General features: G+C 41.1%; 14 protein-coding genes across 30 annotated transcripts; 9 read left to right on the top strand and 5 right to left on the bottom strand.

Moving 5' to 3' along the window:
- The first annotated feature begins 5,773 nt into the window (after window positions 1-5,773).
- Window positions 5,774-17,536, top strand: relb (RELA proto-oncogene, NF-kB subunit b). 3 transcript variants are annotated; one of them, XM_026192090.2, is made up of 11 exons: window positions 5,774-6,096; window positions 6,193-6,264; window positions 7,011-7,180; window positions 10,601-10,876; window positions 11,646-11,812; window positions 11,911-12,002; window positions 12,398-12,529; window positions 12,652-12,756; window positions 14,098-14,313; window positions 15,318-15,389; window positions 16,961-17,536. In XM_026192090.2, exons 1-11 carry the CDS (start codon window positions 6,063-6,065, stop codon window positions 17,383-17,385), a joined length of 1,761 nt encoding a protein of 586 aa, XP_026047875.1. In that variant the 5' UTR covers window positions 5,774-6,062; the 3' UTR covers window positions 17,386-17,536. The 3 variants fall into 3 exon arrangements, with proteins under 3 accessions (XP_026047875.1, XP_026047874.1, XP_080144574.1); XM_026192089.2 differs by having other exon boundaries at window positions 5,817-6,096; window positions 6,190-6,264; XM_080288448.1 differs by lacking the exons at window positions 5,774-6,096; window positions 6,193-6,264; window positions 7,011-7,180 and adding an exon at window positions 8,654-8,795.
- Window positions 17,537-26,093: 8,557 nt separating this feature from the next.
- rabgef1l (RAB guanine nucleotide exchange factor (GEF) 1, like) lies at window positions 26,094-33,836 on the top strand. Of its 6 annotated transcripts, none has more exons than XM_026192286.2 (9): window positions 26,094-26,229; window positions 27,047-27,238; window positions 27,405-27,577; window positions 29,183-29,361; window positions 29,988-30,069; window positions 30,183-30,315; window positions 30,474-30,565; window positions 31,539-31,795; window positions 32,642-33,836. In XM_026192286.2, the coding sequence occupies exons 2-9, from the start codon at window positions 27,066-27,068 to the stop codon at window positions 33,065-33,067; spliced, it is 1,515 nt and encodes a 504-aa protein (XP_026048071.1). In that variant the 5' UTR covers window positions 26,094-26,229; window positions 27,047-27,065; the 3' UTR covers window positions 33,068-33,836. The 6 variants fall into 6 exon arrangements, with proteins under 6 accessions (XP_026048071.1, XP_026048070.1, XP_026048074.1 ...); XM_026192285.2 differs by having other exon boundaries at window positions 26,094-26,246; XM_026192289.2 differs by having other exon boundaries at window positions 26,101-26,229; window positions 27,050-27,238.
- A 3,073-nt stretch (window positions 33,837-36,909) lies between these two features.
- On the top strand, window positions 36,910-40,096 carry LOC113036158 (low affinity immunoglobulin gamma Fc region receptor III-B-like). 2 transcript variants are annotated; one of them, XM_080288932.1, is made up of 6 exons: window positions 36,910-37,032; window positions 37,124-37,159; window positions 37,286-37,576; window positions 38,088-38,360; window positions 38,654-38,926; window positions 39,064-40,096. In XM_080288932.1, exons 1-6 carry the CDS (start codon window positions 37,008-37,010, stop codon window positions 39,249-39,251), a joined length of 1,086 nt encoding a protein of 361 aa, XP_080145058.1. In that variant the 5' UTR covers window positions 36,910-37,007; the 3' UTR covers window positions 39,252-40,096. The 2 variants fall into 2 exon arrangements, with proteins under 2 accessions (XP_080145058.1, XP_026048078.2); XM_026192293.2 differs by having other exon boundaries at window positions 39,024-40,096.
- Window positions 40,097-51,197: 11,101 nt separating this feature from the next.
- Window positions 51,198-53,863, top strand: LOC113036157 (low affinity immunoglobulin gamma Fc region receptor III-B-like). 2 transcript variants are annotated; one of them, XM_026192291.2, is made up of 6 exons: window positions 51,198-51,286; window positions 51,378-51,413; window positions 51,540-51,830; window positions 52,342-52,614; window positions 52,906-53,178; window positions 53,316-53,863. In XM_026192291.2, the coding sequence occupies exons 1-6, from the start codon at window positions 51,262-51,264 to the stop codon at window positions 53,618-53,620; spliced, it is 1,203 nt and encodes a 400-aa protein (XP_026048076.2). In that variant the 5' UTR covers window positions 51,198-51,261; the 3' UTR covers window positions 53,621-53,863. The 2 variants fall into 2 exon arrangements, with proteins under 2 accessions (XP_026048076.2, XP_026048077.2); XM_026192292.2 differs by having other exon boundaries at window positions 53,276-53,457.
- A 2-nt stretch (window positions 53,864-53,865) lies between these two features.
- otol1b (otolin 1b) lies at window positions 53,866-58,790 on the bottom strand. Its single transcript, XM_026192284.2, has 5 exons — window positions 58,653-58,790; window positions 57,767-58,182; window positions 57,589-57,678; window positions 55,794-55,865; window positions 53,866-55,716 (listed from the first exon to the last, which is right to left on the bottom strand). The coding sequence occupies exons 2-5, from the start codon at window positions 58,167-58,169 to the stop codon at window positions 54,812-54,814; spliced, it is 1,470 nt and encodes a 489-aa protein (XP_026048069.2). The 5' UTR covers window positions 58,170-58,182; window positions 58,653-58,790; the 3' UTR covers window positions 53,866-54,811.
- Window positions 58,791-70,645: 11,855 nt separating this feature from the next.
- On the bottom strand, window positions 70,646-72,584 carry sptssb (serine palmitoyltransferase, small subunit B). Of its 4 annotated transcripts, none has more exons than XM_026192391.2 (3): window positions 72,108-72,584; window positions 70,866-71,132; window positions 70,646-70,795 (listed from the first exon to the last, which is right to left on the bottom strand). In XM_026192391.2, exons 1-2 carry the CDS (start codon window positions 72,239-72,241, stop codon window positions 70,889-70,891), a joined length of 378 nt encoding a protein of 125 aa, XP_026048176.1. In that variant the 5' UTR covers window positions 72,242-72,584; the 3' UTR covers window positions 70,646-70,795; window positions 70,866-70,888. The 4 variants fall into 4 exon arrangements, with proteins under 4 accessions (XP_026048176.1, XP_080145056.1, XP_026048175.1 ...); XM_080288930.1 differs by adding an exon at window positions 71,923-72,002 and having other exon boundaries at window positions 70,646-71,132; window positions 72,108-72,143; XM_026192390.2 differs by having other exon boundaries at window positions 70,646-71,132.
- A 1,752-nt stretch (window positions 72,585-74,336) lies between these two features.
- Window positions 74,337-91,774, bottom strand: nmd3 (NMD3 ribosome export adaptor). 2 transcript variants are annotated; one of them, XM_026192775.2, is made up of 16 exons: window positions 91,696-91,774; window positions 90,285-90,368; window positions 86,825-86,959; window positions 86,565-86,661; window positions 86,017-86,097; window positions 85,383-85,511; window positions 84,543-84,633; window positions 81,866-81,944; window positions 81,347-81,443; window positions 80,732-80,849; window positions 78,124-78,269; window positions 77,606-77,718; window positions 77,437-77,509; window positions 77,163-77,269; window positions 75,060-75,130; window positions 74,337-74,852 (listed from the first exon to the last, which is right to left on the bottom strand). In XM_026192775.2, the coding sequence occupies exons 2-16, from the start codon at window positions 90,326-90,328 to the stop codon at window positions 74,719-74,721; spliced, it is 1,515 nt and encodes a 504-aa protein (XP_026048560.1). In that variant the 5' UTR covers window positions 90,329-90,368; window positions 91,696-91,774; the 3' UTR covers window positions 74,337-74,718. The 2 variants fall into 2 exon arrangements, with proteins under 2 accessions (XP_026048560.1, XP_026048559.1); XM_026192774.2 differs by lacking the exon at window positions 91,696-91,774 and adding an exon at window positions 90,721-90,861.
- Window positions 91,775-92,350: 576 nt separating this feature from the next.
- ppm1lb (protein phosphatase, Mg2+/Mn2+ dependent, 1Lb) lies at window positions 92,351-147,177 on the top strand. The gene is made up of 4 exons (XM_026191499.2): window positions 92,351-93,267; window positions 134,647-134,863; window positions 142,821-142,982; window positions 145,069-147,177. The coding sequence occupies exons 1-4, from the start codon at window positions 92,869-92,871 to the stop codon at window positions 145,407-145,409; spliced, it is 1,119 nt and encodes a 372-aa protein (XP_026047284.1). The 5' UTR covers window positions 92,351-92,868; the 3' UTR covers window positions 145,410-147,177.
- A 1,208-nt stretch (window positions 147,178-148,385) lies between these two features.
- On the top strand, window positions 148,386-150,272 carry LOC113035784 (ADP-ribosylation factor 6). The gene is made up of 2 exons (XM_026191500.2): window positions 148,386-148,874; window positions 149,454-150,272. The coding sequence occupies exons 1-2, from the start codon at window positions 148,560-148,562 to the stop codon at window positions 149,760-149,762; spliced, it is 624 nt and encodes a 207-aa protein (XP_026047285.1). The 5' UTR covers window positions 148,386-148,559; the 3' UTR covers window positions 149,763-150,272.
- A 2,338-nt stretch (window positions 150,273-152,610) lies between these two features.
- kpna4 (karyopherin alpha 4 (importin alpha 3)) lies at window positions 152,611-170,015 on the top strand. Its single transcript, XM_026192163.2, has 17 exons — window positions 152,611-152,846; window positions 154,488-154,532; window positions 154,714-154,803; window positions 157,547-157,576; window positions 157,769-157,821; window positions 160,142-160,237; window positions 160,473-160,558; window positions 161,220-161,306; window positions 161,389-161,558; window positions 162,683-162,727; window positions 162,866-162,997; window positions 165,512-165,640; window positions 166,209-166,313; window positions 166,405-166,476; window positions 166,671-166,833; window positions 166,918-167,012; window positions 167,617-170,015. The coding sequence occupies exons 1-17, from the start codon at window positions 152,778-152,780 to the stop codon at window positions 167,710-167,712; spliced, it is 1,563 nt and encodes a 520-aa protein (XP_026047948.1). The 5' UTR covers window positions 152,611-152,777; the 3' UTR covers window positions 167,713-170,015.
- Window positions 170,016-170,317: 302 nt separating this feature from the next.
- trim59 (tripartite motif containing 59) lies at window positions 170,318-176,067 on the top strand. 2 transcript variants are annotated; one of them, XM_026192165.2, is made up of 6 exons: window positions 170,396-170,457; window positions 171,033-171,109; window positions 173,183-173,487; window positions 173,591-173,812; window positions 173,904-174,113; window positions 174,297-176,067. In XM_026192165.2, exons 3-6 carry the CDS (start codon window positions 173,233-173,235, stop codon window positions 174,897-174,899), a joined length of 1,290 nt encoding a protein of 429 aa, XP_026047950.1. In that variant the 5' UTR covers window positions 170,396-170,457; window positions 171,033-171,109; window positions 173,183-173,232; the 3' UTR covers window positions 174,900-176,067. The 2 variants fall into 2 exon arrangements, with proteins under 2 accessions (XP_026047949.1, XP_026047950.1); XM_026192164.2 differs by lacking the exon at window positions 171,033-171,109 and having other exon boundaries at window positions 170,318-170,457.
- A 214-nt stretch (window positions 176,068-176,281) lies between these two features.
- Window positions 176,282-195,857, bottom strand: smc4 (structural maintenance of chromosomes 4). 2 transcript variants are annotated; one of them, XM_026192158.2, is made up of 24 exons: window positions 195,679-195,857; window positions 194,178-194,329; window positions 192,967-193,157; window positions 192,239-192,430; window positions 191,038-191,214; window positions 188,877-189,041; window positions 188,360-188,487; window positions 187,974-188,114; window positions 187,334-187,484; window positions 185,362-185,526; window positions 185,047-185,280; window positions 184,760-184,945; window positions 184,509-184,670; window positions 184,130-184,355; window positions 183,928-184,004; window positions 183,203-183,355; window positions 182,908-183,034; window positions 182,446-182,635; window positions 179,265-179,409; window positions 178,857-179,030; window positions 178,404-178,586; window positions 177,903-178,135; window positions 176,767-176,950; window positions 176,282-176,648 (listed from the first exon to the last, which is right to left on the bottom strand). In XM_026192158.2, exons 2-24 carry the CDS (start codon window positions 194,317-194,319, stop codon window positions 176,484-176,486), a joined length of 3,891 nt encoding a protein of 1,296 aa, XP_026047943.1. In that variant the 5' UTR covers window positions 194,320-194,329; window positions 195,679-195,857; the 3' UTR covers window positions 176,282-176,483. The 2 variants fall into 2 exon arrangements, with proteins under 2 accessions (XP_026047943.1, XP_026047944.1); XM_026192159.2 differs by lacking the exon at window positions 195,679-195,857 and adding an exon at window positions 195,589-195,608.
- A 470-nt stretch (window positions 195,858-196,327) lies between these two features.
- On the top strand, window positions 196,328-248,816 carry ift80 (intraflagellar transport 80 homolog (Chlamydomonas)). Of its 2 annotated transcripts, none has more exons than XM_080288928.1 (20): window positions 196,328-196,680; window positions 196,812-196,875; window positions 197,098-197,316; window positions 199,108-199,218; window positions 199,352-199,420; window positions 208,324-208,433; window positions 209,438-209,527; window positions 209,607-209,744; window positions 224,931-225,110; window positions 226,521-226,639; window positions 227,267-227,341; window positions 227,927-228,090; window positions 228,181-228,245; window positions 241,199-241,331; window positions 241,473-241,620; window positions 243,257-243,428; window positions 245,656-245,745; window positions 245,911-246,083; window positions 246,311-246,434; window positions 248,218-248,816. In XM_080288928.1, the coding sequence occupies exons 2-20, from the start codon at window positions 196,836-196,838 to the stop codon at window positions 248,326-248,328; spliced, it is 2,331 nt and encodes a 776-aa protein (XP_080145054.1). In that variant the 5' UTR covers window positions 196,328-196,680; window positions 196,812-196,835; the 3' UTR covers window positions 248,329-248,816. The 2 variants fall into 2 exon arrangements, with proteins under 2 accessions (XP_080145054.1, XP_080145053.1); XM_080288927.1 differs by having other exon boundaries at window positions 241,196-241,331.
- A 3,222-nt stretch (window positions 248,817-252,038) lies between these two features.
- On the bottom strand, window positions 252,039-253,233 carry c15h3orf80 (chromosome 15 C3orf80 homolog). The gene has a single exon (XM_026191814.2). The coding sequence runs from the start codon at window positions 252,823-252,825 to the stop codon at window positions 252,178-252,180; it is 648 nt and encodes a 215-aa protein (XP_026047599.1). The 5' UTR covers window positions 252,826-253,233; the 3' UTR covers window positions 252,039-252,177.
- Window positions 253,234-261,764: the final 8,531 nt, after the last annotated feature.

Raw genomic sequence — 261,764 nt, 5'->3', positions numbered from 1 at the left:
TAAAAAAGGGAAGTTTTAAAATTATGCGACAAGAATACTTCAGAGGGAAACTAGGTGTAGGAAGACTAACAGATTAACAGTAAAAAGGGTACCAAATCCTTTGCATAGTTTAAAGACTTAATAGTTCTGTGGACCTAGGCTTTCGGTTTCCACATAATCCAAGACCACCTCTGTGACATGTAAAACTGAGGTCATGTTTGGCCTGCTGCACAAAATATTGGATACAGTAAAGCAAATTTACACTGGCAAAAGAGACACTCCAAACCTTTCTTTTAACCCTCAGCTAACCTTTTTTTTCCTAACATCACCTGACCATTTAAATCAGATTCATGTCAGTTTGGCAGGTGTATGATGTTAGTGTAACCAGTTTCTGCTTCACCCTCTGTAACAGGCCGGCCCAAATAAACTCCTTGACTCTGCATTTTGTTGTATTTTTAAAGAAGACAAGGAGTCTCTGGTTTGTCTTGATGCATGCTCAGCCATCCAGGTATGCAAACCGCAAAAGTTTGATTCTGTTCATCTGGACGTAGCATTTTCAGTGGGAGAAAAGTTTCGTCACTCATCCATGTGACTTCTTCAGTCTCAGCTGACTGTAGGTTTCCCCAATCTTATAAATAGTACATTTGCACAATAACTGAAACCAGCACACTGAATGAACAATGGGCTGGGAGGTCAGTTTTTTGATCATTAATATGCAAATTGTGACGTTCATTGCTCAACAAACACTGATCAATGGTCATGAGTACCATTCACAGAGAGTTGGGGAATGGCTGCATTTACGGCATTGTAAGATGTCAAAAGATGTACCCTTGGGCCCCTTCCATGATTCAGAGATGTTTTTTCTATTTTTATGTAAATGGCCTCCTTGACTCCGCCCTCAAACCAGCGTTCCTCCCTGTCCAGGATGTGTACTTCCTCATCATTGAAAGAGTGTCCACTGGCCTGTAGGTGTAAATAGACTGCAGAGTCCTGGCCTGACGAGGTAGCTCTTCTGTGTTGTGCCATCTGCTTTGCCAGAGGTTGTTTGGTTTCCACGATGTATAAATCCTGGCAATCCTCCTGGCACTTAGCAGTGTACACTATATTACTTGTGTCGGGGGACCCGATCCTTGGGGTGGACCAATTTTTGGCACAGCATGTTTTGGGGTTTGCTTAGGCAGCAGTTGTCCTTCTCTCCTGGATGAACTGGAGCTTTCTTTAGGCGCCTTCCCAGATTTGACAAATGTCCAGCTAGGATCACCACATTTACTCAGGCCTTCTTGATGTGATGTTCTTCTGCTTCCCTGGCTGCTGTGTCTATGGGGATGGTGTTCGTTCTATGCTGTGGTGTCCTGATGACACCCGGTTTGTGCTCCAGTGGATGCATATTAATGATCAAGGACCTGACCTCACAACTTATTGTTCATTCAGTGGGCTAGTTTCAGTTATTGTGCAAATGTACTGTTTATAGGGTTGAGGAAACTTGCAGTCAGCAGGGGTCACTGCGTTCAGCAGCTAATGACACTGCGGTCAGCGTTTTGGAAAGCCATAGATGCAGAAGTAGTTATGCCAGAGTTGGTGCGCTACTGCCTTAGCAGACTGATTAAGGCTGATTAGAAAGGCCTGAGCCATCTTTGGAAAGTTGTTTATGACCACAAGCACATCCACTGATTTGTTTGCTGAATCCTCCAAAAATATTTTTGTGCCGTTCCTTGGTGGCCCTGGTGACCTGCTTCATCATGGACACCTTTTAGTACAGCAGGATGCACGGTTGACGGAACAACATACAGGTAGGTCTTAAAGACTCGATCCAGTAAACTATCTCTTATGATCAACTTGTCCCAAGCCTTTAGAAGTTTCTTTGTATCGGCTGCTTCTTTGGCCCACTCTTTCCTTGATGGTCTCCGCCCACATTCCACATAGGAGATCACTCTGCACAGCACATCATCATGTGTCCCACTAGGTCATCTTGTAAGAAGGATTCAGATTCAGACCAGTTCGGTGTAAGCACAGACTGAGAGAATTGAGACAGGAGAAGAGAATGTGGCCACACTTTTGACTCATGTTTACTATGGCCCTGGAGAACAGCTCCCACCTCAGCCTGTGCAACAGCTGCACTGAAAAATGACAAACTGGTCACCGCCTGGGGTCGGAACACTTGTACCCTCTTCCATATAGGGTTGCCTCTACAAGGGATGTAATGGATGACCTTATTCCATCAGCGTTGACAATGTGTCCCAGGAATTTCATAGACTGTCTCAGAAAATGGGACTTCTTTGGAGCCAACTTGAGATTGTAAACCTGTGGTCTCTGGAAAACCACTTGCAAGTGCTCCAGTGCCACTTCTTCTGTGGCAGCACAAACCAGGACATCGTGAAGACAACATAGCACACTGAGAAAGGTCTGATCTCTGAAAATGGCTAACGTCATCCTCATGAAGGTCGCTGGACTGTTGCACAATCCTTGTGGCATATGATTATATTCGTATAATCCAAATGGTGACGTAAATTCGGTGTACTTACGGTCCTGCTCATGCAGCTCCACATTATAATAACCTGAAGTCAGGTCCATTGTAGAAAATAATGCGTTTCCTCCTATAGCAGCCAACGCATTGGCCAAAAGCGGAAATGGCTGGGCATCTTTGACAGTTGTAGCATTAAGTCAGCGGAAGTCATTACATATTCTCAACTCACCAGAATTCTTCCAAACTAAGACCAATGGTGATGCAAACACACTGCAAGATTTCTGAATAATTCCCCGTTCCTCCATTTCATTCTGTGGTAGTTTGTCATAAATTTGTCTTAGTTGGTGGCACATGTTGGCATGGCAACCGGAGTGGTTTGTCATCCACAACTCGAATTCGATGTAGGCAAGCTCGTCTCTTGAGAAGATGGACACAAACTGTGCTATGAAGCCAACTAGTTTCTCTTTGCCAGCTGGTGAAACTGCACGTGAATCAATTTCAATATCAGATAGCCCCAGATTTTGTAGCACTGCATGTAAGGGGCTACCACAACTTGTCACTTCCTGTGAAGATGCATTTTAGGCTCACTGGCTTGTCAAAGGGGTTCAACACTTTTACAGGGACCCATCTATCACTTTTTAGATATGCCACAGTTCTTCCAACCATAACCGATCTTGGCCTGGACCTTGAGCCTGTGGGTTCTATAACTACAGCAAAGACCACCTCCCCACTATTGATTAGCTGCAGCCTGCCCCAAACTAGGTGTTCTATCGGTGGCTCCAATGTGACAGCTCTCTTTAGCTTGACAGCTCCAATCTAATCACCAACGTGCTCTCGAACCACCACGCCTGATATTGAACTCAACAGATTTTTATTAGCCAGTTCTTCAGCATTCAGGGTCTTACTGTGTTCCTCTCCTAAATATAGGAGAATAAGGTCCTCACTCTGCCCTGCAACCACCAGCATTGCCACAACAACTTTGCAGCCATACATCTCAACGGTAATGTCACACACACCTGTTGGAACTGTCCTTGAACAACTACAACCAATCAGGACGACATCAGTGGGTTGGAAGGTTGAGGTCTCCAATGCTACATGACATACCCACATAGCAAGCAGGTCTGGCCCGGATCTGGTATCAAGTCGGCACTGCTAGCTAACTTCTGGCATGATAAGACGTATGTCATCCAGATACGGGCCAGGCCTGGTATAGATGGCACTATGTGATGGCATGCCATATCTGGCTTGATTGTGGTTTGGTTTATGTGGCCCAGGCCCACAGAAAACAGGTCTGGCCCTGAAGAAGATCTGGCATCAAGCTGGCACTTCTGACTGACTGGTGTTTTGTCAACCAGATGTGGGCCACGTCTGGCAATGATGGCACTATTTATGTTCCTATTTTCCTATTTAAATTAGAAGACCAAAATGCCATGCTGCAATACTATACTGCTATGGTAGCCAATGTTTCAAATGCAGGTTTGACAGGTTTTTGAGTGTACATTTCATCCAAAACCTAGTGAGGGTTTACTCATCTTTGCCAGTGGGAGGCTGTAGCTCAGGAGGTAGAGCAGGTTACAAACTGATCGGAAGGTATAGTGGTTCGATCCCTGGCTCCTCCTGTCTGCATGTCAAGAGTATGAATGTAGTTAGGAAGCACTCAGTTAAGCGAAAGTGTGTGATTAGGTGAATGTGGCATGTTGTATAGAGCACTTTGAGTAATCTGGGAGAGTAGAAAAGCGCTATATAAGAATCAGTCCATTCACTGTCTGAACAGAGTTCAGCATGTTACTTTTGCACTGTTTTGCATGTTCTGGCACATGTTGTTATTGCATGGCTTGATTAAGTTACACATTAGGCTGACATCTGGGGCCAGAGCTGAAACTGTTCTGGGCCAGCCCAGGGCCAGCATTGTCTCTACAACTGGCCTATGGCTGCACACCACCTACAGATGGCCCACATGCCGCAAAGAATGACGGCCCTTTCGTGGCCCAAATCAGGTTTGCCAGAGGTAATCCACACATGGGCCAGCACAGGACAACCAGTGTGTATGCAACTGGCCTTGTGCTGTGCCCATGTGTGGGCCACCTCTGGCAAACCAGTCCCAAAAAACATATGTATTATACAGTGTTAAACAAATGAAGAGTACACCAACTGGTGTACTAAATACTTCATACACTGTGTTCGTCAGTTGATAAAACAAGTTTTATGTATCGATAAAACATAACTACTCTAGATACAACTCACCTCTCGTATAGCTTTAACAGACTGGGAGTGATTACTGCAGCCAGCCTCAAATAAACGGCCACAACAACAACTGTATAAAAGACTTTTTTCTTCTTTACATTCATTGTGCCAAACCAGGAGGGAGGGCGCTGTTTCCCCATTGCACTGACAGTTGAGGCAAGTGGAAACACTGTTATGTTAGGAGCACACCGGTGACAGGTGTAGGTGATGCTTGGTGTCATGAAACACTGATGGTCTACTTTTGACTCAAGTAAAGACATGTGACCTCCAGGAAATGCTGTGTGCCTATAAAGTTTTAGCTAAAAACAGTTAAAAAAAACAAACAGCATATTTTGCCTTCAAAATATGAGGACTCGCAGCTTATCCTCTCGTTGCAGAGCTCAGGCTGAAGCGTGTGGGTCATGCCTGCAGCTGGCTTGCTTTATTTTTGTTTTTTAATCTGCTCCCTGCTGAGTCACTGCTTCCCCTAAACGCCCCGCTTTCGATTTCCATTTCCTTTAAATCGTCTGTCTTCTGGGCGACCAGCAGGTGTCGCTGCTGCGCCTCGTAACTTTTCAGCAGTTTGTCAGAGTTTTTAAGTTGAGAGGAGAAGAGGCGCCGTTTCTAATGGGAGGGGGTTTTGTTTTTGGTTTTTTTGAAATTGTAACTTTTACTTTGCTCTTATGAAATTCCCACTTCTCCCTGATTGGAGGAACCGGGAGAAACGTGATAAAGACATGATGTAACCAGGAGAAATGCATCAGAGGGCGTGTGGCTGAGAAAGAGCTGGCTTTTTGACTTCTTTGTGCTAAAAATAGGTGCATTAGCTCTGGGATAGAGGCTAATTTGAATAGTTAAAAACCGATTTGCATATGCGCTGAAGCCGATATGAAAACAAGACGAGCCGCCGATACGTGCGGTCAGTTTACATATATAATGAGGGGGGAAATCGGCTTTTAAGGGTAAAATGCCTTTTCTGGCCTCACTATGATGCATTATGCAAATCAATAAAGCGCCGTTTGATTAAAAGTTTGGTTCGTGCTGTCGCGGGGGGGGTTTTCCCGTCTGTGAGGTGACGTTACGCGCGGAGGGGGATTTCCACGCGTCTAGCAGCCAATCGCGAAGCCTGCCGGAAACACAAAAGCGGAGCACACTTAGTTCCACGCATGGCTTCGGGACGGTTTGACATTTCTCCTCGGGATCAGACAGACACTCTGAGCCGCTGTGCAGTCTAACTGGTGGTTTAAGGAGCTGTTTCAGAGTTCAGGACGAAGGTTTGGGCCGAGACGGAAAAAACCCAGAGTCATCCGGTTTGGAGAGTTCTCAAGGAAGAATTCAAGGACACGACGGTGGAGTTTAAGGTCCTCAAAGTGGTCTTAAAGACTGTACGCATGCCATGATAGACATGGACATGGTCAACGGTACCTCTGGTGGGTGGTTGTCTTTTGTAAACCTGTTGAATCTTTGCGTGTGTTTGTGCGTAAAAGCGCTGACATCATCCTGAGGCATGTGATTTTTCACAGCAGAGGAGACAACACCCCTTCCCGGGATTGACCCGCAGGACGACAATTATTCGAGCCTCAACTCTATAGATTTCGGTGAGTGGTGGGTCTTTTTTGTTTTGTTATGTTTTGTTTTGTTTTGGCTCTGCGTGCATCTGCCGGAAGCGGGGAGGCATTACGGTGACCTGAGATGACCTCTGGCAGGAGGCGTGAACCATCATCAGAGTTCCTGCTTGTTTAATCTTAGGTTGTCTTATTTCCGATGTCAGAGAAGGAGAACTCAACATTTGGGACATTAAATTAAACGTGAAAAAAGTCACAACAGCTGATTTCTCTTATCTAACTTTGAAAACTGTGCTGCAGATGCTTGCTTTGTTTAATGTTTCATGATTTCTGACAAAGTGTCAGACATGACAGACCACAACCACCCCAAAAGGTATATTTACCTGCAGATAACCACTGCTCTAGATTCACTTTCACTGGTTAAACTGAGGCTGGCTACATGGCACCAGGCTTGTTTTTTTGTTTTTTTTATTGGTGCAGTGCTGAAACAACGTGCCACAGATTCATGCACCAGTGACAAAAACAAAACAGAGGAAACGGTTCATGTGAGGTGGTAACCACTCAAATTCTGACACACTGTGTCTTGTGACACGTTGCCACGTCTTAAAATAGATTGCAGTAATATACTATTAGGTTTGAAAGATGTTAATGGAAGTGTTTCTGCTTTCAAATCCAAAAACATAAAGAAACAGCACAGCTGCTGCCCTAAAGTGGTGTCAGATTTTTATCACATTTGCACTTTCACTTTGGATTCACCATCAGTTTGTATTCATTCACAGACCTGATTCAAGAATATATCACAGAAAGTGAGCAGGTAGCACCCTCCCTATCTGGACTACCTGGACCACCTCCTCCACCTGCTGGCCTCCCCTGTTCGACACCAACCCCCATCCACAAACCAACGCAGACATCCAAGCCGGTGCTGGTTGCAAGAGGCACCTCGTCTAAGGTTTGTTTGTTTGTTTTTTGTTGTTGTTTTTAGGTGGTGTCATGCAGGGTGTTGATTTTTCTGGTTTCCAGCTCATTTCACAGTTTCATACGTTACCCAGAAAGACTGCTGGCAACACCCAAGGGTGCCAAGCAGAGAGGTGTTTATATCAGCTGTGGGCTGTGAAAGCTGCCAGCCTGCGGTGAATAGGGGCATAATTTTTTACAGTTTTTTTTTTTACAATTTTTTTTTCTTGGCAAAATTTGTGCTCATTACTTCGATCCAGGTTCTATTTAACTAGATAAAGTCTTAATTAGTATACCTGATACTTAATTTATAAGAGCCAGAGAAATAAATGTCAGTACATGCACCTATTTTGTAAATATTCAATCACTTTGGCTGCTATGACTGTATAACAGGTAGGAAACTGGAGTCTAAGCTGTCTGGAGAAAGGTTATGACTAATAAACAATGATAACAATAATGATGGCATTCTTATTTTTAGCCTTTTCTTATCTTAGCTGGGCAACATAAACATTAAAACAGTTAATGGATTCAGCTAAAACTTAAAACATTTTATTTATGAGAAGAAACTGTTAAAATCTGCTTTTGGCTTCTCTGATTGTTTTTTTTAGGTTTTCTTATCATTTGTTTATGCAAAGCAGTCACACAGATGGGCAGGTTGTTATGCTCTTCCCTCGGTTTATTATTAGCAACAGTAGTTTTATTTCCCATATTGTCTTTGTGCTATTATTGAAAGGCGGTTGATATAAAACACGTTCAGAGGAAGCGTCTGTTCCTCCTCCTCGGCGGTGGCTGCAGCTCTCATAATGAGGCTGTTGTGAGGATTGAATGTCGGTGGTATGAAGTGCTGCATGATTCATGTGCAGCCTGCAGACGGTTGGCTATTTTGCTGTGTGGCACAGAGCAGCCGTTAGGCAACTCGGCAGGTCAGGCTTCTACCAGAAAGCACGTGGTTTACAGGCAGCGGGAGCTCAGAAAGACTGTAATCTGATAAGAGAGGCACTGTAGTGACCGCACAGATGGGTAATAATGAAGGGCGGTAGAAGAGTAGTTCAGCCTTCTCTTAGTGAATGAGCTGCACAGGTTATGTTGCTGGGTTTGAAGAGGTTTTGCAGCTTGTGAGGGAGCGTGGCACACCTCTTTGTGCTTTTTTTTTTTTGTTGTTATAGAGGAGGTGGGCTTGGGGAGTGGAGAGGACATTTTGGAAGAGCTGTAATCTGACTCCTGCTTTCAGTTTGCCATCCTTTCTGTTTACAAGCCAAACCCACCGGAGACGAAAGGTTGCATTTTTCACCCCCGTGTCAGTGCTGTGATTGGCTGAAGGGCGTAAGGCTGAGCTGACTTCCTATTTCCGTTTGCTGGCTCGGTGTAGCAGGCTTTTGTTGAAAGGTCCAGTCCTTTTTTTTTTTCTTTTCTTCTTTTGGGGAGGGGGCTAACACGATCGCAGGGGTGCATACAAACACTTTGACCAAAGACGTCTGGGGCTCGACAGGATATTATGAAACATGATCTCATGCAGAGGTATCACCACATCTCTGCAGCGATGGTTTAATGATTCACAGCAACACGTCTGACAAAGGAGGCGACTTCTTTACTACTTTTCTTACCTGCAGGTTTGATCATTATCATTCTTATCTTCTGTTTTTTTTTTTTTTGATTAGCTACAGCAGATAGACTGCAGTGAGTCGGGTGAAACTTGATTTGTGATAACTTTGGGTTCACGGTGATGTAAGAGAAAGCAATCAGGCGCCTCGATGAGCAGAAACAAATGAGCGAGGATGGCACTGCAGAGAAAGAGAGAAACTAAAAGCAGCAAAGACAAAAAAGAGATACAAAGTCTTGAGTGGGAGCGGAAAAAGCTCGGTGGTCTGCGGTGTAACGGAAAAAATAAGACATCATATGCAAGAGGAGGAGTCGCAGAGCACGAGGTTAACTCTGCTCACTGATAGAAAGCACATGTATGGAGAGAAAACAAAAAGAAACACACGCCATGAGTCAGTTCTTTCACTGCATGCTTCATCTGTAGTGTCATCACTGCCCAAGAGACATGAGGTCGTTTTTCTTCATTAAAACTATGAAGATGTCGAGGCGGGGAAAAAAAAGCTCTTTCAGCAGTAAAACCGCAAAACCGTGTAACATCATTAGACTGTTAATACAGACACACTGGTGTGTAAAAAGTACCATTGTAGTATTTTAGCTTGTCAAAGTGGAGCTACTTTCAGCTGCTTTATATAGAGTGTCTCAGTTTAACATGGGGGTTCCCAAAATGGGAGCTGAGCTGCTACAAAAAGATGCAAAGTAATCATTTAGAAATATTCTGAGATATTAAATTGCATTTGTTGCCATTTTTGACACTTTTCTCTCATTGTATTTTTTTAATGGTGAAATACTGAAACATCACACTTGGTTTTTAAATTAAATAACCTAGACGTTTGGAAGGGAAACATTTTATTAAAAGGATTTTATGAAGTTGTGCTTTGAAAGTGAGTCAGTGCTTCGAAACTGTAGATATTCTTATAGGTTGTAACTGGTTGCGAATGCCTGCGTATTTGACTTGGTGACTTCATCTCCTTTACACATCGAGTGAATGAAATGTGACTTGTCAGGTCTTTACTCCTCAGCCGTAAAAGGCTGATCATGTATTGTCGTCACCTCACCGAGGCCGGTGACGTGGGCACCTAAGTTTGTGAATGCGATAACTTGAGGACAAGATGACGTAGGATTTTGTAATTGATACCACAGGTGCGTCTGCTGGGAGTCTGAGGGGTAGCACTGGCAGTTGCCAGTACTTTTATTTTACTGCAGAAGTTCAGTTTTTCTTCTTGGAAGAGTGTTGAGAAAGGTCGATAGTTGATGATCGGAAATCTAAAGGCATAGTTCAACTGGAGAGATGTTTCATGCTGTCAGCAAACTGACTCACTGCATTTGTACATCCAAAGCAAGAAAACCTCTGAGTGTAAATTAAGTTTTCATGAGAAACATCAAGTCGAGCCATCTGACTTTTACATTTCCTGCTAAAACAGATGGAATAGGGAAAAGAAACCGTGGGGGCATGAGGTAAGACCAGAGCAGAAATAAAAAGCATCGAGATCACAAACATGATAAAGAAATGGTTAAAACATAAAATAAACACAAACCAGTGGGGGAAAATTAAAAAAACAACAACTATTGTTTCTTCTTTCAGATGCTTTGTGGATTTGCTTTGAAGTCTTTCGAGTACAGAAATTATCTTTACTCATTAGATCAGGTTATAAAAGACTCATCTGATGTGCATCACCAGCCTTTAGGGACAGTCGTGAGGCTTGGTTGGTTGTTGCATGTTGTCTGCATCTTTTCATTTCTGCCAGAAGTTTCTAGTGCGAGGTAAATATGTTTAAGTCAATTTTTTTAAATTGCTTTCTCTTGTCCCCCCCATCAGCCAGTCCTCCCTGTCATGGATATGGCATCGACTCATCCTTCCTCTGGGCGAGGGTCCTCGTGTTTGCTGAACTCGAAGAACTCCGGCATCCCGTCCTCTCAGAACCGAGGCGACACGGACATTCTGGAGCGTGTTCTGGACAAGCCCAAGCTCGCGATAGTGGAGGAGCCCAAAGACAGAGGCATGAGGTTTCGCTATGAATGTGAAGGACGCTCGGCGGGCAGCATCCTGGGAGCATCCAGCACCCACACTGAAAAGACCCTGCCTACGATAGAGGTAGGAGTTTTTGTTTCAGAAGGGGAGTTTACACGACCTCAGAGGCAGTTAGGCACTTTTAACCACAGCTGATCCTGTTTACTCTGTTCACTTGACCCCTCCTGTCTGAAATGGGTGGAGACTGAAAAAAATGTGGTTTGTCTGAATCAATTAGAAAGTCCCCACAAATCCCAGCTCAAGTGCAGTGAGATACAAGGAGGTATATCCCCCAGCTGCTTACTAAAAAACACTGCCACACACATCTACACGTCACGATCATTCACACATTGACTTGGTGGTTACCAGGTTATATAAAGTTTAGTCAAGGAAATGTCCGGTTGCATAATGGATATTAATAGCGGTGAACAATGGTGTTAACCTGTCATTGTTTTTGGATGAAACTGGTACCTGAGAGGACTTAGTTTTGCTTTTATTTATATTTTTATTGTAATACATCGGGAAATCTGTAATGACCTTCTAGAAACCTATTGTTTAAAGTCTGCCCCTGAAAAATGTCTGAGGGGGAAAGAGACAAAAAATCCTGGAGCAACAGATAGCGAAGGTTAATCGGCTTTTATTTCAACTCTTTTCAAGCCAAGTTTCTCAGATGTCAGGGTTATCTGCTTTAGTTTGGCATATTACAACAGCTTTGGTCTGTTGGTCAGGGAAAAAATTAAGAACTTTAGACAACTTTTTCTGTTTTCTATCAAGAAAATCACATTAATAGGCATCACAGCTCTGAACTTATTCTGGATTTTTGCTATAAATCTTGTTCTTTTCTTTCTTTCAGATTCAGGGTTCCATCGACGGCTTAAAGAAAGTCAACGTCACAGTTTCTTTGGTGACCAAAGACCTCCCACACCGGCCTCACCCCCACTGCCTCGTGGGTAAAGACTGTCCAAATGGTACAGGGATCTGTTTTGTCACATTCAACCCTCGCAACAACCGACGTCACAGGTGAGCATTCGCCTTCGATCCCTGCCATTTTGATACCTTAAAATTCGTGGTGTGTCTTTACATTTTATTTGAACAGTTCCCCTTGTTTTTACACCCAGCTTCGCTAACCTTGGTATTCAGTGTGTGAGGCGGAAAGAGCTGGACATTTCACTTCAGAAGCGAAGAAGTCTAAATATCGACCCATTTCAGAGTGAGTGGGAGACGTATGCCAATACACCGCACCTTAATCTCCACGTTATTCTTCATTCAATAATACTAAGTGCAATAATCCTTTCTGTCATCGTTGTATTTTTACTCAGTTGTATATAGTATTTGTATTTGTATTCTATTTTTATCTTATTGTATATTTATTTTATTTTATTCTACTGTATATAGTATTTTATTCTATTCTGTACAGTTGTGTACTGTATTTATTCTTATTGTATTCTAATTTTTGCCTCATAACTTTTGCACTGTCCACTTCCTGCTGTGACAAAACAAATTTCCCACGTGTGGGACTAATAAAGGTTATCTTATCTTATTCACATATATAAAGGCAGTTTTTTCTGTCCTCACTGACCCATTTTGTCTCTGTTCTCCCCTCAGCCGGGCATTCGAAGGGCATTGAAGACATGGACATGAATTCAGTGCGTCTGTGCTTTCAGTGCGAGCTCGAGTGGCAGGACGGCAGGAAAGACCATCTCAGCCCGGTGGTGTCGAAGCCCATTTATGACAAGAGTAAGACATAACCAGACAAACACACCGAAAAGCCTTGACCGCAGTCAACCAAGCGCGCCAAAAATAAGGCAGCGTACTTCCCTATTCTCACGCTTTGTCGTGCATGTTTTTTTTAATTCCAGAGGCAACAACTACATCACAGCTGAAGATCACCCATTTGAACCTGTATGAAGGTCCCTGCACTGGCAAGACGGAGGTCTACATGTTGTGTGACAAAGTGCAGAAAGGTAACAGGAAAGTTTTTTTGAAGTTAGGTTCCAGGAGTAGATTACATAAAACAAGTCCAGTTTCCACTATTCAGAAACGCGACAAAGAGCCTGATTACAATCTAAGTTTACTTGTAGGGCTTTGGAGCTTTAGTTAACTTTTAAATGAGATTTTTGTGTTTGTGTTATTAAAAAAAACAACCCACACACACCCACATTTTTGTAACTTAAAGTAGAGTCACATTGTGTTTTTCTTGACTAAGAGAAAGCATGTGACGGGGTGCCCAGGAAGGTGGTGCGGTGCTGTATGAGGAAGTCAGGAGTGTTAGAGAGAAGTGTGAGAGCGATGCAGGATATGCATGGGTGCACTGAGACAATAGTGTGTGGTAGGAGCGACAGACTGGTTAAAAGTGAATTTGAGAAGCTGCTTTTGAGAGCTTCTCAAGCTGGCAGATGAGGTCTGACTCTGTGGAATATTATGTTTGCGTATGATGTGTCGGTCTACACGGGGAGCTGTGGGGGTTTCCTGTGTAGAGAAAAGGAGTGAAGGTGAGAAGGAGCAAAGTAGAAAATGTGTTTTGGTGAGGATGATGGAGGAGGTGAAGGTGGTTGAGTTTAAATACTTGGGGTCAACCATCCAGAACAACTGGGGTGTGAAAAAGAGGTGAAGAAAGGGTACTGGGTTGTGACAGAAGGATACCAACATGAAAGTAAAAGTTAAGAAGGCAGCTGAGAGATCAGTTACATTGCATGAAACGTATGAAAAGACCTGGAAGAAGCTGAGTTTGACATGCTGAGATGTTTGGAGCTCATCACAGCGACCGCTCAGGTTGGACGGTTCTGGGACAAAGTAAGAAAGATGAGCCTGAGTTTGTTTGGACATGTGAGTGAAGACTTGCAGGTAGAAAGATGCCGTCAGAGAAGAAGAAAGCACAAAGAGGAGGTGTGTGGATGTGATGAAGGAGGACTTGTAGGTGGTTTCCAGGTGGTAACGTGCCCTAAAGAAGAAAACTGTTGTGACCTAATTATTTTGAATTAAAGTATTAAAAGTTTTGATTCCTCTAAAAAAAGGTTTTATTTTTAATCTTCTTTGTATTTTGGATCCTTTTTGAAACATTTTCTCATCGATTCTTAATTAAGAGGCTTCTTCGCTTCTTAAGGCGAACAGGAAGGTGGCCTTGGAGTCAAGGGTCCCATGAGCCTAGGTGCTGACCATTACGAGGTCCCTAATGTAATAAAACCTGGGACTCCCAGAAGTGAAGAAGCTTCTTGTTAAAGACTCCCATGACCTGGATGAATGAGAACACAAACATGTTCTAATGTTTCTTGAATAATAAAGAGCTTTGCGTGTTTGGTCCTCAGACGACATCGAGATCATCTTCAGGCGAGAGTCGTGGAAGGCGAACGGGGAGTTTGCCCAGACAGACGTGCACCGACAGATCGCCATCGTGTTTAAGACTCCGCCCTACGAGGACCAAGACATCACAGAGGAAGTGGAAGTCAACCTGGCCCTGCGTCGCATCTCAGACCAGATGGAGAGCGAGCCCGTTACATTCAAGTACCTGCCTCGCAATCCAGGTCAGTCAGCACTGGACTTCCCTAACATCCTCTTCTGCCACACCAACCCTCTGCACGTCCTCCTTCACTACATCCATGAGCCTCCACTGTCTCTACTCCCTGTAGATTCACTTTTCCGCCGGTCTCCCTCCTTCTTCTGGTCATAAAGTCCACTGTCCTCTCTCCTATACATCTCTACACTTCCACACTTATGTCATCAGGACCAGCCACCTTTCTGTTCTTCCTCCTCTTCATAGCTGTCCTCACTTCCTCCTCACTGCACTTTCTCATTCATTAACTGTCCTCTGTCTTTTTTCTCTCTCAAAGTACTCCTTCCACCTTCTCTGCACACTCTCCTTACTCATTAGTACATTTCCATCCTGCTGCAAATCCTTTCCAGCTCGATCACTCTGTTTAACCAATCAAAACAAACCTTTATCTCCTTTCTTGGTGTCCAGCCTCACATACAACTCACTGTAAGCCTCTTTGAATACTTTCCTGTACGTCCTCATTCCACCATTACATCACCGGCCACCACCATCTTTCCTTCGGCATTCCTTGATACCATTCCTACTCAACACTTCCTCATCACCTCTCTTCCCTTCATCTACATGTCCATTGAAGTCTGTCCTACTCTTTCCCCCCTTGGGGACACTCTCTGCCACTTGATCCAACTTGCTCCAGAACTCCCCTCTCTTTTCTAAATGACATCCAACCTGTGGGGCATACGCACAGATAACAATGAAAACCACCCCTCTGATTTCCACCGTCACACCCATGATCCTGTCTGACACTCTCTGCGCGTCCACAGCACTATGTACACCACAATAGAACATTTTGAATCCACCTCCAGCGCTCCTGGCCTTTCCACGTGGTCTCCTGCACACGCAATACAGCCACCTTCTTTCTCTCCATCATGTCAGCCAGTTCTCTCTCCTCTTTACCAGTCATAGTGCTCACAAATTAAAAAAACAGATGCAGCAGATTATTGCTAAACACTGACAGCGTTTCATTTCTCATTTCAGACCCGTACGAGGTGAAGCGGAAGACAAGGCTAAAGTCAGAGGTGAACCTCAAGGAGAAGCCCTGTGTGACAGGTGAGGTTCAGACTGTCAGTTTGATCTTTGTGTTTTTACAATTCAGCATGTGAACTGTTTGACTGGGGTGTGCCACCTCTCTGGCTCCATGTTTACATATTCTCACTCAAAATATTGTGACTTAATACAACAGGAAAAGCACAGCAAACCAACATTTTAAATCTAAACTTTTTGGATTTCATCATGCAAAAAGCATAAAGTGCCTTTAAGTGAATACAATTATTTTTATTTTAACTTGACACTCAGTCCAGATTAAAGCTATTCACAATCATGTTCAAACTGCTTGTTAAATGATAGCCAGTCTTCTCAAAATCCAGGTTTAAACTGTAGTCTATCTGCCTGACTTCAAGAACCGCAAAGCCCCTTTTCCACTGATGCAGGACCAGTCCATAATCTAGAACCTGTTCCACATATTTCCCCTGAAAAAGGGCCGGTGGCATTGTGGCCCAGGTTGGTGCCACAGAATTGCTGACACCAAAACTGAAACAAAATTAAGTGTGCAGGAATTTCACCCATGACTAGCAGATGCATTTTTTATTTATTTTTTTGCATGGAAATTACTCCAACACCTGCTAGTAGCGTTTGGGTCTCAAAGCTTTTTTTTCCTGAGAAAGCCCCCCACACCAGCTCCACACCAGCACTGCATTGGTGGAAACGAGGTGCAAGTGAGCCATTCATTTATTTTCCTCTGGAAAAAAAGGGCGTCTTGGTCATGCTCACTTGGGTAAATTACAGAAACCTCAGTGGAACAGTTGAGTTGGTGTTTGTGCCATTAACCACACCTACTAAGAGTCAACACGTCTGCTGTGAAGATGCACTATTAGACACATGGCAGCTTCTGTAATTGGGACGAATCACAATGCCCTTCAAAAAAAAAATCACACTTAATCATTTTCTGTCTACTCATCACTGCATGATGAAGAACAGATCACATGCTAACATGACATTTGCCAAAAATGCCAAAATCGACCACTGGAATACACAGACATGACAAAAGAGGAAGTGGTCAGCCACAAATACTCCTTATGTGACATGTCATTTCTATGACTGATTATCACATGAAGATAGACTAGTTTTATGTGTTATACATATATATATACACCAAACAAGATAAAGATGGTGTGTAATAAAAGCACAAAGGGGTTAAAAGCAACAGGGTAAACTGTACAAAAGGTTAAAACTAAAGAGCAGCAAGTTCCACCTTCATGAAGGCTAGTTTTGGTTGATGTCGACTCAGCTGTGGGGTTGTTTTGGAGGTTTTTCACAGTTATTTCCATTTCATAGCCTGGTCTGACTGATATAAACAAGGCAAAACAGTCCTTGTGGCATAAAGTACTACAGATTAACAATGAGACAAACACCTTTCAAAATGATCACACAGCTGGCTCTGCACTTCTCCTCCCGTAATCTCAGTGAAGACCTTTTTCAAGACTGGCAGCTGTGTGTGTGTGCTTTTTAAAAAAGGTTGAGAATCACATGTCACAATCCAGGTACAAAGACCTCCGTCTAATAACTGACCATTCATCATGTTTCTAACAGCTTTGTTTTCTCTGTAACGTAATCTGTTTCAGCCAAGAGCGCACCTGCCTCAGATCAGGTCATCCAGTTCCTCCCAGAGGCCCAAAACATGATGTCGCCACAAGAGCGGTCGCACCCTGTCCTGCCCGGCACACCCGCTGCGGCGGAACCGCGTTACTGCAATCCAGTCGATTCAAACACAGACGAGGCGGCCGTTTACAACCAGTTGGTAGACATGCCTGAATTTTGGGAGGTCTTCAATAACCCAAACTTCTCCTCACTCGTGCCTGGCAACTTGGACATCACTGCCTCCCCCTTTGCTAATGTGGATATGAACTTCAACCAGAACTCCGGCTTCCTGCAGGACTTTTCCCATTACAGTGACTTGCAATTCAACATGCTCGTCAGCGAGAGCCAGAACCCGCAGTTGGAGCCGCAGGATAGCACGGTTCAGGTGAAAACGGAAGAGGAACTTTGAGGATCGTGTAGCACAGTTTACAGCTGTTTCTGTCATCTTTTAACATCTTGGTCACTTCCTTGCTGACAGTTTTATGTCACTGCCATGTGAGCACATTAAGCTAGTTTACCGCTTCCCCTTGTTTCTAGAACTTGTGCTAAGCTAACAAGCTATCGCCTGCTTTGTTTTTAGTATGAGACTGGTACTGATTAGCGCAGCAGAAAACTGAAACCATCCTTCAAAAGTGGATACAAGTGCCAAAATGCATATGCTTGTCTCTCTAGAGTCAAGTTTGAAAAATCCCATCAGCCACTTGAACTTTCATCACAGAATATCATCCATTTAATACATTTCAGAGGTTTTCTCTTGATTTTTAATGGATTTGACTTTAAGTCAAAGGTATAACTCCTACTTAAGCAAAATAACACGTTACATGCTGCTCCGCTGGTCTGATGACAGTTAAGGCTGCGCATAGCTCTGCAGGCCGAGAGATTCCACTTTAACCCCTTTGATGGCACTGGTTCAGAGCTCCTTTATCCTTGGCTCAGTGCTCTCATGCTGGCACACGTATCCAGTTCATCCCAGACAATGGGTGAGAGGTGGGGCTCGCCATTTACCGTCACACCACTTTAGAATCGCCGGAGACCCACGCACAACTGTGCTGCTAAGCTGTTTGTTTTATTGGCTTACTCATGTCTAAACACAACAAGTTAGTCAGTACTAAACACTTAGCTAAGTTTCACACCAGTGATCATCAGTGTCTGATCTTCTGTGACAACTTACAATTTATTTTTTTCCATCTGAGTGTTTTCTGTTTGAGCTGGCACTCAAAGCAGTTTTTTCACTGTAAGCCACACACACACGTCAGATTCTATTAAAAGTGGTCCAAGGAAGGAACAATGGTGATGCTGTGGCCTCTTTCAGCAGGATAATACACCTTGCCACAAGTAAAAAAAGGTTCAGGAACATTTTAAGCCATTGACTTGGCCTCCAGATTTCCCAGATCTCAGTCTAATCGAGGATATGTGGGACCTGCTGGAGGTCTGCGCCTCGATGGGTCAGGGCTATTTTGGCAGCAAAAGGGGAACCAACACAGCATTAGGCAGGTGGTCATAATATTGGGCCTGATCAGCAAGCTGTTTGTTCAGCTTTTTCAGTTCGTTCACTTCTCATTAGCACACAGGGACCTCCCACCACCAGTCCCCTATATTATGTCGTCTGTCATTATCAACTTGAAATGCTGTCAAATGTAAATACAAACTAGTGAATATAAAAATAACAAACGCTTCGGCTATCTTGAATCAGAGAAGAATATATGTGGCATTTTTGGTGCTTGTATCCACTTGTGAACAATCTTCCTGTAGTGAGTTATCTGCTGCGCTTGCTCTGCTAGACTGCAAAACCATTATGGAGCAGAGTGCCTTCTTTCCTGCTGCTGCTTTGCACTTTGTTGCCCTGTATTTAACCCCGTACCTTTTTTTTTCTTTTGCTCCCAAAGCCTTGCTGGTCAAGTCTTCGGGAACAAGTTGGCATTCCTTATTTTCCATAAGTGCTGCAAGCATTAATTTAAAGCCTACATTCAGTGTGGAGTTTAAAAGGAGAACTCAAACTTCTCCACAAAAGCTGTAAACTTCCATAATTGCAGTCTGTTTTAATTGCAAGGTGAGACTAAAATGGCACGTATTAAATGTTTGTGCGACATTTGTTTTGTTTGCTTAGCTGAAGCTGCCGGCAGCATAAAAGGGTTTGGTTTTTTTCTTTTAATCACCAAAAGTCTCAAGTACAGTAGTTGGGGATCAATTCTTCTTTGTCCCTGTCTGTTATTGCTCTCTGTTGGCTGCCACAGCCACTGGCTTGTTTAATATTTAATCAACATAAATGTAATAGAAAACAGCCCTTTTCCTATTTCTGGCTTTCTTTGTGTCAGTTCCTTTTGTTTGTCAGTTTCGCTCTTGTGCTAAGCATTCAAATTTCCAATCGCACCTTATCACATGTCTGCCCACAGTGTAGTGCAGTAGTCGGAGAAAAATAAAATGTCTGTGTGTAACTTTTGTTGTGTCATTACTTCCTGTTGAGGCAGAGTGAGAGGCAGAAATAAAAGATTAGAGTGCGTTAAAGGGGATGTAGGCGCTGCGATTCAGCTGCCGCCCACACACATTCCTGAGCTGCTCTCTCACTTATAAAAACAATGATTCTTGGCAGCTTCGACATCTCCGAGATGCTTTTCGGCTTGTCACGTCGTAGTTTTAAATATCTTCAATGCCTCAAGAGAACCTTGAAGTACTTGTTTGTCCAACCCATTAGACAGAAGCCCAGAGGATATAAATCACCCTATTGTTTATGGCTGTGAGACACCTTGAGGTCGCTTTAGTCACAGCCTCTCAAAAGAAACAATAGTTATTTTTTTCCCTTTCTTTTCTGCCTAAAACATGACTATCACTTCTCACAGTAATCCAGTCTGGGAACATGCCCTATTTGTGCTTTCCTCTTTAGTTTTTGTGGACTCTGGTGAAACACCCACTCTTTTGTAACTCCGTTGCTTTTGGGGAAACTTGGCGATTGAGACACACAGGGATGTTAACCTTACTCATTTTATTATTAATACATCTGCTGCGTGATGACAGTGAGCGGAGATATACTTAACATGTTCACAGAGGCCGAGGGGCTTCACAAAGATCCAGTATATGATAAATAAGGAATTATTGATTTTGAGCTGTCATGCAAACAAACTCAGGTAGAGTCCAAGAATAAAAATGTGGAGCATAAGTATGCCAGAGAACTAAGGCTTTACATTTTGGGACATAATAACAATAATCTTGGCCTTACCACGTCCTAAAACACGGTTAATACACCGAAAAATGATTGACACAGCATTAAGTATTACACAGATTCATTACTTAACAAAAGCCAAGATGCCAAAGCAGTGCGAGGAAAGACTAAGTACACCCTTACTGCCTCCGTAGGGATTAAAAGGAAAGGATTCGCCAAGTGCTGCTAATAAAATAAACTCAATTAATTGTGAGGACCTCTATGAACCTCTATGTCAGTTTGCTGGTCTGCAGCATTCAGATGTGTGTTAATACACCACTGAGAGGAGGATAGACATCAGCAATGATCGTAGAGAAGCAAATGTTGCTTCCCATCAGTTTGGGGATGGTTGTAAGGCCATTTCTAAATAATCTAAACTCCATCATTCAGTCCCCCAAAGTCAGACTGTGGAGGAAAACTGCAAAAAATGCGGAAGGGTTACATCTCAGACTCTCTGTTAGTATGTTTAGGTCACGTTTAAGCCTTAGGTCACGAACAGTGGTCCAAACTGATTTATTTATTTAAAGTTATTGCTACTAAAAGCGGATTTCCAGGCTTTAAATCCTGGGGTGTACTCAGTTCTTCTCACTCTGCCCCTGCATTTGATCAAATAAGTAAGGGTGCAGTGTAACTCATTCATTGGAGGTTGTATTTGCCTAATTTTAAGACTTATTAAGCACCAGCGATTTTTATTAATGTTCCAATAGAACTGACAGCGGGTGTCCTTTTTTTAAAAGTACTAATATTTTCTTAAATCAAGCCTAGAAGGCTTTTTCAGCAGTAGCATTTAATATGAATATTTAGTTTTCATCCCTTTATAAAGTGGTTCCCATTGTTGCTTTCAGTGTCTGCCCTTTTTAAATGATCATGACACAAGTTATTGAGACATTTTTATACACTTGTGTTTGCTGAGTGGTAAAGAGATCGTTGTAGCTGTGCTTTAATATCCGTATTTGACTGTGTGCATCCGTTTTCTTCAGGTTAAGTAAAGCAGAAGTTAACGTTTGTTGGCCCCATCCATCACCCTGGAGCATACTCCAGTTACAGCCTCTGGGAAACTCCACACTGAGCTCATCTCTAAGACCTTTGATCCTATGTAAACAGAGAGAGATGCACTTTATTTCCTGTGAAAGGGTGCTGTATAACCAGCTGCTAAGACCTGTCTAGACTTGTCCACTGGATCTGTTTGCCTTAGACAGTAAGGGCTTTTTAAGATTTTCATCTTGTATGAAGGAAAAGCTTTTTTGCTTAAACCCAGGATTGATCAGGCAGCTTCCTTTGGAGGATGAATTCAATTTTAATCAGTTCATCTTTAGGTGATTTTTTTCTAATAATCACATAATTGTTTGTTTTAATGTCTGAATTCACACAGCCGAGAATTATAATCTCGAATCTGAGAAGAAGAAACCACTTAACGCCTGGCACCTTATCGCTTACTCCTAAAAAACCAAACATGTCCTTATCATCGGCGGTTCTTCTAGTGAATGGCCCCTTTTTAAGCCACCAGTAACTCTCAAGAAAAAAAAAAAGTGCTGATCTTAATCTTCCCTTTTTTCCTCGGCCTAATAAACCACCAGTTTCTGTCTCTGGCTTCAAACAGAAATGGTCTGAACTTTACATTTCTGGGACATGCAGATATCTCAGTATGTCTGTGGAGTATCTGGTGAGTGCTGAGCTGAGAGAGTGAGTCATGTGTTGTGGAAAGACGAAAAAGAGGAGGCTGAAGAGCTTCAAGTTTAAACTTTCAGTGGTATCTCTCAGATGAACTCATGCTGACTTTCCATTTAATTGACTTTTTTTTCCCTCCTGTAGTTACGCCACAGCAATTAGATGTACACAACTGATTACGAGAAACTGATGCAATGTGTTCCTGTAAGTGAAAAATCCGTTCAGTTTCATTTATATAAGGCCAAATCACAGGAATGAGTTTCTCAGTGTGCTTTTCACAATATTAGAGAGAAAACTCAACAATCAGACCTGTGAGCAAGTGTTTGATGACAGAAGTCTGGGGGGGAACTCGTTTTTAGATCAAGGTCAAGTTTACTTGTGTAGCACATTTCAAACGACACAGCTTGGCCATAATGTTTCCCAGGCAGCCAATAATAAAATGACAAAAAACAAAACCAATTACCTGATGTCAAGGTTTAGCTCAACTTAAAGGCCAGAGATTAGAAATGAGTCTTGTGCAAAGAGTTAAAAAACAGTTCTAACATGAAACGGTGAGACAATCGGAGACAAAAAGCTCAGTCACTTCTATTATATCTCTATAAGCCTAGCTTTTGGAATATAGAGGATCTGGTCTGATCAGTAGATAGGAGTGTGAACATGAGTGAGATCAGACAAATACACAGGTGCCACCCAGAATTTAAGAAATCTCTGCTGACAAGACGAAACCCTCCCCCTCACAGAAGCATCTAGAGCATTTAAAATATGCTGAGTGACAAAAATGACAGACTGTGACTCTGAGAAGAGCCTGATTTTATACAGATGCTGAAAGTCACTAAAAGAATGCCAATAGCGAAGACAAAGAAGCTGTGAACACCTGCTTGTTGTGTGAGAAACATGCAAGAAAGTCTCTGTCAGAGGTCCAACACAAGTCACATCCCGGCACCACCCCCAGGCAGCACAGGTACCCCGAAAGTGGGAGCCTTAAGTTAGACACCCCTGCTGTAATGTTTTTAGCACCATGTCAATCAGCTTCAGTCGCTCGTTTTGAAGTTTAAAGAGTTATTTTGCCAATAATGATTTGAAATCGCTGAATATGACTGACTTTCTGTATTTAGGCACATCACTTCCTGTGTGGAAACCTTACGGGCAGCAGGGGTCGACTCCTCGGCTGTAGAAACAAGTCAGACTGTAAAGACATCCATGAGAAAATTACCAAACTATGACATCAATCAGCAGCTTCAACTCTTATTAAATACAACACTGTTTTTTCATGGTTAAATTTGGAGTAAAATACCATGGAGCAGTTTATAGCACATCTGGCTAATTTTATCTGGGTTGTTCCACCCTCTAAGGTTAAGGTCACCAAACCAGAAAATCTTAGGAAATGAAAGCACTTAGTCAACAAAAACATAGCTAAATTACTTCCTTAAAAACAACCGTCAGATTTCCCTTTCACAAAAAGCATCTGCATTTGGAATAAAATACAAATACAGTGCTGAATACTCAGTTCACTGCACTACAGATAGCAAATCCGGTCAAAGTTGATGACCCCAACTCGTATTCATTGTTTTAGACGTGAGAATAAAACACTTTCTGGGGGAAAATGTAGTTTTGATGCCTCACAGTAAGAATTATTCTGATCACTATTTTGTCCAGTGATTACCAGGACTTGGGAGAACATAATATATCATGCAGTTATGGTGAGGACTTAAGGCTTAGACATCACAGGTTTAATCACGGATGATGCACCATGCTGCCCCACGTATGTGAAGGAAATACTGGTCACACCAATTTAATTAATCAAGGACCGGCCGTGAGTTTGATCCAGATCCAGCTGGTGATGCGGAGTTTTATGGTCAAACATCCATAACTTCAATGTCTGGTTTAGCTTAAAGTGAGTGAAGCTGAATGTGACGGATGCTCCTGTGTGACAGCCTACCAAAAAAGGAAAAAATACCGAATATGGCACTTTGTGCCTCACTTTCAGACCTTGTTTTGTCACTTTGCCTCTCCTGAATATGCATCAGGGGGTAATTCCAGGCAGATGCTGCATAAGCACCGAACCTTTCTGTTTACAGCTGGCAGGCATCGTCTCTGTTGCCTGGTTACAACACCCACGGGAGTCCCCACACTAGTAGGGACTCGCCACCTTTCCCACAACAGCACATTTCAACCACAAAGCTACTGAAAGCTACTGAAAGCGAAACCAGGCGAGAAACGGCTGCTAATGTTTTCAAAATTCTGACATCTTTTTTTCCACTGGTCACCTCGAGCTCCATAAAAGGACCTTTGCTCCCCCCTGATGCTTTGACAGAGAGACGTGCGGTTTGTTGCATCACTTGTTTTGATAGTAGCACTTGTCAAAGTCTTCAAGAATAAAACCCCGAGAAATAAACAGTTTTTTTAACAGACTGTCAGACTGTCAACGTTTAAGAGCTTTTTTCGGGGGAAGGGGGGGGACGTAAAAACATTTTTTAAAAGGATGGAAATGATTAAATTAACTGTAAGGGGATTATAATAAAGAAACAATTGGCTCCGTATGTCCCAACGTCAAGTAATTTGAGTCACTTTGGCGCCATCTAGTGGAACATGTCTACATTTTGAGAAAAGTGTTTGTCTTTCATTCAAATTGTTTCTGTAGAGGCTTCAGATGAAATACAAAACACTTCCAGTGAATGAAATACAGTCATTTTAAAAAGAAATGTCTCCACGCAGAGCACAGCTGATATTTGTACTTGTTTTACAGCCACATGACCTGGACACCTTCTAGTCACTAGACTGATGCAAACTGCTGTACATACCATAGTAGTATAGCGTCCAATGTGAGACCACCTGTCTGACATCTAAATCCTGGCTGAAATTGGGTCAGAAAACAGCAAATATACAGCAGTAAAAGAAAGGAAACACGGTGCTTTGGTTTCCCAGAGTTCAGATCTCTGCCTGATTTAAATTCTGTGATTCTTTACAGATATTTACAAATTCTTTACAAATATTTTTGGTCTTAAGGCCTGAAGTCTTAAGGAATTTATTTCCTATTAAGTTTCATGGGAAACTGATTCTTATCAACTGTGACTGTAAGGATTATATATTATATGTCATCCTTTAAGAAGATTATTTTACACTGTAAGAAATAACAAACAGCACTCAACATTCAGAGGGCGATTGATCACCAGTGATTGTGTCATTTTAGATGAACAGCTTGTGCCGTTCACAGGGAGGTGCAAGTTTCTACAATGCATGCCAAACAAGTATGGCCTAAAGATCTTCTGAGTTTATGATGCATGCATCCCCTATGGAATATAATTATATGGGGAGACAGCAAGGGGAAGAAGTTCAGAAGAATCTGGGGGAAAATCTTGTTCTGCAGTTGTCCAGTAGATTCAGAAACACAAATCACAACATCGCCACAGACAATTTTTTCTCTTTGCGAGAACAGAAATGAGGTGAAAGCCCTTTTTCATGCTTGCTGGAGGCTGTTAACCATTTTATTCACTCAGTGATTTTTCTTTTCCTGAAATAACTCAATACCAATGAAGCCACTCTGAGGCTGAAGTAGGAGTATTGCTTTGCTGACTCATTCTTAAACAGACCAACAAATTATACAGCTTTCAAACAACAAGCCCGAGCACATGCAAGCTACTTGAAGGCACTCTAAACAAGGAAAGGTAATTGACACGCACAAACCAAAGGAACTGTTACTGACCTGTTGTACTTAAAATTTAGAAAGCTAGCATCCTTTATTTTAAACCCATTGTGGTAGTTCACAGAATTATAAAAACAGCCTCAACTGATAAATATTTCTGAAAAGACTAGCACTCAGAGAGAACCCTCAAAGTCACAGGAAGAACATGCAAATTGGATTTGAACCCAGGACCTTCTTACTCTGTAGTATTAGTACTAATCACTGCAGTCATAAAGGACTAAACCTATTCACACGACTGTCTGCTCTCCCTCTGGCATGAAGATTAAGAAATTATGAATCAATATTGTTTTCACAAGTCCAGAATATTGAATAAATAACACACAACAGACATATACTAATGCAAATACCTTTGTGTGCTTTTTAGGTAGGCCTATAGTATTGCTGCTGTTATTTTAAATTATTTCAAATGCTTTACTATTTTATTTTATTTTATTTATTTATTTTTATTTTTTTATTTATTTTTTATTTTATTTTCCTTCATACGGAGGTAAACTTCTTGAATGTTTACTCTAGGTGGCGCTAAGCTGTTTAAAGTTATTTGTATACTATGTTTTTTCAAAAAGCGGAGAAGAAGAAATAACAGCTAGAAAATGGGTTTGGGGCGAAGCTAGCTGTTAGGCTAATGTAAATATTCACCAAGAGGAGACTGGAGAGCAACTGAAGATAGCGTTACAAGAAAGCTTTGCGTACGTTGACACGAAATGTACGTAGTAACGTAACGTTGACCTGGCTTGCAGTCTTAGCGAGCTATGATAGCTCAGTAATTAGCTTGTGTTATCACTGGTTACATTGCTGGCTATAGATTAGCTTATTGAATTGTCATTCTGGACCGTAACATAGGCTAAAAGGGTCTGTTAGAAACTCCAGGAAACATTTGTCGCTAAGAGACAGCGGTGTTTGGAAAGGGTAAGCTTCAGAGTCCTACACCGACTATTAGCGTGCTAATCACAGCTTAGCTCATAGCTGGGGGCATTCCTTTAGTACAACCCAGCAGTCGGCAAACTTTAATGTCAGAAGAATTATTTTTTAAAAAGTTTCTGACCAAAATAAAAGTCGGTTTGAATCCTTAGTACACATTTAAGGCGTATAATGAAGCTGTCGCGGCTTGTTAAGCAGAAATTCGCCTCTCAGCATTACTAATAGGAGTAATGTATTATCAACAAAACACAACGATTATGAAATGAAGGGAAGAACATTAGCATATACAGAGCTGCTTTGAAATAGAGTAGCCTTAAAGCTTTGCAGGCCTCTTGGAGTGTTATGTGTTTGTGCAGTTGACTCAAATTAAAGCTCGTCTTCACTAATAATTATAAGTAAAACGTATACTACAGTAAGTTTCACAGTAGTAAAAATAAATATAAAGGAGTTTAAGTCCAGCTGCAACGACTGAATGACGTTCTCAGCCTTTGTGTATAAAAGAATGTATTTGTAGTATATTTAGATTCAGCAAAGCACAGTGGCTGTTCAACTTTTTAAAGTTTTATCACTTCTGTCTCCACTCAGTAGTCCTTCCTTTTAAAGAATGATGAGCCAGCGGCGTGGGATCCATCTGGACCAATCAGAGCTGCTATGCAAAAAAGGATGTGGTTTTTATGGCAACACTGCTTGGCAAGGCCTGTGCTCAAAGTGCTGGCGAGAAGAAAATCAGCGAGAAAAGCAAAAACAGATTCAGGAGGACTGGGCACTCGCTGAAAGGTTTGTTTACCTTCTTGTCTCCTATGTGAGACTACTCAGACAAACAAATTTGTTAGAAGCTGTTCTGTTCTCTTACCGCTAGATGTACTCAGCTTCCTCTTACAGTAGGCTGTCCAGCTGCGCAGTATTACAGTTCTACTATTCTTTTTAATTTTTTTCCTCACAGGTTGCAGAGAGAGGAAGAGGAAGCCTATGCAAGTCGACAACAGAAGACCCAATCACAGCCTTCCATTACACCTTTTAGCAAGTTTGAGGAGAGAAAGACTAAAGAAAAGTCCAGCAAAGTCAACACGGTCACAAAGTTTTTTATTCCGTCCACAAAAACACCACCAAAAAAAGGTACGTACTGTAGCAAACAGGCAGCTGCTAGAAACTCTGGTAGGGCTTTATGTTGCAGCTCAGTAATAACATCCCGATAAGATAAAATAAATCCAAAAAAGGATAAATATTCTACATTTAATATCTGCTACAAAAATAAAATATTTAGCACAGAGACTAAGAATCAATCCTTAACAGGAGTCCTTTGATTTTATGCAATCCATGTTTTTGTTGTCACTGTATTCTTAAACATCTGGTTGGTTAGCATTAATTAGCTGCCCCACTCACAGAGAGCAGCATGATCAGAAATTAAGTAAAAGGAGTCATTTTTAAAGCTGAGGAATTAAGAAAAAAAGAAAAGAAAAAAAAACAGGAGAAAAAGAAGAAATTTCCAAACAGCAGACAAAGCTCCTCCATCGGTCACAAGTTATTTTGCTGCGACTCTGGTCTCGTTTCTTCATTCCACATTTGTCTTTACTGTTCTTTCACGTAGTAATGCTGCTCCTCCCAGCTGTTGTGCTACGTGGCATGCTAGCATTACCCAGCATGTGGTTTGACAGTGTAATTTTGTAAATGTGTCATTATTTGTCACAGCGGTTTGTGCGTTATGATGTCTGCCCTGTTGAAGAGAGTTAATGTTAAAGTATTAATGGTTTTCTTTATGTTAAATTTAGTGGAAAATGTTTAGAAACTTCAGTGAGAAGAATATTCCCTCAGCAAGTATAAAGCTATTCAGTTAATAGAGTTTCCCTCTCAATACGCGCTTCAGCACTCTTTAACAGTCAATAATATGTTATATATGCATGAAAATATACTGCCAAGCATTATATTGAGGCAAAATCATAAAGTAAAACTTTGGTTGTAAATACAATAACAACTATTTCAGCTTCTCCTCTTTCAAGAGTTGCCACAAAATCTGATTAAAATATCTGAAAAACATGTGCAGTGTTTGGATTAAAATGTTAATATAGTTAATTTAATTATTGAAGTAGGCTGATAATAATGAGGTAAATTTGGCAGATGTTTTCATATTATGCTGTTATAAGCCACCTTCAAGATTACTTTAAAGTTCTTGAAGGTAATAATGTAAAAATTATGTTTAATCCTTTAATTAGTGGATGTGCATTTTCTCTAATAATGAAAGTAGAAGCTTATAAAACCAAACATCAAGATGCATGTTTTGTTTTTTTTTTATCTGGAAGCACTTTCTAGTTTCTGTAATAAATTGATACCACAGTATTACCATGTTGTTACTGAGCTGCATTATGAAGTGCTATTATAGTTTTAATCTATATTTTGTGTCTTTATAGTGTTAAAAGTTTACAATGCTGTTGAGAAAATGAGGATATAATGAAAATGAGTTTGTTTCAGTAAAAGTATTTCTTTGCCTTAATGCTTTACAATTTACCCGTTTAGCTGGAAAATCACTACACGCACAGAGTTGTGTGTGGTGATCTTTGCCTTGTTGAAGAGACCTGTTTAGTTTAACCTAAATACAATCTGGTTGGATAAATGTGTTCTTTTTCTGGTACAGCACTAGCTGCTGTATGTGGTTTTGAGCTATTAAGAATACATGCTTGAAGTATCTGTAACTGATTAAAGTGACAATAAATTATCATTCTGCAGATGCTGCACCTTTTGACCCGCAGTCCAGCCCGAGCCCCAGCTCATCCACAAGCCGAAAGTCATCTGTGGACAGTGATATCGCGACACGAGAGTTTATTGATTTTCTTAAGCCTCTGAAGTCTGGCAGGGAGATCTTCAAACAGTGTCGGGCCTTCACTGAGACCATGGTCTACAAGCGGGTGGGTTTTGATTAGATATACAAGACTCAAATAACTCAAAACTGTTTGTGAAAATTCAGTTTTCATTTCATGTTCATACTCAAATTCACACAACACTGGTGTAGCAGTTATAGTTAACCACTTCAAATTGGCTTCAAATCAAATGATAAAGGCAGTATTTTGGTGTTGTAAGGAAAGATTTACTTTTTTTTAAACCCAAAAGTTGGGAAATCCCTGCGTTACAGCAGGTAAAACATGAAAAACAAATACAATGTTCTAAATCAAAGAAGCTCAGATTGGTATGAAGAATGAGCTCGATTAAATAGAAAATACAAAAAAGTGAATCTAAATGAAATACAGGTTAGAAAAAAAATTGAAGGTCTTTTGTGAGAATCTTGAGAGTTGATTCAAACTGAAGTGAAATGGCAGCAGCGATGATGGGAGCAGCAGATAAAACAGTCACGCTCCCGTGGCAAGTAGTTTGAAGTTCAGGCAGAACTGCTAGTAAATGTTGATCAGATGTATTATGAATGTATCCATTTAATATGCCCTTGTGTTTTCTGCAGGTAATATCTTCAAGACTATCAAAGTTTTACACTCCAGTTATATCAAGGCTGAATTTATATTATTTCTTATTCCTAATTCAGGACATCGGAGCTGATGAGCTGTCAGAGTGCGTGCAGGACTTCTACCAGAACCTTTCAGAGCGCCTCCAGACCCAGTTCAAAGGTGCTGCGTCACTCTTAAACCCAACAAAAATCTGCTTTAAATGAAAAATATTAACAGTATTACTGGGTATGATTTTGATTTAATATCTCTATTCTCTGGGCTTCTTTTTGTAGGTTCGTCTGATGAAGTAGAGTGTATTATGGATGAAGTCGAAAAGTACATAATGACTCGTCTCTACAAGGAAGCCTTCTGTCCAGAAACAACTGATGATGAGAAGAAAGACCTGGCAATTCAGAAGAGGATCAGGTTCGCAGACAAAAGTCGTCACAACACTTAAAAGACGTTTTTTGTTTTTGTTTTAAATAAATGTATTTTTTGATAATAACAAGGAAATACTGCTGCAGGTAAAAACACAGCATATTGCATACTACTCTGGGACTGAAGTACTGAATGATTTATTACAGAGCCCTGCACTGGGTCACCATTGAGATGCTGTGTGTTCCTGTAGATGAGGAGATCCCTGAGGTTTCTGACAGCGTAGTCAAAGCCATCACAGGTTTGTCTCATACTCGGTTTTGTTTAAGAACAAAACAGGACATCTCGCGCTCTCACAGGAACATTGTGACACCTGGCTGATTATGCAGTCGGGGATAGAGGGTTAGGAGCAGTGCTGTGCACACATTAGAAGAAGGACAGTACTTTTATTTTCCACTTACAGCGGGAAGAGAAAGGAACTTGTGTGTTAACCCTCTGAAGTAGTCTGACACACCGTTGCGTCCAGATCACACGACTGATTTAAGATGATGTAGAAGCAAGACAAAGCTTTGCTGAGTCTCAGTTTCAGCTTGTTTCTTAAGTGTGGACAGAGATAAATAATTTATGCCATGCTTTTTATCCCTTAGCTATAAAAGGCTGATGGGGTATTGTCGTCACCCTGCTGGGAGGGTGGGCGATGTGGACACCCAAGTTTGTAATTATCGTAACTATTTATGTATGTAACTATTTCCTACTTTTTAAAAATGTATTTTATTTTTATTTATTGATTGATTTGTTTTTTGTGATTTTTAGTTCAGTTGTGTTAACACAGTAAATCGAAAAGAGAAAATAACTGTGAAGTTGTGCTGAAAAGAATGATACCAAACAAGGAAAGATAAACAGTTTATACATTTGAAATATAAAGGTGAAATCAAAAGTAGTCTGAAATGGTCAGTTATACACTAGACTCCAGAGTGTTAAACTACGTTGAGTGGTGGACATAAGTCAGAAAATAATATTATTTATTCTTTTAATTTTTACTTCTGTGTAATTTTTTTTTCAGACTACTTTTGCATGTGTTAAAAATAAACTTGAACAGAGGGCTGATACGATACATCATCTAACCTAATGCTTGTAGCTTTTGTCCAAAGATGCTACTGATGCTTAGGACCTGCAGGATGCTGAGCTTGTAGTACGCTGGTAGAAACCTTCCTTATAGTGCTGCTAGGACAAAACTTTCAGATTAATGCTCTGTTTGTCTTCTCTTGTTTCAGACGTGATTGAAATGGATTCGAAGCGCGTTCCCAAGAACAAGCTGGGATGCATTACTCGTTGCAGCAAGCACATCTTCAATGCCATCAAAGTCAGCAAGAAAGAGGCTGCGTCTGCAGACGACTTCCTCCCCACACTGATCTACATCGTGCTGAAAGCAAACCCACCGCGACTGCACTCCAACATCCAATACATCACCCGTTTCTGCAACCCCAGCAGACTCATGACTGGAGAGGACGGCTACTATTTCACCAATCTGGTGAGGAAATTAGTACAACAAGTGCATTTATGTGGCTTATCGGTGTTTGTCTGTAGCAGCTCTGAAATTGGTTGCCAATTCCTGGCAACCAATTTCTTACTCGACTAAATGAGGGGAAAAAAATCAGGCTAACCAACTAGTAAAACTAAGAATCCCTCAGTAAGTTAAATTTGAGAACTGCTTAATGGAAAAATTAATATACCGCTTGTGCGTCTGTGCTTCACCTCGCATTGTGCATTATCAAGATTGTGTCGTGCATTATGAATGACGCATGCTGTTCTAAAATTCACAACAGCCACTTGAATAAAAGCTAAAATTTAACAAAAAACAAGCTCCAAGTTCCCTCTCGCCACCTCCTCCAGCTTATCTGGGAAACATCGAGCCTTTCCCAGGTGAGCCAATAGATGTAATCTCTCCAGCGTGTTTTGGGTCGCTGGGACCTTCTCCGATAGGACATGTCAGAACACCTTGTCCAGGAGACGACAGCCTTAGCCATCTCCTTATGATGTGGAGGAGCAGCGGTATACTCTGAACTCCTCGTGATTGATTGATCTCCACACCCCATCACTAAGGCAGAGCACATCCACCTTTCGAAAAAGGCTAATTTCCACCGCTTGTATCGAAATGTCATTCTAATACTGCATTCTAAGGCCTGCATTAATAGATTTATGACTTAGGACACAATCATTTAACACCATTGGGCATCAATTAAAATTTTAACAATCAGATTAAAGGACTAGTAAGTCTGTTACCGACTAGTGACATTTAAACCACGGATGACATCCATGGTTGAGATTTCTTTTTCTTTTTTTTTTTTTAAATCACTCTTACTTCCTGTCTTCCCAGTGCTGCGCAGTGGCCTTCATTGAGAAGTTGGATGGCCAGTCTCTGAACCTGAGCTCTGAGGAGTTTGAGCTTTACATGTCGGGCCAGGCGTCCCCAAACTGGCCACTCACTTCCGGAGCCGCCTCCTCCTCCAGCAACAGCGCTCTCAGTCAGGTCCACAAAAGGCTGGATCTGCTGACGGGGCTCGGGGAAAGGCAGGAGCGCGTCATCGAGAAGGCTCGCCAGCTGGAGAGTGACCTCATTGACTGGACCGATGAAGTGGAGCAGAAAGTGCAGAGCGTTCTGGAGAGTTTTCCACCCGACATGCAAAACCCCCCTGCACCCACAGCGAGTGGGGCTGCAGCAGCTTCATCAGCAATCGACTCTGATAATGTTGAGAATGAGCTCCTGCCACCACCACTGCAGCCACAAGTGTTTGCTGGTTGATATAAAGCTTTACTCCACCCTGACCCTTTTCCCTCCAGCTGTCTGATACAGATCCCAGTCAACACTCCCAGAATCTTTGCTCCATCCACCCTTTTCTTGTAGAAGCCATGAAGCTAGACCTTATAGCAATGTCACTTTCAAATGGAAAAAAAAAAGTTTGTTATTTTTGGGTTGTGCGTTTATTTGCTTTCTTGGAGAGAGTAAGATGAGAAGCTTGATGCCACTCTCGTGTTTGAACACTGCGAAATATTTTGTTGTAAATTAGTTTGTAGAAAAACCAAAGCGTAGAAGCTTTCGTACAGATCAGCAGTTCATTGGTGGTGGATTTCTGTCACCTGTGGACACGGCTAGGCTGGTTGCAGCTGTCAGAGTGGTATGAATGCTCCTGACTCTCCACCAGGAAGCAAATAAGAACATTTACTAAAGTTTGAGATTATTTTGAACACCAGGCACCACTAGGTGGAGTCCTGGAGTCCAGCAACACTCAGTCAGGGGTCTGTTACTGTTACAGTCTGCTCCTGTTAAAGTGTTAGACTTGCTGATATCCTCAATCCAGCTGAGCAGTGGAAAGAGAGTGACTCCATTCCAAGTTCTTCCGAAACACATCCGCTTGTCACCCACTGTGGCATCTTCAGTACCTCAGCTATTCTTCACCCTTTATGTACAGAGAGGGTAAAATGGACGATATTTAAACATGTATAATAACTCTCAAACTATCAGATGAGGATTTATTTTAAGCGTATGTCTCCGGGCTATGTTGGCCCTTAATTCCCAAGTTGTATCTAACAAACAATAATTTTCATTACACTTTACATAACACTTTAGATGGGCGGGGTGGGGGTAAACGAGGTGGTAGGGAACTCCCAATGATGCAATAACCAACTTGCCGCTCTTTAAAACTCTGAAACTCCAGCTCATGTTTGTAATGTGTGCTGTGTTTAGTGTGCGTTTCACAACCCTTCACAGAAATAGCCAGAAAAAAGAAGTGTGTGCGTGAGTTGAGAAACTGTGTGTGTGTGTTGCATGTTCTAGTAATGTTGACAAATCCTCCAGTTACACCTGTAGAAATACTTTTTTTTTTTTCCATGGCTGACCTCATTCTAGTCACAAGCTGAATGTACAGAAGTGATTTTATTTTTCTATACGGTGTTGGTTAATCCTCCCTCTGGATGCAGTAGGAGATGATAATCCTGTAATATTTACAGTAGATTAAAAAAAAAAAAACTTTGCTTGAAGATGTATAAATTTTAATGATCGGGTCGTTGACGTCTTAAGAGAGCATTATGAGCAGGTCTGCTGAAAGAAGGTGAATGAATTGGGCACAAAAACCAGCACGATGCCGTTTCCCTGTAAGAATGAGGCAGAATCACTCCAGAGGCTCATGGAGAATTTAGAAAACCAGTTTAATTTATTTTATGGCACTTTTTTTTGCTTTTAAAGCACTTCATTCAATAATGAAGGTCATTGCGCAGATTAGTTGATAGTATAGTAGTTAAAAGCGTCTTTGTTGCACAGATTTAGTTCAACTGTCTTTTTTAAATTTCTCAGTCTTGAAGTGGAGGAAGCTTTTTAGGAAAGTTTGTTTGAATTATGTGAGGCACATTTTTCTTTTCTCGCGAGCTAAAGTTTCCCTTTCCAACCAGGTTTAATTTTTGTTGTTGTTGAGAATTTGCAACAGTGCAGTCAGTGTGCGGCTGCTGTCAAAATTCACTTTGAGAAAAAGCTCTTAATGCAGACATAAACTAACAGCTTGAATAAATTCTTATTGCACTGTATGCAGAAGCCATTTATCAGGTATTTCAAAACATTTTAAACCGCGTCTTTGTTACCTTATAGGTTTGTTGTTGTGTGACATGGGAGAAATGAACAGAATGCTGTCTTTTATTTAAATGTAACTTATTGGGGCAGTATTGGTATATTTGCATCTATGGGTGTGTGGTTAATAAAAATAGAAAAGTAAAATGGACTGTTGTGGTTCCTTTTAATTTTTTTCACATGACTGTGATGGTCAAGATTTTGCATGTCAGGAATGAAGTTCCTGACATGCAAAATCAGGAAAAATGAACCCAGAATTTTAGCTGTGTCTACTGTTCTGTATGATATCTGGGAAAGGGGGGGGGGATACTTTAAGGGTGGCTTCTTGGCAGCATATCTTAAGGATGTGTTTTTCATGACGTGGCTGGTAATCTGCTGTTGATAGCGTTTTAGGCCTCTTCTGCTTTCACCGTGCACTTGTCCAATTTCCTTAAATTTGTAAAAACACACTCCATGCCCTACTGAGGTTTAATAACAAAATGCCTAAAGATACAATTTAAAAATGGTCCTTAGTTATGTTGTCTGTAACACAAAAAGAAAAAAACCACATTCCCGTGAACATGGTCAGGTGTAAGGAGTGGACTAGAAACCAAAAGCGAAACCTAGAAAGCCTCGAGAACTGTTGCTTAAGACCTCTTGGCTCAAAGAAAAAAACCAAAGAAAAGAAAAAGAGAAGAAGAAAACACACCCTTCCAGTGAAAAGCTCTGCGGTTCATTTTCACTGGAAGGGTTCAAATGAGCTAGAAAGAATAATGCAACAAATAATATTTCACAGTTCGGGAGTACAGCTCAACAGTGCAGTGAATCAGTGGATTGTATAAAAACCTGATGGAGTTTCATTCTATTAATTATACACTTATCAATAATGTAGGTGTGGTCTTCTGCTGCTATAGACCATCTGCTTCGAGGTTTTTGGTCACAGATGCTCTTCTGCATGACTTGGTTGTAAAGAGTGGTTATTTGAGTTACTGTTGCCTTTCTATCAGTTCAAAGCATTCCTCTGACCTCTGAAATCAGCAAAGCATTTTTACTTGGAGAACTGCCCTGATATGAACTCTTCTTTTTTCTTTTTTTTTTAAACTAACCTCGGTAAACTCTAGAGATGGTTGTGCTGGGAAAATCCCAGCAGATTAGTAACTTGGAAAATGCAATGGTAAATGTTTTTTTTCACTCTTCACTGCACTATCTATAATGCCAGAAAAAGCCCCCAAAAATATATTTAAAAGAATGTAGGAGGATACAACAGTGAGTGGCTACATGCATCTAAAAAAAAAAACATGTTGGAGGCTCCGTCATGGCCACTATCTGGAAAATAACTGATTGGCAGCAGCTTAATATTGTCACGCTGCCAATTCAGTAAGACCATACCTGGATTTAAAAAAAAAAGAAAAAAAAAAGAAACCACACACAATGTGACACTATCAGTCTTTGACGATAGTGTCCTTCCAGAAGCCTGGAGAACTATTCCTCAAGACTACTCAAAGAAATTAAAAGAAAACTGCTTCAGACAGTTTTGACTGTGTTAAAGAATAAAGGTCATAACAAATATTAACTGTCAAGCTTGTTAGAATTGTACAAATTTTATTTTTGCCTCATGTGCTGTATTACCGTGTACATTTCCACATTTCAATAAATTGCTGGACCTATTTCCCATTTTCCTGGCAAAATATAAAGGCACGAGGGGTGACTCATGGCTTTTACACAGTGCTGTAAGAGAAAAAAGCTCATAGCAGACTACTGCATCAGTACTACAATAATAAAGTGTAAAATTTGCATTATTTCAATTGGCTTGATACAACAAATAAACAGAACAACTGTGTTTGCTAAATCTGGAAAATATCAACTTTCCACATTAATCAGAAGAAGAAAAAAAGTGTTGTTGGGGAGAACTGTGCAACATATCAGAGCTATTTAACAGGGGTCAGATACAGGAGGGAAGTTCTTTAATTTGCCACATGATGTGGTTTACCATGAAACTAATTTTAGCCTACGGTAGAAAATTGTTTGGAAAAGATGAAGTCCTCATGTGTTACACCCCAAGGGGGGGAAGAAGCATTTTCACTTCTCCTTTTAGTGAAAATGAATAAATACTCGATCGGCTTCTGTTTCTTGAAGAGTCTCCAAAATGGACAAGCTCATCTCTCTCTTTGGTGAGTTTTCTTCAGCTCATTTAATGAAAATGTACTTTTACATACTGACCTGATGTAACTGTCATTTAAACTTGATTATTTTCTCTTTCAGTTTTTTCAGCACTCTCACAGATTGTAGTGTCTCATGGTATGGACCAAATATTCTTTACAAATATACTTTAAATTTGCACAGATATTATTTTAGAAGTGATCTCAGGATTTACACTCATTACCAAAATAGATCCTTTAAACGTATTCTTCTTTTTTTCTGCAGTTCCCACTGAGACGTCTTTCAGAGCCAACATCGAGTTGGTGTCAGGACATTCAAGGATCTTCTCGGGGGAGAGAGCACACTTGAGATGCAGTATTCCTGATGTGCACAGGTCTAACTGGACCTACCTGTGGTTCAGGGGCTCTGAGGAGCTCTCACAGACTGGGCAGGAATTAAATCTGTTGAATACCAAAGTTCAAGAGAGCGGGAAATACTACTGCCAAGGAACAAGAAACACGAAGGTGGGAAAGATTCGCACCCAGCAAAGTGTCCCTGTGGAGCTCAAGGTGGACGGTAAGATCTGTTTGTCTGCATGAAAGAAATAAAATTGCTTTGCACGTTAGGCTTCTTTCTTCCTGTGTAATCCTAACACTGGAGCATTGAACATCTATAAGCTTCTTTTCAACTTTAGGTTTTCTGTGCAGCTCATCTAAGACATGCTGTGAGTGATGGCAGCACTTCTTAATACAGCCTGCAACTTATACTGTGACTTTCTAGGGTTTAACATATAAATCTTCTATAATTCTACTTAAAATGTCAATTTGGTACAACAAGGACTTGTTTTGTTTGGGGTTTTTTGTACTTATGTGGTATCTTTTCCCCACCTTATGTTATAACTAGACAGTATATCAGGGGTGCAGGCTGTATTATAGAGTACCTTAACCTCCCCTTCTTGCATTGTAGCATTACGCATTATTGTTAGATGTTGTTACATTAAATGTTAGGAAATTAGTGAATTTCTCCCATTGCTTTACTAATGTAAGATTGGAAGTTATTCAGAGGTAACTCTGTGGTGTTTCCGTAGGTGGCTGGGCGATTCTGCAAGTCCCACGACATCCTCAACTTGTCGGGAGCACATTGGAGGTGACATGTCGTGTCAGAGGGAACCCCCGACTTGAAGAGATTATTTTGTACAAAGATGGCGTTGAAGTAATGAGACAAAACGGTCACAAGCCAGATTTCTATCTGACCAACTTGAGCCTTGAGGACCTAGGAGTATATTCTTGCAGGGCTTCCTGGGATGTGATGGGACAAACACACTCTGTCATTTCTGCTGGTGCTCATGTACAGATCTTAGGTGAGATTACACAGAATTGTGTGTTCTTATCTTAGGTGTGGTGTAGTTAAAGGAATGACAGCATGCTTTGAGAGATGTGCTAATCTAGATAGTGTTCTTATAAGTGATCCATTTTTACACCTAGTGCTAAACTTGGTGTGTATAGACCTTCTCCTTTAATGCTGAGCAAGAAAGCCCATATTTCCCACAATGTTAAGTTATTCCTGTTAGTACAATTGAACATAAATATTCTTAGCCTCATGACCTACCACTTTTTTTTTTCCCTTAAATTAAATCAATGTCTTCTGTCACAGAGGTTCTGTCACAGCCAGTTTTGAAGATCATCCCCAACTATGATACTCAGCTAAAGAGGATGAAGCTCATTTGCCATGTGCAGTACAACGCCCCTGCTCCTGCCCCTCCGATAGACTTCTATTTCTACAAAAATAACAGGCGACTGGGACCTGCAACCTCTGACAACTATAATGTAGTGAAACAGACTCCAGGGCTGTACAGCTGCAAGGCAAAGGTGTCTCAGTTGGACCTCTCGAAGTCCAGTGAACCCAAAAACTTTGGACAAATAAGAGGTATTTAAATTTTAATTTACCCCAGCATTTGTTCTACACCGATAAGCCCCAAAGTTCCTAATGGACTGCTAAAAATGTGATACTTTGTGTCTAACAGTTGCACAGCCTCAGAGGCCATCTCATCTCTGACCCAACAGAACCTGAGAAGATGCCACCTCTTCATCCTGGACAAAGGCCAGTATTTCGCCTTGCTTCAGCCACAGATGACTTCCCACCTGCTGCTGCTTCATTACCAACCTCCCCTAACCTCTCCTCTCACCAGCCGATTCAGTTCACTCCAGAAAAGAGCACACCATCACAAGCGCCTCCACTGAAGACTTCATAAGCAGTCCCAACCACTTTGCTGACTACAGACCAGGATTTTAACTCAGCTACAACTCAAGATCAGGCAAATTGATTGGAGGAACCTGGTAACATGTCTGGGGACATAAACATAGTAACTAATTGACAATAAACCAGTAAACCAGTCACCAGTAAACATCCACAACATAAGATGTACTGGCTGGTTTACCAAAACATTTCTTATAACTTTCACTGAAACCAGCTAATTGTTTTCTATCATATTTCTGATGAAACAACACAGTTACAGGCTAATGCAGGAGAGAAACATCATTTAGCTAGCGCACCCACGTTACTAGCGTTACCCAAGGATAACCTGAATTAACCCCCTTATTTGGTCACGTTACTTTAAATAAGTATCAATTTTACATAAATGTATATACTGCTCGTCTACTTTGTCAGTCACTCATTTGTGTGATCCGCCACTGCCACCTACTGGCGGAACTAAATATCGCCTTAGCATCAAATCAGGTGGGAGGAAATGAGCTTTTCACTCTGTGTTATGATGTCAACTATTGTCACAACAAAAGCAAAAAAAAAAAAAAGTGATTGGGGGGGCACATTAAAAGAAGTTCATCAAATTCTGAGACTTTTTTAACACTTAAAATACTCAGGGTGCCACACAGCCTCTCTGTGACAACGTAGCATACATTACAAACCAAACCCCTCTACTAATCACGCTGCGTCATTGTCACAGTTCTGTACTGAACTGTGCAATTTTTATCTTTTTGAATTATTTCCAGTTAACAAACATCAAGCGCTGTACCAGAATTGTTGGAGATATCTAACACATACATGTTAAAATCAAATAAAGCATTTTAAAAAATGTTATGTACTGCTGGATTTTATTTTCTGTGAACACAATTTCTTTTTACTGCTCCATATTTGAGCAGAACTTCTTATATATTACAATCACTGGTTTCATAAGACACAGGGGTGCAGTCATATTTTGACAGATTTACATTAAGATGCAGCTGTCGGTGATGACTATTGTGAACACATTTGTCTTTTCTATTTAACACTTTTTGCATGCATGTTCACACAACTTAGGTCATTATAGGTGAAAACAACTAAAAAGGAAGCAGCAGTTAAATCGTGAGAAAAAAGTAGGACCCAAAAGGAAGGAGCTTTTTCATTTCATGCAAATGAGGCAAGGGTGACACTGGGTCAGGGCATTGACTTGAAGGTTAACTGAAGGAATCAGTAGAGGAACACAGTAATCTTGCTGACAAATAGATAAACAGCACTGATCATATTTTTGTGCTTTATCTTTTGCGTTGGTAGCTGAATAATAAACTTCTGCACGATCTCTCACTTACTGCTGCTACTTTTAATTAGGATGCTTTAACATAAGGAGGCACTGCATGTGCACAAAAATGTTGGATAAATTATACATTTTTTATGCTAAATATTGAACTTTTACACTTTTATCATTTTAAAAAAAACTTAGTTTCTTCTGTCTGGATAACAGGAGATTCATTTATTTACTACTTGTGAATGCCATCTTCCAATAATTAACTCAGTGGTATTTCTTGGGATGCTTTACTCACTATCTTAAAAAAAATTGGACTGTATTTAACCATTATATTTAATTAGGGTGGTGTCAATCAAAACTTTGGAGCGCTAATCTGCAGCAGCATTATTGTGTGGCGAGTACTATCCCTTCTTAAGAAGAGGCTAGGCAATAATAGAAGACGTGCAGACCAGCATGTACACTAGCACCACCAGTATTCAGACTTTGTGATAGTAAACACAAAGTGTGCATCACGGCTTGTCTGAGTAAAGCAGAAATCCAGAGAAGATGCTGTCGTCCTCACTGCTGGCATACGCTCCATTCCAGTCTCTGAGCGTCTCCATCCACAATCATTCCTCAGCACCTGATTGGAAAACTAGGCCTGCTGCGCCTGAACACCTCCCTCTGCAACTGGATCCTGGACTTTCTGACAGAGAGACCTCAGACAGTCCGGATCAGTAACAGCACCTCCAACACCACCACACTGAGCACTGGAGCCCCTCAGGGATGTGTGCTCAGCCCACTGCTGTTCACTCTGTTGTGGGCAGAGGGGGACAAATTTTGTCTGGGATAACTACCTTGGCACAACACCTGGTTTGGCAGCATGTGGCGAGGCTCCAAATGCTTTCAGTGTGAACTCCAGACCGCTGACAGGTCTCGCACTCAACAGCCGCTTTATCAGATGACGCATAATGCTCCGACGTGCTAAGGTCACTACATGGGTTACTCCATGTCTCAAGTTTTTTGAGGTGCTTTTGTGATATTTAATGGATCGGATTACTTTTTTTTTTCTCCCCGATATACGATCTAGTAATTTAGGTCAGGGTCAGACCGATATCGATACTGTATATCGGCTCGGTCCATCCCTAGGTTTTACTGTCATTGTTTCTAAAGAACCGGTGTGTAAAAACCGTCTGTCCGTCCGTCCGTACATACGTATGTATATATGTATGTATGTATAATGTCACAAAAGTCAAATCATCCCAAACTGGTTTCTAGAACCTGACATTAAGTACTTTTCAAGAAATCTGCAGCAACTGTGTGTCTGTCTGTGGCTGTCTTGTCAACATGGACCAAAATATCTGAGAAATGTTTCCAGCACCTTGTTGAATCAATGACATGAAGAATAAGGACAATTCTGAATGCAAAAGGAGATCCAACCCAGATTACCAGTATAGTCTTCTGCTGTTGTAGACCATCTGCTTCGAGGTTTGATGTGTTGTGAACTCAGAGAAACTCTTCTGCGTACCTTGGTTGTTACAAGTGGTTATTTCGCACATGTGGCACTAATAATCATGCCATGCTTAAAGTCACTTAAATCGTTTTTTCCCCATTCTGATGCTCAGCTTGAAGTTCAGCAGGTTGTCTTGACTATGTTTGCATACCTAAATAATAAAGTGGCCAATGAGTAAATAGCATAATAAAATATTCCTTTCTTATAAAGTCATTTTAAAGTGCATACCATTTTCTCCCTTTAAGCCCATAGATGAAGCCCATAGCCCACTGATGCAAGGTGGCCCAGGTAAACCAGTTCTTCCTGCATGGCCTTTTTCTCCAAATGGCTCTGTGTAAAATAAGTGTGAGTGGAAAATCTGTCAGGCCTCTGTGCACCGTGATCTGAGGGACGGGTTTCTTGGTGTACTGGTACTTTGGCTTCGGAGTAGACTTAGCTTCAGTGTAGTACACCACAATGAGAGCAACCGCAACTACGTCCAGTCAACTGACCGACCGACAGTGTTTATAATGAAACAGTTCGAGAGGCCAACTGCGGGGCAAAGCAGGTCCGGAGACCGACCATGGGGAAAGTGGCGATGGCAAAGCGGGCACAGGTGATGACCCTCGGGCGGCTTGGCACGCTGGACGTGGCTTGGCAGGGGCAGGCCTGACAGTGGCTAGTCCAAACAACGCATTGACCTCAGCCTGAGGCATGGCGGGACCAGGCGAGGTGGAACCAGGTGTGGCAGGACCAGGCATGGGCGTAGAAATGGCAGACGGTGATGGTGTATTCAGATGGAAGAGCTGCAGGCGACGGTGTGGATGCCACGGCCGGTTGAGCAGATGACGGCATGGCAGATGCAGGCAGTTGAGCTGGTGGCGTAGCAGCTGCACGTGGTTTTGTAGGTGGTAGCGTGACAGGATGCAGGACATGCTGGGCTACAACTCGAGCTGATGTGGGAAACCCAGGTGGCTGTGAGGGCTCTCTGGAGCTCCCAGTGGAGACAGGTGATGGCTGTATGGATTCAGCTGATGGAGCAGGATGCTGGGCGGGCTTAGCTGAGCCTCCAGCTGTCACAGCAAACTGATGGCTGAGTTCTCCTGAGCCACCTCTTTCCTATCGGTGGACGAATGTACCATGTCGACCAATTAAAAAAAACAGTCAACACGTGGGATTTGGTTGTTTAGGAAGAGGGAAAAGTTTTAGGAGTGACGGTAACGGCAGCGAGACAGAGCGAGTGAGTGAGAGAGAGAGTTTTTAGATGTGGGAGATTTGTGACGTTTAGTGTGGAGTGTTTACTTAGTGTGTTGTGTTGTCTTGTGTAGTTGTTCTGTTGTGTAGTCGTTTTGTTTTGTGTGTCAGTGAGGGCACTAATGAATGTCACAAAGGCACATTGCAGTGTAAACACTGTCACTAAGTAGAAAACCAGCGGAGTGATACACCTGTTGTCAGGCCTGCAGGTTTATCCCTGCGCTGTTCTGTCTTTTGATGGACAAAGTTTTTTTTTTACTGGCACACATCATTTGTGGGGCATCTTATTGCGAAACCTGATTGTTCTCTCATTTTAGTTTTAGTAATATTTTTAAATGGTTGTACAAAATGAAGAAAAAAAACAGCAGGTGTATTGGCTGCATTTTTAGATAAATAGTTGTATATGTTTACAAAATGTACAATTTATATTTGCATTTCAAGTTATAAACATTTACTGTTTTTTTTTTTACAGAAAAAAAATACTACTAGGATTTTAAGTTCTTTGTGTGATTTCAGATCAGTAATACTAATGCAGTATGTCAGTGAAAAAAACAACTAAATTCAGTTGAGCTGAAAAGAATGACACCAAACAAGGCAAGGGGGAAAAAATAAAATGAAACACTTTGAGGGTGAAATACAAACGTAAACTCAAAAGGAGTCAAAAACGGCTGTTGTATGACAGACCTCTGTGGGTTGATCCAACAAATCATGAAAAATTAGGTTTACATTTTTGTTCATGACAGTGCAGATTTCTGACATATTGTGTAATTTAAGCATCTAACAATGTGATTGTTTTCTAACAAAAAACAGTGTGAAACTTAAGTTAGACTTGTGTTTGTAAATGAACCGCCCCATGTTGTGTAGCTTTCTGGATTTTATACTTGTTGGGCTACATATTTATTTATTATACAGGCTATACAGTACATACAATCAAAACTCACATGTTTTATGTAACTAAAGTGTTTAATTATGTGGACTACAGAGAATAATTAAATTCTAGACTATATTTATATGAAAAACGTGTATACTTACTGCATTTGAATTATTCTAACCATATGTAACCACCTGCATATGTGTTTGGAAAAAAAAAAGGCTTTGATTTTGCCACCCCATTTGATTCCTTTGCCACCCTCATGCCACCCTAAGAAAATTTCTCTAGATCCGCCCCGCTCTAGCGTAGATGACTGGCTCTGCCATGGTTTTTTTTTTTTTTTTTTTGTTTTTTTTTTTTGCCTGTCCCGTTTGGCTCTTTTGCCATCAGAATTATTGTCTAAAGGCAAAGAAAGATGCCCAACGGATTTACTTTACCAAATTGACCATCCCAGCCTTGCCGTAATGGTCCATTTGATTCACCTCTTATTGTTTATTTTATTTTCACTTACTGAATACGGGACAGACTTGACTGGGGGAAAGAAGGGGAGAAAGAAAGAGGGAAAGAGAAACAAGCTGAGAAGAGGGACGGGGGAGAAGGGCAAAAAACATAAACCAAAAGAACGGGCAGAAAAAAAAAGAAAAAGAAAAAAAAATGCATATATCAATCACCTCGATCACCTGCTGAGAAAGAAAAAAGAAAACAAGCAGAAGAGAACAAGAGTAATAGAATAAACAACATCACAATGATATATGGGAATATGACAGTAAATACTAAATATTAAACATTATTGTGCAGCACATAAGATCAACAGAACACAGTGTGCTTTGAGGTAGGAGCCAAAAAGGGTGTAGTTTGTGGGTGTGATCACCCGTGTGTACACCTGTGAGCATGGACGCGTTTGTTTTTTTAAAAGGTTCCTTCATGTAATGATCTGCTAGAGGGTGTGGGGGGGCCACAGCCCCGTCCTCCAGGGCATGAAGCAGGTATGGAGGAGATCAAAACTCCAGACATCCAGAGGCCCCCAGAACACAAGAGACCAAGGAAGACCAACAGAGTGAGGAGTGAGCCGGTGTGTACCTGGACGCCCATCCCCAGACACAAAGAACAACCAACGCACCGATGTCTGAGGGAGTCCGCCACTGGCAGGGGGAGTGGTGGGGGGAGATAGGCCTCCAAACCTTGGAGGGCCTGAGATGTCCCCAGAGAGGTGGCGTCTGACACCCAACCTGACATATAGACACAGACATACAGGCACACACAGATACAAACATCCATTCCCACCCTCATGCTCTCATATGCACTTACTCCACACTCAACCAACGTGGAGACAGACATAAAGAGACGCTGTACACACGATCACACTCCCCAAGCGTACTCTAAGCCCCGGGTCTAGGTACCCTTGCCCCTGGAGGGGGGGAACTGCACCCAGACCCAGGTGGTGTTACCCTTTTCCCTGCGGTGGGGTGAGGCAGACCGCCCCGACTCCGCAGCAGCAGGGAGGCCCCACACTCCAGACCGCAGTCGGACGGCCAACTCCTCCTAGCCCCCCCGCTCCAACAGGCAGCAGAGAACGGGGGTGTGTGAAGACTCTAAACCTCCCTCCACCCGCTCATATGTAGTGTTGATGCATATGTGTTCTAAGGTGCATTTAAAACCCAGGAGGGCATGGAGCTACCTGCCAGAGAGCAGCAGGTAAGTGCATAGTCCCTCCTGCTAGCCCTCAATGTCTACGTGTATTTAAAATTGAGAGGTGGGCAACGACGCCAGGGGTGGGGTGTACACCCTGATGGTAGTTTGGATTCCGTGTATCGTGCCCACCCCCAAGATCCTATATGTATGTGTAATGAGAGTGTGAGTAATGTGAATGTCTAAGTTGTGGGATAAAATTGAGGCAGAGGCAGCCAGAAGGGGACAGAGGGGGGGTAGCCTCCTCTGCACCCTGGTGACATACCCCTACTCCAAGGTCCTGCATGTGTGGGTGGTTGTGGTGGAGCGGGAAGAGGGAGGCAGCTGAAGATGGGGAGGGAAGGCTCTGCCATGTTTTTAATGTTTCTTCTTTCCGTGTGTCCGCTACTTTGAAACGCTTGGGTCTCTCTGCCCGCCACAGTTTCAAACTGGTCATGTGACTGCGTGGCCACATCTGATTGGTAAAAAAGTTACCGGAAACTCCACTGGTGGCATGTTATCTAATGTGTTAAACTAATTATTTTTTAAAAAGTAACGAGTCAAATTTTGCAAATGTAGCGGAGTAAAAGTACCGTTTCTTCTTCACAAATGTACTCAAGTAAAAGTAAAAAGTATCGTGCAAAAAAGGTACTTTAAAAGTACATTTTTTTCAAAAACTTACTCAAGTAAATGTAACGGAGTAAATGTAACTCGTTACTACCCACCTCTGCCGAGGGTGACGCGTTTCCCTTTGTTTTTCTTTTCCTTTCTTTTTTGTTAACTGTATCCACAATTGTTCTATAAAAATATTTTGAGTAAAAACCTGCATTCTATCAGAAAGCCACCAGATGGCGATAGCTCTGATTATAGAAATGCACATGAAAAGCTTTCATTCTTAACCTCTTTGAACACTGCTGAGTTTGACAAGTTTGTTATTTTTGGGTTGTGCATTTATTTGCTTTCTTGGAGAGAGTAAGATGAGAAGCTTAATGCCACTCTCGTCTCTGAACAATAAATGTAAAACTGCTAAATGTTTTGTTGTAAATTAGTATGCAGAAAAACCAAAGCGTAGAAGCTTTCTGTCACCTGTGGATACGGCTAGGCTGGCTGCAGCTGCCAGAGTGGTATGAATGCTCCTGACTCTGCACCAGAAAGCAAATAAGAGTGTTTACTAAAATTTCAGATAATTTTGAACCACAGGAATCACAAGGTAGATTCCTGGAGGCCAGCAACACTCAGTTAGGGGTCTGTCACTGTTACAGTCTGGACCTGTTAAAGTTTTAGACTTGCTGATATCCTCAATCCAGCTGTGCAGTGGAAACAGAGCGGCTCCATTCAAAGTTTTTCTGAAACACATCTGCTTGTCACCCACTGTGGCATCTTCAGTACCTCAGCTATTGTTCGCCCTTTTATGTACAGAGAGGATAAAACAGACAATATCCGGATGGAACTATCAGATGAGGATTTATTTTAAGTGTATGTCTCCGGGGTATGTAGGCCCTTAATTCCCAAGTTGTATCTAACAAAGTAATGGGTAGGGTGAAGTTAGTGAGGTAGTGGGGGACTCCCAGTGGTTGTTTGTAATCTGTGCTGTGTGTTGCATATTCCATTTATGTCGAGAAATCCTCCAGTTACACCTGTAGAAATACTCCTTTTTTTCATGGCTGACCTCCAGTCACAAGCTGAATGTACAGAAGTGATTTTATTTTTCTATACGGTGTTGGTTAATCCTCCCTCTGGATGAAGTCGGAGACGATAATCCTGTAATATTTACAGGAGATTAAAAAAAACATTGAATGCTGCTCGAATGTATGCAGAAGCCATTTATCAGGTTTTTAAAAAACATGTTAAACTGCATCTTTTTTACCTTATAGGTTTGTTGTTGTGTGACATGGGAGAAATGAACAGAATATGTCTTTTATTTAAATGTAACTTATTGGGGCAGTATTAGTATATTTGCATCTATGGGTGCGTGATTAATAAAAATAGAAAAGTCAGATGGACTGTTGTGGTTCCTTTTATGTTTCACATGACTGTGATTGTCACGATTTTGCAAGTCAGGAATGAAGTGGAATTAACCCAGAATTTTAGCTGTGTCTACTGTTCTGTATGGTATCCAGTAGGGGAACACTTTAAGGGTGGCTTCTTGGCAGCATATCTTAAGGATGTGTTTTTCATGACGTGGCTGGTGATCTGCTGTTGATAGCATTTTAGGCCTCTCACTTCTTCTTTTGCTCTACATTTGTCCAATTTACTTAAATTTGTAAGGACACACTTCATACCCTGCTGAGGTTTCAATCACCTTTTTGGTGCTAAACTAGTATTTAGTGGCTTTCAAACTGTTTTATCTTAAATATTTTTCCAATATTTTCACTGATTGAACCACAAAATATGTTTCTGTGACAGGCTGCTAATAAAAAAATGCCTGAAGATACAATTTAAAAATGGTCCTTAGTTATATTGTCTGTAACAAATAAAGACAAAAAAAAAACAAAAAAAACACATTCCCATGAATATTGTCAGGTATAAGGAGTCGACTAAAAAACAAGAAAAACAAAAGAGAAGCCAAGAAAGCCTCAAGAACTATTGCTCAAGACCTCTTGACTCAAGGAAAAATCAGAGAAAAGAAAAAGAGAACAAGAAAACACACCCTTCCTGTGAAAAACCCCCAGTGATTAATTTTCACTAAAAGGGTTCAAATGAGCTCGAAAGAATAATGCAACAAATAATATTTTACATTTTGTGAGTACAGCTCAACAAAAGCTTATTTTAAACGTGTGCAATGAGGTTGTGGTATTTTTGGCAGTGAATTTTATAAAAACATGGAGTGTCATTCCATTTATTTATATATCTTATAATATCTTAATGTAGATAAACTGCTTTAGGCTCAATCTAAGTTAAACCCATGTGAACTGCAGCCTCGGTCTCCTGTTTTTAACTAAGTGGTACCTGGTGTGGTCTTCTGCTGCCACAGACCATCTGCTTCGAGGTTTGATGTGGTCACAGATGCTCTTCTGCCGAAGAGTAAGTGTCTACAGCCATCTGAAAAACACGGTGGAGGCTCTGCCATGGCCACTATCTGGAAAATGACTGATTGGCAGCTGAATATATTCACACTGCGGTTCAATGAAAGCATACCTGGATTTAAACAACACACACACACAATGGGACACTGTCAGTCATGGATTGGCCTCCCCACAGCCTGAACCTCAGCATTACTAAATCTAAATGCTAAGCTAAAGAGCTTTAAGTGTCCTTCCAAAAGCCTGGAGAAATATTCCGGAAGACTTCTTCTTAAAGAAATTAAAAGAAAACTGCCTCAGACAGTTTGGACTGTGTACAAGAATAACAGTCATCATTCCAAATATTGATCGTCAAGCTTGTTAGAATTATACAAATTTTATTTTTGCCTGATATGCTGTTTTTTCACATTTCAATAAATCGCTGCACCTATTTCTCATTTCCCTGGTAAAATATAAAGACACGAGGGGTGACTCATGACATTTTGCACAGTGCCGTAAGAAAAACAGCTTATAGCAGGCTGCGAGCTGTTTTTGCATCGGTACTACAATAATAAAGTGTAAAATGTGTATTATTTCAATTAGCTTGATTTAACTGTAACTACAGGGGTCCAACAAACAATGGCGACGCATCATCACGCATCTGTTTTTAAGAACAGGCTCAAGACCCACCTTTTTAATTTAGCTTTTACTTAATGTTTATTTATTTTATGCTTATTTATTCTATCCGGTTATTCTATTATTAATTTAGGCTTTACCTAATATTTATTGATTTTATTCTTATTAATTTTTTAATCTTCTTACTCTATTTATATTTATATTGTATCCCGTTCTTATTTATTTTATCGTTTTACCCTGTACATATCCTATTGTGTCATGTCTCCAGTGTTTCCTCGGAGGGCGCTCTCTGCACCGGGGCTGTGATCGACCGTGGCTGCTGGGGCTCTGGGGGTCCTCTCAGCCTGGTTGGGGGGCTCCTTTGCCTCCCTCCTGCTGTGTGCCCAGCCTGGAGGCTGCGGTCTGTGATTGGCTCCCGGTGCAGACGGCTCCCTGTTATAGTGTTTCCTCACTTGGCACATGCGTACCCAGCCCAATTTTACTCTTTAAGTGTGCGTGTGTGTGTGTGTGTGTGTGTGGGGGGGGGGGGGGGGGGGGGGGGGTATGTGTGTATTCACATTGTTTATGTTAATGAGAGTGTGGGGAGTGAGTTGGAGGGTGGGGTGGAGTGGGCTGCTTTTAACCATGTAAAGCACTTTGTGCTACATTTTTTTTTTGTATGAAAAGTGCTTTATAAATAAAGATTGATTGATTGATATTGACGTCTTCGGAAGATTATTTCTCTCTCTCTCTTTCTCATTTTCTTCAGACACCGTGAAAACTACAGAAAACACAGTTTACAACGTAAATATCTCTGAAACCCATTAAAGTCTCTCATGTTAGTGTCAATAAACAGTCTCGAGCTAGCGGAACAGGAAAAATGCAACATAACGGATATTACTGAAAATATCCTCTTATCGCCAATATAAAACATTTATACAACATGATATATACAATATACTGTACATGAAAACCATTACCATGTGCGCTTCTTAGACCACATGCACAATAACATTACTGTTGTGGCTGTAGCTCTGTATCCATGCTAGTTCTGACCCACAATGCCATGGATGTGCTCTCAGCTAAACTCTGGTCACGTGACCATCACAAACTCTACCTCAAACAAACTTTACAGCACTTTACACTTTATAACACTTTTAACAAACCCTTCTTTTGTAATCACATATTTTAGACACGTTTTTAATCAATGCTAGCTACACTTTTGTTTTATCCAATCCATTTTTAACCCTTTCCAACAAATATATGAACTAAATGAAATGTGAATCTATCATAGAAACATATAAAACAAACACCTTCATTTTACAATAACAAATAAACAGAACAACTGTGTTTGCTAATTCTAGAAAATATCAAGTTTCCACATTATACAGATGAAGAAAAATAGTGTTGTTGGGGAGGACTGTGCAACACATCAGTCCAAAACCTCCCACAGGGGGGTCAGATAACAGGTGACTGTGGGGGAAATAAAACACGATCCACATGGTTTTCATTCTCATCAAGCGATTCAGTGACTCCTTGTGGTCTCTTGATGAAGGAAGAGATCCCTGCTATCAGGATAGAAATGTTTCCTGTGTTAAAAACGGTCAGTTCCCATTTACTTGTAATTATTCTTCCTGTGATGTGACCATGTCAAAAAAATGCCTTCACAGCATAAAAGACAATTTGCCACAAGATGTGGTTTACCATGAAATTAATTTTAGCCTAGGGTAGAAATCTTTTTGGTAAGAAGGATGTCCTGATATGGCGCACCCCGAGGGGGGGAAGAAGCATTTTCACTTCTCCTTTTAGTGAAAATGAATAAATACTCGATCGGTTTCTGTTTCTTGAAGAGTCTCCAAAATGGACAAGCTCATCTCTCTCTTTGGTGAGTTTTCTTCAGCTCATTTAATGAAAATGTACTTTTACATACTGACCTGATGTAACTGTCATTTAAACTTGATTATTTTCTCTTTCAGTTTTTTCAGCACTCTCACAGATTGTAGTGTCTCATGGTATGGACCAAATATTCTTTACAAATATACTTTCAATTTGCACAGATATTATTTTAGAAGTGATCTCAGGATTTACACTCATTACCAAAATAGATCCTTTAAACGTATTCTTCTTTTTTTCTGCAGTTCCCACTGAGACGTCTTTCAGAGCCAACATCGAGTTGGTGTCAGGACATTCAAGGATCTTCTCGGGGGAGAGAGCACACTTGAGATGCAGTATTCCTGATGTGCACAGGTCTAACTGGACCTACCTGTGGTTCAGGGGCTCTGAGGAGCTCTCACAGACTGGGGGGGAATTAAAACTCTGGAATTCCAAAGTTCAAGAGAGCGGGAAATACTACTGCCAAGGAATAAGAAACACGAAGGTGGGAAAGATTCGCACCCAGCAAAGTGTCCCTGTGGAGCTCAAGGTGGACGGTAAGATCTGTTTGTCTGCATGAAAGAAATAAAATTGCTTTGCACGTTAGGCTTCTTTCTTCCTGTGTAATCCTAACACTGGAGCATTGAACATCTATAAGCTTCTTTTCAACTTTAGGTTTTCTGTGCAGCTCATCTAAGACATGCTGTGAGTGATGGCAGCACTTCTTAATACAGCCTGCAACTTATACTGTGACTTTCTAGGGTTTAACATATAAATCTTCTATAATTCTACTTAAAATGTCAATTTGGTACAACAAGGACTTGTTTTGTTTGGGGTTTTTTGTACTTATGTGGTATCTTTTCCCCACCTTATGTTATAACTAGACAGTATATCAGGGGTGCAGGCTGTATTATAGAGTACCTTAACCTCCCCTTCTTGCATTGTAGCATTACGCATTATTGTTAGATGTTGTTACATTAAATGTTAGGAAATTAGTGAATTTCTCCCATTGCTTTACTAATGTAAGATTGGAAGTTATTCAGAGGTAACTCTGTGGTGTTTCCGTAGGTGGCTGGGCGATTCTGCAAGTCCCACGACATCCTCAACTTGTCGGGAGCACATTGGAGGTGACATGTCGTGTCAGAGGGAACCCCCGACTTGAAGACATTATTTTGTACAAAGATGGCGTTGAAGTAATGAGACAAAACGGTCACAAGCCAGATTTCTATCTGACCAACTTGAGCCTTGAGGACCTAGGAGTATATTCTTGCAGGGCTTCCTGGGATGTGAGGAGACAAACACACTCTGTCATTTCTGCTGGTGCTCATGTACAGATCTTAGGTGAGATTACACAGAATTGTGTGTTCTTATCTTAGGTGTGGTGTAGTTAAAGGAATGACAGCATGCTTTGAGAGATGTGCTAATCTAGATAGTGTTCTTATAAGTGATCCATTTTTACACCTAGTGCTAAACTTGGTGTGTATAGACCTTCTCCTTTAATGCTGAGCAAGAAAGCCCATATTTCCCACAATGTTAAGTTATTCCTGTTAGTACAATTGAACATAAATATTCTTAGCCTCATGACCTACCACTTTTTTTTTCCTTAAATTAAATCAATGTCTTCTGTCACAGAGGTTCTGTCACAGCCAATTTTGGAGATCATCCCCAACTATGATACTCAGCTAAAGAGGATGAAGCTCATTTGCCATGTGCAGTACAACGCCCCTGCTCCTGCCCCTCCGATAGACTTCTATTTCTACAAAAATAACAGGCGACTGGGACCTGCAACCTCTGACAACTATAATGTAGTGAAACAGACTCCAGGGCTGTACAGCTGCAAGGCCAGGGTGCCTCAGTTGGACCTCTCGAAGTCCAGTGAACCCAAAAACTTTGGACAAATAAGAGGTATTTTAATTTTAATTTACCCCAGCATTTGTTCTACACCGATAAGCCCCAAAGTTCCTAATGGATTGCTAAAAATGTGATACTTTGTGTGTAAAAGTTGCACAGCCTCAGAGGCCATCTCATCTCTGACCCAACAGAACCTGAGAAGATGCCACCTCTTCATCCTGGACAAAGGCCAGTATTTCGCCTTGCTTCAGCCACAGATGACTTCCCACCTGCTGCTGCTTCATTACCAACCTCCCCTAACCTCTCCTCTCACCAGCCGATCCAGTTCACTCCAGTAAAGAGCACACCATCACAAGCGCCTCCACTGACTTCACAAGCAGTCCCAACCAGTTTGCTGACTACAGACCAGGATTTTGACTCAGCTACAACTCAAGATCAGGCAAATCCATTTGAGGAATCCGATGACATGTCTGGGGACTCTGCAGATTCTCTTTGATAACTTAGCATACATTACACACAATCTCTCTACTAATCACGCTGGGTCATTGTCACACTTCTGTATTTAACTGTGCAATTTTTCATCTTTTGTATTTGTACTTTGTACAACTAGAAATCTCATATATGAGGTCCTGCACCTGAAATTCTGATATCTCCAGTTAACAAACATCAAGCGCTGTACCAGAATTGTTGGAGATATCTAACACATACATGTTAAAATCAAATAAAGCATTTCACAAAATGTTATGTACTGCTGGATTTTATTTTCTGTGAACACAATTTCTTTTTACTGCTCCATATTTGAGCAGGACTTCTTATATATTACAATCACTGGTTTAATAAGACACAGGGGTGCAGTCATATTTTGACAGGTTTACATTAAGATTAATGATGCAGCTATCAGTGGTGACTATTTTGAACACATTTGTCTTTTCTATTGATCGCTTTTTGCATACATGTTCACACAGCTTAGGTCATTATGGGTGAAAACAACTAAAAAGGAAGCAGCAGTTAAATCGTGAGAAAAAAGTAGGACCCAAAACGAAGGAGCTTTTTTTTCGTTTCATGCAAATGAGGCAAGGGTGACACTGGGTCAGGGCATTGACTTGAAGGTTAACTGAAGGAATCAGTAGAGGAACACAGTAATCTTGCTGACAAATAGATAAACAGCACTGATCATATTTTTGTGCTTTATCTTTTGCGTTGGTAGCTGAATAATAAACTTCTGCACAATCTCTCACTTACTGCTGCTACTTTTAATTAGGATGCTTTAACATAAGGAGGCACTGCATGTGCACAAAAATGTTGGATAAATTATACATTTTTTATGCTAAATATTGAACTTTTACACTTTTATCATTTAAAAAAAACTTTCTTCTGTCTGGATAACAGGAGATTAGTTTATGATCTTTTACTACTTGTGAACGCCATCTTCCAATAATTACCTCAGGGGTATTTCTTGGGATGCTTTACTCACTGTGTTTTGTGAATTGGACTGTATTTAACCATTATATTTAATTAGGGTGGTGTCAATCAAAACTTTGGAGCACTACTCTGCAGCAGCATTATTGTGTGGCGAGTACTATCCCTTCTTAAGAAGAGGCTAGGCAATAATAGAAGACGTGCAGACCAGCATGTACACTAGCACCACCAGTATTCAGACTTTGTGATAGTAAACACAAAGTGTGCATCACGGCTTGTCTGAGTAAAGCAGAAATCCAGAGAAGATGCTGTCGTCCTCACTGCTGGCATACGCTCCATTCCAGTCTCTGAGCGTCTCCATCCACACCTGATCGCCTGCAGCCAACCGCAGCACCACCAGAGTGGAGGCCTGGTCGATGTCTTGACCGTACAGAGAATCCCGTGTCCTCACTCTCCGTGACCCGTTCACCACCAGCGTGGCTCGCAGCGGCTGATTGCGCACGGTGATGTGGAAGGAGAAGACATAAACTCCAGGGTAGACACATGTAAAGCTGTTGGAAGTTATGTTGAAGTGGTTCTCTTCATTGTAGAAGACTTTGTCGAAGCGGATCGGGAAGCCTGAAGGAGGGAAAGACTTTCTCGGAGAGATACCTACGCTGAAGGCAGAGTGTTTCTGGGGAACCCCTGATCCAGAACCCTTAGCACCTTTGAATCCACGAAAACCCCGCTCACCTCTCATCCCAGGGTAACCTCTTTCCCCTCTCGGTCCTGGAATCCCTCTTATACCTTGTGGTCCTTCTAGCCCCCTCACCCCTGGTTCTCCTTGTGGTCCAGGAGTTCCCGGATCCCCTCGGACACCTATAGGGCCTGGGGAGCCATGCTTGCCATTCTGTCCTGGAATTCCCATCGCTCCTGGGATTCCAGGAGCTCCAGGTTCACCTGGTTCACCTTTGTGTCCTTTCTCTCCATATGAGGCACACTCCCCTCTATCCCCCTTATCTCCTTTTGGTCCATGTACTGTAGCCACTCCTGGAGGCCCAGCTGGCCCCTCTTTTCCAGGTTCTCCTTTCTCACCAGCAGTCCCATTCTTGCCAGGTTCTCCTTTCTGCCCTTTTTCTCCTTTGAGACCTTGCAGTCCTACTTCACCCTTTTCCCCTTTGTAGCCAACATCACCTGTAAGGTAAGGAAAACTGTGTAAAAATAAATGAAGTCAGGTAACAATGAAAAATATAGCCATGAGATTTTTATACCTTTTGGTCCTGGTTTTCCTGGAATGCCTAGTGGCCCACTTGGCCCACTGTTTCCTCTGTCACCTTTGTCCCCTAGAAAATTTGCGAAATACAAATATATTAATTATATTTAAAATATAAATTTATTTTAAAAGAAATTCTCTTAGATGAGGAAAGACAATATATAGATAAATCAACCACTTCATTAGGTATGCCTGAATGCCTGTTAACACAGATATGTAATCAGCCAATCATGTGACAGCATCCTAATGCATTTGGGAATGTAGATGTGCTCAAGAATAGCTGCTGAAGTTCAAGCTGAGCATCAGAATGGGGGAAAAAGTGATTTAAGGGACTTTGAACATGGTCGTTATTGCCAGACAAGCTGGTCAGAGTATCTGCAGATCTGCTGGGATTTCCCCACAAAATCTCTAAGATTTACAGAGAAAAAAAAAGAGAAAATTTCCAGTGAGCAGAAGTTTTCTATGTGAAAAAGTCTTGTCAGTGGTTAGAGGATAATGACCAAGCTGAGTGGATGGAAGGCAACAGTAACTCACAGTAACAGTACCTATATAATCACTCCTTGTAAGCGCCATTTATAGTTACTTCATGTTCTTATTTGAGGTAACTTGCTTCATGCACATTCTAAAATTTGATGTTTGAAAATAATGTATATTGTTATTATTTCAGTTTATTTTGAAAAATGTCAACAGGATCTTGTGCTTTATTGTAAAAGGTTTATGTGGAAAATAAACTAAACGGCTGAGCCACACGATGGTTTTACTCGTCGTTGCAAACCAACCAACGCGTAAAAACTGTCGCTTGTCCGTCAGCAGTGTGGTTATTTTAAATATAAGAGAAAGAGAACTCTAACAAATTAATATAGCCACTACACTCCTTACAAAAAAGATATGCACAAGAGCATCTCTGAACACATCAAACCTTTAAGCAGGAGATTACACAAGTGCCACTACTGGCAGCTAAAAACAGGAAACTACAATTTGAATAGGATTTCCAAAATTGGTCAACAGAAAGTTAAAAAAATGTTGCCTGGTCTGATGAGTCACAAGTTTCGAAACGAGCTGTTTTAGAAGATCAGAATTTGGCACAAACAACATAAAACATAACAGCACGACTCTGTCCTGCCTTGTATCAATGGTTCAGGTTGATGTGATGGTGCGGGGGATAGTTTCTTGGCATACTAAAGTCTCCTTAGTACCAAATGAGCAACGTTTAAACACCGAAACCTACCTGAGTGTTGTTGCTGATCACGTCCATCCCTATTCTGTCCTGACTGCTTTCAGCAGGATTACAAATCATGTCACAAAACTCAAATCATCCCAAACTGCTTTCTAGAACCTGACATTCAGTCATGTTCAAGAAATCTGCAGTAACTGTGTGATGCTGTCTTGTCAACATGGACCAAAATCTCTGAGAAATGTTTCAAGCACATTGTTGAATCTATGACATGAAGAATAAAGACAGTTCTGAAGGCAAAAGGAGATCCAACCCAAATTACCAGTACGGTCTTCTGCTGCTGTGGAACATTTACTTCGAGGTTTGATGTGTTGTGAATTCAGAGAAGCTCTTCTGAATACCTTGGTTGTTACAAGTGGTTATTTGGGTTACTCTCACACATGTGGCACTAATAAGTACACCATGCTTAGTCACTTAATCCTTTTGTCCCCATTCTGATGCTCAGTTTGAACTTCAGCAGGTGTCTTGACTATGTCTACATACCTAAATAATAAAGTAGCCAGTGAGTAAATAACATAATACAATATATCATTTTAATAAGTAATTTTTAAGTGTGTACCTTTTTCTCCCTTTAAGCCAATAGGGCCACTGATGCCAGGTGGCCCAGGTAAACCAGCTGCTCCTGTAAGGCCTTTTTCTCCAGGTGCCCCTGAGTAAAATAAGTGTGAGTGGAAAATCTGAAGCCAAACAAACCAAACAATAATTAATAACATTAAAACATATCAGTGAGTCTATACCTGTCAGGCCTCTTTCTCCTTTCAGGCCCCTGGGCCCTCTCTCCGGTGGGCAGCATTCACAAAAGTTAAAGTAACACTCGTTGTAATCCAGAGTGTAGTTCTCAGGACCAACACCAGGTGGCCCGGTGCCGTCAGGGTAGTGCTGTGGAAAGACATGACTTGGGTTGGTGGTCCTCACTGGGTTGGGCAGGGGATGGGGCTTCACAGGATTTGCAGTTGGGACTATTTTAAGAGTCTTGGGCACGCTGGTGGTTACAGGGCTGTGGACCGTGATCTGAGGGACGGGTTTCTTGGTGTACTGGTACTTTGGCTTCGGAGTAGTCTTAGCTTCAGTGTAGTATACCACAATGAGAGCAACCGCAACTACAGCCACAAGAGTCGACTGGCAGGAAATAATCCTCATGGTTGTCGGGGATCTGAGAGTGCATCGAGACGTTATTCTGATATTTGTCAGACTTTGTTTAATCTTCCATATAATTAAACTTTAAACAAATAAGAAGTTTAAAAAAAGCACATGCTAGCACTTCACTCACAAACGTGGAACAGACTGTACCTCTCAAATTTCTATTGTTTCCATGCATCTATTCCATGTTTATGTTTTCCTCTTTCCTTTTCTGTATTTTAACTTTTCCTAAAATGCCAGTCACAGGTTAGCTCTACTTTTTATTTATTTATTTATTGCTGCAGTCTGATATTCAGTCAATACTGGTTTCTGTTAGTTAGTCAGTTATTTCAGATTTGTTTGAACAAAGTTGGAATCACACTATCAATTTCAGTAATCTACACACAAGCAAAAATATCAAATAAACTTGTACTCTCACTAGTTTAAACTAGGTGACTTAAAAGCTTCTGAGTATATTTGTTCAACCAAGTTATAAGCACTTACCCAGTTATGCATAAGTGTTATGGTCATTTATCCTCTCTAGCAGTGTCTTGGAGGCTGCACCAGGAGCTTCAGGTCCCTCTGATATCTCTGCCAGGCGTGAGTAAAGGGCCATCTCCTCCAATGAGGGGGTTTTGCTGGAAGCATAGGGGGAGGTCTGAAATCTCACTATGGTGGGCTGGAGCCAACCCAAGGAGAACCACTGTGCTGTGGCCTATTCTCTGTACCCCTGTTGTGTAGAAAGGTGCTTTTGTGACACGGGATACATCATCCGCCGGGAGCACTCTCTCGCTGCTAGCTAGCAAGGAGCAAAGGCCATGGGGCAGTAGTTCACTTGATATGGGAGGCATTCCTCCAAGCAGCCCACCTACTACCCAGGCTCTTAATGGGACAAAGCCAAGCAAGGAGGAATCTCTGACACTGGCTTTTAGAGCGGCCACTTTTGGAGACTGCACTGCATGTATGCATGTGTGACACTTTGTATGCACAAAGCTGCAAGTATATTTTCTTGCATGATCTTGTACTTTGACCTGTGGCAAAAAATCTGCGACAATTAATTAAACTGGCTTAACACTAGATCTGAAAACTGGCACGTAGCACAGAGAGCTCAGTATTTACAATCTAACCGTACTTGGTGAACATCCAGGGGAAAGCTTTAGCTTTTAACGAGCACTCATAATCACTCAGCAGCAGCTAAACCTGAGCTGTTTGTCAAAAGAACCAGCTTATCTCCTTAAATCGATGCACTTGCAATGCTTGCCCGATCACTGGGACTGACTTTTTTAGCACATGAACCCTCAGGTCAGCTGACGGAGACATTTGTTAACTATGATTCAAACTGTGCAGCTGGACAATGATTCATTCTTGTGGTGTAACAAGAGAGCATCAGGTTTTTGTAGAAAAGTGATTTTCTGGTAGCTGTGCAGTCGAAACTCTCGACTTGCCATTGACAATGAATGTTTGAGAAGCGGACATGCCTCAGTTGCTGAAGACCTCACGTCCTCAGAGAGATCCATGACCGGCTGTGAGTGAGCAGGAAAGACGGGAAATGAAATTTAGGAAATGGAGAGCACTGATGGCAGGATTGAGGGATGAAGAGCACGCTATTAAAAATTAGACGATTGGGTGTATTTAAACCATTTAATCTTATTACGTAAACCTTTTTCCATGTCTTGACCTACATTTACATGCTCTTCATCTCCATCTTTCCCAGCAGCTCAGGTAATGGCCCAACCGGCCCTTCTATAAAAGGCAAGTAGATGGAGTGTAAGATACGCAGTTGATTCCTGCGAGAGAGAGGAGTTCCTCTGGGGTTCTCCTTGCCTGACCTCAACAACATCGTCTCTCAGCTCTATTCAGACCACACACAACAGCGGCGGTCATTTTACAGCGCCCAGCTGGTCACAGAGGACCCAGACGCTGCTCACCTGCTGGTTCTTTTAACAGCCTCCATCTTCCGTCCATGCCCTTATCCGCCATCCACATACACTATGGAGAAAGGGATCACAAAGAGTTAACTTACTCACACCGGTGCAGCAGAGCAGAGAGAGCACCAAAGATGACCTGAATGGACGGAGGAGTATTGCCTTACATTAACTCTATTCATGTAAAAGAGGCGGTCAAGCTGCAGTGAATGTGTGAAATAAGTTTGGAGAGACAGAGACCTGTTTAGCAATCAGCCGCTCTGACCCCGGCATGCTCACGGGTACAATCAATGCCATAAATTTTATTTTTTTTGTTCTTATCGAAGGCAATCTAGACCCTGCAGAATTAGCAGCTAATGACCTTGGCAGGAGGTATACTGGCAGTGAAGACACAGCTCATATGGCCAGAGCACAATTAAACACTTTCTCCTGCCACACTTTCCCTGACAAGCCCCTCTAATGTTCGGTTTCTAATGCATTAGACGGTGGTTGTGGAAACACGATAGCCTTCATCACAGCAGTTTGTGGTGAAAGCTACATTTCTTTCAATCTGCTGGTTTTTACAGATATTTCATATGTTTTGATGAACGCTGATGTTTACTTATGCAAGAGATGGGAGGTGATAAAAAAATTACATAATTTGGGGTTGGTAGTGAATTAGTGTTAAGAGTTAAATAAGGTTGTTTTTCAGATGTTTACTATTTAAAATGAGTTTGTGGGATTCATTTAAAGAGTTGCAACCTAAAGTACATTTTGAGAAATGGGTGTCCAAATATTATTAGTACTTTTAAAATGTCCGTTGTACACTAACTAGACACTTTATTAGTTACAGCTTTCAAGCACCAGATTGGACACTTTTGTGTTTTCTTAAATGTCTTAATTTGTGACACAGATTCATCAAGATCCCTGAAACATTCCTCTGAGAGTGGCACGACAGCATCGCAGAGTTGCTGCACATCCGTGATGTGAATCTCCTGTCCCAACACATCTCAAAGGTGCTCTACTGGATCGAGATCTGGTGACTGCGCAGGCCATTTGATTGCAGTGATTTCATTGTTGTGTTCAAGAAACCAGTTTGAAGTGATTTGAGTTTTGGGACATGGTGGAAACAGCTGTCCGTGTATACACTGTCATCATAAAGGGATGGATGTAATCAGTAACAATACAACAAGATGCTCAGTTGGAACTTTGGGTCCCAAAGTGTGCCAAGACAATAACAATACCCCCCCCCCACACACACACACACACCAGCAGCAGCTAAAAACGTTGATAAAGGACTGAACGGACCCGTTCTTTCATGTTGCTGTTTTCTGACCCAAAATTGAGATTCAGAGCAGACAACCCTTTTCTAATCTTCTGTCTTCCAATTTTGGAGAGCTTGTGTGAATTGGAGCCTCAGTTTCCTGTTATTAGCTGACAGAAGTGGCACCTGGTGGGGTCTTCTGCTGCTGCTTTAAGATGTGAGATGTTGTCATTCAGAGAGGCTCTTCTGTATACATTTGTTGTAATTAGTGGTTATTTGAGTTACTGTTGCTTTCCTATCAGCTTAAAGTAAGCTGACTTTCCTTCTCTGACCTGTGAAATCAACGAGGCATTTCCACACAACATTTTCTCTGCTGCCATGTGATTGGCTGATTAGATATTTTAGCCAACAAGCAGTTGAACAGGCGTACCTAAGCTACAGCTGACTGCACAGAAAAACAATCTACATTCCTCCGGTGAATGGCAACAAAAACACTTAAAGCCCAACAGCTTCACAGAGATCGGAAGACCGGATGAAGGGACTTCAGTTCTGCATTCACCTGCCCATAAACCTTTGGAGGATTACTAGATTTTCAGACCATTTTCAGTCTTTATGTTGTGAATTTTATATTTAACTATAATTTAATCTTTTCTTTCTTTCTTTCTTTCTTTCTTTCTTTCTTTCTTTCTTTCTTTCTTTCTTTCTTTCTTTCTTTCTTTCTTTCTTTCTTTCTTTCTTTCTTTCTTTCTTTCTTTCTTTCTTTCTTTAATTGTTTCCAGAGTCTTGGCTATCAGAAGACAACAAAATGATTCTGACACTGAAAAACTCTTGTGTTCTGAAAATAGTACTTTTTGCTTGTCTCATCAATCTCTTTGTGTCAAATGAAGGTGTTTCACAAAATGCCGTACTACTGACAGAGGTTTTTGTTTTCACTTGCCTGCGCAGTAAATACCAAACTTCTGCAGGCATTTAGGGGAATTTGGTTACAGGTGCAACCAGCAGAGGTTCGTCTGACACAGAACTTTTAACCAAAGAGGGCAGTAAAGCACTGTGCAAAGCTTTATGCGCCTTCTTCATTCATGCAGTAAACATAATGTGCGGTCAACTGACTCTTGGCCAGCTGGCTCAGGTAGGCTGTTGACTAGACAAAGCAGGGAAAGGTTGTTGGATGTGTGCATTTATGGAAATCTTGAAAGCGTGTGCTCCTTAATCTCCCCTTTTTGAATCCTCAGAACCACCACCACCACAAAATCATTCCCTCTACACTCGCTGCCTTAATATGTCCCTACTTCAGAAGACACCCTTAAAAAGTGAGGTAAAATAAGAAGCAGTCTTGGCTTCATTTCCACGGCACTCTATTGTCGTCCTAACTTGCAAACTTTCCTCAGATTTGTTTTAGCTAAACTAACAGACTCCACAACCCTGCAGAGAGTATGTATGTAGCCGGCGTATCAGAGAAACTCAGAGTTTTCTCCAAGCACGACATCCCAGTGTATTTCAGACCCAGCAACACGCTCAGACAGAAACTGGTTCACCCGAAAGACAAAACGCCAAAACACAAACTTAACAATGTGGTGTATGCTGTACAGTGCAGCGAGAAATGCTCAGACCTCTACATTGGAGAGACCAAACAGCCACTTCACAAGCGCATGGCACAACATAGAAGAGCCACCTCCACAGGACAAGACTCAGCAGTCCATCTGCATCTTAAGGACAAGGGTCACTCTTTCGAGGATGCCAATGTTCACATTTTGGACAGAGAGGACAGATGGTTTGAAAGAGGAGTGAAAGAAGCCATCTATGTCCACTGTGAGCGACCATCTTTGAACAGAGGCGGTGGTTTACGACACCAACTCTCTGCCATCTATAATCCAGTTTTGAGTTCCCTCCCCAGACGCCTTAACGCCCACTCACATCCTGGGCCGTCTGACCTCAGGAATTCGCATGATAAGGTGGGGCCAGGTTTCACAATGAACTCACCCAAAACTCTGGCTGATTGGGACCCACGCCCAGTTTCACACCTTGGCTCAGGCGATTAGAGGATCATCAGGGGGTCCTTTTGTCCCTCTGTGGGGGGTCACTCCCACTAGGTTTATATCTGGGACTCTCCACCATTTGACCTTAGAACTGAAGAAGCTTCTCGGATGAGAGGTGAAACATCTTCAAGTAACTTAAAGAAGTCAAGACGCTTTTCTTTGCAAGCTCCTTTGACCCTGCAGAGAGCACACAGGTGTGGGATTAACCAAGAAAAAACAAACTGCGAACTTCTGTCTCACTCCCTCGCCTCTGGGTCTCAGATTCTTGGTTCCCTGTCAAATATTCCTCCACAGTGGCTTGCACACGTTGATGAATTTCCATGTTTCCATGAACTCCAAGCAGCCTACTCTGAAATTCACCATCAGGACCAGATACTGCATATTAATCGCATGTACTCAACTGCTTTGTGTGCCAGACTCAGACTCAGAGCTTTGTGATGATTTTACTGCACAGACAGTCTAATTTTTCAGCATCTATATTACATTAAGGAGACAGTTGTTTCCTATATGACCACTTGGTGGCAGTCCTTTTCCTTTTGTCTTTACGGGGCATAAAGTGCACCTTATCAAACACAAACACGCACATGCGTGTCATAAATCCAAAATAAATATTTTAGGTGAGATTATGCCCTAGCGATTAGGATATTAGGAGCACACACTACTGTTTTCTTTCAAACTTAGAACAACATAATAGTAGTTGTAGTGTAAGCCCTTTGACCATTTGGAAGTTTGGCCAAAGTTTAACGCCTTGCTGGACTGTTCTTTTCTTGTTTCGTTTCTTTACTATCAGGCCAGCAGCCACTCCTAGGTTCATATCAACTGATTAATAGCCCACATGCAGGGCTGAGAGCTGTGCCATGACGCACATGTAATAATTGTCCAGGGTCTTTAAATGACAGCACTAAGCTTGTAAAATTGCACCGACAGGCCTAGAGGTTTAAAGGGTGTTCGTTTAAACAAGATATTAACTTCACCTGTATGTCGAGTTTAGGTCCTCGAATTATAGCCACAACGTTAAAAGCACCGTCCTGTTTGGCAGGTCTGTCATGCAGCCGAAAGTGGTCTGACCCTAAGTACAGGGTCTGATACCCAGACCATGACAGCAGATCCGGGTCCAGTGGGTTGGCAGTCGGCCTTCATGGATCGGGCTTGTTCCAGCACATTGTACCGGGTTTTATTGTGAGTGATAGGCGATGTTTTTGCTTGTCGTAATCTGGCTCATCTCATTCATGCATGTTGTTTTGTGAATGAATATTTTACCACTAATGTGTTTAAAAAAAAAACTAATTAAATTAAAAATGAGGTCTTTAAAAAAGAAAAGAGAGGAGTGAGAGTGTAGAAGCTGGCAAGGTAAATAACAGTGTTTCAGGATTTTGTTTTTATGGGCAAATTAATTTTTATGAACAACATCAACAAAAAAACACGTTATTTTTTTCTGCCCTGGATATTACAGCTGAATGATTAGGCTACAAGAGAAGGTCCAGTTACACAGAGCATGTTTACCCAGGACTCCACCTAAAACCCTACAGAACAATAAATGTAGAGACAACACACACAAACCCAGACACACACACCCAACTGAGCAAACAATATTCCCTCAAAACAATCTCAGTGAATGTCACTAAAATACATTATAACCGCAGGTTATTGTCTTGTTTCCTCTTTGATAGTAGGCGGCACATGTTGACTCAAGTGACTTTATAAAATGTTTTCACAGTAAATCACAAGGCTTAGTCTTCGAGAGTTAACCGGAAAAAAGTTCGATCTGTTGGGCACTCTCAAAGTGATCCCAATTCCTTTCCACCAAGTTTCCTGAAATTCAGCTTGGTGGCTTTTGAATTTTGCTGACTGACAAACAAACGGTTACAGACAAGGACGACTGTGAATGATTTCACATGATTAAAATTAAAGCTACAGAATGAAGCGGATGATAATGGTGCGATAAATTTAATTGCTAACGAACAAGCGGTTCCAAAGTTCTTGTTTACCTTTACGACCTACATTAAAGAATATGTGGTAACAAACTGAAGGAACAATTTGCCATCCTTTAAGGAGAAGTCCTTATTTTTTGCACAGGAAGACAAACAAATGAAATACAACTGTTTGCATTGTCTATTCAAATAGCTGCACTGGAAAGTAACCCATAGGTTACATATGCCGAGGTATGCAGCTTGTTACTATGTTTCTGTTCCTAATGAATACAAAGGCATTTTTATTGGAGGAAAAATGTGCATGTTCTCTTTCTGACTAACATAAAGTGTAACAGATGTCATTCAAAGGTCATGCAAAGCAGTACATTGTGTGTATTTTGTGTATTTCATCAATGTCTGTCACAGGCTGTGACCAAAGAGCTGTCTTAGATTATATCCTTGGAGACATTTGTTGTGATGGCACGCACCTAATGGAGGCTGTCTCAATGGGTGCATGTGCGACTCAGTGTACAAGGTGGTATCACATGTTGGAAGTAATATTGATATTTGAATACTTTCTGGGGTTTCCTTGTTAACTGAAACCTGCTGCTGCTGCTGCTGCTGCTGGTGCTGTTGGTGGTGGCAGCACTGGCATGTATGCATGTGTTATTCTCACTTTTATGCTCATCTCAGTCTTTGCATTCAGCAGTCGCTAGGAGTTCTCATTTTTCACGTGGCCTGTGAGTGAATGTCACACTCACAGGCCACGTGCACACACGACGGAAACAATACATCAGCTTTCAGAGAGCTTTGAGAAAAAAAGCTTGAGTCTACAGAAAGCTTTGTTTACACCTTGTCATTATGGAGATAACCACTAACCTTGTCCTCCATGGGACTCAAATTAACAAGGGTAGTGTAAACAGAGGACACGTCTCCAAAGACCCCGAGGCAGAAGCTAAACTTACCTCACAGGGTGGCATAACAGTGTTTAGTGCTTGGCCTTATTTTTCCATAGGAGAGAAGAGAAAAGAAAGCACCAAGGGCAGGGGACAAAGGGTGAAAACGGTTTTGAGTTGGGTTTGTAGGTTAACAGCTGATGGTGTTGCAGCTATTTTGTTCCAACATCCTGGGGGAAAAAAACAACAGAACAAGGTGGAGGTGTTTGGTTATAACACATAAACCTTGGCAGACTCTCGAGGTCTTGCTTAACTGATAACCAAAACAATTGCCAGAACCTACATCCGCTCTCCAGATGAAATGTGCAGTGATATTTGTATTCAGCCCCATTCATCTCACATTCTTCCACAAGAATGCCCCAAATATGGTGAATGTGGCAGGCTTGATGTTACTAGAGCTTTGGAGGAATGCACAGGATATAGTATCTGAAGGATGGCCCAGGGCATTCATTCCTGCTCCTTAGAGAGAGAACAAGTTTGGTGGCTTTGCCTGTTATTGTTTGAATTTGTTTTATGTGGTACAGTCTGTTGGGTCCAAAATGTTCTTCCTGTAGGCTTTTCTTTTCCTTGTTTAATTTTCCTAAGTAACTGCTCTGATCCACTGACGTGAAGCTGTGTGAATAAATACAGTTGTGGCCAGGAGTTCATTCTGACTCATCATAAAAAAATGTTGTGGTACTTTTGTGGCCTTTAATGTTTTCTTTGAACTTTTACAGGGTCGACTGTTGATTGTACAGCGTATATCTTTAAAGACCTTTAAAAACAAGAAATGCGTGTCCAAGTTTGAATATATTTTGTATTTTTTCTACTACACACAGGCTCAAATACATACGGACAAACTCACACTTGATGAGGATGGTGATTTGGGAAGATCATTCCAGAAACTCAATGTTAGCCTGCACTATATAAAATCAGTTATGGATTTTTAAAGTACAGCTCACTAGATATCCTCGCTTATATCAGTTTTATTTCTTTTATTTTTATAAACTTTTCTTCTTTAAACTTAATTGCCTTTGAAGATGGATGTTATCTGAGGTTGATATGATAGTGTGGTCTATTTCTTCTCTTGTCTTTGATTGGTTGGTGGAGTTTTTCACTGTTCAGTTGGTTCCTGCCTTCTGCTTCACTCCCTGATGAAGGCTTGTGTGCTGAAACACGTTGGCGTTTCACCATTGCATGAGAAAAGGTATTTTGAATTATATATGAAAAGAGAGTGCTGTGGAGCTCTTTGATGTGTTTTGGCTTATTGTCCTCTTGGAGCACCCAACTGCATCCAAGTTTCAAACATCTTCATGTGGCTCTGAGGCGAAGCTTTGAGGTAGTCCTCCTTCTTCATGTTCCATCACTTTGTGCAACGTACCAGTCATACATGCAAACCCTCCCGATTTTCCGGGAGAATCACGAATTTCAGTGCCCCTCCCGAAAATCTCCTGGAGCCACCATTCTCCTGAATGTCTCCTGATTTTCCACCTGGACAACAAAAATGAAAAACCATATCCCAGAATTCATAGCATTGCCCAGCCAATTCCAGTTTCCAACAATGGTGGCAGCTACTTAGTTTCGATATCAGTCTTATTACTCTTTCTGGGTCGCAAAATAAACTTTTAGCATATTTTCAGGTGAGAATGTAGCTGTGTAAACATAAAATATCTGAGCCGACGAGAACAGCGAACTCCCAACACATCGTTTTCAAACCCCCACGGTCTTTCGCTACTCAGGTTAAACATGATATATAAGTCACTTAGATAACTTAAAAATTTTATAGTTTTACTTTTTTCAGTGTTTTATTTGTTCCTGAGTAAATCGGTTTGGCTGCCTACCCGGCTTTTGGAGGACCCGGCCCAAAGGCCTGGTCCTCAGATGGATGCAGCCTCTGAATTTGGACAGCCCGGCTCAGGGACAGCAATAACTGTGACATTTAACTCACTGTAAAATTCAAGATCTTTGTATATGTCTATGTATATGTAACCCCCCCCCCCCCCCCTTTTTTTTTGAATGTCTCCCTAACTCTGAGGTGTCAAGGTTGGCAAGTATGGTACCAGTACCACTGGCAGCAAAACAATCCGAGAGCATGATGCTACCACCACCATGCTTCACAGCTGGTACAGAGTTCTTTACTCCTCCAAACATACCCAGTCATTGTGGACAAATAGCTCAATAGCTGTCCCGTCGGAACATCGACGTTTGCTTCAGATGGCTTCTGGCTTTTCCATGTGGGCAGCTGCAAAGTTCTATAGAACTTTATGATGTTTTATTCATTTAGATATAAATAAATAAATATTTACGAATAAATAAATAAAACACAAAATAAATGGTTTTCATTTTGGAGCAGGGGTTTCTTTCTTGGTTGTCACCCTCTCGGTCCTCAGCGGTGTAAAACTCAGTTCACTGTGGACAGAGATGCTGGTTTTCCAGGTTTTAGTGAACGCTGGTTTGAGCCTAAGTGGTTCCTAGAGCATTTCTGAACATCCTAAAAATTTCCTACCTTCACTAAGGAGAAGTTATTAAGCCTCGGCTTTGTCAAGTTGAAAGACATTATAGAAGCTTCAGCGCCACTTAGTAAAAGATTTATATGTGAGTATATGTATATTTGAGCTTGTATGTGTATGTGTGCTATACAATCATTTTATTCCGGAAAGATAACTGTCCGAAGAATTCATTATGAGCCCAAAATTACAGTGATAATCATGCTGATGAATATACATAAATTTCTGACCACAATATTTAAATTGCATTTAAAACTATAAGTATGTATAAATAACCACACAGAATGAGAAGAGTTGTCCAAGAATCTTCAGATGCATTTTTATTTTCTGATTACTGGAGCGATGTGTCACCATCATGTATAAATAAAACATTCATTTTGTGCACAGTGGGAAAAAAAAAAGAAGATTTTTCAGAGAACGCGTCATTGTCTGAGCTGGAAACGTCTGAGACTTCAGCAAATGTTTATCCAAAGTGAAATGAAATGATACAACAATATAAAAAGCACTTTAAGGTAGAGAAACAGAGCAAATAACAAAAGTATGGCCACAGGAGAACACAGATATAAATAATCACAAACATTTGGTAATTGACATTGTAACCAGCCAAGCATTTACCAGTGTATATAAATATATAAATCCATATAAATAAAATTAACTCATTGTTACTTATGCTTGAACTATAACCAGTGAGCCCCTCACCCAAAGCACAAATAGCTAAAAATGATCCAACGCACAATGCTCATCGCAGCTACCAGACACACTAAAACTCACTTTCTATCTATAGATCAACTATAGATAAGGAAGACTTTGGTCAGCCATGTCATTGTTTTTCATTTGGGTTAATTTGCCTACAGTATCTTTGCATTCTGTATGAAACATCAAACAGTTCTTTTTTGATTTCAGGGGTTTGTGAAGTAGAGTTACGTAATTACCAAAGCCAAGCCTACAACACAAAGGTGTGTTGTATCAATATTTGCTCAAGCTCAGAGCTGAGTACACCTACCAGAAATGCCAACAGTTAATAAACTAGAGATAAAGCAGGGCTCGGCACGTATCTCTTCTGTTATTTTGGCTTAATATTACTCACACTGACTGGGAAAATCTGTTTAACAGAGTCTTAACACGAACGTTTTAAGACTCATTGCATAGGTTGGGCTTTTTATCAGTCCTCTCTGTTAAGATCAGCTAAATGACATCTACGTGAAATGTGTAATGTGCCCTGCCAGTCAGTATTGCAGCTCATAAAGGCAACTAAAAACAAACAAACACCAAAACAAAAAAACAAAACCCAGTGATAGCGGTTCTGATGCAAAACTACAGATTAACCACCCAGAGTGAGTGCACGAGATAACATGGCATCACAGATACATCAGATAAACGAACATACACACACTTAAAAAGGAAACGTCACTGATGTTGCATTGCAAGTTTAGTTTACCTGTTGCATTAAGTCCCACAGAGCCTGACATATAATGCCTTCCACGGCTCTGAAGGAAATTTGGGCTGTGTCTAAAATCATCTCGAACTCACGTAGTCGCCTCTCACTGTGTAACACTTGAAACGTGACAGCTTGCTCTGTAGTGAGCTGTAAATTCAGAATGCCAGACATAAATTTTACAGACTGGATTCAGACGCTATAAAATGATCGGTCTGCTTTTTTGTAAATAGTGAGTCTGGAGCTTAAAAGGCAATAAAAAAGAAGCAAGTCTAGTAGTATTTCATAGTGAGATGAGCATGCAAATCGACTGCCCATATATGACCCTATCATGCAAAACACATATGTGGTATGCACTCACACAGGACATATGGTGATAAACACAACAAAAAAACAAAAACAAACAAAAAATCAATAAGGACAAACAACATATCATAAGACATCTCACAGGACATGTGTGAAAGCACTGTTCTGCTGCCTGTCTAATACCATGGGGTAAGGCTGGAGGGTTTGGGATGTAAAGAAGATAGTAAGGCTCTGATTTCCACATCGTTCCATTAAGATCTTCATGTTTTCAGTCGTGATTCGCAGAGGTGGCTGATTGCCTGGTTTAGGGCGAGCTTGTTGTAAAAGGAGGGCTCAAGGTGCTCTAGGATCTAAGGAGGTGAGTTATAAGAAAATATGATGACAGATTCATGCTCATCCACACATTTTCTGTCTCTTTACCTTCATGTTTTGTTTTGTTTCTTTTAGGTCATGAGTGCCATGGTGCTCTCCGGCTGGCCGCCAAAGATGCCTAAGAAAAACTCCAGCGCCAGGCGCACGTGGATGGGTACAAAGACGTATGAGGTGTAGACGACCATGGCGATGGCAGAGAAGAGGATGGAGTTGAAGATGGATTTTTCCCACGGCTCCAGGACATAGATGCCGGTGATGAGCAGGTATTGGTAGTATAACCAAGCCAGGTACTCCCTCAAGTTCTTGAAGTTCATTCTGCAGAAGTAGTAGTAGAAGAAAAAAAATACAAGGCTCAACAGAAAGTGTCGTAAGTACTCATAAGCTGGAAATAACATTGGTTGTGCAATTTTTACTGTTACACAGCTACACATTTTTTATACTTTACATTTATCTACTGCATCTATCTTTGACAATTATGAAATAATAAGAAGCATAAAGTAGAAGCCGCATCACAGACCAACGAGCTGAATTTATGGACAAAAATAACGTTTTAGATTTAAAACCAAGACCGTGATGTTATCAGACTACGTCTTATCAAATATGATAAATGATATACGCTGAAGCGGTGGCAGGCAGTGATAGATCCTTCTAGACAGGTAGGGGGCGGGGCCAGCAGGTGCGTTACAGGTGCACTCTTCTAAATGTCGTGCAATTTATTAGAATATGAAAAACAACGTTTCCTTCCCAGTACAGACCCGCTATCATCAGCCGTGTGCAATCAAATTAACTTTCCTTGTTACAAAAAGGGGTCTAATAGGACTGTTGTCCTGAAGCCTCCACGAGGTAGTTTCCTGTGATAGTTACCTTTCTTTTTTTCATTAGTGTTAGGATGGTGCCTTGCTTAAAATGCCAAGTTTGACCCAGAAACCTGCAAGAATTTGCGCAAAAGTTATAAATTGTGCCCAAATGACATAAACAAGTGAAACTAGAGTTAGTTATCAACCCACAGCAATGATTACTGAATTTAGATTTTAATACATGTGTATGGACTATATATTAGAAGGCGTGTGCGCTTATTAGCTCTTCAGCCTGTGCCGTCACTCACCTCGGCAGCCGACGTGAGATTCCTTCGTTATACTGCGATTATGAGACCAGAGGAGTCCCCCTGCCGCTGCTGCTGCTCCGCTGCTTTGTGTGAACCAAAAAGCTGCTTCACCAGTTCACCACCAGCCTATATGTGGTACACACATGACACCACACCCACTACCCGTGCTTAGACTCGCGACTCACCTGGCTCGCAGATCACGCAGGTGGAGTGTCCGAGAGATGCGATGCATAGGCCGGTGTTTGTTTATGCAGAGAAAAAGAAAACAGTCCTTGCATAAGAGGCACGGGGGAGAGGGCCGGACCTCTATCCCAGCCATGTGTGGTGTGCTGCTGCTTTGTGCGGCATCTTTAAACTTTGTTCAGTCGGTGTCGCATCGCCTCTGTCCCACCATGCTGCTGCAGCCCGACACTGCGCCACCTCTGACGTAGACAGCAGCGAGCAATCAAGCACCAGCAGCAGCAGCAGGAGCAGCAGGAGGAGGATGGAAAACGGAAAAACAAGCAGAGACCACACTGGTGTACCACAACTCCGGCATGCTGTAGTTTGCATTTCATTAGAGGAAACCAAATTATTAAAGCGACAAGATATCATACACAGAACGGCAAGAAGCGCGTTCAGCTGAATGCAGCTCACAAAGCATTTCCAAAGCAGCCTCCTCCTCCTCTCCATCCCCTTCTCCGTGATAATACTAGATGAAGTAATAACAGGCTACAACACCTAATGCCTCTTTAATTATATTTTGCAACTCACACTGAGTGTTTCTGGGATGTCTGGGAATGCAGCCTTAAACATTCTCCAAAGTGTTTTGAAAACAAATCAGGAGTCCTCACATCTCCTTCTGGACTTGATCATTTCAGTCTATGGATTCATAGCCTGCATACAGCTGTGGGACAACCAAGGGAGCTCAGACACGCCTGTGGAAGAAACTCTCTCTCTCATATACACACAGAGCAGGGTGTCTTTCTGTAAGCACGCATACAGCTGAGAAATCTTATCTCCTAACTGTGAGCTTTGCTGACCAGCTCACTTCTTATACTGCATTATTGATGTGTAAACACGGGTAGCGCACCGGTGACGCATAGATGCACCGTCAAGCCCGCAGTTAGCGTCAGGACGATGGATACTGGTCCCAAATGTCAGGCACAGCTCACGAAGGCGCTTCTTCACACCGGACACATGTTTGTAAAGGAGCTGCAGTGAAACCACCGACTGCTGCTGCTGCCTGCGACAAGCACTGGGGAAATCATCATTCAAATCGGACATCCACAGTCTTAAGCCTTTAGGGACTTTGTAGTCTGTAAACAGGGAAACTACAGGTGAATTAGGCCAACACACAAAAGAGAGAGAAAGAGCAAGGGGGATTCGCTTCATTCGTTTTCCCAAGTAGATCTGATTACCGTTAACAACCTGCTCAGGTTTGTGAAAAACAAGGGCTGCCCCCTCCCCTCCCTGAGTCAAAATGTGAAACTAACACACCCTGTGATACACACATTCCTCTGTTTTATATTACATAAAGCTGGCTAGTGGCGGGCTGAACTGTTCCAGCAAACATGGTGGCATGTTTAACCACAGTTCCAGTATGGTTTGCTTTAATGCATTCACATACAAAAAAAGAAATCAGATTTAATAGTTAATTAACCCCCCTGTTAAATACATTCCAAGTTTTTATTGTTCTACTTCATTTATTGCTTCTAAACAACTGATTTAGGATGTTGTCACCGTGTTTATATATTTACATTCGAAATCCCACAAGCCTGACATTTATCATAATACATTGCTATATTATCCTGCATATTATCAGAATATCAAGCAACATAATCCAAAAATGTTAAAGTCTTGAATTTTATTGGTCCAAAAGCCTTAAATTTGAGTGTTCATGTGAGAAAAATTGTTCTGAGGAGCATTTCTGGTAAAAGAGTCGGCTTTAATGTGCAGTGGAATCCAAAATTTGTTTGGATCTTTACATTTTTGCACCTTTTCAGTAAGCTGGAGCTAGGAGCTTGTCATAAATGTGCCATTAGTGGCACAATGGGTTAAGCATAGACTTGAGAGCATGATTTGAATGAACTGTGAAGGCACAAATAAGTGCTGACTTAAATGTATTGCATTTAAAGCACATGCTGGTGCGACAGGCTTCAAACAGAGAGGGGAAGAATGCCCATTTTTACACTTTCGTTTTTAAATCAGCTCGCCTCACAGAGACTGTACGCTCGCTGGCTGAAGGTGTTGCAGCTGGACAGCATTTGCATTTTGCCCACAGTAGCCAAATTACACCATTAACAGACTTTGCTCAGCTTGCTGCCAGCCTCCTTTAAATGAGTTACTTCCCATATCTTCCTAGCACAAAGCTCCCTCTGGTGGATAAATAAAGCAAAGCACTTCACAACATGAGCCTCTAAACCAGCAGAAAATGTGTGGGTAAGGATTTATTTCGATAAAGCAGCTGTAACTGCTTCATTTTCATATTATTCTGATATGAAAAAGAGGATCATATAAAGACAGGAAATGTGATCTGAAGACCCAGTTTGGATAAAATCCACTGAGACCATGGAGATAAATTATCATGTTTCATATGACTGAGTGCCATTATGACTCACAGTTGGTACGTTTTAACCATCATAAACCAGTACACCACTGGATTTGTTTGCACCAACATATCATCTGTCCGTGTTTGAAACGGTCCCCAATTTGCAGACAGTTCTAAATCCGGTGTGCAATTGCACCGTTGTATTGTAAACGGGCCTTTATTTGATAAATCGGCTGTCGGAGTCACAATGTCAGAACGCCGACTGGTTAGTCCGTCATCATGTCGGCACCCTCTCCTCCTGTGGCGTCCGTTAGACTCAACTCCTCCAGCATCTCCGCCAGGGAAACGCGTGGTGCTCCGTCATCATCAGTGTCGCTCTCCACCGGGATCTTTGACGCATCTGAAATTGAAAAATCAGCATCTGCTCATTAAGTGTCTCATGCATCATCTGTAATGAACGTGTGACACAACTTCCATCAGAACCTCAAGCAGCCGTTGACGGTAAATGAGCCGTAACCTGACAATAGAAACCTAAACAAAGGCTCTGAAATCTCTCTCGTGATGCTGCTGCGGGAGTAAGTCTGTGCTGCGGTCATCAGCTGCTCACCTCTGAAGATATTGACGTTCTTCCTCAGTGCCTCATCTTCCTCCAGGTCCTCCAGGAAGTCCTGATATTGCCTGAAGACAGAAAAGTAAGTTGAGAGCAAAACCAGTCTGGTTACTTTACAGATAACAAAAGACAAACCACATGACACTCTGCGCTCTTAGTACACTAAACAACTATTAACTCCCTTGAGTCCTCGTTTCAGGTATCGAAGTGTTTTTCCTATGTGGTCTACACCAGAGATGTGCGTGCTGGAAGTAACGGCTTTAATCTTAAAATGATAATAAGACCCTTTGGTTATTTAATCTCACCTCAAAGGGAGGGAGTAAGTAATCAGTTCTGATTGTTAGCGGTCTATCAACCAGTTTTTAACATGTAATTTTCACATTTTGTGCGTTGATAGCTCAAGCCGACTTAATTTTGGTGAAAAATTGGGTCGAGGTCATAGAAAATGTTAAAGTTGAAAAAACAGCTTAAAACGTTATATTAGGCACAATTTTTATGGATCATCTAAAACTTCACAATAATTTACTGGGCCTTCCAGGACACGAGTACCTAGGTTGGCTAAGCATTTGACCTTCATTGCTAGCTCCAAAGTAAAGTTGACCTTGGGGGGAAAGAAATGTCAAGAAACCATATTGAGTAATACATCATATCACAGGGAGCGAGCTGTAAGAGACACTTTTTATGTTTTCTACACAACGCCCTTCGATGTCACAATGAGACCATAACAGGCAGACGCCAGCGTGACTTGACATCATAAAAGATAAAAGTTTTAGCATAGCCTTTTACCTCTGGGAGAGTTGTGCCCTCTGACGGCTCTTTTTTAAGGGATATTTCCAAGGCGTTTCAAATTTATGCTAATTTTTTAATACTTCATGAGGAGCACCCCCGACCCCCACTTTTTGATTAGATATTTTTTTATTCACCTGACTATTAATTCATAATATTTAGTCCTGTCAAAAGATTAAAAATTTTTTTCTGTAATTAATCGTGATTAATTACAATTACTTGATCAATAGCCTGGTTGCAATTACATTTTTCAACTTTATATTTAAGCTTGTAACAGACATTTATGGAATATAATGAAGTAAATGCAGAATAAACAAAGAATGTTAAATGCTTAAATTCAAAGAGAATTTGAAGAGTGTTCTTCAATCTTTTAACACAGGATCTCTCCTGTGAAATACAACTTACCGTAAAAAAAATGAAACTATATACTAATAGGTAAGCATACAAAAATATATAATATATATTAGTGCTTGTCAAACAATTAAAATGTTTAATCTGATTCGTCACAGGGTTACTGTGGATTAATTTTCATTCACATTTCATTTTGCGTGAGCAAACGGACTCAAGAAAAAAGGGAAAATATACACATTTAACATGTTTATTGAACATTCATGTTAGCAAAAAAAACTGTAAATATTTATCCACTCCCTCTCTGTCACTCTTGGGGAGGCACGAGGAACCACAGTTATGTAAAGCGCGTGTCCTCAACTATATTAACAGCTCTGCAGTTCCACTTGGCAACTGTGTCTGTCAATATGTTTAGAAATTGTATGAAAAGCTTAAAACTAATAATGAATCATTTTAAGAAGTATTTTCTGTGTATCTGAGTCTGAAGCAGCTCATTCATCTGTTACGCCTCCACTGTCGTCCAAAAACACACATCGGTGAGCTACAGCGCTATACTGGTTGAAACAAATCATTCACACCAATAAACCTGATTTTTTTTTTCAAGTGAAAACTATACAACTTCAGGTTGACCCTACAATAATGGAAGGAAAACTCCAACAATTAGATGACCCCTATGTGGGAGCACTAAGCGACAGTGGGAAGGAAAATCTGTGGCAGAACCAGGGTCAGGGAGGGGAGCCACAATCAGCTGGGAGTGAAGGGAGGACGACAGGAATACAAAAAACCCCCAAAAAAACCAAACCACTGTACAAACATCTGAACATAGTCCCAAACAAAAGTGCTTTTTAAACTTTTAAGTCCTTAATCTTAGCCTAAAAACAAAAAAACAAAACATTCCCAAGACAGCTTAGAGGTAAATGCTTGTAAGCCATACATCATTCATCTCAATGAGCTGAGCAGTCTTACCTCTCATCATCTGTGTCCATGCCTTCACGGTCTCTGGCCATCTCCTGCAGTTTCCAGTTCCTGCGCTTCACCCTCCTGCTGCGGTCGTAGCTCTTCTTGATCAGCACCTTTGAATGTACAAATGCTCAAATTCAACAACACACGGCATTTTTGTTCCCATGCGATTTAACGAAGGGATGAACGTTCAGAACTCCATGCAGGGTTTTAGTTTGCCACTAGAGGTCAGTGTTAATCAAGTCAACAAATCGTGTCGCTGAGTGCAGGTGACACTTACCACATCAGGAACATGGTGAGGGTTCATCTTATTAAGGTACTCATCATTGATGTTGGAATTGGCAAAGTCAAACCTACAAGATAAGAAGAAAATTAACCACTGACCATTATTTCATTATTTATTATTACTCTTATTTATTCATTGTTATCCGACTGTTCTGCGTACGTACCCCAGCACCAGGTCTCCAATATTGAGAAGGTGGCCCAGGAATGTACGGCAGTGGTACTGCTGACTGGTATTCATCTCTGATGTTTTCTGAACCCACACCTCAGCCAGGGTGTGCTGTATACACACAAACACAAAGAGGGAAGGGAAAATCCAAAATGTTTAAAGCAATCAAACAACATTACTCCTGTTCTTTCGTCCAAGTTTGCTCACTCAGGTGCATCAATAATAATGCAACACTCACACACACACACACACACACACACACACACACACACACACACACACACACACACACACACACACACACACACACACACACACTCTCAAAAGAGCGACGGGAAACTACACACCGCACTCGCCTCAAAAGAAACACTCCTGACTGTTTGTGTCGATTTGGCTCGAATCCAACATACAGGTTCAGGGATAATGTAATGGTTTGCTATTGATTTTACTTCTAAGGGAAGAGCAATGTTCCCCCATAATGCAATCTGTTCTGCACCAACACACACGCGCCCTTACTTTGTTGGACCTCATGCCAGCTCCAGCACCCAGCTTCTGGTCTCTGATGATGTCAGTGTCCATGACTATGAACTCCTCCAGCTGGCTTGGGTTGAAGAGACCGTTGAAGGGGTTTCGCCAGTATGTGTTCCCGTCCACCTCGGCAACTAGAAAGATACTTTTGATTATTTAGAGTAATTAATTAAAAAAAACAAAAAACAAAAAAAACCCCACACACTTAACTTTCCGGATATTTAAATATTTTTTTCTGGAAAAAATACATACACTACTCAAAAAATATGAAAATAACACTTTTAAATCTGAGTATAGCATCAAGTCAGTTAAAGTTCTGGGATTTTGACCCAATATAAAGAAAAATTTGGACCCTACAGAGGTTACACAGGTAGGTCCGAGGCACGACACATCCATCGAGTGGTGAACAGACCTCTACAGGTGAGGCAGCAGCAACCTGACTGCCAAACTGGGAAGAAATCCTTGAACCTGTCAAACCCTGCTGCAGGGTTCCTGGGCACCTCCTGGTGCTCGACAATGGCCGGCCACATGTGATGACAGTTTGAAACCAGCTCATGCAAGGAACTGATATCACTGCCTGCCCCCCCCCCCATGCTCGCCTGACATAAATCGAACAGAACACCACTGGGACATATGTTTCAGTCCTTCTGACAGGTTGCACCTGAGACCGCCCAGGAGCTCAGTGATGCCCTGGTCCAAATGTGGGAGGAGATCCCCAAGGACACCATCCATCATCAAGCACAAGGAGGCCATACAAACTACTGAGCACCATTTGGATTTGCTGTAATGAAATTTCAGTAAAATGGACTAGTCCTTTTCACTTTGATTTTTGGGCTGTATTTGAATTCAGCCCACTGTCTGTAGATTAATTTCTTTTCCGTGAAAAGATGTGGCAAGTTGAGCCTTTCAATCCTAACAAATTACCCAGCCTATATCAGTATAGATATTCAGCGTGTGTTTTCTAAATCTTCCTTTCATTTTTCTAAGCAGAGTATTAAAAATATTTCAAGTCTGATTTATCCATAAGTGCTTTTTCTTTCTGTTCGTACTGTAAACAAACTAGACAGGAAGATTGTCTTCCTGTCTATACTGCAACCAAACTGTACAAGCAGAAAAACAGAAACAGATACTTCTGATACATGAGTTAATTGCCTTGTGCCGCTGAATCTGCTCGACAGCCTTGAGGCTGTTTGTGCTTTTCAACCAGCTAAAAAACTTTCTGCTCCAAATATAGCCTGCTCTTTGAAGAGTAATTAAAAACGTGTGTGCTGCTTCAAGATGTGGAGGACCATCCAGCCTCTCACAAAATGAGCGATTACGCCACACGCAGAGGAAGCAACCCATCACTAATTGTCTCCGTGCTTGTATTGGTAATAAGTCCCCCTAAATCAGATAACTTGGCTTTGATAGAATAAATAATGCAATCTGAAATATGTTTTGCTCTCTGGGAGCACGTCTAATCTCGTGCTGTGACTGGAGAAGAGAGAAGCAGCCGAGTAAAATGACTGCGTGGAACATGTGGTCACCAAACTGGGGTCAGTCTAGTGCGGTTTAGAAGGGTGTCGACCAAGCAGCGATTTTCTGTAATGCAGGAAATACTTCTGGTGTTATGAACAATACAAGAGTGAAAAATAAGCAACCTGTGGTAATGTTTCTAAAAGTGCAGATACTGAAAGAGGCTAAACCGAGTGCACAGAGGCAACAACTGGTTTAACAAAGTCATACAATGAGAAACTACTCAGATGAATATTTAAACATTCAGCTAGTCGACTGTGATGATCGGCTTCTTATGTAATTACACAATTTCAGTTTCTGAGCAAATGTATTAAGTGCTAAAATCAACAGCTTCTTTTCCAACAATGCTAATAACCATTGGTAACAGACTTAAAGAAATCAGAAGACATTTAAATCTAGTGAATGAATTCCACTGTTAATTAAAATGTCCATTATTTTTGAGCCATCAGCTGTCAAACGGTTTATAAAATGTAAACGTAAAATGTCCTGCTAAACGTCTCATAACACAAAACTGCTACTGTTAATTACAAATAAATTACTGGACAATTTTCTGTTGAATATCTGCAGCTTAACACTAAAAGGCCACTACTAATTGTGTTTACTATGAGATCATTCATAGGAATTCAAAATAGGCATGGGCACTTTAAACAAACAAAAAATAATAATAATAACAAAAATGAAATTACAAGTTAAATACACCGTTTGTCCAATTCAAGGAGATGAGCAGGGTGGATAGAGTCACGTGTGTTATGCGTGTTATAGGACTGTCACAGGAGGCCAGAGCACACAAAAAGCAGCCACACAGACACAGCTACAACATCTAAACTCCACACAAGAAAGGCCGGCCCGGCCAGCAGGTTCGAGCTCAAAAGCTACTTGCTGTTAGGTTTTATTACAATTTTTTTTTTCTTTTTAAAAGGACAACAATTATTTGCTGCACTTATCCCCGACTTAAACTACATCTCTGCTGACTGCAAGCCAACACAAATACGTGAGAAATGCTTCTACAACTAACCAGGTGAGCTGCAGACAGCGTGAGCCGTGCTGTCAGCTAAACGTGTCAAAACTCCTCCGTACTCACTCTGCAGGGTGCGGGGGTCGATCAGATGGATGGTGCTGGTGACACGGATGCACACGCAGACTTGACCCATGTTCCCCAGGCTCTGCGCCAGCCGAGGTGAAAGGCACACGACGTTGTCCTGGCAACCAGACAACCAGAAAACCGGGGGTCAAACTGAAGTCACGTGGGGTAAAAAGGCTTTGAACATGTGCTGAACAGCTTGTTTGCTCAAAAAATAAAAATAAAAAATATTTTATTTTCATTTAAGAAAACAAGTGTCCCTCCATGGAGCCCCTAGTACTGAAATATGAGGTGTTAACAAACCCAGTATATGTCATGATATTAAAGCATTCAACTGCACTGGGCAGCTAATCAACTACTGAAAATGACACCTGACAGGGATCAGTTAATCCCCACCTTCATCTTAATGTCATTGCTTTCCAGTTTAATCTAACCTGTCACCGTTAAACACAAATTCAACCTTTTTTATAAACTAACAGAAATATGTATAATGTGTAGGCCGTAGGAGTGACGAGGACAGTCGGGTGGGTCTCACTGCTAACAATGAATCATGGGATAAAACCTAGATTCAACTAAAATGAGTTCCAAATATAAACGCAACTGTTTGCTGGATACCTTGCAGACCGGTACGATCTCCATGGAGAAGGTGCTCTTGTAGTTGTATGTGTTTGAGTGGATGTCGTGAGAGATGAGGCGCTGAGATGCCTTTGACCTTTAAAGTTAAAAAGAAAGTATTAATTTTTATTAGTAATATTAAAACATTCACCAACACATGAAAGCTTGTTAAGTGTCAGTCGGACAAATGGTACAACAAAAGGGCCTAAAAGCACTGAGATGTTGTGCACACATGGAAAGGAAACATCCTGTGTAGATCATGATTATATAAACAGTTTCTGCCATGCAGACACAACACTTGCACACGGTTTCAAATTAATTAAAAACTTTAATATATTCCCTTTCTTTTTAAGGGGTTACATTCTCTTCCGATTCAGATGTATTACCGACAGGCTAGATTTCGCTAACACCTGCTAGCTAATCATCTCCACTTCCACATACAAACTGAACCCTGACAGACGCCATCACTGAACGCTGTGAAGGTCGTGCTGTGTGTTTTCAAAGGCAAGCAATGTTTACCTGCAGGGCACGGTGCACTGCAAGAAGTCCACCATCTTCTGAGCGTGCTGCTTGGAGCCGTAGTAGAAATCAATGCCCTCTGCGAGAAAAAGCAATACCATCAAATACACTTCACAGATATATTTATCACAGGCGTGCTTCGCAGGTCATCCCCACGCCAAAGAACATATGCATGAAAACGGCACATACCACAGAGCAGATGAAGAGGAAAGAAAAATATGGCAGCCACATGTAACCTTCTTAAAGCTTTCAAGTCCTGCCGAGACATGGAGATGATTTAAACAACCCCATCGGGCCAAAACTCTGCTTAACAGTCCCATCCAAGAATACAGAGGACTGCTGCTGCGATGTCACTCAATGCACAGCATGTGAGCCTCTGTGCATATAAGTATGTATGAAGTAGCACTTAGCATCCATAAGTAGGGTAAGAAACAAGCTTGCTCTGCAGGCAGCTGGTAAGGAACGCCCGCTCTGATTAGAGCGCACTGATTAGATGTACAACGTGTGCCCCTGAGAGGCCCACGCGAGGACAGCTGCATGGAGTTATTGGTGCCAGTGATATGCATGCATGACTGGTTGTCTGGTACGGGAAGAGGTAATTAACACTCGACACATCATTATGCTCTCCTTCGCTCTAACCCACATTAGTTCCGCTGGTGACAACTAGGGCAAGTTTCCCACTTTGCAGTGTAATTTGGGTAAAAGTCCCCACAGCAGAGACGAGGCATTTCCCCTTTAACCCTCGGCACCCCATACCAGCCGCGGCAGGCTGGCAGGTTTCCACTACTGCCTGTGTATAAACACATTATTGCACACACAACACTTTAATATATTTAAACAATATGTGCACATTAAAAAGAAACAAGTGTCAATTAAATATTTGTAATATTTTCAGTTTTTTCCCCTCATTCATCAGTAGTAAATCTAGACTCTCAGTCCACTGTTTATGTCAGCTGTCAACATGCCTGATGTGAAGCGTCCGTGTCTATGTACTCTTGAGGACGCTGTAGAACGTCGTCGAAGGAGTCTGATACGAGTTGACCGAGCCAGCGAAGCTCATTTCTGACTGATGACAGTGACGCTGACTTATGCTGCGGCTATCCCGAACATTTCTGTGAGTAAGAGCAGCCGTTTTTGTTGGTGTTAGCCGCTGTTACTGAAGTAGATCTAATGCCGTCAGACTCAGGCAATTGGAGTATAAACTTTCATAAGATGCAAGAATATAAATCAACTGTTTATCATAGGGAAAGTGAGATTTTTAGGACACTCAAACCTAAGGTTAGCGTCCATAACATTATCTTTTAACCAGCTGCTGCAGTTACAGCCAGCTTATTGTCAGTGTTGGGAAGGTTACTTTTAAAATGTATTCCGTTACAGAATACAGAATACATGCCCCAAAATGTATTCTGTAACGTATTCCGTTACGTTACTCAATGACAGTAACGTATTCTGAATACTTTGGATTACTTAATATATTATCGTGCTTTTTACAACAACGTGAATGTACTATTGCTGTGTGATTTATTACTATTACTGAACGTCCGCGACTCCGAACTGTAGTAAAGGGACCTCTGACTAATACGGCGGGGTCCCTGTCGGCTTGTAGCCGAAAAATAGCTTTACTTTGTTGTGTGGGTCAACTTTTCTTGCGACAGACAGAGAGAGGAGTTGAAAGACTGCTCCAACGGAACTTATTGTTTTCGGAGGAAAACACGAACACGGTGTACAGTCGAGTCTTAATAGCTTACTTACAACTGGGCTCGTCAGGCACTCTTCTTGGCTGCAGTGGTTATTATTATATTTACATGCTTCCAGCTCCCGTTTTTCCTCGACGACAACTCGTACCTTTCCACTCTCCTTTTTCTCCCTCCTCGCGCTCACAGACACATAACGTGTATGGCAGTCCATTCTCCCTGCAACACGGACTACACTGCCCATGATGCTACATTCTTTAGAGCTATGCTTGTAGCATTCTGCCTGTTAGCTTAGCACAACAACAACAACGAAAAGGCGCTCTCTCACCCAGGAAACACACAGTCGCAGAAAGAGAGAGAGAGAGCGTCGCCCTGTAACCATGGCAACCGTAACGCTGCCGCCTGGAACAACAGAACGTAGCTGTCAAACAAAACCCAAACAGTCCTGACCCGCGACAAAATGAAACAGGAAAGTACCGCAGTGTAATCCATTTATTTCAACAAAGTAACTGTATTCTGAATACCACCTTTTTAAACGGTAACTGTAATGGAATACAGTTACTCATATTTTGTATTCTAAATACGTAACGGCGGTACATGTATTCCGTTACTCCCCAACACTGCTTATTGTTAGAAATGGGAGGTCTGCACATTTAATCTGCTGACAATATAAACTGGGAATAAAGCAGCATTTTTAATGCACATTCTCTCAGGTAAGAACTCTGACTTCTGGAGACGCGGCTTCAGCTGAGGAGGAAGAGGATGAGGTGGAGATGAGGGAGGAGAGAACAGCGGTGGAGGTGGCAGATGAAGAAGAGGAGCAGACAGAGATGATGAAAAGATAAATAAATATTTTGAAAGATAAATTCATTTATCGTTTGTGTTTATCAGCTTCTCTCTCATTCTTAGGAACCTGGAACATTATTATAGAATTCTATTGGCGTACACAGCGTTGTGCACATAATCATATATCATTGACCTACCATGTATTTCTTTAATGTTGAGGGCATTCTGGTGGAGTTTATGCTTCAGGATCAGTTGCTCCAAATAGTAGAAAGTCTTTTTGTGTACAGTCTGATGGACAAAAGAGAAATCTTCATCACAGAGAAACTCATACTCATCCCTTTAAACAGCACAAACCTCGATAAGTAGCTTTGCATTTGCCTGCGAACACTCAACTTAATGGCATTCAATACAGCTGGGTTTTTTCCACGTCTGAGCAAGCTGTTTATTTCATGCATCTACGATCTGCTGAGCCTTTTCTGTCATGCATCTACAGAGCAAAAGCTTTTTCAGTGACTGGCTTTTATTATGAAGTGGCTGAGTTATATAATAACATAGCTTAGCTTCACAGTAACATAACTATTAATCACTGAACTGCTAGTCTACTGTCTCTGCAGCAGTAAAGTTCAGTACGTCAGTACAGAGTGTCTTGAGTTGTATTTCCCAACAAGGACTCAGAGAGGTATGTTTGTATGTTTATATGATACACTAACAGCGCTAAGAGAAACAGTCAATGACCCAAAAAAACCGTAAAAAGTAAACATTACTCTTCTGAATGAAATTTGACGTCTAAAGTCGAGTCAGTGCTAGTGGAAAAAGAGGCTTTGCACACATTTTTCAGCTTTGACCACAAGCTTTACTTTTTAACCCTTTACTATGACAACCAATTTTACAAATGTGCTAAAATATAACCATTCACCATCCACTTCAATAACTGATAAAATGGTTCATGGTTTATTTAAAAGTGCTTTTAAAAAGCTTGAAAACAGCCAGAATGGGAAAATAGTTTGTACTTATTAGAGTGTAAGACCACAGGTCACCTTCTGACGAACTTGAACGACGGCCTTCCAGAAGTCTTTGGCCTCCACACGGTGGCAGTCGTCACACATCTGGGACTGGATGACAAACTCGACCACAAATACCTGTTGTAGGATGGCGCCATTCATCACCTGGAGAAGACAACAACAAGTCACACCATATGCTCCAACTCCATGGGAAACAATGACAAAAACTTGTGGCTGAAATTCATTAAACAAGCTGTTCAGGGAGAGCATATTTGAATTGTTATGCTTGAATTTTTATGTGAACAGGGAGAACTGCTGGCAGAATTATAAAGACCCTCCAACTGCACAAAACAAAAAAAACACAAGGCTCAGGTTCTCACTAAAGGTCAAGGAGATGCGATGACAGCCAATGGCGAGGCTCGCTACTCTCACTTAACTCTCTGAAGAACAGACAGATCGCTTGTTCTTCTGATAAAACAACCTCAGGGTCACTTTGTAGTGGATGCACGTCCTACAACTTGTCACCACTTCTATGAATATTCTTAAGATTATAAAAAAAATTAAAAGATTTTGTTTTAAACGTTCTGGACAAAAAGCACCTTGCTCATCTCATATTGTTAATTACAAATAGAATTTTCCCACACGTAGCAACGTCCCCCTGTTTTCTAACCTCTTTCTGGATGGTCAGTTTCATCTTAATCCTTTTGGAGTGCGGCTCTGTCCACAGGAATCCAGCATCAATAAGTCGCACCTGTGAAGAGAGATGTTTTAGATCTGCGAGCACTGTCTGAGTATTGAGAAGTACAATAGTGAACGTGGTGCACATCATAATAAAAAAAGAGATAGATGGGAAGGATGCTGTAATGTAATAATGTATCACAGAGTACCTGCACAGAACATTAAACTAGAAGGGTTTTAAGAGGACAGCATTAAGGTTTTGATTAAACTTTACTGTCATTAAAAATGTAATATATACTTAAGGATATGAATTCTTAGCTTGCATATGTCTAAGATGGTCCCTCTCCTCACACAACCCAAAAACACAACAAAAAGAAAATGTGCTCAATAAAAAGGCAGGACTGAAACAAGCAGCTTGTGAATCTAATGTTACAAACTGGCACTGGACACCCCCTTATATTTAATTTATTCTAGAAATTTTTCACTTATGTAGAAATATGCTATTCGTCTTTAGTGACACTGAGTAAGAAAGAGGCTTACTTTAGACATGGAGCTCTTTAGTTTTTTCAAGCAAAGAGCAAGCAGCTCCCTGGACTCCAGAGCACACTGTACCCAGGTCGCTGGAGGCTGCAAGTACCTGCGTAAAAGAGGAAATGCATTTAAATAAAAACACACCGTTCTGACTGCTACATTTCACCTGTAAATGCCTTCTAAAGAGAAACAGTGATATAATGGGTGCACTGCAGTGTACAAAACAAATACAACTGTTATGTGTTTGTTATTAAATGCATGAAACGCACCGTTCACACTGCTTGCAGAAATGCACTGTGACTTGCTTGGGGATTCCCTCTGAGATGTCGACCTGAGTGCGCAGGCAGGCCACACACATGTTGGCTGGGTTAGGAGCAATGGGGACACCACAGGTACAGCAGAGGCTGGAGGGGAGAGACGCCAAAGTCAATGAAACACATATAAATGATGGGTTGTTTCAGACCCTTTTGTTGATGATATATATTTATATAATAGGTTTCAGCCTCTTCACTAAAGACAGCATGTACAGTACAATACAATGGGAGATTTTACAAAGCAGGTCGCAGCTTATGTTGTCGCGTTTTTCCCATATTTTTCTCATCACCTGAGCATTTTCTGAAAATAAACAGTCACGACGTTCACTTTACTTGATGACATAATTCATCTCAGTGGTTCTGGCAAAACTACACTTACAGTGCGCCATAATCAATTTAAAATCAAAAGCTACTGCTAGTTGTTATATTGGACTGAAGACAGCTGCAGCCCCTTTACCGCCTAGGGACATGTATTCAGATCAAGCCTATTATTTGACTAATAAATAAAATATTAATTATTTCAATTTTAAGTCTTAACAAAGACTGCTCCATGATCTGTATTCCACTAGTGATGTGTCGGGGCAGAGAAATGCTATCTTCTGAAAACTTTCCCACTTTTTGACAGGTTTGAGATCCAAGTGTTCTGAAGCTTTAAGAGCAGAAGTAATTTACATGAGAACAAGATATAACATAGTTATCAGAATCTGTGGGCTGCTAATCATTAGGGAATTTCTTTTGGTAACCCCTCACATACCGTATTTCCCGGACTACAAAGCGCACCTGAATATTAGCCGCACAAGCTAAAAATCAGGGGAAAATCCTGTTTTGTACATACATTAGCCGCACCTGACCAAAAGCCGCAGGTGTTTCAAGGTTGACTTATCATATGTAAGAGAATATGCACAAAGGGAATTGTCAGGAAAGAGATGGCTGTTTGGAGACACACCCCTTTTATTAATATTTTGAAAAACAAGTTATGGGTACATATTTGCATAACTTTTTAGGTATATGAAGTGACACGGCTTTAACAAGAAGAAAAGTCAGTCATTCACCACCATCTTCCTGCGCACTAAAACCACCAAACTCCTCTTCTCCAGTGTCGGAAACGAACAGGCTCAGGGTGGCTTCGTCATCCACTCTCAGCTTCTCTCCTTCGTTGTCACTTTCAAAACCAAAGAAATCCTCGTTGTCAGTGTCAGAGTCGAACACCCTCTGAAGGGCCGTGGCGGTGTCCTCCTCTCCATGCAGCAGTCCAGCCCTTTGAAATCCGTTGGTGAGCGTGGATGTTTTCACACTTTTCCACGCTGTCAGAATCCACCGGTGGAGTTGGGCATAACTTGCTTTTCGCAAGTTTATCGCCGCTCGTCATCCACGCCTCCCGCTGAACGCGTAGCGCTACTTTGAAGTTTGTTTTTCGCGCTACTTGTACGGCACTATGTTGCTTGGCGGATGGACATGTGATCAACATACCACTCTTGATCCCCGATACTGTGTGTCTGATCACATGCCCTTCCACCAGGCAACGTAGTGCCGTACAACAGCGGAACAAACAAAACAAATCGTCTTACGATATCATAAAAATCCTGGACAATCCATAGAAAAGCCGCACCTGACTAAAAGCCGCAGGGTTCAAAGCTGGTGCAAAAAGTAGCGGCTTATAGCCCGACAATTACGGTAGTTACTGATACCAGAAATTCTGTGGTGTCCTACTGGTGTCAGCTTTATGGCACTGGTAACCAGTTTTATTTGGTTAAAACATGTAGAACTGGTTCGAGATTGGCTAATAGCACTGGATCGGTGGAAAAGGATTTGAACCAAGTTTGTCAACAGGGCTCTTAATTAGGAACTTTTGGTCCAAATCAGCAACACACCCACTGAAAAGATGGTATATTTTATTTTACTGCAGTTGTGCTTTATGGATGATTTAATGAAAAAACAAACAAACAAAAAACCCAATCATTGTCCCCCACATGACTCCATCAGAATCTATTTTTTTTTTTTTGGTACAATAACTAACGGAAGAAATTATGTATAAGCGATAAGCCTGATTTAAAAATGTTGGTTTAAGAAAAAAAGAAAAGAAAGGAAATTTCTTATGCTACAACTGACCAGCCGCCTATGCCATGTAGTGATATTACCCCTGAAAGTTAACCAAAAATGCACTTTTTGATTCTTTTTTCCAGTGAATTATAACAAAGCAGATCAAACATCCAGAGTACCAGTGCTTCTTCCCATTACGTTACATTACAAACATGACCACTGGTGCAGTTTTGCTATTGAAGCCATGACTATACTGCTGCTCAAAGTTGATTACTAAAACAAATATACAAATATATACAAATATAATATACAAATATTTTGGTTGATTTGCTTGCAGTTTTAAAACAGAGCTTACATGTGTCCAGCCCTAAATTTTTCATGTGTCTATCGACTGTACTTATGTTATAACATTACAATGTTATGAGGGCTCAAAAATGCTGGAAGCCCAACATTTCAAACCACCCTGAATGTATACACTTTGCATATGATGGGGGGCCAAATCCACTTGAGTAATGGACACTTGAAAGAAACAAAAAAAATTTTTCATTCCATTTCCTGCTGATTGAGTAAATATTACAAGTTGTACTACATAAAGAATAATATCATTAGATGTCTAACCTGAATAGAACAAAATCCTGTAGTTTCCATATGGCACTCAAATTATAAGTGAGAAAATAACTTTGTTTAAGAATTGCATATTTCTTTATCCCCAAATCACAGATTCTGGTTCACTTTTATGGTATGGGACGCCAAGGAAAATGTCAAGCTTTTATCTTTAATAGTTTTTAAAGATATTTACATTGAAATGTTACCATGGTCGAGCAGAAAACTTTATGACTCAGGCTGCTGCTGCTATGTAGTTGATTATTCTGCTTGCTGATAGATAGCAAGCCAAATATCGGTCAATATATCCTGTGTCCTTGCCTCCTATTGGTAGTTTAATACCACCATTAAAGGAAATATAGGCTTTATAGTTAATAATGGATTGGATTTATATAGCGCTTTTCAAGGCACCCAAAGCGCTTTACAATGCCACTATTCATTCACTCTCACATTCATACACTGGTGGAGGCAAGCTACAGTTGTAGCCACAGCTGCCCTGGGGCAGACTGACAGAAGCGAGGCTGCCATCGGCCCCTCTGGCCAACACCAGTAGGCAAGTAGGGTAAAGTGTCTTGCCCAAGGACACAACGACCAAGACAGAGAGCCCGACCAAGACAGAGAGCCCAGGGATCGAACCGGCGACCTTCCGGTTACAGATGCGATTCCCAACCCCCTGAGCCACGGTCGCCAGTTAGAGGCAGAGATGCTATCCACAGTCTGGAGAACGAGCTTTGCTGTTAAAACTCACACAGTGCTAAAGGGCTGCACTTACATGTTCCCCTGGCTGCTTGAGGCAGGAGCCTGCATGTACTCCATCCTTGCCAAGCTGAGTGGGTCTCAGGTGGTCCAGTTATCTCTGAGGACACAAACATGACAGATGTAAAGTGGCCCTGTCAACGCTGAAGCACAACACAGGCGACTGGGAAAAGAAAGGGTTAATAAACGTTAACCCAGACAGGCTTATTTCGTTTCCAAGCGTTCATTTAGAAACGGAGATACAGATATCTAAACAACGCTAAAGCTGCCCTAAGTACAGTTAGCACTGCTAGCCTGGCTGATGCTCTTGATACAGTGTGTTAGCACTGGAGGCTAAACTGCTAACTCTTCTGAGTGATTCTCAAAAGTTTTCGCGGAGAAACAAACACACAGAGTCGACTGAAAGTATTCAGTAACTACAGCTAAAGCGACCGAGTGTTGACAAAACTTACTGATCTTATTTTGATGAGAAATCAACAGCACACAGTAAACGAGGTAGCCCCACGTTTTACCCACAGAGGACCGAGAGAGGCTCGATGGCGTCAGGCAGGACTCAAGGACCCCGGGACTGTCTTTGTTTGCCTGAATACATTTCCTCATAAAAATTTAAATCAAATAAAAATGCCACTTAAATACCAAATAGATAAGAAATTATTACTTGTTTTTCCAATTTAAATCTTGTATTAGATAATCTGAAACGCTGATGGTGGTATATATAATCATATATCTTAAAAGGTAAAGTAAAAGTATAAGATTATTACCAGAAGCGTTTTAGGCAATTAGTTAAAGATCATTTTAATGTATTGTTGTGAAGAGGAGTTTAACATTTAACTGACTGAATTAAAATTAGAAAATCTAATTTAGTAGGTAAACAGGCATGCATAGCATAGCGAAGCTATTTATATTTATAACAATACATCAAAGCTCAGTTGATAAACTTTAACTTTTGTGCCCTTTCTCTTTGTTTTTCTTTAGTAAATATGGTAAAAACAGAGTCATTTAAACTTTCCACCAAAACTCCTGCTAACATCTTTTTTTTGATTCATTCGTTTGCCATTTTATTGTACGTTAACAAATAGAGGGGCTAAACTGAGGACGTGTTGATCTCACATTTCCCTCCTGGTGCGACTGATATTATAGTTCTAAAAACAATAATTTTACAAGTTTTCTCAGTTTGTTTGGGTTTGTTTGTTTGTTTGTTTGTTTGTTTGTTTTTTAGTGGTGGTGGTGGGGGGGGGGGGGGGGCTGAGAAGAACTTCTGACATTAATACAGGAACTCCCCTTTTGTCCTATAACATGACAATTCTACCTTGCCACAAACACACTGGGCCTAATGAAAGGTTATTTATCTGATTTAATTTTATAATGAAATGCTGCGTGTTAGCATGTGTTTAAAATTATTGATTCACGGAGGTCTTCAGACTCACCTGTGGTATGACTGGTCCTTGGACGCCTTCGAGTTCTATCGTAAATCTCCCGTGCGGTTTCTCTCTTGGTGTCTTGCTTAACCCCTGGTGAGATTTTAGGCATGGCTGATATATAATTGAGCAGTAGAATTTATAACATTTGGATGAAATAACATAATGCTGCAATAATTTAATTTTTGTAAACAGTCTGCAGTTTTCTTATTGGTTTCTCTACTGAATTTTAAGCCAGTGAATGCGACCGACAACTTATTAAGTTTTAGCCACAACACAACTGTTCTTTTCTTTCAAGTGATTACATTAATTAACTAATTTATTTATTTATCTAAATGTATCTAAATTATTTATCTAAACGGCTGTAGATTACATTTCTTTGCATCGCCTAATCACCTTGTTTTCAGACGTAACCAGCTGCAGTTGAATAGGTTTTTATTTTATTTTATTTGTTTGTTTGTTTGTTTGTTTGTTTGTTTGTTTGTTTGTTTGTTTGTTTTGGGGGGGGGTCGGGTCCCTTATTTAAACGGTATCACTATGCGTTGTCTGTGGGTAAGTGTTGATATTTTAAATGCAATTATTTCCTACAATTTTGAAAGCGAACTTTACGAGCTGCACGTGAAAGCAGCACGGCCGTTTAGGAAAGCAGCAGCGGGGGCTTCGCAGCCAGTGTGGCAGCTGGGAATGTGAGGGTTTCAGCACAGGCTGCTATTTCAGGACTGGAAACAGTAGCAGGGCTGGCCGGGGAGGGACAGGCTCTGCCCACAACTTTACTCTAGCCAACACACTGGCTTAACCTCAAGTCCAAACGGAGGGGAGAAGCTGCTGTTTCCCGCCTGGAGTGTCCGTGTTCTCGGACCGCGGCAGATGGTCAGCGGACAGCCGTTGGTGGTGGCTCACTGCTGGGCTGAATGCTAGAGGGAACCAGCCGGTGCACCGCGCTTCTCCTTCTTTATCTCCCCTCGGTCGCTGATACGTCCCAGTGAAGTGTCACTCGTTGGTCCAGTACAACCTGAATGTTTCCCGGCGTGAGTAGCTCGGTTAAATGTGTATGTTTCGCCGCTAACCAAACCAAACACGGTAACATCATCAACAACAAAAACAGCGACGATGGAGTGAAATCTGCGGCGGGGGGGCGAGCGACACACAACCTGCCGCGATTTCCTGCGCGTGAATAAATAAATGATAGAGGATACAATGACCCTGCTGTCTCTATTAGGTCGGATCATGCGTTATTTTCTGCTCAGACCGGAGACCTTGTTCTTGCTGTGCATCAGCCTGGCTCTGTGGAGTTACTTCTTCCACACGGACGAAGTGAAGACCATCGTCAAGTCCAGCCGAGATGCGGTCAAGATGGTCAAGGGGAAAGTGGCGGAGATGATGCAGAACGAGCGCTTCGGTGGGCTGGACGTCCTGGACGCGGAGTTCTCCAAGACCTGGGAGTTCAAGAGTAACAACGTGGCCGTGTACTCCATCCAAGGCCGGCGAGATCACATGGAGGACAGGTTCGAGGTGCTCACCGACATCGTCAACAAGAGTCACCCGTCAATCTTTGGGGTTTTTGATGGCCACGGAGGAGAGGTGAGTAGGGCACCCAGGGGGACATTAAAGTGATCTCCAGGGGGGCTAAAGTGTGGGTTTGAATGAGTTATGTCTGGTCCTTTTCTTAGACCTGCTTTTATTTCTTTATTAAAAGCACGAATGAGACTAAATAAAGCAGAGATCTTATTCTGTATTTCAACCAAAGCTGTCCTCGTTGTACTTTTAAATAAAGTATAAATATGAGGGATAAAAATCTACTTTCTATACACCTAAAATAACTTCTAACGGATAAAGCGATGTAGTCCACCCCATAAATCATTTATTACAGTGTATTAAGTTACATAGAGTTAATGTGTAGTGATGAAGGGGATATTTTCCTTCCTCAGTTTGAACCCTGTGTATTTTTTTTGTCTCTGTGGTAATTTAATAAAACACAAACTAATTCAGGATTATGCAATTCGGGGGAAGGAGAAACTGAACTAATGAATGTCTTGAATGTGTTAACACGGAGACTCTTTAAGACAGGGACTCGAGGTCGAGTAATTAGGCAGGATTCACTTTGACGTCCCGTGTCATTGATGGGTGCAAGTTATGACTTTAATTAGGACAAACCAAGTGACACACACACACACACATACAGAGGCACAGCGACACTGGGGCTTCTGGGTTGTCTCGTTACAGCCCTGCAAACACACTCACCCTCCCTGTGAGAGAGTCTTCTTTTAGAACGCATGCTCTTTATTTCCAGCTTATTTCTCTCCAAAAACAATCTCTCTTGGGTTTGTTTGTCCAAAGCAGGGATGCATCCCCCATAGTCTAACACAATTATAGCTGGAAGGAGAAGGATAAACTCAGATTTTTTTCAGATTCTATCCGGGGCCCCATACTGTGAGGAAAAACACAGATGACATCGATCACTAGTCCGCTGGTTACAGCCGTTCTCCTTTGCTTTCTGCTTCCTTGGTGCTAATTAATGTCAGGGCATCGAGGCAACAGCCTGACAAAGCAGCTCACAATGAGACCCTTAAAAAGTGCTGTCAGTTAAAGGGACAAAGAGCATTTGACATGATGCCACAGTCAGGCGGGAACATGAAAACACTGATTTATTATGAAGTCGAAGCATGCCTCTGCTCGGGCATTGTTTTCTGAGGCTTCGACTGTGCCCTCAGCTGACAGTGCTGATGCAACAGAGCCACCAAATAGAAAGAAGAAGAAGAAACATAAACTCCAATAGACTCTTCTCTTCTCTTCTCTTCTCTTCTCTTCTCTTCATTCTGATGAGCCACTTCTGGTGGAGCTCAGTGCTTTTTTAAAAATTTTTTATTGTCTCACTGCAACAATCTTCACTCCTGAGGTTGACTGCTGTACTCTGATTGAGGCTAAATGATAACATACTAAAAATAGGCAGCTAAAGGCATCGAGGTGGCTTTTCTACTAGGGGAAATTAAATTTTAGGCCGCAACGCTGGATGCTGCAGCTTTTTGACCAAAAGTGGTCATTGGATTGGGTTTCCCCTCATGGCTTCCTTCCCTCCTCTGTGGAGTTCATTTTTAGCGATCAGTGGCCTAACCTGTTAGCGCTGCCACAGCTCACCATACATGTGTTTAAGAAAAATAAGTAGGAGATATGTTTGTTGATCTGCCAAGGGAAAAAAAGAGAGAAAACGGGTGGGAGAGCATCGGTGGCGAGTGGGAAGAGCGAGAAGAGATGCTTAGGATTTGCCTTTGGATGTGAGAGTCTGCTTTATCGTTGCATGTCCATGGGCATCGGTTTATTCCCACGCCCTCTTTTGAAGTGTGGAAAATGGTTTCCAGTCAGCAGCCTTCGGAAAATAAATAAATAAATAAACATAAAAAACTTCCTCTCTTTGGTGGATGTAGATATTTTTATATTTATACTTATTTATTTAGCCAGAGGGCATTAAGCGGAGTGATGCTGTGTGGCCCAAGGCAGCGTCAGGATACTGGCTGTCTCAGCTGGCTTGTTAGTGAGGTGTCAAATGCTTCAATTTCTTTACACACGCACGTATGCGCACACACTCTGCTCATCCAGGCCACATATACACAGTCATTAAAGCAATGTCAGACTTGTGCCAGCATCTTTTTAGCATCCAAGACTTTAGCCCTTCTTGGATGTTTACAAATCCCATAATGGACAAAAATGTAAAGTCCACTTTCACTGGGGTGTGAGCATGCTAAAATAGAGAAATACAATCAACTCAGAGGAGGAAATTGTAGTTTAAACTACAATAAAGGCTGCCACCAGTGGTTATGTTATATAATTGATTAATGTTAACTGATAACTATTTAATTACAGGAAATTAAAAAAAAAGTGGCCTGTGTTGATGTCCAAGTCAGGTAAAAAACGTGATAATTCCATAACATAAAGAAAAGCAGCCAATGCCCATTACTAAGAGGCTACATGTGTGTGTGATGTCTGTCTTTTTAAAGAAAAAGGACATTGAAGGATTTATCAGAACAGCTGACAGTTTACCTGCATACCAGCTCTGGTTAGTATTTATAATATTGATTCATCATCTTGGCTTCACAAAGCTTTCAATTTCTTCCTGCAATCCGTTATTGTTAATGCATGTACCGGTGCTGTGAGTGAGGGCAGGCACTAAACGCTCTTGTAATTACTGTATCCTATTATTGACAGGCAAACAGATGCTTTCTTGCCAAGAAATTGATCAGTACAAGATTGGTATCTTTCTCATTCCTGCTTTTAGTGATGTAGCTGGAAAAGGCAGACAGTAAGCTTCAAACAGCTTGCATAGCTGTTCTCCAAAAAGTCAAACTGAATTAAAAAGCTGCATCCATAATTGCTCTTTATTTACAGTCATGTAAAATGGTTTTCACCTGACATGATAGAGTCCTGTGGAGAAACTGCTTCTTATCTATACCTCGTGATTAGCTCACAGAACCACTATTTAGCAGCATTAACTTGAACCAGTTGTTTTTTGCATGACTTTATCAGTGTCTCACATCATTGTGGAGGATTTTTTTTCCCCAGTCTTATTTGCAGGATTGCTTCAGTTCATTGAGGTTTGTAGGCATTTGTTTATACGCAGCTCTCTTAAAGCCCCACCACAACATTTCAGTCAGGTTGAGGTCTGGACTTTTTTACTGGCTCATTGCAACATTTTTATTCTTTTCTTTTTCAAATATTCTGTTGCAGATTTGCTGGTGTGCTTGGGATAATTGTCGTGCTAGCACAACCTTTATCTGTGAGAAATATGGTCTCACGAGAAACTCTAGAATACTTTAGTATACAGAGGAGTTCATGTTCAGACTTGGTGACTGCAAGGTGGCAATCGTAGCTCCTCTACTACCATGCTTGACAGCTGGTATGAGGTGTTTGTGCTCACATGCTGTGTTTGGTTTTCTCCAAATCAGACATTCTGCATTACAGCAAACGTCTCCAAGTTGGTCTCAGCTGTCCAAAGGATGTTTCTCCAGATACAGTATCTTGTGGTTTAATCAGATGCAGCTTTGTAAACCTATGCCAGGGTGCCATGTTCTTTTTAGAGAAGCTGTCCAAACAAGCCACACTTGTTCAGTCTTTTTCTGATTCTGCTGTCATGAACTTTAAACATGCCCTCTGAACATTGCACGGTCTGAGTTTTTGGGGATGCCCATTCCTGGGAAGATTGTAGCTTAGTTTTAACCGTAAACTAAATGCTCCAGAACAGCAAGCTTACCAAACCTTCCACTTTTCTAGAGGTGCAGTTTACCTGGCTGCAGTATGGATGTACTTTGTTTCTCTCAGGAGTCCGGTGAGAAACTTTACTTTTCACATGACTGGATCTGTGTAGTGAATTACTTAGGCCGTTTCAGTAGACGCAAAGTATGGTACAAGGCCTCACAAGAAGTAGCGTACAACTGATGGTCATTACCCAAGCATGGAATAGAAAGAAAACCATAAAAACATAGACAGGTGAGAGGAAGAAGATTGGTGCATCCAAATGTAAATGGCTGCAAAATTTGTTTTTATATTACCAAACTGCGCTGTCCAAGTGTCCAATAGTTTTTGTGTTTAGCCAAAGAGCTCACAATACAAGACTTTCATAGAATTGCCTGAATGCAAGTAGTGAATGAGTGCATGATTTGATACAATAAAAGGTCTGCCCACCCGCGATAACATGATTACTTGTGCATATGGCTGCCCGAATATAAAGCTGATAACTTCCACTCAAGGCAGTGTTTACTTCCTGTTTTTGCTCTGATTTTTATTCTAAAAGTTCTGAGTCAAAGTGGCGGTTCACATCATCATCGCTCTGATTACTCTTTCAGGATGTTGACAAGCTCACTGCCGTTCTTTGTCTGCCATCTTTTTCCCAGTTACAGAACCTCCAAGTCTTCCTTTGTGCTTTTTCTCACTTCATGATAAATTAAGTTTAGAGCGTGAGCCGTTTCTTTAATGTTGCTATCTGTGCATTCTTCTGAAAAGCACATCATATGCCAAATTAAGATGAATTCAGATGGCCAGCCTGTACTGCGGTTCGTTTTCAGCCGGTTGGAGGATAGAAGGTAGCAACAGAAGATGGATGTCTTCATTCGTTTGACTCTGTTGATGTTCTGCCAATTCACTGGAACCAATCAGTTTACTACCAGATAAATAAATTATCAGTGAGCGATTGATAACATCTGGAAATCTCCTTTTTTCTTTCATTATCTTTTTGCAACACACACACACACACACACACACACACACACACACACACACACACACACACACACACACACACACACACACACACAATTCAAATTCAATTTCCAAAGTGTTAAAAATCGGTGTTTAATGTGAGCATACCTTCGGCTGTCCAAGTCATATTAGATACTGGCTCAGTGAGGAGATTTATCAGTTAAATGGAGATTGATTTTTAGCTGACACGTGGGAATAACCTGCATGAAAGTGATAACCCTGGGCTCTCTGTCCATTTAATGGCAACATGAGCCATTTGTTCCTTTACCAGGATGTAGAGAGTGAGCCGTACTTCACTCCTCCCCGTCTCACTCTCAGGTTGTGGCTTCAGGCAGTGCAAAATTACCTTAACTGTAGAGCATAGAGAAGACATTAACTATAAGCCTGTTTAACCTGAATGCGGGGGCTTTCTCTTGTCGTCTGTTTCCCTATCCTTTTAAGTTTTTGTTCTGTGGATTTCCATCACAGCTCGCTCTCTCATGCTGTTTCGATCAGTGGAGTTTGTGAGTGGGTTGTGATAGATACGGCTCCTAACTGTGAAGGAGGTGACTGCGGCGAGTTCAGAGCAAAGAAGCACAAATAACGTCGAAATCATTTTTAGAGGACTCCTTTCAGTCTTAGCTTGTCCTGAGTTTACCTTTGCTTCAGTTTAAGGCTAAACTTGCTTTCAAGTTTAGTGCAGTTCCTTGAGTTGCAAAGAAGACAAGACTTTTAAAAGGGATCGATGATGGTTCACCTTTTAAACCCCAAGGACACGTTATAGTCAGACAAGCTGTTGTTTGAATTTGAGGTATTTTAATGCGGCTATGTACATGTTTGTGTTTTACCCCAGAAGGGTAGATACCGAGCCGTTTGAATTTCTCCTGAGCTCACTCTCACTGGAGAGATGAAAGAAGACTCGGCATGTGACTAATTGCACTGTTGGCTTTACAGGATTAGAGAGAGAGAGAGCAAATAGAGAGAGCGAGAAGGAGTAGCAAGACCAAGGACACCAACATGTGCCTGGGCGTATGAATATTAATGTGTGTGTTGCAAGCTTGCAGAGGACGCAGTTGGAGAGAGGGGCAGTTTGATGTTAGAGAGAGAGAAGACTTGAGCAAGAAGCTCAAATTCACCAAAAACCTATTAAGAAGAACCGCCTGCTTCACATCAAGTACACTCAGAAAGTTTATATAACACACTAAGCATGCTCCAGTGTCACATGAATAATGCTGAATGCAAACAATCAAAAGGTTGTAATCAGCTATATTAAGTATTATTATGTTAAAGGAATTGCACAAGTGTTTTATTCACCTCTGCTCTTCTGAGCTTTTAATAGTTCAACTTTTTGGTTCACTTACACTGCTCTCATCAGTGGTGCTTTTGGGCAAACAAAAAAAGCCCTAACTGGACAGTACAGCTGATGTCTAGCAGCTAAGGAAAGCAGCATTTTCTTCAGGATTTTGCCCAAAACAGCTCTAAAGCAAGAGTAAATGGAAACTAGTGTGTGAAAATAGTGCCAACGCTGACAATAAATCAGTCATTGCAGACTTCAGATATAAGTTTGTCTCATGTGGTGCACCGGTTCTGCCAGCCAGCCCATTGCCCACTGTGCTGTTTGCATGCTGGAACACACTATTGAGAGTCATGTGGATTTCAGATACAATTTGCTGTGCTTGCTCCTGGGTTCGGTACGCTGGGGAAGCCAGAGCTGAGCAAAACAGGGAAACATTTGAAAAACCCTCATGCTCGTCTTCTAAATACAAGTTGCAATGATAAAATTCTGTTACTTTGCACATAAAAAAACCCAAAAACCATACTGTATTTAAATTTGGCTGTTCTCTCCTCGAAGGTCGTCTCCTCGGACTGCTTGTAGCCGACTTGTAGACCTCAAACTTGTTCAGAAAGGGAAACCTTTAGTGTCAAATTAACAGACCTTCAAATCAATGACCATGACAGCTGATGACAGCTAGGTTATGCCGAGAAGGAAATGCTAATCTCTTTTAAACGTCAAATCAGTCATGGAGTTGTGCACTGAGAATTCACTCCAGATGGTAAGATGGTGCAAAGCTCTTCTGTAATGTCCTAAAATTTTATGCTGTTTTGGCCACATGAGTATAGTCTTTGATCACCACCCGCCCTACACGGTAGATTTGGCTCGCTGCGATTTTGTAGTCTCTCCAAAATGAAATTTAACTTGAAGGTTTGTTGTTTTATAACCACTCCTCCATAAGCGAAGAAGTCTGAACAGTGTTGTCACATCAAACACTCAGTTTTTTTAGCTTTTAAGAAAACTTTAAACTATAGAGCTACTGAGCTACATACAAACAAGCTTAAGTTGTCTCTAAATAAAAAGATTGCCTACCATCAACAAGCAACCTGACATCTTTAAAACATCTTTCCAAGATGGGACTTTACTAACAGGGTTTAAAAAATAAAGCAAACCAGTGCAGTTTAATTCAGGGAATTCAGGCACACAATATCAGCTTTTCTCCACTTTGGTCTATTGACGTCCAACTGGAAGCCTTGTTTCTATTGACCGCTTGGGTATTAGTCACAGCGCGCAGTGGTCAAAGTTCAACTAGCCCTTTGATCAGTGCACTGACAGACCATCGTAGCCCAGTGCAAGCCATTGGAAATAATTGGATTCAGAGTGCAGTGGTGCTGCTGTAGTCTTTTCTGGAAGTCCGATGAGGCTAAAGCATTAGCAGCAGCTCTTAAACTGCATCATAAACTGCTTTTATTAAACTTTTTTTTTTTTTTAAAAAAGAGAGAAATGGATCTAATTCTAATCAGTATGACTGCTCATTATTACTCTTACCCTGTTGTACCCAGTTCTGTCACTTGTGATGAAAGCTGACACGCAACATTTCAGCCCCTCCTTGAATTCAAGTGAAGCAGAAAGTGGAGAGTACAGGGAGGTCATGCTCTCTCGGAAAATACTTGTGCAGCAGTGGAGAGAACAGACAGCCAGAGAGTTCTGCCGAAAAGTCTTCTGACCTTTTGGTAATTTGTCCCGGGTAGTCAGGTTCGCCTTATTTGTGGTGACAAGACTGTCAGGGAGCGACTGAGGAGTGGATTCAAGGAGTGAAACGCAGCAAATAAATGAATGAATGAGGCTGCTGCCTGTCAGCTAGCCTAAATGTTTGGCCCTGGAGTAAACATCTGTAATCTCCTCTTGTCCTCTGTCATCATTTTACATGAAATAAATGTTAGTACAGTCTTTCAATTGTACTAACATTTTCTTTGCCTCTGCATAGCCTTAAACCCTTCCACTCTCTTTAAAAGATAAGAGCATTTAGTAAAATATTAAAAAATATATTTCTCAGGTTTGATGGGTGTGTGTACTTGTGTGTCAGGACTGTGCGTGTGTGTATGTGTTTGCCAACAGCATGTAGCACCAGATAAGAGGACCTTCTTCAGCCTCAGTGTGCCATCCTTCCCTGCTGGCACTGACTACTCAATAATTTAACACCCTTGCTGTCAAACACTTCAGCTAAACCCCACCAACTAAATATACAGCTTCCTCCAAGCAGAAAGAGGCCACAAGGTCACCTTTCACACGAACACGTCACATGACATCACGCTGTGCGTGTGGTGCTTCTTAGAGGAGGTCTCAACTTGAGAGTCATTTGCAAAGTTTTAGCTTTGCGATGCTCGCCTTTTCTTTGTCCCCCACCCACTCTTAATCGGGCAGGGCTAGTCTGAGCTGTGATGTTGCTATATGGTGGGTTTGGTAATAGAGCTGTTGTGTTTTGGTGACAGCCCCCCCCCAACCACCCGTCTGTCACCCTGTTTTCCCTTTATCACCCTTTCAATCCCCTCTTTCCGACTCCTCCTGTCTCCGAGGGGGGTTGGCAGTGAGTGAAAGCCGCACAAGCTCTTCGTCTTCAAGGCCATGTCAACCTGTCCCTCCTGCTGCCATGCCAGCTGCTTTCCACGCTCATGGTGAGCAAGAATGCTACCCTATGTGATGCTTTCCCCTAGTTTTAAATACCAAAAGATGCATTCAAAGTATAGCTTTAAAATCCAGTTTCAAACATAGCAAAGCTACAAATCTTGCTCTGAATGCACAATGGTCACCTACAGCAGCACTCAAAAGAAAATGCTATTAGACTGTCTTATGTGTGTTTCTAGGTGATTAACAGTCTCTAAATCTAATCACATGGTTGGAACCCGGCTGCTGCATTTTGTTTTTGAGAGGGGCTGCGTTCATGTGGATGGCTGTTATATAAAGCGCTGAAGTGAAAAAATGCTCACACAGCATTGTCTACAATTTGAATCCAGCTCCAGAAGCCTAACCCTGTATGCGAGCGCCAGCTACTCAATTGTTTGTTTGTCTGCGTGTGATTGGGAAAATAGACGAGTCAGTTGGAGTTTGCCTGCTCGCTGGCAGTGAAGGATGGCGGGAGAAGAATGTTGGCTAAGAGGAGGTAGCGAGCTGCAGCTGTTCAGAGTTAGCAACATTGGTGTGATTGTGTGCGCAAAGAGCCTGAGCCATGATATTTGTATAGCTCACAGTTGTGACTCTTCCTCCAATTGGACCTGCGGGTAGGGCAGGTGCATCCTCCTAAAAAGAAAACAGGCCTGCTGGATGTGTGCCACTGCCTCTTATCAGTATAAATGCCCAGATGTGGAGTGAGCCAACTTAGATAATTTTTAAGCTTCCAAGGTCACTCATAACAAACTGTCAAACCATTAAGCAATTTTCTTAACCAGCTCAGGGTTGCAGGAAGGCTGGATCTACCCATTTGGGTGAAATAGGGCGACAGGCCACCGCACACTCTCACATCCACCAATTTACCTGGGATGAAATTAGCTTACCTGGAAGAAACCCACAGGGAGAACATGCAAACTCCACACAGAAAGGCCCCAGCCTTGTTGCTGTGAGGCAACACAGAGTTAACCACTTAATCCTTGTTGCCCATAAAAGACTGAATGGTTTGTTTTTTTTATTTATAAAATGAGATTTCTCCCCTATCTCAATTTGAATTGTTTTTTTCTTTTTCTGTCGGTGTGTGTATATTTAAAGTTAGCATGCTGCAGACGGTCTGCCAAACACATGTGCTGCACACATACTGGATCTACCCAGACAAAAGGAATGCAGCTGATATGAATGCTTGATTATTACACATGGTTTCTATTCAGGGGAAGAACGGTGAGCTACAAACCTTGGAATAAACCCGGCGGTGAACCAATCCTGAGCCAGGTTGTCTTTAATTTATGCTATAAGAAAAGCTCATGGGATATGATAAAAAAGACCAGACTCCACAGAATGTCATTAACTTGTGCTTGTGATTAAAATTGGGAGGCAGAGGGACGTTATGCACACATTTGTGTGTGTGTGTGATGTCCATTCATTCCCAGGCAGACGATCTATGTTTGTATATCAGGGTCTTGCTGGATCTCTGCCATGAAATCTTGATTATGGCCCTTTGAGATTCATGATCGTAGGATTTTTTTCCCCTCATTCCCCCTGCACAACGCTCCTCAATGAGTTTCCTGTTTAAAAAAAAGAAAAAAAAGAAAAGGAGGCACTAATCTAAAACTAGTAAGGCTTTTGGGTGAACAATCTGCTCTGCAATCTTTAGATGAAGTTGTTTATTCTAAAGAGCAAACAGATGAGGTTGAAGATATAATTGGAAGGGAAAAATGAAGACGGTGTAGAAGGGTAAAGAAGCAGATTGAGGCTTTTTTGTAAACAGACTGGGGAAACGTGTACATGTTCATTAGAGTAACTGCAATAAATAAACGTAATCTTCCAATAGGATTGCGAGTTAATTCCAATCTTTATTGGTCTGACCTTTGTTTGTGTAATCTTAAAGCATGCCAGCAGGGACTGAAGGGCACTGCAAGTTTAGAGCAAGGCCTGCACGTAGCCTGTCTGTGGAAGTGTGAGCTACTGAGTGCATATATGAAGCCTCATGAGGTGTTGTTGGTCTCATTCAGAGAGTCTGAAACAGGTTGGTGATATCCTCTAACCCTAGTGACCTAAATTAGCTTCATTTTTTATAACAGCACTAAGTGCTTTCTGTTATAAAAAATGTCATGGCTTTTTTCTTGTTTAAAACTATCATTGCTTTACATCTCAGTATGTACCAGCATTTAATACTAATGTGGAACTGAAAACATCCATCTATTACTTTCTTCCTCTTTTCCTGTTCAGGGTCGCAGGGGGCAGCTGGAGCCTATTCCAGTTGCCGTAGTTCAAGAGGCAGTGTACACCCTGGACAGGTCACCAGTTGGTAGCAGGGCTAACACAGAAAGACAGACAACCATTTGCGCTCACATTCACACCTGCAGCCAATTTATTATCACCAGTTAACCTAACCCTGCTAACTGCATGCCTTTGGACTGTGGGGAAGCCATGGGGACATGGGGAGAACACGCAAACTCCACGCAGAAAGACCCAGGCCAAGAGGTGGATTCAAACCCACTGTGGGATCCAGCAGTGCTAACTACTGTGCTGCCCTGAAATTGCAACATACAGCTTTCAAATGGATAACATGTTGATTGATGACGCAGACTTAATAAGTAAAGCTACAAGTTTGAAAACAATGAATATTAAAAAGTGTGAAGGCGTACACTTCAGCCAATGTACCCAAATGGAAAAATGAAAGGGTTACAAATGTTCAAAGGTTTTGATATTGCTTCGTTTATTTTACCACCCAAGTAATCATTCAGATTTAAAAACAACAGATCTTCAAAGTGAAGGACCTTGATCCAGAGTGTTTGTGTCTTTCTGATTTTTAGTGTGGTTTTGGCGAGTCATTGGCCCCAAAATAGTTATTGGAATAATATAAATTAAACTGTGGCAATGTGATGACTGCATACTGCCACATCCACTGGTACACTGCCAAACAGGACAAACATTTCACTGTTGTTGGAAAGTTTAGTTTTCTTGCCCTTGATTTATGTGACACAATCAGAGAGGCGTCTGATCACTCTCAGATTCATTCTGTGGCCAGTTTTCTGAAATCCTTGGAACAATCATGTACTGCTGCCTCACTCTGATGATTGACCGAGAGCAAATCTGTTATGCAAAATATAACTTCAAATCCTTTTTTATTTAACATACTATTTATGGTCTTTTAAGTCTCATTTTAGTAGTTTGCCTAAAAAGTTTTGCAGAATGCTATTCAAACACATCACATCCTGTGTGTCGGTTAAAGGATCTTTCCTTCCCTGTGCTCTGGATCATGGGCTGGTGATGGCTTTGGATGGATGGGTAGTTTTAGAGGCAGATAAGCAGGAATAGTAATTGATTACTGTGGTGCAGAGGAACCTTATAGGGATAATGCTAACACCTCAAGGCTCACAGGATCCCTGCACTCTTCAACTCTGAGCTGAGGCTATAAGGAGCAGAAGAGACAGCAGGGCAGGTTAGATTTACCATAATCCCACTGGGGATAGTGGGATTAAATTCTCTCTGTGGATTCTTATTCTTTTTTTACATCATCCACATCCTGATCATTTGTATGTGTTTAATTGTTCAATTAAGCTATCTTTTTCCTTTCTGGGGGGCCTTTTTTTTTTAGATTTCTCTAACCCTGTATCTGCTTAACCGTCCAGTACCTTCATCTTACCCAGAGAAATATGTATGTTGCCTTCTTCCTGAGTTGATTTAATGAGTTTATCCAGAAGCAGAGCTGGTAGCTATACTAATGCTGCTCAGAAGGGGAGAGATGCTTTATTGAGAGTGAGAGAAAAAAGGGGAAAATAATGGCTTGGTTGAAATGTGCCTTTATTTAGGGAAGGAGAGAGAAGGAGGACAGAAAGAGAGGGAGAGAGTTGCGGAGATGAGAGGGACTGACAGACAAATAAAAATGCTCCTGGCTTACAGAAGTATAAGTGAAGATAGTGGAAGAGGGAGCTTAAAGCTGCTGTTTGGAGGTGGAGAAAAGGCGGGCAAGAAACTATTTCTTTCAAAGGAGATGAGGATAAAACCGGATGGGCTGAAAGGCAGTGCCTTGCTCGGAGCCTAAAGATTTTCCAGGACGGCAGCAAAACTCCTGTTTGCACCATGTCTATGTAGGTTCACAGACTTAAGGAATCTGTCTGAAGCAAAGAGCTGACAGAAGCTAAACATAGCAAGTTACAAGGCTGAAGTGCCAGTGGAGCTTTATCATCTTTTGATCATAAGTCTGCCAGACCGAAGGCCACGGCACCATGGGGCAGTTCCTCCCCCTCAAGAAAGCATGCCGTACTTTTCCACCTCTTTCGGCCTGTTTTTCATCTCCTCTCTCACACTTGCTCTGTGCCTCTGTTGACCTTTCCCTACAGTAACTGTCTCTGTTTTCTCTCCCTCTCGTCCCCTCCCTTCCATCGCTGCATCCACTCCCCCCCTTCCTTCCGCCTCACCTACTCATCTCTTCTCACTTTTGGATCCCCTCGTGATCCCTTTTGTCCGCAGAAACAGAAATCAAAGTCTGTCATTCGCCCCGAGTGTCTCCAGCTTCGTGCTGGAGGTGCAGCTGGAGGTTGTGTGTGAGGGAGGAATTGGGAACAGTGAAGGACAGGGTTTCTTCGTCTGCATCACAGACTTGATTGATCTGTTGAACTATTTTAGGTGTGATTGTCTATTACATACTCGCTGTATGCTGAAATGTTTAAAGTAGGTTTTAAAGCAGATATTCCCCTCTTCTTCTGTTTTTTTGCCAGTGATGTCTCGTTTTTCTTTTGTGTTTTCCCCATTGCTATTCCACCTGTCTTCTCATTTTTTGCTCTATTACCTGGTGTATCTCTCGCCACCTTGCTATATCTATTTCCCCCCTTCCCTTTGCTTTTATACCTCTGTCCCCCTCCTCGTCATCCTCCCTGCACCCCCTCGCCCCAGCCCACAGAGTCACCTTATCTGTCTGCAGTCTGTCTGACTTATTTATCACTGCTCTGAAATATTAAAGAGTCTGCTTCCTCTAGTCTTGAGGGGAGTCCACCTTACTTGCAACACGTGCATGCGCACACACATACACACAATGTAAATTATAGTGTTTCCAAAGACAGCACAGCGCTACGCATCCTGTCTTTTCAGAGTCTCCTCTTGGCTTTTAGAGACTGACAGACTGCACATGGCATGCTGACAAATTCTGCTCCTTTGAGACCTCTTAGGTACATGTATGCTGTCAGAAAGACTTTTGGCATTTGGGCTTGAGTGACTGCAAGCCAGTGGTACATATGCCTGTTCCTGAACACCAATTAGCATGAGCTGATATCACCATACAAGGGAGTCCTGACTCATGTGAACAAGTAGGATAATTGCTGCTGGTCGCTTTATGGAAACTACAGACTTGTGTTCAAGAGCTGGAAAAAGCTCCGCTTCCGTCACTCACCACTGTAATTCTCAAGAAGTAAAAAGCATCAGCGTGAGGTGCTCCATGGATAGTCAAACAACAGATGTAACCTTTCCCTCTGCACTTTCTGTCTTTCTTTTATTTTGTTCACATCACTATTAATATCCCTGAAATGTTAGCGCAACACCACGAAAGCCTCAGAGAAGAGACTGTCTGAAGGCACGAGGTACTTCCAAATTTGTGTCAAGAAAGCATGAAGCATCAAGCCACGAAGTCTTACAAGCGTATTTTATTTGTTGTTGAACTTGTGAAAGAGCCACATCTGTGTTCCTAACCCTAACAATAAAAGACTAAACATGGTGCCACATCTGGTCAGACACCCAGACTTTTTCCCTCATTCTGCCTTAAGGCACTGTAAACCTGCACATGTTTTTTATGTTTTGATCTTCTATGTTGAGTACATTGAGTTTACATGTCATGAAATGTGCTTTTTAAAAAAATGCCATTGCCATACTCCAAATACATTGGACACTAACTGCTTCCATGTTCCTCCTGCTTGTCAAACTCCATGCAAGCAAGCTTGGGAAGCCTGAGAGTGACATAAGACTTTTAAAACACTGCTTAGAATCACTGAGATGTGTAATGTGTCTTTTTTTTTTCTGGGTCATCGTTTCAGTCCAGTCACTGTTTCAGTAAGGCTCAGGTGATGTCACAGTTGTTTTAAGCATGTCTTTCTGCAATTTGTAGTATGTGCAGCATGAGCAGCCTGAAGGATATGCATGTCTACACACACCGACACATGGAGAAGGACAGAGGCTCATGGTGGCTTCTATTCTTAGCAGGCAGTCCCATGGGGGTGCAGCGGTGTCTAAGGCTGGAAATGGTGAGCAGGCCAAAGCGGTGTGGGTCTGCTCCATGATGGTTCTGCACCTGCTGTGGAAACTGGGCTACCTCGAAGCCCGGTGGCCCAGCGCCTGCTGGCTTTGTCACTACGCCCACAGCTCTCTCTTTCTCCAGGCATGACAACAAATACGCAAAAAGTCAAAAGGTTGCAAACCAAAAATTAACAAAAATGATTAGAAGCTTGTTCATCCAGAATTATTCTCCATGAGGCAAGCTTATGAGCATCAAGTTAATTTATCAGCTGGGCCATAAGCAGATATTTTGGACGCTTTCCACGCAGAGCTTATTGAACATGGCTGGTCCAAATGGCAACAGTATAGTTTTTGAGCTGTAATGGGCAACATTTAGGATTGTTTTGGAAATTGGGCACCGAGTTCAGAGTTTGGCTACGCATCTTGTCCTCATTATTTTGGACGGGAACTTGGCTATGCTGAAGTTTTGAGCCATCGTGGAGCTGCATGTGTCATCGTCACAACCCCTTCATCTGTCATTAAACTGTTTACCTCTTAAATCAGTGTGACCTGAGGGAATAAGTCATGTTTAAGCTACAAATAAAGGGAAAACATTAGCATCGGTGGGGTCACTGAGTCAGGGAGAAATTAGTTTTGTTGCTTCCAGACTGTAACAGATTCAGTCTTGGTTTTTTTCTCCAGATTGAAGAACACTAGTGTTGAATGACACACTGATCCTGAATCAGACTTTTGGTTCTCCCCCGGCATTTGTTCCTCTCAGCAAGAATATCCTGTGCCAGTATGTGGGAGGGGATGCCCCACAAGACTGTCATTCAGACTAATATGATGCACAATCTACCTGCGTCTCCCTCCTCGTATTTGGCATGACTCACAAAAGTGGGCACTTCTCTTCAGTTTATGTATCTCTCTAAGTTCCTTTCCGCTTTATTGGTCCCGTATTCTTAACTTTACAGTGCAGTCGTGTCTCATTATGCGCAAAACAATCCTCATATTCAAAGTCCACTGAATTTAGTCAGTGTTCAGATTAATAGGGGTCTACATTCCTCACAATGTGATGCATACAACCACGCGCATAAAGGCTTTTATTTCCATCAGCAAGCTTTGTGAGAGTTGCAGCAGATGGAGTAGATGAGTATTGATTTTTTTTTCTTTTTCTTTTTTTCTATATGAACATCGGTATGTTTATCAGCTAGTCCAGTTTTGTTTTTGAGACACACACACACACACACACACACACACACACACACACACACACACACACACACACACACACACACACACACAAGCATCGCATTGATCACTGTTTTTGTTTTTTCTTTCTAATGAATGTGAGCGCAGAGCTGAGGAGGCACTTGGAAGCAATTCTTTGGACTTTTGTAAAGGAAAGTCAAATGCTTGGCATTGCACTGAATTATGAACAGGACAGAGGTTAGGACTGGTGTTGTTTGATAACTTTTAACTGTGAGTATATTTGTCACATGTACATGTTTCAGATGAGCAAACACATTTTAATATTTAAAATATATATATGTTTATCAATGTTTTATTTCATTTTAAAGGAGCAAATCTATCAAAAGCCTACCTGGCCCCCATGAGAAGAGGTAATTACCCCTTAAACATAATAACTGGTTGTTCCACTCTTGGCAGCAAAACACTTTATGCAGTCGGTGTGGCACTAATCTCCTCTCGGCTCGGGTGTGGCTAGTGAAATTGAACTCATCTTTCAATAAAATGTGGTAAATCACGGGTAATTTGATATTTAATGAGGGGGGCAATTACTTTTTTTACACAGGGCCAAGTAGGTTTGGCTAACTTTTTTTTCCCCTTAATAAATGAAATTGTCATTTAAAAACATTTTGTATTTATACCCATTACCTTTGTCAGATATTAAGCTTATTTGATTTGTAACATAAGTGTGACAAATATGAACAAAAAAACAAATAAGAAATCAATTAGGGGCAACATCGTACTCAGAGCACTGTATACCTACACTGGTGTAGGACGATGCTGTCTTCAGTGGCTTTTTTCTTTCTGTCACTAGTCAGACTGAGATAGAGGAGAGAGACAGTTTCTTGCATCTGCCACATTTAAAATATTCTGAATCTAGAGAAAGTTGAGAAGGAAAAGCAGACCGAATCTCTGGAATTAGAGTGCGAAGAAGTTATTTAAAGGTGAAAGAAGGCGAGATGACACCAGCAGAGTACAGCGTTATTAAAATGAAATGCCACCAGTTTATTTACACATGCATCTCCTGCAAAACAAATCAGCAGAAATCCAGGTGTTGCTCTCTATCTTATTTATGGGTGCCCCAATTATAAGCCTGCTGCCTGCTGGTTCTCAGTGTGCCGTATGTGCATGAAAATTAGGTGCACATGAAATATGGAAATAGTTAGTTTGCACCACGGACCCACTGTTGGGTTGTTTTCTGCATTGTTGTTTAATTGAAAGAGTTGTTGTGCCAAAAAAGCCAGCTGTATGGAGATGAGAGCAGTCATGAATGGATGGACACAGGAAGGGATGAATGGAGTCCAGGAAGCTGTTGACTCAGGATGGCGGAAGCAGCACTTGGCATTTGGAGCGTGCTGCAGTGTGCCTTGTGGTGACAAAAGTCTTTCAGAATGAAAACGACTTCAACAACTCAACCTGCATTTCAATAATCACTGAATGTCAGAGATGTTATGTTTAGAGCTGAATCAGTGGGTCAAATCATCTGTTAATGAATTTTTTTATAGTTTTTTTTAAAATCCTGATTATACAATTTGAAAATAGGTTTAACTTCATTTTACATTAATATAAAAATCCAAAAGGGTCTGACACAATTAATATTATTTTGCACAACTGTAAAAGTAAAAATCTATTCAAAAAACACTTAAAAAAAATAAGGTTCAGGTGGGCACTGTTGCAAAAGCTCTGTCATTTTTAGTTCTCTGCCTTACATGATCTCAGGGTCTTGCTGGGGATAATGTTGATGTAAAAGTTCATTGATGTATGCTGGTGCTTGTCCATGAGGTGCTCTAAATGTCAAAACCAGAATCTTACACAGGACGGTGAAGTTCATGGGGAGCCAATACAACAGTACAACATCTGTGTGACATGTGGACATGTAGAAAACTATCTGGGAACCCGCAAACATTACAAGGAGATTCTGTTAAGACAAGTGAACAGAGAATTACAGTAATCAGAATACAATGAAATGAAGGCATTAACAACAATCTTCATTTCAGACCAAGTGAGTTCAAGTGAGTAAAAACAAGAATGTAGCAGAGATTTAATATGAACATCCAAGGTAAAAATAGTCACCTCCAATGTTCCTCGTGGAAGACTTGGCAACAATTGCAAAAGGACCTAGAGTGTCATTACACTAGGCATAAATCTGTTTGGGGCCCAAAGAAGGGTTTCTGTTTTTGTCATTAATTTGGAGAAAATGGTGTGCTATCCAACTTTTTAATAGATTCTAAGCACCCACAGAGGATCTGTAGCTTAGAAACATCTTAAAATACAGTAGATGCATTAAAAATGAACTGAAGAAGAAACAGGTGGAACAGAAACAATACAGGCCCCAAAACTGAACCCTGCTGCACACCGTAGGCAGCAGAAGTGGAAGAAGCAGCCACAGAATAAGATCGTTCGGATAGGAGAACCACATCAGCAGATAAAGCACAATATAAGGCACTATTTAGGTTTTTAACTTTCATGAAGAGTTTAGCTTTATAATTTCCACAGAGCCCTTTCACAATACATCTCAGTCAGCCAACCAAACACATACCATTCATACAAGAACATCAGAAAACTCACTTTAGCACCTGGGTCACAGACGTTGGACAATCATATCAGTTTGTTCCTTTCCATGATCTAAATTCTCCACATGGCTGCTGAAATGAGCTTGTTCTAATTTTACTGGAGTCGTATTTTGCATAGTGGTGTTATTTTGACTAGATTCTGTGATAACAAACTCCCTCCATTGCCCTGTTTGCTGGCTCACGCTGTGTGCAGCATTAAATCAGCATAGAATTGTTTGGAGACTGATGGAAAAAGGCCAATTACTGCCCGATTTCTTCTATTAAAGCTTCTTTTATTATTGATTTGCTTTCCCCACAATTCATAAATCTGCATTTAGTGTTTATACTACTACCAAACAAATAAACCAGGAATGAAATGTTAAAGCAACCTTTCTTTCTGTTTATTTTTGACATAAAACAGACAGTGTGCACAAAAACTCTTTTCATCGTTTCAAAATACATGCCAAAGAAGAAACTAAACCAGAGACTGCTATTATATTTATGTCCTACTTGCTATAAACTAATTAGAGGCAACTTTGGATCGAGTGGAATTTCTTTAGAGATGCATTTCTCTGAACTTGTCCCCGTTCCCTTATTCTCTGTGCATTTCGTGCATATGCTGGCATATTTTATTATAGCGATTTAACCTGATTTACATGATTATTGGTGTATTAGTCTGGGGCATATCGTCAGTCTGAGTGTGAGCCTCAACACTAACATATTTCCAATCTTCTGGTGATATTCCACTTTCCATGCATTTAATGATGCCTAGACTGTTTTCATTTGAACATAGTATTGTTTTAACTTTTTAATATTTTATTTGAGTGTAACATTGCACTTTGAGTGCCTTCTTTTCTATAACAAAACAGTTTTCTCTCTGGGATTAATAAAGTATTCTGATTCTGATGTGAACTCTGTGGCTAACAGGGTGTAAACAGATTTTTTTTTTAAGTATTTCCGCAGATGTTTGTGGGGGTAAGTGGATTATGTGCTCTTAAAAAATTTCCCAACAGTAGAAATGTAAATAATTTCCACTCAGATAACAGTTCATGCATCAGTTCTGCACTTAAACCTTATTGTAGAATGACCAATAAACATTTGACATTTGCAGTTCAGTGTGAAAATCTGTATGATAGTGTAGTTGTAGGTTGTTAAAGCGCAGTTAAATATTAGATGCATGGTTGGATTTATAGATGGCATTCATCTTTGGCTGGATGAAGCAACATAAATTTAAAGAGGAGATGGAGGAACAGTTGGTTTGTGTGTGTGTGTGTGTGTGTGTGTGTGTGTGTGTGTGTGTGTGTGTGTGTGTGTCTGTGTGTGTACTCTAACAGCTTCTTCCTTCCTTCCTTTTATCACGTTTCCCTCAGGTCCCCAGTGAAAGCATTGTCCTTTGATAACATGGTGATTTTCTGTAAACAATAAACACTTTGGTATATTAACACAGGAAATTCTTTTATCTCACATTTGCTTTTTTCATCTCTAAATCATTGTGTTTGCTCCTCTGGTAATGTGATGGGGCTGGCTTTGTACTCCATCACTTTGTGGTCTGATAAAAGCAGAGCATGTATCAACGTGGGGGTGGGGGGGGGTTGTAGAGGAGTAACTCAAGAGTTTTAACTTCAGGTTTCACTTTATGGCGGCCACGTGCATAATCATCCATTCAATCTAAGCAGGAGAAAGTGAGACTGAAAAGAACAAGGACAAGGTCTCCCTGAGCGTGAGTTACATGGTAACGTGTATAAATGTGCATCGTGCTGGTTGTGAATTTTAGATAAATGCAAATTGATATTTCCGATCAGACGAGATGGTGGTAATATATCTGCGTGCGTGCGTGTGTGTGTGTGTGTGTGTGTGTGTGTGTGTGTGTGTGTGTGTGTGTGTGTGTGTGAGAGAGAAAGAGATTAAGCTTGGGAGCAATGAGCCATGAAGATGTAGGGAAGAAAGTTAGTGAGTGGAGATGACAAACGCACACTGACAAAGATCTTGAATGGTCTGTCTAACAGCAGCACCTTAATGAATCCTATCCACAAAATAAGGGGGTGTTGTTCTTATCCCATTCTAATGAAGTCGCATCAGCATCCAACTAAAAGTCGAATAAGTCTTTATGGAGAAACGTGACTACAGCTATAGTCTTGTAAATAATTTAGGCTTTAGCTCATACTGGGTTCCACCTAATGTCCTGGTTTCAGTCTCCTCAGTGACGCTAATCAAACAAAGTCTCTCACACAGATGTGATTAATTCGCCAGTAGAGCCGCTCCACCAATTAATCAACCAGGAAATGATTGATAAGTGGCTTCAATCACAGGAAGAAAGAGACACACATCTTATAAGACATGAACATGTGTGTGTGTGTGTGTGTGTGTGTGTGTGTGTGTGTGAGCACATGAGGTGACAGACTTGACGTGGTTCATTAGCTTGTGATGAAAGACCCCGCTGTGGGGTTCAGTGTTCGCTCACTGTACGGGTGCATGTGCAAGGTTGGTATTGTTTAGGAATGCTTCACCATAGTGCACGACGAGTGTGTGTTCGTGTGTCTGTGTGTTCGTGTGCAATCACACTTGCACAAAGAGAGGAGGCTGATGAAGCTTGCCACTCTGACTAGTGTATGAATATTTATGCAATTGATATATCAGTGTCTGCCAGAGAACACAGGCTCCAGATAGCAGGAATACAAATAAGAACACATGCCAAGTGTGTGTGTCTGTGAGTGTGTGTCTGTGCATGTGTGTGCGTGTGAGTGGGCACAGTGGTATATTATAAGCCCAGGAGTACATGAGCTATTGGTAGGGTGTGAGATTGTGATAGACGTGTGCATGTGTGTGCGTCAGAGAGAGAGAGGGGAAAAAAGGCGTAGCTGACATTTACTTAGCTCTTCTCCTCTAGGCTTTTTGTGCCCCACATTCACAGAGGAAGAATAACACTCACTCTTGTTTTTTAAAACTTTTTGCTGCTGTCTTCACATCTTAGCCTCTGTCACTACATTACATTTTGCTGCTTGTTCCAAATGGAAGAGGAAGGATGGGGGAAACTCCACTGTTAGAGAGCATCTTGCTTTGTTTCAGTCAGATGACTAGGCTGATTTAAATGAGGAATTCATATCTGCTTTGTTAGAGTGAAAAAATAGTACATGCCTATATCTACATTAGCAGCACATTATATTAAAACAACAGCAAGACTTTCTAATGCAACTCCAACAGATGGGGAGTGAAATGTACAAAATTAGTGTGAAATCTGCAAACACTGTATTTACATCAGGGCCCAATCCCACTGCAGAACAGTGAGGAAAATACTGCAACCAACCGTTTATACTGAAGGCTGTAATGACATACCTGTTTAATTCAATAACTCAGACCACGGACTTCTGGATGATTTTAAATTCATATCATGCACATAATTCACCAACAGAGAGAGAGAAAAAACTGCAGTTGCAGTCATCAAATCATGTTTTATTTCATCACAAAAATTACAGGTTATTTTACCACTCGCTCTTAAAAATCAGCTTCTTGTATTATATTTGCCAGGCGTCTCTCTGGAGCTCGGCAAATAAAATCTGCTATGAAACTAGTTCCCTTCCTGAAGCATAACACGAGTTTTTAATAATCATTCAGCCAAGAGAAATTGGCATAAACGTACTTTTCACACTTGAAGCAGGACGGTAAAACCAAAAAAAATGAATTAATCTCCTTTTTATTTTCAGTCATTTGTATTTTTAAGTGCCACGGTTTCAGCACTGATTACAAAACAATGTGGCCTGATTTTTACTTACAGCGACAATCTGATCAGACTAATAACACCTACTTTGTCATGCCTGTAACACACACTGAGTAATCATCCAAAATCCAGGCTTAAAATGTGTGCTAATCTAGGTGTGCTAATTATTTCATTGATAAGCTGCTTGGACTCCAGTGGTAAAGATAATGGCCCAGACAATACCCCATTGCCTGTAAATGAAGACATTAGGTGTTTGGTTACTGCCAAAGTATGCTATTCTATACAAAGATGAATTTGTATGAACCGATGCTGTGATCACAACAATGTGTACAGCACAAAGAAGCGTTTGAGAGACTGCTGCAGTCCTTCTATGTCCAAATTTCACTGCAGTGTTTAAACTTTAGGTGATGTGGCTTCAGTTTACCGATGTTCCCAAAAGCCTCACATGAAGACAGTCAGTATTTGTAAATGGTAACCAAAAACAACAATAAACCAACATCTGAGTTCAGCTAATCTAGATGAGTTCAAATTAAACCTCCTCTTTTGGGCAAGCAAAAATTGCCAAGTTTAACTTGGATGGGATTAAAAATGACAGTATTCACAGCTATGGAGCCTGGTGGATTGAACTATGTGGGGCTGTTTTATTGTCCCCAGACTGCAATGAATTAAAAATTGCATCAAGTTGTGTTATACGGCCGCAGTCCATGACCGAATCCTTTAGAGAGGATGGGCAGTACATCAAGATGATGACCAAAAGCAGAAAAGTAAAACCGGAGTGGTTGAAAAAGAATTAGATTCATATCCCCAGACGGTTAAGTGAGAGTTGTGACCTTAACTGATGGGATACTTTTTTTTTTTTTTTTTTTTAAAGCACTGGGACTGCTTTTAAATCAGTGTCAGTTTCACTGTTTCTGTTTCTCAGCATTACAGTTTTGACATTGCTCTGGTATGTGGGCGTACGATCAAGGCTAATTGTAAAGTTGGACAAAAAGTAAATGTTATGCGTCCCACAGATACTGGGAGTGTGTGAAGACAGCAGTGTTTCCTCTTGCCGCCAGCAACAGAACAGAACAACTCTTTGCTCGAGTTAGCTAAAGCAGCCCTGGGAGGAAATAATGGTGACCTTGGCAGCTTCTCATTCAGGTGCTCGGTGAACATTTTGCAGAAGTGGTCAATTATAACATAGATGAGCAATGGAAGAAAATCCTGCACTGCAAACAAGGCGCAGTGGTTTCCATGAGAGAGAATAACTCTCTCTGGCCTGGCCTCTGGAGTTTGTAACCTTTTGCAAAATGTTATTGGTCAAGATAATAGGTGGTGATAATCACCTCTAATACCCAGTACACTTGGACCTCTTAACCCAAAGGAAGATGCTACAACGGCCCCTGAAGAAAGGTTTATTGGCAGGGAACTTGGTTGTCTGTGCAAACCTTTTCTTCTTAATCCTGTGAGCACTAAAAAGACTGAAACGAATCACAAAGCAAATGAAAAAGACGCATGGGAATACAAGGTTTCTGCGTGTGAAGAACATTGCTACTGAGTCGTGCAGTATGGTGCAAAAGTCTTGAATCACCTGTCAAAGCCAGACTTTCTTGTCATTTTTAAATCAGTCTTGAGTAGCAGTTCTCCAAGCTTTCTAAAGGTCTTTTCAGATTCAGCTATCGTAGCTGATCATTTTCAGAGGAATGTCTTTATTCGCTATATTGGAGACAATTGAACAAAGAACGAATTTTAAATTGTGGCTTTAGGCACTTTGTTACTAACCTTTTGTAAAAACATGTCATTTATTCACATTTCTTTAGGTGAATCCATGAAAAAAAATGCCAAAGTGTGACAGGCATAAAATAATATTTTTGCACTAACAAGGTGATTCTAGAAGGGCTATTAGCCAGAAACTGGGCAAATCCCAGCATGGTGTGCAATGTGTCCTTAAAGTGAGAAAATTGGACAACTGGAGGAGAAAAGAAGTGACAGGTCTAAAAAATAAAAAACAAAAAAATTCCCTAAAACAATTTAAAGCAGATTAATAGTATCTGAAACTCATATCCTTAAGAAATAGGTGGAAAAATCCATCAAAAACACATGACCTGAGAGATGCATCTGGATCTTCAGTTGATCCATCTACTGCTCACTGAAGCTTCATCCAAAATGGTCTCAGTGGAAGGGTGGCTGTCAGGAAGCCATTCTGAAGGAAGGTTTTACAGAGTCATCTATTCTAAATTTTCATTAAAATTGTTGTCAGTATATACAGAGGATGCCACGAGAGAGGTACAACAGTGAGAGTCTACAGACATCTATAAAGCACAGTGGAGGCTTTGGAGTTGACCGGGGAACACAACCAAGATACAGCCAGAGGTTGGCCATAACATTGACTTTACATCTTCAGCAGCACAAAAAAAGACTCTTGATGAAAATATAAACGGACCGTCTGTGGTGAAAGGCAGAAGAAGCCATCCTTCAAAAAGAAAGATTCCCTCTGCTACGTTTGAGGAGTTGTCACCAGTGTTAGACACACTTCAAAAACACAATAAAGCAGTGTTGACCGTAATTCCACCGGTGGTGTTGGGGATCTTGTCAAAATTAATGAAATTATGAACGCAGAAAACTACCATCAGATTTTGTTTCACCATGGAATACTGTCTGGAAAGGACTATTCCTTAAAAAATTACAAGAAAGCTTGCCTATGTAAGTTCAGGTGTTGTTAGATAAAATAAAGGGGGTCATATAAAAATTTGACTTTCAGTGGTTAATAATGTGAACTATTTTGCCTTGTTTACATGTTTCACGTATGCTTGCACATGAATGGAAATCATTTTCTATTTTCCCAGCAAAACAAATGAAGAGTGGCTTGAGACTTTTGCTCAGTGCTTCCCCCCACCCCCCCCCCCCCCTTTTTCTACAAATCAAAGGAAAGTAAATCAGCAGTATCCGGTTGTTCAGTCTGACGTCACTAGCCATGTCTGGGCCTAAACTCCGCTGCAGGTCCATATGATCACTATGGCGTTACTGAGAGTTGAAAAACTGTCTAAAGTCTTTCATCTTTAATAAAATGATCAGCGTTCTGCTCTACCAGGTGTAACAATTGAGTTTAACATCCAGGCATCCATGAAAACAGAATTTATGACATTTAACGGAGTTAGAAGTTAGCAGGGAGTTAGCTCGCTAGCTTCTATCTAAATACAATATAGCATGTCCTGACTGCGGGGTTTTGGAAACAAATTAAAACGTACAGCTCTGTTATCACTTCCAACATAAATGAAGACAGAAAACTAAACAGCAGTGACGTTTGTAGGGTTACTGAAGTTTGGCTAGCTGGTATATAATGATGTGCTACGTGACCGCTAGCGACACATCTATGTTAACATAATATAAACAAGCTAACTTTTTTTCCACTCGATAAAAGTTAACGTGAGTTTTCTCGGTGGTCAGGAACAAATGTAATCACATGGCAGGATACTGTAAAAGGACCAAACTTCAGCCAGGAGAACAACTGAGATAATCCATCCATAATACGAGGTTAGTCATTCATATACTGCTGCATGGGCTGGGCTGTAGTTACATCCTAAGGTTTTAAAAACTGAGCTTAAATAAATGATTAGCGGTAATAAAAGCCGAGGGAGGTCAACAGTGATCACTGACTGTTTTAGGAGCTTTTTGAGATCAAATAGAAGAAAATACATAACATTAAACATGTTAACAACACAAAAGCCATATTAAACGCAGACTACTTTAGACCCGGAAGTAGGATTCGTCGTGTCATCCCTGAACAACCGGATACTCAACACAAAGAAGTCACGCAGAGGTGTGTGTTTGCATAAAAATAGAACAAAGCTAGGTGTGGGGCTCTGAAGGACAAATGCAATTCTAATAGATGCTAAAAGACAGGCCTATGAAGACACCAAGCTCTTCTCTTCTTTTCTCTTCTCTCTTCTGCAGCCTTGAGTGGTCTGTATGGGCCTTTTTTTATTATATACAAATACATCTTACAAAGTTTTAATAGTGCTGCCTTCGTCCTCAGCACAAGGGCATCTGTGAGCTGATGGATATCTGAGAAGTGCTTACCCAAATCCCCTGGGTCCTGAACGGAAACAGTCATCGTTCTTGGCTTACATCTGTTCGTTTAAGGAAAAACTGCAAATTTGCAATAATTTAGTCCACTTGCTGACATATTACTGCATGATAAGCGGGAAACAAAACTGTTGGACCTATGGTTTTTGCATCATTAGAAGTAACAAATGGCTATAATATAATATTATGGGTTACTCTGACATTTTTTAATTACTTGTTTGTGTGTGCACAAAACCCCAAAGAGTCCCAACCAAAATGGTTTCTTTTGTTAGCCCTCATTAATCACCCTATGTGTTTCGAATATTATTTGAAAGGAAAAAAAACAATAAATCTTTATAAGCTGTGCTTATTTGCACTGTTGAGGGATGTTGAGATTATTTTTGCCACTTTAAAAATGTCTAGATTTAAAAACTATTTGTTCACCTTTTTTAACATGAGATGTCTACTCAACTGCTCATTAACACAGTTTTCTGATGAGCCAGTCACATTGGCAGCAACTCAATGTATTTAGTAGGGATGGGTACCGGTGTCCGGTGCCATGATGGCACCGGTTCTGACATAAACGGTAGTAACCAGACCGAAAAGCAGCGCACATTTCGGTGCTTTATTTCGGTGCTTTTTTTTTCCTGAGCTGTGATACACTTCTAGCCAATCATTTTACGTTTCCGAGGATAGTAGGCGGGGCCAGGTACGTACGTTCTTTTATGCAGAGCTACAGATTAAAAATGCCCAAGGCGAAGCGGTCAAAAGTCTGGCTGTACTTCACAGCAAAAGATGCAAACTCAGCAGCCTGCAACAAGTGCTTTAAGCTGATACTGTCAAAGGAGGTAACTCCTCAAATCCGATGAAACACCTAGCGACGCATAGCGTTTTTTTTCTCTCCAAAAACCAAGAAATGCGCCGTATTTGATAGCTTGCTGCGAGACCTCACACCGAGCACATCTACTGCGGTGTGGTGCCTGTTATCGGACCCGGAGTTAGCAACATACCTAAAAACACGAAGAGGAGAGTCCTGGCCCCTAGCCCTGCCAGTGTAGCAGAAATGATGACGGATGATGATGGCAGCAGCAGCCGTTCTTCTCTGCGTGAGTAATTTACGTTGAGTAGGCTAACCACGTTATTAAATTAATGCATGTAAGGTGAACTAGCAAACATCATCATATCTACATGCGGCTGTCTTCTTGTTTGATGGCAGCTACTCCCTTCACCCTGGCCAAAAAGGCTAAAATGACCAAAGAAAAAGAGGGAAACAGCTGAACATGAGCGGTTTTTGGACAAAGTTTGTGTTTTTTTCCATTGATTAAGCACTGCTTCCAGCCAAGAGTGATACCATATATGCCCTATAGCTGCAGAAAAGGCTAACATTGTTATCTTTTTACAAAAACCAAATCAAATCAAATCACTTTTATTGTCACATCACATGTGCAGGTACATTGGTACAGCACATGTGAGTGAAATTCTTGTGTGCGAGCTTCACAAGCAACAGAGTTGTGCAAAATACAATAATGTAAACAAGCAAAATACAAGAATGGCTACATCTGAAACTAATAAATATATGTACAATATATAATAGTATATGCATTTCTGGATGTGTATAGTAAATATTTTCCTACGTGTGTGTGTGTGTACACATATTTTACAAATTAAATAGAGTAAACAATAAATAAAATATATAAAATATACAGAGTTGAGACATGTGCAAAACAGTGGCATTACTGTACAGTATGGAGTGCATAATGTTAAAGTTCCAGTAGTGAAGCTGAGGTGTCTATGACGTGTTCAGCAGTCTGATGGCCTGGTGAACCAGCTGAACATGAGAGGTTTTTGGACCAATTTTGTGTTCTCCATTCTTTAAGCACCGGTTCGAGCACCGTTTAAGCACCGGCACCGTTTCAAAAGTACCGATTTGGCACCGGTATCGGATAAAACCTAAACGATACCCATCCCTAGTATTTAGGCATGTAGGCATGCAACCTGATGAAGTCCAAACTGAGTATCAGAATGGGGTAAAAAAAGGTAATTTAAGTAACTTTGGGGCATGGTTGTTGATGCCAGGTGGGCTGGTCTCTGGAGTTAACAGAGAATGGTCTGAAAATGAAAATAACATGTGAGGTGAAAATGTTAATTTCAGAAATCAGAAGCCGACCAGGTTGCTTAGAGCTGATAGGAAGGCAACGGTAACTCAAATAACCGCTTGTTATAACGACAGTATGCAGAAGAGCATCTATGAATGCACAACACATCGAACCTTTAGCAGATGGACCACAGCAGCAGAAGACCACATTGCGTGCCACTCCTGTCAGCTAAGAACAGGAAAACAAGGTTAAGTTCAATGTGGTGGAACAGGAGATTGGCATCAAGCATGTAAAGCTGACAAATCTGCAGCAGTTGCGTGATCCTATCATGTCATGTGCTGAATGACAGTTGACTAAATAATAAGCTGAATAATTAATGCACTTGAGCTCTAAATGGGCCACTACCCATCAGAAAACACAGTCACCACTATGTCTGAATGCAGCTGTATTATATGATAGACAGGACTGCCATTCACGGTGCATATTGTCTGTGATTGCACTAAGTAATCAATAAGGCATTTTGCTTGCCTAAAAGAAAGAAATTCACCCGCACAGTGGACATGTTGACTCTGCAGCTTGGTGACACAGCTCTCATTTATTTCTAACCCACCCCCCACCCCCGTTCACTCTTTTTAGCTAATCCGATCAGAGTGTACTTTCCTACAGAGACTTGGAAGAAGAGGCCTGTGGGAAGTCTTCCCTGCTCAGTTGTGTCGTAGGACTGTGCGATATTTATTCAGAATCATCATTTGTTTTCTTGCAGCAGTAGTAAAAGCGTGGGATTGCGTGTGGTTGTTGCTGGCTCTTGGTAATAATAGACTTACTGAAGGTGGAGGATGAGAAAGTATTCAAAGTGCTGTCAGTGGTGCAGGCACAACACAAAAGTACCACTTTCTTACGGTAATACCTATTCTAACACATATACCTATAATCATGACTAAAGGGTTGCTTTGCTGAAAACATCTTCCTTTCATTTTAGAAAATGGGCTCCCAACCTAGAATTCCTGTTTCCTGCACTTCTAAAACCCAACTTCAGTGCTATTTGTGGTCAGTCACGGCTTCTTTGGGTTATTTGCTTCTGTTGAAAGTTAAGAAAAGGAACATTTTATTCTGTGCAAAGCCAGCTGTCTGAGAAAAAGCCTATCAATTAGGCTTGAAAGTGTTATGTGTGTGGTTTTGTTTAATCAGTCCCACACCTGCAAGAAATGTGGCAACACATCCAAACTGTAAGTGATTCTCTACACTTATTCTTTCTCTGTCTCTCACTCGGCTCATTTTTCCTCACCTGAACGCTCGTCTAAAATGGATTTTCACCTCTTCTCTTTCTCTCATCTCTTTATTTCTTTTTTCTTTTCTTTTTTTTGCATCACTCTCACATCCTCATCGTTGTGTTTGTGGCCCATTCTGATTTTATGCCAGTTGGAATCATTTTAATTGCCACCTCTCTCTGTTTTGAAAGACAGGTTTGTGGCATCTGGAGGCCCTAGGCCAAAGGCTGTTTCTATCTGTCATTGACATGCAGGCATGAATATTGGCACCTGCACTATGGTGCACATAAGCTAACGGGCTACGCTTTCACGCTGCTGCTTAGCACTCAGATTCATGTTGCTAATAACTCAAGAAATTACAGGGCTGCAGTGTTACTTTTCATGAGTGCCACTTTCACACTATGGCAGCTGTTTGTGTGTTCGTGCAGTGTGTAACGTGTGTTGTACGTATGTCAAAGAGAGCAGCAAGATGAAAGTCTAAAATGTTATTTACAGCCATGTTGGAGATGTGGGCATCAGCGCCTCTGCACCATTCGCTTAATATTCCCCGTGATCTCCTGTCATTTGCTATTTAAGTAGCTGCACTTTTCTTGCTGTTGAATGTGGGAGGAAAACAATGTTACTCGCACTTAAAAGCAGACCCAATGTGCCAGATATTATTGGCTGACTTTCTCTCTGTTGATGAGTAACATATCATTTGAGCTTAGAGAAGCCAAAGATGTCATTTAGACCAAGTATTGTTCTTGAATGGTCCTCCTGCCTAAAAGCAAAGCATGCGATGTTTGTTGATCGACATAACAGGACCTGCAGAACAGTGACACCTTTGAGAAGAGTTTGTGGGTCTCTTAAGTGGTCATGTCACAGCAAGGTTGTAATTTTCTTGTGAAATGTCATGTTTTTGCTTTGTGGTGAAGTCATTGATTTTTTTTTTTAAGCCACAGCAGTGGAGTAGTGTATGGGGAGAGGAGAGCTGGCAGACAATGAGACAAGAGATGTAGAACTTGACACACAACAAAAGGTTCTCAGCAGGCTTCAGAGATCCCAAGGACCAACCCTCGTCAACTGATCGTTTGATTTACTTGCCTTTATTCGTGTTACCAGTCAATCAAAATAACTTTTGTTTACCATTCATTTATAGAATTTACAAAACCAAACTAAGCCAAACATTGTTTTATTGCGTAGTCAGCAAGAATGAGAAAGTGGTAGAGATTAACTGAAAACACGCAATTTAACTTGTCAGCGTAACACTGCCAGCCATCATATCGTGCCTCCTTGTAGTGATTCTGTTTTTACATAGTGCTTCTATGTCCACTAACCAAACAAACCAACCGAATATCCACTGATCAAGACCAACATGAATGACAACAAGTCAGCTATGAAGTGGTATGAATCTCAGAGCACGATCTGTGGATACTGAGGTGCATGATGCGCAGAGGACGCCAACCTTCTGCAGAGTCAATCACTTCAAACATCCAAACTTCGTGTGACCTTCAAATTAGATCAAGAACAGTGCTTAGAGAGCTTCGTGGAATGGGTTTCCAAGGCCAAGCAGCTGCATCAGAGTCTTACATCGTCAAGCACAATGCAATGCGTCAGATGCAGTGGTGTAAAGCACGGCACCACTGTACTCTGAAGGTCACAAATCAAGCTTGTCTGTCTGGTAATCTGATTGAGGAGTCTGGGTTTGGCAGTTGCCAGGAGACATGTCTGACACTTGTTGTGACATGTGGAGCGTTTGGTAGATAAGGGATTATGGTGTGGGGTTGTGTTTCAGGAGCTGGGTCCGGCCCCTTAGTTCCAGTGAAAGGAACTCTTAATGCTTCAGCCATTTTGGGCTATTTCACGCTCCTAACTTTGTGACACAGTTTGGGTGTGGCCCCTTCCTGTTCCAACATGACTGCACACCAGCGCACAAAGCAAGGTCCACATTGATGTGGATGATCGAGTTTGGTGTAAAGAACTTGACTGGCTTGACTTGCATGAGTCCTGACATCAACCCCCAGAACACCTTTGGGATGAATTAGAGCAGACACTGTGAGCCAGCCCTTCTTATCCAACATCATGTTTGACCTCACAAAGAATGGTCAAAAATTCCCATAAACAGACTCTTAAACCTTGAGGGAAGACTTCCCAGTGTTGAAACTGTTACAGCTGTAAAAGGTGGGCTGACATCATGTTAAACCCCATGAATTAAGAATGGGAAGGCAAAATAATGTATCTTCAATATAGTCATCTCAATTGCATAGCTCCGACTTCTTTTAAAACGTTCTGTTTGCAAGAGGGAGCCAATCGGAAGACTGTCCTACAGGGAGAGTTTAATCAGGTTGTGTCAGAGTATAAACTGAGGGACTGCCCAGTGTAAGATAAATAAGGATAATTCTGAACGCTAAATAATTCAAAGCCACTCTGGATGAGAGAATAAAAATATGGAGGTTAAGTGGACATAATAGGTCCTCTTTAACTCTCAAATATTAATCAGTATCATCAGCACATATCCAGTATCAGTCAGGCTGTAACACAAGCAGTTGAAATGCAAGCATACTTCAGCAGTTTTGTGAATCCTTTCTTGCAAGTACAGAGTTTTGAAAATGCGTGCAAGCCTTCTTTTATATAAACCAAACATGAGACCACTGTTGAGTCTGTATCAAGATCATAGACACTAACACGGTTGTCTTATTACCAGGTGAGGCTATATGAAGTGATGGATCAACTAGGCTGCTTGCTTCTAATAGACTCTTTAGGTTTTATATGTGTCTTCATCTCCTTTAATGGACTTGGCTGTCACAGGAAGGACACACGATGAGATCTTACTCTGAGATGTGTGTGTTGCGAGCAGAGACCGGAAAGGCAGACTGATGACTCCGAGTCTGTTTACTCGCTAAATGCGAATCACTTCCATGAGATTTCACTTTATGAGCAAGATCTCCCTCTGCAGTGTGATGGCTGGTTATAAGTGTGCAACTGTGTGCCTGTGTGTGTTTATGGTGGTAGATTTGGATTCGCAGGACGGTCACCTTTGCAGTAAAATCTTTATTGGAGACAGAACGGGCCAACAACCTGCTGTCTGTTGTCCACGGGCGCAGGTATTTGTGTGCTGCCAAACATTTGAGGGGACGTGCTGTCAGATGACTGGCGAGGTGGGATGTCCCGCCAATCCGAGACTTTGGCAGCTGTGACTGCGGTTACCAGATGTTCCCATCTTACTAATGTTGCCCCTCTTATTCAGTCACAGTCAGAAATAGAAAAGAGATGAGGCTAACTGTGTTTAGCCAAGAGGCAGTATTTCATGGCGATGTGTTTTTCTCTCTGTGAATGCTGAAGGCAGTGAAGCATTTCCTGCCACTTTTAATGGACTTCTATTCAACTTTCCAGTCCTCATCCATTTTTATAGCGCTGCCTTTTCCCTCTGAAATCCTCATTCACTGCAGATTTCTGTCCTCTTTACGCTGTCGGCTCTCTGTTGGCCCTTACGTATACCCTCTGCGACATGGCTGGTATTTGAATATGAAAGTTGCTCTGAGTGGTTTATTTTTAAATATTTCTTTAGCTCAAGTTGTCACAATGTGCAGAACTGTATGAGCTTTGTAGGTCCCTAAAGGGGATTTGTGGCTCACAGTGCCATCGCCCCACCCTCAGCCTCCCTGAGTCCATCTGTGCTCAGGATGTTTGTTGTGGTTTTGGGAGAGATTTAACGGCTGGAAGAGTGGAATGGTTTCAGATTTTTTGGTCTGGGCAAAAGTCTGTGTGTTGGGCACAAGGGTGTGTTTTCAAGGCCACACAAACACTTCCAGTCTGGCCCCAGGCTCACACCGCACAGGAAGCAAGTTATTGAGTTGTAATACTCAGGTTTACGATAGCTTTTCAATAGATTCCCTGCCCTTACTTACGACTCCTTTCTTTCTAGATTAATATCACAGCTGCGGTAGAAAAAGCTGTTACAGGATAATGATTATTTCAACAATCACATCTCATGGGATTCAGCAGATGGCTGTTATGGTAAAACAAGTCAAATGGATCCAGTGTAGATAAGTGAGGTGAATCAATAGATGTTCTGATAGAAGAAAAAATGTGATGTGATTAAAGTTAGAAAGCTACTGAGCAGTAGAAACATTGACTGTATATCACGGGTGTCAAACATAAAGCCCAGGGGCCAAAATCGGCCCAGCAAAGACTCCAATCTGGATCACAGGACAGCTATGGGAAATGTGAGGGAAGGCATAAATTTTGCACTTTTTTAAGTTTTACACCTTTTCCTGCTAATAAAGACGTCCCACATGGCCTTTCATATTATACCAAAGTAAAAGATAAACAATTAAATGACAGAAACAGAAACCTTCCTTTTCTCACTATCTACTATAGAAATTTATGGGGGGATTTTTGCGGGTTCACAGTTTAAAAAACAAACAAACAAACAAACAAAGGGACATATTCATATTCTCTTTCTTTTTTTTAAATTAAAGGGCAGCCTAGGTATTGTTGTTGAAATATTACACATTTAAGTCTTACAATTTAAGCCCAACATTTCCACCAGTTTGGCGAAAAAACTGAGAGCTGTTGAAATTGCACTTCTTTTTCTAATACAAAGATGTCTCAGGGATTAAGTGTAGTTAAACTTCTTTACACTGATGGAGTGGAAAGAGGAGTTTCACTTGGCTGGCCCACTCAAGATCAAAGTGGGCTGCATGTGCCCCACAGTGTAAAATGATTTTGACATGCCTGCTGTATAGAGAAGATGAAGGTAGCTTCAGGGTCTAAAACTTGAAGTCAATGTGGAACCACAGGGTGACTCGTGTGGTTGCAAAAAGAAGTCTGATTGTATAGAAATCTTTGAAAAAGCAGCTCTTGACTCCCTTAACTCTTTCCTCGTAAGTTTATGATTTTATTCACTAGTGTCATGCTCACCTCCAGAAGAGCTAAAAATGAGGATAAACTGGGGTTTTCTTTTAGAATGAGCATACCATGACCTTCATAAGAGTTCTCTTTGGTTTCTCAGCCTGATCCACCTCTTTTTGATGACATCTGGCGTTGAAACACCAAGATGCCCACATGCCTAAAGGCTGAGCTCGAAGCTTCCAAACTAGACTTTATGAGCCAGTGGGTAATGTCACGATGGCTGTGTACATATTTAATAAATAGCCTATGAGTAGATTCAAGTGTATGATTTAGTTTTATTTAATTTTAGTCTTGCCAAACACATCTAAGCTCACGTCTGAGCATAAAGCCTTAACGTTAGTGCATTAAAGTGCAGAAAAACAGGCTTATAAATAGCAAACCACAAAGTCCATTTAACAGCTTCTGCTTGTATCACACGGGAGTTTATCAGAGCACTTAGGAACTTTGTCTTGACTGAGCTCCAAAAAGCTCCTAAATGGATCTTGCAGTGAAATTGTTTTCCTGTTTCAACTTTTCAAATGATGACTCTGTGCAAGTACAAAAGAGCTTCTTTTTTTGTTACAGAGACAATGTCATACCAAACTAACACACACTCACATCCTACAGTATACTTGGCAAACCTTCAGCACATACAAAGCTCTGGTGTGCAGTCATGAAATTAGACCTTCATGCTCATGCTCTTCTAGACCCTGTGGACCGACTGAGCTCCGCAATGTCATTCTGAGGAGAAACATGCTACACCTCTGCAGTGGACACACACGGTCCCACTCAGCAACAAGCCCTCCTTTCTCCCTTTAATTAAATCCTTTGAATTATTCATTGATTTACGCTAAACACAAGTTATATCCTTTGCAGTGTCCATAGAACTAGATTGATGAACATTATATAGTCATTGCTTACTATAGTCAGATTGGACCTTTGATCACTGTCGTTATCTCCTCTATGACATGTTTTATGACTGTAATTTAAAAAGATTCAAATTGGAAATAAAAACAACAAAGGAAAATATTCTGGATCCCTTTTTCCAGACTTTTTTTAGTTCCCGCTGCTTTTGCTTTTATTATACCACTTTGATGGTTTTCTGTCACTTATCACAGGTTCCGTATTAAAGCTGGAGTCTCCCATGCTCCCCCTCTTCCTTGCTCTCTTTCTCTCCCCTCTCTTTAATGATGTGCTTGAGTGATGCTAATGAATGGTTCTCACACTGCTCCTCAGCCTCTCCCCCTTCATCCCCTTTCTTCTTCTTCTTCTCTCCATCTGCCTACTTGATCTGTCAGAAAAAGATTTCTCTTCTTGGGTTATGAGTCTCCCTCAGGGTGATTCTACAGGAAAACTCTGATGACTTCCCTCATTTTTGGGCAGCCTCGTGATATAATGGATGGAAGGTCTGACTATTTCTGGTGGACTGTGCATCGGAGAGGCTCACTGTTGCAGTCAGCAGGGAGTGTTTGGGTAACAGGGTGGATGATGCGCAGTGTGTAGGTGGCCCTGCTGACACATGAAGGTGTGTTTGTGTATAGACGTATAGCTTTGTGCTCTCTTGATGCACAAAGCAGAAGGAGAGCCGTGTGTGATGCTCTGCACCACCATGACTGATGTCGGGACTCACAGTTATAATGATCATTTTTAGCAGTGCAAAAATTCTATCTGGACCCATTTATTAACAAATCAATACTTTCATTCAGAGACTGTTTTATTTATCAAATACTGAAGTTCATTATCAGGCGAAAACATTTTTAGCAACTTTGACTGACGAGGACCCAACATTGGCTCCTCGTCATAGACCTCAGGCTCGACGTTGGCCAACGGCGACAGGTGAGAACCAACACCGATGAGAAGATCAAGTGGTGGCGTGCGCCCAAATGCAAGCGGAACCTCGCGGTGGCGCTGGGTGCAACCGCTCTTGACATTGACCCAAACCAGCCAGTGGAGGCCACCTGGAACAATATAGCCGACCAAATCCGAGAAGCAGCAACCAGCGTCCTGGGGAAGAGCAAGCCAGGAAAGCGCTTTATTGACAAGCAAATATGGTGGTGGAACCCAGAAGTCCAAATTTCCATGAAAGAGAAGAAGTCCGCGCTGAAAAAGTGGCACCAGTCCAGACACGACAAGGACTACAAACGGCACAAGATCCTGAAGGTGAAAGCGAAGAAAGCGGTGGCAAAGGCGGCGCATTACGACCAGCTGTACCACGACCTTGCTACCCCTGGAGGAGCAAACAAAATTTATCGTCTGGTCAACAGCCGGCATCGCTCCACACAGGCCATCGTCAGGTGTAACACGTCAAAAAGACACTTTACCCTACTTGCCTACTGGTGTTGGCCAGAGGGGCCGATGGCGCAATATGGCAGCCTCGCTTCTGTCGGTCTGCCCCAGGGCAGCTGTGGCTACAACCGTAGCTTGCCTCCACCAGTGTGTGAATGAATAGTGGCATTGTAAAGCGCTTTGGGTGCCTTGAAAAGCGCTATATAAATCCAATCCATTATTAAAGATTCGAATCAGCAAGTCCTGCACGACCCGCCCGCCATCCTCAATCGCTGGAGCGAGCAACCAAGAATTTCCACACCCCCCAATCCTCAGCGCCGCACCCGTCCATGGCCCAGAACCACCGAATACACCAGCAGAGGTCAAAGATGCCATAAAGAAAATGAAGAATGGGAAAGCACCTGGCCCAGACAATATCCCTGCTGAAGCCTGGAAGCTCCTTGGTTTGCGGGGCGCGCTGCCCTCAACACACTATTCAATGCTATCACCCAGGAAGGCAAACCCCCAACGGCCTGGAGCACCAGAATCACAGTCCCAATCCGAAAAGCCAAAGGCAACGTGGCTGACTGCACCAACTACCACCCAATACGCCTCCTGTGCCATGCTATGAAGATCTTTGAGCGGATCCTGGATGCCCGCCTAAGGCAAATCTCCACCATTACGGCAAACCAGTGCGGTTTTGTCAAGGGGTCTGGCACTACTGACGCCATTCATGCTGCAAGGCTGCTTGTGGAGAAACATCGGGAGAAGAAATCGACAGTCCACATGGCCTTCCTTGACCTGGAGAAGGCGTTCGACAGAGTACCACACGATCTTATTTGGCATGCCCTACGTTCTCATGGAGCCCAGAAGCTTATGTCAACTGGATCAAACTATTATACACAAACATCACCAGCGTCGTCAGGTGCCCTGTGAGGGTGCTACCCTTCACTATCAATGTAGGTGTACACCAAGGCTCGGCACTTTTGCCTCTTCTGTTTATACTATGCATGGACACCGTGACCGCTGATCTCCAACAACCTCACCCATGGTCACTCTTATATGCTGACGACGTATTCCTAGTGGATCAATCTAGAAGTGAGCTGCAACAGCACACACAACAATGGAAGACGCGCCTGGCCGATCATGGTTTGAGACTCAACATCAAGAAGACAGAGTACATGGAAGCTGGCCCCCAAACTGATGGCACCATTAACACGACAACCTGAAGAAGCCCGACCAATTCAAGTACTTGGGATCGATGATCGGTGGCGATGGGGATATCCTTCCAGACGTGCGAGGAAGGGTCGAATGCCAGACCATCTCAAGGTGAAGATTTACAAGACTGTAATCCGCCCAGTTGCCCTGTATGGATCGGAGTGTTGGCCAGCCACCGCCGAGCACGAACAGCCCCTGCACACGATGGAAATGCGAATGCTCAGGTGGTATTTCTCAGAGGAAGCAATTCAGTTGAGATTTCTGGTCATCTCTCAACATGAGCATCATCATCTGATCGATCTTTAATGAATTCCTGCTTTAAGAAAGGTAAAAGGGGATTGCAACAAATATAATTTTAATCTCAAACTCCTTAAAGTGTGTTTAAATAGAACAAATAAAACAACATGAATATATACAAAGTACAATACTGTTCCCTTAAAAGTAAATGCTGCCCAAGGCAGCTCACTCTCCATTCAGAGCCATTTTCAGCAAAAATGCACATCAATCAGTTCATTTAGCTGTAGGATCAAGGAAAATACACAAGGAAACACATCTCAGTGCACACATGCCAAAAGATTTAGCAGTTCAGCGACATGAGTCACATAGCTTTAAATAATGCACAATTAAAAATTATAATTTTACTGATCATGAGTGTTTTCTATCTGAAACAGGCCTTTATACCACTTGTTCATTCACTTTTTCATGAACTCATCTTCATCACCTCCCACTTTTAGTTTCTAATTTTCTCATAATTTTAGTTCTTGCCCCCTCTCTCTCTCTCTCTCTCTCTCTCTCTCTCTCTCTCTCTCTCTCTCTCTCTCTCTCTCTCTCTCTCTCTCTCTCTCTCTCTCTCTCTCTCTCTCTCTCTTCCCCCCAGCTATGAAAACAACCTCAGATAGCCAGCTCTGTTTACTTCATTTATTCTGGCTCCACCCTCTTATTTTTTTTTTTAGCCCTCCCTGCATTCCTTCTGTGCTCTTATGCTGTTTGCTGTTCTCATTCTTAATTTTGTTCCCTTGTGTTTTGTTATTCTTGATTCTTGTCTTTTTTATTCTGTTCCAGTAGTCTCTATCCTCACCCTGCTCTACACCCATCCAACCTTTTCTCCCTTTATCCACTAAGCTGGCATCAGATGTGCCATTGTGGATCAGATAATCAAGTCTTGGCTTCCCTGCACGCACTGACTGGTGCATGTGCACATGCAGTTAAATAGTTAAAAGGAATGTAGCTGGAGAAACGGTTTGTGGCCCCAGTGCTTTGTTAAGGACTGGCAGACAAACAATTAAACTGCACACTAATTGACTTAGCGTAACCCAAGCTGACAAAAGACTTCCTGTTCTATGTTTGACCTTTGAACTCGGTTTGTGACTCCTACCCCCTTCATGCTAGCCACGGGATGAGAATATGTCATCAGGGATTGTTCTCAGAAAAGATTCATGGTGATTTTGGAATGAACCTCACTTTGGGAGTAGAGCAAAGTGACTGTGGGAAATGGAAAATGAAAGACAGATTCATGCACATCCACACATGAATAACAGTGTTTTGGTTTCATTGGAGAAGATAGGGGTGGATTGACAGAGCTTGCAGAGCAAAGCTTCAACTATGCTGACAAGATATAACAAGAGAGGAGTGGAAGAATTGTTTTCATGTGTGGAGAAAAAGCAGAGGAGGCAGTGTTATCTAAGTCCTTGAAAGCAATTTCCCAGAGCAGAATGAGATATAGATGGAGAGTGAAAGAGAGGGAGGTATGGATAGAAGAGAGAGCTAAATGGGGACAGTGTATGAGCACTCGAGACATCAGGTTCATCTGAGCTTCTCTGTCATACGACCTCTAATCATTATATCCAATGCCTGGAAATTGCAATCCTTTTCCCTCGTTCTGTTTTCTTAATTGACTGCTCTTCAATCACCGCAAGTGTTAGGAGGGGAAACCACATGAAATATGAGCTTTATGAATCTGGGATCATGCAGACCAGAAGCAAGTTAGCAGTATATTATCTGACATTTGTACCTCATGACCTTGGCTTGGCCTGCTTTCTCTGAAGCCCGGGCCTGAGGAGGCAGGCATTATTTGCTCTGGACCTGCGATGGGAATCTGTACAGAATCTGTTGATGTCCTTAGAGTAAAATAGATAGTGGTGAGGATAAAGTTTCTCTAGCTCAGCTCAATCCCACAGCATTAGCCTGTGTACACTTGATTGGCGGTGCACTTTTCTTTCTTTATCTCTGTTTATCTGTGATTTATCTGCTTCAGCAAAACCGAAAGAACAAGCGGGTTACTACTAGTCCAGCCTGCCAAAGTCACCGTGTACGTATCTGTACTTACTGCACTTGCAATTCTGTCTCCAAAATAGGAAAAGTTTTTGGAACATGTTGGGAAATCAGCTTATTTACTTTATTGCTGGTAAGGCAGCTTTAAATCTTAACATGATGACTAAACTCTGGGGAGCTGCTGGCAAAAAATAGTTCCACCATGTATCACTCCACATGGCCTCAACATCTTGTTTTTACATTCTGGGTTTTGTAAGGATTTAACAAATAAAAGATGCTAATCTGTGAGTGTTAGATGTGCCAGTTGGCAGTTTTGGGATATTTTCCACTGAGGTATGCTAGCGTTTCTCCACCTTGTCTGATCCCCCAACTGTGAATAACTCTGCTTCTTGTTCCTGGGTTCTGAGTTCATGCAAACAAATGCATATGTTAGATTTATTGGCCAACCTAAACTGAATACACAGAAGAAGTTATGGCACTCAGAAAAAAAAGGATTCTCTACCCTCAATAAACACGAAGCCATAATTTTGTGCAAAGTGCAACTAAAATATACAAAGTCAAAGATTTATTTATTCAAATAATTAATCAGTGAGGAAAATGTGCTTAAAATAAACTGAATGTATACCAGTCTAGTAAATTTGATTTGTTACAATGATTACATTGTAACGCATGTAACAAAATTACATGGAAAATGTATATGCAAATAAATTAAAGTCACCATTTTGGGCAGGATTTATTGTGTGGCTGGTTGCTTGTTTGATTTTCCTAAACCTTAAGTGTATATATATCCTCAGAACTGAGAAGCTGCCTTTAGTGCTGAAAAATGATAAATCACCTCTGCTCATTATAACCCTTAAGTATTCCATGCATTTGAAAATGGAGACCTACGCATCCTATGCTTCTGCTTAAACATAACCAATTAAAAGAAAAGCACCCTCATCAACATGTCAGAATTTATTCTCTTCTAGCACCAAATTTTTTTTTTTTTTTATCTGCAGTCATCTAATTCTACTTGTCTCCCTCTGCTCTCCATTATCAGGCTGCTGCTGAGTTTGCTAAGACCCACCTACCAGAGGCTCTGCGCCAGCAGCTACTGACCTATGAACGGGAGAAAGAGCGAGACAGGGAAAAAGACAAGGAGAAAGATGAAAAAAGGGAGAGGATAAGCCTCTCCTACCCCTCCATCCTGGAGCAGCAGATACTGACGCTGGACAGAGAAATACTGGAAAAGCTCTCTGCCGCTTACAACGAAGCAGGTGCGTATTTGCCCGTTCACGTAACTTCACACATGATACGTTCTGCAAATATGCCAACTTTCTGCCCTTTTTTGTTGTTGTTGTTTAGATGCTACATTTGTTCGGTAGCTAGCAACTATCAAAATACACGCATACAGTATTTCCGCCTACACGTGCAACCACAAAACTAAAGAGCATACAGATAGCGCAAGATGGAAGCAAAAGGTGTTTTGCTGCAGTGTCCCCTGTAATGCTGCACACAAATTATTTTCTTCTCCACTATTTCATTTGACGGTTGTTGAATAGTGACTGTCAGCACCCCAAGGCCTTGCTTATTCAGCTGTTTAAATACAAGTTGATCTTCACAAGGCTTGTAGTAATTATCTCGGGAGGCATGCAAGGAGAGAGTGGTAATGCAAGAGAGAGAGATGGATAGAAAGAGGTAGGAAAAGGCTCAGAGGAGTGGATTCATGTGTTGGAAGTGTGTTTTCTTTTGTTTTTTTTATTTATTGGTTAAAGCTATACAGTATAGGGAAATGGAAGCTCAGAACCACAGGCAGAATAAAACGAGAACAACAAATACAAAACAGAAAGACACACAAAGGGTCGATGGCAAAGTCCAATCTAAGTGCAGCTAAACAACCTCAGGAAAGAGGAGGAGAAGGAGGAGAACGATGTGGACATATTCATGAACATGAGTGATTTTGTTTGAGTTTCATAGCAAGTCTTCCTTCTGTGCTGCCTTTATTGGATTATTGAACACAAAGTCAAGAGTTTAAATATGGATCGTAAGATTATTTCCTGGTCTCACTGCAGTGACTTTCTGCAACCTCAACAATTCAGCATTTCTGTGGGAAGGTCAGTTTTCCTTCCAGTGCCCCGGTTAAAGTGAAGGTGAGAGAGTAAATGCAGGAGGAAGGAGTCTCGAGTAGGTCTTTATTTACAGAATCTGTCTTCAGAGTTGTAACTGCAAAGTTTTGTTTGTATGGACGATTTTCTTCAAGTGCAGTTAATTGCAAAGTTACTGAAAGCAGCTGTAAAGAACTCACATGGGGCAAGAAGAAAAAAAAAAAAGCACGTGGCCTTCATTAATAATTGTAAACATGCATCACAGTTCAAGGGCCGAGCCTGTCACTTGTAATAGACCTGTGAGGTCAGCTGTCACTTGAGACGTGCTCTTTTGAAGTGGGTTTTGGGGGGGTTTTGTTTTTCTGCACATTTTTGGGGGTGGTGATCATCATGTTGCCGTGTTCTCAGGTCTTCGGTTATTTTAGCGATGCGGTGACTACATACAGTTTCACCGCCGCCTGCTGCAATGCTGATTCAGACAGATCTGCCTTCCAGATGCAGCTGAATTACCTGCTTTTGTTTCCGCAATTAAAGCAAAATCCATTTAAACGGTAATCAAGGCCGAGCAGACAAAGCAATTAATGCGTGCGTAGCTAATACACACACTCCATACTCGCCAACCTTCTGTGATGTAAACAGGTGAATTTTTCATCATTTCAACACCTCCGGCACCCACACCTGTGTAACATGCATGTTAACTGTAAGCCCTAGACATGCTGTGGAATATGAAATATAATCCTTTATTTTATGGCGAGTTTACTCTTTCTGTAACGAGCAGGAATGAAGGTCAAATCTGTGAAAAATTAGTTATAGCACATGGGAATTCTCTCATTCAACCGATGACATGAGGGTAAAGAGAAAGCATAGAGGCTAAATGAAAACCTGCATCAACAGTGACATGTGAATCACATCTAAGGTGGCGAGGCGGTCACGGGTATGAAAGAGCCCCTGAGAAAGCCTCACATCCTTCTGTGAATGCTTGACATGTGACAAAGGATGTTAACGAGGTCAATTAAAAACAGAGTTGGAGCTTTCAGTCTTTCAGCTGATCCTTCCTTCTCGAAGGTTTGGTTTTGCAGCTGAAGTCACCTGCTCTTCGATGCTTTATCCTCCACCTCCTTTGCTGCCTCTCCATCTGGAGATAATCATCGGCTTTCTGATCTGTCACTCCCAAAAGGGGCCAAAAGTAAATCTCCTCTCCTGATCCCGCTGCCTTCTTCTGTTCTTAAGTGGACCTGTTGCATTGAGTTTTAAAGATACTTTCCACACATCCATCTGCTCGTATCTTTTTCTTATGCCCCATCCTTCTTTTTGGACAGCACAGCGAGACAGACTGACATGATGCTTCTAGATAAACTTGCAATCTCCATTACAATAAATGGGCTCCTGTGTTGTCTAGTTCAGGGATTGAATTTGCTGTGGCATTTGTTGTGGCTTTCTTGCAGGTGTCTCGGGGGAATCTGCTGATCAGGTAATTGTGCATTCTTGTCCTTGTATCTGATTCCACAATCGCATCGTTTAGGGCGCGCAGCTCCCTGCTTTCTGTAGTAATCGGGGGGCCTAAATTGAGCTAGCAGGGGAGGGAGTGAGGCAGAATAGAGATACACACTCTCAATTCAGCTCCCCGTCCCCAGGACAACAGCGTATCAGATTTATCCCCCTGTTCATTCATCCCTGTGTTGTTTATCAGCGAACACAAGCGCCTCAAAGAAAGATAAGGAAGATGGGACTTTGATGCAGTGCCCAGGAGCTTAGAGTCTATTATGGAAACAGTCTCCTTAATGCTGTATGGTATTCTGCTTGTACCAATCTTTATGTGGCTGGGTGACATGTCTGCATGCAACAACAGAAAAATGGACTGTTTTGCTTTCGTCCAATAATCTGCAGTCAGCAGAGGCCACGCTGACCCGTTAGCCATGTCATCTTAAAAAAAAAAAAAAAAGGCATCTGTCTATTCTATTAAACAACTATTTAGGTTGGGAATGTAAGATTTAAATTTGTGCAGAAATATTACGTGCACCATAGTCTGTCTCCAGGAAGATGAAAATATGTATAACAAAAACAAATTAACTTTTTTGCACAGCAGAAATTAAACATTCATGTACCAACCTCACCCTACACGGCATCATTTTGTTCACATCCTCTCCGGTTTCTGACCTCTAAGAGACACTGTAAGGGTTCCCGGAGGTCACCGGTCTTTATTCATTTTCATCTTCAAATCTCTCAAGAATGAAGCTCCACTTAGTGAGGCACTACTCGTTGTGTTTTTGCTCTCATGCGTATGTTTTTGTGTTTCTTTATTGCCATTAATCATTTAATTTTAGTATGTTCTGTGTGCCACATATTCCCCTTCAGGCAAATATTTGTTTATACCAAATGTGTTCGGTGCAGTTTTTTTAAACCTACAGTGCGTGTGGAACGAGGCTGTGTAAACTGTGGCAGATCCAGTCCTTTTTTTCTTTTCTTTTTCATAATAATGCCAGTTACATATATAAAGTGAGGTCAGTTGCTTTTTCATTAGATCATTCTGAAAGTTTTTTAATTAAATGTATTTATTTGCAATAACAAAAAGTCAAATAAGCGTGTCATATTTAAGGTTGTCAAACCTAGGCCGTAACCTGACGTGCACCTCCCCAGAAATCTAACTACACATCACTATCGATAGAGACCACCCAGGCTTAAATGCAGTAATTTGCTCAAATTTACTCAGTTGATCAAAGTGGAATGGTTTGAAAAGATCATTTGAGCTACGGTGTCATGATCAAAATCTGACCATGAACTCGGTCTGCTACCACCTAATACTACAGCTAGAGTGGTTGTTGAAGTTGTTCGAAAATGTCGGCTCTTATAAATTATTTTTGATCATAATCGGACAAAACTCAGCCTCCTGACTGTGTCTGTGCTGCTACTTAAACAGAAACAGTTACAGCTGACTAAGTATGACTGATGGCTGTTGTTACTTTAAAACGCACTTTAACTAAATGTTTGTTCAAACAAAGTCAGCTTGCAGCAGTTTGTTTCAAACTCTGCAGCCACTTTGTTTATGGGGCAGAAGAAGAAACTGTTTGAATTTTGGTGCCAGTAACTATGAAGGCCAGCAGGGTGTTATGATCCCAACTAATCACTGTGAAGGCGCTTTCGAGCATGTCATCAATGTCATCAATGCCTACCCTGTGACCTGAAACTGATGGATATTTGGTGGCTGCACATCAGTCTGTAGTGTTTAAAGCATGGAGAACATTATTTCTGGGATTAGGTAAATAAAGTGAGAATAGGACACAGCAAAGATTAAAACCTTTTTCCAGTATAAGGTTTTATAAATGTTCAGGCTAGAGAAAAGTAGTTTACACTGGTTGCTGTGACATCAGCTTTTTTTGGCCAACAATATCTTTTATTGAATAATTGCCCAGTGTGAAGTAGTCAGACTCGAACGCCAAGGAAGGTGGTAGGGAAGTGAGCAATTTATTTACAGTGAATTTAATTTCATGAAGACTGAAAAGAAAAACAAAGTAAGTATGAACAAATGACTTAATCTGTAACATAATAAAATATAAAGAAACGTGACTGAGTATTTGCCTTAATTTGCAGAATGTTTGATTTGCCGGCAACAAAACGCTTACACAACAAACCCGGGAAAAAAATGGAGAGCATTGCAACTGCTACTCCACTTTGTCACAACCAGTCACAGCATTATATATCTGTATAAAGAGGAAAAACAAACAAAAATCCTTATGTGAATGGATTATTTATAGGGTATTAGATATTCAGATGTTACCAACATCGAAGTCAGAACAATTCTCTCTAGATAACTTAAGAGAGGGCCCTAAGGGCTCTGAAAGGCCTGATAAAATTAGTGGCTTTTTTCAACTGGCAGTGTTGAAGCTGAGGTAGAATACCATCCCTTCATTTTAAAAAGTCAACTTTTTGCAAATGAGCCTCAGAGCATGCCATCATATAAGCCCTCTCTTCATGCTTCCAGTCTCTTTACAGCAGATTCAGAGGAATCCTCCAGTAATACGTGATGTAATTTAGGAGCAGACCTCAAGCATTCCTCTTTCTGTTGTGGTCAAAGGGAGGAATAGATTATGACTGATCAGTTTGTAAGTATTTAAAAACAGACTGAATGGTAGGAAAAGCTGTAACATCAGCTTAACACTGAAGAAAGCTAGTATCGAACACGTTTGATGGGCTCCAACGTCAGACATACGTCACAGTTGCACCTCCGTTGTCCTGAACTCACCATGGAGACTTTTTAAAGTAGCTGCTGCCCACTGCAGGACTGTACAACCTTTGGATAGATTGTAAGCTGTGTGTGTGTGTGTGTGTGTGTGTGTGTGTGTGTGTGTGTGTGTGTGTGTGTGTGTGTGTGAGGAATTCGCTCTCACCTTAGAATTCAGGTTTTAAGTCTTTGCAAGATTGATGTTATTTCTAAAAGAGTTGTTAAGGTCTGTAAGGCCTCGGGGCGTTAAGCTTTTTATTTTTTCTGCACCCTCTTGTTTGTGGGAAGGGAAAAGAAACTGGAAGATTAATTATATTAAAGGTTAACTCTACCAACATTCAGGTCTCGAGGTCTACTACACAAGTTGTATAAAGATCAATTAATGAGTGCAGCATTAGAGAGAAGGCTTTGCTGGCTTCTACTCATTTCTGCTGGACGCGAAACTGAAGTTTGGGCAGATAAATTGCGTGGAGGGTAAGGTGGCCACTGGGTTTTGACCAAGAAAGGAGAGCATTTTCCTCCCCTTACCCTCAACTTCTTCCTGTTGAGAGGGTGTTTTTCCTTCCCACTGTCGCCAAAGTGCTTGCTCGATCATGGGGATTTTCACTGTGTTTTTGCAAGGTTTTTACCTTACAAAATAAAGCGGCTTGAGGCGAATGCTGTTTTGATTTGGAGCTATGTAAATAACATTGAAGTGAATTGAATACCTCTGTTTGTGCTGTTTATATTAAGCATGCATTCCAGCTTTAGGGGAGGAACGTTAAAGCAGATTAAGGTTTGACTTTGACAACCAAACTCCCTGAACTAGACTAACTAGAATAGATATGGTCATAGCCCAGTTAAATCAAATCTTCTGCTACTCTCCTATTTTGCCAAGAACGAGAGAGTGGAGAAATGATAGGTTGGTTCGGCTTTGCACACTAAAGCCAAAGCTAAATCTTACACAGGGCTCCAGAAAGGCTGGGACTGACCCCGAGGAAGCTGCTGTAGTTATTTAGGGGTGAAAAAAAAATGAATGGAATGAAAATAAAAACCTGAGACGGTCTGAGAGGCGTGATATGCAAATCCAGAGTGTTGCTCTGACTTTATAAAGCAGGTCGAAATGATCCACATTCTAAAAATAATATACTGCTCTAAATGTTAACAGTTCAAGTCCAAGGAAGTAAGGCAGGATGGCAGCTCTTAAGGGATAAAATTACTGTGGATGTGCTAATGGGCAGGTAGTGTTTTTAGAAAGGCTTTGAAGAAGACCGCGAGGTAGGGCGAGCGCGATGGTGGCAGTCCTGACCCCACATTTTTCACCTAAATGCCAAGCAGGTTGGCTAAGTGCATAAATCCATTCGGGTGCTGTGGATACACTTAGACTGAACTCTCCAGATGTATTTGAGAGCATAAATAGAGCCCGTCAGAGTTTGCTAACTGAAAGAGTGAATTAGTGCAGTGTTGCAAATTGAAGTGAGAGACTAACTGGGGTTAAGATGTTAATGGTATTGGAGTGTTGAAGGTGTGCCTGGCCAAGCTAAGCCCATAATTAGCATGAGCACAGGGTGCATATGGGCCATGGTGCCATTTTAATAGGGAATGCTGAATGTGTGCACTGAGAGGCTGGGCTAATTGGGGAAGGGTGTGCTAGGAAGGCACCTCAGTCCATTATCTCTATCACCATGGGAACTAGATAAGGATAATTAGCTGGACAGCATGGCACAGTGCAGTGACAGCTATAGGCACAAGGATTAGGGATGCATAACGTGGTGAAACTAATAGAAATAGATTTTTCACAAGGTCTGTGAGATTTACAATTAAGCGGCATCAATTTTCACTTCACTTCACTTCAGACTAGTTACTTTCCGCCTCTAGTTTCACCCCAAATCTTTCCTCAAAGGGGAATAATAAAATCACTGTCCTGCTGAGGAATTGTCTCTGTCCTCCAGCTCTATGCCCATCTCACACTTGTTTTATTTCATCTGCATCATGCACTGCAGCCTTTTCTTTACCGTTTCACTGCTCACCAAGCGACTGCGTCAGGTCTGGGACAGAATAACTGCAAACTGATGGAAGAAGCCTTCATGGAGAAGAGATTTATTCCATTGGGTTCAATGAGAAACAGCTGAAACATACATTTTCAGTCAGCATCGGCACAAATATGTGAAACTTAAAAGAAAAGTTTGAAATGTTAGTAGGTCATCCACATACTTGTAGTGGCATTTAAACCTGCTTAGTTTTTAGCCCTTTTTTGTCTCCTTTGGCATTTTTCTACCCTAAAATCCTGACTGTGACTTGACTCTACCCCCTCTCTCGCTGTCCGGGTGGTCCAGAACTTTCTTTTCCCTCTTTCCTGTGTCCCTCTCTCTCTGTCCACTTTTGTCTTCGCTCGGTGTGAGCAGATGGCCAAACAGGCAGATCTGTTCTTTCTCTACAGGACTTTGGATCTCATACAATAGGCCTCAGATCCTGAGTACATACACTGTTCTGCCTGGCTGGGAAGCTAAACAAAGAGAGGAAGGAGAAAAAGAGTGGAAGAAAGAGAAGTTGCGTCAAAGAGCGTTTGAATTGTTTGCACGTGGCTTCAGGACGGACGTGCGTGTCTTGGAAGAGCGCTGTGTTTTTATACTGTACTGTAAAACATTGTGTGTCTGTCACTGGATCAAGTTTTCAATCACACATACTAAGGTTTAAGAATTGGGGATATAATGAGCTGACATAAATTTATCAGCTGTCACATTGTTTTTAATAAACACTGATTAATAACAGCATGGTATTTTTGAACCACATGAATGCTGTTTTTCCATCACTCTGGTAAAGACAGAAATATCTCAGCAGCTGTTTGATGGACTGCTATGAAATTCATGTCCAGCTACCGTGATTATCATCTCCTTGCTTCTCCTCTACCCTTCCCCTCCTCTGTTTCAGGAACTACATGTCTGGTGGCCCTGCTGTCTGATAAGGAGCTGACAGTGGCTAATGTTGGAGACTCACGCGGAGTTCTTTGCGATAAAGACGGCAATGCCATTCCTCTATCGCACGACCACAAACCTTACCAGCTCAAGGAGCGTAAGAGGATCAAGAAGGCCGGTGAGAAAATGGGCTGCGATCCAGACCCATACGCAGTTCTCATTATATTCAGAGCAACAGAAAAGACTTCAGTTAAAACTTGAGGGAGCATCCAAACTCACATTGTTGCTATGAAAGCATGAAATGAGTCTTCTTATGATCAAAGCTAAAAGCCATTGCACAGTCCTCCCCCCTCATACATCTCAGTCTCAGGCTGACATCGAAACCTACTGACTGATAACACTATCTGCTTCTAAAGCAGCATGTTATCAAAACCAGCCAGACGGTGTTCAGTGTTTAAGGTGTAATCGTAGGCGCAATTCTCCCTCCAACCCAATCTGCATACTCTCTGCTTGAGGAGAGTTTGATGGCAAATTTCCAGATTAGTCAGTGTGATCGGCAGAAGGATAGCCCACTATCGCCATCTAGTGGTCCAATTTGGTACTGAAGATGAAAGATTTTGTTGACTGATAAGAGAAGCATGTTTTCAGTGGAGAAATTTCATACAGTTTTTTAGCAGCCTTTAGTGAGAAGTGCACCCAAAGCTTCAATCATAAACTGTGATGTGCAGAATGACTGTTGTACTGATCTCTTCTGAAGAGCCTTTACTCCAACACCAGCCTTAAAACGCCAGCACTCTCCTGAGGAGAGCTGATGATCTCTTTGCATTATGGAGCATCTGGCTGAGTAAATTTATGGTCTGATAATAGAAAAGTAAATTTATGTGAATGCTGTAAACCTTGCCTGTGCATTGTCGATGTAAAAGCCCAACAAGGGACAAGGGCAGGAAATTAGCAACAATTATAAACTGTAAACTGTTTAATGCTCTGCACTGGAACTACGTCAAACTGCACTGTCACTTTTAAATAAAAACATAGAAATAAAAATATTTTTAACTCCTCAATAATAAATCAAGTACCGAACAGCAAATTCACATTTAAGATTTAAGACTAATTTATTTAAAAAAATACAAAACACAGTAAATCAGAGGCCTTTTCCCCTAAAATTTGCACACTAATAATAAAATATGTTTACATTTATATTAAAGCTTTATAATAATATTAATTAGGTATATTCTTAACAGTCTGTGCTGTTCTGTGGAAAAGTCTTGAACTTGTCCTCATTCCTTTATATTGTGCTGGGAAATGATAACCAATTTGTATTTAATCATAAACTTAAACCTTGCTGGGATTTTTACATTTTTATTAACAAAAAAAGGACGGAGACTGCACCAAGAGACAAAAAAGATAAAAGACTGAGACTAGAGAAGAAAAAAACGGGCGAATTTTTTCTATTATAACATCAACAACAAAAAGAAAAGATGTAATAAAGCTTCATGAGCCAAACAAGCTCATTTAGCGGCTGAATTATCCATAAATGGTCCACAGTGAGTTTGGTGCCTCCTGAGGGTTAGTGTAACATGCTGTCAGCAGCAATGATGCTAAAATACTGAAATTAATGGGGAAAAAACACAATTCATGGGCTATTTGAATACAAATATAACGATAAATGCCTGAAGATGCATTTACAAGCTTAACTTTTAATACCTCACAGAAGCTGAAGAATCAGTGGCTGCTAAAGCGAGGACAGAGAGACCAAGTCCTCTGCTTTTTCTGGGAATTTTTGCAGGAATTTTGGACCTTTTTTATTAGTCAGAGTTACACATAATTAGATTTTTTTATAGCCATGGCCTGAACTTTTAACCTCAGTACTTTTTAACATCCTGCATATGGCCTTGCTCACTGCAAATTCGGAAGTCTTCATGGCCTAGTATCCAGTAATTTCCAGTATAATTCCCTGTCTGCATATCTGTGGAAGCCATAGTGGACTCACAGCTGTACATGCAGGATGTGAAATGAATTTAAATGTTTCTAACAAAAACAGTGCTGCACTGGGTCAGTGGCAAAGAGCCATGTTTGCGTTTTGATGTCATTTCTTAGTTGATGAAACATCCTGTCATTTAATCTGTCAGAATATTTTACATTTTAATGGTTAAGTAGCTATACAGCTATACACGTGTGTCTCCTCCCACCTTTGTTTTTGTAATTTCTGTCTTATTATCCTGGTTTCTTACATTTTTTCTAATATCCTACCCACGCATCCTCAGGCGGTTTCATCAGTTTCAATGGCTCATGGCGCGTCCAGGGCATCCTGGCCATGTCCCGCTCTCTGGGCGATTACCCTCTGAAAAACCTCAACGTGGTCATTCCCGATCCCGACGTCATGTCCTTTGACCTGAACAAGCTGCAGCCCGAGTTCATGATCCTGGCGTCGGACGGCCTGTGGGACACCTTCAGCAACGAGGAGGCGGTTCGCTTCATCAGGGAACGACTGGACGAGCCGCACTTTGGCGCCAAGAGCATCGTCCTTCAGTCCTTCTACCGCGGTTGCCCTGACAACATCACCGTCATGGTGGTCAAGTTCAAAGGCAAGGCCAGCGAAAAGTAGACCGCACGTCTTCTGCGCACAGTATCTATTTTGTGTCTGAATATAAATAAGAATATACTTAAGATGAAATAAGCGCTTTTTGAGCGAGAACTATTTCTATCACACATATTTACAGCAGTTTGTCCCTCAGTGCATCCGACCCCCACCCCGTCATGCCCCCCTCGCCTGCTTTACTTTGCGATAAAAGTGACCCAATAAAAATGTCCTTCATTTAGTCTTAGCCATATCTCTGAGGCACCGTAAAGCGAGCTGGATCACTGTTATGCAAATAATCTGATTAAGCTTTGTGCAGCTGTGTGTGTGTGTGTGTGTGTGTGTGTGTGTGTGTGTGTGTGTGTGTGTGTGTGTGTGTGTGTGTGTGTGTGTGTGTGGTGACAGTCATTGATGTCTCTTTGTGATGAACTTGCACACATGTCTGACACTAACATCTGATTCGTTGCCCCATTGTAATGTCCCTTTTAAATGACAGCATGATGTTTCCAGTAATTTCCAAACTATGTCTTTCCCTCACTGTCTGTGACCTCCAAATTCTTTCTTCCACCTTGTCTGTGTTTATCGATTAAGAAATCTGTTGTTCAGCACGGTGGCGGGTTTTCTACACGACCAACACAAATGAAAACACGTTACTGCTCATACTGTACAGCAATAGCACTTACCACTTTGTTACATCACACTTGCTGGATGTGGGGAAACCTTCATGTTTTGGCTTGAGTTGCCCCGTTTTCTAATGTGTCTTTAATTAAAACGATCGCTAAGAGTTTCTGTTCCACCGAAGCGTTTCACCCTCACGTTTGACCTCTCCTGCTTTTTTCTGGCCCAACTCATCAGGATGTGTAACTACTAATAATGTAATAACTGTTGGATAATATTGTAGCTTGTAAAAGTGTAATTAAATGTTTGGAGTAACAACAAAGTAACATCTCATTATGACTAACTGCTAAGTTTTAATTCAAAAAGGTTAATGTGTTATCTCATATAATAGCTGACCGCTAACCTGGAGAGGTATGAAGAAGGTAAACGGTTCTATCATAATAATAAATGGCAGTTTTAAGCATTATGTTATGTAGGATTTTATATTACACCCTTTAAAAGACTTATTTCACAGATATTGACATCCCCTTCCTTTATGTGACTTTTGTTACATCATCATTTATTACAATCTACCTGATGAACTTAAACCGACAGCATACAGTTATGTTTTCATCTTTTCACAGCGTCTCATCTCACTAAGGCAAAAGTCGTGGATCTGAATCGCATCGCTTTTGATTTACTCTGAACTTAATCTTAACGAGCCTTTGAATGAGATCAGTTATCGTTGCCTTATTTTCTAGCTGTTCATATCCTGTTATCGAGTCCGCTGCCAACACGACTTCTCGGTTTTTTGATGTAACGCAGTCGACCACACGGCGCACAGTGCACGACCTCAGCGTCATCCCTCCTTAAATCAAATGTGGAAAAGCAATGATGAAAACATGTCTCCGAGAGACAAATTGTAAGATGAATGTACATACTGTCCTCGTGTATCACTCCTCCAATGTTTAACGCAGCGGGGCGCCTGTTACCTGAGCTGTTTCACTTCAGAGATATATACCCAATGAAACTGTCTGTGCTTTTTTCAGTTCACATTTTTCCTCTAACGTATGTTACGGGATGTTTGTGTGGCATTTGTACTTGTTTTTGTTGGATTTCATAAACTGTAAAAAAGAGAAAATTCAGAAATTTTAAGGTGTAAATCACAAAGGTAAGATTAAAACGATAAAAGATCGCATCATTATTGTGTGTGGAGTTTTTTATTTTAATGTATTCTGTACAGATGTAGGTTACAGTACTGTGCAAAAGTCTTGAACCACCTCTTATTTCTTTGTAAAAATAAATGAGAAACAGCAGCACCGGGTTAAATGCAGACCATATCTGGTGAGGCTTCAGTGAAGCGTAGCTGGATCGACTTACAGATCAGATGATTCTCTCAGTTCCTGTTTCAGGTCTTTGCTTATTTTTTTTCTATTTCTTAAGGACAGATACTGTTCATCTGCTACAGTTTTTATTAGACCTGCCACTTCTTTTGCCCTCCGCTTGTCCTGTTTCCTCAGATTTATTTTTTTTTTTTTAAGATCTCTTTGGAAGATCTTCAGAAAACCTGGAGAACTGTTGCTGAAGGCCACTTTAAAAAATGACAAGAAAGTCTGGGTCCCTGGATGAATTTCAAATAAATGAGGTGTACTATCAACACTCATCATACTAAAATGTGATCAAATTCTATTTTGTGCCTTATTTTCATTATTTAAAAAGAAGCTGTGGCAAAATCAACTGATGATCTCTGACTTTTCAAAGTTTTAGATTTGAGTCTGTTTATTCCACCTGCTGGAGGATATCTGAAGATGTTAATTAACATAAGTTGCCATTTGTGGTTTTGTTAGCGCGGGTCAGTTCATTCTGCTGCTGACATTATAAACAAGTCCACAGTTGATTACACCAATTAAACCTGACAGCCAGATAAAAGGTCTGTAAAGAGCTGCAACAAACAGTGACATGAAACCTAAAATGCAGTCAGGAGATCCAATAATAAGTATCCAGAATCACTGGTAATTAAATATGACAAGTAAATTGTGTAGTTAATCCTTTTTGTATTCACTAATAAAAACAGGACTCTGTTTAATTAGATGCAAATGTATTTGAGATTAATGTTACATTTTGAGATTGGCTCAGAGGCTTCTGGAAGCTGCACTTTGACCAAACACGTTAGACAGAATTTGCCCATCTGCTACGGCTATCAAACTTTAGCTGTGATGTCACTGGTATGAGGCCAGCAGTGACCAGCCAGCCAGGAGGTAACACAATCTTCCCCGTTGTGCAAAACATGGACTTCCTTGCTGCTGGTGTGTATGATGATCCGGGGCAGGTGTGATGTGACTCCACTGACTGTGCTTTGGTAACCAGAGAACTGCATGCTGCCCCACTCAGCTGCACCGTCAGTTCACATATAAATAGCTTTACTGAAAGCTACGCAAGGCCAGAAGGAATCTGGACACAACAGAGGGGAGGGATTACTCGTTCTTCATAAGACAGCAGACACACTGAGTGCACTCAGCGTAGTTTACACAGTTGCACAAAGAGAGAAAGCTCCACAGACACGGACTGCATTCTTAGGACATGGGTATTCACGGATCCAAGTATCAGAAACAAGCACAAGTCCTGATGCTGGGCCTGGATGGATCAGGAAAGACCACGCTGCTTTACAAGCTGAAGTACAACGAGAGTGTGGTGACAGTGCCCACTGTGGGTTTCAATGTGGAGACACTGGAGACGGACAGGAGCAGCCCGGCACTGATTGTGTGGGACGTCGGGGGCCAGAAAAAGATGAGGCCCCACTGGAGGCATCACTATACCGACACAGCTGGAGTGGTGTTTGTGGTGGATAGCAGGGACCTGAAACGGTTGGACGAGGCCCGCAAGGAACTCCATCGGGTAAATAAACCAACGAATATTTTATTGTTGAGCATGCACCTTCACTGTGCAGGCTTTGATGCTACAAATCTGTTTCCAAAACTGCCTTCGAAAGGGGAAATGTTGAAAGCATGTAGGGTATTTATGAGCAGGGATTTGTGGCACTGCAACTAGTTTCGAATCTAGCAACTCAAGAAACTTCAAGGTACTGTATTTAAACTTCTGAGGTCATTTGAAGGCATTGTTTTTGTGGACAAAACAATAAAACATGCAAATTAATCTTACAGGTGCTTTATTTTGTGTTCCTGTTTATATCTTTAATAAATTATCTATCACGCATTATAATGTAGTTGTAGGAGGGTGGTTTTTAATGTGTTCATATGTTAAAGGTATTAAGAGGTCATTAGGATTATCAGTTTAAAGTCTTCACAAAAAACCTAATTGTTGATAAATGCATAATAAATGCCAAGATATTCTTCTATTTTTAATTTTAATGTGTTGTAAACCATATAGTTATAGTAAACCTGGAAGCAAGCACAAAACTCAGGCTTTTCTAAAAAGTTTGTAGTGCCGGCCCTCACTGTGTTCTCTGCTTACCAGATTCTGAGGTACGAGAGTCTCAGGGAGGTTCCTCTCTTGGTCCTCGCCAACAAACAGGACCTACCCGGAGCTCTGAGCCCAGAAGAGCTTTGCCTGAAACTTCATTTGAGAAAAGTGTGCGAAGGCAGGGCCTGGTACATCCAGCCGTGCTCGGCCACAACTGGGATGGGACTCGAGGAAGGTTTCAGGAGGATAGTGTATCTCATGAAGACCCCACTGAAACGGACTCAAGAGGACATTAAGGTGAAGATGAGGTCTAAAGGCTTCAGTGTCACGGCTATGAAACAATCCTTGCTCTGCGGCAGCTGATGGATGAAGACTTTCTTTAGTTTTATTCATGCGCCGTGCAGGATTTCCCCCTGCCTGCCTCTGCAACACATCACTGAACGGCCTGAGTCACAGACAGAGTGCAATAGTCAGAGATAAGAATGTGTATCACACTGAGGGCAGAGTGTCCTCAGACTGTGACTGCAGACCACTAGTATTCTGTGAAAAATCTTGGATTAGCAGATTATGGGAAAACAGTCTCAAGCTGTCATAGGCAAATATTTAGCCTGATAATACGTAAAAAAGCTGATAGCGGTTGGTGGTTGTGCAAGTTTTCTCGCCTCAGCTGTGCACTTAACTTGTTTATCTTTTAATCTGTTATTTGTGTTATTGTTATTGTCACAATATTACAATATTCAGAGTTAGTGGTAGATTATCTTCAGGGACACAAATGTGAATACAAATCATATCTACTGTATATCTAAGGTTTGAATTGTGTATTTTCATTTGTCCTGTATTTTTTTCTAATTAAATAAAAGTATTTGAATCAGGCAGGTTTGTGGAAAAGTGGTACTGCAGTACTGCAAAATGAGCATGTTAGGGTAGCCAATGACAGCAGGAATAGCCTCCTTGGTTTTGCCTTTCAGGATGTGTTCACAACAAGTTTTTTTGTTAATTGTAATTTGTTCAAACTTGTTGCATTCAGGGAATGTAAAAATGATTGAAATGAAATTCTCCAAAGCTTCCTCCTCCTAGTTTACACGTCAAAGGCAAACAGATGCTCCGTGTTACCTCATGGACTAATCCTCGCCCTCCCTCTCTCGGTTGCTCATAGAGCCTCAGGGTGCTGGACTTTGGGTGGAGATCTCTGTGAGTTTTTATGTCTTGACATCAGTGACATCTCTGTCCTGGGTCAGAGCTGGGTGTTGAAGGACTGATAGCTTGGATCTTATTCCTACCGTTGAGCTGGCTTTTCAGTGCTTGTCTTAACTTCTGGAGTTATTCCTGATCTTTATCATGGCTCCAGTCGGCCTGTGGGCCTGATTTGACCACACTTATCCAGACCAAGTGACAGTATTTAACCCTCTAAAGCCTCTTCTATAATATTTGATTCATGTTTTTTGGGAGTTTTTGAGGATTCTTCAACATCAGTATGACATTTCCCCCCTGAAAAGGTCAAATAAATTGCACAACACATTTTTAAGCAAGAAAACAAACAAACAAACAAACAAAATAAACAAAAAACAACATTTAAAAAATTACAAATTAAAAGACATTTATACAAATTAATATTAAAATTTAGACTTTTTTTAGTTGTCAGAAGTTTCAATAAACGTTTCATTTTCAAAAACAATCTCAATTTTCTGGCAATTATTTTGTGGTTTGGGCTTTGAATGATAAAGTCCAGACTTTATTCAGTTTGAGGTGCTTGTGCGTGACCCTAAACACGCCATTTATAGTCAAAGTGGTCAAATGTGGTTGAATTAAAACAATTCTGCAAAGAAGTGGGGGCCAAAATTCCTCCACAGTGATGTGAAACACTCACTGCCAGTTATCACAAACACTTGAGTGCAGTTCTTGGTGCCAAAGGTGGCATTCCTCAATAAAAGAAATCATCATTTTAAAACTGCATTTTGTATTTACTCAGGTTATGTTTAACTAATATTAAAATTGTTTGATGATCTGAAACATGGGTATTACTTTACAGCAAGAAGGTCGTGGGTTTGAATCCTGCCTGTGGCTTCCACCCACAGTCCAAAGCCATGCATGTAGGGTTGGTGATTTTAAACTCACTGTAGGTGTTAATGTGAGTGTTTCTCTGTCCAGTGTGTACCCTGCCTCTCATAACCCTGAATTCATGACCCTATACCAGTTAAGCAGAAGAAAATGGACGATCTGAAACATGTAAGTGTGCCAAATACTTTTTCACAGTACAGACAGGAGAAACTCCCCTTTAACTTTAAGTTTAATGTAAGATTAACTACATATTTAATCCCCTGAGACCTTAATTATAAGAAAAGCAACTACAATTTCAGTAACACGTCTCAGGTTTTCTACATAACAAAGAAGTGCTGCTGTAGTAACAGAAAAATCTGTCAGCACGACACTTTGGGCTTAAATTGTAACAAATTAATGTGTAAAATTATGAGAAAAGTTCTGATATCTCGTTTCCAGAGTATTTTGTAATTTAAAAATTACGTCTTTGTAAATGTGTATCCATCCATTCATTCATCAACATTTCTTTAATACATATAGTAAAAAAAGCTGATCTATTACTCAGTTACTTTGGCATAGTATAATTGGCCTCGAGGAGGTCTTCAATAGTAGAAAAAGCTGTAAAAGTTATGAAAATTACGTTAAAAGTGAAAAATGTTTGCCCTCCTTCACAATTTTTAAAGCCCTCCAGTGGCTGGATTTGGACTCTTTATCGGACCTAAGTTTTACTATTCAATATACATTATTATTTAGTGTTTATTTTTAAATAGGGTATTTGTCAGTGACATATTTTAACATAATCGTCTTAGGGCCTTTTTATATGTTTATTTCAATTTATTTAATTTCGTTTGCGACAATAAAATTTGTTTTTATTCATTTATTTTAACAACTAAAAACACGTCTTTTTAGAATTGCATTTTGTTAACCTTTGTCTGTTTTTGTTTTATACCTTGTGAAGCACTTTGTGATTTTTTTTTTTATCTAGAAATGTGCTATATAAATAAAATTATACTTACTCACTTACTATTTTTTTATCAGTTGGCGCTAACACTGTGTGCAGTTCGTACCTCTGACGGTGCATATATATAAATATAAATTAGATATAATGATTAAGTAACTTGTAGTGAGCCCTCCACCAATGAGCGTGTCGGGGAATTCCCCACCCTTCCGCTACGCCAGATCGAGGCTGCCCTCCACCACCGGCATTCCCAGTATGCACCGCGGACTGAGCTGCGAAAAATAGTCCGCTAACGAAAGGCTGAGAAAAGGGAACCAGAAAAGGGGTAGCTCACAGCTAAATCCACGAGTTCATCTGTATTTAACGTAACCAGAAGCGATAACATGGCTGACAACGAGAAACTGGACAACCAGCGGCTGAAGAATTTCAAGAATAAAGGCCGTGATTTGGAGGTAAAAGTTGTGCCGATTGGTGTCGAGGATCTCTCTTTTCCACAGCGTCCGCCGCTCTGTTTGCCTCCAGCTTCGCTGCTCCGCTTCCCTGTGACGTCGTTTCTAATTTCTACCGATGGGAACTTTGTACCCAGAGCCCCGGCCAGGGTCTTTACATAAAGCTTATTTTAAATATTTGGCCGGGGCCGGACGACTCCCTGTCGGGTCTCACTGGTTTCGTTAACCCATGGGCCGCTTTGGCTATAAAACGCGTCAGAAACGCTAGCCTGAGTTCATCTGCTAGCCCGCTGCTAGCCAGGCCCACGGGGTACATGCTAGTTCAACTGAAGACTATCACCCCACAGATAGATTTAGCTCGGCGTGTTAGTCACCGTCTCGTCGAAAAGTTCACACACATGGCTTTCGAGCTGTTCTTTAGAACTATATAATTTATTGCTAAGACAACATGGCGGCATTTTATCGTTATTTTGATACTGCAGTTAGCTAGCCTATGCTAGCTTGGTGATTGGGGTTTGATGGTGGTACTGCTGGCTGCAGTTCCACCCATCCCCCGTCTTTATAATCAAAAACAATGGCGGAAACCAGTTAGCTTCTTTACTGGCCGGTCGCCTGAGTGTTTTAATCAAAGCTTGGAGTTGATTTTCTGTTTGTTTGCATTCTTGTATTTCGTTAATGCTAACGTTACACGTTCCGTGAAAACAGCGCGCATAGCTAAGATAACATGATTACATGAGCTGCAGATCAAAGCTACACGTTAGCTAACGTCGGATCGATAAGTTACCAGGGGAGTTGGAGTCGGGTCAGAGTGTCAGTAATGTTACCCGGCTGATATTGTTTTCAGGCGGGCTTAGTTAAGATGTATAATCAGGATATACTCATACATCCTGTTTGACAAGTCTGTGGCGCGGTAGGCCTCCGGACACGAGCTTCTCGCTTCACAACCTGCTGAAAACTTCAGTTACAAAAGCACGGTGCAGGTTTGTTATTGAAGAACACACGATTTCGCGAGCAGCAACCACAACTTATTTTCTCTTCCGCGTAGGACGGCTACTGTCGTTAGATTCAACAATCCTACTTTAAAATGTCTCTTTATGAAGATTTTATTTTAAATAAAACCCGTCCAGCTCTTAGTCATTACTTTACTATGAAGAAATATTTAAACTGCTCTCCCAAGTCTTGGCCATCAGAGGACCGAAAATAAACATTATAACCAATGTACTATTCAACAAAACGTTCCTCTTTTAGCTTTTCTCCATAAACAGTGAGTAAGACTACCGTGCATTTCTTACAAATTATGCAGTCCATGAATATTAATACAGTAGTGCAGGTTTGATCATAAAGCAGTACAACACAGCATCACAAATATTAATTACCTTTTGCAGAACTGCAGTGTTTTCATATGATGATAAAATGTTGGTTAAGTGTACCTCATCGTGTTTGTTCCTTAAAGGGAAGATCATTAATAAAATATTGTCTTTGTCAAAGAATAGAAGAATTATCTGTGTTGTTAGGGTCTTAAAGCTAAGTAATATTAGGTCAGTCACTCATTTGTAGTTTGTATGATTTGAATTGATAGAAGACAGTATAGGCTTATTAAAGCTCTCCTTCTGTATAATCTTCCCGTGCCATCTTTCCTCACAGACTATGAGAAGACAGAGGACTGAAGTAGTGGTGGAACTCAGAAAGGTAATCACATTTGTATTTTTTAAATATATTTTCCACCAATTTCAAACACTAACTTTAAGGTACATTATGTTATGGTCTGCTCTTTTATCTGCAAATCTGTGTGACATAGCATGTATGCTAAATTTCTAATTTATTTATGATGAAATTCTGTTTGAGCTTATATGAAGTATTATTTCTACAGAACAAAAGAGATGAGCATCTTCTGAAGAGGAGAAATGTTCCCCATGAGGACATCTGTGAGGACTCTGATGTTGATGGAGATTTCAGATCGGTATGTTTGTTTGTTTTTTGTTTTGTTTTGTTTTTTAGTTTCCCACTCAAGTCTCCTGTCATTGGGAAGTCAGGTAAACATCTTTTTTAGTTTTTGTGCGTTTTTTTTGTTTGTTTGTTTGTTTGTTTTTTAAAAGGTGGGGTGTTGTCCAAGCAGTGGGAATGACAGTCTGGGAGGAAGGTTGTCATGACTGTTTGTTCAAGGGGTTTTTGCACATGCAGGTCATCACAGTGATGAAACACTCCAGAGGTTTAGAACCTGCTGACATCTTGTTCATGTGATGCTGCCTCATTGGCTCTCCGTGCTTTACGTCAGCTCGGTGTGGCATTAGTGTGAAAAAACATGCAGTTTGTCTAGCTGTCTGCTTGTTGATGGGTTCTTCCCGAAGGAAGATACTCACTCGGTAGAATGTGTTCAACATACCTTATTTTCAGATATTTAGTTTGCTTTTTACTAAACAGTAATGCCACATTTTTATTTTATTTTTATTATGTTAACTGTGCAGTGAACACCTATTCTGTTTCCTAAAATGTATTCTAGGTAAGAAAAGGCAACATAAAAATATATGTAGTACTGTTTCAGCTGCCCCAAATCATTTTTCCCCAAGTGTCTCAGACCTGACATTATATGCTTTTTAATCTTCAGGTTAGGGGTTGGGGTCAATTTAAACAATGTGTAAATGCATGCACAGTCAAGTTAATCAGTGAAGTAAAATATCATGGTATTGGAGCCTATTAAATGACCTACATCCTTTTACTCTGTAATCAGAATCAGAATACTTTATTCATCCCGAGGGAAATTAGGGGTTACAGCAGGCAGCACGCTAATGGCGCATGCGCACTCACAAAGGAACCTTCTGACCAACTTTACACAAACATCACATTGGGCAGACATGTCAGAAGGTAGGCTGATAGGAAAAAAACAACGAAAATACTCTACATGAGGTAAGAGGAGGAGAAAAAAAACTCCACTGACCCATTTCAAGTGGTACAGTGTTTTTGTTGGGTGATACACTAGCTGTTTGTATTTAGCTATAATGTTTTTAAGTTCAAAATACTCATCACTTTCTGGAGTGATGACAAGGAGGCAGAGAGGGCCTATCTGGACATTTCATGGTTGATTTAAAGAAATGTCATCAGCCCACTTCAGTCTCTATGGCTGTGTTTTAATAATGTTACTTCCACACAACAAAGGAGCTCTGAGACAAAGGTGACCAACAAAGCCACCTTCCTTAAATGTAAAGGGTCAGCTGATAACAAGAATATTGCTCTCGCTTAAATTTTTGCTGCTCTCATCAGTGGGCCTTGGGTCTTTTCTCTCATTGGACAGCCCTGAAATCTGATTAAACACAGAAGACATCGGGCATTTCAAGGTGGACTTTATTTTCAACAACATATTTTTCTTAACATATGTCACAAGGTGCTTTTCTGGATGTGCAAGAAGTTGGATCATCAGTTTTAAACCTTACATCAGGGGTCCCCAACCCCAGTCCACGAGGGCCGGTGTCCCTGCAGGTTTAAGATCTCACCCTGGGTCAACACACCTGAATCACATGATTAGTTCATTGCCAGGCCTCTGGAGAACTTCAAGACATGTTGAGAAGGTAATTTATCCATTTAAGTCAGCTGTGATGGATCGAGGACACATCTAAAACCTGCAGGGACACCAGCCCATGTGGACTGAGATTGGGGACTCCGCCTTACACCCTGAGAAGCTTGAAACTATCTGCAATTGTCTCAGTAACCATCTTGTTGTATAGGCAGTGTTGGCTCACGCTTCATGTTTTGTGCTAACGGTGTCACACAAAATGGATCCATCATGTCTGGATTTGGTGGCATCGCTGGATTAAAATGGCCACTCAGCAGTTCAAAATTGCAATCACTCTGACGACCTCATAGTGTTGAGAAAGCTAACTCGGAGTGAGCTGCTTAGCAGTAGATCAACAGTGACATGCTGCTCTGACTCACTGCAAAACATTACACTGGCCTTTGTGAAAGTCTGCTTTAACTACTCATCACACCAGTGATAGTGGTTTTAAGGTTTATTTAATTGTTTCCTTAAGGATGCTTTTTGTTAGCTTCTGCAGAATAAGTAGTTTGGACCTTACGACTAAATCCTCTTTCCCTCAGCTGTTCCTTTCATTATTCTTGTCTCAAGTATTTTTAATATCTCTAGGTTGGAGTTGCCTCTTTAATCATCTGCCCAGACATCGAATGTAAATACAACATCATAAATCTGCTTCACTCAGAGATGCTAGGATTTTTTTTTTCTGGTTTCCACTCGTGCTGCATAAATTAATCAGAGGTATCTTCCAATAAGTTCAGCCACTCAGGGCCTACGTTTGACTCTGAACTTCATGTAGGGTGAGGGTGCCAATTGGCATTTTGTCATGGTGAATGACGGCCTGCACGTCCAGCTTGCTGACTGTTACACCGTAACACCAGACTGGTTCAAGCGAGACTCCTGACGGCATTTCTCAATCCTCCAGCCTCCTCTCGCTGTGTCAGCTGGTGCTTTAGACTCTTTCCTGTCTAACAGTTTTCACATATAAAAACAAGAAGCTAACAGATGTCTGCTCGCTGTCCTTCTGATAACTCACTACATGCCTTTAATAGTGCTGTTTGTTTTTTTACACATTGGGTTTAAAATGTTTTCTTTTTCTGTTACACAACCTGTATGTTTTTGTACTTTTGGGTTTACGTGTTTAACAGAGTCCTAATCTTTCTGAAATCTTCTTCTTCAGCAAAACACCTCTCTTGAAGCAATAGTACAAGTAAGTGCTATATTTCCTTTCCTGTTATTTGAATGATTAATTACAAATAACAAATGTCCTTTAAAGTCTGCTTAATGTCTTATAATATACTCCCTCTAACTAAAAATATTTTGGAAAACACACATTGTTGCTATAAAATAAATATGTTGATTGTTGTATTGTGCGTGATTCATTTGTATTTTCTTTTTTTAGAATGCTACCAGTGATAACCAGGGCGTCCAGCTGAGCGCTGTTCAGGCCGCCAGGTAAAAACACACACACACACTTGGCCTGCCTCAGGACGGACCCTGATAACTATTCTTTCTTTTACATCATGTTGCAAATAGAAACCACTGCACATCAACATCTAGGGGGAAAAATGCTGTCCCCTACTACTGTTTGTGGAGTTTTCACAATAAGTGAACTTCACCGACTGACAGAGCTCTGTCTTGGCGGTCTTTCTGGTTGAAATTGCTGGTTCTTTGCAAAATACAACTTCAGTGTTTTGTTTTCTGGGGCGAAGTGTTTGTTTTTTGGTGATCGTGGCTCAAGAGTTGTGAGTTTGCCTTGTAATCGGAAGGTTGCCGGTTCGAGCCCTGGCTTGGACAGTCTCGGTCGTTGTGTCCTTGGGCAAGACACTTCACCCGTTGGTCAGAGGGCCCGGTGGCGCCAGTGTTCGGCAGCCTCGCCTCTGTCAGTGCGCCCCAGAGTGGCTGTGGCTACAATGTAGCTTGCCATCACCAGTGTGTGAATGGGTGGATGACTGGTTTAGGGCTGCCACGATTTGTCGACTAGTCACGATTACGTCGACTATCAAAATCGTCGACGACTGATTTAATAGTCGACGCGTCGTTTGAAACTTTGTACGATCACAAAAGACGCAGGAATAAGTGGCAGGATTTAAGAGTGTAATAACGGACTGAAACAGAAGATGGCAGCATTGCATGTACAAGGATGTCAGCTACCGTTAAACCCCGAAGAAGAAGAAGAAGAAGCAGCTGTGTCCCAGAATTCATAGCGCGGCCCAGCGCAGTTTCCAACAATGGCGGCAGCTAGTTAGTTTTAATGTTACTCTTATTATTCTTTCTGGGTCACAAAATAAACGTTTAACATATTTTCAGGCGAGAATGTAGCTGTGTAAACCTCAAATATCTGCTCAGTTTATCAGGACACCACATATTTTCAAAAGCGCTCCGACGTTTTCAGAGACGTCTGTTACCCACTAGCTCGTTAGCGAGCCGGGGGCTAGGCTCACTAGCGCCGTGAGAACACCGGACTCCCCGCAAATCGTTTTCAAACCCACCGCCGTCTTTCGCTACTCAGGTTAAATATATATGAGTCACTTAGATAACTTAAAATGTTATTGTTTGGCTTTTTTTTTTTTTAGTATTTTATTTGTTCCTGAGTAAATCAGTTTGTCTGAGATTAAAGTTATAGTTTTTACACAGCTGAATAAACGTCAAGCAGACAGCTGATTATCAAAAGTGTGAGATGCTCCAGAATATACTCCAGTGTCCTGTTATATTTTAGATAGCAAGGAGTTTATTAAACTTCACCGAAACAATCTGCAAATTTCATTAAAATTTAATAAACTATCATCTTGTCTTTATTTTTAGTTAGCACCTTAAACACTTAAAGCTGTAAGCTAATGATAGTTATATAAGAGCAGATGCTGCTGGTGCAATAAGCTGTAGTTTTACGTCCAATGGATGATGATCTGATTAGTCGACTAATCGCAAAAATAATCGGTGACTAGTCGACTATCAAAATAATCGTTTGTGGCAGCCCTAGACTGGTTGTGTAAAGCGCTTTGGGGTCCTTAGGGACTAGAAAAGCGCTATACAAATACAGGCCATTTGCCATTTTTAGTTGGTTTTTGTTTGTTTTTTTTTCTTCCAGCTTTGCTTGACAGATGCGATTCAAGAATAAGCCAGCTCTGTCTAATTAATGGACATTGTAAATGGCTCTGCAGCCCAGTCATGCAGCATAAGGTAGCTGAAACAAATTCACGTGCTGGGAATCTTTTTATTTTTTGTTTGCTCGATGTTAGACGTGCCGGGAAATGCATCGATTTTGTTTTCAGTTTTGTTTTTGACTTTCAACTAATATGAAAACAAGATAAGATATCGAGATAAAATTGTTACGGTGCCACATTCTGTTTCACAATACCGCTTTTCGGTTTCGCTACAAATCTACAGCACCACGTGCTGTTACAGACGTCAGAGCTGTGAAGCGTTTAATTCAGCTTGCATTAACAGTGTTCTTAAAATATTAAAGAAATTAAAACGGCACCTCCCCCCCCCCCCCCCTTTGTCTTTAAAACAACAACAACCCAGATGCATGATAAGAGTACACGTGTTAGCTTTCAAAATAACGTTGATTATTTTAGGTGATAATCGGGGTGACGTCTCCTTGGAGTCACTGATATTGTGATTGACTTGCATTCTCAAGATACTTGAAATTCTTGAGCTGTTTCTCTCTGTGCTCAGTCGCTTCAGCTTGGTGTTTGTGTGTGGGGTTTTTTTTGTGTGTGTGGTTGTGTGAGAGAGAGAGTAATTGTCTTTTGTTTTCTCTTTGTTTTTGTAGAAAATTGTTGTCCAGTGACCGTAATCCTCCCATAGATGACCTGATTAAGTCTGGGATCCTTCCTATCCTGGTGCATTGCCTGGACAGAGATGACAAGTAAGCCAGCTGTAGCTCTTGTTTGCCTGCATGTAGCGTTGAGTTTGTGTTTTAGCGCACCCTACATCCAAACAACGTCACAGATGTGCAAATACATTTTAGTTTTCACTTTCCAGGAATGGTGGAACATAATCGGCTCATTAGTATTCTTTCTGTTCATTAGTACTCTTACTGTTAAACACACTGACACAATTATGCTCACTCCTATAATTGCCTCTTCTGCACCTTTCCACAGCCCCTCTCTCCAGTTTGAGGCCGCCTGGGCTCTAACCAACATAGCCTCTGGGACCTCAGAGCAGACTCAAGCTGTGGTCCAGTCTAGTAAGTTTCACTTCTCTTTCTTAGCTTTATCTTGCTTTACTCTGTAATGTGTCTTTCTTAATCTAAATTTAGCCTGGGAGATAATAAGGTGGTAAAATTAACTTTTGAGAAATCAAGATTTTTATTGCAGTTAAAGACTTTTGACGAGGTGACTTGTGCAAATTTCTGTAATATAAAATACTAGTATAAGTACTAGCGACCTCAGTAATTTGGAAAACACAGACTGTAATGGGTAATTCCGCATTTGTAAAGATTTACTTTGTGATATTGGTTTAATTCTACTTGTAAAAGTGGAATTGTGCTGTTTTCCTTAGGCCTGAGATCGGTTGGAGGTGCCCTAACAACCATTAGTCGCTAGGAAAAATGTGTAGCCCCTGACTGGTTTCATGGCCTGTGTGACCCGGGCCTTATCAAAGCCGCCTTCTTAACCACGTTCTTTGTTTCTTGGTGTCATGACCTGTTTGTGGTTGATCACATTAAACGGCAGTGCTTATCATTACAGTACATACAGTCCCAATCATTGATGCATTATGCAGTCTTAACAGCAACATTTAGTCATCTTAATCAGGTTTAAAAGTGCTTTCTTAGTTAAGATCTTACAAATTTCTTTGTTTAGTCAGTGATTTGTTTATTTTTTTATAATCTGTTTTCCTTTGTTTAGACGCTGTGCCGCTCTTCTTGAGGCTGCTTCACTCTCCTCACCAGAATGTGTGTGAACAGGCCGTCTGGGCTCTGGGAAACATCATAGGTGAGCTGCAATGAACAGAATGAACGGGACTGCGTTAGAAATTAATCCTCATTCGGTCCTAAAATCTGTGTGTTCTTTCCAGGTGATGGCCCTCAGTGCAGAGATTATGTGATCAGCTTGGGTGTGGTGAAGCCCTTGCTCTCCTTCATCAGTCCCTCCATCCCCATAACCTTCCTCCGCAATGTCACTTGGGTCATGGTCAACCTTTGCCGTCACAAGGATCCTCCACCACCCATGGAGACAATCCAGGAGGTATGTGGAGAGAGTGCATGTGCTTAGGGGTGTAGGAATGCACTGTCATCATTTGGTTTTGCGTTTTTATTCCCTCATTTATACCAAGAGCAAAAAACATTTGAGGGTCTTTGAATTTTAACATTGAGACGGTGCAAAATAAACTTGAACCATCGACCGCTTCATTTATGGACGTCTTAACTTATTTGTGTTTCTATTTGCTGGCTGTACCTTTATGTAGAAAAGCAACCTCACCTATGTCCTTGATGTTACCACAGTTAATGCTTTGCTTGTGGGTTTAAAAACACCTTCAATAGTTTGAAGTCTTGTTGAAGAAAAACATGATGACCATTTAGTAAGTTATGGGTCATAAACTGGAGACAAAAAGGGGGCGATAAATAGCAGGCAGCTCGAGACTTCAATAACATACAGGTGATGTCACAGTGGTTATGTCCATCCTTTATATACAGTTTGCAGTATGTGCAGTTACAAGTCCTGAAAAATGGGTTGAAAATATTAAGGTGTAAGGGAAGCCAGCATTTATATAGACCAGGTTGGGGGAACTCCAGGCCTCAAGGGCTGGTGTCCTGCAGGTTTTAGATATCACGCTGGGTCAACACACCTGAACCAAATGATTAGTTCATTACCAGGCCTCTGGGGAACCTCAAGACATGTTTAGGGGGTAATTTAGCCATTACAATCAGCTGTGTTGGATCAAGGACACATCTAAAACTTGCAGCCCTGGAGTTCCCCACCCCAGGTATAGACATTTGAACTGTCTGATCCATCTAAATGTATCAGGGAGTATCAAGTTGGACGTTGGGACAGTATGTCAGCAATGGATTGTGGCAGATAAACTGATTTAAGTCCGCATCTGTGAGACTTCATGTCCTGTTCAAGTGTTAGATGCAAGGCACACAGTGCAGAATTCAGTGAACCTGTGGTTAGGTGAGGCCAGTCAAAGGACAGCAGCTTTGTTTTAGTTATGTGTTTTAATCAGGTGATTCAGAGAAGAGTTGCCAGAAATTATAGTGGTTAATTACGTCAACGCTGCAGCTATGATCAAACTTGAATCATGCCAGGAACTTTACTTGTGTTTTCACTCTCATTTTATCCACCTCGTAACAGTTTATTTTCTTTCTCAGATACTGCCAGCTCTCTGCGTTCTGATCCACCACACTGACGTCAGTGTAAGTACCCAGAACTGTCCTACGTAACCACGATGCACACTGGCTTCCCAGTTCCAGCTAAATTATCCCTGTCGAATCAAGTTTACACAGAAAGCAAAATGTATTCATTTGAATCTTTTCTTTCTTTGCTACCTCCAGATCTTGGTAGACACAGTGTGGGCTCTGTCCTACCTGACAGATGCTGGGAACGAGCAGATCCAAATGGTTATTGACTCCGGCATTGTCCCACATCTGGTACCTCTGCTCAGTCACCAGGAGGTTAAAGTTCAGGTATGGGAAAAGGGCATGGGGGCGTTTTTATGTCTAATTAAACCTAAATTGGGTATTGTTTTTAAAAACCCCATTGATGCAGAAGAATTAACCAACATCATGTGAAGATTAGCGCTGCATTCAACCAAAAAATATCTTGGTTGACTGAAATTTTACCCACTCTTCAAGTTATTAAACAGTTGCACAGAGAAGTAAACTTTCACATCACGTTTACATTAAATAAATCCGACTCAGTTGTCTGTGTTCCCTCTAAAGCTCCTTTCGAGTGCTCCCTTATTCACTCAAGTTTTACATCGGATGCTTTTCCTGACACAACCACTCTAAGTGTTGTTATAACTTATGAACAAAGATTAAAAAACAAGATTTGTGATACATTAAATCACTCTTACCAAGTTATCTAAAATGATGACAGATTGGGATCCAACCAGTACTCATCCATCTGAAAATAGACCTGCATTAACTGGTAATCCTAGAAGAACAGACTTTGGACTTCATGTCCAGAACAAACTGTTAGACTATTGCTGTTGTGATTTCTCGTTTACATGAGAGAGGAGGCTTTAAGTCCTGCTTGGTCTGTGTGTCGCTGAGACATTGAAACAGTGATGCTGACCAAACGCACTAAAAGATGTCAGTTCTGAGCATTAAATAAGAAGTTAGCAGAAACTAACCCACATAGGTTAGCATGCTGCATTAAAGCTATGTGCTTTGTTGCTTGTCAACAACCCAAAACATCTTTGACATGTTATCAGTTACTCTGAAACAGCATAAACAGCCTGCACTTTTAAAAGTATTTGGCAGTATCTAGGTTCGGGTTGGTTTCAAAACGCATAGCTTGTTATTAGAGATGGCACGATGCCACTGTTTTATGTCCGATACCGATATCATAAATTTGGATATCTGCCGATACCGATATGAATCCGATATAGTGTTTTTTTTAAATCAATAAAACTGTTTTTTTTTTTTATATCCTGCTGCTTTTTGTATAAGTTCATACTCAAGTAAAAAAACAAACACTAAAGCTATTCTGTTATACCTGTATGTAAAAAATACACTGCACCCAAAATATTTCATAGTTCAGCAACACTGATCAATCTAATAAACTTAAACCTGCACCATCCTCCCTATTCTGGTATTTTAAAGAGTACTTAGCAGAAATATTAAGCAACCTAACTAATAGCAAGAAAGAACAAAAAAAAGAAATAGGGAACCACCCCCCACTCTCCACCTCATGATGCTTAATCGACGTAATAAGCTTTAATTTGATGCAGTGTGGAAAAAAAAAATGCACAGAAATCAATTATTTTTCAAGAGTAATTTAATAGATTCAACATCTTTCTTCAACAGAACTGCAGACTGCACAGATGGTACCTCCCCAAAGGAAAAAGTACTATAGCTTACTAGGGTATATTAGACTTAATAGTTATTATATACAGTAATGGACTTCTATACATTTTACATCACATTAAAACTTTGGGTGTAAGATTCAGATAATTATTTATTAAAAGCTAAACATTTTAAATAAGAATAAGAAATAAAAGTATGTCTTTGTGCCCCCTTTTCCCTGTTAATGCCCTATCGGCCCCCCTGGCTAAACTTTGCTAGATCCGCCCCTGCACAGTTACCAGCCGTCAGCTACGTAGAAAAAGATCCTGGTGTAGAAATTAATATTAAATACATTCTAACAACAGCTTATCAAGCTTAAATGTGCTGCTGTTGTTCAGCCGCTGGTTTCCTCTTTCTGGTGCAAAGTGGGCCAAAAACAAACGAGAGACAGACTCGCGACAGAAAAGCCGATCAGCTGATCATTGATCAGTTTCATGATTGAAGTAGCAGCAGGAGAGGGAGGGAGAGAGAGGCAGTCGCTCCATATATCGGTTGTTAAGCTTAACGCGGGAATGCTTTACAAACATTCAGAGATGAACTTGCACACCTGCTTTACTTCTCTCTGGGATAACTTCCTTGGAGATGAAATGCCGGATTGCTAGTGAGGCTACAAATACACACAGCCCTCTATCATGTGAGCACACTGCTCCGACGTGCTACGGTTATGAGCTGAGTTACACCATGTCGCAAGTTTTTTGAGGTGCTTTTTTTGATATTTAATGGATCGGATTACATTTTTTATTTCCCTCCGATATCCGATCCAGTAATTTACGTCAGTATCGGACCGATACGTAATATTGGATCGGTCCATCTCTACTTTTTATAGACCACCAATGGCAGCTTGGGTTGCGTGGGATTATATTGACCAACCAAGCAATATGGACGATCCAGCCAGAGTACCTAAAATGTAAAAATCATAAAATACTACTTCTGTTATCTCAACACTGGAAACATTAATAATTGTACTAAGTGAAGCAAAAATGTGGTGATAATTCTTCTTTTTAACTGCTCTTACTGTTTAACTCCAGTGAGATTTGTCTTAGTTTCTTTGTGCTACAAGCATATTGAGTATTACGAAAGAAGTCTTCTTTGTATGTGTCATCATCAAACACGCTTCCTCTCCACATGCAGACCGCTGCCCTGAGGGCTGTTGGGAACATTGTGACCGGCACAGACGAACAGACCCAGGTGGTGCTCAACTGTGACGCCCTCAGCCATTTCCCTGCGCTCCTCACCCACCCAAAGGAGAAAATCAACAAGGTAACGTTCTCCGACTGTTTGTAAGAAACACACAAACTTTGTCAGTCATCTGGAAGTGATGAAAACAGAGACGTTGTGCAAGTGAGTGCTGCGTGAAAGGAAATAGATGGGGCAGATAGCTGAGAGCAGGAATTTAAAAGGTGCAGAACCACAAAGACGAAGAACCGAAGAGGACGCCAACAACTTTATACCTTCAATTAGTAGCATAGATTAGGGGTTTGATAAGGGGTAGTAGTGTGTGTGTGCGTGTGTGATACATGGGTTGGTGGAGAAAGGGTGCTGAAGACCAAGCGTCTCTGCTGATATCGGAGTGCATCTGAGACCAGTTACGTAAAAAAAGAGGCCTCCTTTTTGTGACTGGTCGATGATTAGAGCCTCAAAGTCACCCTCTCCCCGCCCACTGCACTGTGTCTCAGCCGGGGGTCAAAACTCTGTTTCGACCCCTGGGTTCTGATCCAGCTCTCACTTGCTTTGTGATCAAACATACACTGAATCTCTGTGACACAGCACATCATTCTCATGAGAGAAAATCATCACTAACTCTTGTGTTTATGCTTTTGTCCTGTAGGAGGCAGTGTGGTTCCTGTCCAACATCACAGCAGGTAACCAGCAACAGGTGCAGGCCGTCATTGACGCCAAGCTGGTTCCCATGATCATTCACCTGCTCGATAAGGTTTGTATCCATCTTAAATTGATCCTGTTTAATTGCTTTCAGAGAGCTTCTGGGTGATGGATGGGTTGCTTACATTGAATGTATGTTTTAGGGTGACTTTGGCACTCAGAAAGAAGCAGCCTGGGCCATCAGTAACCTGACAATAAGCGGGAGGAAAGATCAGGTAAGCCTCTCCCAAACACATGAAAAGTGTACAAGAAATGGGAAGTCAGTGGTATGGAAGTTCTGTAAACATAGAACTGAAATGACTTCATAATATTTGCTGCTTTAAGCTTAATCATTTTCATTGATGTGTAAAATGCTCTTCCTTTTTTAACGCGGTGAGTTATTGATAGTGCATCTCTGTGTCGTCTTCAGGTGGCACACCTGATCGAGAAGCAGGTGATCCCTCCATTCTGCAACCTGCTCACAGTGAAGGACGCTCAGGTTGTGCAGGTTGTTCTCGATGGCCTCAGCAATATCCTAAAAATGGCTGACGATGAGGCAGAAACTATTGCTAACCTCATTGAGGAATGCGGAGGTCAGTGTCACCTTTACCATCACAATTGTTGGTCTTAACTTGTTAACATCAGGTGTTAATGTGTAATTGTTTTTTGTTTCACAGGTCTGGAAAAGGTGGAGCAACTGCAGAATCATGAAAATGAAGATATCTACAAATTGGCATACGAAATTATTGATCAGTTCTTCTCATCTGATGATGTAAGTTACTTAGGATATCTGCAGTTTTTGTTTTTTTTTGTTTAGGCTTTCAAGTGATTTAAAAAAAAGTCTTCACACTGATCAAATGAAGATGAACAGGTTAGCTCTGAGTTGTCACAAATGGGGCTCCAGTTTCGCCCTTTCCACTGTACTTTGAGCCACAAATCATAGTGTAAGTCTGAAAATGGATCCTGCCCAGTGTGGCTGTCCAAACTGCTAATTTGATTCGGGTCAGCGGTCTGAATCACTGTCAGCTTTAGGTCGTTACCATGGTGCTGTCATACCACAAAGCAAGGTGGTTAATCCAAGGAGAAGTGCCAAAGTGATTGTTTGTATTGACAGTTCTTCTATTTAGGATGTAGATAAACTTTAATATCCCTGAGGAGCAAGTTGGCAAGACAGCCCACTTCCAGAAACCCAGAATCACATACCAGAATTCACAAAGTTAACTTCAATAGGTAGAGCTACGTAGACCCACTTTCTTTAGAAAGCTGCTGATGGTCCCTGGCTCAGGAACAGCGGCTGGCTATCGTCTTGACCCTAACGCCTCGTCTGCTGACTGTCCGCGCAGTGTTAATGCTCCTTTTACTCGTCTGTCTTTCAGATCGATGAAGACACCAACCTGGTCCCGGAGGCCATCCAGGGCGGAACTTACGGCTTCAACTCAGCCAACGTGCCAGCCGAGGGATTCCAGTTCTAGACGGCATCTGGGGTATTCTGGAGTTTTGTTCACGATGCAGCACTCTGTTCAACATATAAAAAATTAGGAGAGAAAGGGCGAGAGAGAGCGAGTGTGAGAAATTTGATCCATTGTGCTTGGCTCGTGGGATCCATGGCTGCATCTTATCTGAAAGAAAAATATGTGGATTTCATTTGGCATTCCAGGGGAACCAGCCCAAATGAAGTTTGAGATGGCGAGTGGGTGCGAGTGAGAATGAGTGGCTACATGTTGCAAAAAAAAGCAAAACATCTACATCGAATGTGTTGAGAGACATGCCGACATAACTTGTGTTATTGGAGCTGTCGTCCTCGGAAAACTACTTCAAATGACAAGAAAAACGAAAATAAGAAAAACTCCATGTCTGCCCAGGGAGAACCAAGGACATTAAAAAAAAAAAAAGAAAATCAAGTGATCTTGAAATATTACAATACAGCAAAATGCAGAAATGATTATAACTATGATTATGAACTGAGATGAACAACGAACCATCACAATTCTGCGGTCCTCCGACTAGAGAGGGCGCCAGCCTCAATGTGCCCCTCCCCCAATCGGCCACGCTATCAGACATGTGTGTGAATGGACCCATTGTGTACGAATGTCTGGACTCAGCGCTGAGGAGCCAGGTTCATCTCCTCCAACGAGACGCCCCCCCACGCGGGGCGCAGTCCTCTCCCCCTGGTGGGCGGGGCCAGGAGTCCGGCTGCGCGTGTTCGCATGTTGCGAGAGAGTGGACGGATGAGTAGTGTGTGCTTGGCTGCGTGCGTGAACTGGGAGTGTGCGAGACTGGGTGAGAACGCATGCAGAGATGAGGAAAAATGAAAAAACAACCAACAACAACAAAAAAAGATACAAAAACATCTGAAGAGAAAAGAAAATTGCAACAATGAGGTTCGCAAAGGTTTCAGGAAGAAATTCTGCCTTTGAGAGGCTGATCTGCGAAATCCCTGAAAGAAGGAACTGTGGATATGAGAAAACCATCGTCGTCACCAGGATTTTGTTTTTGATTTATTAAGTTAGTATTAATTGACACTGGACAATGTTATTGGCAGGTGTGGAGCAGCAGTGCATTGTATTAAGATGCATTTGGTGGCTTTTGGGCTTTTTTTTTTCTTTTTTTTTTGCCTCCAGTGTATTTTCTTTTTCTTTCTTTTCCTTTTTTATGACTTTGTTTTCCAGCTTTTAGTTTCATATCGCTTCTGTAAAGGTGATTGATGACCATCGTACTCCATCCTCACACCACATCCCTAACCTACACACCAGATATGGGCTTGATGCTGTGAAATTGTTGACACCTTCACTTTATAATCAACCAAATGACCTGTTCCTCCTTGTAACTCCTTTATTTTCCCCCACCCCTTTTCCCTTCAATTAACAGCAAAATCACTGCTTTGCAGTACTGTTGCCATAGCTTTGATTGTCACCAAGGGAGAAGAGGACAATGGCCATTTCACGTAGGATTGTGAATCATAACCTTTGCATGTACTAAACTATAGCACAGTTATTTTTTTAGGGTATTTTAGTTTCCTTAGGCTGTGGATACAGTGTAATTTTCATTTTAAGTAAAACTGTGCTTAAATGTTACATGTTTCTCCTTCCCCTTTTCCCTCACTAGTGTCTGATTTGCTAAATAATCTATATGGTTTTTGCACATGTATTGCAAAGTGAGGCCTGACGTCTTTCTGAAGGTGTGCTGGCAGGTTTTTATAGGTTTTGACCTGCCAGCAAAATCTCAATATGCATCACTCACTCAACCACAATCTGTTGTCTTTCAAGAGTAATCCAAGGATACTTTTTAGTGAGAAATTGAGTTTATTTCAGGTGGTTTAACCTCCCCCACTTTTTTTTTTCCTCAAGGTCAGAGGGTGTCCCACACATCAGACTGGAGTATGTGGGTTTTCCTGAATAATATATAAACCCATGAACAAGTTTGCTGTAACTTTAGTACCTGAGTCCTTTAGCCCCATTACTCCCCTTTCCTCTTTCTGCCAGCTAGGTGTACTACCCCTTTAATTTTTTTTTTTTTTTTGTGTTAACTTCAAACACTGTAGTAATGATTACACATTGTGCTCATAAATAAGCCTTCTGTTTGAACATAGGGGTATTTTTTTTTTTTTTGCAGCATTCCTTGTTAGCAAACGTGGTTTCAAATTTAAAATTACGACTGGGAAAGAAAAAATAAATAAATGAATGAGGTGGCTTCCCCCCCAAAAGCAAACTCATTTTTCGGGGGAGATAGGCTACAGGATAGGTTGTCTTCGAGAAAATAAATAGTGAAACCCAAATCGAGAGACTGCGTGTGTGTGTGTGTGTGTGATCTGTTGTGTGTCCCTGATAATGTCTTCGCTTCTCCTAACGGTTACAATTTTTCAAATTAGGGGAAAATCGAGTCCTGATTGGCCAGAGAGGCACCTTCTGCTCGTGCGTGGTACGGAAATAGCGGCGCCTCTGGGAGCTTTCGGAAAAATGGATGACCGTGAAAAGGGGTTTTAAAAAATGCATAATTGCGAAAAAAATAGCTACCGCTTATAGTTATTATTTATTTGGGGTTTTTTTACTCGCAGTCTTTACTATACGAGCATGCGCTCTAGAAGTCTAGCGCCTTTTCCCGTTTTCTTTCTTTCATCGCTAACAGGATTTGCGGGAGTGCACGTGAACGCAACACGCGTAGGAGCTGACAGGAAGTGAAAGCTCTGTTGTTGGACAGACGCTTTCTCCCAGCTGACGGTGAGTTTGGTCTTGTTTTGTTTCTTTTGAACAGGAGATTTCTACACGAAAAGTGGTGCTTAAGTTGTTAAAGTTGGTGGGGTTTCTTCTTTTTACGTCAAAACTAGAATCAGCAGATGAGGAAAACTGCTATTAAAGTAGTGACCGCAACTGCTGTGTGGCTAGCACAGTTAAAAAGTTGAAAACATTCGGGTAAAGAGCACATTTTAATAATGTACACTGTTTTTAACGTGTTACTACTTTTTCCACACACATTAAGAATGTAAAATATGACGCATGAGTGAAAACTGAACTGTAGCAGTCTCTGCCGCTACTTTACACCTCGGTGTAGATGGGATTTAAAGTAATGCTTTTGGATGTACACTTCCATACGTGGAGGAGACCACGTTTGGCTTGATGCCGATTCGCCGCGGGCAGCTGGACATCGGTCACCTGTTTGAATCTGGGCGCCAAATTGGCCCCAGTCAGACTCCGTGTATGGATCAGGTTATGTAGGGGACAGATGAACAGCGTGTCCTCACAACAAACTCTCTCTCTCGCTGTGTGTGTGTGTTGGACTGGGTGGGTGCTGGCAGAGGGCCTCCTATTGTCGCTGCGGTCCTGGCTGTAACAGGAGGAGAGAGCACACGAACACTACAATATAACCGATCCGGTAATAAGAGCTGAGCCCTTTTTTGGCTGTTCTCATGTTTTTCAGTGAATGATCAGCTCTTTCTCACATTGGTTAGATTTGAACGTGTTTATAGGATAAGTATACACCCAGATTACTTTATCAGGTAATCTGAGGCACTCTAACACATAATGTTCAACTTTTTTTTTTTTTTTTTTTTAAATGTCAATAAATTATTTAACACTAAGACTGTAGTTAGGACTGTTTTACTAACCTGTGTCATCTCCAGTGACACTGCAGCAGTGTGGCAAACCCTTCTCAGTGATCTGAAAATGCATTCTGAGCTAGATCTTCAGGTAAAGGTTTTGGCTGGTTGCCTTTAGACCCACCAATAAAGGAATTGTCCCTAACCAGAGTGTTTTCATAGGTATTCTTATGAAATGCTAGCAGGGGAGACTGTTAGTATCAGTGCTGAGCTATCAGGCGAGGTAATAATGCCTTTTTAATATGATAGCCTAACTAAGGATCAATATGGGCGCTAAGAGAACTGTGGGACTGTATCAGGGGGTCAGGAGTGGCATAGAAGTATGTGAGGTGTGTGGTAGGAGTGGCAGATGGCTTCAAAGTGGAGGTGGGATTATGTCCAGGATCTGCTCTGAGCCCCTTCTTGTTTGCAGTGGTGATGGTCAGGCTGACAGATCTCTGTGGATTGTGATGTTTGCAGACAACATTGTGATCTGTAGTGGGAGCATGGAGCAGGTAAGACAACCTCGGTGGAGGTGTTCTCTGGATAGAAGAAGAACGCAAGATATAACATGCATATGAATGAGAGCTAGACAGGTGTAACAGTGAAGGTGGATGAGTTTACATACCTGGAATCAACCATCTAAAGTAACAGACAGTGTACAAAAGAGGTGGAGATGAGCGTTTGGTTGATGTTACGATATCATAGCAATGAGAATGAAAGGAAAAGTTTATGAGATGGTAGTGAGACCTGCTGTGATGGTTTGGAGACAGTGGCAGTGATTAAAAAGACAGCATTTGGAGGTGGCAGAGCTGAATATCCTCAGATTTTCATTACGAGGCACAGGATTAGAGATGAGCATATTTGTCACACTTGCATTTTTCAGATCATCAAACACATTTTCACATTTTAATATTAGACAAATATAACAAAGGTAAATGCAAAATGCAGTTTTTAAATAATGATTTCATTGATTAAGAGAGGAAAGGTTATCCAAACCTGCCTGGTCCTGTGTGAAAACCGAATTGCCCCTCTTGTTAAATCATGGATTAACTGTGATTAACCACATAGTTTGGAAAGCTATATTCAGTTTCACTAAACACACTCAGGCCTGATTACAGGCAGACTTGTTGAATCAAGAAATCCCGTAAAATTGAACATGAATGACGAAGTGAAGCAGACTAAAAGATCTCAAAAAGCAACACATGCCAAGAGCTAAAGAAACACCTGGGATACAAAGTCACTGACATATATCAGTCTAGAGTCAAAGGTTACAAAGCCATTTCTAGGGCTTTGGGACTCCAGCAAACCACAACGAGAGCCATTATCCACAACCCGGAACAGCGGTGAAGCTTCCCAGGAGTGACTGGCCTACCAAAATTACTCCGAGACCTCATCAACAACTCATCCAAGAGGTCACAAAAGAACCCAGAACAACATTAACAACATCTGTTCGTGACCTCAAGCTGAAGTGCACTTGGGTTCTGCAGCAGGACAATGATCCAAATCACACCAGCAATTTCACCTCTGAATGGCTAAAGAAAGGCAAAAATAAGGACTTTGAAGTGGCCTAGTCAAAGTCCTGAGCTGATTCCGATTTTCAAACGATTCATTCTCAAAATCCCTCCAATGTTGCTGAATTACAATAATTCTGCAAAGAAAAGTGGGCAGAAATTCCTCCACACCTGACACACCAGTTCTTGCTGGTAAAGGAGGCCCAACCAGTTATTCGGTTTTTCACACCAGCCTTGTAGGTTAATAACTCGATCCTCACAATAGATTTCAGTTTAAGTCTAAATTAAGCCCCATATTCACTAACACTTCATTTATTTCTCTAAACATGTGCAACAACTGTTTTTATATCCTGCCAGATTTCCTCTCCCCAAACCCTCACCCCTCCACCTGAGCGCCAGTCTCCATCATGGACAACCTAGAGGAGGACCTGACGTGCTCAGTGTGCTACTCTCTGTTCTCCGACCCACGAGTCCTGCCCTGTTCACACACTTTCTGCAAGACCTGCCTGGACAACCTCCTCCAGGTGTCGACTAACTACTCCATCTGGCGTCCGCTCCGCCTGCCGCTAAAATGCCCCAACTGTCGCAGTGTGGTGGAGCTGCCCCCTGCGGGTGTAGATGCTCTGCCCACCAACGTGTCTCTGCGGGCTATTGTCGAGAAAGTAGGAAAGAGTGACTGAGATGAAGTGTAACATGCAGTCAGAGCTTTTCTCTCTGTTTGTCTTCATTGGTCTCACATCTGTTTTGCCTGTGTGCCGTCCTCAGTATCAGATGGACAGTGAGCCGCGACCACCTTCCTGTCCGGAGCACCACAGGCAGCCTCTGAATATGTACTGTATCCAGGACCGGCAGCTAATCTGCGGGCTGTGCCTGACGGTGGGGCAGCACCACGGCCATCCCGTAGACGACCTGCAGGCAGCTTTTATCCGAGAAAAACTGACGCCGTCACAGCTTCTGAAAAGGCTCTCTGAGGAGAGATGGGCACAGGTGGAGATGACTCTCAATTTTGCAACACTCAAAAGTTCCCCAGTTATTAAAGTTTAGTTTACATGTAAATGAATCTTCTCTCCTCTGCCAGGTGTGTGAGCTGGGGGAACAGCTGGAGCAGGAGAAGGCCTGCTGTGAGGGTGTGGTGAGGCAGGACCGACAGGAAGTCAACCAGTTTTTTCAAACACTGGAGGTGGTGCTGGCCGGGAAGAGGCAAGCCTGCCTGGACGCTCTAGATAAAGCTGGAGCTGAGGTGTCGCGCGCGTATGACCCTCTCATCCACCAAGTAAAGGAGCTACAGGTGTGTACATACACCAGAACTATAAAACCAGTCATCAGACAGAATTATTTAATCTAAAATAAATCTGGAAAGCAGAAGCAGAAAAGGTTTGTTATTTTTAGTCAGTTTTTTTCCAATCATATTATTTTCTGTTTTTGCTCCTGTGGCATGAACCTGAGCCAATAACAGTCCTGTTTCCTGCAGGAAGAACAGCTGGATCTGGTGTCCTTGGGTTCGTCAGTAGAGGATGAAGACTCGCCCCTGGTCTTCTTGGAGAAGGTGCATTTGTTCAGAGAGCGGGTGGAGGAGTTCATTAAAACCCCTCTGCCCTCTGTGATGACCCTGTCCGTCACTCCGCGGGCAGCAGAGTACCTCCAGCAGCACTGGCCTGTCGTGACCATCGGGAGCTTGGAGGAGGCACCTGTTCCTAAGGTGCGCTGCTGTGCCAGATGTGGCGGTGCTGGGAGTGAAGCTGGAGGGGGTCGCTCCAGCAGAGGGGTTCAGGACGTGTGGGGTGAGCTACAACCTACTACGTCGGTGGTGCTGCTGGGGCTGCTGCTGCTGTTGGCGGTGCTGTGGGTGAACCCGGTCGGAGGGGCGTCACTCGGCTTCTCCCTCATGTCTCGGCTCAGCCACTTGGTCCACAGCCTGAGCAGCGAACTCATCACCTGCGTGTGGGACACAGTGGGGAGGGCATATACCGCGGCGGGGGTGGCTGTAGATAGATGGAGTTCACAGCTCTCTGCGGTGGGTGTTAGGGTGTTTGAGCACCTGGCTGCCTTATTTAAAACTCTGACGTCTCGATAAGAACGGCCAAGCAGGTTCAGAAAACCTTTAAATGTGTTTAGATTTTTTTTTAAGTCTCACTTCCCTGTTAGTGTAGAGACGGAAAGAATCCACCCTAAAACAGTTTGTAAACAGCTGCTACTCGCGATTTTACGTTCCCGTTTTGTTTAACAAAACGAGAGCCACAATGGTGAATTAGATTTTGCTGACGTCTGCACAGCGAGGGTTTGGGACAGTGACCTTTTTCATGAACAGGAAAACTTGAGGTCCTTCTAAACAATAACAAAAAGTCAGCCAATAGATGCAAAGACTGAACAAAAAACATTAATAAGATTCATTAGAAATGCCTTAACCACAAGTATACCTTTAGTCACACTCAAAAGGTTACATGTATGTATGTATGTATGTTTTCTCTAATGTGATTGTTCTGCACAAACATTTCAAAAAGCTTCCTGTAACCTTCTGTAGGTGCACTTTGTGTAGCTTTATATCCTTTTTCCTCTATTATTGTGTTATTGATTTTGCTCTTCTTTGGACGCATGTTACTCTAAATAATGTTCAGAACATCAAACACTAATCCATCTTGAACCGTTCGGTCATTCTCTGTCCAGTCTTGCTATGGGACATTTCAGTAGCTTTTCTGCAGTTTCTATACATGGGACACAAGTGCAGCAGGCTACACGTAGAAGCCCTCACACGGAGCGATTTACAGTGACTGGTGCAGTATGTGAAATTTAGAGCCTGGTGAGTGGAAGCAGACACTCATTGGACCTGAGTTAAAGCCACCACAGATCATGTTGCAGTGATGCCGAGCGCCTCCCTGACTGTGCCTTTAGCCATCATGCCTTCAGCTCGCCTCGCTTAATAGCTTTACAGTAATTCCACCAGGACCAATACATCGTTCCCAGGACAGAGCTTACCTTAAAAAAAAAAAAGAAAAACAAAGAGCCCCTAAAATGCTGCCCTGATTTACAGTCAACTTTTAAAAGTTGTTACTTTTACTCAGTTCAGCTCTTTACTGAGTATCCAGCAGATATCTGTGCAGTGATGCAGACTCTGCACAGGCATGATACAAACCAGGATTTTATATGCTGCTGAAATCAGACTGAACTAATATAGTCACACCTGTTGTAGTGTTTGTACTTTTATAAACTTCAGCTCATGTATTGAAAATAAATTTAAATACTTGTGTCGTGCTCAGTTTTTCCAAAGGTGAGATGAAACATTTTGTGCTGCAATGAGAACGATTACTAAGTGAGCTCCCTTTAATGAGCCAGTAGTGTCAAATATATCTGCAGTTTAAGTTGTAAAGGGAAAAGCTTGCTAAGGTATAATCAAACTCCCTACATCGTTGGCTGAACCAGCAAAACTCCAGTATCACTGTAAAGACATTTAACTACACATTTAATATAAAAAGGATTTAATTTTAATAGTACATCTCAGATTTTACACAGACAGCTGCTGTAACAAATGCAAAACATTTGTCAGCACATGAGAAAACTTTCTTTAAAAAAAAAAAAAAAATAGCAGCATTTCATCATAAAGAACACAATATTTACATGATGTGTGAAAGGTAAAGTAAAAGAGCAAACAGGGTTCTTGGGTTTAGGCAGTGATGGCGTCGTGCTCTTTAAAGACGATGGTCTTTGGGTTGATTCCCACACTCTTGGTGGTGTTGTTAGTTTTGTAGATGCCGATGAGACGATCAGCGATCTCGAACATGTTGTTCCTCAGGGAAATGATGATGAACTGTGCGTTCTTTGTTTGCTCCTGAAAGAAAAATATATTTCCTTTAGTTTTACACCACCTTGCTGCTTTTTAAAGTAGCACTACTACTCAAAAGGGTGAATGTTTGAGGCATTAACAGAATCAATCGCTCCATACTCACATAAATGTAACAGGCCACAATGGAGACGTTCTTGAAATCAAGGGCAGCATCAATCTCGTCCATGAAATAGAGTGGTGTGGGCTTATAGTGGTGTAGCGCAAACACCAGAGCCAAGGAGCTGAGGGTCTTTTCTCCTCCCGACAGGTTAAAGATCTTCTTCCAGCTTTTCTTGGGAGGACGAACACTTTAAAAAAAAAAGTAAGTTTGTTTGTCTAGCAAATGCATCATCACCCAAAAAAAACAAAACAAAAAAATACTCATGTTTCGACTGTGTGAGATCTTAGAAAGACGCTATGTCATTCATCTCCAGAAATTGAACACACTCCATATTTTAATCTGCCTTCATGCACAGCCTGAACCTGCTCTCAGTGCTCGAGCTCACACATTTCAGCAAACGCTGCTTAACACAGTCCAACAGCTGTGTGCAGCTGTAACTGTGCTATTTTAAACTTCATGAGTAAAAGTACATCACATGCTTACACCTGACCATGTGCAGGTCAGGGCATTAGTGATGTGTGTTGTTCAGTACTGTTACTTGTTTTTAACAACAGTATCCTTCATTTGAGTCCCGTAAATGTTAAAAGGAAGATTTGGGATCAGTTTTAATAATAGAAGAAAACAGACGTACACTAAAAGAACAGTTTCACTGTGCTTGGCAGAAAGTTCAGAACATTTTAGGAAGAGGTCAGAGTGACGTAAGAAAAAAAAAAAAAAAAAAAAAGTCATAAAGCCAGTTCTACAAAATCTGAGGAACATAATTATAATGAAATGAATTAATCTCAGACTTTTAAATGCCAAAAAGATAACAGCATTTGGAAAAAGGCAAATAATAAATTATTTTTATCCCTCTAATGTGAAAGACAAACTAGATCTCTCAAAAGGTCTGAGAGCTTTTTTTTGTGTTAAAGAATTTAGATTTTTACAATAAGTCTGCCTGAACATTTGTTTAATTCGATGCAGGTAGAATTTAGTTTGGTTGTTAGTTTATTTGGATTGTTGGGATGTAAACAAGTGTTTGGTTTTTCTATCAGATGTCCTCGACATTAATGAAAAAACTGAATTGATTCAAAAGCAAGCGATGAAATCTCTGCACTGATGAACCTCACAGTGATCACCTACAGTCACTCATGCTTTACCTGAACATGATGCCCTCAGAGAAGGGGTCCAAACTGTCCACGAGCTCCAGCTCTGCATCACCACCCAGTGTAAGCATCTGGTAGTTTTCCTTCAGCTTGTTTGTGATCATGTTGAATCCAGTCATGAACTCATTGAGGCGCTGTTTGCGCAGGTCCTCGTAGCCACGTTTGAATTTGTCCCTCTCTGTAGTGATCTCATCAAGCTGGGCGACACGCTGCAAGTAAAGCTCCTCCTGAGAACACGAACACGCAGATTGAAATTAAAATTAGGCTGTGAGCTCATTTCCGTTTTGATAAATTCTAAACAGAGCTGCTTAAAATAAAGCTATAAATGGACCAAGAGAGTACCACTAAACATGCTCCACACATTGGCTGAACCAGCATTAGATGAGCCAACAGATCCAGAAAAAACAAAATAAAACAGCAGTATTAACAACAGTCACTGAGTTTCAGCAACAGCGAGTTGTTAGGTAGCAGGCTGCCTGTCACGCCTGTGCATACCTTCTTCTTGTACTCTGCGATGGCCCCGAGGTTGGGCTTCATCTGAGCACACTGGGTCTCTAATGTGATCATCTTGTTGATAATGATGTTGGGATCTGAGATTTCATCAAGTTCAGCCGGAGTGAGCACAGGGAGTTCCTCTGCTGGCTTGTCCTCGATGGTATGAAGGGACAGCTTGGAGGCCTGTGGAATAGAAACAATAGTTTTTACTATTTTACACCATCATCCTGTAGAGCAAGCAAAGATACAAATCAAAGGGCCTCAGATATGATTAAAGCATTCACAATTAGAAAATGAAAAAAAGTATCAATATAAAACAAAGTGGGTCTGATATCACTGGACTATTTTTGTCCCTTGCTTTAAGTTTGCTGAGTAAATCTTCATTAATGTTATTGTTACAAGAATAAAACTATAGTAGTACATCAATTCACAGCAACACCTTTCCTCTCCCACCTCTTTCTGCCAGTGTTTGATTTTGTTATTTTGTTCGGTAATGGTGGCCTCGATCTGCTCGATGCGGAGCCGGACGCCTAGGGACTCCTCCTGCAGAGCGTGCTCCTGCTGCTGCAGCGCCTTTATCTCCTTCAGCACCCCCTGATACTGCTCCTGCACATCTGGCAATGCAGCCTGGAAGAAACAGAAAAAAAAAACAACTAACATCAGCCCTTCACACATTAATTTTTTTTTCTTACAAAGTGCAAGTGGGACAGCAAGGTTTTAAAACAACTTGCTAAAAATGTAAAATCCTTCTGAGAAAAAAAAAAATCAGTGCAAAAACAACAAAAAAACAAACAAACAAACAAACTTTTTTTTCTCCTGTGAAGAAATATAAAACAACCAAAGTGGATGAAAAGTTCCAACCTCAGCCTCCTGACAGTCTTTCATGATCTCTCCAGCCTCGTCTTCCAGTTTCTTCAGCTGTTCTGTGAGTTCAGCTATTGACTTCTCATTCTCCTCCAGCTCACGCTGCACACAAGCCACACTCTCCTCAAACTTCTTCAGGTTGCTACAGAGGGAACGGCAACAGTCAGAGTTGGTGACAGACACATGATATTAGAAAGATTACTGCTGATGATCAGTAGTGGATCAAAAACATTACAGAATGACTGCTGAAGAGCTAATATATTTGTCTACACAAGGATCTTACTCTAACCCAGGCCATCATCCTGCCTGCACAGGAGGCCAGCTGTAAATTGAGCAATGTTATAGCAGCAGCTTCATCCGTCTACACTGGATGCGTTAAGACAACTGAAGTAAAGGTCAGCGCCATTCTGGGAACAATTCAAAGCCTGAAACACAACTGAACGTATGTGCATATAAATATCAAACAAATCAAATAAATCGTGAAGCACAAAAACAAAAAACAAACAAAAAACACCCCACTGAGTACACAAACTGACACAACCAAAGTAATTTAACATTTTATCCACATCATCTCTCTCCTTATCAGTTTGTCGTCAACAGTATTTAAAAAAAACTTAATAAAAAAAATTGTGTATTATAGGGCTGCCACAAACGATTATTTTGATAGTCGACTAGTCACCGATTATTTTTGCGATTAGTCGACTAATCAGATCATCATCCATTAGACATAAAACTACAGCTTATTGCACCAGCAGCATCTGCTCTTATATAACTATCATTAGCTTACAGCTTTAAGTGTTTAAGGTCTGTGCTAACTAAAAATAAAGACAAGATGATAGTTTATTAAATTTTAATGAAATTTGCAGATTGTTTCGGTGAAGTTTAATAAACTCCTTGCTATCTAAAATATAACAGGACACTGGAGTATATTCTGGAGCATCTCACACTTCTGATAATCAGCTGTCTGCTTGACGTTTATTCAGCTGTGTAAAAACTATAACTTTAATCTCAGACAAACTGATTTACTCAGGAACAAATAAAATACTAAAAAAAAAAAGCCAAACAATAACATTTTAAGTTATCTAAGTGACTCATATATATTTAACCTGAGTAGCGAAAGACGGCGGTGGGTTTGAAAACGATTTGCGGGGAGTCCGGTGTTCTCACGGCGCTAGTGAGCCTAGCCCCCGGCTCGCTAACGAGCTAGTGGGTAACAGATGTCTCCGAAAACGTCGGAGCGCTTTTGAAAATATGTGGTGTCCTGATAAACTGAGCAGATATTTGAGGTTTACACAGCTACATTCTCGCCTGAAAATATGTTAAACGTTTATTTTGTGACCCAGAAAGAATAATAAGAGTAACATTAAAACTAACTAGCTGCCGCCATTGTTGGAAACTGCGCTGGGCCGCGCTATGAATTCTGGGACACAGCTGCTTCTTCTTCTTCGGGGTTTAACGGTAGCTGACATCCTTGTACATGCAATGCTGCCATCTTCTGTTTCAGTCCGTTATTACACTCTTAAATCCTGCCACTTATTCCTGCGTCTTTTGTGATCGTACAAAGTTTCAAACGACGCGTCGACTATTAAATCAGTCGTCGACGATTTTGATAGTCGACGTAATCGTGACTAGTCGACAAATCGTGGCAGCCCTAGTGTATTAGTTATTGTCTGGTAATGAACTACTGTCAGACAAAACACTTGTCTGACAACTCGTTTTAAAAGGCAAATATATATCCCAGGTGTCCTACCTGACTATTCTTTTTGTGCCGTGAGGGTTAAAAAAAAAAAGAAAAGAACAAAAGTGATTTGACACGGCTCATAAATACTACTTGTTAAAACAAAAGTAATCCCTGCACTGCTGCACTCTGAGGCCGTCATTCACATTAATATGGTGCGTCTGTACAGTCAAATCTCATACTTTGCATATTACAGAGTGAAATTCAAGGTTAGAAACTTGGCTCGGATCTTAGAATAAAATCTACTGTGGTTAGATGCAGTGCTACCCAAACACAGATTCACTTAAACTGCAGTCACAACGGCTTCTAAAAGATTAAAATCTCTTTCATACACAAAGTGTGTAACTGTGGTGGTAGGTTCATTTGTCTAAGTAAATGTTTTTGGCTTTCAGACCTGCTTCCGTGTGTCAGTTCATAAGCTCCCACTTTGTTCGTAATCGACTCAACAGCTTGTCATGCCAGACAAACCACATCACACACAGACCAAGTGTGTGTTTTTGCTACAGCGCGCTGCCAGGCTGTCCTGCCTACATGATCAATCTTAATGTTCCAGCCACAGACACCAAAGACTAGACACCCAACACACTCACCACTGCCACAACACTGATTAATTCAAAGAAACCAATGACAACAACAGGAGACAGGAATTTAGTGACAGAAACCCAATGCTACTTACATGTGATATTAGTATTGAATAGTCGTAAGAAAAAAAGAACAAAGGAAAAACAAACAGTATAGGGTGTCCCCCCTTTAGATAAAAGGGAGAGATACCTGCTCTTTCATTACAAAATAAACTACTCTGAGAAAAAAAACAACAAAAAAAACAAACATTCCCCAGTCTCTCAGAAGGAGCTGATTCAATACAAAAACTTCCATGAAGCCATGCAAAAAAACAAAACAAAAACACTTTTATACCTTTCATAGTCCATCAGGCGGCATTTTGGTAAAATTTTGGTGGCAGCCTTCAGCCCCCAAAATGTCATGTGGCCATCTGTGGTACTTATGAAGTCACAGAGGCTCAAAAAGTGCCAAAATTTCAACCCATTCCTGTGTATTCTGCACACTCCTAACTCTGAAAATTTTCACTATTTATTATAATAATGTTTCTGTAAAATAAATAAATAAATAAAACCACCTGATTTTGAGGGGCTTGGGTGGGAGGTACTGAATGACTTCATGGAATCAACCATCTGTCCAGCTGCATGGATAATTCAGAATATTCCTGCATATTGTAATATTACTGAGGGGCATGATACCAGGTACAGATAACTTTTATGTTCTTTGTATAATTTAGGTATTTAACCTGTTATGTACGAGCAGAGACTCATACACATGTCAGAATTATAAATAACAGGCTTCACAGTGATTTCACCAGTAGCCACTCGTCTACGATCAGTGGATGCACATGTAAATGAGTTTAAACAAGCATAATTTCCTCACCGGCCAGCTGTCTTTATGGCCACTTGGGCTTTGGTTATGGTAGAGGAGCACTCATCTAGCTCCTTGTTGATCTTGTCAAGCTTGTCCTGCTGAGCTTTAAGCTTGTGGCTGTTGATGTCTACAATCAGATTGTGGAGCCTTTTCACCTCATTTTCCACCTTCCCAGCCTTACTGGATGCTGCCTCGTAGTCTGATTGAACAAAAAGGAACAGCATATAGGAGAAAAACAAAAAACAAGACAAAGATATTTGTATTAATAGATTTAGAAGGATTCAAGAATTAAATTCATGTATACACAAAAGCTAATCTGGTTATTAAGAGCAATAATGTGACAAGATTTTTTTAAAACAAAATTACACTACCAAGTGATTATATATTTTTTTAAACATCTCAAGAGAGTGAACATTACCATATTTAAATGATTAACAACAGTATTTCTCTTTAGTGTTTACAGGACATTACCTTGTTTGAAGGCCTCCAGGCTCTTTTCCATCTGTTTCTGTTTGGCCTTGTCTGGGGCAGCTGCCAGCACATTGGCTTCAAGTTCCTTGATCTGAAGTTTCAAGTGAGTCTCTTGGTCAGCTAAACTCTGAGAGAAGCAAAGAAAAAGAAATAATTCAGATTTGCAAACACAAAAAATGTTTTAATCAGTCAAAACTGTCCTATTTGATGGCTTACTAATAGCAGGGGTTATTAATTAGATCAAAAACACAGCCAAATGAGTGTGAGAGGAGCAGAATGAATGAAAATTATGTACAGTCATGCTGTTGGTGTATTTTTCCAAGGTGTTCTTCATGTCCCGGAGCTGTGGCCGCAGGCGCTGGATGTTCTCTTCTAGCTGCAGCTTTCTCTCTTGGCATCCCTGCAGCTTCGACACTTTCTCATTTAGCTTGCTCTCCATGCGGTCAAGCTGCAGAAAACAAATGAAAATCATCATGTCCTATACACAAATGCCTAGCTGTGATTATGTTTTCTACTATCCATCACTCCTGGGAAATGTGTATAAAGTAAAATCTCATGGCAAGAATTATTATTTTAAAAGTTCACATCACTCATGTGGATTAAGGAATAGTTATTCACTCTGAAAGGAGACCTTTCAGAGTGAATAACTAAGAACTCCAAGCTCCTGTCTTGAAGTTTTGGTTTGCAATAAACACTAAACAGACAGTCCGACAGATACAGTAGTCTGGTGACTAAAAATGGACTCAAAGATAATGTTTCACTTTAATGACCAGTTAGTTCGAAACCAAGAGAGAGTTTCACACACTTTTAAATGTTTATTGAATTCTCACATTGCATTTTGTGGTGCCCATTATTATTGATACTTGTGCAACTAGTACTGAGAAGCTTAGGCACCATCTGCTCTCATAGTCCAGATTTATCTGTGGACCATTTGGTTGCAGAGGCAAAGATCATGTATGTGTATGCTATGTTCAATTAAAATACAAGTTGTATTAAACATTATAGCTTCAAACAATTTACCTCCACCTGGGAGACTTCAGTGCCAATAGAAGAGCCCATTCTGCCCTTCATGACTCTTCCTCCTCCAGTCATGGTTCCTGTGAAACATTGGAAAATTATTCAAGCTTTTTAAAAAATGTAACCAAATGATCTATTTGAGAGGGTCATAAGTATATATATTTTTTATTGCGAGCAAGATAGACAGAAAAGATAAATCACCCACCCGCCATCTCTATTATCTCTCCCTTCAGGGTGACCACTCTCCAGCGTTTGTCTTTTTGGTAGGCTATCCTTGTGGCCTGCTCCAAGTTTTGGGCCACCAGCGTGTCCCTCAGGGCAAAGTAGAAAGCTGGTCGCACACTGTCATCGTTCACTCGCACCATGTCAAAAAGACGAGGGCTGTCTTCTGGGGTGCGAATGGAAGCCATGCTCTTCTCCCATACTTTCATCTGTGCAAAGGAAGTTTAGATGAATGAGAAGGAGCAGCAAGATATGGAGGCCATCTGAAGGCACAATATTTCACAAAAAATATAACTAAAGTCGTTAAGACTTAAAAAATTATATTTCGCCTGACTGAAGTTCTTTAAATCCTTCATATTTACCTTGTCAAGACCAATGAAGGTAGCAACCCCAATGTTCTGTTCTTTTAGGAATGTGACGCATTTCTGAGCCGTGTCAATGGTATCAACTACAATGTTGTCTAGAGCACCACAGCTAGATGAAATGGCCACATCATACTTCTCATCTATGGCTCCCAGATCTCCCTACAGGCATAAATATATTTAGAATCATTAATCAATAGAAACAAGCGAAGGAAAGTTGTTGAGTTCTGCAATTTTTGTATTTTCTTTACCAATCGTCCATAGATGCCGGGGATTCTGCCACTTTTCTTCTGCTGCATGAGGGCATCCAGGACTTTTCCACGACTGCGGTTCGAGGACAGGGAGCTCTTGGCTTCATCTACTTTCTGCCTCAATTCCCTCACCACCTCCCTTGTCTCATTATCAGTCTTCATCAGTTGCTCCAACTCTTCCTCATCCTGCAGAGAAACAGAAGGCAAAAACTCAAAACACATGATGGCTGTAACACAAATTATCCACAAAATGTTATCTAACTGACAGTGCTGATGTTTGGTTCTACCTTCTTTAGCTCCCGTTCTCTTTCAGGTATTTTGACCTCCAGGTCTTTGATGGCGGCACGGCGCTCCCGCAGTGTGTCAGAGGTCGTCTGCAGTGTCTGCTTGGCTGTGTTGAGCTGTGTCAGAGCTGTGTTGTGGCGGCTAAGGTAGATGTCAAGCTCCGACTGAGCGAGGTCCATACGAGAACGGGTCTCATTTACAGCCTTGTTGAGCTCCATGAGCTCCTTTTCTTTTTTCTGGATTATACAAGAAGATTGTTTGTTTTAAAAACAAAGTTTCAGTGAGCACACAACAAAAACCATGATGTATACAGATACCTCTTTGTCCTGCTGCAAGCCGCTGGTCTCTTCCTTCAAACTCTCCATCACATCTTTAAGTTTTTCTTCTTCTTTCACCTTCTGCTGCTCCAGTTCTTCTTTGCGAGCTGTTGCCTCAGAGATGGCCTTTTCACTGCTGGCTGGTATACCACGCACTTCCTCCAGCTGAAAGATGAGCCAGACAGGACAATGTGCAAAAGCATATGAAATGTGTCCAACTCCAAAATCTAAGCAACAGTTGCTAGATTCCCTCCCTCCAGGTTAACTTGACAACATCAGTAGTAAACACCTCTACCACCCACCGAGAAACAGCCGTTTACTTCCTAAATTAGAAAAGATGAAACAAGAGAAGAGTGTGGGAGATAGGAGGTGCAAGTTTGTTGTTTTGGGTTTTTTGACAGCGACAGTTACAAAGAAACTGTGCTACGCATCCAGACACAGGCCAAAACACACAACTGTAATCAACTATAAACACATATTCAGGACTGAGCAAGCTCTGGTTAAGACTGGCACAACAATCTGCCACTTGGCAGAGCTGAAACAAGCCAAGGAGTGGTACGTGTGTATAGTCTATGTTTTGTAGGGTTAACTGCGGGTGAAATGTGAATGTAGCTGCTGGGAGCGTTACACAAGCCAGGCCATAGTTGACTACCATACAGCAGAACACTGCTCCCCAGAGGTCTGCCTGCCTCTGCCCAGCTCCCCCTCTGACCAAGATGTTTCCAGAGCACAGCCATTGTAGGTGGAGCAGATTGGCTTTTAGAGCAGAGGTAAATGAGAATATTCTGACAGTCATGAGACAACTCTTGGTTACTGTTAAAAAAAACAAAAAAACTCTTAAGTTCGTGTTTAAGCGACAAAAAAACGTGAGTCTAAGAGACAGGACGACCGAGAACTGTGAAACAGAGCACACACACTATCAACTTGTGCTACTTCGCAGCCCCCTAGTGGCTACTTTAAGACAGCTAGCCCTTCCGGACTCATATAGGGCTTTATTTTTTTCCTGTGAATAATGTCAGTTAATTTATAAAAATACAGAAACTTGACTTTACCCAAAGAAAGAAGACACACACACACATACATACATACATATATATAAAATTAAAGCAAAGCCCCTATACACACTTGGATACAAAATTATCTTTCAGTATCATATGGCATTTGTGCTTCAGACTAAAAATGTGTCAGCAACATTCAAACACTTGTGTACCAAGTTTCAATATAGAAAGTTTTGCTTTGTGTTGCTATGGCTGTCATACATCCTCTGCCAGCAGTCAGACCTCACTTTGTTCTGTTCACACAAATATGTATCATCCTTAAAAGATGACAGAAAAAAAACAAAAAAGAAACCAAAAAAAAAAAAACATAAAAATAAAAGAAATTATTAAAATATACAAACTAAGGCTAGTTTTATATTTTGCATTTAGTATGATTGGTAATCACTCTGTAAGCCCAAGTTTAAAACAACACTGCTGACAACTGTAAAACATGAAGCCGTGTGTACTCGGTGGAAAACTTCTCAGCCTACAAATGATTTTAGTAAATGAAACACTGAACAAAAATGCTAAAATGTAGTTTCTGTCATATATTTATTTTAAGTAAGTTGCTGTAAAAGGGTTACAAACATTTTTTTCCTCTCTCTGCTTCAAAACTGTAGCCATGGTGTTTATTGACAAGCAAAAGAAAATTTATTTTTAGTGCCCACGTTTCTGTCTTGGCCTTCATACAAATTAAATACAGTAACTCATAGGGTAACCATGCCACTGGTTACTTTGTGTAACCTTGTATTTGCAGATGGATTTGTATGCTAAATATCAATTAAATAAAAAAAGGGACAAAACTACACCATACTGACAGATTGTGTGTCTGTACCTCTGAATCACATGTGAATGCCCACTGTGATTATCAGAGTGGCTCTAATTACTCTGAAACAATTGTGTAAAAGTTGTCTGCAATTTAAAGTCCAACACACCTTTTCTTTGTCCTTCTCCAGCTGCTTCTGCAGTTTCTTGTTCTTGCTCTTTGAGTGTTTAATCTTCTCACGCACTTCAACATCCTGCAAATCCAGCTGGGTGAACTTCTCCTTCTGGGTTTCAATGTACTTGTTGAGCTTATTTTGTTTCCTGGTGGAGGAATAGCTTTTTTACTGGGTACATTCAAGTCCATCTACTGAAATATTATATAAACTGAAAAAATATACAAAATACATACATTAAGCGCATGTATATGTATGTATGTATGTATATATATAAAAAATACAGTATACTTATTATTAATGTTCTTCCAGTTTTCAGTTCCTGCACATTATTTTAGAGATGATTTGTCAGTTTAAAAATTATCTATGGTCACCAACCCAAAAATTATGAGAATTATTGCATATATAAATTTCAAGCACATACGCTTCTTTGTGTAAACATTTTTGTGTGTGTAAATAAATTAGACCCATGTTTGTTACACTTGATACACCTTCCAGATAAGAGATGCTTAAGCAACCAAGAAAAATAAATAAATAAAACAAACAAATACAAAATGTTACTAAGTCATAAAAAAACTGAGTAATGTGGTAAAAGTTATATTGGTTAACAGAAGGAGAAGAAATGCAAATGCCTCACTTTTCCACATTTTTGAGTTCTTGGTTCATTTTCTCCATCTCTTCTGATAACTTGGCATTTTTCTCAGTGAGCTCCTTTGTGTCCTCCGAGATCTTTTGCTTTTCCTGCTCTTTATCAACCACACGTTTCTGCAGATCATGACTAATGACAAAGAGAAAACAGAGAGAGGGAGAAGGAAAAAAAGAGGGGAAAAAAGTCTGATAAAACTTTATCATTTACATGGAAAGCAAAAGACTATGATGTTTGACAGCAGAGAAGCATGCCCAGCTGTTCTTTTGAGTATTTGAAATGGAGAAGTCTTTTCTGTACAACTGCTGGGTCTGCATTTTTATATTATTGATGAAATTTTTCCATGTACAAAACAGAGGTGGTATTGGTGTACTCACATGTAATACTGACAGAGCTGACACTTGTGTTTGAAGATGTCATTTTCCAGGGTGAGGAACTCCACAGCTTTATTCTTTTCTCCCTCCAAAGCATTCTTCTCTTTTTCCACCATCTTTACTCTGTTTAGCTTAGGTAAACAAAATAACAGTATTTTATGTCTGGTGATAAAACTTAGTTACTTGCATAGTATAAAAAAAAAATTTAAAAAAAAATCAAATAACAACTTTAAGAAAAAAAAAGATAAAAAGCTTGTCAACATGGTAACACAGTACAATCAACAAAAAATAATTTTCAATAAAACCCAATTATTAAATCTACTGTATGCTTCATAGTTTCCTGTCAGTGCATCATTTTCATCTCAGACATGTGTACTGAAAGTACCCCAAAACATACACACACATAAGAAAGCCTCATGAGCCTCAGACTACTGAATAGATGCTCAACAATTGTAGTCCATACACAGGAAGGAAAGTTGGTTAGCTAAACTGTGTGAACAGACAGTATTTGAGTTGTCACCTTCTCTCCCCTCTGCTCATTGAGTAGCTCAATGCGGCGAGCCAGAGTTTGGATGGGTTCCTTGAGACGGCAGGAGCCAATAATGTCCTCCAGGTACTCCAGCATGCCCTCATCATGCTCTGTCTGACCTTTAGGCTTCATCATGGCAATCTGCTCCACCTCACCCTAGGCAAAGTCCACAACAGCACATTGGCAAAAATACTGCTTGCACCCATTCACAGAAAGCCAAAATGAAAATGGGTAATAATAATTTGTAAAAAAAATAAAAAAAATCTTATTTTTAAATTATCCACATGTTTAACCATTAGGGTGTGGCCAGCTGAACTTATGGCTCTAAACTTGACTTAACACTAGTTTGCCACACACACACACACACACATACACAAATCCTGTGCAAAATAATAATAATAATTTTTTAAGTTACAAATCATGAGTATTTTTTTTACTACCTTTACTCAAAGAAGCTGAAAACAAAGAGTGTAATTAAAATTCAACTACTTAACTGACTAAAAAAATAAAATAAAAAATAAAAACAGATGAAATCTGTTAAATGATTAATTTCTGTAATCACATGCTTAACACGCTTCAGAAATACTAGTGCTAAAATAAAAACATTGCCTCACAGCAATCACCGCACATTAAAAGATGCAAAATTTATCATATCCAAATTTAAGGTGGTTGAAAAACAAATGCTGGTGTAAACATGCAAATTCTGATTTCGGGTAACTACACCAGTTACATTTTCACATTACTGTACATGTACTACTTGGCCCAAAGTTAGGGACAACTCTACAGTATAATTATATTTGTCAGAACATGTGTTCATTTTTATTTATTTATCTTAAATAGGCTGGCTAGAAAAATATTGCCAGGTAAGAAATTTCAAGTCAAACAAAAAATAGATCTAGTTGTAGTAAAAACAAACCAAGTCTCAAATTGGGCTTTTATTTATGTCTAGGGTGGGAAAAAAAGCAGCTCATATATTACTTTTTATGTATGAAAGAAAGGAGAAGCCAGTTAGAGGAAGGAGGGGGAAATCCCACGTCATCCTCTGCTCTGACCAGTGCACAAAATAGACAGCTTTCCCTTTGCCAGAGGCCTGGAAAAGTGACCTTGGAAAACAAACTCAAGCCTCTTCCCATAGTCATGCAGCCATATCACTGACAAGAGACATAGGAGTGTAGAAATGGACATGCACACATAAATACAAAAATATCGAGCAGAGCAGGTTTAAGTGTTCACCTGAAACTATCCCATTAAAAAAAAAAAAACTTAATGGATAAATAAAACTGCGAAAACAATTTTTTTTTTAAATCAGCTATTCTGCTTTACTCAGTTGTAATCCTACATGTCTCTGAGTTCATCAGTAACAACAGGCAATAAGAAGAAGAAGAAGAGAAGTAGAAGTATAACAAGTGAAATGATTTAAAAGTCAGAGCAACACAGAGCTAAATAAAATATAAATAAAAACGTAAAATTATGCAAATAAAATAATAAAAAAATATTCAGGACTGCATTCCATTCACAGTTGAGGTAAATTGAAATAAATACATTAAAAAAACTAAACAAACAACATGTTGAACCAATAATAAAGCCATGGTAATGAAGGGTGTTTGATCCAGCCACACTGAAGCAGCACTGCTAATATTGGGGTTGGGGTCTATTCTCACACGCCAATATTTACGTGCTGCTAAAGCGTGGCAGGTACATGGGAAAGGGAGGGCGGGGGCTAACCTGTCCCCACTGGTGGGTCAGCCTCAAAGATTCCCCCCACAAGAAAATCTTAGTGACTTATCCAACTACAGCCACTCACATGCCGGTCCAAGTGTGGATAAATCTGTATCTTTTCCTTAAAATCCTAAAGCAGCAAATTATGGTTCGCACCTTTTCCACATTGTTTCAAACCATGATGCGCTGCTATAGTAGTCTAAGGGCTGGCAGAGGGCACATCTATTTTCCAAATCCAGTGCAACAGGTTATTCCCAAAGACAGTCATGGTTTAAGTTATATGAAACACTTTGACTCAAAGTGGACTAAGACATGGGTAGAGAACAGAGAGCAGGAAATCTTACAAAATGGGATGGTCACAGCAGGGGGAAAAAACTAAACTAAAACAAAAAGCAAAGCTAGAACTGGAGAGGAAATTGCATAAAAAAATTACCTGTAAGATCAGAAATCTGTTGTGGTCTAGGTCAATACCATGGCTTCGCAGTAAGGCACCCACTTCTTTGAATGTGGCTTTCTTGCCATTGATATGGTAGGCTGAGGAATTGTCTTTGTTGGCAGTCCTGGAAACGTAGAACTTGCTGTTGGGGATGACTTCGTAGTCATCTCCTTGCTGATGGGGGAGGGGCAGAGGACAGAGAGCAGCTTAGAAGAGCAGTTAAGAAGAAATTCAAACAGCTCCACACAGCAAATTGCAATATTTATAACATTTATAACACTAACAAATACATTAGGATGGCTAGGGCAAAAAACACACTACATTAAAAACAAAATAAGAAAAAATGGCTTCTTTAAAAAGTATATAAAGCTGGCCAGAGTAACATGCAAATACACCCTATACATACTGGAGTGTATAGAGTGCAACATATGAAGAGAATTAAAACAGTTTATTAGATAAAATAATGACAGTGAAAATACAGCATAAAACAGAAAATTAAGTACTTTTAGAAGAAAGTTTAAAACTTTTTGTTTATACTACTTCTGATTTTTTGTTTTTGTTTTAGATAATAGTTTAAAGCTGATATAGCACACAAAATTTGACCATCAGTTTAAAAACTTGATTTAAATTTACTTGGAGCTAATGAAGCAAAGAGAAAGGCTCAGACACATTTATGAGTACACAAGGCAAAACACTTTCTCACACCCCCTGTGGCAGATCAAATATAGAAACGTGTTTAATTCTTTGAACTACAGTTCAGTCGTTTTTCAATGTAATCTGTCATCTTATCCACCCTACTGAAGTTCTCTCTCAATACAAAAGCCACTTTTTTTTTTTTTACTTTTCACAGTACAGTTAAATGAGTAGAGGCTAATTACTGAACTGCAATTAAAAAAAATATATTTAAAAATAGAGGGATCAACTCTAGCACAATATGAACTGACTATGGCATGTGTGGGTGTTAGCTGTAACTTTCATGACTGATTTGAGTCTTTGTTTAGTCACTGTTGTGATCACTATGCAGCAATATTATACAGAGAACAGAAAAAAAAATATTTTTTTAATTCAACAAACACCACTATCCTTCAGAAAATATTTCTTCTCATCTTTCTGCATTTGGGCTACCCATTTATTAATTCAGAGTGAGTGCAGCATGCATATGTGTGACAGAGAGATAGATATATATACACATATATACCTTATCAATAATCTTTTGAAAGTGCACCTCCACAGTACAGCTTTGCACATCTTTGTGTTGATCAGAGCTGTGAATCAGCACTGAGAGCTTTTTCGACCTGATCTTTTGAGCTCTGTATCCAAACACAAAGAGCATTGAGTCTATCACATTGGACTTCCCACTTCCATTTGGACCAATGATGCAGGAAAAGCGCTAAGAAAAAGGTAGAGAAAATAGAAAAAAATAAAATAAAATCAATAATGTAAAAACAGAGTATATCCTGTAGAGTTAAACAGTAACATTTTATTTCAGCAAGACTGCAAATTTGAATGTATTCCATGGGAGTGTAGTTAAAGTTGTTTTTAACATAGATAAATTATTTAGTAACAAAGAAACAGGAAAAGGTATGAAGAGAAAGTTTACAGAAACTCATAATTTTCAAGAGAAGTTAGCACCCCACTAGATCACTACCTCTTGTGAGATACTCACTAAATCAAAATGGAGTCTGACTTTTTCCACTTTGATTTTATTTAAGGCAATGATGCTAAAATATAGCAGAATAAATTATTCTGTGACATGTTCTCTTTTCTACTACACGAGGCAAAAATCTATGGGTTTTTATCATATGAAATTAAACGGGAAAAAAATAAATTAAGAGTGGGATACACAACAAGTGATGTTAAATCTGTGACACATCAGAAGAGTATTTCCCAGGCAGGGATTACATGTGTAACCATGTTTGGTCGTACCTTGTGAAAAGGCCCCAGAATCTGCTCGCCTGCATATGATTTAAAGTTTCGATTAACTAAATGTGTTATCATCAGGCGAGGGGCGCCCGGTTCATTGGTCATTGCTGGGGGCGGAGGTGGAGGGATGCTACCGACAATCTCCTCCAAACTTCTATTATCAACGGTCTCGGTACCTTCCCCGTGAGACGAATCTGTGGCACACAAAAAGTACAACTTTTATTCTTCTGTTCGAGTCGTTTCAGGTGGGGGGGGGGGGGGGGGGGGGGAGACAGTTGTACGTGGGGGAGGGGTAGAGAAGCATACTCGCGCACGCACACACACACACACAAAAAAAAAAAAAACAAACAAACAAAACACACGCACCAAGTTACAAGAGCAGTCAAAGTACGACTCCAGAAAGAAAAGTTGACAGGCGTTATTTTCCTTTGTTCTGCAAACAAGAGCCAACCCCAAAAAAGAAAGAGACCATGGCCGCTTATGAACGAACCCACATTATAATCCAAACGCTCTCCACCAGAAGCGTTTGTACGTACTCAGATGCGCCACATTGTCGATGACAAATAACTAAAGTGGAAATCTCAGCCATCAGCGTCACATTTTCACTCATGCCTGTCTGTGCTCAAACAGAAACAGGAAAACTGGTGTTTTGTGATAATAATGTGTAACGCAGAAACGATTATGTTGCCATCACACAAAGCCACAACGACCTGTCCAAAATCTATTGTGCTCACATAAGCATAAACAAGCCAAGATGTCGATGTTTGTCAATTAAAACCTCGCAGCCAGACACTCAGTGAAGCATTTCAACATATTCTACAAAATACAGACATCACCCACTGCTTATGTGCATCTTATAGGGTTCGCATACAAATCAGTAAATATCAAGCTTACAAGAATTAAGTCAAACACCGCTCTGATCTACTACACAAAGCACCTCATTTTTCGAAATAAATTACCTCGTCTGCTGAGAAGATTCGGGGAAGAAGTACACTCGGCGTTATCAAAATCATCTCCAAAATCATTTTATTGATGACTGGCACTTTAGTCAAAAATATATCAGCCATTCTAACTCCGTGTTGTTTAAGCAAGAAGAGAAAAAAAAGCTTTACAGCTGTGCCAATTGGCCCCTACCAATACAGCAATACACGCAAAGGCTTTGACTGAACAACTTATTTAGATTCACAGACACCAAAACACCCTTTGTTACTTGCCAGTTTTCGGCGGTGCCTCCTCTTGGCCATTGGAGTTAGTTTCTTGAGGGGGTACATCTAGCTCGTCTTCGGAGTCAGACTGCGACCCTTTCCCTCTTGGCTTGGCGGAGGCAGTTGAGCTCTTTGCAGTTTTAGATGGCATGACTTGAAATCTGAAGGGGTCATTGGTAAAAAGGGAATATCCATGAGTGGTTTTTGTGCCTGTCAATCTCTCAACTCCACTTTTAGTCGGTTACACGCAGCTTCTCTGTCAGCCTCTAATCATTACCACAGTCAGATCCTATTGACGCCCAGCTAACTGTTAATCGGTATATTTTGCATATCTTAACATTGCTGTTACAACAATGAGTCCAGCATAACACGAGTTACTCCTGCTGAAAACGTTAAAATGAGATAGCACCAATCCGATGACTGCACAGAATCATAATCTATTTCAAGTTTAAAATTAAGCATCATTTGTCTTTAAAATAATTAAAATAATAATCCCATCCTTTCACAGAACAATTCTAGTAGGCATCTATATCACGCATTTTATTTTGCCTCGCGAACCTAGGCGGTAAATAACGCAGCAAAAATAAGGTTAACGTCACAGCAAGTGAAAAACGACTCAGTTAATGTGCAAATAGCCTAATTATTTTCCTCCTTAGCTCTCTTAGCCTAGCCTGCGTTACACAGCCGCTGCTAATGTGGCTGAAGTTGGTGGTGAAGACCCAACGTCCTAAATTGATCGAGGTTTCAAACCGACACTAATATTAACTTTCATCCCCACAACGTTTTTGTTGGGGCGGAGGCGTAGACGAGCCAACCTAACTCGCTAGGTAATTGGTACGCACATTCAAACAACTAATGCAACGTTACCCGTGTTAGCATAACGTTATAATTACATTCACGTTTGCCAAATAAGTAACTTGGCAATGGCAGCGCAAACTCTGCCACGCTGTTTTTACTTGCTAACGTTACCGTTAAGTTAGCTGTACTACTACTACTTCTGCTAAGTGATTGGCTAACTATATGAAATGAAATATCGCTGCGACGCTAAAGCTAACATAGTGGCTAACTTAAACTATAAAAGGTATGAGTTGCTGGGCTCTATAAAGTCAAATGCAGTGTCGGCATAAACGTAACGCAAATCCTATCCAACGTCAACGTGTTATCTGATATGAAAGAAGTTGTTAACCCTAGTATTAAAGTTAAACGAGTAAATACATTAGAGCCCGCCGGTTATGAGCTATTTGCAATGCGAGCATTACTTTAACGAGTCGGAAATGTCGCTATTAGGAGTGAGTGTCACTGTGGGTTTAATATAAGTTAAGACGAAACGTGATTAGGTCTCATTATTTCTCTTAGAATGTGTAATAATGGTCTGCTCGCTTTCAATCAGAAGCTAACGTTAAACCTTAGTTTAACTTGCCGTTACTGTTAAGTCCCTCTTCAAACGTAATACATTTCAGCAAGTAGACGGAACCCAGTCGTTACTTTCCGCTAAAATACTTCCATGTACCTTCCACAGTATAACCACGATCTGTCAAGAGTCTTCCTTTCAGACCACAGTCGCTATTACGCAAAAAATAATCGTCAATCCAAAGTTTGGCAAATATAATCCAAAAAATTTACTCCCGTGTCACTCCGACTCGCTCTCCTTAGTTGACAACTCAAACTTGTAAATGGCGCCTAAACCTCGCTGTCGAACCAAATTCGTTACAAACTGACGCAAGGCACCATGGAACGTTCAAAGGGCGGGGGTGGGGGGACGAAATTCAAAAAAGGGGACGAAGCCAACTCCGTCTCACTCCAAACAAACCGCATTCACATGACTATAAAGAACAAACGAAAAGGAATAAAAGCCATGCAATGCTTTTACAGCAAATTGTTCATATTATTCAAGTTTATTCTCATAAAATGCCTAATGTTGTTCCTACGTCTTCAAACGGTTGTCTGTAGTACGATAAAGGACCTGCTCCGAGCAATAGTTTATACTTGAGGGAATATAGCTCGATAGATCAACTGTTAGTGTTGGTTGATCCCGATTCTAACGACTTGCATAAATACATTTATTTAACAGATGTCGTTTTTGAACTTAGAAATATTTCGAAATTTCCGTTGTCAAGGAAGTGGAGATGCAACTCTCGCGATAATTTGTTTTTCAAGCTGTTTTTGACCCAGATTAAATGGCTACCAAAATGCAGGTTTTATACGTTGGGGGCATAAATTGCTGATTGGTGATAGATAAGACTTTTGCGTATTCTAATAGCGCTTCATAGTAGAGTAAATTACACGCACGCTTTGCTGACACTCGCTTAGCACACTCGGCAACGAGAAAACGATGTCCATTTTAAACAAGAGAACAAGTTAACGTTAGCATTCAAGTCACAGACGAGACTCAGGGGATAACTGAGGACTTCCGTTAGCAACAGTAGCAGGTACCGTAGCAACAGCGGACGCTTGTTTGTTTCATCGTTACAGCTAACGGAGAATGCAAACGGCTGCTTTACATAGTTTACGGGTAAGCTGTATACACCCATGCTTCAGGTCTTCTGTACTATTATTTTTTGTGTTGGTTTGACAACAGTGTTATATAGAGAGCTTTAACATAACAGTTACGTTACTGTCTCTGACATTTTTCTGTTCGTTTAGTGATCAACAGAACGAACATCCACCATGAGACTGAAAACGTCGCTCCTAAAGGAATCCAAACATATCCTTTTTGTAGTTATGGAACACATGTAATTCTGTGACACAGTTCCAAAACTTTAAATCATAATTATTAGTGGTGCTATTTGAGGCAGTGGTAATATTTCCCATCATTGTGTTGCTCTAGCCTCTGTCCATTTTTCAGAAAACCCAATTTATTGCAGAGGTTACCACAAAAAGGGTTTTAGAATCAGTTCATTACTATAACTCCTTAACAGCTGATCACATAAAGAACTTGTGAGCTGCGTTGGCTGGACCACAGCAGATGAGCTGTACTCGTGCAGTGAGGATCATCAGATTCTCAAGTGGAACCTGCTGACCAGTGAGACCAGTCTGATTGTCAAACTGCCAGAGGAAATTTACCCTACTGACCTACACTGGTTCCCCAAAACTGTTGGTGTGAAGAAACAGGCCCAGGCTGAAATCTTTGTCCTTACCAGCACTGATGGCAAGTCTTTGTATTCTCTAAAATTTGACCAGAATGCTAAAGGGTTTATTTCAGAGTTCACTCATAAAATCAGTGGGAGTGGCTGTTTTTAGTCATATCTATGCATTTATTAGTTAAAGACATTCTCATGAAATAAATAAATTAAGTAACAGAATTGGCTATCTACAGGATGGCAATGTCTTCCTTAATTTTTGATATTTATTTTAGAAGACATAGGGACAATTCAAGAGTTGTTATTTATATTTAAGGGAAATAATCTCTACCAATTTGATACTTGTAGGATCCAGTAGAGTCCATCTGAATTCTTCTTTTTATGAAGCTTTCAGTATAAATCTAAAACTCAATTTTTGTTTTGTAGGTTTCTAATACCGACCCTTGGTGACACAATTTGTGTGACATGAATCTGCCGTACATGTCTCTTCTTTGGCCTGTGTTAGATACAACACACAGAATATGGATGTACTGTTATGGCAAGGCAATGTGTGGTCACAACACTAATGGCAGTGTAGGGTTGCATAAACACACCCACAAACTGAAGCAGCAATTTTCTCTGGCAGACCAGAGACTAGTGAAAAGTGTTACGATCCATTTTGCAACTTTCCTCTGCTTCTTGTCTTGTTACGGTTAAAAATATTAGTATTGCAAAAGTTATTGGTTCTGCAATGGGAATAGAAACAGAGTTTTATTCATTTATTTTGACTTCACTGTTAACTTAAACACTGAAAGTTTTCTTTTGCTCCAGATTAAAGTTTTTAATCTGGATTCTTTGTTGGATTTCCTATTAGATTGTATAATATACTTGAAGAGAAAACAGTCCACCTGGGTTTTATTAGTTTTGAAGACTTGACATCTTTGGGATTTCCTAACCTTTTTTGATTAGTTGGCCTTCTTTTCCTTTTACAAGTTTATTTATGATTTTTTTTTAAATTTTTAAATTTAAATTTTTTTTAAATGTATGATGCTAAGCAGTTTTAGCGTTTTAAATTACAAGCACACATGGTATTGGAGTTTGTATAATATTTCATTCCTATTAAAAATATTTATATATATTATATTTTTTTATAAGAAATCTGAAAATGAGGCTTTCCAGATAACAGGCAAACAAACAATTAAGCATTTCCAATGTAGAATGTGGCTTTCTAGTGTGCTTTTCATTTAAGAGAGTCATTCAGCTGTACATGCCTGTTAAACTGACTACCTGCTGGATCAGTTACATCTACTTTTGTTGGGATGTCCAAATTTAGAAATGAGAGAGCACTGCAGCATGCTGATTTGCAGTTTTAGGTCACCAGAAATTACATAGAACATTCAGAATTTTTAATATGCACTGCCACAAAGTATATGGTAGGCTACCGTCTTCAATAACTCTCCATGGCTGATCACCCTTTCGTGTCTACCGCATAGAAAATTGCCCTAATTTACCCGACAGAAGCCTTTTTAGTTTCACTCATTTGCTTCAAACCAGAAGTTTGTAATTTACTTGACTGTAGAGAATATAAATTTGTCTGTATTTGTGTGTTAGGAGATGGATTGGTAGTTATTGTGTGTTTTGATTAAAATACGTATTTATTTATATATTTTTACTATTTTGTCTTGGCCAGTAAAACTTGTTTTCCGTTACACAGTAACTAGAATTCCACAGATTTATGAAACTTTACTGAGTGAATTACAACGCTCAGTTCTGTATTTGAGTTATAAACAACTGAAAACGCCTACATCACCCCAGGCCTAGTGTGTGGAATGGCTTTACACCATCTATGTGGGGGGGGGTTTTTTGTAAATTTGTTGCAGGAAAGTTCCACTTAACCTCAAAGATGGGTCGCATTGAGAAGAGTGTTGAGGCGCACAAAGGAGCTGTTTTGGCTGGAAGATGGAACTATGACGGGACTGCTCTTATCACTGGTAAAGATGACTAGGACTCATTTCCTCTGTTATCTGACAACTACTCATCTAATCAGCCTTTTTTCTTTTTAAATCAAAATGAGAATCTAATCAAGATGTCTTTATGGCCTATTCTGGTTGTTTTTCTAATTAGCTGGAGAAGATGGGCAGATTAAAATCTGGTCAAAAAGTGGGATGCTACGCTCGACACTAGCCAGCCAAGGTAAGACTTAAAACCTTAATTTCACTGAAGCAGAACTGCAAATGTGTATCTAGTGCATGTGTAAAACTGCATACTTTTCATTTATTATTTAAGCGCTAACATGTTAATTAGCAAAGCAAAACGCAGATCAAACTGATCAGGAAAACAGTTGCATCTGTAAAATTTTTATAGTTAACAAAATGCCCAACTTTTCCTGATGTCTGAATTGGTCCGGCCTCACTTGAAAAAAGACTTTAATCTCAATCAGATTTTTACCTGAATAACAGATGATAATTAATAAAATTATTTGCATCTGGGAAAAATCTGATTTGTTGGAGGGAAAAAAGCAACGCTATACAGTTAGTTCCATATGGTTTTGGGCAATGGCACTTTTCTTTTTGCCATTTTGGCTCCATGCACCATCACAGTGGATTCCAAATCAATCAATAAACTTGTGAATGAGTTTAGAGAGCATGGACATTACTAAATGCTGTTTCTTCCCTTGAGATACACTGCAGACCTTTAGTACTGCCATCTTCAGTCCTGCTTGTTTTTGGGTCACTCTGTGGGTCAAACATGCTCTGTTGAGTTTAGATCAGGTGACAAACTTGGCCACTGAAGAATATCCTGTTTCGTTGCCTTTAGAAACTCTTGGGTACTGTTTGCAGTATGTTTCAGGTCATTTTCCCTTTGCACTGCAAAGTGCTGTCTAATTTGTTTTGGGTAATTTTGTTTTATCTGAGCAGACACTACATCCCTGCACACTTAACACCTCATTGTGGTACTTCTATCAGCAGTCGCATGATCTATAAAGACTAGAGACACAATTGCACTACCAGCCATACATGCCAATGCCATAACACTGCCTCCACCATGTTTGACATAATATGGTACATTTTGGATCATAAGCTGTTTCTCTCCTTCTCTGTACTTGACTAGGTCCATCAGCCTGGTAAAAGTTGATTTTGGTTTCATCTGTCCAAAGAATATTTCACAGAACTTTGTTTAGATGTTTTCTAGCAGTCTTATTTAGGCTTCTTGTTTTTGAGTGTAACCAGTGGTTTAAACTTTGTTGTAAACTCTCTGTATTTACATTTATAAAAAACTTCTCGTGATTTTAGACCTTGACAATGATACGGCAAAATTTTTGAGAGTATTGTTGACTTGAAGTTGAACTTATTGTGAAGGACAAGGTTTTTTGTTTATTTGCTTTTGTAACAAATGAAAGAATTTGCAATCTTTTCCTTTAGTTGTGTTCTGTAGTCTTTCAGCTGACCAGTGCATTACTTTTTTTTTTTAACTTTTTTTTAAAGAAAATAACAGATTGTTGATTTGTCCAGTATTAAATTTTTGCTATTTGTCGAATAGATTTATTTAGATTTTTCAGTTCAATGATGGCCTCCCTCACATCCATCAACAGCTCTGTGGCCCTTACATGAAGGGTTCAAGTGAGTCCACCTCACTTGAGGTGAGGTGCAAACTATTTAGTTTGCATGATATAATAAGGGAGCAGACCTCACCTGGGTATGTCACTGCTTGTCAGTCAGTTGTCCATTTTCTTTTGAGCATCTGAAAATGAGGAATGATATTAAAAAAACTGCAATGCCCAAAGAGTTTATGCAGTAATTTCAATTTAATACATTTAATCATGTATTATCTTACAAAATACACTGTGGTGGTATACAGAGCTAAAATTACAAAAAAAAGTATAATTGTTCAAAACCTTATTGACCTAACTGTAGCCCTTCTCAGACATGAGATAGCTGTCATTGCTTGTGTAAACAGTGTTTTAAAGACATAAAGGGACTCCAGTAATATTATTATGTGTTATGTACAAGATTTGGCAGCAAAATAAGTAATATAAAATATAGTAGTTCAGAATGCGCATTAATGTCTAGAGCTCTTTTGATTTGGAAAAACTTCTGCATTGATTCTGCTGTCGTTTGATGCTACAAGTATGCAATAATCTCAGAAGAAACAAGTGAAAACAGTAAACTAACTTTTAATCTTAGTCTCTTGCTTCTGTTAGAACTCAAGTTAATTCATCACTGACAAAACTTGTTAAGCTGACATGTCGCAGACTCTGTCCTCATCACATTTGTTAATGTGATTGCAGACTTGTTCCTTGTTGTGAGTGATACCAACAGATGTGGTCAAACATTTACATATACCCATCATGAGCATGAATGTCATAGTAATTTTGGTCTTTTAATGATTTCTCTGAAATGTTCTTTTTCCAGGTGGGAGTCATTGTACAACATATGTGTTTATTGACTTAAAACAAAAGAATTGGGGAATTGGTTGCACAAGTTTGAACTAATGATGGATTTTCCCTCATCCATGCAGGGTTAAAAGTATACATTTAGGCTCAAATGTATAAATACACTCACTTAAATCTTTTACTGGTGATAAGTGGTACTGAAGGTTCTGCAATGTCTACAATATTAACCTCTCATTAGTTTTTATGATTGAATACACTTGGTAGTTTCTCTCTGCCAACATAAAGATAATTTGTTTAACAGCCCTCATTGCTTTGACCATTCCTCAGAATAATGGGAAAGTCTAAGAAAGTAAGTGAAGACTTAAGAAGGATAACTGTATATTTACACAAGTTGGGAAGGTTTCTTGGAGCCATCTCTAAACAACTGCAGAGTCCAAGATTATCAGTTCAACCAATTGTGTGGAAATGCAAGTTATTTGGATACATCACCACTTTGCCATGGTCTGGAAAAAGATCAAAAATCATCCCCCTCAGATGATTGGAAATTGTTCAGGATGTTCAGGAGCAACCTAGGAACCACCAGGGTTCATCCTAACATGAACTCAAAACTGCTAGAACACCAGGGTCTCTGTCCACAGTGAATCAAGTTTTACGTTGCCATGGACTGACAAGTGACAAATAAGAAAAAAGCCCCTGCTCCAAAATCCACATCTTTAAACTCAACAGGAATTTTACAATACGGAAAATTGGTCAGACAGGATGAACAGTGTACGAACAATGTACAAACTGTCAAACATGGTGGTGGTAGCATCATGCTCTGGCGTTGTTTTGCTGTCAGTGCTACTGATACATTGCACAAAGTAGACTGAATAATGAAGAAGTAGAACTACCTCCAAGTTCTTCATGTCACCTCAGATAAACAGCTACACTTGGGAAGAATTGGCTCTTCCAACAGTACAATGATCACACACATCAAAACTGGTTTAGGAATGGATAAAGCAGGCTAACATTAGCTTCTGGAATTGCCTTTCTAAATCCTGGACCTCAACCATATTGAAAATTTGTGGACTATGTTCAAAAGCTGGATCCATGGCAGGAAACAAACCAATTTAAATGAACTTAAATTAACCCAATTTTTCAAAGAAGAGTGGTCAGCCAGAATTAGACCAGAAGCTTGTTAATGGCTACCAAAAGCATCTGGTTGAGGGCCAACTTGCTAAGGAACATTTAACAAAATCTTAGTGGTGGTATATAACCTCACCACAATGTGTAGTGCCTCATGTTTGATAGATTTTTAGAGTTTCTCCTCCAAGACCATCTTAGAGAGGCAGAGTTTCTCAGAATTAAAGGCACAGGTTTATCTGCAGAAAACTACATCTAAAAATTCTGTAACAAATTCAGAATTTTCAAGGTAAAATTGTGAAGAATGAATGAATTTGTCGTCATCTATAATGAACATGATCTGCACCATCATCTCTGATATGGTAGCCCACTTTTTGTCCATCCAGACTCAATGGCTTAATTGTAGAAAGATATGGTTGGTAAACTGGGCTTTCTGCAATTGAAAGCATTTGGTTCATTATAAAATGCAACAAATGAAGTAGACTACAAAGAAAACCCAGGACTGCTGAACAGCTAGGATCCTGTATCAGACAAGAATGGGACAAGATTCCTCTCCCAAAAGTCCAGCAGCTGGTCTCCTCAGCTCCCACATGTTTATAGACTGCTGTTAAAGGGAAGATGGGATGTCAGACTGTGGAAAACATGCCTACCTATTTTTAGTGACTGTGTGGACAAATTAATAGAGAATTTACATTATAATACACTAACTACTCATGTTGCAAAGGTGACGGACTTCAAGCGGAGTTGAAAGAAGTGTGAAACCAGGATGCCTATTTGGCTCTGCTGTCCGTTTTCAAAACACAGTATAATCAAGGCTTAAGAAGATAATCATGCTTAGTACTGCCAAAAGTCCGTTTTCAGGTATAAGTAAAAAAAATAAATAATTAGAGGCACTCTCTCTCTCTCTCTCTCTCTCTCTCTCTCTCTCTCTCTCTCTCTCTCTCTCTCTCTCTCTCTCTCTCTCTCTCATATATATATATATATATATATATATATATATATATATATATATATATATATATATATATATATATATATATATATATATATATATATATATATATATATATATATATATATATATATATATATATATATATATATATGGCAGTTGTCAGCCACCATATATATGGTGGCTGACAACTGCCTCAAGCTCCCAGGCCTCTGGTAGAGGACCCGAGCTTGAAGGATAAAACCGCCCGCAGGGGCGTGCTGGGTGTTTTTGTTTTTTATATATATAATATATATATATATTACATACAACATCTACAATACGGCAGCAGTGATCAGTGAGATGCTTGGCTACAAGTTGAACAGCCACAAGGGGCAGTACCCTCCATGGAGAAGGAGGCTAGAGGGCAAGATCAAAGTAGCACGGAGGGAGGTTAGCCAACTAACGGAGTTGAAGAAAGGTACGACAAAGAAGGTGCATAAGAAATACAGCAAGCTGTCCATACCTGAGGCCTTGGAAACTGCCAAGCAAAGACTCATAGCCTTGGCCAGCCGCTTGAGGAGGTACACCAGAGAGATAGAAGGCAGGAGAATAAACCAGCTGTTCTCCACAGAACCAGCAAAGGTGTACTCTCGCAAAACACCAGCTACTGGTAGACAGAACAGTCAGCCGAGACTGCAAGACCAGACTGACCAACCTGTGCACTGCCTGGATTGATTACAAGAAGGCCTATGACTCAATGCCCCACAGCTGGATACTGGAATGCTTAGAATTGTACAAGATCAATGGGACCCTAAGAGCCTTCATCAGGAACTCAATGGGGATGTGGCGTACAACACTAGAGGCCAACTCCAAGCCCACAGCACAAGTCACCATCAAGTGCGGGATCTACCAAGGAGATGCTCTGTCCCCACTGCTGTTCTGCATAGGCCTGAACCCCCTCAGTGAGATCATTAACAAGACTGGCTACGGATACCGACTACGGAACGGAGCAGTTGTCAGCCACCTCCTGTACATGGATGACATCAAGCTGTATGCCAAGAGTGAACGAGACATCGATTCACTGATCCACACTACCAGGTTATACAGCAATGACATTGGAATGTCATTCGGACTGGAGAAGTGTAGTCGGATGGTAACAAAGAGAGGGAAGTTAGTCAGAACTGAGGGGATTGAACTACCAGAAGGCAACATTGCAGACATAGAGGACAGGTACAAGTACCTGGGGATCCCGCAGGCGAATGGGAACCATGAAGAGGCCGCTAGAAAAGCTGCAACCACCAAGTACCTGCAGAGGGTCAGGCAAGTCCTGAGGAGTCAGCTGAATGGTAAGAACAAGATCCGGGCCATCAACACGTACGCCCTGCCCGTGATCAGGTACCCTGCTGGGGTAATAGGCTGGCCAAAGGAGGAGATAGAAGCCACTGACATAAAGACAAGAAAGCTCCTTACCATGCATGGAGGGTTTCACCCCAAGTCCAGCACCCTGAGGCTGTACGCTAAGCGGAAGGAAGGGGGCCGGGGACTGGTGAGTGTCAGCACCACAGTCCAGGATGAGACAACGAACATCCAAGAATACATTGGGAAGATGGCCCCAACTGACCGAGTGCTCAGTGAATACCTCAGGCAGCAGAAACCCAAGAAAGAGGAGGGAGACGAGGAACCATCATGGAAGGACAGGCCCCTGCACGGTATGTACCACCGGCAGATAGAGGAGGTGGCTGATATCCAGAAATCCTACCAGTGGCTGGACAAAGCTGGACTGAAAGACAGCACAGAGGCACTAATCATGGCAGCACAAGAACAAACTCTGAGTACAAGATCCATAGAGGCTGGGGTCTATCACACCAGGCAAGACCCCAGGTGCAGGCTGTGTAAAGATGCCCCAGAGACAATCCAGCACATAACAGCAGGGTGCAAGATGCTAGCAGGCAAGGCATACATGGAACGCCATAACCAAGTGACCGGCATAGTGTACAGGAACATCTGTGCCGAGTATAATCTGGAAGTCCCGAGGTCAAAATGGGAGATGCCCCCAAGGGTGGTGGAGAATGACCGAGCTAAGATCCTGTGGGACTTCCAGATAGAGATGGACAAAATGGTGGTGGCTAACCAACCGGACATAGTGGTGGTAGACAAACAGAAGAAGACGGCCGTAGTGATCGATGTAGCGGTTCCGAATGACAGCAATATCAGGAAGAAGGAACACGAGAAGCTGGAGAAATACCAAGGGCTCAGAGAAGAGCTTGAGAGGATGTGGAGGGTGAAGGTAACGGTGGTCCCCGTGGTAATCGGAGCACTAGGTGCGGTGACTCCCAAGCTAGGCGAGTGGCTCCAGCAGATCCCGGGAATAACATCGGCGATCTCTGTCCAGAAGAGCGCAGTCCTGGGAACAGCTAAGATAGGGCTTTGGAGCGTGATGTCACGGGGGTGGGCGTGGAAAGGATTTTGGCCCGATCCGCCATTTTGGGGGTCTAAGTAAGGAGCGAAAGCATAGCCATGGTTCGTACTTGCTGTGTGCTTGGCTGCAATGTTCGATCTTACGACCGGCACGGGAATAAGTTTCAATTGTTTTTTTATGCTTTCCCAACCTGGAAGCAACATGAAGGAGCTCATGTATCGGATATTACCAAACGAAGGCGTCTAGCCTGGATAGCAGCCGTGAGACGAGCTGATATCAAGTTCTGTTACGTCTCCAGATATCAGCTGGTGTGCTCAAGACATTTTCATTCCGGTAAGTTCTAAATATGTTCACATCACACTTTATAGCTGAATAATATTATCGTTGGTGGTCTCGGAAGTTATAGAAATTGCGATCAAACATCAAATGGAGTGACTTTGCAGACATATGTGCTATGTAAAGATTCGCAGGAGGAGACAGGGAGGACACAAATTGGCGTTAATAATTTGCCCGATTATCAATGTGTTAATTTGCATCTACTTTACAATTATGGGCACATAATATGATAACGATATTTTAGCAGTTTACTGATAAATGTATAACATTAATTATGGTGGGGGGTGGAAAATGGCTATTTCACTCGATGCACTCCAGCTGACTTACTTTGACGACGTACTCAAGAGTTTGGCGGCTTGAAAATAGCCAAATCTTGCACCCAGCCATTTGTAAATTGGATGTGCGCCTCCAGTGACTTGTAATTACGAAACTGGTTCGCTGTGTAAGCGCTTACTCCACAAACAAGATGCGTGAAGATATCGGGGTAGGACAGTGGCGGGAAGTCGTCTGGGTCTTTACTCCACTGCCGTATTTCATATGGGTCCAGATTTGCGATGCACTCTATTTTTTTTCAAATACCGCTGCTTCGCCTCTGGACGCAATCGGTCTCTATACCGTCCGTTTTCTTTTGAGCTGCTTTTAAACATGTTTCTTGTCGTCGTCGCCGTTCCAACAGTGAGTTTGTTTGGATCGTAGACCCCGAAAATGGCGCTGCGCTCCCACAATGCATTGCGGCATGACGTCAACTCCAAAGCCCTATACTGCGCAGGACCCTCAAGCTCCCAGGCCTCTGGTAGAGGACCCGAGCTTGAAGGACAAACCGCCCGCAGGGGCGTGCTGGGTGTTTTTTATATATATATTTATTTATTTATTTATTTAGAAGTGGAGTTTTACTAAAAGCCATAAAAATCTCAAGTAAGACTGATGCTAAAGTTCTTTCTTTAGCATTCAGATCTTACTTATTAATCACTGTGCAGTTGATGTCAGATGTAACTGTTTTGGGGGGTAAAAATTGGCTTCTTGGTGAAACTGATTGTATGCCACTCCTGAATGATGCTGTGTAAAACCTGGCTGGGGACTGGTGATTGAGGCCAGTATGTAGTAATGTTTTTTCTTAGTGTTTGGGGATTGAGCTGTACATTTGTGCAACACCTGGATTTAGTAGTATTTCTACAGATACACATGGCACCCAGATCACTGCAGGTGTTGATTCTCTTTTGTGGCTACAGCTTCACAAACACACACTCACACAAACTCTCTCTCACACATGCACATATATGCACAAATTACAGGAGCACACTGTTCTTTTTGGATACTATGACCCATTTTACGAGAGAGCTCTAGGAAGAGGTTGGAACAGAGTGAGAGCGAGGAAAAAGGAACTTGTCTGAACCCCTCTCATCGCCTTCGTCAGATTTGGATCATTTGGCATTTGTGGGAAACCCCATGCACCTGGAGTAGGGTTAAATGTCACCCCCCCCCCCCCCCCCCCACACACACACACACACACACACACACACACACACACACACACACACACACACACACACACACACACACACAGATTCACAGGCACAGCTCAACACACGCTCTTGCTCACAGAGACACACACTTGTGCTTATGCAGTAGAAGTTAGACTGATTTTCTCAGCTGGTTTTCTTGTAAGTGAAGCAAAGTGCTGTTACGTAGACTAAATGAGGTGAGATTTCTGATTGAGTATGATATCTTTTGAGAGGAGGAATTGGGTCTGCTTCATCCTCTAGCTATTGTTCACAGCAAATTCTGATTTGTAAATGAGAGAGGGCGCATTTGTACACAACTCTGTGCTCTTGGCTCATGATTAATAGAAGATTGCTGCTTTCTTCATCCTATGCTTTTGGATGTCTTTCCAGGATCTCCTGTATATTCTGTGGCCTGGGGTCCGGACTCGGACAGAATTCTCTACACTTCAGGAAGACAGCTAATTATCAAGCCTTTACAGCCCAGCGCCAAAATCATACAGGTAAACAAACTTTTTCTGAGTAAGCCGACAGACTAAACTCTCTCTGTTACTCACACATGTTGCTTGAGTGCAAATTCACACTTGGGGATATTCGTTTTCATTTTACTGACATTTACAAAGGCTTGTAGGATTTAGACATCAAAATACGCTATTTCATATGTATATATATATATATATACCAGTTCCAGACCATATGACCTCTCAGTATAGTATAGTTTGTAGTGAATTATTAACTTGAAATTATTATGTCAAACAGAAGCAAAATTGAGTTCTCCATTTAAATGAGTCAGCGAGGCCATTAATTTCATAAAAGACACTGAAACAAGAGAAGATTTTTTTCTCACCTCTGCTACACTATACTTAAAGGCTTATAAGAAAACTATTACTAAGCTATTACTGCACATAAATTCATATACAAGCACAATGTCCCAACTTTATTATCTCCCTCTGAGATCCCCTGAAGACCAACACAATGAACTAAACAAATGAACTCCCCTCCCCCCTCCCCCACAGACCCCCTAACATCATCCTCTTTGACCTTTGCAGTCCCTTATACAGACAGCAATACAGAATATCTACCTGTGTCTTCCTTGGGTACATGGAATAAGTAACCAGTGTACAAAAAATAAAATGTTTATACAGATTAGGAACAGAATGGTACATTAGGTCTGGTGAGATAAGGCTGGGAACAGGCTCTCTGTTCTGTGTTACACTGTAACACATAATGTTAAAAGTAAGCTCTCAGTTTGGCTAAGATGAAACAATTCATAAACTTGTAACTGTGGTCGTGACCAAAAAATAAATTCCATACGGGTGCTTATTCCAGCCAGCTTATTTTTATCCTCCTTTTGGACAAAGGAAAAGTATAGGAATTTGTTAGAGATCTCTTCAAACCAAAATGTTATGTGTTGATGACGTTATTATGTTTCTTAACCTAACTTTTTCTTTTTTCCCCCCATTCTTTCCATTACGTGTATGCTTTCTCTCTATCTTTCTCTCCCTAGTGGAAGGCTCATGATGGGGTCATTCTGAAGGTAGACTGGAATTCAGTCAATGACCTAATCCTGTCAGGTGGGGAAGATTGTAAATATAAGGTCAGTGGCTTTTTAGTATATTTGTTGATGTCTTAATAATTACTGAATACCTTTTTAAAACCATTTGCCTCTTCAACAGGTATGGGACAGCTTTGGACATCTGCTTCACTGCTCACTGTCTCATGACTACCCAGTCACATCTTTGTCCTGGGCTCCAGATGGAGAGGTGTTTGCTGTGGGCTCTTTCAACACCCTGCGGCTCTGTGATAAGACTGGAGTAAGTGAACCCATTATAACCTCCATGTATTTTTATTTTTTAAATGTTGAACATAGTATAATGTAAATGGGATGTCTGGTATTAGCTATAGAAGTGAAATAGAGGTTAATAATAGACACAGTTTTGGCAAAAGGGTTCAAAACAGCAAATTTTCTTTGTTTTTTTTTTTTGTTTTTTTTTCCCACTTACTCAGGCTTTCATAAACATAATTTTGTCCCGGTGTATTTTAATATGCCTGGAATGACATAAAGTGAACTTAATTTGAGATTTCTGGCACCTCTTACACATTCATCATCGACTGTCTTACCCATGTATCCAACAAGAAGTGCTGGAGGTAGGGTATGGGCAGGACTACAGTCCGTCAGTGAACCACAATTTAGTTCAGTTCAATTCAGTTTTATTTATATAGCAACAAATCACAACATCAGTTGCCTTAAGGCGCTTTATATTGTCAGGTAAAGACCTTACAATTTCAACCTGATACATTAATTTACTAATATTTAATAATAAAAAAACTTGTGTAACATTTTTGCTTTTTTGAAAATAAAATGTGGAAGTTGATTTTTTTTTTTTTTTTCCCCACAGCCAGTAACTAGCTAATCTCAACACAACCCTGGCACACGAACACACTCAAATGACCACTCAGTCTAATCTAATCTTTTACACCTGACCAGGAACTGTTTTAATAAGGATGATAATCATTTGCCATATGTAATCTTTTTACAAAAAGTCTACCTAAGGTTGAATTTTCAGTAATACATGTCTCCTCTCTGGTTACACATGTAGTCAGTAAGTAAGTACACGCAGTCCTACAGGAAAAAAACAACAACTTTGTCGCAGTAATCTCATGAAAAAGTATATATATTGAGTAAAAAAAATCAAAGTATGTTAGCATGTGCTTAAGTTAATTCCAGGTTTTTGATCACTTTTTGAGGATATCATAAAATTCATCATTTTAAACGAACGACTTGTTCCTCAAAAACAATTTAACTATTACCTTTCAGTGACATACTCTAAAAGGGGGTTGTTCATGAAATCAGACTGACCTCAGTTATATGCAGCTGTTGCTGGAAAAAAAGAGCAGAAGCTGTACATCATCAGGGCCATGTACTTTCCACATATTTTTAGCTTTTTTGTGTACTTTTTCCTTTAGTTTATGTACATCTCCCCGTGTAGCATTTATTTGTAGTGTGTGAAGTCCTGTTCCTCGAAACATACAGTGTCTATAGCACAGTGTCAGCTTTTCCAATGCAGTATGGTTTACAGTGTGTAGCTCATTACAGGCCACGTGTTTTCTATACATCATTCATCTCTTTAAATCACATTAGGCTGCATGCCACATGTTCTTGTTACCTGGTGCTGATGGTAACTTCAGTAATGAGAAAGGAAATGAGAGAATGATGAATGGTAATTGTTGTTTCATTATTGCTGAACACTTGGCAGAGAGCAATATTACCAGTTCCCTCATGGGACGTTTAGGGCTTCTTTGAGTTTATGTTCAGATGTCACTGTACTGCTGCATCAGATCGCAGTAATCAAAACAAACAACCTGGGCTGGGATTTTTGTGTCCTGATCATCGGGCATTTCATGCTTCATTTTGATTTAATTAGGATCAAATGTCTTTCTTTTTTTTTCTTGGGGTACTAAATCATATGTGCTAGAGAGAGGTCGGGACCAACCAGTATGTCTTCTCTACAGGAGTAAGGTGTGTGTTTGTATCTGCGTTGCGAGACAGATTTGGTATAGTTACTTTTGCTCTTCTGAACCAGCGATTTCAGTTGTTTTGGAGTAACCTGCCAGATTATTGCTGCAGCTTGAGGAAGTGATTCAAATTAAGCCAGCTCATATCCATTTTGCCCGTGTAAACAAAACTAAAAATAATGTACTATTAAAATTACAACTTGCTCCTTTATTTTTTGTAATGACCCGAGTAACCTTATGTCCTCCCATTATGGGTTTGTTTACGTGGTTGGTTTGTTCCATTGTTTCATCATTGCACCACTTGCTTTGCTGTGGTGTGTCTTGGTTAAGGCAGTGTGATGATGATGATAATTATGATGATTATGGTTCTGCCCTGCTCTGACTGGAGGAAGGGTATGCATGCCTTCTCCTCCCTAAGCCCCTCAGAGACAGTGTGTGCTGTAGCATGGTGTGGGAGGCTTGCTCAAGAAGAGAAGCGGAGTGGGGGTGCAGGGAATAAGGGGGGGAAAAGAGTTTAGAAAAAGAAAATCCCCCTCAAAAGGTCACTCCGTCCGAGTCGCGTTCTATGTGTGAATTCAGACAGAAGGTTCTTTCATGCATCAGAGAAAAAGTTCAAGTTTTGCTTACATGTGCACCCTCGACCAGTGTTGTATATTTATTATAATGTCATTGTGCATGAGAAGTTGCAGACAGAAACCATTAGCTGCTTACAAGTGCTTTACCTGTGTTGTTGCTGTGGTTTGTTTGCAGCACAGCAAGGGTTAAACAGCGTGAAGAGCCTTTTCAGTTACTAGCGTGACTAATGGGAAGGAGTTTCATTCTGTATCTGCTACAATGAAACCTTGCACTTTAACGTACTGCTGCTGGCTCAGCAGGATCAGTCCTGCAGATTTAACCCTTTCACCCTTTTCCAGCTTGGCTCTCCTCTCCTTCTAAACTATCAGCTCTCGTCTACGTTTTTACTTTCTCTCCTCCATGCCTTAGGGCAGATGTAGTGAATTACCCCTCTCCATTATCGCTGGAAAGGCTGGGTGGACACACGCAAATACAAAAGTAGCAAAAAAATAAATAAATTAGTCTTGCAGTTCCAGCAAGTCACCCATGGACTGATTGTAGCATTTTTTTCTTAACAATTAAAAGATAACTGATTTATTAATACATATTTATTTCTTTTATTTAGACTTTTATGGTGCTTAGAGTTCTTTTGTGTAGATCGCTTTTTGTGTAAAGCACTTTTTACAGGAGGTTTAACATCACACAAGACACAAAGAGGCTCACTGTCCCTTTTACAAGATTTGGGAGACACAATAAGTCAGTGTCTGTCTGTGTGCCTGCCATAGTATATGCATGTGCCCACATGCCTGTGTGTGCACATTTGTGTGCAACCATTGCCGTGCAAATGTGCCTGCGAGACAGCAGTCTATTTACGAGGCGCTGCAGCTGGTGTCTAGCGTCTGGACCCTGTCACGATCCCTGACACTGTCACTAGCTAACAAGTAGGACTCATTGTGCCAGGCAAGCACCCTCTCGCTTCTTGCTCTCCACCCCTTCTCCCCCTTCTCTTCTGTACACTTGTTTTTTCTCTCTCTCTTTGCTGTACAACCGTGCTCACATGCATAAATGTTAAAGCTGCCTGGTTTTGCTATTCTAATTCCCTGGAAGAATATTGTGAAGGAATAAGAATAATATTTGTTTATCTATTTAAACTTTCAATAGATTCATTAAAAAAATATGATTTTATCTTTTTGCTTTTGTTATTTGGTCATGAAGAGCAAGTTCTTCTTCTGCTGTAGGAGACACAGAGCACAGGACATCATCCCAAGTTCAGAGGCTGGTCAAAGGCACGTAAGCAGAGTCAGATCAAGAAGGCATAACTGTTTTTGCTGAAAATCTGAGTGTTTACCAGAATGACCTCATTTAAACGAATAATCAGCCTGTGATTGTTCATGCAGGGCTTGGTGTCAATCTGAAAGTGGCTGTAGATGTATACCTCATTGAACCTAATGGTTGCTGCTCCTGTCTCTCCTCTGGTCTCATTTAACTGAGGTATTACTAAAAATATGGTTGACCTGGAATGATCCAGGTTTCTCTCATGCTCCCACCAATAATCTCAAGTGCATATCTTACTCTTCCACTCTCCTTTCCACCATCTCTTTTCTAATCCCCTTCTGTTAAATTATACTTGTGCACAGGAGACTAGCTTAGTCTGAATACTCGTAAAGTTGGCGTAAGGGTGAGCCCTATTTCTTATGAATATCTTTGTCATTTATAGTTAAAAATCCCCTTCCTTCGGGTGTTGCAGTTGTTGGTACACAAAGAACTAACAGTTGTTAACCTCACACAGTTTTGAGAAAATGATCTGTTAATGTTATACCTCATAATAGTAGCATTGCTTTCAAAGGCAGAGAATGTAAAAGTGTTAAACCACTGTTATACCCTTTTTGATTTTTCTATTTGATTGAAAAGCCGAAATGGTCTTCACTCATAACAATCAGTGATTATCCATGATTTTCTGCTAGCTACATTGTCTTTAGAACGAACTGAATATTTTATTCATCCACTTCGTGTCAGTTTTGGGTAAAATTATGCAGGAGACTGAGCTCCTAATTGTTTCTTTCTCTTGCATGTTTTTACTTTTTCTTTCTTTCTTTTTTTTAAACATAGAATTACCTCATTTGTCTAAATCTTCCTCTATCATTCTTTTTTTTGCTTCTCATGCCTCCCTACTCCCTTTGGGTATGTTTGGCTACCTTGCACTTATCAGTGCTCCCCCTCTTGGCTCCGTCTCCCTTGTTCCTTCCTCGAGGCCCTCTTTACCTCTCTTTTTCTGGATGAGTCTAGGGGTCCCCTTAGGGCTTTGCTCAGCATTGCCACTTTTGGAATTGGTCCATGTTTAACTTTCTTCATTATCCCTTGCGTCTTCATCTGCACCCGCTTTGTCTGTAGGATCTTTGTCCACCCGTCCTTAACACAGCTAGCTATTGTTTATGTCCCCAGAAAGTGTATTCCTCTTGACTGTCTGTTAGCCTGCCACACTTGTTGTTGTCTTTATTTTCCCTCTGAGCCGTAGACTCTTATTTGCTAGGCATCAGTCATCACCGGCTTATCAGTTAGTCCCTTTAACAGGTCTCCCCCTTTACCACTGGGGAGCATATACCTGAGCGTGTGCTGGCAAGTTTGCTACCAGCCATTGGCCAGCCAACATCTGGAAAGTGCCGCTGTTGGAAAAGAATGAAATGGCCAAGAGTTCTGGTCCTGATTGTGAACCACTGTTAGTGGAGCATGAAAAAGCAAAAGAAACCACTGTAGATTTATTACAGTGCAAACCTTTATCTGTTTTCATCACAAGAAACTGGGGCGTTCAGTACAGTATGTTTTTAGGCAGCAGAAGTAAAAGAGAAACACACACACACACGTTGAGGATAGGGAGTAGAAAAACAGCAGAGACTGAGTGAAATTAATGGTGTAGCTTTGACAAAGAAAGACCATGTGCACATTAAAAAACATGGTGTCTTAGTATTTGAAAAAAGACAAGTAAGTTTGTGAGTGTGTCAGGGAGAGAGAGAGAGGGAGAGCTAGGGAGCGTTGTCAAACAAAGAGAGTCCTGAGTCAGCAGCAGAGCAGTTTTCTCCCCAGGCAACTGGGTAGGGCTACCCCTCTCTCTTTCTCTCTCTCCCTCCTCCTCCCACTTGCGCTCTCTGTCCCTCACTCTCTTCTTTCTCACTCTCTCCCTCCCCTTAAAAATCTGTGCTTTTGCATGCTATTTCTTGCTCTCTCCACTCTGCACTTTTCCTTTATGCACACTCTCTCTCGCTCGCTGTAGTAAGAACAGAAAGCTTCCTCCATATTACTGTGAAGTGGTAGAAAAAGAACTCCAGTTCTGAATCTGAGGTCTGCCCGTCCTCTCTCAGCTCTCTCCCTCTACAGTTTATCCTTGTTTTCATAGGAATAATTTCACTCATTTCTTTTAACAGATTTTAATGAGGTTACCAGTCTTGATGAAACCTTTGCGAGCATGAATAGTGTAAGACTATTAGATGCAATACTTACATGTAGACTTAATCTGTCATCCCAAGGAGCTCATTAGTTTCCCCTACCAGAATGTGAGGATAATGATTTCTCCTTTGTATTCGAGGCCCTTTGTGTCGAACAGGCTTTGGTTTTCTGTGTTGCTGAACTCATTCTGGCACACTCTGTGGAACAGTGTATACTTAGGTCCATCTTGCAGATGATTGACCCCAATTTTTTTTCTTTTTTGTGTATGTGTGTGTGTGTGAGAGAGAGAGAGTCAGTGCTTGTGTGCGTAAAGTGGGTTAGAGTAAAAGGCACTTGTTGACATGGTATTACTTTTACACCTCTCCCGAGTTCGGCTAAAGGCTTGCCTTGTTGGAAACCAAAAAGGAGGGGAGCATGAAAAGCTGAGAAAAGAGAGCAGTTGGAGGGGTGGGGGGTGGGGTAGTGTGGAACTGTCCAATATATCCTTTAAAGTTGGCCTAGGCAGTGAGGCTTGGAGGATTGGTCTCCATAAAAGACGGTGGTTTCTCTCTCTCTCTCTCTCTCTCTCTCTCTCTCTCTCTCTCTCTCTCTCTCTCTCTCTCTCTCTCTCTCTCTCTCTCTCTCTCTCTCTTTTTTTTTCTTTTCTTTTTTCTCTTTACTTCTCAAACCCTCCTTCCCTCCCCCCAAAGCTGGAGTAAGAGTACGACAGTAAGACAGTGCCCTGCCAGCCGCTCTGGCAGAGTCATCATTCTTAGCAACGCTAAATCACTACCTCCACTAGCTAGACAAACATGTCACACTCATAGACAGAAAGAGAGGAAAGAGGGATAAAGCCATGAGGGTGATACTTGGTGACGAAGGCAGGGAGCAAATAACGGGTTTTGGTTGTGCACACAAGTAGGGGAGAGCCTAGTATGTGTGGAACTGGGGGTATCACTTTGAGATTTTTTGCCAGCCCAGAGTTCATTAAGGACCGTTATTGAGGGCTAGGGCTGGGCTGGAGGCACTGGACCAACTTCCAGAAGAGGATGATTTGAAAGGGTTTAATTTTGGCTGCACCCCAGGGTTCCCTCCCCCTCTCTGCTGGCCTCCACATGGAGCAGAATGATGCTGAGTAATTTAATGACTGCTTCCTTCATTTGTTCAAATTTGTTATATATGTTTGCTTCAACAGAGGAATAATGCTTTGTCCTGTCATATGTAGTTTACTTTGTGTATGCTCCACTGTGTGGATACTTTGACAGTAGAAGAGATCTGCCATGGTATAATGATGGAAGTAAGATTAGCAGGTATCAACAAGTGTTCTACACAGACAGGGCTGGATACATTCTCAAAGCCTTAGTCTGTGCTGCTCATACGATGACCAAAATAAACCTGTCTGTTCTTAAATTGTCATCACTGATATAGTGGGGTCTTGTGCATTCTGCCATTTGTAGCATGCCAAATGCTTTTAAACACCCAAATTACCTGTGTGGGTGCGTGTCTGTGCGCGTGTGTGTTTGCAAGTGCATATGTGCATAGTTGGTGCTAATAGAATTCTGCTGTCCAGCTCACAGCTGTGTCCTGCTGATGAGTCCCAGGAGGCCCCAGCATGTGTCTATGGTTACTATGTTGAGGCTTCAGCATGAAACCATGTGTAGATCATTACTCTCCCTCTCTCTCTCTCTCTCTCTCTCTCTCTCTCTCTCTCTCTCTCTCTCTCTCTCTCTCTCTCTCGCTATCTTCTAGCTTGTCTTGACCCCCCCCCCCCCCCCCCCCCTTGCCGTCCCTCTCCCGTCTCTCTCCACTTCCCTTTGCTCTGCCAAAGCTCCAACTTATGCCACACTATGCTTGTCTACGGCCCAGCCTCTGTATCTCGTTAGCCAAGCCAAATGGCTATTTCAATACAGAGATTTGTGGAGCTCTAGCCTATGTTTACAAATGGGCTTATAAGATAACTATAGTGTGTTATTGCAGAGTCAGGAAATGCAAATGGTTTACTTTGTCATTGCACAGTAAATACTGAAACCTTTACTTTGATTGTATTGTATGTTTTGCATACACTCACACGCACACACAGCGATTCTTTACAAGGCCGATTTTGAATAAAAGCAGACAAGATGACAATAGATTGAAGGACAACTTTTTAGAATAACACTGTGTTTTGCAGTGATATTGTTAAACTGAAGGACTCTGACAGTGGTCAGAGTTAAATTAAATCTTTAACAAACAATACAGTTATCGGTTGAATTTTATGTATTTCTTCTTCATAAGTTGCATCTTTAATGCATTTCACGTGCACAGTTTTTTTACTTCTGTCTTGCCATGCCCCACTTGTAGACTTACGTGTGTGTGTGTGTGTGTGCGTGCGTGTATGCGTGTGCACACTTGTTACCAAAGCAACTAATATTATCACTTTGTATACTAGTGATTACTTACACAGAAACATGAAATACATGCAGCATGAAATACAAACAGTGTGGAATTGCAATACATAGATGATGTACAGTTAAATAACACTATAATGATGTTGCAGTTGCACACAAATGTTTATTTAAAAAGTTATTTGGTTTAAAGTAACATAACCATCTCGAGAAAAGGTGTGGGTATTTGGAACGTAGAATCCATCTTGGAAGTCAGCTCCCAGCCTGAGACATTCCCACACACAGGTCTGACCAGTCCTGGACATAGGCCCAGCTGTCCTTATCCTAATAGTCAACCCCATCCCCCATGGAGGGTTCACTGCAAGCTGACGTTTACAAGGTCTCCTAATCTGCTGAGAGATTGATGAGCCCTAATCCAAAACGACCTTCTTGTTTTTTCCCCAAAGCAAATTGCTTTGTTTTTAGTTTCACTCTTGAGCATTTTTTTAAATATATACTTCATAGTGGGTTTAGCTCAGGTTTGGTCCTGAACATTGGTGTCAGCATTTTCAGACATGTACACCCTATGTCTGTTTAGGGCTTTATACTTGCCTGTATATGTCTAGTGTCCATTACACTGAGATATTTTGTGTTTATTATGTGCAGGGAGTTACTCTGTACCTGCACTGCCAGGTCCTGTCCTACACATAGACACACAGGCAAACTAAAGCCAGCTGGCTTTGCAGATAGTCTGCCATCTGTTCTGATTTATGTAAGACTGTTAACCCCGGACTAGGTCAGCTCCCACTAGCTCACTAGCACAGTGTTAAACTAACAGAGAATAGCTCTCCTTTCACCTGTTTAAAAATTGTGGAGAAAATTGTAGGTTTGAACTGTGTGGGTTTTTTTCCCCCACAGTTTATGTTATGTAATGATGAGATAAACTTTTTTTCACACTTTGAGCAATATTTTTAATTTCAAGTTGAAAACATAACTAAACAATGGCATATGGTCTGAAGTACGACTGTAAAGTATTAGAGATACATAATTATATGCTTATGTTTATGAAAAAAGTATGTGCATTGTGTGCTCTATATAACAAGGCCAAATAGGGTTGTAACTGCATTAAATACAAGTTTGTTAATGGGTCACAGAGTCTGTTTGACCCATTAACACATGTGGCAGTTACAAGTTTTTTTCTAAACGCTTGCTGCAAATGTGTCAGGACCGTCCAAGATGAAGGGCTAGAAAAGCACAGAGAGTCTGAAACTCTCATGCCCCCCTTCTGATTAGCATGTTGTTGACTTGCGTTAGGGCTGGGGGGGGAGCAGAGAGCGGTCAGAGCAGATATATTTAATGCTTGTGAAGTAATGGGGCTGAATCAGCAGATAGCTCCACTGGGAGCCATTAGCCCAGACATGTGTCATTAACCCTTTCCCTACACTTTCAGGTACTGTAGAGAGACAGAAATTCAGTGGCACAGAGTCGTACTTTTATTTTTTCCTTTGACTTAGTTTCTACTGTTTTATTTTTTATTTTATTTTATTTTAGCTTTTATGTTTTATTAGTATTATCATATTAATTTATTTTAAATATATATAGGGCAACTTTTGCATATAGCTCAGGAGCGATGTGATAATTTCTGGCCTTTGCTACATGCTAATAAATATATATTTTTGCTTTATTAGTCATACACTGCATGGTTTCAAGAGTAGATGTAAAAGATTGAGTATGTATGCCTGGTCTGGTTCATTTCAGTTACAGTGAAACATAATGGTTTTCAAAAAGAAAAATGTATCAATGCGTTGGGGGGGTTTTCCACTCTAGTTTTGCCAGACAAGCCACTTTTTTTGTGCAAACACTCACATTTTAACCAGGACACATGTAAATATGCAACTTACTTTTGCAGTTGTGATAATTAGTTGCTAATAACAAATAGAAATATCTCCCCATGCAGAGTAACCTTGATATTTTGACTTTTCTTTCTGCCACAAAGCTGTCGTTGTTAGAAAGCATGGTAGCCAGCTTAATTCAAGCTGAACACCGGCAGTGTTTCAACAGCCTCCTTTCAAGCCTACAGGGAATAAGTATTTGTCATTAAAATAATGAGCTACTAATTTGTGGGAGGATGGTTTTTTGTGTTTTTTTTTTAAAGGCAAGAAACTGCTTCAAAAAAGTAACAGGACAGAGTTAGTTATGCCTATTTAGAAAGAAAGACATATAGAAAAGGCATATGCAAAATGGTTACTTTAACAGAACGTTTGCTCCAAGGCAGGAATGTCCTGACTTTTAGAAGGCCCAACATTATTACCCAAACTTGTGCCTTTAGAAACAAGTTTGAGTCTGCCTTGAATCTAATTTTCTCTTAAAATAACCTTTTTGCAGTCGTCCCCGTGCCGGCTGCAGCTACAGGGCAACAATAGAGAGAAGGGGCAGGCCCACAACACCTGCCAGTCTTAATGGTAAACATATGTCAAGAAATGCCGAACGTGAGGAGGAAGAGAGGAGGAGGAGAGCAAGCGCACGCTCCTCGAAGAGGCCGTGCATCAAAAGAGTGTGTGCAGTCTTGTGTGCACTTACAGGTGGTTGCATGCTGCAAGCTAGGGTCTGCGCATCATCGCTTAAATAAAAATAGCCCCAAGTAGTAACACCAGCCAGCTAAATATGGTAAAGGTTAGTACATACTAAGTGTTGGAGCCAAGTCCTGGCCAATATTTTACTCAGTTACATCATGCCATATTTAAGTATTTGTCATGATCTTTAAGTTTTTATTATAATCTTGATCATTTTAGGTTATAATGTAATATGCTGTGATCCATAAATTAATCCTGCTTTGTTAGTCTGTTGTTGTTGTAAAGTGTTGGTAGATGTCGTAAAGGGGGTGTGTATTTATTTTCCTGTGAGATGTATCTGGCCCTTCAGTTTGCCAGAGCTTCAGGGGAAGGTGGCTGTCAAGAAGCCATTTTCAAGGAAGGGAAACCAGCAGAATAGGCTGAGGTATGCCAAATTACACAAGACCTGGGCTTAAAATCAGTGGCAACAGGTCTCATGGAGTGACAAATCCAAATGTGAAACTTTTTGTTCAAATTATTGTCAGTATTTACAGCGGAGGTACAACAGTGAGTGTCTACAGTCATCTGTAAAATGTTGTGTAGGCTCTCTCATGGTTTGGAACTGCATTTCAGCATCAGATTTCGATCCATCGTGCAATACTACCTGGAAAGCAACTGATTAGCAATAGCTTCATTTTTCAGCGTGACAGTGATCCCAAACACACTGTAAATGCAGTAAAAGCATAACTGTATAGACAAACACACAGGTGAACAAACTGGAATCAGTCATGGACTGACCTCTGCGAGTCCTCAAAAGTTGAAGCAGTGTGAAAGCATCTAACTAGAGAATGGAACCAAAGATAACTAACATCCAAAGAATGTCCTTCAAGTATTCTTGAAGGCTGATTAAAAAGATTACAAGAAAGCTTGCTTAAGAGAGTTCAGGTTGTTTTTAAAAAAAAAAAAAGTTGGTCACACCAAATACTGACTTCGAAGTGCATTAGAATTGCAGAAACTCTGTTTTTGCTTTATAGACTGTATATCCATTCATGATTCCACATGTTTAAATAAGTTGCTGCACTTTATTTTCCATTTTCCTGCATCTGTTTCATAAATACACAGCAGTTTTTCTTTTAATTCAAAATATTTTTATTGAGTATTTGTGGATATAGTTTACAAAGAAAAAAAGAAGACGGAAACACAAACTGTTTACAATGAATACAAAACAAAACTTCTCACGTTGGTACACAGCAGTTTTTAACTGCTTAACTTTAATTTGTGTGAGTGTGTTTTCATCTGCATTGGAGTACACACCTAGACTTGCATACATAGCATTGCTGCTATGTGTAAAGTGTTTCATCTTTTTTTTTTTTTTTTGTATAAGCTCATTGTGACTTTCAGGGGTCTCACCCTCTCTCCCCCAAACCTCAGCTGAGAACTAAACGTCATGTCTGTCACCTTCCCTCTGACCACAAAGCTGCCCATTATGGATATACGGTGTTCAATGACCAGAGTGGACTCTGGCTAGATGACGGCCGAAACTCACCTTCCACATCCCACAGCCAAATCTTTATTTTGGCCTCTATACAGACCATGTCCTTGTCTGCGTGTTCTCTCTTGATGCTGTTTAACATCTCTCTGCACTAATCTTAAATCTCCTTGCAACCTTGTCAAGTAGAATTCTCAAGTATCCAGCAGAGTTCCACCCCTCTGGGCTGCAGTAAAACCATTTGCCAAATGTATTGCCACAGACTGATTCACCTTCCCTTGCTGCGCTCCCCCTTAATTGGGCTCCCCCATCTCTACTGTTCTTGTAGTAGTCAGTGATCTGCTCTCCTCTGTTTATTACCAGTCTCACATCCTCTTTAAAATCGGAGCACACCAGTCTGACTTTGCAGTGTATTTAAAAAAAAAAGAAAAGGGGGGGGGGGGGGTTGAACGTTTAGAAGTCAAATATCTATCGACTCTAAATTTCTGTGATTCTGTGACACTCTGAGACAATATAATTGAGTATGAGGTTAAACCTACTGCAGCCAAGCTAAGTCATCAATCAGACTGTGCCTGTCTTTCTTCCTTTTGCTGTATACAAACAACAGCACAGGATGCAGAAGGAGAGTTGTTCTTCTAGATAACCTCCTGCCTTGCCTTTAAGTCAGCTGGTTTTATTATTCTCGTATGGTCATTTTTAATGCAGGACTTTCTGTTCTTCTAACCAGTTTCTTGTTAAGCAGCCAAGTGTCAGAATTATTCAACTCTTTTCCAATAAGGAGAGAGGGAATAAATGAAAGAAAGGTAGATGAAGGAGATAAAGATGGAGTGAGAGAGTGAGCTTTCCTCTGAGTGCTGCTCTGGAAAAGATTTTTGTATCCCTGGTCCTCCAGGCACAGTCCGCTCATCTCAGGAGAGCAATAGGAGTCCCCCCTTGTGTCCCATAGTCAGACACTGGCTGACAACTCTTGACAAACCAGAGGATTTTCACCTCTTTTACACACATGTACACATTAGAGCAACATGTGAACTCACACTAAATTTCTGTTGTCTTATTTCCTGCATTCGTATATTCATTTTGTTTAAACTTTTTTTCATTTCCTTTGCACTTTTACTCACACGCAAACTCAAACTTAGGTGCACACATGCCGTGTATTGCACACATATAAAAGCAACTCCCTCTTTCCACACACACACACACACACGCACACACGCACGCACGCACGCACACGCACGCACGCGCACGCACGCGCTCACTGGCTCCAGAAAGAGTCAAATGGCTCAATGTGTTAAAAGCATTAGGTAAGCATGGATCCAGCAGTGCTCCTCAGGCCGATATCACATGTCCTGCTTCATTACAATCTGTTGTATACATTCGGCTTGATCTCTGACCCTCCATCTATCCATCGCTCTGTCTTCCATCCCCCCCCCCCCCCCCCCCCCCCCCCCCTCGTTTACCCCTGGTGTGCTTTAACACAGAGTGGGTCATCTCAAGATGTTAGCAGAAGAATAAATGAGTTCTGTTGTTATTGTAAATGCTGGCCCAAGCTGCTCTGCTTTGGAGCTCAAGCAAGAACACTTTCACTCTTTTGGAAGAGAGGAAAACAAAAAAAATCTATATGTAAAAAGTATGTTGATTTAAAGAAAATGTAATTAATGTAATGCATAAAGGAAGTTGAAGCTGCTGAAATTAAAGGAAGAAGGGAGGGGAGAAAAAGATAAATATAAATTAATCTCACTTTAACAAACTAGCCTTTGTCCACATGGGAAAGGTCCTTTTTCCTAAAGCTATTTTGGGTCCTGATATGACATTAACTGCTGGGAGGGTGCTGACCAAAACCATCTGAGTGGTGGGTGTATGAGGCAGACGGGACCAGGAGAAGGAGAGAGATCAAAGCAGCTGCCCAGAAACCTGTAGCTTTCTGACTTTACCTCTACTCCTGTCAGAGGCAACGAAGAGGAAATAACGATACACCTCACATCCCGCAGCTGCGTGTGTGTTAGGCAGTGAACACACTGAGGCCTTTGCTCCAAGGTTCACCGCAGCACTTGGCCCACTGCACCACACCTGTCTCTCCATTGCAGGCAAGCAGGCAGGGCTAGGTTAACATTAGCACTTTTCTTCCCTAATAAGCAGGTTACAGTGTGAATGCATGCGTTTGTGTGGAAGACTGCAGCTAAGAAACTCAGGTCAGCCAGCTACTTGCGCTCAAGGCAAGAGAGGAGGTCAGGCACAGCTGTGGAGGATGAGGAAGGGGGACTCTAGTGGCAGAAGGGCTTATTGTGTGAGGAAAATATGCTCTAGTTATTGTAGATGATGGATAATAGCAACAATTTCGATGTCACAAAACATATTCATTGTGCCTTTACCTACTACTCCATGGCCTTCAGAGAGATCATTCTGGAAAATAACAAACTGGATTTTTTTTGTCTGTTAGTTTATTCATTGTCTCAACAGAATCTTGCTGAATCAAAACATAATGGCCTTAGCCTTTGCTCTTATGTTCTATGCCAGAGTAGAAAAACAGGGGAGGTGGGCAGTATGAGGGGTGCCTTGACTTGGATAGTAAGGAGTTCCTTATCTCACAGTTGTGTCTTTTGCCATTCTTTACTATCAGACAGACTGTCTGATGCAGCACAGCAGACAAGAAAAAGTGTCATTATTTCTTTCTTTGCTCCTCTTTTCCCCATCCTTCTCAGCCCTGACTTTACTGAACCTATTCTCATATAAAGAAGGAAGAGATTTTGTTAATTAGCTTTAGTTCAGAGACACCCATAAACCCTCCCTCTTCTCCCAGCCCCCCATCAGTGTAGTCGATGAAAATAGCAGTGTATGTTTATGAGCGGTGCAGAGCTAAGTTCTCTGTCTGTGTCTCACGGTTCATCACTGCTCAATGACTGACTGGGCCTATGTCTTTCTGGCAGAGTTTATATTATGTGCACATACACACATATAAGCACTCACATGTGTGTTGACTTACTGCTTCTGCTCGCTAAACTTCACATTGTCAGTAGTTCCTAAACTGCCCCACAGGTAATTGTTTAACATTGTTTATTACTATCACCAACAATTTACCATTTCATTCTTCATCTCGCCCCTCTCCAGTGGTCCTATGCGTTGGAGAAGCCCAACACAGGAAGTGTGTTCAGCTTGGCCTGGTCTGCGGATGGCACCCAGCTGGCCGGGGCCTGCGGCAACGGACATGTCATCTTTGCCCATGTGGTGGAGCAGCACTGGGAGTGGAAGAATTTTGTGATCACTCTTACAAAGAGGAGAACCATGCAGGTAGAAAGATTACCTCATACAAATGAGTTTGTGTTTGCATCAAATTAGTTTTCCTTTCTAATTTAACAAAGAAGGTGATAAAAGACTGACGGAATCTAAAGTAAACCAAAAGACCAATATGTTTCAGTAACTTGTGCATAAATAAATGGTGTAATCATATACGTGTCCAAAAGAATCATAGTAAAAATCATTTTGTTTCTGGTCTATAATAAAAGTTGCTTTTCTGCTCTTCAGAGCTGTCTGTGTTTAAACCAAAATCATTGAAAATAAGCTTGCCTGTTAGGGAAAAGGAGTATGGATATTTACTCAAACACTTAACAGAGCCAACTCCGTTATGTTGGTGTAGCAAGAGAATTGAAAAATAGTGCAATGCTATCAGCAAACTATACAGAGGCGAGTAAATATGCTATACAGCGAAGCAAATGCCTCCCAGGCCTTGGCTAGCTGTGGCCATATATTATAGGAGGACCCTCCCAATGTGCCAGTGTGCAGCCCTGCAATGACAATGACCAGCCTGTCTCGCCGCCTCCCTCGCTTCACCATTCTCTACTCTTTAAACTTGCACTCACCACAAGGTAGCGTTTACATGCGGTTAACACACCCAAGTGTACACACACACACACTCGTTTATTTTCAGGCAGGGACGCACACACACCTACAGAAGCAGGGTTACACACGTGTGCCAACACACATGTGCACCCATAGACAACTCTACCAAGTGCAGTTTGTGTAAACCAAACAAAGTTGGGTCATCAGCCATTTATTTTCAGCCTCGCAGGCGCTTCTCTGTCTCCCTCCTCCCTCTCTCCTCCTCGAAGTCCGTTTTAAAACTGCACATCTGCCAGTGGTTTGTGAATCAGCCAGCTAAATTTACCACCTTGCGGTCAAATGTTTTTTATTCCTGGTTGTGTTGCATGTAAATTTGGATTGCTGGAGGGAGCAGAGGAGGAAGATTTGTAAAGCTGTAAAAATAACCCCACCTTTCACCTGGTGCTGGAAAAGGCTCCTTCATTCATTCACACAGAGAGCTGGAGGGAAGTATTTATCTACGCAGGTGAAAAAATTAGTACCGACCGCTGCACGCACACACTTAAAACAGTAAGAACTGCTTTCCCTGTGTCCACAGCTGACCTACGTATACTTGGATTTACTGTATATAGTTTCCTGTGTATATTACGAATAACTACACTCCAATGTGTACGTGACTGTGTTCAGCCCTCTGCTAGTGAAGCTAGCGTCTTTCCTTTTTGTTGGGGTTTCTTTTTTTTTTGCATTTTAAATGAGAATTGTTTGCTCAGTAATATAAAGTTTGTGCCTGTGTCATACTTTCTGCAAAGTCAAGTCATCCCTACACTTTTTTTTCCACTTTTAAGTCCCCCTCTCTCCTCTCCTTTCCTCTCTTTTCCACAGGTGAGGAATGTGCTGAACGATGCAGTGGACTTATTGGAGTTTAGAGATCGAGTCATCAAAGCATCTCTGGCACACGGTCACCTAGTGGTTGCGACTTCCCTCCAGTGCTATGTCTACAAGTGAGTAGTGCTCTTTTTTGTCTTTTTTTTTTTTATCTTCTCATCCTCTATTCAAAGTCATAGTTTCTCATCATGTGCTTTCAGTATATTTTGTTGTTGTACAAAACATGCTCCTCTTTTACTGAGCAAAGCATGAGAAAAGTCTTTTGATTCAACCAGAATATACTGAAATCTCATGCCGTGTAGCTAGAAAAACCTACAAAAATAAAACATAACCACACAGAAAAAAATGGTTCTGATGGGAGGGAAAAACAACCAAATCTTACCAAGTTGCTGATTCATTTCAGGCTATTGTTACTTCATGATCTGTGTGTTTTGTAAAATATGGAGATGTTTTTTTTTTTTTGTTTCACTTCATGGAAAAATAATAGGATTAGGAACAAGGGAACATGTTCTGCAGACTTCATCCTATAATGATTGTTTTCAGGCCTGCACTCTTTATGCTCACTCTGCAGATTTATCTCCTCTCCATTCATTGATATTGTCTAAATATTGTGTCTTTTATTGCTTTTTACCCTTTTGCTTTGGGTCATATTTTTGCTTCTTTTTTTTTTCCTCATCTCTGCAGTTGTGCCAGATGTAGCACAGTTATTTAATGTCTGCGACTGTGCTGTTTATTTTTGCCAGCTCAAGAAACTGGAATACTCCTCTCATCTTTGACCTAAAGGAGGGAACAGTCAGCCTCATCCTACAAGCAGAGAAGTGAGTCTTTTTATTCCAGGAGCAAAGCAGCAGGAGAGAGAACAGGCTGTTGGATCATCTATCAGCTTCTCTAATGCTTCATTACTCTGCACTGGCCACTCATCAAGCAGCAGCCAACCAAGCGCACAAACACACACACACACACACACACACACACACGCACGGGCACGGGCACATGTACGCACGCACACGTACACACAGTCGGGTTGTGCTCTAGCTCAGCCAGCCCTGTCATACAATAAGGCTGAGAGTGAAACCACTGGGGGAAATTAGATTAATATGGAGTAGCTCTTGTGCAATACTCCAGTGCAGTGTCGCTGACACTCAGCATGGAGCTAAATAGATTACTGGGCATTTTGTAATCGCAGTTTAGATTGATGAGTCATACTGAGTAAGTTAACAGTGTGTTGCTGTTCAGTAAATGTTTAAATTACCTTCTTGTGTCAGTTGATTAACTCTTACCGTCTGTTATGTATTTAATTTTCCTGTTTGCTCCCCTTTATTCCTCACCATGTTACCTCAGTCGTATAATGTGTAATATACAGCATATACAGTAACTTGGCCTCTCTTGTCTCCCCCTCCCAGACATTTTCTACTAGTGGATGGAGCAGGGTTGTATACGTTCTCCTATGAAGGACGATTGATATCGTCCCCAAAGTTCCCGGGTATGAGAGCAGATATTCTAAATGCCCAGAGTGTCTCACTTAGTAACGACACCATAGCCATTCGGGACAAGAGTGATGAAAAAGGTGAGGGGAAAACTCCATGCTTACTATAAAATTTCAAAATCATACGGACTGTGCTTTTACTGTGTCCTCTTTCTCTTTTTCTCTCACAAGTTATCCTTCTCTTTGATGCCCTGACTGGAAAGGCTCTTGGTGATGGGAAGCCCTTGACCCACAAGGTTAGTAACCTGCTTTCTTTCTGACCAAATGTACTTCAGCAACAAGGAAGTTCTCTGACCACATCAGATTATTTATTTATTTATTTATTTATTTATTTATTAAACTTTGATTATACAAAACGAGATAACTTTATGCTCACATGCCACTTTAATAAGTACACAGTGCTAGTACCCGGTTGGACCCCCTTTAATTCTTAGCAGCAAAGATTCAACAAGGTGTTAAAAACATTCATTAGCGATTTTGCTTCCATATTGTCATGATAGCGCCACACAGTTTTTACTGATCCATGATGCTCTTCCACCACACCCCAAAAGGGGAGTGAGACTGGTGACTGTAGAGGTCATTTAAGTACAGTAAAGTCATTATCATGGTCAAGAAATTATTTTGAGGTGCTTTGAGCTTTGTGATATGCCTAAATGCATTGAGTTGCTGCCATCTGATCAGATATCTGTGTTAATGAGCAGTTGAACAGATGTACCCAACACATATCTGCTGTTTGGACCTACATCTCGGAAGATACTTAAAATTATGTTATAATGCAGAGTGTTATGGATAAGCAGATAAGTGTAGAAATGTTTTTGGGTTTTTTGTCAGTGTGACTGGTTAGAATGCGTTAGTATTTGTGTTTTATTATGTGTTGATATGATAGGACATAATAACAGAAGCTGTCTGATGGTGGCTGTTCAAATGTGTGTTTATTTTTTCAACCAAAACACAGAGTCAGAGTGAACACACATTTGTTTAGTTTTAGTATTACACAGTTCAGTTATGTATAACGCAGCCTCCCATTATTGTGTAACAAGCTGTATTTATTATGTTTTCTACAGCCGAGTGAAAAGTGAAAGGTTTTTATGCATGCTTCATCAAACTGAAGCCTTTTGCTGTAGCAATAACAGTAATAACACTAATTGCAATTGTTTTTAATTAGATCATTACTTTAATGTTCACATGGGAACATGTTTTTTTTTAAACTTCTGATTCATTTACATGCCACTACTGCATATCTTGAAGTTTTGTCTTCCTTCCCATGTAGTTTCTGTTTTGGCCTCTCTCTCTCTGCTCCACTTTTCATTATTTTCTTTCTCCTCACCCTCGATCTGGCCACGGTAGATGGCTGCCCATTTCTGAGTTGGGTTCAGCTGGAGGTTTCCTCTCAAAAGGAAGTTCTTCCTCCCCACTGTTGCCAAATGCTTGCTCACAGGGAATTGCCTAATTATTGGGGTTTTCCCTCTTTTTACAGATGCTTATTATAAAATGATGACAAATACTGATTATAAAGTATTTTCATAGCATTAATCCTCATACAGAAAATAATGCCACAAGAGCAATATGTATGTTAATACATCCATGTTGTTCATCACGTCTTCCTTCAAGATATGTTTTCTTTCTGTGAACTGAACTGAATTATAAGTAGTGATATGAGCCTTCTGAATTTACACCTAAAATGCTCTGTCTTTAATTTTGTATTGCCAGCAAAACCTCCTATTATCTTGAGCAGCAGAAGATGAAGTTACATGAAAAAGAAATCTTCCTATTAATAAGATAAACTGTCTCCATGTGCATGAATTGTTCAGTTACAGCTTATGTCACAACCCGGCTCATAGGAAGTGACAAACAAATGGGAGACCACACACAGGCTTTTAAAGACTGTGAGACATATTTAATGAAAATAAGGTAAAGCAACTTAAACACAATTTAAAGGATATAACAGCCATAACTGAAACTTCCTAATGAACATGACAAGTGCCAGAGAGAGCGTCAAAGCCAGCCACCACTGGTTCAGTCAAGGTGTCTTTATATACACTGGGACTGGCCTCTCAGGTGTGCTGCATCAATAATTGGGTCAGCTCCACCTACCTGCAAGAAACGGGTAAAAGAAAAAGCAAAACACAAGACCAGCCCACTGGCTGTCACACTTCCCCCCATAGAACAGGGTCTCACCCTGAATTGGCAACACATTTACATTATGAATATGCAACTAGAAGAACATGCATATATTAAATCCATAACATATACACACACACATGCAACCTCACTTTCAACACCTTTTGTATGCTCAAAAGTCATCTTCAGCTCAACTCCAACCTCAGCAACCTTGGTACCTAGGAGCAATTTAAGAGGAAGGAAAACAATACTGAAGAGGACATACTTCAAAGCATATGAGGCGTGAAGCTGCTGGTTACAAAGGGGCACGGGACAAAGCATCTGCCAAGACATTATCTTTGCCCTTAATGTGCTGGATATCCAAATTGTAAGGCTTCAAAAAGAGAGCCCACCGCATGAGCCTCTGATTTGGGTTCTGCAATGAGTTCAAGAAGGTGAGAGGGTTATGGTCAGAAAATACCTCAATAGTTGGGTTGCGGTCACGTGGTTCTGATGACGTGCGGAGGCAGCGCGATTTTTGAGTGGAGGGCGGAAGTAAACATGGAGGACACTGTGGAGAGTCAGGAGAGCAGCTATTGTGCAACTTTAGACCCCGTTTCTCGGGAGAGATATAAACAGATAGTTAAAAAATATATCGGACGTGATCCGTATTCTTTGAAAATGTCCGAATACACCACAGAAGTAAAGGATTTGCCTACTATCGAGGCTGTGGATATCACCAACTACTTGGTCCTCCAGACTTCTTACTACACTAGGCAGCAAATGAAAGCTTTCAAGAGTCTGGAGGCGTACAATTTTTTTGTCAGCGGGTGGGTCCACAACCTTGGAACAAAACATCTCCGTGATGGATACAGTTTGGTGTTTGCAAGGGTGAGTGTTTGTTCTTATATTGCTTTATCTTAAACACGCTAACAGTTAGCGGTAGCGGCTTTAACTTCAACAAACATGCCACATCCTTAGGACTTCGTTAGAGTGACAGTTGTTTGCTTCAAGGTAAACCATTCTCAGAGGTCTAACGAGACACCTCTGAAGACTTGGGTAATTGCAAAGGAGGATGGAGAAGTGATTGCAGCTCATTGCAATTGTATGGCAGGGTTAGTAGCCTAATTAAGTACGATGTTATTGCAATGAGAACACACACACACACACACACACACACACACACACACGCATAGGGCACTGCTAGCATTTTGCAGGTGTACTTCAGTAGTAGTGGGGAGAGAGTGTTTTCTTTTAGCTAAGAATTCATCAGCTAAGAATTTGTGTGATTGCCTTAGATCCCTCATGACACTCAGATGCATTTTTCAGATAGAGGGTATATACAAAAAATATATTTATATGTTTCTCACCACAGAAACCTTACATTACGGATATCTTTACTTATCTGTGAAAGGAGACTGTCTGGAATCTGGCAATATAAGAACCATAGCAGTGTACAAAAACCTGTGGTGTGTGCCTGACGGTAATAAGTGCCACTTTTTCTTTTTTTCTGAATAAAATGGTATGGATTTACTCTGTGATTAAAAAATCACAAACATGTAATATGTAACTTGGACCATAATCATTACAGATAATGGCATCTTTTTCTCTTTGACATGATTCTTGTTTGTTTTACATCTCAGCACAATATCTTACCTGGATAAGTGAATGTCTCATTCACACTGAAGTCTTCTGGTTGTGGATTCTCAGCTGGAAGCTGCAGTTCGGGGTTCTCCACTGTCACTAGGCTCAAATCCGGGCTCTCAGCCGTCTGTTGCATATCCAAAATCGCCTCTGCACATCGATGCTGTTCTGCCTTAAGCTTCATTCTTTTCTCTCGTTTGAGAACTGATTCCGATCTGGGTTTTCGTTCGTAGCCGAGATTGACCGTCGGAGCCCAGTCCTCCGACTCTTCGTCATCCAAAGCACTTGGGCAGCCTATAGTCCCAATCAAGTCAATATTAGACTACTAACTTAAAAGCACTAAGTAAACGAGAATTTAACGACAACCTAATGCTAATAAGTTCGTTTGCAAACATAACATTACCTCTGACGAAGTGGTCGCTGCAGACACGGGCATTGGCAGACTCTGCTCCTCCCGACTGTAAACGTAAATTTAAAATCCATTTTTTCCTACGTTTTTCGGTTAGAATTTTCCATTTTTCTCCTCTTCGTTGGGCTATTTTTGGTACCCTAAAATACCGTTTATCAGTTTCTCTGGTCGACCTACTGGAGCATCCGTAAACACAACAGGACATAGGCATTTTGCGTACTGTCTGTCTGTGATTTTGCGCTTATCTTTTTCACTTCCGACCGCCAGTCAAATTTCGCGCTTTACGTTGACGTCACGTCTACGTCAAATGAAACCTAGCTATTGTCCGAGCAGAATCCAAATATACTCTGAAATGCCACAAGACCAAAATTAATTCCAAAGCTTCCTTTTCAATGACTGAATAATTCAGCTGATGGGAGTTGAACTTCTTGGAATAGAAACTAACTGGATGTTCAGTACCTTGCTTGCCAGCTTGGACTAGAACAGCACTTGCACCAATGTGGCTTGCATCCACATACAGCTTGAAGGGCTGATCCAGACGAGGTACTAAGAGCACAAGTTCTGAGCACAGTAAAGCTTTTATGACCAACAAACAAGGGGAAGCCCAGCTTGATGACGACGGCACTGTAATGTTGTTGTCCAACATGTAATGAACTTCCTTATCAATTATTTTCCTCTTTTCCTCAGAGACCCTGTAGGACCTCTGCCGGATTGGTTTTGCATCACCCACATCAATATCATGCTCTATCAAAGTTGTTTTAGAAGGTGTGTCTCTAAACAAGGTTGGATACTGTTACGGCCCTAGCAGGGCCTCCTCCTGAAGGTGCCTGTGTGGGCGTGTCCCACCACCTTCTGCCTGAGGTGCCACCTTTCCCTGTTACACAGCTGACTCACATCAGTAATTAAAAGTATTTAAGCCCAAGGAAAGGTGAGCTCTGGGCCAGAGTGCCAGTAGTGTGGTTACAGCTTGTGAGCTGAGTGGTTGTTGTGGTTTCAGCTAGTGAGCTGTGTTCTTGGTGGTTTTCAGCTAGTGAGCTGCTCTCTTTTTTGGCTTACGTTTTACTTTATTGACCAACGCCTGAGTTTTGTTTGTTTTCTTAAATGGTGATAGCGGCTTGTCCATCTCTTTTAGTTGAGCTACTTTAATAAAACTCTTTAATTGAACCGTTTTGCCTCCCTGACTCCTTTTTCTGACCTGGACACTTTTTGTTACTTCCCCCTCACCGCCTAGACCCCTCAGGGGAATGTAACAATACCTTTTAATTAATGCAGACAGTTCTGCACATTTGTCAGCAGGCAAATGGCCCAACAGCACATCCAAGTTCTGAAGAGTTTCTGAATTCTTCAGACGACCAAGCAATAAAGGATCATCAGGTGCTGCCACATCCTCCCCCCCACAAACTTACTGCGCTATTGTACAAGCAGTCAACCCTGGACTCGATGCGGAAAGAGAAATGAGAGAGCCTGACAGACCGACGGATAAAGGACGAACATGATATGGTTTCAACAAATTAACATGGCAAAGTTGATTTCTTTTCCGGCGATCTGGGGTAGCAATCAGATAATTCTGTTCACACAGTTTCTGTACCACGGTGTAAGGCCCAGCAAACCGTGCCTGGAACGGTGACCCTGCAATTGGCAGTAAAGCTAAAACCTGGTCACCCTACTAAACTGCTGCTCTTCAGAACGCCGGTCATAAAAATATTTCATCTTCTGTTTGGCCAACTGACCTGCCACATACAGTCTGTGCCGAAAACCATTAACATAATCTATCAAGTTCACTGGTGGTTCACCTGACAACCACTTATCGCACAGCACTGTCAACGGTCCCCGAACTTTGTGGCCAAAGACCAAGTCATTTGGGCTAAACCCAGTACTCTCCTGGCACACTTCACACGCTGCCAACAGAAGCCACGGTAAACCTTCCTCCCAGTCACTCCTCATTTCGGTGCAATAGGCACGTAACAAGGACTTCAGTGTTTGATGGAAGCGCTCTAAAGCACCTTGGCTCTTTGGATGATAAGGAGAGGCTTTATCATGTACAATATTCAACAGCTTAAGAACTTGTGCAAATAGATGTGACGAAAAGTTTGATCCCTGGTCACTCCCACAGACTTAGCTGTGATGGTACGCAACGGATATGCAGCAGGATAAAGCGTAACCTGGCAGATTACAGTTAACAGATACTCCGAACCAGATTTTGATCTAGGAAGCGGGCCCACACAGTCAATGATCAAATGTTCAAATGGGTTACTCACAGCAGGGATGGGACAAAGTGGAGCAGGTTTAATAGACTGATTTGGCTTACCTACAATTTGGCAAGTATGGCAGGTCTTAATGTAAGCTGAAACATCACGCTTAAGACGTGGCCAAAAGAAGTAGCGCAAGATGTAATTATAAGTCTTCGTCACTCCCAAATGCCCATATTTGTCATGAGAACACTTCAACACCTCGTCACGGTATTTAGTTGGAACCACAATCTGGATAACTGGACTCCCAACACAGTCCAACCCTTGCGGAATCCACCTACGGACTAGTACCTGCTTCTGCAGAAAATAACCAGAGGCTGCACTTCTAGCGTCATCACTAGGTTGCACTTTGTGAAACAGCTCAGTCAGTGAAGCATCAGCACGCTGTGCCTGAATTAACTCTTGCTGGGAAATTGACAAATGTTCAGGAACAATCAAATCTGGTTCAACCTGACACTCTTCTGCTTGAGTTACAGGCTCTGCATCCCTTTTAGCTGCAGCCCTCGTAACAGCACAAGCTGCAAAGTCAGAAAAACCCTGTTCACACTCATGGGACTCATTCAGAACTCTAGATTTAACAGGTAAAGAATTGTCAGCCCAGACTCGATTTTCAGCCAAATCATTCCCCAAAATCACATGTACGCCCTCAAGTGGGAAAGCAGGACGAACACCAAGGCAGATGATATCATCCACAAAACTGCATGACAGCCTGACTTTATGCAATGGAGCACAGATAGTGGTTAAACCCATGCCTTGAACAAGCACACACTCACCAGTATCAGTAACCTGTGAAAATGGCAACACTGAAGCTAAGATAAAAGAATCCTTCGCTCCTGTGTCACGCAAAATCTTTACAGGAACTTTATGAACATCACCCGGGAGTGATACAAACCCATCGGACACAAAATCCTCAAACCCCGAATAGCTCTCCAAGTCAGACTTGGGCGAAACTGGCGTCTCCCAAGAGAGTACTGAAGTTTCCCGTGCAGGAATTGTAAGAGCCGCAGGCTTAACCTGTTTGCCTGTACGCGCCAACTTGCTTTTCAACAAGGGACATTCTGCTTTCCAGTGTCCATCGCCATGGCAGTAGTTGCATGCTTGACCAAACTTACTGGGCTTCACACCACCAATGGCCTTCGCAGGGTCCGATGACATAAACTTAGTTTGACCAAAAGCTCTAGCGGGAGCACCAACTGAAAAACAGTTTCTACCAACCTGCCTCTTATGTGCCAAGATATATTCATCTGCCAATTTAGCAGCGTCAGAAACGGTAGTCACTTCCCGTTCAGCAATATAAGTGGCAACCACAGGAGGAACACACTCTTTAAACTGCTCCAATACCATCAACTCACATAAATCCTGAAAAGTTGTCACTCTCAGTGCCGAACACCATCTGTTGAAGTGTTTAGTTAAATCCCTCACAAACTCTATATGCGACTGCTTATCAGACTTCCTCCATGATCTGAAACGTTGACGGTAAGCTTCTGGTACCAACTCATACGCCTTCAGAACTGCATCTTTAACAGTAGCAAAACTCCAACAATCAACTGCACTGAGTGCTGAATAAGCTTCCTGAGCCTTTCCAGTCACAACAGACTAACATAATCACACAGTCAGCTTCTGGCCATCCTCTCAATTCGGCAATGCGTTCAAAAAGGGAGAAAAAGGCATCTGGCTCTCTTTCATCAAATTTCGGCACCAAGCGCAAATTATGCACGACATCAAAAGTTTCAACTCCTTGTGGAGAAGACTCTTTAGCCTCAACACCACCTGATAACTTGCCCGCCCTGATTAGGTCTAGCTGATACTGCTCTAGCTCCAACTTTTCCTTTTCTAAAGAATGCCTTACACAGTCTTTCTCAATGCTCAGCTTGTCTCTTTCCATTTGTAAGAGTAACAACTCCTTTTGCTGCTCAAAAGACAAAGCAACGGCAGTTGAGACCACAGACTGATCAACCTCAGCCGCTAAGGTTTTCATTTTACCTGGCAACACGCCTTTCTTTACTAATGCAGCCTTCAACACTCCTTTAATCTCATCTTTCAACCGTTTATCTCCAACGTCGACATCATAATGTTCAGCAAGTTTCAAGAGTTGTTCTTTAGTACAACTATTCAAGAGTTCCTCCGATGGAGACTGAACAAAAGCATCAACAGTAGCCATAACAGCAAAGTATTGATTCTCGACATGCAATTGAAAACAGCACTTTCCCACTAACTGCCTAACCAAAATCTACTTAACTAAAGCCTAGTCTTCATGCAGTTACTTACGGTGGGTACTTATGCACTAAAAACCGCCAGAAAGAGAAAGGCAACTGCACAAACAGCGACCCCCTCAATCCTGGGGACGTGCTCCCGAGACAACTGCTCTAACCGTGTTCACCGCAACAGAAATTTCAGTGAATGATTCTCGAGAGAAACACTCCTTCAACATAACAGGGAAAGCACTGATTTTAATGATTCAATAATCAACACAGCTCATACGCTCCAAAGTTGACACAAGACAGCACATCAACACTAACTCCAGTAAACTTAAGTCTACAGCAAACAACAGTATTAACATGACTGCCTCCACTCAATCTGCCTAACCAAATGGCCTCCCAAACACAATACACAGCAGACCCAGAATATCAAAGCACCACAAATAACCAAACTGATCAGCAATCAACTCAATAATTGCCTACAAGGCAAGTCCTAGCCAAGACACAACTAGACAAGCAGCTGCAAACAGACCAGCTCTCAATCAAATGTTAGAAAGCTTACCAAACCAGGATAATTGCACAGACGATCCCGGACGAGCCGCCATTTGTCACAACCTGGCTCATAGGAAGTGACAAACAAATGGGAGACCACACACAGGTTTTTAAAGACTGTAAGACATATTTAATGAAAATAAGGTAAAGCAACTTAAACACAATTTAAAGGACATAACAGCCATAACTGAAACTTCCTAATGAACATGACAAGTGCCAGAGAGAGCGTCAAAGCCAGCCACCACTGGTTCAGTCAAGGTGTCTTTATATACACTGGGACTGGCCTCTCAGGTGTGCTGCATCAATAATTGGGTCAGCTCCACCTACCTGCAAGAAACAGGTAAAAGAAAAAGCAAAACACAAGGCCAGCCCACTGGCCGTCACACTTAGTAACAATAAATACCTTTTTTTTAAAACATGGCCTTATCATGTTAAAGGGGCAGAATTTAGTGCATGATCTGATCAAAAAGGGATATAGTGAAATTTATGTGTCCTTGTCAGTGCTGCTGCGACCTTGGTGACAAACAGTTGTGGTTGGAAGTTTCCATACAGCTTCCGGTTCCTTGGCGTACACCTGGCTGAGGATCTTACGTGGTCAGTACACACAAACAAAACAGTGAAGAAGGCCCAGCAGCGCCTCTTCTTTCTCAGGAGACTGAAAAGATTCGGCATGAGCCCCCGCATCCTCAGGACCTTCTATCACTGTGCCATTGAGAGCATCCTCACTGGATGCATCACCACCTGGTATGGCAACAGCACCGCCTACAACTGCAAAGCTCTCCAGCGAGTAGTGCGGTGCTCTGAACGGATAATTGGAGGTGAGCTTCCCTCCCTCCAAGACATCTACAGGAAGCGGTGCCTGAGGAAAGCGGGGAGGATCATCAAGGACTCCAGTCACCCCAGCCATAAACTGTTCAGACTGCTTCCATCAGGAAGGAGGTTCTGCAGCATCCGGTCCCGTACCAGCAGACTGAGAGACAGCTTTTTCCATCAGGCCATCAGACTGCTGAACACGTCATAGACACCTCACCTTCACTACTGGAACTTCAACATTATGCACTCCACACTGTATATAAATGCCACTTGTTTTGCACATATTCAACTCTGTATATTTTATATATTTTATTATTATTATTATTATTATTATTTTATTTTATTTTTTTACTATTTAATTTGTAAAAATGTGTATACACACACACACACACACACACACACACACACACACACACACACACGTAGGAAAATATTTAGTATACACATCCAGAAATGCATACACTATTATATATTGTACATATATTTATTAGTTTCAGGTTGGCCATTCTTGTATTTTGCTCGTTTGTGTTGTTGTGTTTGCACATCTCTGTTGCTTGTGGGGCTCGCACACAAGAATTTCACTCGCATGTGCTGTGCCAGTGTGCCTGCACATGTGATGTGACAATAAAAAGTGATTTGATTTGATTTGATTTGATACACTCATCATGGGCATAAAAGTCATGGTAATTCGGGGCTTTTAATGATTTCTTTGAAGTGTTCTTTTTCCAGAATGCGATGATTGTAAAGCATACAACTTTATTGACATTATTTAGGATTTTCTCTAATACACATGGTCAAGTATACATAGAGGCTCAAATGTATACATACACTCACTTAAATTGTTTATTAAGTGCTGTGAAAAGTTCTACAATGTATTTTAACTTGATCTATCTATCGAGGCCTATTATGTCTGGTAGTTTCTCTTTGTCAGCATTAAAATAATTTGTTTGACAGCATTCATTGGACTGACCAATACTCAAAAGAATTGGAAGGTCCAAGGAATTCAATGAAGGTCTAAGAAGGATAATTGCAGATTTACACAATTTGGGAAGATTCTTTGTAGCCATTTCTAAACAACTGCAGATTCCAATGTCATTATTACAAATAGTTGTACTTACTCACAAGTTATTCTGATGTCTCACGTCTTTAACGAGGTCTGGTAGAAGACCACAAGCGTCACCCTCAGATGAGAGGAAATTAGTTGGGATGTTCAGAAACAACCCAGATTCAAGCCTACCATGAACTTTATACTGATGGAACACCCGGGAATCTGACCAGTTGTTAGAAGCTTGTTAATGGCTACCAACAATATCTGATGAAGGTGTAACTAGTTAACGGACATTTAACATTACTGGGGCTACACAGTGGCGCAAAAAAGTATTTAGTCAGCCATCAATTGTGCAAGTTCTCCCACTTAAAAAGATGAGAGAGGCCTGTAATTTTCATCATAGGTATACCTCAACTGTGAGAAACAAAATGAGGAAAGAAAATCCAGAAAATCACATTGTCTGATTTGCAAAGAAATTCTTTAAAAATCACACAATGTGATTTTCTGAAATTTTTTCCCTCATTTTGTCTCTCACAGTTGAGGTATACCTATGATGATGATGATGATGGTGAAGCCTTTATTTGTCACTTGCAGTTGCCTGCAGCAAAATTGGACCTCTCCCGACCATACATACAATACACAAACATCACATCAGGGAGACAGGTCAAAACAGGTAGTGTAAAGAAAAACAATGAAATATACAACACAATAGAGGATGATATGATAAAAATTACAGGCCTCTCTCAACTTTTTAAGTGGGAGAACTTGCAAAATTGGTGGCTGACTAAATACTTTTTTGCCCCACTGGATCTATGTATTTGAGCCTGTATGCATGTTTTTTGTCCTGTGTGGATTAGAGAAAATCCAAAATAAATTCAGACTTGTTCACCCAATTCTAGTGTTTTAAAGCCATTAAAGATGCATGCTGTTTAATCATTCTGCTCTGGAAAAAGAACATTTCAAAGAAATCATAAGATCAAAACTACTCGGACGTTTGTGTCCAGGATGAGTGTATGGAAACTTCTGACCACAACTGTATTTGTACCATTATATGGTTTTTAGCCAGGATAGCAGCCTCTTTTAGCTTCCTCATCAAAAGTTACGATCTATAGCTCATCAGCAGGGAGAATTTGCAGACTTACCTCAGCTAGTGATTACTGTGATTAGGCCAAATTAATTTTAATATAAATGCTGCAGTGATCACTTTATCTAGAACTTTGAATGCTATTGTTTTCCATGAGTAGAGGTGTGCTAACGGGTCTTGCTAAATAGCATTTTACAGTGTAGTTTGATAGATTATTTTGTGGAATAACAGGTTACATTACACATACACCCTGACCCTGTGAAAGTCATTGACCAAAAGGAAAAGAAAAAAAGTTTGAAACTGCTGACTGTAAATCTTTGTCCTGGCATTTTTTTTTCCATTGCTGTAATTGTTGAAATGGGGCTGTGTTAAAAGCATTTTTCCCTGAAATATCGATCATGTTGATAATTTAGGCTGGCAATATCCATCTACACTCCTTATTTTCCGCAACCTTAGGATCACCTGCTGAGGAGGTTGACTTTTTTCTTGCAACCTTCAAGCTTTAGTGAAATTCAGTGATGATTCTAATTGCTAATTTCCATCTATACATACACACAGTTTGTTGAAATTTTAGTTTTGGACAGTCTGATTTAGAAAATATAGAAAATCCCAAAAGATTAGAGACAATAAAGACAAAAGAAAAAAAATAGAAGATGGGGTTTGGAATCAAAGTGAGAGTGAGAGAGAGAAAAAAGAAGAAAAGAATTAGAAAAGAGGGAAAAGAAGTAGAAGTAGCAGTAGTCACTGTTTGTCAGCATGGCTTTGTCTGCCAGCACGATGCAGCTCCAAGATACTGGACCAAAGCCAGCTAATTCTGGCCAGAAACACACACAGGTTCTCTCGCTCTCTCACTCACTCACTCACTCTCTCTCTCACACACACACACACACACACACACACACACACACACACACAGACTCTCTCTCTCTCTCCCTCACTCTACAAGCACACACATTTGGCAGAAAGACTGTTGGGTCACGGTATAAACTGCCTCTCCCTCTTCCTTTCTTTTCCTGATCTTTTGTCCTTTCCTATTCCCACTTACCTATTTACTTGTTTGTGTGTATGTGTGTGTGCATTTCCATGTAGCAGGAGGTGTTGGAGATAGCTTTGGATCAGTGTGGCCCATCTACTGACAGGAAAATTGCCCTGATAGACAAGAACCGTGACCTTTATTTGACCACCGTGCGTCATCTTGGACGAGAACCCAAAATCTGCAAAATTGGTGAGACATGGAGGGAATGCACTTAACAAGATCGGTGATGACTTTCTTTGTTTTGTGTGTGTGTGTGCGTGTGTGTGTGTGTGTGTGCATGCAACTAAGGTTAGATTACTGTAATAGCTGCATGCATCTTCTATCTTTTAGGTAGCATGGTTCATAGTATGGCCTGGAATGATGCTGCTAACATCCTGTGTGGAATCCAAGACAACCAGCTGACAGTGTGGTACTACCCAAGTGTTGTCTTCACTGACAAGGAATTATTACCGAAGACACTGTGCATAAAAGATGGCAGGTAATTTCCCTGGGCTTTCGCAAAGCCCCTGGTGTGACTAATTAATAAACAATTAGTGTCTATGCTTTGACACACTGGGTAATGCATTAGTGAGAGTGATTGGTCATAGGCCAATGAGTTGTTTTTCAAAAAGAAAGGTTATTGTTGTTACAGGTAGATGCAAGTGGATGTAAAAGGAAAACAAAATTAAGGTTCCAGTAGGATGTGAACCAGCATCTCCTGGCTGTTAATTCTAATAGATGTCACACCACCAATCCTCCAACCTCCTTATGAGGACTTGACACTTCTGTAAAATGATCCTGTTAATACTCAGTTGCCAATTTAACCATGTCTGGTGCGTCAAAGCACCAACTCTAAAAACCACCTTACGTGGGGAGATTCTAGAGGTTCTGACAGAGAGGTATTATGCAGTACAAGAAATGGGGATGAGAATTAATTGGTGACTTTAGCATGTAACAGCTGATACCATTCACCAGAATGGCGAGTAAGTTCCTATTACAAAAGCAGCAAAAGGTTATATTCAAGTTTAAAGTTGGCCAGAGTAGATAGAAGTATATAAGAGAACCTCTCAGTGCCCTTGCATTTTCATCTGAGAGGTTTCTGGAAAAGATGTCAAATATGAACTAAGAGCAGAAATGGAGGCAGCTTTTCTGTACCTTTTAACTCATTCTCCAAAGCAAAATGCATATGGCCAACATCTATCAGACTGTGCAAAGCTTTCTGGCCAGAACTCCCCAGCGTTAGCCAGCATTGAAGGCAGAGTGCCTGCACTGTCAGTACAGGCAATTGTAAACTATACTTGTGTCTGCTACACTAATCTGAACACTTGGTTGTAAACTTTTTGTGCACATTTTGGACTCACTCACTGGTTTTATTATTGCTGTTTAGTGCTCAAGCAGGCAGAAATTTGAGGAACACCAAAGTCTAAGTGGCAAAAGCTAATAAATCATCAGAAACTGCAAATTTCTGAAAGTTTCTCTTTAGGTTTGTTGGATATACACCAGCCACTTTATTAGATATACCTGTTCAACTGCTGATTAACACGAATGTCAAATTGGCCAGTCACGTGGCAGCAACCCAGTGCATTTACATATTTAGACATGGTCAAGGTGACCAGCTGAAGTTCAAGCTTAGCATTGAGAATGGGGAGAAAAGTGGTTTAAGTGACTCTGAATGTGGCATGGTTGCTGGTGCCAGGCAGGATGAGTATTTTAAAAGCTACTGAGATGTGTCAGATACTATCATGTCAACATGTACCAAACTCTCAGAAGAATGTTTCCAGCACCTTTGAATCTGTGCCATGAAGAATTAAGCAGATCTGAAAGCAAAATGGGACCTAACCCAGCACTAGCAAGGTGTATCTAAAAAAATGACCAATGATGGTGTTCTACAGGAAGCAGGACGCCCTAAGAACAGTACAGGTTACAGTGGTACCATGGCTGTTGGGCCATTTTATCAGGTTTACATATGCCGTGCTTGTAGAGGAAACTGGTAAAATCTGCACTATTAATGAGTCTGTCGAAGCAGCGTCAGGAATCATTTATATGTTATTTATGCATAACAAACTCATTTTTTCCCTCTGCCCTCTGTCAATGCAGTATTTACTGTAACAAACTGTGTGTGTGTCTTTGCAAAGTGAATTCAGACGTGCACCCCAAGTTCTAAACTACATTGGCACCAAAGTGACATTACGCCAAGGAGATGGTTCATTGGTGTACAGCAGTGTACTACCCTTTCCTGCCCTCCTGCATGAATACAGCATCTCTGCGCGCTGGGAGGATGCACTGCGCCTCTGCTGCTATGCAAAAGTAAGATACTGGAAATGTCTTTTACTCTTTTCTACTTGTGTCAGTGATTTCTATATGTGCTTAATGTAAGTGATGTGACATCATTGTACAATTGGTCTCAGTGTTTGTAGAACTGTGTATGTCCTTGCATTAGCTGTACAAGCAAAGCCATAGTGAGCATTAAGCTTTCGCATTGATTACTACATTTCTTTCACGTTGTATTTATGTTAGCAGTTTTGTGGTAGTGTTAAATATCCTCCAGTCTTGGGGCTCTGGTACAGTTCAGCTTCCCATGGCGTATGTCACGTGTATGCATGGATAATATGTCTGAACCAGAAAGTAGTAGACAGGTTTATGGGACCTGACCAGCAGGCTTTAATTAGCTTCAATTAGCCTGGTGACTCCATTTACCAGATTAACCCCCCAGACCTCACTCATAAATACACACTCTGCTGCATGCATGTGTGGATTTTCCAAACATATTACTCACACACACTGAGCACAGTGTGAGACTGTGTCTTTGCTTAGGCAATGATGCAATAACCACAAGCTTGGAGAAACGGACAACAAGTAGCAAAGGGTGGTTGGAACAAAAGGGATGGAGAGAGGCACCAGTTTTAAGAGCTTTTTCCTTGACCCCATCCTCTCGGCTTCTGGTAAGCGTTTGGTGGCTTTTCCCAGAACCACAGTTGTTGTCAGTAAGTGCTCACCTGACAGGAGTCAACAGAAACATGTTATAAATTAAGGCAAGAAGCACAAACCTAACATACAGTGACTAAAGTTTATAACCTAACAATTAAGTAGGCAAAAAAAGGTTTATTTCACGTGAAATTGTTTCACGTGAAGTTGTGTTGTCATGTTTACGATCTCTGGCAAGTCCTGCCGATGATATTTGTTGTTTGCAGGAGTGGTTTCTAATTGGAGCTGTTTTTCTTAGTGATGGATACTGAAAAACGCAGGAGATTACAGAGTGGTGACTCTGGAGTTCAGTTTGCTCAACTGCTGGCCCATTTGTGGTCAAATTTTAATTAATCCAGCTGCAGGAAATAAAGTGGCGACACATTTGTTTACATTTATAGTTGTTTTGTACTGCAAATACCTCCTGTTTTTGTGTGTGTCATGCATGTTTAAAGACTTGGTTAAAGTATGAGTAAAGTGTACCAGAATGCATTGAAGATACAGTCGTACTCTATCCTTATGCCCACTGATACATCCTCTTTTCATTAAGTGCTTTTTTGCTAAATATGTCATTTGTGAATGTGGCCAAAGGACTGAATTTTTGCTTCATCTCTCCATAGCAATTGGTTTCTAAAACTAAGTAAGTAACAGCTCAGCTGTTACTTGGTTTATGTCCACCAAGATGAGATTTACAACATACAGTACTAGGCAAAAGTCCCCCCCCACCACCACCACCACTTCTTTATATTTTGTTGGGAAAATTGGAAATGCAGTGCAGTGATTCATTGAAACATGTGCAAAGGTGCATGAAAATGCAGGATTAAAGGGAGTTTTTGCAATTCTAACCAGCTTAAAAGTCAGTATGTGGTATGACCACTTTATTCTTTGACACTCTTGGTCAAACTTTCTTGTCTAGTCTTCAGGAATAGTTCTTCAGGCTTCTTGAAGGACATTCAAAGCTCTTCTTTGGCTGTTGGCTGCCTTTTATTTTATCGTCTATCTAGATGATCCCACGCTGCTTCAGTAATGTTGATGTCTGGCTTTAAAGAGACCAATCCATGACTGATAGTGTTTCATCTGTGTTTTTCTATCCCAGTGTGTTTTTATTGCATTGGCATTGTTATGATGAATAATTAAGCTGCTGCCAATAAGCTTTCCAGACTCTTTCAGATATTTTCAGATGTTGCTCATCTGCTGTAGATGGTTTTTTTAGGCCTGCAAGTTATTTTGTCCTCCACTTGTCCAGTTTCCTTTTTTTTTTCTAAAGCACACTCTGCAGAGATGCCAAGTTTTTGGCTAATAGCTCTTTGGGATTCACTTTGGTGGTGCAATTATACTATTTTATGTTTGCCAAATTGTGTTATCTTTGGCATTTTTCATAGATTCAGCAACAGAAAACGGAACAAATTATGTGTTATTATTACAGGCTGCTGATAGCAAAGGGTGTAAACACCACACCGTTTCCTCCCTTGAGTTAGGTGCCTTTTTTATGCCATAGGTCGATATTAATTAAAGAAAAAAAATGGTTTCATTAAAAGATGCTCTCTGCTGTTGTTCCCTTTATCCCTAGGACCAATCTTTGTGGGCATGTCTCGCTGGCATGGCAATGGCAAACAGAGAGCTGACTACTGCAGAGATGGCTTATGCTGCCATTGGAGAGGTAAGAGCACTGCTTATTGGCTAGTTCAGCTAAACACAAGTGTTGTAAACCACCAGAAAACCATAAAAAAGAAAATTCAGTGAAACTTCAGTGAATCTGTCAGTGAAAAGAGATACTGTATTTCTAGCTTCTCTCTTTGCATATCTGCTGCTTCACCTCTTTCAGTTACCTAGAGTTCAATACATCAACTTTCTAAGGGAGCAGCCATCTAAGGAGTCATCGTTGGCCCACATGCTGCTGTTCAGTGGTCAGGTCCAGGAAGCTGAGGCTGCTTTCTTACAAGCTGGTCTCATCTACCAGGCCATACAAGTCAACATTGACCTTTATAACTGGGAAAGGTATAATTCTGTATATATGTGTTCATGTTGGAAATGTACAGCTAGTAAAGAGACAGTATAAGCAGTTTTGGGAGATTTTTATTCATGTATGTATTTTTTGTATTTTTGGCTGTGTAAGGATTTTGTTTTATGGAGGTAGTCTAAACTTAGGTTTTAAAGAGTTAAGGTGAAGCATATTTGTTCACAGAGGATGCATGTCTGTCTGCATCATGTCATCTTGTGTCCAGGGCATTGGAGCTGGCAGTTAAACACAAGACCCATGTGGACACTGTGCTGGCCTATAGGGAGAAGTTCCTACAGAAATTTGGCAGGAAGGAGACCAATAAGAGATTCCTGCAGTACTCTGAAGGGGTACGTTATGGTGGCCTGTCTTGCTGCACTGTATAAACTGACTTGGTCAGCAACACACTGGAAACATTTTTAGCTGTGGATGGTGTCTATTTCTAATTATTTCCCATGGGTTATCAACTTTGTTTGCTCTGCTAATACACTCTAAGTGGCCTTAAAAAAAGTTGGTTTAGGGAAAAACTATGTTACCTTAGCATTTCTGTTTACCATCCAATCAGAAAAGCCTACAGCATTAAACTGCAAAAGGAGGCAAATCTCTAGTTGCACCTGACCTATTTAATCCCAAATATTGCTTGCAGTAGTGTTACTGGAGTGCTTATCACTGCAACAATGCCTAATATTATAATTATAGTCTCAAAGTACAAATACAATAAAAAAAGTTCCATATAACAAAAAGAATCACAGAGACTCTGTTGATTTTAAAAGATGGTTGAGATGGTTAAAACCTTCTTGTAAACTGGTTAAAGGAAAGAAAAATCCATTCTGATTACCGTTTGACTTTGTTCTTTCTACACTTGCCGTCATGCCAAAAATGTTTAGGTATATATATGTACAGTTTTTGTTTTGCCTCTGTTCACAACCACAGTGGAGTTTGGCCCCATTGTCAGAGGCTCAGAGTTAATTTAGACAGACGAACAGTTAGACGAGGCCTGTTTCCCTGATATTTCATTACAAATGAGGCAGGCATAACATCTGAAGCTGAATCAAAGTTCAGTCCCTCTCTCAAGACTCTTCATGCAAGTATTAAAAATGCTTAAAATAACATAATATGTAAAATCATGTTAGTCTGATCAGTTAATTTTGAGCCTCTAAAAAATGGGGACCATCTGTAAAAATGGCTGTAATTTATAATAAACTGATGAATAAACTGTTAACACCAAACTTATTTGTTAACCCCTTGAATTAAAGCTGAAAGTCTGAACTTCAATTACATATAGTTTTATTTAAAATCCACTGTGGTAGTATAGTGAGGCAAAACTATAAAAATAGTGTCCTTTTCCAAGAAATTATGGACCTAACAGTGTCTACTCTTCCCAAAAATGCTAGCTTCCAAGATGAACTGATCTTCTGTGGACAGTTTGTTTTTAATCCAACTCTTAAAAAATTGAGAGCGACACAATAATGGAAACTACTGGACTGTACAGATGGTAAATATCCATCTTTAATAGGATGATCAAACATGTGCCAAAGAGATAAGAGAGTTGTTTTGGGGTTTTTTTACACATCTAAAACTCTTCCAGTTTATAGTGTTGGCGCATACAATAACCAGACCGTACTAAATCATATCCCATGTAAACAGCTGACCCCGAAAAACTCAGCAGTAGGTAGGATTTCAGCCAGACTGCAAGGAAAAATGTGTGCATGTGACTTCAACCCATGTGATCACCACTGGAGGTTAAAAAGCACCATTATCATCCTACACGACCTTCCCAACTCCTGTAAATTGTTCAGTAAACATTTCTAATTTTAAAAGTGTTTGCAGTACTTACACTAATTACTCTTAAACAGAAAGAACCTACTCTAATGCATTACAAGTTGCTTTCTACTACCCGAGCTCAGCCAGCCTTACAGTTTGGAGGGATTTACAGACGATCTAGCAGCGTCTTTCTTAGCGTATCCGAGGCTAACATTTGAAAGCCAGTGTTTTAAGACGCTTACTATAACTTGTTTTCCTTCTCTTTTAATGGGGGATAACTCCCATTACCAAATGCTTCCCGGAACTGTTTATCAGTTAAAATAGTGTTTCTTACTTTCTCATTTCATCTCATCTTACTGTGTCTTCCAGGTTGAAGTGGACTGGGAAAAAATCCAAGCAAAGATAGAGATGGAGTTGTCTAAAGAGAGAGAGCGAGCTGCTAACACCTCTGTGAGGAGCAGCGTGGCCTCACGCCGTTGATTTCTAAAAATGTTTTTTATTTTTTTAAGAGGGTCATGTCCACAATAAGTACAGCAAGTACGATTACCTTCATGTAAAAACCAAAACTGAACAATTTTGAGATTTTGTGATGTCTGTGATGCCTGACTTACACTACACACATAGTCTTGTCAAGTTACATATAAAGCTTTAAACAAAATCGCTTATGTTACTGTTACTGTGGGTGGCTGATAACAGTTTTTTAAGGCTGTCTGTATTTCTGACCAACAGACCTGTGGCCTTCCTGTTGTAGTGACTGATTTTGAGTGAATCAAGTTTAAAGTTAATCTGTTTTCATTAACAGTTAAATAGGTATACGCGTTCATCTGTAAATTTGTATAAGTGTTATTTTTGTCATGTTTCAGTTTGTTTTTTTACATTAAAATATATTTTTATAGTTTACACATTTATAGTGTTGCCTTGTGGAAATGCGAGAATGTCCATTAATAAAGCATGTGAACCATACTGTATGTATTGATCCAAAATGTCCTGTTTCTTTGTTTTCCCCTTTGTGTCGTGACACTTTACTGGTTTTATACAAGGATCAGGGACTGTCTTTGAGGTCTGAGATTTATTTTAAGCTTTGCACATGCACCCTGAAGGTATTTCTGTGTGCATGCGTGTTTTCACAGTCTTAAAATAATGCAGGGCTTCTCTTTTTAAATTGTTCTTGTGTTTCCTCCGCTGCTGAGGTATGAAACAGACCGCTTGCCACGGAGCTCCACCCCCTGGTTGGCAGAGGGCCACTACATCAGCAGAGGGTAATAGCCTATTCATCTCCACTAGTGGTCCAGGAGGATGAACATCTTTCTCAGGGCTCTTCAGAAAGGACTCCTATACTATGTCATGAAGATGCAGATGGATATGGTAGAAAGTGAACAAGATGAAACAGTGAGTGGCAACAGACACACATCACAGAAAACAGTAGGAAAATCTCTCTCTTGGGTTGGGTATCTCTTGCTGCTTATTTTTTTTTCTTAGCAGTTTTCCTGTAGTTTTGGTCACTTCACTTCTAAAAGCCTTTTTTTATTTCTGTCTTTCCACCAACTATCTATCTGAACTAATGTATTTTTAAGAGCAGACAAAATAAATCATTAATTAGTCATTGAGGTTAAAGCTAGTTGGGTTCACTGAACATCTTCCGTGTTCAAATTCCACATAATACAAGAGTAGTGACGATTTTCCTGTAATTTAACACAAAGCAAGTGAGCATCATGTGCTTGGCGTCAAGCACGCTTTATCCAAACAACTCCTTCACCTCAAACCATATAGATGTGAGAAAACAGCTAAATGGTGGAACTGGATGACCACGTTTCACATCCATTACTGGGAGTGGCCACACACAACAAACAGCAACATGTGAAATCAGTTCATGCTTTCTCTTAAACCATGCATTGCGTGATATACCTGATTCACTCAATTCCACGCCTCTACCTTCAGCCATATCTTAATGTTAAGAATATAAAAGTCACATTTAGATTAGACTTTCTATAGTTTTGAGTCCCAGTGGCAAATATCTTACAATGAAATGGCCAGTGTAAATATTTCATATTTTTGAAGCTACACAGCACACAGTGCCAAACAGATGCTCTTCTTTTATTAAACCATAGAAGTGTATATCTATATTCAAAGACTGGCTGGTTCTCATATATTAAATTGATAGCCAAGCTCTCCCAAAAATACACTTCCCGGATGTAATGCAGAATTTATGAGGAGGATAGAGAAGGATAATGCTCATTGATTTGACATTTTGAAGTTTGTCTGTTCTTTATACCAGAGAGCTATACGATAACTGAATTATGGGCTCTGATTCAAAACCCACTGAGTGTACCAATACTGTATTTATCCCTGTGTTTTTATAGATTTGCATCTCCCATGAGCGTATATAACTATCCTCTCCCCTGAGAGAAGACATACAGCTTTACTGTTGATGTTTACAAATGGAAGTCAGTATATAGTGAACTACACTGACTAGGAAGGAGAAAATGAAACGCAACAATCACACTTCTCATGGGTTCATTAGCCCTCAAACATGGCCTCATGCCGCTCAGGGTCTCAGATCCTTTACCTCATCTACCCATCAGTGGTTGTTTTAGTCTGGATTTAATGCTTTTAAGTCCAAACTCCAGCCGCCCACAAATGTCCCTCAGGAAAAGAAAGCCATCAGTGATCACTACTGGCTCTGCCATTATGGTCAGGCGATATTGGTTTACAAAAGCCACCACAATCACACTCAGACTTTTAGAGTTGGGATCAACTCAGGGTCTCTAATTGTAAAGGCTAGCTTTACAGATACGGTTCTGCATTGTTCGGAATGATGAAAGATGAGCACTTTGGAGCTTCTGGGATAAATCAGTTTAGTTGATTTGATAAGCTGATGGTTATTATCTGCTTTACACCTGCTCTTGTATCTTTAATGGGATTTAATTTGGTGCACTGTTTATATGCAAACACCTCCTTTTCATTTCTGCACAACAAACTGAAAACATTCGTCCATCTTGAAGTTGACGGGCAAATAAATTGAAAAGTGTTTTTTCTTTCAGTTCATATGTAAAAAAATGCAGATCTTTCAGAACCTTCCATTATTGTGAATTCAAAATGATCCAATACTGTTCGTACAACAAAAGACGTTTGGCTGGCTTACATCCAGCAGTAATGCAGATTCTCATTAGAATTTTTGGCCTGGCCCTAAAGATAAGACAATACGATATGGAGAGTGTGACTATTTACCAGACACCCAGTCAATCACAAGGTAAAGAAATACTAAATGAACAAAATTGCCTTTTCAGTATTATGGCATTAATTCACAGAAAGCATGTTTTCTCAAAATCTTCTTAGTTTTCAGATGAGCTAAAGGGTAACTTCTTGTTTCTTTAGGACAGTTAGCATCTGCAAAAGCAGACTTGAATGTATTCTCATCTGGCATCTTCAAATCCTTCTGCTTTAACAAAGAAAGAACATTTTCTTCAATGCCGCGTGTGAGCTAGTATTTTTCTGTTTTGCTCCTTGGGACAGCAGCTATCTTCTCTGACATGCCTTCATAAAAGTGCAACTTTAGCTCTTATCAGTCTGGAAGCTGTAATCTCATTCATATTTTTCTTCTTCTTGAGTTCATAAGCTGGGACCTGGGGCAGTAAGGCTTCACTCACAGGAGAGATGTCAAGCATTGAGCAGGTCATTTATATAATGCTCATCTATCAGCTCCCAGTGAAGTGTGTATGTGGGGGTAGATTGCTGCCTTCATGCTGATAAGCTAGACTCCAGGGCTGGCTGGTTTAAAAAAAAGTGTCTCAGAAAGAATTATAACAGATATTTCCCTAATCCTTTCTCTCTTTCAGTCCATGTCTAAGGGGACTGAAAAAACTATTTTCTTTTTTTGGATGCAAATTTAATAAAGAAAAGGCTCTACAAAATAGTATGAGAATTTTTCAGGTTCGGCAGTATATTAAGCACTAAGAGAGGACCTCAGTTTGACAGGAAATCTGTTTCATGCTGCCGTTAAATTGAGGTGCTGAAGTTTGAAAAAAGCTTAATGCGATTGTACTGGAGCCAATTTAGCTATTCCCAACACAAAGCGCCTCAATTTCAGCCTCCTCCGCTTACTTTATAATCTGCTTTTCATAACCCAAGCGGTCATTTGCATACAAAAGGAAAGCAGGTTCCTGTTATCTCAGAAAACACGTAGTCCTGCATTTTTCTCAGCCTTCTCTTTTATTCTTTACATTCAGGAGTATAATTGCACTTGTTCGTTGTATCTCTGCAAGATTTTTTTTTACCCTGACTATATTAAAATAAGAATAACAATGTTTCTGTAGTCTTGCCCAGTCTCCGTCAAACAGAGTTGGATGTCCTTGGGCTCTGAGGTCCTGAGACCTCCAGGGCAGCCAGCCTCTGGTCTCCGGATCTCGGTCCTGTTGCTCTCCCTCTGCCCTGGCCGCCACTCTCGTTTTCGGACAACAAGTTCTCACCGGACCGGTCTCTGTGCATGTCTTGCATGCTTTCCTCATAGGTGGGCAAATACTTAACTTCGTCATAGGCCGGCAGGTTTGGAGAGGCAAAGCCCCCGAGGTTGTATTCGGGGTACCGCTCCAGCAGGGAATCCTGGGACGCTGATGTGTGTCCGTGAAAGAGGGACGGCTCCTCGCCGCGGTCGTGGTGCGGGTGCCGCCGGGGCCGAGGGCAGATGATCCGCTGGATGAAGTAGCCCATGGCAAAGAGCAGCAACAGGATCAGGATGCCGGACAGCTTCCGCGTGAACCAGCCGACGTTGTCGAAAAATGCGTGGATGGAGAGCTGGCAGCAGCTCACCTTCGAGCTGGCACTGGTGTTCCCTGTGACGGTGGGCGGACAGCAGTGCTGGTTGACGCCGCACTGGACCTCCCCACAGCTCTGGGCGGCTTGACATGCAGAGATCAGGCATGCCGACAGAAATGTGCCAGTGTATGCTGTCCGGCCGCCGCCCGGCACACGGGGCATCATTTCGGGATCCCCCAGGATGGAGCAGCTATCGGCGCGTCTCCAGTACGCACGACGTCGTATCGTTAAGCCCGCTCAGGTGTTGCAGGACTGCCTTTCCTTCCAGCTGTTCGCGAAATATGTGCTGTCACAGCTTCTGCAGCGAGGAGCGGGACAGCAGGTGCCCCCCCTCCCCCTGCTGAGGACGACCTGTCTGCTTTAGTATGGGCGATCGGAGTGGAGCCACCTCAGTGTCTGAAGGCAGCAGGGATGAGATTCATGAATAATCTTACATCATTATTAGGTGAAGATATCTTTATTGGGTCCTAGCATGTCCTTACACCAGTGAAACCCGCAGATAGCCAGCCTGTGCTCCTGGTTACATATTCTGCCTTAACCTGAAGTCTCCTGCACAAAGACACATGCAATCTCACCAGTTTTCAGACATCAGCAGCCCCCCTCTCTGATCACTACGTGCAATGTTTGCTGCAGAGCATCATGATTTATACTTTAAAGATCCAATAAAGAATGCTGTAGATGTAGGAGGAGGGGTGACAAGAGGAAGGAGTGAAGATATTGTGCCTTAGTACCTTGTAAAATTTAAACAAGTCTTTGTTCTATAGTGATAGATTGAGAGCAGAGGTCCTTAAGCCAAGGAACAGCAGCAATACTGCAATACAGAATTAATTAACTGCAAGTAAACATCCTGCATTGGAAATGTAGGATAGTGCAGATTATGTACAAATTCACTTAACAGTAATATGAATGATAGAAGATACTATGAAGTATTTGTGGATGAGTAGGATATCAGTGTTGGCTTTGGTTAAGGTGGAGCTAATGTTTCCCATATTGTCCCAAGATCATCATATGTTTCTGAACTCTTTAGGCTAGTATAAATTAATAGAAACCTTTTATAATGTAGAGAGGTAAACAGCTGTAATATCTGAGACTGACACGTCCCCAGATGCCACTTTATGATCCATTGCACCCGAAAGACTTTAAAACTGTCCCATCACTGAATTCTGAACCAGGTAAAAACCAGCACTGGTGAATGTCCCTGACACAAGGCGCCAACAGCTCCAACCGTCTCATTAAAAATGCAATGTGGATTGTAATGGCCCCCATTAGATGAGTGTCTGGATTCCCATTAGTTCAGTATCACCCTAGAGAACCATGTGTCTGCAGCATTGAAGAACATAACCATAAAACTAATTCCTTGCTTTAAACGATAGTCTCTGTGCCCCGTGTGTTAATTTATGCTAAAGATGTCCCTTTGGATAACATCCAAGAACAGCGGGCTCACTAAGCTGCTCCTCAAGTCCTGAATATTAACTGATTAATTAAACCACTCTGCTTAATTTGTTGTCTTGCAATGAATTAGCGACTTGAATAATTTTCCGCCGTGGTTGTATAGATCGACCAGCATCATTTTTCAAAGGCCTGTTGTCCTTTTCTTTTTCTCTCTCTTTCTGCGGTGAATAGCATTTATGATATTAAGACATTACAGGGAAGACTACAGCCTCTGATTCTATTTTAAAAGACAGGGTTGTACTGATAAATATAAGGACTTTAGAGTCTTTTGCAAAGTCTACATTGTTTAAATTGTGGTGAATCCTTTTAAATTACAGGAACATTTCACCCTGTCTTCATGTTACTGTTTGTTACTGATAGTCAGTCTGTATTCGTCTCTTTCCTAAACAAGGCCTAATGCACAATACACCAAATCCAATTACTGGACCATTATGACATGAAATTCAGTAGAAGAAGAGCACCATGCAACCTAATTTATGCAGCATCGTATTTCTTTCTGTAATCTACCTCAATTAGGGAAATGTGATCACAGGGCAACTTTCCAACCAAATAAACAATCAATAGCCTGTGGACCATGGCTCTGAGAGTTCAGAAACCCTTCTCAGTTCTCCCCTGTTTCGTTTTTCCAGCAAGTCTGCTTCTCAGGAGGGCTCTTATTGACAAGCACAGAGAACAACTGCTATTTTTGATCACAGCTTTCACTCTGTGCAGTGTCTGGAAGGCAGAAAAATGCTGCAACCTGTACAGTATGGAGGAAAAACTGTGGATATTTGGCTTTTAACTGACTCAAATCAAGCCAATTTGAGCAACTATATAGATAAGAATGTAAATAAATCTTTTTATCCTGAAGAAAAATCAAAGTGTAAAATGAATTATTTATTTATTTTCACTGTTCATCTGCACGATTGCCTTGCCCCCCTTGCCTTTTCTAGCAGTTTCCAGCAAACACATCAAACCAATTGGAGACCAACTACATCCCACAGGAAACATGAAAATAACATTCACCCCCCTCTTTGTAACACATAGTATATTTATAGTTTGGAATATTTGATGTACACAAGTAGAAACCCTGATCCTTGAAGACAAATTCAGAATGCAACAATGGATATTTTATATGCAGCAAATCTGTTAACACCAGCAGCACAAAGGCGACTGTGTTCCTGTTGCGTTAACTTGCACAAAGTCTCAGCCTCCTGTATGGCCAACAATCGCTGTGATAACACTTTCACTATTCTATATCACTGTAATAAATACGCCGTCCTGTGTGCTTCCATTAATCTGGCACAAAGGTCTCTTGTGTTGTGCTTAATAATTCAGTCTTGTGGGGTCCATTAGCCGTGTTTAATGATGAATGGCAACGTTCATTTTCATGTGTCGAGGACTCTGATGTACGGCCCGCCCAACAGTCAATGTCATGCTTATCATGTTTGCATTAATTATGAAACAAAGAAAGCCTTGTCCGGCCTCTGGCTTTGTTAATGGACCCACTGATGGTTCTGGGTTTCACTTTATTTGCTCCAGAGCAGAAGTCACAACCTCAGGGTTACTGCCCTGAGATCAACTTCAGCCTCCGTAGCTTCTTTTCTGCAGCATTTATGGAAACAATGAGATTTTTTTCCTTTGAATGATAGCAGTGTTTCAGGTCCACAAATATACATTATATAAAGGATTTCTTTCTGTGTGATCATACCTAAGAATAGCTGCGTCTGGCTTTGCAGACAGGGGAGGATTGATGCATAAGTTTTAGCTTGTTTAACATATTAGTGTATGAATTCGGTATCTGTGCAGGATATGAGTGTGGGTGTCATCAGTGCTGTGTATTCCCATCAGCTTGAACTCTAATAAAAAGCAGGGCCTGCAGTCAGTGAAGATTGTGTGAATCCAGAAAGTCCCACACCGCAGCTATTTCACACCCACATACTTCCTCTAATCTTATCGCTCTGCTGGCTCGGAGGTCTTAAAGTGTACGGACTGTGCATGTTGAGAGTATGGGGCAACTGTATTTATGTTTGAGTTTGTTTGTGTGGGTGTCTTTGTATGGTTTCATTCTTTTTCATTTTTTTCTCTTCTTTTTTTTTGCATAACTGGACAATGTGGTAGACAGAGACACGAAAAATGGAGGCGAGAAGAGATGACGTGGCACAGGTCACGGGACAGACTTCATTTGAAATACACCATAGTGTAAACTTTGCGCCTTTGAACAAGCATGTGGTAACAAATATACTTGAGGGAAAGTGTGTGCCTTAACGAGCACCTTAATGTGGCTTGCTCTCCCAGCTTTGTGTAGTTTTTGGCAGGGAGATGAATCAGAATCCAGACTTCCTCTGAGAACGAAGACTTAAAGAAATCCTCACCAGAAGACAGAGGGGTAAAATCCCTTCTCTGTCTAATGGGAATTACTTAGTGCTCTTAGTAAGTCAGATGTTTGGAAGGTTTGTGCTGAGCCAAGCTTTTTTTTTCACTTTATAGTGAATAACCATATAAAGCTGCCCTTTTGATGGGTAATAGCATTAATTTATTTGACTCAGCATTGTTGCCTTCTTTGAAAATTTAAATATTTTATGTGCAAATGCCCTCTCCACAGCCACATAAGCACAAATATTCTCTGTGTAAAACAAAAAAAGTATTAATTATGTGTTACTTTCACTCTACAAAGAAGAAAAATGTTTTTTTTATTCTTTGAAGGTGACTTTTTTGTTCTTCTCTTGCATTAAGTTTTGTATGATTATCTAGCTGAGAGGGTGGGAGATTGCCATTTAATTCTCGGTGGCTTTCTGTAACCACACATTTAATGTTTGATTGGATTTCACATATATCTAATGTACACACATTCAACCTCAGACATATTTAACTGAGAAAGTTCTTATCCCAGGGAGGTGACTGTGGTGTATTAAGGGGGAGCACAGCTTTTCCAAACCCACCCACTTTTTTTCCGCCCTATAAGATAACCCATGTACCACCCAGCTGCAGATGACTCAGTTACTGTTACTCACATACACACACAAGGCAGACACCTGGGGGTTAAATATAGGATAATTTTACCATTCCCACATGTTCTGAGTGGGCGTGGAGGTCAGAGGATTTTTGACCCCCTGCCTCCACACCCCTGCGCTGAGACACACTAAAAGGAGGAGGTGGTCTGTGTCTCAGAAGGTGACTATGGCTTTCAGCACTTTTACCAAACGCCCACATTATATCCCAGGATTCCTTCTTCTCTTGCCCCTGAAAACACAGCGTTCCCTGAGGGAACTCTCAAAATAAGGCATTAACAGCATGGAGGGAAAGCGGGATAGATAAAAAGAGAAAGAGGCCATGACACAACACACATTATACAAAACGCTGACGGGCTTAGTATAGAGCAATAAGTACATAGACTGTGTAAGCAATGGGAGGGTGTAAACTAAAGCGACAGGAGAACAGAAGAAGGGTCACCTAAAAACTTGTAACCAAGCTCCCCAGAGGCCATGCAGACACTAACTTCTCTCTCCCCCCCCCCCCCCCCCCCCTTTGCCTAAATTATGACCTCCATTCTTCCATTCTACTTCCCAGCATGCAGTTTTACAGATGTCCAGAAACAGGAAATGTGAAAATGTACAGCAATTTAAATCATTCTCCTCTGGTGACGGAGGGACAAGCGAAGATTCCCAAATACTTAGTATGCGTAGGCATCAAATCCAAACAGCATCAAGGACAGATACTTTTCTTCTTAGAAAACATGCAACATGCAAAGCCTTCAGAGATTTCCATGATTCCCATGTCTTTCACAAACAATAAACAGCAAGAAACCAGACACTATGGACTGAACTTCCTGGTTATTGAGGCCATTTCTCAAACTCATTAAGTGTTTATTTGAAAGCTCTCAGTGTGTTTTTGTTCTATCTTCCTCCCCCCCGACCCCAGCCAATGGCAGATGGCTGCCTCTTCCTGAGCCTGGTTCTCCTCAAGGTTTCTTTCCGTTAAGTGGGAGTTTTTCCTTCCCACTGTCACCAAGTGCTTGCTCAAAGGGGGTCATTTCTCTGTATTATTGCAGGGCCTTTACCTTATAATATAAAGCACCTTGAGGCAACTGTTGTTTGAATAAAAGAGAAGAGAACTAAATTGAAATTAAATTAATTTCAGCATTCGAATATGCTGGGAATGTTAGGAAACTGCAGTTCTCAGTATAACCATTCAAATGTGAAAATATCAATTTGGATGTGAGTATTAAATAAGAAATATAACAAAATGCTGGAATAAGCATTCACAGAATAAAGAGTAAATGTGATGCTGTCAAAGTATTAAGTATATTTTTAATATGTATATATGGGGATAGTAAGCTGTAACTTTACTTTGAACTTAAAACTTTACTTTAAACTCTGAGATTTCATATATTGGGACAAACGACACATGCCTGGACACTGTAGGTGAGAGCCTTTCATTGGATTGGAGGTCTGAGGTCTAGGTTCAGCAATATTTAGTGCCAAAAAAAATGAGCTGACTAACTGAATATACCTAAAATGATCAAGTTGTTCCTTCCTTGATTGTATGGACATGGGATGGGATGCCAGGATTCATAGTTCAGAGAGCACCATTTTCGCACATGGATTGGCCACCACAGAGCTGAAACCTTTATCCCACTGAGGATCTTTGGGATGTGTTTGAGAAGACTTTAACAGTCCAACTCTCCTGTCGTCACTTCTAGGAGATCTTTGTGAATAATTCATGAAACTCTGGATGGAAATAAATATTGTGACATTGCATAAGTTAATTGAAATACCACAGTGAATGTGTCCTGCCAACAAAGCTAAAGGTTGTCCGATGAAATCTTAGAGTTTAACTTTTTTTTGGCTGCCCAGTGAATCACACAGTGTCATTATTTGTAGAACAAAAACTAAGTCATTATGCAGAAGCAGTTTGTGAAAAACTAAGTGCACCCTTATTGCTTCTATCGTAATTACAGGGATTGCAGAATTATTAGGCAAATGAGTATTTTGTCCACATCATCCTCTTCATGCATGTTGTCTTACTCCAAGCTGTATAGGCTCGAAAGCCTACTACCAATTAAGCATATTAGGTGATGTGCATCTCTGTAATGAGAAGGGGTGTGGTCTAATGACATCAACACCCTATATCAGGTGTGCATAATTATTAGGCAACTTCCTTTCCTTTGGCAAAACGGGTCAAAAGAAGGACTTGACAGGCTCAGAAAAGTCAAAAATAGTGAGATATCTTGCAGAGGGATGCAGCAGTCTCGAAAGTGCAAAGCTTCTGAAGCGTGATCATCGAACAATCAAGCGTTTCATTCAAAATAGTCAACAGGGTCGCAAGAAGCGTGTGGAAAAACCAAGGCGCAAAATAACTGCCCATGAACTGAGAAAAGTCAAGCGTGCAGCTGCCAAGATGCCACTTGCCACCAGTTTTAGAGCTGCAACATCACTGGAGTGCCCAAAAGCACAAGGTGTGCAATACTCAGAGACATGGCCAAGGTAAGAAAGGCTGAAAGACGACCACCACTGAACAAGACACACAAGCTGAAACGTCAAGACTGGGCCAAGAAATATCTCAAGACTGGTTTTTCTAAGGTTTTATGGACTGATGAAATGAGAGTGAGTCTTGATGGGCCAGATGGATGGGCCCGTGGCTGGATTGGTAAAGGGCAGAGAGCTCCAGTCCGACTCAGACGCCAGCAAGGTGGAGGTGGAGTACTGGTTTGGGCTGGTATCATCAAAGATGAGCTTGTGGGGCCTTTTCGGGTTGAGGATGGAGTCAAGCTCAACTCCCAGTCCTACTGCCAGTTTTTGGAAGACACCTTCTTCAAGCAGTGGTACAGGAAGAAGTCTGCATCTTTCAAGAAAAACATGATTTTCATGCAGGACAATGCTCCATCACACGCGTCCAAGTACTCCACAGCGTGGCTGGCAAGAAAGGGTATAAAAGAAGAAAAACTAATGACATGGCCACCTTGTTCACCTGATCTGAACCCCATTGAGAACCTGTGGTCCATCATCAAATGTGAGATTTACAAGCAGGGAAAACAGTACACCTCTCTGAACAGTGTCTGGGAGGCTGTGGTTGCTGCTGCACGCAATGTTGATGGTGAACAGATCAAAACACTGACAGAATCCATGGATGGCAGGCTTTTGAGTGTCCTTGCAAAGAAAGGTGGCTATATTGGTCGCTGATTTGTTTTTGTTTTGTTTTTGAATGTCAGAAATGTATATTTGTGAATGTGGAGATGTTATATTGGTTTCACTGGTAAAAATAAATAATTGAAATGGGTATATATTTGTTTTATGTTAAGTTGCCTAATAATTATGCACAGTAATAGTCACCTGCACACACAGATATCCCCCTAAAATAGCTAAAACTAAAAACTACTTCCAAAAACATTCAGCTTTGATATTAATGTGTTTTTTGGGTTCATTGAGAACATGGTTGTTGTTCAATAATAAAATTATTCCTCAAAAATACAACTTGCCTAATAATTCTGCACTCCCTGTATAAGAGTAAGTAGCAGCCAGGCGGTGCTCATCACATGCACTTGATTCAGTTGCTACCTCTCAATCTGGCAAGGGTTATAAGGCCCTTTACAAACTACTTGAAGTCCACCATTTTATGGCGTCAAAGATTCAAGGCAGTCTTCCCAGGATTGGTGTCACAGCAAATTTACCCTAAGATCAGACCACTGCCAGTGCCAACCCAAGAGCTACATCTCAGAGATCTACATGATTGAATGAGCATACTAAAACTTTACGGTTAATGACAACACTACTACAAAAAGACTGAAGAAGTATTGCTTGTTTCAAAGGGTGTCAGAAGATAACCTCTGCAAGAGGCACTACAGCTTAGTTGTTCCCCCCTCCTTTGTCCACCTGTTTCCCCTCCCTCTCCCCTCCAGAGAGGAGTTAAACAGTTTGATGGCGTGTGGGACAAAGCATGTGGAAACAAACAAACAAACACAGCATATCAGCACAAACACCTCATACCCACTGTCAAGCATGGTGGTGGAGGGGTTAGGATTTGGGCTTATTTTTGCAGCCACAGGACCCTCCAGTCATTGACTCAAGGACAACATAATGTCTGAAAAAGATAGAATCAAGGTAGTGAAATGGCCCAGCCAGTCCAGACCTCAAACCTATTTAAATACTATGGCAAGACCTTACAGGAGCTGTGCATAAATGGATGCACACAAACCTCAATGCACTGGTGCGTTGGTTCGAGTGGTTCAAAAGTTCCTCCACAACGATGTGAGACACTGATAAAGTCATACAAAAGAACATTACTTTAAGTTATTGCTGGTAAAAGTGGTTCTACAAACTGGGGTGTGTTCATTTTTCACACACTGCTTCTGCATTTTGCGTCAGTTTTTGATAAATAATGACAAGATACAATATGTCATGTGGCGTAGTGCATCTGAGAATGTATTTATCTAATTTTAGATCCTGAAACAAAGCAGAAAATCATTTCAGGATCTATAAAAGACATAAGAAATTTCAAATTTTGCTAGTTACATTCTATGAATAAAAGGACATTTTGGCAAAAAATAATTTCCTGACAGCAGAGGAAACTCTTGCATTATCATACCATTTTTTTTTTTAAATTTGACAGCAATTTCAGGGGGGCTGGGTGGGGGGGATGGAAGACAAAGAGTGTAAACTGTGTGGGTGAGGTGA

The sequence above is a fragment of the Astatotilapia calliptera genome, chromosome 14 (genome assembly GCF_964374335.1).
Source record: "Astatotilapia calliptera chromosome 14, fAstCal68.1, whole genome shotgun sequence".
NCBI lineage: Eukaryota > Metazoa > Chordata > Actinopteri > Cichliformes > Cichlidae > Astatotilapia > Astatotilapia calliptera.
Note: the sequence above shows the minus strand (reverse complement) of the source record. Positions and strands in the feature narration are given on the sequence as shown.

Excerpts from the sequence above, each read along its gene's own strand:
- relb (XM_026192089.2), top strand. The coding sequence starts at position 6,063 with ATGATAGACATGGACATGGTCAACGGTACCTCTG. Across the intron at positions 6,265-7,010 it reads CCTCAACTCTATAGATTTCG|ACCTGATTCAAGAATATATC; the intron begins GTGAGTGGTGGG and ends ATTCATTCACAG. Across the intron at positions 7,181-10,600 it reads CAAGAGGCACCTCGTCTAAG|CCAGTCCTCCCTGTCATGGA; the intron begins GTTTGTTTGTTT and ends CCCCCCCATCAG.
- rabgef1l (XM_026192286.2), top strand. The coding sequence starts at position 27,066 with ATGATGAGCCAGCGGCGTGGGATCCATCTGGACCAATCAGAGCTGCTA. Across the intron at positions 30,070-30,182 it reads CCTCCAGACCCAGTTCAAAG|GTTCGTCTGATGAAGTAGAG; the intron begins GTGCTGCGTCAC and ends TTCTTTTTGTAG. Across the intron at positions 30,316-30,473 it reads GCAATTCAGAAGAGGATCAG|AGCCCTGCACTGGGTCACCA; the intron begins GTTCGCAGACAA and ends GATTTATTACAG.
- LOC113036158 (XM_080288932.1), top strand. The coding sequence starts at position 37,008 with ATGGACAAGCTCATCTCTCTCTTTG. Across the intron at positions 37,160-37,285 it reads ACAGATTGTAGTGTCTCATG|TTCCCACTGAGACGTCTTTC; the intron begins GTATGGACCAAA and ends TTTTTTCTGCAG. Across the intron at positions 38,927-39,063 it reads AAACTTTGGACAAATAAGAG|AACCTGAGAAGATGCCACCT; the intron begins GTATTTAAATTT and ends CTGACCCAACAG.
- LOC113036157 (XM_026192291.2), top strand. The coding sequence starts at position 51,262 with ATGGACAAGCTCATCTCTCTCTTTG. Across the intron at positions 51,287-51,377 it reads CAAGCTCATCTCTCTCTTTG|TTTTTTCAGCACTCTCACAG; the intron begins GTGAGTTTTCTT and ends TTTCTCTTTCAG. Across the intron at positions 52,615-52,905 it reads TGCTCATGTACAGATCTTAG|AGGTTCTGTCACAGCCAATT; the intron begins GTGAGATTACAC and ends CTTCTGTCACAG.
- otol1b (XM_026192284.2), bottom strand. The coding sequence starts at position 58,169 with ATGAGGATTATTTCCTGCCAGTCGACTCTTGTGGCTGTAGTTGCGGTT. Across the intron at positions 57,679-57,766 it reads AGGAGAAAGAGGCCTGACAG|GGGCACCTGGAGAAAAAGGC; the intron begins GTATAGACTCAC and ends TATTTTACTCAG. Across the intron at positions 55,866-57,588 it reads TGGCTTAAAGGGAGAAAAAG|GGGACAAAGGTGACAGAGGA; the intron begins GTACACACTTAA and ends CAAATTTTCTAG.
- sptssb (XM_026192390.2), bottom strand. The coding sequence starts at position 72,241 with ATGGCTGGGATAGAGGTCCGGCCCTCTCCCCCGTGCCTCTTATGCAAG. Across the intron at positions 71,133-72,107 it reads CTGCGTGATCTGCGAGCCAG|AATGAACTTCAAGAACTTGA; the intron begins GTGAGTCGCGAG and ends CTACTTCTGCAG.
- nmd3 (XM_026192775.2), bottom strand. The coding sequence starts at position 90,328 with ATGGAGTACATGCAGGCTCCTGCCTCAAGCAGCCAGGGGAACAT. Across the intron at positions 81,945-84,542 it reads CAACATTAAAGAAATACATG|AGGGCATTGATTTCTACTAC; the intron begins GTAGGTCAATGA and ends TTTTTCTCGCAG. Across the intron at positions 81,444-81,865 it reads CAGTGCACCGTGCCCTGCAG|GTCAAAGGCATCTCAGCGCC; the intron begins GTAAACATTGCT and ends TTAACTTTAAAG.
- ppm1lb (XM_026191499.2), top strand. The coding sequence starts at position 92,869 with ATGATAGAGGATACAATGACCCTGCTGTCTCTATTAGGTCGGATCATG. Across the intron at positions 93,268-134,646 it reads TTGATGGCCACGGAGGAGAG|GCTGCTGCTGAGTTTGCTAA; the intron begins GTGAGTAGGGCA and ends CTCCATTATCAG. Across the intron at positions 134,864-142,820 it reads TGCCGCTTACAACGAAGCAG|GAACTACATGTCTGGTGGCC; the intron begins GTGCGTATTTGC and ends CCTCTGTTTCAG.
- LOC113035784 (XM_026191500.2), top strand. The coding sequence starts at position 148,560 with ATGGGTATTCACGGATCCAAGTATCAGAAACAAGCACAAGTCCTGATG. Across the intron at positions 148,875-149,453 it reads CCCGCAAGGAACTCCATCGG|ATTCTGAGGTACGAGAGTCT; the intron begins GTAAATAAACCA and ends TCTGCTTACCAG.
- kpna4 (XM_026192163.2), top strand. The coding sequence starts at position 152,778 with ATGGCTGACAACGAGAAACTGGACAACCAGCGGCTGAAGAATTTCAAG. Across the intron at positions 161,307-161,388 it reads GGCTCTGGGAAACATCATAG|GTGATGGCCCTCAGTGCAGA; the intron begins GTGAGCTGCAAT and ends TGTTCTTTCCAG. Across the intron at positions 162,998-165,511 it reads ACCAGGAGGTTAAAGTTCAG|ACCGCTGCCCTGAGGGCTGT; the intron begins GTATGGGAAAAG and ends CTCCACATGCAG.
- trim59 (XM_026192164.2), top strand. The coding sequence starts at position 173,233 with ATGGACAACCTAGAGGAGGACCTGACGTGCTCAGTGTGCTACTCTCTG. Across the intron at positions 173,813-173,903 it reads CTGAGGAGAGATGGGCACAG|GTGTGTGAGCTGGGGGAACA; the intron begins GTGGAGATGACT and ends CTCCTCTGCCAG. Across the intron at positions 174,114-174,296 it reads ACCAAGTAAAGGAGCTACAG|GAAGAACAGCTGGATCTGGT; the intron begins GTGTGTACATAC and ends TGTTTCCTGCAG.
- smc4 (XM_026192158.2), bottom strand. The coding sequence starts at position 194,319 with ATGCCATCTAAAACTGCAAAGAGCTCAACTGCCTCCGCCAAGCCAAGA. Across the intron at positions 189,042-191,037 it reads ACAGATTTCTGATCTTACAG|GGTGAGGTGGAGCAGATTGC; the intron begins GTAATTTTTTTA and ends GACTTTGCCTAG. Across the intron at positions 183,356-183,927 it reads CTGAAGTCTCCCAGGTGGAG|CTTGACCGCATGGAGAGCAA; the intron begins GTAAATTGTTTG and ends TGTTTTCTGCAG.
- ift80 (XM_080288927.1), top strand. The coding sequence starts at position 196,836 with ATGAGACTGAAAACGTCGCTCCTAAAGGAATCCAAACATA. Across the intron at positions 197,317-199,107 it reads TGTCCTTACCAGCACTGATG|GAAAGTTCCACTTAACCTCA; the intron begins GCAAGTCTTTGT and ends AATTTGTTGCAG. Across the intron at positions 199,219-199,351 it reads CGGGACTGCTCTTATCACTG|CTGGAGAAGATGGGCAGATT; the intron begins GTAAAGATGACT and ends TTTTCTAATTAG.
- c15h3orf80 (XM_026191814.2), bottom strand. The coding sequence starts at position 252,825 with ATGATGCCCCGTGTGCCGGGCGGCGGCCGGACAGCATACACTGGCACA.